The following is a 288358-nucleotide window of genomic DNA, read 5'->3' on the forward strand; positions in this document are numbered from 1 at the left end:
TCCCTTTGAAGCCATATCACAGAACCAAAGGCTCTTTGACCTTGAAACGTAAAGAAGTTTTTGCCTCATTCCATAGATCCAACCTCATCAAATCACATAAAACAACTTTTGTTTACTCTCATGGAGGTTATCTCTGTATTTCCATGTATCAGTCAGGATAGGCTGTGTCATGTTGTGGTAACAAATGACCCCCAAAGCTAAGTGACTTATAAAACCAAAGTTGTATTTCTCACCCAGGCTACCTGCTTGTTGTAAGTTGCTGTGTTTCTGCTCCTCATCTTCTTTCTCCAAGGACTGAGGCTGACAAAGCTGTGTCTATCTCAGGGTTGTGAAACTATGCGTCGCGGGCCAAATCCAGCCTGCCTTCTGTCTCTGTAAATAAAATTTTATTGAAATCTAGACATGGTCATTCATTTACACATTATTTATGTGCTACAACAACAGAATTGAGTAGTTGCAATGGAGACAGTAAAGCCCACAATGCCAAAAATCTTCACTCTCTGGCCTTTGACAGAATAGGTCAGCTGGTCCTTGGCCTATCTGAAATATTGGTGTTTGCCCCCTCTGGCAGAAGGAGAAGAGGCAGTGCAAACTATGGGCTGGTCCTTAAAACTTCTTCCCAGAAGTGACATGTGGTTATTTCTGCTCACATTTCTTATACTCAAGCAAGACACATGACCACTCTTGAGTTCAACAAAGGGGGATAGAAAAATCGATCTAATCCAACCTGATCTGTATTTTATTTGCACACAAATGGACTCTCTTTAACTTAACCAGGAGAAAGATTTATGTGAACGTTATCGGGTAATCACACAATAGATGGGAAGGCTGATGAACAGGCTCCAGAGGGAGCAAGGAAGCATGGCTACAGTCCCACCCCGGGCACGGTCTCTGTAAGCTGTGCCCCTGGCATCACCAGTGCTCCTGTCCCCTGTGCCACTGCCCACTTCCCTAAAGCCACTGTGAGTAACTTTAATTGTAACAACTCCCTCTGTATTCAAAGGGCTGGGTGGATGCTGCTTATTGACCACATGTAAGCCATATAGCCATGTCCTAGCTGTTGAGAGAGCTGGGAAAATGGATATCAAGTTTTTTTCCATCTTCGGAAGGGGGATGGGCCATTATTTACAAAGACTTACAAAGGGAGGAATTTCATCAACATAGGAAATGGTGCTGGAGGAAGAGCATTATCCACACTAATATTCCAGTGCTGGTAGCTGGAGGCTATACAGAGAGTTTGACAAAGCTTGGCATTGCTTTGGGTTCAACTTCTTCACTGACATTTTTGTAGCCTCATCTTTCAGGATGGCTTCAGCAGACAGCAGAGAAGGATCAGAGAGAGGTGGGAGAGCTCTCTTTCTCCTGGTTGTTCCGAAGCCAGAAGGACTTTCTTTATCTGGACTTTTTCTAGTCTCTTCCTCATCACCCATCTTTCCATCCCCACAAAAGTCCTCCATTATTTTGGAAAAAATAAGCTAGAAATCTGTGTTGGCCAGCAGGAGAGAGGGAAGGGCAATGCATATGGAAATCAAGTTGAGTATATTCTGTGTCATTGTTCCCATTAGGTGCTTCTACTGGTGTGAATCATTAGGATTGGATTTGTCTAAGTACCTTCAACCTCAGGGGGTGCAGGCAGGGGTGGTTTGACTAGCTGAGGTAGGGTTTGGTATGGAGAAAGAACCTGCCTTTGGGAGGTGGGGGAGAGAGATAAATTAGAAGTATGGGATTAACAGATACACACCACTGTACATAAAGTAGAAAAGCAACAAGGATTTACTGTATAGCACAGGGAACTATATTCAATTCTGTAATAACCTAAAATGGAAAATAATCTGAAAAAATATATATATAACTGAATCACTTTGCTATACACCTGGAACTAACATAATATTGTAAAGCAACTATACTTCAACTGGAAAAAAAAAAACAGCACCTGTCAGGTGGAAGCCAGGGAGCTCACTCCAACCAGGGCTCACTTTTACAAAGGGCCTGCAATTGGAACCCTTGAGTTCATATGCAAATGAAATTGTGTATGGTTTAAAAGATTGAATGAGAATGATGTAAAACTTTGGATCTCATTCTCAGACCTAACTCTCTACAAACTTTTAGGATGAATCTTCTGTGTTGAGCAGCATAATTATATTACAATTGTACTGAATCATACTTTTGCATTAAAAATATTAACGTTTGATGCAAATATGTAATGTTAAACTCTATTTTGGTATTCCTTCATTTTTTTTAACATGTTTATTGGAGTATAATTGCCCCACAATGCTGTGCCAGTCTCTGCTACAAAACAAAGTGAATCAGCCACATGCATACATATATCCCCATATCCCCTCCCTCTTGTGTCTCCCTCCCACCCTCCCTATCCCACCCCTCTAGGTGGTCACAAATCACCCAGCTGATCTCTCTGTGCTATGCAGCTGCTTCCCACTAGCTATCTATTTTACATTTGGTAGTGAATATATGTCCATGCTAATCTCTCACTTCTTCCCAGCTTGAAATTCCCCCTTCCCGTGTCCTCAAGCCCATTCTCCACGTCTGCATCTTTATTCTTGTCCTGCCCCTAGGTTCATCAGAACCATTTTTTTTTTTTTTTTTAGATTCCATATATATGTGTTAACATACAGTATTTGTTTTTCTCTTTCTGACTTACATCACTCTGTATGACAGACTCTAGGTCCATCCACCTCACTACAAATAGTTCAATTTCGTTTCTTTTTATGGCTGAGTAATATTCCACTGTATATATGTGCCATATCTTCTTATCCATTCATCTGTCAGTGGACACTTAGGTTGCTTCCATGTCCGAGCTATTGTAAACAGTGCTGCAATGAACATTGTGGTACATGTCTCTTTTAGAACTATGGTTTACTCAGGGTATATGTCCAGTAGTGGGATTGCTGGGTCATATGGTAGTTCTAATTTTGGTTTTTTAAGGAACCTTCATACTGTTCTCCATAGTGGCTGTATCAATTTACATTCCCACCAACAGTGCAAGAGGGTTCCCTTTTCTCCACACCCTCTCCAGCATTTATTGTTTATAGATTTTTTGATGATGGCCATTCTGACCGGTGTGGGGTGATACCTCATTGTAGTTTTGATTTGCATTTCTCTAGTGATTAGTGATGTTGAGCATCCTTTCATGTGTTTGTTGGCAATCTGTATATCTTCTTTGGAGAAATGTCTATTTAGGTCTTCTGCCCATTTTTGGATTGGGTTTTTTGTTTTTTTGATATTGAGCTGCATGAGCTGCTTGTAAATTTTGGAGATTAATCCCTCATCAGCTGCTTCATTTGTAAATATTTTCTCCCATTCTGAGGGTTGTCTTTTTGTCTTGTTTATGGTTTCCATTGTTGTGCAAAAGCTTTTAAGTTTCATTAGGTCCCATTTGTTTATTTTTGTTTTTATTTCCATTTCTCTAGGAGGTGGGTCAAAAAGGATCTTGCTGTGATTTATGTCATAGAGTGTCCTGCCTATGTTTTCTTCTGAGAGTTTGATAGTGTCTGGCCTTACATTTAGGTCTACAATCCATTTTGAGTTTATTTTTGTGTATGGTGTTAAGGAGTGTTCTAATTTCATTCTTTTACATGTAGTTGTCCAGTTTTCCCAGCACCACTTATTGAAGAGACTGTCTTTTCTCCAATGTATATTTTTGTCTCCTTTGTGAAAGATAAGGTGACCATATGTGCATGGGTTTATCTCTGGGCTTTCTATCCTGTTCCATTGATGTATATTTCTGTTTTTGTGCCAGTACTATACTGTCTTTATTACAGTAGCTTTGTAGTATAGTCTGAAGTCTGGAAACCTGATTCCTCCAGCTCCGTTTTTCTTTCTCAAGATTGCTTTGGCTATTCAGGGTCTCTTGTGTTTCCATACAAATTGTGAAATTTTTTCATTCCAGTTCTGTGAAAAATGCCATTGGTAATTTGGTAGGGATTGCATTGACTCTGTAGATCGCTTTGGGTAGAATAATCATTTTCACAATGTTGATTCTTCTAATCCAAGAACATGGTATATCTCTCCATCTATTTGTATCATCTTTAATTTCTTTCATCAGTGTCCTATAGTTTTCTGCATACAGGTCTTTTGTCTCCCTAGGTAGGTTTATTCCTAGGTATTTTATTCTTTTCATTGCAATGGTAAATGGGAGTGTTTCCTTAATTTCACTTTCAGATTTTTCATCATTAGTGTATAGGAATGCAGGAGATTTCTGTGCATTAATTTTGTATCCTGCTCTTTACCAAATTCATTGATTAGCTCTAGTAGTTTTCTGGTAGCATCTTTAGGATTCTCTATGTATAGTATTATGTCATCTGCCAACAGTGACAGTTTTACTTCTTCTTTTCCAATTTGGATTCCTTTTATTTCTTTTTCTTCTCTGATTGCCATGGCTAGGACTTCCAAAACTATGTTGAATAGTAGCGGTGAGAGTGGGCAACCTTGTCTTGTTCCTGATCTTAGAGGAAATGGTTTCAGTTTTTCACCGTTGAGAATGATGTTGGCTGTGGGTTTGTCATATATAGCCTTTATTATGTTGGGGTAGGTTCCCTCTATGGCTACTTTCTGGGGAGTTTTTATCATAAATTGGTGTTGAATTTTGTTGAAAGCTGTTTCTCCATCTATTTAGATAATTATATGTTTTTTATCCTTCAGTTTGTTAATGTGGTGTATCACACTGATTGATTTGCATACATTGAAGAATCCTTGCATCCTGAGATAAACCCCAGTTGATCATGATGTATGATCCTTTTAGTGTGCTGTTGGATTCTGTTTTCTAATATTTTGTTGAGGATTTTTGCATCTATATTCATCAGTGATATTGGCCTGTAGTTTTCGTTTTTTGTGACATCTTTTTCTGGTTTTGGTATCAGGGTGATGGTGGCCTCCTATAATGAGTTTGGGAGTGTTCCTCTCTCTGCTATATTTTGGAAGAGTTTGAGAAGGATAGGTGTTAGCTCTTCTCTAAATGTTTGATAGAATTTGCCGTGAAGCCGTCTGGTCCTGGGCTTTTTTTCTTTGAAGATTTTTAATCACAGTTTCAATTTCAGTGCCTGTGATTGGTCTGTTTATATTTTCTATTTCTTCCTGGCTCAGTCTTGGAAGTTTGTGCTTTTCTAAGAATGTGCCCATTTCTTCCAAGTTGTCCATTTTATTGGCATAGGGCTGCTTGTAGTAAACTCTCATGATCCTTTGTATTTCTGGAGTGTCAGTTGTTACTTCTCCTTTTTCATTTCTAATTCTATTGATTTGAGTCTTTTCCCTTTTTTTCTTGATGAGTCTGGCTAATGGTATATCAATTTTGTTTATCTTCTCAAAGAACTAGCTTTTAGTTTTATTGATCTTTGCTATTGTTTCATTTCTTTTTCATTTATTTCTGATCTGATCTTTATGTTTCCTATCCTTCTGTTAACTTCAGGGGGTTTTGTTCTTCTTTCTCTAATTGCTTTAGGTGTAAGTTTAGGTTGTTTATTTGAGATGTTTCTTGTTTCTTGAGGTAGGATTGTATTGCTATATACTTCCCTCTTAGAACTGCTTTTGCTGCATCCCATAGGTTTTGGGTTGTCGTGTTTTCATTGTCATTTTTTTCCAGGTATGTTTGTGATTTCCTCTTTGATTTCTTCAGTGTTCTCTTGGCTATTTAGTTGCATATTGTTTAGCGTCTATTTGTTTGTATTTTTTACAGTTTTTTTTTCCCTGTAATTGATATCTAGTCTCATAGCGTTGTTGTTGGAAAAGATACTTGATACAATTTCAATTTTGTTAAATTTACCAAGGCTTGATTTGTGACCCAAGATATGATCTATCCTGGAGAATGTTCCATGAGCACTTGAGAAGAAAGTGTATTCTGTTGTTTTTGAATGGAATGTCCTATGTATATCAATTAAGTCCATCCTGTTTAATGTGTGATTTAAAGCTGTGTTTCCTTATTTATTTTCTGTTTGGATGATCTGCCCATTGGTGAAAATGGGGTGTTAAAGTCCCCTATTATTATTCTTTTGCTGTTGATTTCCCCTTTTATGGCTGTCAGCATTTGTCTTATGTATTGATGTGCTCTTATGTTGGGTGCATAAATAGTTTCAATTGTTATATCTTCTTCTTGTATTGATCCCTTGATCATTATGTAGCATCCTTCTTTGTCTCTTGTAATAGTCTTTATTTTAAAGTCTATTTTGTTTGATATGAGACTTGATACTCCAGCTTTCTTTTGATTTCCATTTGCATGGAATATCTTTTTCCATCCCCTCACTTTCAGTCTGTATTTGTCCCTAGGTCTGAAGTGGGTCTCTTGTAGACAGCATATATATGGGTCTTGTTTTTGTATCCATTCAGCCAATCTATGACTTTTTGTTGGAGGATTTAATCTGCTTACGTTTAAGGTAGTTATCGATATGTATGTTCATATTATCATTTTCTTAATTATTTTGGGTTTGTTTTTGTAGGTCTTTTCCTTGTCTTGTGTTTCCTTCCTAGAGAAGTTCCTTTAGTATTTGTTGTAAACCTGGTTTGGTGGTGCTGAATTCTCTGAGCTTTTGCTTGTCTGTAAAGGTTTTAATTTCTCTGTTGAATCTGAATGAGATCCTTTCTGGGTAGAGTAATCTTGGTTGTAGTTTTTTCCCTTTCATCACTTTAAATATGTCCTGTCATCCCTTCTGGCTTGCAGAATTTCTGCTGAAAAATCAGCTGTTAACCTTATGGGGATTCCCTTGTATGTTATTTGTTGCTTTTCTCTTGTTGCTTTTAATACTTTCTCTTTGTATATAATTTTTGATAGTTTGATTAATATGTGTCTTGGAGTGTTTCTCATTGGATTTATCCTGTATGGGACTCTCTGTGCTTCCTGGACTTGATTGACTATTTCCTTTCCCATGTTAGGGAAGTTTCCAACTATAATCTCTTCAAATATTTTCTCAGACCCTTTCTTTTTCTTGTCTTCTTCTGGGACTCCTATAATTCAAATGTTGTTGTGTTTAATATTGTCCCAGGTGTCTCTTAAACTGTCCTCAATTCTTTTCATTCTTTTTTCTTTATTCTGCTCTACGTTCGTTATTTCCACTATTTTACCTTCCAGGTCACTTATCCGTTCTTCTGCCTCAGTTATTCTGCTACTGATTCCTTCTAGAGTACTTTTAATTTCATTTATTGTGTTTTTCATCATTGTTTGTTAGCTTTTTAGTGCTTCTAGGCCCTTGTTAAACTTTTCTTATATTTTCTCCATTTTATTTCCAAGATTTTGGATTATCTTTACTATCATTACTCTGAATTCTTTTTCAGGTAGACTGCCTATTTCCTCTTTATTTGTTTGGTCTGGTGGGTTTTTACCTTCCTCTTTCATCTTATGCATGTTTCTCTGTCTTCTCATTTTGTTTAACTTACTGTGTTTGAGGTCTCCTTTTTGCAGGCTGCAGGTTCGTAGTTCCTGTTGTTTCTGGTGTCTGCCCTCAGTGGGTGAGGTTGGTTCAGTGGCTTGTGTAGGCTTCCTGGTGGAGGGGACTGGTGCCTGTGTTCTGGTGAATGAGGGTGGATCTTGTCTTTCTGGTGGGTAGGGCCACGTCTGGTGGTGTGTTTTGGGGTGTCTGTGAACTTAGTATGATTTTAAGCCTTTCTGTTAATGGGTGGGGTTTTGTTCCTGTCTTGCTAGTTGATTGGCATGGGATATCCAGCACTGGAGCTTGCTGGACGTTGGGTGGAGCTAGGTCTTAGCATTGAGATGGAGATCTGTGGAAGAGCACTCACCGATTGATATTACATGGGGCTGGAAAGTCTCTGGTGGTCCAATGTCCTGAACTCGGCTCTCCCACCTCAGAGGCTCAGGCCTGACACCAGGCCAGAGCACCAAGACCCTGTCAGCCACATGACTGGGAAATCAGATGTTTCCCAAAGGAAAGATGTTTCCCATAAATTAAACCATTGATGGTTTCTCTTGTGAAATCCCAAGTCCTCTGGAAGTGGTTCTGTAGTATGAATTGATTGTACTAGATTACTTGTTTATTACAAGGATATAACTCAGGAACAGCCAGATGCGAGAGATGCATAGAGAAAAGTATGTGGGATGGGACACGAAACTTCCATGCTCTTTCCGGGTGTGCCACGCTTTCCACATCTCCCCCTTCATTTTTTTAAAGTGAACCTGAAGCCTCAGGGTATGGATGTAGCCTGGAAAATTCTTGACTTTTAATGCTTCCCTGAGATGACTACAGCAGGGAGATCTAAATTCTCTAGAAAGATATGAAACCCCAAAGCAGGAAAAGCTGGTATGAAAATCTAGAAGGTTCAAGATAGGTTAGTATTTGGAGTCACTGATAAGGACTTATAACTGTAACAAACAGTCAGGACTGAATATGTGTCCTGAATGATTGCCTTGGAAACAGTTAATGACGGAGGGCTTCCTAGAAGTATGAGATACACACGGGACGGCTCTTCACTGCCCTCATGTGGAAACACCTAATGGAAACTGTCTATGAAGTAGGTTCTAGTCTCTACTGGTGATGTCAAATATGTCCAAAAAAAAAAAAAATGACTAAAAAATATCATACATCTGCAGTTGGGATCTTTTCTGGATCCTGCAATTTTTGCTAAAGTGTTGGCTGGGGTCCAGAGGCAGGGCTATATCCCAAGGATCAACAAGAATGTAATAACCTTCCATGGCCCTATAATGTGTAATGAGCCAGGCAACAGTGAGGATTATCTCAGGCCAGTTAGCCGAGGTTTCCAGGGAACGCATGACACCAAACAGGTCATCAAGTCAAGTATCCAAACTAGATGGAATATGGAAGAGGAGTGCTTTAGGAGCAGTTCAGGGGAGGAGATGGAAGCAGATCAGATTTTTCTTACCTCATTAAGTCTGATACCACCATCTGGTTCTGGAGCCCATCCTTCCCAGAAGCTTGATTCACCACCAGGCCCTGCCTCATCTGCCACTGGAGAGTAGACTGGATTTCAGAGTTAGCAATCCAGTTTCTTGCTGGAACCAGGATCCTGACACTATGGATAGATTCCTTGAATCCTGGACCCTAACCCCATACCTTCAGCACCAGAGTGGCACCCTGGGCCTGAGAGTTCCTTTTCTAGAACCTTCAGCTGTTGTGGCCAATCTGACTTCTTTTATAGCTGTCATCTTTTCTAGCCTCACCTGCAAAATTGGCACTCCTCAGGGGTTCAAATTAAACTCAGATCTCAGTTCCTGTAACTGAGTGTCTGTATTGAGCTGCCCTTTCATTCCTCTTTCTTTTCTCTGCAGAGGAGCTTGACCAGGGTAAGGGACTAAGGGCTGTTTCTGTCACAGGGACCTCCCCTAGATCAGGCCCAGGGCTCCCACGTGCAGTGGCTCTCTCACAAAGCTCTCTCGAAGTTATCTGGAGATGGTGTGGGGCACGGTGGAGTTCAGTCAGATCTCTCATCATGGATGATGACTTTCTTCTTTATTTTCATGTCTGCTGCTGCTTGCTGCTGGGAATGGTTTTAAACCTCTGGAGTCAAGTTTGCCTTTTATAAGAATACTTCTAAAGAATGCTCAAAAAAAACCCACCCCACTATCTTAATCCCTATTCCATGTATTACACATGTTTAAGGCTTTTCTCCTTTATTTCCACTCTAAAGGTGACTTTTTATTGATGACAAATATGAGATTTTGGTTTCTTATATGCTTCGCAAAGAAGAGAATGTTATTATTCAAGTTAAATTGACACATTTACTTTATTAATGACCCATATTCAATATAATAGAATCATAGTATTTCAACATGGTATTTTCAATCACAGTGTTTTGGTAGCTTAGAGACCATCTGGTCTAAGTTCTAATTTTACAAATGAGGAAACTGAGGCACAGAAAGGAACATAACTTTTCCAAAGTCATCCTAAAGTGTTCCTTCACGAATGCTCTTTTTTTCCCTCTTGTTGGTCCAGTGTTATTTTTTGCAAGCTACGTTTTCCTTAGTGATCTGGTCAGGTCCCTTCTGTGGACTGCTTTTAGCTAAAGGATTATCAAACAGTAGTATTTTTAAAAGGCTAAATAAGCAAGTCCAGTTGTACAAGTTGAAGTGTGAGCTAGAGAGTAGATCAGGATGTGGGCTTCAGAAGTCTGATAGCAACTTCTGCTTGCACGGGTCTCTTTGCTTCTGTGTCTTGGGTCAGAAAATCCAGGGCAAGGCTGAGGGAACGTTGAGAGACCTAAGGGATGTGACGGGGCAAGAGCCACCTTGGGTGTGTTGGTCAGGAGGCTGATGGAGCTGTGGAGAACCCGAGTAGGCATCAGGCTGGGGGACTGCCTGGGCTGCAGTTTAAATAAACAGTACTTTTCCAATTGGCGTTTACCAGTTCACAGTTGTGGATGTTTGGGGGCAGCTCAAGAAAATGTTTTCACAGCCCTTGGGGACTGTGTAATGAGAATCACGTGTAAACTGAATGTTCAAGGAGCCACACCTGGGACATATTTGAACCATGGCGGATCCTCACGTGGGAAAATGTTTTTGGACCTGAACCGTTTTATGAAAAGATGTCCATCAAAACCAGCATAAATACACAGACAAAGCAGCAACAACAAATACCACAGAGTCTAAGATTTAGGCAGAGTTTTCTGAACAGAAAAGCCTCATCAACACTGATGCTCAGAAGGAGAGCCAGTGAGGGAAAATGCCAGAGTCTGAAGAAAAAGCCTGTTTCACTTCTGCTTCTTGTGCATCTCCCGCAGGGACTATCGGGTTACCTTCCTAATGAGAAGCAGGCACTTTAAAAATGACTTCATACCAAATGAAAAATGATTCTAAGCTGAGTATGGCCTGATGGCGAGTGAGTGTGGGACTTGGAGGGGATATTTGTGGCTCCTCTCATCTCCTGGGCCCAGGGTTACCAGGAAAATCGAGATAAGGAAAAGGATACAGCTGATTTGAACAAAAATGCCAAGCCAGGCAGGGAGTGCCTTCAGACTCTGCCCTCATCATATAGGTTGCTTTTTTTTTTTTGCTATTAGAATGTGAAAAAGCAAAAGCATGTCTTGATGGTCTTGATTCAAGGAGTCCAGAGTTCTAGAATTTATTCCGTAGCAAATGGGGAGCCACTGAAGGCTTCCCCAGACAAATGCAGTCCTTGGCTTGGCAGAAGGAGCCACTATGACAAAGTGTTTGCTTCTTCCCGCATTGTTTCCCATTCTTGTACCTGAGCTCAGCTTACCAAATCCAGTGCACTAAATGCCCCCAAAGTTTCTCATACCGCCATTCCTTTGCCAATGTTATTCTTTCTTCCTGCAATGGCCATCCCTACATCTCATTTGCCGGCTGATGCCTGCTCAAAAGTCTCTGTCCTGAGTCTCTTCTTCCATCCCTTAGCCTGGGGCAGGTGTCCTAGTCACTGCCACATGTTCAGCTCTGTAAAGGCATTAATCATACTCTATTATAGTCTTGGGGGGCATTGTCTGCATTGCTCATGGACTCTAAGCTCCTTGGGTGCTCATTCATCTTTAAATCTCCAGTGCTCAGTAACTAGTACAGCATCTGATCCGATGCACGTAATAGGTGCTCAATAAATAGCACTGATGGAGTGAATCGAAGAGTCTCAAGGTCATGGGCTTATAAAGCTCCACCTGATTGGCCAACTTTGGATAAAGACATTGAAAAAGTGGCTCATAAACAATCCAACAGAGAATCCAAGGAAGAGAAGTCTGGGTTCTCCTTCTATGGTATATGGTGTCTCTGGAAGTCACTGGAAACAAAAGGCTTGCCAAACAAAAAAATTATTTTTCCTTTTACCTTCACCTCTACCATCCTATCCATTCATAGCTCATTGCAAGCTCCACACGTTCAAGAAGTTTTCATTACCTCCTAGGGTTTGAGTTATTGTTCTTCATAGAACTCCAAGGGACATCACATAAAAGGAGTGGTATAGGCTAAGAAACTTCATGGTGGACTTTTCTGCTTTTGTTCAGTGTGATTTTGGGTTCTATCCTTGGAGTGGTTAATATCAAATTGTATTACCAAGTAAATAAAAATGACAGTTATCAAACTACAAAGCACTTTTGGGCTGATGGTTGATAGCATATTTGCAATTTTCAGCTTTACTTCCTCTATTAATACAAGCGAATAAGCAATGTGAAACTTTAGGCACTGTGACAAGATCTGTGGGTAACCTAGGACTCTCTTGGTTGTAAATAAAAAAGGAACCTTGACAGGCTTAAGAAGAGACAAAGGAATTAACCCACAGAGTTGAAAAATCCAGAGGAAATTTGGCTTCAAGCACGATTCAGGGGCTCAAGTGAAATCATCAGGGCAATCTATTCCTGGGACTCAGGTCTGTCTTTCCCTGTACTTGCTTCATTCCCAGGTGCTATCTTGTGGCCCCCATAAGTCCGAGGTCACTCTCCCCCAGTCCATATTAAATGTAAAGGAAGAGACTGTTTCCTCTTGGAATCCCCTGCTCTTAGTCCTGCGATTCATTCTGACTGGACCAACTTGAGCCAGGTGTCCCCCTTCACCCATCCCTGTGGGCCATGCTGACACTTGCTTCATTTTGGAGACTGGGGTAGGGTCCCACCCAAGTCATACTTCCAGAGGAGGGGGCATGCCTCAAATCACCAAAACAAGGGAGGATGGATATTGGTGGCCAAAAATCAATCAGTGTCCACTCCATGGAGATAAGGATGAAGGTACAGTTAGACTATTCCCAGAGCTTATGAAAGCACAGATGCCATGTGCTGACCACAGCCTAGGCCAGCTCTGCAAAAAATTTCTTTCTCACTCAGTATCTAAAGTTTGGGAGATGGTCCTGTTATACAGGGCAGAATAAATCCTTGATTGGATTAAAGGCAGAAGGTACTTTCCATATGCATGTGAGATGCCTTCTTTTTGAGCATCCTTTATAACACCTGACTATAGTAATACAAAGAGGATGTGTTCTAGTGACTGCTTCTTTGTCAGAACCTCTTGGTTGGAAGCCAAGCAAGGAAACAAGAGAAGGGCTAAGCCAGGGGTTCTGCAGCCCTAAGTGGGAGTGGAAGGCACTCAGGTCTGGAAGAAGCTGGGATGAAGGGACGGACAAGCGTCTATGCCCCAGCAGCCTCTGCAACTGCATCCAAGAGGAGCATCTGTGGGAGGGTCATTCCCACCCATTCATTCACTCATTCATTCATCAACATTTTCTGAGCCCTCCTCATGTACTAGAAATACATGATAGTGCCCAGTAGATAGTATGTTCTCAATAAATATTTGTTGAATAAATGAAACCTCGGGAAACAGCCTTTCATTTCCCAGTTAGACATGTAAGGTCAAACATGAAAATACATCACTGATGTATATATTAGTGTCAATGAACTTCTGTCCTGGTGGAAGTTCTGGTTAATAGATCCTTTCTGATTTGAATGGTGAGATAAGGGTGATAAATAAAAAGAATAACATTGCTCACGGTCAACACTGGAGTTTCCTACATGCTTCCCATGCTAATTTCACTTGCACTCACGAACCATTTAATCCCCTACAACAACTCCACGACTCTTACCATTCATTATCCTCATTTTACAGAAGAGGGGATAAAGGCAATGAGAAGTTCACCAACCTGCCCCTGATCATACAGATAACAGTTGACGGAGCCACAGTTTTCCTAGAGGCCAGTCTGCTTTCAGAGCTCAGTACTGGGTGGGGGGGCTGGGTGAGCCAGGAGGGAGGTGGGAATAGAAGGACATAGGTCACAGATGTATTAACACTGGCTACCAGAAAAATTGTTTACATTCAGCAGAATCAGGCAGCTCTCGGTGAGGGCTTTGGGGGTCTCTCTCTCTCTCTGTCTTTGTCTCTTTCTTATGTAGCAAAGCTGACCACACAAGGGTGTCACTGTATTGTAAACTCTTGTGAGTTCCAAATGGGTCAGAGCCAGCTGGACACCAAGCAGAGGGGGCTTGAGGCTGGAAGGCTGGGAGGAGAAGAGAAGTGGAGATTGGGTTTTCCTCTAAGCCTAGTCTCCCCCTGCTTCTTCTTGTCAGTCTGTCATTTCCTCTGCTCTCCGGTGGAGACTGGAAATCCAGCGCAGATATTTATTTTTAAATTTTGCTCTCACTGGAGTGAGATTGTGAGCGGGGACTCTTGAGTTTGATCATGGGCTTCACTAATGTGGGCAAAGGACTAAAGAATCAAGCTGTGACTTTGGAGAACAGCTCTTATCAGAATGTTTTGACGTCTGCCCATACACAAACAGAAAGCTTTGTGATGGCAATTTTTTCCTTCCTGCTATTTCTGTGCAGTGACATTAAAGAGGTGTCTGCCAGAACGTCGTTAAGAGAAAATTCACACTGAATACAGTGTGATAACTCTGGCTCTTTCTCCGTTTATTAAAAGCAAAATGTGTAAAAGAGTTCTGGTCTGGAGGCAAGCTGTGCTTGTAGGTCTCATAGGTATAGTGTTGCTGATACAGGGCCTGATCCCGATCGAGACTTGACCCTTTTTTTGAAGACCGCAAGCCTCTGCCCACACGCACTTGGTCATCATTTGGAAGTAGACTGATGAGTTGCCACGTGCTGTTAGAATGGTTTTCCCTGGGACTGTTAGGTTTCCATGTGAATTCCAAAATAATCTGTAGCACTTCACTGCTGGGAAGGAGCTTGGGGTTCTTGTTATGGATCAGAATGACCCTAAATGTCCCCAGTGCTGGGTTAATGACAGAGCTGGACCTAGAATCAAGAGAGGAGGCCCCACCCTTTTGAGAGAAGGGCATTTCTCTGGAAGGAGGCCCTGGCCCATCATTGTGATCCTCAGACAGCTCCAACCAAAGGATCCCCTCTGTACTGTGTTGAACACTCAATGGCAATGGTCTTGCCTGGGCTCCTGACCGCTCAGAAGTGCCCTCTGGGCCTGAGGTTAGTTCCGGTAGGCTGCGGAGGGCATGCAGCCAGCCCTCAGCATAGACCTCTCTGGGACTGGGCGAGAACCCTCATGGGGAAAAGTGGTCACATCTCATCACCTGAGCCTTCTGTTGCTCTTGATGTTCTTATTTCCTTATTTATTTATTAACTTTAACGGAATCTTATTAAGAGAAGAATCACTGTGATGTGTAAAGGGAAATTGCTCTGGATTCCAGTTGCCTGGGTCTGAATCTAAGCTCAGCCATTTACCAGCTCTGTGACCTTGACAAGTTATTGAATCTCTCTGTGCCACAGATTTCCTCATTTATAAATCAGGATAATAATTGGAACTACCTTAAAGAAATCTCCTGTGTACAAAATGAGATAAAGACATGTAAGTACCTGGGGCAGTACAACGTTCATATAGTAAGCATTTAATTTATATTAATTATTATTATAGACGTTAAATAGAATATATATAGACTATACATAGAATACAGATGTTTGGATCTCTTTCTGACATGAATTTGGCTACTTCTTTGGCTGTATATACATATCTAGATATATTAAAAATGAATAAATGCTAGGCCTTTGAGGTTCTGTCTTATCATTGGAATTCATTCATTCATTGATTCATACAGCACATACGCTCCATAGCTGGCACTACACTAGGCTCTGAGAGTCTGGGAAAGAGCAAGGTAGATGTTTCTAGCACTTCGAGTTTACAGTCCAGAGAGGCAGATATCTAGCAAGCATTTGGATAATTCCTATAAAAGAATACAAGGAGTCATGGCAGGGGTAAGGTCTTCAGACCCGCTGCAGCCTGGAGGTCTGGGAAGGCTCTGAGGGTTAGCTTTTCACTATATTCTTTTGTGTGTGGGGCAGGAGATGTATAGCATTTATCCACTGACAAATCAGCAGTGGCCATGTCTGAAGCTGGCTCGCTTTGACAGAGTTTGGGAGGGAGTTTAAATTAGAGGAAGTTTCCTTCCAAGGATGAGAATCCATGAATCCACCAATCACTCTGTATTAACTGAGCTTTTACCAAAGCAAAGCAGCGTGCTAGCGTGTGTGGTTAGCAGAGTGGGCCCTGGAGGTAGAAGGTAAGAAAGTAAAGAGAACGCCTGCTCTCAAGGAACTTATAATCTTTTGTTGAGAAGGCACAAAGTACACACACATGAGAAGACAATGGGAAACTATCCCTGACTTAAATAAGTGAAACTTATATCTGTTCCTTTCATTAGAAAAACCCAATTATGTGACTAAGAAAGCCTAGGAACATGCATTCCCTCTGAGATGTCTAGGCCTGCCAGCTCCTCCTGCCTGGGAGGTGAAATACCCTTCTTGGAGAAAAGGAATGTCTTTTAATTTTCCCCATGGCTGTGCCTACTCAGGCAGCGTTATGGTCCCCTCCCACCTCCCAACACATCTCTTTTTCATCTCTGGCTCTGGCTGGATGAACCATGGCCTGGCTGTGTGCCCATAGTAGGTTGCCTAGACCTAGCACCTCTATCAGAGCATTTTCCACATGACCTGGGAGTAGTTTTTGGGTCTCTGCTACCTTCCACTATGGGTTGGGTTGGGTCTTATGTTTCAGTTCTCTATTGCTGCATCACAAACCACTCCAGAATTTAATGGCTTAAAATGGCAACCAACTTGTCACGATTCTGGGGTCAGGAATTTGGGTGAGGGTGGTGGCTCAGCTGGAGCTGGAGGATCCCCCATGTCCCCCGCCCCTGACCCCATCTGGGGCCTTGGCCTTGGCTGTTAACTGGGACATCTTGTTCTCTTCCCTGGGGTTTCTCTCTGTCCAGCTGTCTGTCATCATTCAGTGGTCTGGCTAGAGCCTTGTCACATGACAGCTGGCTTCCAAGAGGGCAAAAATCACACAGCAAAAATCACACATTGGCTAAAGCAAACTTCAGGGATGCCCAGATTCAAGGAGAGGGGTATTAGACTCCACCCTTTGATGGCAGGAATTGCAAAGCCTTGCTGCAGAAGAGCATGAGGGATGGTGGTATTGATGTGGCCACCTGTGGTACATCTTATTTATTCTCAGCACTTAGCACATGCCTGGAACATAGTGATTGCTTACTAGTAATAAGATCTGGCCTTTAACGAGCTTCACTTAACCTAAGTATTTACATGTACAGTATTATCTTGTTTAATCCTTCATGACTCTTTGAGCTGTTACTATTCCCATTTTGCTGTGCAAACTGAGGCTTGGAGGTATTAGGTAAATTGCTCCAGATTATTAAGTTAGTAAAATGTGGAACTAGAAGTCAGAGTCAGCAGCCTGGCTGTAAAAGTTAAGCACAGAACTCTCTACTGACAAGCTGAGTGATCAGGGTTTTTGTGGTTTACTCTTCCCTGGGATCATTTGTCACCATTACAGCCTGTAGCTGCTTCGATCGTTATCTTGTTCAGACTTGAAGGAGGTAGATGGCACCTGATAGGTGGAATCCCTTTGAAACCGGAAGGGACGTGAGCATGCCACGTGGGCTGGGCTCTAGCTTTGAACCTACTTCTGACTCCTCTTCTCCTTTTCCAGAGGGAAACACCTCTGGCAGCCCATGCCCCTCAACAATTGATTTCCAAAAGCAAAGCTTCTCTGTGATGTGATGTCAGTTGGTGGTAGAATATTCACATTATGGTGAGATTTTCATAAAGGTTGTGTTTATTCACTTTTAAAGTTATGAGATCATGTCCTTTTTTGAAATTAATATTTCATTTTAAGAAATGGCAATAAGAATAGATTGTCGATGATTTTGACTGAAGATACTTGGCAACAAAAATGAAGAGCAAGGGCGGAGGGCTTGCATTCACTCCTACTACTGATCTTAGAACATTGAGAATTTCACACTATCTTTCTTAGAACTATTTCTTAGCCTTGCTATTGCATCAGCAAGGTGGATTGGGGATTGTTGTGATGATCTGATGGCATTCCTTGCAGAAAATACTTCCTTCGAAGAAGGTCTGGCATATAGTAATGCACAAGATTGTGATCCCTATGGGATTCCTATGCACAGTGATGGTTGGCTTTCTTGTAACTATTTTCCCTCAACTGGCCCTGGCCAAGAAATTAATGTTCTCAAACCAGCTCCATGAGACAGAGATGTGGAGCTGCAGAAACACCAGTGACTAGCTGAGAGCCCTGTAGATTCCTGAAACAAAATCAAGCTGTCAGAAGAAAAGGTCTTTTGTCCTTCATTCCTCAATCTGGAAAAATTATCTTGTGGTTCTCAAGAGTTCTGGCTAAAAGATTTGTATAGCAGCCAAATGCCACTCTTAAAGGAGATAAGAGAACAATGATATCTTATCAGAAAGAATTTTAAGATTCTTAACATTGTGTCTAATGGAGCAGAGTCTTGGAAGTTGGCAGTGAGTGAGCACTTCTGATGCCCTCCTTGTCCACCTCTTTGGGGTCACCTACCAGCTGTCCTGGGTGCACGGCTGCCAGGCTTGCAAGTGAGCAGGATGAGAATGCTGTGACCCTCAGGCTCTGCCAGGGGCCAGAGGAAGCCAAGCAGCTGCAGAACTTTGCAGTCTGGGTACAAGCTTGGATGTCTGAGGGAGGGTGGTAGAACTCTATGGCCCCCAGTGATTTGTGGCCCCAGAGTGTGTGTTGTGCCTCCCTCACATGCAATCCTAAGAGCACCTCTGGGCTTCCGAGTTCTGGGACTGTGGGAGGAGATGTCTGGTGTGCTACCTCCTGTCTTCCCATGAGGCTGGGTGAAGGCAGATCTCTCTGCTTGAGCATCCCCGCAGGAATAGAAGCTTTCTTCTGGTGCCTCATACAAGCTGGCCACTTTACCTGCAGTAATCTGCACCCCCATGAGGTCATGTCATGACTGCTCAAGTTTTCCCATTAATCTGACTTGAGCCCCAGGGATGAAGAGAAATAGGAGCAGGCGAAGAAAATCTGCAGGGAACCCCAGACAGTGGGGGAGAGAGCTGAACTCTGAGAATAGGCAGCTATTGAAGGAGACAAATCAATCACACCTGGACAGTAAAAATAATACAAAACCAGACATTTTGGAATGAGAAAACTAAGTTTTTTATTTAAAAATTCAGTAGCTCCATGAAAGAAGGGCATAGTTGTTAAGAACAAAAAGTACTGACCTGGAAGATCAAATGGAAGAGAGACTTCAAAACAAAGAGCAAAGACATAAAGTCATCTTAATAAAAGAGAGGTGGTTGATAAATTAGTAATAAAAGAGTAATTGATCATTAGTGTAGAGAAAATAATGCTTTATCAGGCCTGAGTTGATGGGGTGTTAGGTGAGAGGTAGGTGGCTCAGCTGACTTTCCAAGAATGCTGAAGATACTGTTCTCTTGGATGTAGCTCAGATGTCACAGAGCAAGACTGTGTCCATCACTCTGCACCAGAAAAGGCAGGAGACAGGTATGCAAAGGTATTAATTCTTTCTCATGTTTGATCTTGCTATTCTTTTCATTGGCATGGCAGCCTGGGCCCACTGACAGACATGAACAAAATGTTATGGCTTGATGCCAAGAAGAGGGAACCATTGGCTAGGTATTAAAGAACCTTTTAAACAACGAGAGAAGTTGAAAAACTAGAATGTATCATCTCGGGTGCTAGTTGAGATACCATCCCTTTCAATGATCAAATGAAGAATTGAAAACACTATTAGGTATATTCATTGGCTTCGGAATGCCAGCTGACACAGTCATGAGCAACCTTGCTTGGAAAATAAACTCCTGCAATGTGTCTTTGGCAGTTTTCTCAATATTGTAGTGGAATCACTACAAAGTTTATCAGCATATCATTAGCTAATTGATTTGGGCATGGATTTTTAAAAATTTAACCTTTGAAATGGTTGCTATCACAGATGGAGCTCTGGGAGGGCTTGTGTGTGATCTGTGTGTGCGCATGGTTATAGCAGAGGAGACTACTAGCTGTCCACCAACACTGTTTTCTGTTCACCTTTATACCAGCTACACTATAGCTCCCAGCATCCCTTGCAGTTAGGTGTGAATGAAAGCTCTCCATGTAATGGGAAAAGAACACATATGTGCCATGTCTAAGCCTGACTCATAAAATCTTTGCATTCCTGCCCCTTCAAGCCCTTTCCCGTGCAAATGACTCTAAGGCCTTAAAGGAAGGCAGAACTGTAAGATGGAAGAAGCTTGTTTTTCTGAATCCCCATGTAGAGAAGAATTGCTTATTCACCAGGATCACCTGCATGGCCCTCTATGTCTGCAAAAATAAACTTTTGTTGCATCAAGTCATTGAAATGTTAGTGCTTCTTTGTTATAGCAGCTGGTAATACCCTAAGTCAGGGGCTGTGAACTGGCCACTGTATGTACTCAATGGAAGTGTGGTCTTGAAATATTTGAAGGGATTTTCTAAAGAACTGTATCAATTATGTATTGTCTAAAAGCATGTGCTTTTTCCCCCAGGGTATCTTTGCATTCCCACATTCCTGTCCCTCCCAAGACTTTGTAGAATCAGTAAGCAGTTGGAAAAGACGCTTGGGCATACTGCATTTAACCAGTGGTGTTTGAATACTAGCCACATAGTGGGGCCTGTGCTAAGATGTGGGATACAGATGGAGTGCCTGTTCTCTGGTTGCTTGTCATTGGACTTTAACTCAACATTTTCTTGTGATGTAAATCCAGGTAAGTGTCAATGTTGGACAACTTCCATGACAGAGGACTCTGTTCCTCCAGTAGTCACCCATTTGATAATAAAATAACTAAAATAATTAAGAATGGCTTCCTAATATTGAATAATAATCTGTCTGTAATTAATATCTGCTAATTGGATCCAGCTCTAACGGCCATCTAAAAGTTGAAGACATTTTTTCTTCCCATTAGAGTTTTTCTTCTTCAGGTTGAATGTACTGAGATCTTCCTCTCATTCCTAATTTGACTTGGCTTTGAAGGCCTTCCCCATCTACTAGAGGAACATCCCAAGATGGCCCTACCTATTATTTTAGTTTAATCAATCACTTTAATGAACTGGTGCCCCAGAATGCCAGGTGACAGTCTCCTCTGTGTTGTTTCCTCTGCCTAGGTCCTTACCTCTCAATCCTGGATCACTATTGTAACCATCTAGATGCTTTATTTTTTTTTAAAAATTGTTCCCTCTTCCCTTAGTTTTGTCTTCTCAAATCATCGACTATTCTTTCTCTGATAAACTAAATTTATCAAAAGCCTGATTTCATGGTCTAACTCCAATGAATTATTTACCCACGTACTGATTTCAACATGTAACTTCCATGCATATAACTTTCAGCAGCTTTTTCTTCTCTACAACTTTAAGTCTGGATTCTACTCTCTTGTTTTCCAGTGTCCCCAGAACACCATGAAGAAGCGCTTGGTCCTGAAGGCTGAGTCAAGTCAGTGAAGGAGCTTGGACTTTGTTCTACTGTCCCGTGCTTCCTACAGAGGAAAAGTCCTGGCCTCTCTTTCTGGGAAAGAGAGGTCTGGGAAGCACAGTTCCAGGGAGTGAAAATTCACAGGGTCTGCAGCACACAACTTCTCAGAGCATCAGTTTGTACTTGGAAATGTAAGAAAGAAATGTCCCTTCAAATTTTTAATATATAGATGGCTTAATACACTATTTTATAATATTTCACACAATGAAGTACATAACTATTTCCAATTGTATATTTACTCTTTTATGTTTTTGGACATATGAAAGCTGTAGTCCAGAGTTTTTCAAACAGCAGGTCCTGACCCATTTGTGGATTATGAAGTCAATTAGGTTTTGACTAGATTTAAAAAAAAGAGACAAAAGAGTAGAATAGAATGGAATAAATGGAATGAAATAGAAGAGAGCAGGATAGCTCAGATAACCGAAAGTCCAGAGGTATGTGGGGTTCAGAATTGTTTGATTGGGTGGCTCAGCCATGTTGTCAGGGACCCAGGTTCCATCCAACATTCACAGTTTCAGTGTCATTCTAAGGCTGGTTTCCTCCAGTTTTCTTAACATGCTACATACTTATTCTGTCCAATAAGAGAGAAATCTTGGCTTCTTGATTTTCTTTTAAGAATAAGGAGAATCTTTTGGTATTTTATTTTCTAGAATTGGGTTTCAGTCAGTGCTACTATCCTTGAGCTGGGATAAATTCTCTCAATAGGAGATAGAAAAAATGGGTGTTGGGGGTCACTCCCAGTGTCTGCTACAACCAGTGTGACAACCAGGAGGCAAGGCTGGAGAAAAGGAAACCATTTAAAATGTTACCAACGTTTCCCTATCAGGCATGTTCCTTCTTCTCCAAACCATGTATCTACATCCTTTTTTTCCCATTCTTTAAGACTTGGCTTATGATCTACTTTCTCAGTAAAATCTTGTCATATGATTTCAGCTAGCACCACTTCTCCTTCTCTGGATTCGTGCTGTTTATTATCTGTCATGCCATTTGAACGTGTTTTGGTCCTAGCCCTTTAAGATTATGTGATGACAGAAATCATGCCAAATACTTCCCTGTACCTCCACAGGGCTAGTCCAGGTTTTCTTGATGGGCTGATTCATTCTGGTGAATTGTCTTTTGAAACTGGCAGAATGTCAGAAACTTGACATATTTGAAATGCTCTATTTGAGGACTGGGGAAGACCATGGAAATCTTAGCTCCTTCATGTAGCTCACTATGAGATGGACATCACTGACTTTTAGCAACATAAAGTCTCCTCTCTTCCCACTATTTTTTTTTTTTTTTGCTTGCTACAATAGCTACCTCTCCTCTTGTTCTAGAAGAGTATTCCATCTAATCCATTTGACAGGGATAATGGATAAAGAACAATGTGGTCTTTTTTGGGATGCACAATTATGGATACTGCCAATTAAGGAATTTTAGGAACCATGAATATATTGAATTTCTATTTTCTATGGAATAGTAGATCTGTGCCATAGTGTTTAGTGGGACCTGAAATCTCATCACGAACACTCTACTTAAAGTAAGACTTATACTGAAACTATCAGGAAAAATTTCTACTAAGATGCATTTTGGATTCTTTAGCCACCCAAGTTGAGTTAGAATGGATGGGCAGGGATGTTATTGATATGTCACTGAGTCATCTACTTCAGTTGGAATTCTAAGTTCTAACTGAGCAAGGAAAGTTGGTATTCTGGGAATTAATTGTTTACCCCTGAAGAGTTATAATTGGGAGATCTTATTTTTGCAATCATGTATGAACTAAGGTCCAATATTCACCCCTTGTTTTCCAATTGGTATTCCTTTTATTTCTTTTTCTTTGATTGCAGTGGCTAGGACTTCCAAAACTATGTTGAATAAGAGTGGCAAGAGTGAACATCCTGGTCTTGTTCCTGATCTTGTTCCTGATCTTGTTCCTGATCTTAGAGGAAATGCTTTCAGTTTTTCACCATTGAGAACAATGTTGGCTGTGGGTTTGTCACATATGGCATTTATTATGTTGAGGTAGGTTCCCTCTATGCCCACTTCTGGAGAGATTTTATCATAAATTGGTGTTGAATTTTGTCAAAAGCTTTTTCTGCATCTATTGAGACGATCATATGGTTTTTATTCTTCAATCTGTTAATATGGTGTATCATATTGATTGATTTGAGTATATTGAAGAATCCTTGCATCCCTGGGATAAATCCCACTTGATAATGGTGTATGATCCTTTAATGTGTTGTCGGATTCTGTTTGCTAGTATTTTGTTGAGGATTTTTCCTCAACATCTATATTCATCAGTGATATTTGTCTGTAATTTTCTTTTTTTGTAGTATCTTGGCCTGGATTTGGTATCAGGGTGATGGTGGCCTCATAGAATGAGTTTGGGTGTGTTCCTTCCTCTGCAAATTTTTTGGAAGAGTTTGAGAAGGATGGATGTTAACTCTGCTCTAAATGTTTGATAGAATTCACCTGTGAAGCCATCTGATCCTGAACTTTTGTCTGTTGGAAGATTTTTAAACACAGTTTCAATTTCTTTACTTGTGGCTGGTCTGTTCATATTTTCTATTTCTTGCTGGTTCAGTCTTGGAAGGTTATACCTTTCTAAGAATTTGTCCATTTCTTCCAGGTTGCCCATTTTATTGGCATAGAGTTGCTTGTAGTAGTCTCTTAGGATGCTTTCTATTTCTGCTGTGTCTGTTGTTACTTCTCCTTTTTCATTTCTAATTTTATTGATTTGAGTCCTCTCCCTCTTTTTCTTGATGAGTCTGGCTAATGGTTTACCATTGTTGCTTATCTTCTCAAAGAACCATCTTTTAGTTTTACTGATCTTTGCTATTGTTTTTTTTTTGTTTGTTTATATTTCATTTATTTCTGCTCTGATTTTTATGATTTTTTTCCTTGTACTAACTTTGGGTTTTGTTTGTTCTTCTTTCTCTAGAGCATTTAGGTGTAAGTTTAGATTGTTTATTTGAGATTTTTCTTGTTTCTTGAGGTAGGCTTGTATTGCTATAAACTTCCCTCTTAAAACTGCTTTTGGTGCATCCCATAGGTTTTGGATCGTCGTGTTTTCATTGTCATTTGCCTCTAGGTATTTTTTGATTTCCTCTTTGATTTCTTCAGTGATCTCTTGGTTATTTAGTAATGTATTGTTTAGCCTCCATGTGTTTGTGTTTTTTACGTTTTTTCCCTGTAATTGATTTCTAATCTCATAGTGTTGTGGTCAGAAAAAAATGCTTGATGTGATTTCAATTTTCTTAAATTTACTGAGGCTTGATTTGTGACCCAAGATGTGATCTATCCTGGAGAATGTTCCGTGCGCACTTGAGAAGAAAGTGTAATCTGCTGTTTTTGGATGGAATGTCCTATAAATATCAATTAAATCTATCTGGTCTATTTTGTCTTTTAAAGCTGTGTTTCCTTATTAATTTTCCGTTTGGATGATCTGTCCATTGATGTAAGTGAGGTATTAAAAAGTGCCCCACTATTATTGTGTTACTGTTGATTTCCTCTTTTATAGCTGTTAGCAGTTGCCTTATGTATTGAAGTACTCCTTTGTTGGGTGCACAAATATTTTCAATTGTTATATCTTCTTCTTGGATTGATCGCTTGATCATTATGTAGTGTTCTTCCTTGTCTCTTGTAACATTCTTTATTTTAAAGTCTATTTTATGTGATATGAGTATTGTTACTCCAGCTTTCTTTTGATTTCCATTTGCATAGAATATCTTTTTCCACCCCTCACTTTCAGTCTGTATGTGTCCCTAGGTCTGAAGTGGGTCTCTTATAGACAGCGTATAGATGGGTCTTGTTTTTGTATCCATTCAGTGAGCCTGTGTCTTTTGGTTGGAGCATTTAATCCATTCACGTTTAAGGTAATTATCGATATGTATGTTCCTATGACCATTTTCTTAATTGTTTTGGGTTTGTTTTTGTAGGTCCTTTTCTTCTCTTGTGTTTCCCACTTAGAGAAGTTCCTTTAGCATTTGTTGTAGAGCTGGTTTGGTGGTGCTGAATTCTCTTAGCTTTTGCTTGTCTGTAAAGCTTTAGATTTCTCCATTGAATCTGAATGAGATCCTTGCCGGGTAGAGTAATCTTGGTTGTAGGGTCTTCCCTTTCATCACTTTAAATATATCATGCCACTCCCTTCTGGCTTGTAGAGTTTCTGCTGAGAAATTAGCTGTTAACCATATGGAAGTTCCCTTGTATGTTATTTGTCATTTTTTCCTTGTTGCTTTCCATAATTTTTCTTTGTCTTTAATTTTTGTCAATTCGATTACTATGTGTCTCGGCATGTTTTTCCTTGGGTTTATCCTGCCTGGGACTCTCTGTGCTTCCTGGACTTGGGGGGCTATTTCCTTTCCCATGTTAGGGAAGTTATTGACTATAATCTCTTCAAATATTTTCTCAGGTTCTTTCCCTCTCTCTTCTCCTTCTGGGACCCCTATAATGTGAATGTTGTTGTATTTAGTGTTTTCCCAGAGGTCTCTTAGGCTGTCTTCATTTCTTTTCATTCTTTTTTCTTTATTCTGTTCCACAAGAGTGAATTCCACCATTCTGTCTTCCAGGTCACTTATCTGTTGTTCTGCCTCAGTTATTCTGCTACTGATTCCTTCTAGTGTAGTTTTCATTTTAGTTATTGTATTGGTCATCTCTGTTTGTTTGTTCTTTAATTCTTCTAGGTCTTTGTTAAACATTTCTTGCATCTTCTTGACCTTTGCCCCCATTCTTTTTCCAAGGTCCTGTATCATCCTCACTATCATTATTCTGAATTCTTTTTCTGGAAGTTTGCCTATCTCCACTTCATTTAGTTGTTTTTCTGGGGTTTTATCTTCTTCCTTCATCTGGTACAAAGTCCTCTGCCTTTTCATTTTGTCTCTCTTTCTGTGAATGTGGTTTTTCTTCCACAGGCTGCAGAATTGTAGTTCTTCTTGCTTCTTCTGTCTGCCCGCTCAGTTGGTATTCTTTTTTTTTTTTTGTAAACATATTATTATATATTCAGTTTTCCCCCAAAGTCAAAGGGTTTTGCTGCTAACTGATTAGTTAATGAAGAGAACAAATAAAATAGACCATAAAAATGTCTTTTTTTTTAACATTTTGTGTTCCATACTTCTCTGACAGCTTTTTTTTTTTTTTTTTGAGACACAGAGAGAGATTGATTCATTGATTAACTGATTCAGTGAGTGCCATTTGACATAAACTCAATCCCATTCTGTCAATCAAAATGATTAGGAGGACAGGGAACGTCTAAAAAAATAACAGTTGTTAACATGTAATGAACACATAGTCTGTGCTAAGCACTTACTTGCATGGTTAATACTCACAAGAACTCTTAAAGGCCATCCATGCCAGTGTATTTGGAATATTCCACAATAAATATGTGCTTTAATTTACTTAATCTTTTCCACTACTTATAAACATTTAAGTATTTTCCAGATTTCATTTTCACAATCTAGATTGTTATAAATATCCTTGTTCAGTTCTGCAGGAGTTATTCACGGATAGATATTGATAAAGGGAGTTGCTGCATCATAGGACGTATAGTTTTATACACTTCTATACACATGGAAAATCACATTCTTCACCACATCACTGTCTCAGTTTTCTGCAGGTATGTTTAATATTTTCACACAATTTTTTTTGGTCCAAACCTGTGCATAAGTTGCCACCTCATCATTTTTCCTAGAAATATGGTGACTTAGAATTTTGGAGAAATCCCTCTTAAAGTAGTATACTTTAAATGTTGGATAAAATATTGTAAACAAATAAAACCAAAAACCTCTCTTAATGCATGGCTGAATTGGAAAGCAAATCAGAGAATTCTACAGAGACCAGAAAAAAAAAGAAAATGTGAACCCACAGAATAAGTGAGGTGTGTCTTCTTGGTTTCTTTATCAGTTGTAGGTGGTCTCTAGCTAGGGTTTTAATGGGTCACATGTTCAGGGAAAAAGCAAAAGAAAAAAAAAAAAAGAGAGAGAGAGTGAGACCTTCTATCAGTCAGAAACCACTAAAGGACTACCTCCTTTTGTGATAACTAGAAAAAAAGTCTGGCCTGGCAGAGCGCTATGATAGGCTAACTTCCAGTTTTGGCCTTGACTCTGGGTGGAGCAGGTAAGAAAAGATGCTCACATTTAAAAATTACTAAGATTCCACAGATGTTAAAAGAATAATAAAAGAACACAACAAACAACACTAGATGCCTAGATAATTTAGATGAAATGGGCCAATTCTTCAAAAATCACCAACTGCCATAACTTGCTCAAGATAAAATAGATAATTGAATTCATAGTTAAAAACCTTCCAAGAAAGAGAAATCTTCAAAACCAGATGGTTTCACTGGTGGTTTCTTCCAAACTTTAAAAAAGAAGTAATGCCAAATTTACAATTTCTTCCATAAAATAAAGAAAAAGGAATATATTCCAGCCCTTTTTATGCTACCAGCTTTACCTTAATACTAAAAGTAGACGAAGATAGTACAGAGGAAGAAAACCATGGACTAATATCCTTCAGGAACACAATATTAGAAAATTGAATCTAGCAATAGGTGGAAAGAATAAAACACCACACCCAAGTGAGGCTTATTCCAGGAATGCAAGGCTGGTTCAATACTTAAATATCAATGTAATTCACCATGTTAACAATCTAAAGGAGAAAAACCATATAGTCATATAAATTAATGCAGAAAAACCATTTAACAAATTTCAACATCTATTTATGATTAAAAACTCTCAGTATACTAAGAACAGAAAACAGGTAGGAGATGCAAGAAGGAATGCTATAAAGAAAGAAAGAAAAATGTTAAACATATGGATAAATTTGAATAATCATTGGCTAAAACAGTGTCTAATTTGTGGAAATAATAATTCAAGATGACAATAAATATATAACAACAGTTCTATGTAAATCAGAGGAGAGGTGATATTGTAATGAAAACATATCAAGTTTTTTGTATTATTCAGATGTTGGCAAATATAGATTTTTTAAGGTTAAATTATGCATGTTAACATTTATGGAGTAGTCATTGAAAGAATAGCAACAGGAGAGCAGGAGACATAAGGAGAAAGGACGTAAGGAGAAAAACAATCTCAAGAAGAATCTTAAGGAAGGTGAGACAGGTAATGATAATAATAGATAACAAAACAACAACAATCATAAAATAACTTTTATAAAAAGCACAAATAAAAAATGCAAAGTAAGATTAAGAATGTGACTTAGTCAGTGGGCCAGGTTGTGTTGTGGTTATAAACCAATCCAGATATCTCACTGGGACAAGGTCACAACAACAAAGTAGGAGAAATGATAAAGCAATGCACTCTACTGGAAGCTATTTTCAAACCCAGCTAAGACCCAATGGACATAAAATGCTGCTTTGGGTATAGCTACAGAGATGAGTTATAGGCATGATGCAGGCCCCATACTTACCCAGCAGACATGTCTGACCCAGCACTGAGATGCTGCCAAAATCAACAGTCTCTTTAATATACTCAACTAAGGATCGAGGTGAACATGCATCCAGAAAAATCTTTGCTTGTCTGTACCAAATGTTGATCTGGCTTCGAATGTTGCCCACCCATTTCCTTTAGCCACTGAGGCCAATACTGAGGTTGTGTGGATAATTTCTGTAACAGTCATGGTTTAGACAAGAACCAAGTTCCATACCTGCTAATGTCCTAGCACACAGGTGTACATATATTTACTCATAAATTCTCACACTACTTCTGTGAGCAAGGCTTCCCTGCAGCTTTGGAAGACCTTGCCTTTCCAGACGAGCAGTCTCAAGCCACTTCCCAGGAAGAGTTAAGGGTCTGTTTGTGTTTACAGCCATGGCTGCAGTCTACAAACCCGCTGGGCATCTTTGAGGTTCCATGAGGCTAGGAGGGTTCATTGTGAGAAACTTCAGGCTAAGGTGGCCGCAGGAAGAAAAGCACACTGTAAACATGGAAGTGGGGCACTTTTTGTGGTGGTTGTTGTTTTAACATGTTCTTTGTTAGCATAGCTCCTTTTCATTCACTGTTATTTTTTACTTCTCTCTGTCCATTGTCAGCAGGGTCGCAGCGAGGGGTCCTGTCTATGAACTGCCTCTGATTAGAATTGGCTCAGCCGTGCTGTCTCTGTTGTGATTCCAAGTAAATGTGATCACTGATGGGAGGCCAATGGCTTAGAAGTGGAGGGCCAGGAAAAACAATTATAAAACAGACTTAGCAATGTAGGTTCATTTCCTTTGTGTGGCTCTGTGAGTGCACAGGTGACTCTGCTTTTCTCTGGATGTCCTGTGATACACATCATAGAAGTGTGGTCATTGCTTCTGTTTTGCTGTGACTTTCCACTTAGCTATTTCATTGGGTCCAGTACTCAGTCAGTTCACCTGTTAAACACCCCAAGCTTCTACACTGTCTTCCAAAGAAGTTGCTCTGCATACAAGGAGAGAGAGTACAAGGTCATTGCCAGTTCAACAGCAAGAGAATACTAGAATTAGCTAGTTTTTTGTCTTGTTTTGTTTTTGATGTAACTCATATTTGTATATTCATTTTACAATTTGCAAAGAATTTTAAAATAGATTATTTCTTTTGCTTCTCTCAAAAACTTGATGAAGATTATTCAAGAAATTGTTAACATTGATTTTCTCTAGGGAGTCAGGGAAATTACACTTATTTAAATAATTGCACTTATATAAATCATTTTATTTTTCCAGTGCACATACAGTATGTTTGTATTTAAAAAAGAGAAAGATTGAAGAAATATATAGAGAGAAAGAATGACAAAAATGGGGAAAATGTAAGCATTGGTGAATCTGGCATTTGGAAATCTTTGTACTATTCTTGCAACTTTTCTGTAAGCTTGAAATTATATCAGAATAAGAAGTTGCAATAATGGCATAAGAAGATTAAAGACATATAATTCTTGGGTAATGTTTAAAATGGGTAATTCCAATAAATTTGCTTGGAATTTCCCTAGGAATCCCAATGACAGATTGTAGGCTTTGCTTAAAATCGTAGATTTGAAATATAATAGAGTAAACTATTCAGGCTCGGAGAGAAGTTATTGTACATTTGAAGTATGGCATGACTATGTAGTCAGTTCATAGCTTTCACTGAAATATAAACCAAACTAAGGAATTTTGAATTTTCTTTGTATGCAGGTGTGCAATTACAGGGTGACTCTGCTTTTTTCTGAACATAGTATATTCCATACATTAGAAGTTGATAATTACCTTGTTAAATATCCATTCTCTTTTTTACATACCATGAAACTCATCAGTTTTAAGTGTATAATTCAACTAATTTACTAAATTTATAGAGTTGTTCAACCATCACCACTATCCAGTTTTTAAATGTTTCCATCACCCCAAAGGGATCCCTTGGGCCCATTTATAGTAAATCCCTGTCCCACCCCCAGACACAGGTAAAAACACTCTCTGTCTTTATAGATTTGCCTGTTCTAGACATTTTATATAAGTGGGATCATACAATATGTGGTCTTTCCCATCTGGCTTCTTTCACTTAGCAGAATGTTTTTGAGGTCCATCACCCCTGTTTCTTTTCTGGGAATTTTTCCTTGGCATAAGAGGTTACTTAGAGAATAAGCAAATGCCTTACTTCTACTCTGAGGAGTAAAGAAAGCAAGACACTAATACATACGAACAGGTCTCTCAACAGCTGAATCTGCATCGACAAGAACTCAGCCTGAGAAGTTTTTCTTGTCCAGAAGGTATGTTCTGGGGAAAAAAAGTTGGTTAACTGTCTACAGTATCTGCTAGAACTTAGGAGGTTGCCATTGACTAATTTCTGTGTGACACAGCAGAGACCGAAAGATATACGACGACGGAGACTCAGGTACTACACAAAAGATGCAAAACCAACAGGGAATCTCATGTTTTCTAGAAATTATATTTCTTAGACTTAAAAAGAATTACATGCTCTCTTTCAAATGTGAGCATTTGTGGACACAAATACATTAACGTTTTTCTTCTCACAAGCAGTAGAATGATGAAATAAAGGTGAAAATACTGCAGCACCTGGGATCTGACTCACATATCTAAAGACCGCCAAGTACTTCTATTCCAAGAAAAGCAGTGACCCCCAAAAGACATAGGTTTTGTGATCATGTCATCTAGTACCAAATGTAAGCTATAAGGAAATAGTAAGACACAATTTGGTTTTAAGAGAATATTAGTCTCAGGAAATATTGTATTTATTATAAATGTATGATGCAAAAATATATTAAGCATTTGTTATCATTTTATAGTAATTTCAAGCATCCAGGGTTACCAGAAAATGGAAAAAACCACATTAGATTAAAAAGCCCAGTGGGTAACTTTTTCTTACCAGTTTAAACAGTTTGAAAATGAATTTGCAATTTGCAAACACTTTTCCTTAAAAATGACAAAAAAGGGCTTCCTCGGTGACACAGTGGTTGAGAATCTGCCCGCCAATGCAGGGGACACGGGTTCGAGCCCTGGTCTGGGAAGATCCCACATGCCGCGGAGCAACTAGGCCCGTGAGCCACAACTACTGAGCCGGCGCGTCTGGAGCCTGTGCTCCCAACAAGAGAGGCCACGATAGTGAGAGGCCCACGCATCGCGATGAAGAGTGGCCCCCACTTGCCGCAACTAGAGAAAGCCCTCACACAGAAATGAAGACCCAACACAGCAAAACATAAATAATAAATAAATAATAAATAAATTTTAAAAAAATGACAAAAGAAAACATCTTTCAATTACATGTTTTTATTTATATAATTTTTACTTTTCAGGAAATCCTCATTAAGCTGTGGGCCATGGTGGGACAACAGTCTTCTTGTCAAGCATTTGCTGCAACAGTGTCTGAGGAACTGAAGGTGACGTGGATGCCACAGTTCTCTTGAGGGGACCCTGCAGTGTCATCTCTTGGTCTTGCTTTAACCTACTTTTTCAGAATTCTCTTTCCTTTTCAAACGTCTCTGATTCAGTAATAAATGTCATATCTTCTATGAAAATTACGAGATTTTCATATCAGCTCCTTTATAGAGTTTTGCTTTGTTTTTTGTTTGCTTCATCTGCATTCCTTTTTCTAACTGAGTTGCCTAGGCTGTCACAGCATCACCCGCTGGTCAGTTTGCAGCCAGGTCTCTGATACTGTCATTATTCATGTTGGTATGATTTTTTTAAACTGAGGTATTTCACAATAAGTGTCCTGTGCAGACAATTCTGTCACCTGAAAGCTCCAGGTTTTTAGATTTCTGAATAAAAACTGTTTTACCAAATCTAATTTTCATTAATTTGTTTTCTTGGGACACCATAATTTAAAACAGAAAAAACTCTAAACATTTCTACAGTATTTTCCTCAATGATCAAGGAATTGCATGATTTCAGGGGCGGGCACATGCTAGTCAGCTTCTCACAGGTTAGATTCTGGGCTGAAGATCAGAAAATGTAATAAATCAATATCTGAAGTTGCAAGTCAATGAGAATACCAAAGACATTTATGATCAGCCCAACTTCAAGCCTAACCACTGGGACATAACCATCTTCATTGGCTCCCTAGGTAATAAAATCCACACAGATGGAGCCGAGGAGCAGACTTGGCACCAATGGTGGTCTTCTGCTCCACGCCTGTGACTGGCGCCCTAAGAGGTCCAACACACCACATTGGATTGTTCTGTCATCACAAAGAAATCCTGACTCGCTTCCACCAAGAAACAGTCCATCAAAATAACACAAATATGACTGAAGCTGTAATTAATTGCTTCAGGGGAATGAGTGATCTAAGGGATCTTGGGGGTAGGCAAACTATCCCATTCCCTAAAGACATCACAGGCAAGGAGAAATGATGTTCTAAAAGGTCTAAAATTGAGACTAGAAATTTGAGACTTTGGAACTTCTAACATTGAATCTGGACTCTCCCATACAAATGGAGTGTCTGCACATGGTTTGGGCCTTTATTTTCTTCTGAGACTCACCACCCAACTTGGAATGAAGTCCTAAAAGAGTGGGGCATAGCTCCTGGCTCCGGCCTTGAAATGTGGCTTAGAATCTTCCTTCCATCAAAAGTTGTTTAATTTTTAGTTTTAGAGTGTCCCTGCCTTACTTCCCTCCTTCCTCTGCCAGCCAAGCCTCACATTTGAAAATCTTAGAGGATTATGCAGATGTGATGTACCACCATCTTCATCAACCATCACTAGCAGCATCACAATCATCATTATCAGGGTCATTGTTACTTAGAGATGACAAGAAACAGTAATCACTGCAGAAGGACTTAGGCTTTGGAAGAGTAAACTTGAGAGCATCCTGAGTGAGCAGATGACATCCAAGGACAGCTGTTTCCACATGTGCTCTCCCGTGCACATTCCTCACCCATTTGCTTGGTGAAACCCCCAGACAGACAAACTCTCCACACACAGCGCTTCTGGCCTGCTTTTCTACTGGAATGCAGCCGTTATGGCTAGCTAAAACATCAACCATCCTGAAGATTCAGTGATGAAATGATTTCCTTGAATTTCTCTGGGGTTGATAACATTGCAACTCATTCTGAATTGGAGGATTATTAGCATTTGTTACGAATCAGTATGTGCATTAAGGGAGAGGAATTATGATATTTCACTTTGGAAACAGCATAGTTTTCGTCAGCATAACAGAAAAACTCTGGCTTGAAAGAAATACAGGTTTTCTGCCTTCTTCATTAAGTACAAAGTGAAGTAACGTAGGCAAGTAGCATTTTAGCAGCAGTCTATTTAACTAGGAATCTTATCTTCAACAATATTTTATGTGATGAGTATCATGCTAGGAAATAATAAGATAATAATGAATAATAATAATAGCTAACACTTATTGGGTATTTACTATGATTCAGGTCTTGCTTTTATGTATCAACTTTAATTAATTGGCAGTGGCTGCCTGAAGCATGGTGTTGAGATGGATTCTGAGACCATGTCTGGAATTAGTGAGAAAGAGTTTTATGATTGATTAATAATGTCTGCTTTGGGCACAGGAGGGAAGAATGATGGCATATATCAACATATTCACAACCCATGGTTTAGTATTATCAATAAAGATAAAATGTGACAAAGCACACTGAGGGAGGCACAGAGTAGTGTGAATTTCAGAGCAGATATTCAGGAAAAGCATTAATATGGATGGAGGTAGAATTTGACTTTAGCTTTGACAGAGGGTCAGACTTTGTTGGGTGACATTGAGAGAAGAGACAAGAACTTTTTAAGCAGAGGGAATAATTTGAACAAGTCATTGTGGCAAGAAGATGTAAGGAATGTTAATGGACAACCACTAGTTGGGCCCATCAGCTGCTTATAAGGAACAGTGGGAACTTAGCTGGACAATAGTTTGGAAGAAAAGTAGAGAGGGCTTCAATATTGACTGAAAATGATTAGGAATTGTGAGCTATTTAAGTTATTTTATTGGATGGTCAGATATGATGTGTGTCTTAGAATTATTCCAAAAAGAGCACATAAAATGGATCCAAGGGAGAGGGATTGGAGAACACCATTGCTAATGCAATTGCAGTAGTCTGGTTGAGACATACAGGGTCTGACTGGGGTGTAGAAAACAGCTGGAGTGACTTCTGGAGGTAGATGTACAGCCTTGGTAACCAACTGGGCATCTGGGTGAGGACAGAGAAGCTTGCGTGTCATACATTTCTGTGAAGTTTATTTAACAGAAATAAGAATGCCAGAAAGTTTTATAATGATGAACTTTGTTTTCTTCACCTTGATATTAAGGTGTTGAAAGGAAATCCACATAAAAATATCTAACAGGCAGTTGGAAATTATATTTTGTGATCAGGAGACATACAAGGCCAAAATGATGGTTCAGGGAGAGGTCTGCCTGGAGATGATAGCTAAAGAACTGAGAATTCAGGGACTTGCCAAGGATAGGGCAAAGAGACAAGGAGGATAAAAATGGATCATGGCACCTGCCTCATTTAGGGAGCACAAGAATGGAGCTGAGTCAGCAAAGGTGACAGTCAAGGAGAAATTGAAGAGAATGACCAAGCCCAGAACCATTGTACACAATCCTACCTTGGATTTTCTTGCACTTTAGATCTTCAAATCATGTTCTCATCTGTTCTATTAATTAATGCTCATGAGTTTTGTTTTATAACATGTTTATATATATTATGGAACATCCCTGGACAGTTCCTTAATTTTGTGCTATTTTTGAATATGAACAAATAAAATTTAAGTTGTCAAAAAAAAAAAATTAAGTTGTCCTTGAGCCATTGTTTTCTCACATATCCCAAACATTGAAACATGCAGTGTTAAGTGTGAAAATGCAGTGTCATCATGCCAGGCTCTGTGTTGAATGTGCAGTCTCCATTCCCTTCTCTGCTCTCACTTCCTCCAGATGTGGGTCCTCTTTTCTCGCTATGGACTCCACCACAGGGGCTCTTTCTCTGGGAGGCATATATAACTTCCATATATAAAAGCTGGAATCTGAAAACCTTGATATAAATAAAACTTCTGAAGATCCTGTGTTAACTTTATTTTTTACACTCCCTATTTTTCCTTTTATCTTTCCTTTCTCCCTCTTTTCTCTTTCAAGAGAGGACATTCCTTAAATTCCTGAGAATTACATATTTATTGTTTATTACCTGTTCTTTATAGCACTTCATATATTTCTGTATTAGCAGGTATTACAATGGCTTGTTGGAAGAAGGTAAATACACAAACATATTCTCATGCAATTAAATAGAAATGTCCACAGTGTAATTTCACAAAAGATAGAGGATATTACAAACTAGGGCTACTCACATTTCTAAATCCTGGAATCAAGCTTTTTGGAAAAATATTACTAGAAAAGATGATAAGACTGGTAGAAACTAGGTCCTGTAAAGCACATCAAGGGAAGTAAAAAAGTGAATATATGGACAAAAATATCCATTTTCCCCTCTGCTTTATGCTCTTGATTTATTTCAAGCAAGAGCATTCATAGAGACAAACCATAATTTTTTCTTTTAGAGCAGTGTATCTAAACCTTTTTTTTCTCTATTGCCCCCTAAATAGCCTTTTAGACATTTTCCCCCTAATCACCCCCCCAGTGAAATTATAATACCACAGACCGTATACATGTTTATATATTATATGTATAGTATATCTTATATACATTTTGAGTAAGAATTTTCTTACCCCTCTGAGGAACTAGTTTTTGATCCCTTGGAAATGATATTGACCTCCTGAGAATGTATGTTTTATATTGCAGGAAAATAGGAATGCCATATAAGCTGCTGAAAGATGGGAGGGCATAGGTATCAAGGTGGTCCACACTTGAAGGACAGTAACTAATCAGAATAAAATGAGAGGATGTAGGTATGGCTTCCTGCAGATTCCCCTCTATATGTTCTTACTGAAGTAAATAAAAATAGTAAGTTACAAAATCTGAAGCAAGTCAGCCAAAGGAAACATCAAGAAAAAAAAATCCAGAAAACCTATTTGATACAGTATTGGGAGATAAGCCCCTGAAAATTCTTAGAGTCCTTTTTTGAAAGAGAAAAGAGAGAGAAAGGAAAGATAAAAGGAAAAATAGGGAGGGTAGAAAATAAAGTTAACACCAATTTTGTAAAGAATTGCTAATTTTGAAATAAATATTGTAAAGTACACCATCATAATGTCTTTTGGGGGCTCCTAGTATCTATTACACAAGTGTTTAATATGTCACTTGCTATACATCATTGAAATTTTTATTTTATTTGTGTGTGTGTGTGTGTGTGTGTATTTGAGAGTTCTCTGATAGGAGGAAACACAGAATACTGTGGAGGCATGTTGAAGAAAAATGCAATTCACTTGAGGGGGAATCAAGGATTTAGTTTCCAGATCAAAGGTCAAAGTAGGAGCTAAGTCTTAGGAAAAAAACAGAGAGGTCATTTCCAGATCTGGGTACAAAGGTCAGAACTAGGTCAGTAGCCAGAGTAACCTAAGACTGTGTCTCAGAGTCCCTAGGGACAGGGACCAATCTTCTCTGGGACCAATTGACCTCAACCATCAAGAGAAGAGAGAGAGGCAAGATGCAGTGATGAGGCCTGATGAGAATCATAGTGTTTTGCATTTGGAAGGGTCCATGGAGATCACCTAGAAAGCTACAAAGGACTTATTATTCTGCTAGAGTAGCAGAGGTCCACTGAGGCCCAGGGAAGTATCAAAAGTCCCGACACTGTTTGGAGATGAGCTGGGGTTAACAGCCAAGTGCCCTGGGCCTCACTTCTGCACATTCTTCTTTATACCAAATAATGATTTTCCAGAGCATCAGTTTTCCTTTTCAAAGTCCATTTCTTGGTTCTGCATGATATTATATGCTGGAATTCTCACAGGCAAAGACCTGAGATGTCTCAGTGATATTCAACAAGTGAACTCAAAGCATTAAGGAAGATAGGAAAGATTCTATAATGTTCTAGAAAGGTGAGACAATAACAATCTGTATGACTTTGTCTAAAAATTTGTGTGATTAAAGCTTTCTAAGGTCACCAAAGCATTCTTTAGGATGAAAGTCTTTAATTTCTGGTCTGGTGGCTTTTGTATACTTACTATTTTTTCCTTTCTCCAATTTTCAGTCATGATTCTTTTTATTTCAAATGTATGTATTCTTTTTCCCCTTGGAGAAATCTTTGTGCAGAGTAATTTTTAGGAGTGTATACATATCTCCCCATGCATTTCAGAATGAGAAAGGTACTGCAGCCACTAGCTGAATGTTCAACAGCACTTTTTGGGCTTATGATGTGGGACGGAAAGAAACAGCAATTAAACCTCTCTTCTTTCCACAAGCCACATGCAGACTGGCTCCAAATGAAAGGTCTTCACACAGGCTAGTCTCTGTACTATGAATTTACCCACTTTCCAACAAGCCCTGAGAGGTATTTTAATGTCAGCATCTGGTAGCTGAGGCCATCCCTTAAGCACAAGTGTGCCACTGTGCCAATCACGGAGCGGCTTTATTTGATGAGGACCACAGCTCTCTGGCAGATAGGCTCTGTTTTCATTTCCCAAACATCCTGGAGGTGAAGGAAGATTTGCTGACTGTGGTCAGGAAAGTCCGAATTATGAAAGATTCCCTAACCAAGTGTTGAAACACTGCACTTTGTAATTAAAATGCAAAACACACACAAACTGGCAACCATAGAAAAATTATTTTTCAGGAATTTTCCTTGAAAGTTTGGCTTTTCACTTCCTTCAAGTGTCTTCCCTCTACATCTACCTTGATTTCCTTTACTCTTCCATAAATAAAATAGTCTCTTCTCATTCCTTTTATTGGTATTGTCTCTCAAGAAACATGGATATCATTTATCCTATTAGTAAAATATATTTTAGTCACTTGCTTTTCTTCCCATGTATTTCAAACCCTGTCCTCATTCTACGTTTCTGCTTCTGTAACAAGCAACTCTGTGCTACTAGGAAAATGAAGGAAAGGAAAACTCAAGAGAAAACAATTATTTAATTTAATCTAGTAAAATTTTGCTGTGGGTATCATAATGCTCTGTTATTGGGTGCATACGGGTTTAGAATACTTCCTTGGTGAATTGAATCAGTTAGCATTATGTGGTAACCCTTTGTATTCCTAATAATGCTTTTTGTTTAAAGTATATGTTGTCTGATAATAACATATCTGCAACAATTTTCTTTTACTTGGTAGTATTTGCTTGTTATATTTTGTTCCATTTTTATTTTTTCAATCTTACCATGTTTTTCTTTTTTACTTTCCTATAGTTGAATTGGAGGGGGGCAGGACAGGAGACTAATGTGGGCTAAGATCAGTAGAGAGGGGACTGAGACAAGGGAAAGGAAGGACAAAGATACATTTAACAAAAAGCATCTATAGGTTACTAAGTATGCAAATGTATCTATGCATCTGTGTGTATATATATATATATATATATATATATATATATATATATATATATATATATATACACACACACATATGTATGTGTGTGTGTGTGTGTGTGTGTGTATGTATGTGTGTATATATATATATATATATATATATATATATATATATATATATATATATATATATAAAGAATACTTAAAGAAGAAAGAGAAAGGAAAACTTCCAATTGCTAAAGATCTTACAGACAAAGTCAAATAGCTGTCATCAAGCCAGGTGAAAATAGTTTTAACATGCGTGATAGGAAAAAGAATACTTTCAGAATATATGAAGAATGTATATGAATTGATAAAAAATAAACCCATCAGAAAAAAAGGGGCAAAAGATATGAATAGGCAATTCATAGAAGAAAAAATGGAAATGACCAGTAAATTATTATTATTATTATTATTTTTGGGGCATTTTATATTTTATTCTTCTGTATTTTTTTAACATCTTTTTGAAGTGTAATGGCTTTATAATGGTGTGTTAGTTTCTGCATTATGACAAAGTGAATCAGCTGTACATGTACATATATCCCCATATCTCATCTCTCTTGCGTCTCCCTCCCACCCTCCCTATCCCACCCCGCTAGGTGGTCACAAAGCACCAAGCTCATCTCCTTGTGCTATGCAGCTGCTTCCCATTAGCTATTTATTTTACATTTGGTAGTATGTATAAGTCCATTCCACTCTCTCACTTCATCCCATCTTAACCTTCCCCCTCCCCATGTCCTCAAGTCCATTCTCTACATCTGCATCTTTATTCCTGTCCTGCCCCTAGGTTCTTCATGATCTTTTTTTTTTTTTTTAGATTCCATATATATGTGTTAGCATACGGTATTTGTTTTTCTCTTTCTGACTTACTTCACTCTGTATGACAAACTCTAGGGCCATCCACCTCACAACAAATAACTCAATTTCATTTCTTTTTATGGCTGAGTAATAATCCACTGTATATATTTGCCACATCTTCTTTATCCATTCATCTGTCGATGGACACTTAGGTTGCTTCCATGTCCTGGCTATTGAAAATAGAGCTGCAATGAACATTGTGATACATGACTCTTCTTGAATTATGGTTTTCTCAGGTTATATGCCCAGTAGTGGGATTGCTGGGTCATATGGTAGTTCTATTTTTAGTTTTTTAAGGAACCTCCATACTGTTCTCCATACTGGCTGTATCAATTTACATTCCCACCAACAGTGCAAGAGGGTGCCTTTTTCTCCACACCCTCTCCAGCATTTATTGTTTGTAGATTTTTTGATGATGACCATTCTGACTGGTGTGAGCTGATACTTCATTTTAGTTTTGATTTGCATTTCTCTAATGATTAGTGATGTTGAGCATCCTTTCATGTGTTTGTTTGCAATCTGTATTTCTTCTTTGGAGAAATGTCTATTTAGGTCTTCTACCCATTTTTGGATTGGGTTGTTTGTTTTTTTGATATTGAGCTGCATGAGCTGCTTTTACATTTTGGAGATTAATCCTTTGTCAGTTGCTTCATTTGCAAATAATTTCTCCCATTCTGAGGGTTGTCTTTTCGTCTTGTTTATGGTTTCCTTTGCTGTGCAAAAACTTTTAAGTTTCATTAGGTCCCATTTGTTTATTTTTGTTTTTATTTCCATTTCTCTAGGAGGTGGGTTAAAAAGGATCCTGCTATGGTTTATGTCATAGAGTGTTCTGCCTATGTTTTCCTCTAAGAGTTTTATAGTGTCTGTCCTTACATTTAGGTCTTTAATACATTTTGAGTTTATGTTGTGTATGATGTTAGGGAGTGTTCTAATTTCATTCTTTTGCATGTAGCTGTCCAGTTTTCCCAGCACCATTTATTGAAGGGGATATCTTTTCTCCATTGTATATTCTTGCCTCCTTTATCAAAGATAAGGTGACCATATGTGTGTGGGTTTATCTCTGGGCTTTCTGTCCTGTTCAATTGACCTATATTTCTGTTTTTGTGCCAGTACCATACTGTTTTGATTACCGTAACTTTGTAGTATACTCTGAAGTCTGGGAACCTGATTCCTTCAGCTCCATTTTTCTTTCTCATGATTGATTTGGCTATTCGGGGTCTTTTGTGTTTCCATACAAACTGTGAAATTTTTTCTTCTAGTTCTGTGAAAAATGCCATTGGTAGTTTGATAAGGATTGCATTGAATCTGTAGATTGCTATGGGTAGCATAGTCATTTTCACAATGTTGATTCTTCCAATTCAAGAACATAGTATATCTCTCCATCTGTTTGTATCATCTTTCATTTCTTTCATCAGTGTCTTATAGTTTTCTGCATACAGGTTTTTTGTTTCCTTAGGTAGGTTTATTCCTAGGTATTTTATTCTTTAGGTAGTTTATTCTTTTTGTTGCAATAGTAAATGGGAGTGCTTCCTTAATTTCTCTTTCAGATTTTTCATCATTAGTGTATAGGAATGCAAGAGATTTCTGTGCATTAATTTGTATCCTGCTACGTTACCAAATTCATTGATTAACTCTATTAGTTTTCTGGTGACATCTCTAGGATTGTCTATGTGTAGTATCATGTCATCTGCAAACAGTGACAGCTTTACTTCTTTTCCAAACTGGATTCCTTTTATTTCTTTTTCTTCTCTGATTGCTGTGGCTAAAACTTCCAAAACTATGTTGAATAATAGTGGTGAGAGTAGGCAACCTTGTCTTGTTCCCAATCTTAGTGGAAATGGTTTCAGTTTTCACCACTGAGAATGATGTTGGCTGTGGGTTTGTCAAATATAGCCTTTTTTATGTTGAGGTAAGTTCTGTCTGTGCCTATTTTCTGGAGGGTTTTTATCATAAATGGGTGTTGAATTTTGTCGAAAGCTTTTTCTGAATCTATTAAGATGATCATATGGTTTTTATCCTTCAGTTTGTTAATATGGTATATAACAATGATTGATTTGCATATACTGAAGATTTCTTGCATTCCTGGGATAAACCCCACTTGATCATGGTGTATGATCCTTTTAATGTGCTGTTGGATTCTGTTTGCTAGTATTTTATTGAGGATTTTTGCATCTATGTTCAGCAGTGATATCGGCCTGTAGTTTTCTTTCTTTGTGACATTTTTTCTCGTTTTGGTATCAGGGTGATGGTGGCCTCATAGAATGAGTTTGGGAGTGTTCTTTCCTCTGCTATATTTTGGAAGAGTTTGAGAAGGATAGGTGTTAGCTCTTCTCTAAATGTTTGATAGAATTTGCCTGTGAAACCATCTCGTCCTTGGCTTTTGTTTGTTGGAAGATTTTTTATCACAGTTTCAATTTCATTACTTGTGATTGGTCTGTTTATATTTTCTATTTCTTCCTGGTTCAGTCTTGGAATGTTGTGCTTTTCTAAGAATTTGTTCACTTCTTCCAGGTTGGCCATTTTATTGGCATACCGTTGCTTGTAGTAATCTCTTATGATCCTTTGAATTTCTGCAGTGTCAGTTGTTACTTCTCGTTTTTCATTTCTAATTCTATTGATTTGAGTCTTCTCCCTTTTTTTCTTGATGAGTCTGGCTAATGGTTTATCAATTTTGTTTATCTTCTTAAAGAACCAGGTTTTAGTTTTATTGATCTTTGCTATCATTTCCTTCATTTCTTTTTCTTTTATTTCTGACCTGATCTTTATGATTTCTTTCCTTTTGCTAACTTTGGGGTTTTTTGTTCTTCTTTCTCTAACGGCTTTAGGTGTAAGGTTAGGTTGTTTATTTGAGATGTTTCTTGTTTCTTGAAGTAGGATTGTATTGCTATAAACTTCCCTCTTAGAACTGCTTTTGCTGCATCCCATATTTTTTGGGTCTTCGTGTTTTCATTGTCATTTGTTTGTAGGTGTTTTTTGATTTCCTCTTTGATTTCTTCAGTGACCTCTTGGTTATTTAGTAGTGTATTGTTTAGCCTCCATGTGTTTGTATTTTTTACAGATTTTTTCCTGTAACTGATATCTAGTCTCATAGCTTTGTGGTTGGAAACAAATATTTGATACAATTTCAATTTTCTTAAATTTATCACAGCTTGATTTGTGACCCAGGATATGATCTATCTTGGAGAATGTTCCATGAGCACTTGAGAAGAAAGTGTATTCTGTTGTTTTTGGATGGAATGCCCTATAAATATCAATTAAGTCCAATTTGTTTAATGTATCATTTAAAGCTTGTGTTTCCTTATTTATTTTCATTTTGGATGATCTGTCCATTGGTGAAAGCGGGGTGTTAAAGTCTCATACTATGATTGTATTACTGTCTTTTTCTTTTTTTATGGCTGTTAGCATTTTCCTTATGTATTGAGGTGCTCCTATGTTGGGTGCATAAATATTTACAATTGTTATTTCTTGTTCTTTGATTGTTCCCTTGATCATTATGTAGTATTCTTCTTTGTCTCTTGTAATAGTCTTTATTTTAAAGTCTATTTTGTCTCATATGAGAATTGCTACTCCAGCTTTCTTTTGATTTCCATTTACATGGGATATCTTTTTCCATCCGCTCACTTTCAGTCTGTATGTGTCCCTAGGTCTGAAGTGGGTCTCTTGTAGACAGCATATATATGGGTCTTGTTTTTGTATCCATTCAGCCAGTCTATGTCTTTTGGTTTTAGCATTTAATCCATTTACATTTAAGGTAGTTATTGATATGTATGTTCCTATTACCATTTTCTTAATGTTTGGTTTTGGTATTGTAGGTCTTTTCCTTCTCTTGTGTTTCCTGCCTAGAGAAGTTCCTTTACTATTTGTTGTAAAGCTAGTTTGGTGGTGCTGAATTCTCTTAGCTTTTGCTTGACTGTAAAGGTTTTAATTTCTCCATTGAATCTGAATAAGATCCTTGCCAGGTAGAGTAATCTTGGTTGTAGGTTTTTCCCTTTCATCACTTTAAATATGTCCTGCTGCTGCCTTCTGGCTTGCAGAGTTTCTGCTGAATGATCAGCTGTTAACCTTATGGGGATTCCCTTGTGTGTTATTTGTTGTTTTTCCCTTGCTGCTTTTAATACTTTTTCTTTGTATTTAACTTTTGATAGTTTGATTAATATGTGTCTTGGTGTGTTTTTAATTGGATTTATCCTGTATGGGTCTCTCTGCACTACCTGGACTTGATTAACTATTTCCTTTCCCATATTAGGGAAGTTTTCAACTATAATCTCCTCAAATATTTTCTCAGTCTCTTTCTCTTTCTCTTCTTCTTCTGGGACCCCTATAATTCAAATATTGTTACATTTAATGTTGTCCCAGAGGTCTCTGAGACTGTCTTCAGTTCCTTTCATTCTTTTTGCTTTATTCTGCTCTGCAGTAGTTATTTCCACTATTTTATCTTCCAGGTCACTTATCCGTTCTTCTGCCTCAATTACTCTATTGATTCCTTCTAGAGAATTTTTAATTTCATTTAATATGTTGTTCATCATTGTTTGTTTGCTCTTTAGTTCTTCTAGGTCTTTGTTAAACTTTTCTTGTATTTTCTCCATTCTATTTCCAAGATTTTGGATCATCTTTACTCTCATTACTCTGAATTCTTTTTCAGGTAGACTGTCATTTCCTCTTCATTTGTTTGGTCTGGTGGGTTTTTACCTTTATCCTTCATCTGCTATGTGTTTCTCTGTCTTCTCATTTTGCCTAACTTACTGTGTTTGGGGTCTCCTTTTTGCAGGCTGTAGGTTGTTTTTGGTGTCTGCCCCCAGTGACTAAGTTTGTTTCAGTGGATTGTGTAGGCTTCCTGGTGGAGGGGACTAGTGTCTGTGTTCTGGTGGATGAGGCTGGATCTTGTCTTTCCAGTGGGCAGGACCATGTACGGTGGTGTGTTTTGGGGAGTCTGTGATCTTATTATGATTTTAGGCCACCTCTCTGCTAATGGGTGTGGTTGTGTTCCTGTCTTGCTAGTTGTTTGCCATGAGGTGTCCAGTACTGGAGCTTTCTGGTCGTTGAGTGGAGCTGGGTCTTAGCACTGAGATGGAGATCTCTGGGAGAGCTTTCACTCTTTGATATTACATGGAGCTGGGATGTCTCTGGTGTACCAATGTCCTGAACTTGGCTCTCTCATCTGAGAGGCACAGACCTGACACCTGACTGGAGCACCAAACACTATCAGCCACACGGCTCAGAAGAAAAGGGAGAAAAAAATGGAAGAAAGAAAGAAAAAAATAAAATAAAATAAAGCTATTAAAATAAAAAATAATTATTAAAAATAAGAAAATTTTAAAGTAATTAAAAAAGACAAAAAAAAAAAAAGATAGAAAGAAGCGAGCAACCAAACCAAAACCAAATCCACCAATGAAAACAAGCACTAAAAAGTATACTAAAAAAAAAAAAAAAAAAATGGACAGACAGAACCCTAAGGCAAATAAAAGCAAAGCTATACAGACAAAATCACACTTAGAAGCATACACATACATACTCACAAAAGGGAAAAAGCAAAAGAATATATATATATTGTTGTTCCCAAAGTACACCACCTCAATTTTGGGATGATTCCTTGTCTCTTCAGGTATTCCACAGATGCAGCGTCCATCAAGTTGATTGTGGAGATTTAATCTGCTGCTGCTGAGGCTGCTGGGAGAGATTTCCTTTTCTCTTCTTTGTTCACACAGCTCCTGGGGTTCAGCTTTGGATTTGGACCCACCTCTGCTTGTAGGTCGCCTGAGGGCATCTGTTCTTCGCTCACACAGGACGAGGTTAAAGGAGCAGCTGATTTGGGGGCTCTGGCTCACTCAGGCCGGAGGGAGGGATGGGTACAGTATGCGGGGCGAGCCTGCGGCTGCAGAGGCCGACGTGACATTGCGCCAGCCTGAGGTGCGCTGTGCATTCTCCCGGGGAAGTTGGCCCTGGATTATGGGACCCTGGCAGTGGCAGGCTGCACAGGCTCCTGGGAGGGGAGGTGTGGACAGTGACCTGTGCTTGCACACAGACTTCTTGGTGGCTGCAGCAGCAGCCTTAGCGTCCCATGCCCATCTCTGGGGTCCGCGCTGATAGCTGCGGCTCGCGCCCATCTCTGGAGCTCGTTTAGGCGGCGCTCTGAATCCCTTCTCCTCGCGCACCAGGAAACAAAGAGGGAAGAAAATGTCTCTTGCCTCTTCGGCAGCTCCAGACTTTTTCCCGGACTCCCTCCTGGCTAGCCGTGGCGCACTAGCCCCCTTCAGGCTGTGTTCACGCCGCCAACTCCAGTCCTCTCCCTGCATCTGACCTCCGAAGCCCAAGCCTCAGCCCCCAGCCCCCGCCCGCCCCGGCGGGTGAGCAGACAAGCCTCTCGGGCTGGTGAGTGCTGGTCGGCACCACTCCTCTGTGCGGGAATCTCTCCACTTTGCCCTCCGCACCCCTGTGGCTGCGCTCTCCTCCGTAACTCCAAAGCTTCCCCCTCCGCCACCTGCAGTCTCCACCTGTGAAGGGGCTTCCTAGTGTGTGGAAACCTTTCCTCCTTCACAGCTCTTCCCCTGCAGGTCCTGTCCCTATTCTTTTGTCTCTGTTTTTTCCTTTTTTTTTGCCCTTCCCAGGTACGTGGGGAGTTTCTTGCCTTTTGGGAGGTCTGAGGTCTTCTGCCAGCATTCAGTAGGTGTTCTGTAGGAGTTGTTCCACATGTAGAAGTATTTCTGATGTATTTGTGGGGAGGAAGGTGATCTCCACGTCTTATTCTTCCACCATCTTGAAGGTCTCTCTCTCCCACTAAATTATTTTTAAATGCACAACCACACTAGTAATCAAAAAATGCAAATTAAAATGAGTTTTTATTTTTCACCTATTAGATTAGAAAGTAATTTAAAATTAGATGATATTATATATTGATGAGGGCATGGGGAAAGGTAACTCTTCCTTTAAACGAAATCTCTGGTCAAGAGTCAGTGTTGTACTACCTTTTTATAAGGCACTTTGCCAAACCATTTAAAATTGAACTTATCATTTGAACCAACAATCCCACTTCTTGGTATTGACCCAAGAGAAACACAGCCACATGTGTGCAAGGGGGCATGTACAAGATTGTTCCTTGTGGTATTTTATGAAATAGTTTTCTTTCTTTCTTTCTTTTTTTTTTTAAAGGAAAGCAACCTTGAATTTCAACTAATGGGGTTACAATTTCATAATGCATCCTATGGAATACTATGCAACAATTTTTAAAATGCAAGAAATCCATATTTACACTTATAGAAATACTTAAAGATTTCTTGCCAATTAAAAACATTCAGAGAAGTGAAGAATTATTCTATTTGTGTAAAAAATACCGACTTTACACAAAAATATTTGTATAATTTCATATGTCAATAGAAAAAGGGTTGAGTGGATACACACTAAATTCATGGCAGGCATTATACATAGTAAAAGAACTGGGACTGGAGGTAATGGTTTAGAGTGACTTTACTTGTATCTATATTATTTCAATTTCTTACAATCAGAAATGAATTCATATTTTACTATGTAATTAAAATATTTTTTAAAAAGAGATGACCCTATATTTGACTAATGGCTGAATATTTAGTATGATTTTTTAGTATGGTTTGATTTTCACTATTTAGATAGATTGGATCATATCAATAGTTTTTAATGAAATCATGAAATTCTCTAAATTTAAAAGACAGGCCAACACATAGCAAAATCTATTGGTCGACCACTGCGTCAATAAAACTTAAAAAACTTCAGCTTTTAAGGAGAAACTTTATGTCTACAGTGAAATGAACAACTGAGAGCTATGAACCAATGTCTTTTCTTTGCCATGGGGAACATTGATACCCTTTTAGTTAAAATCGTGAGGGGTTCTCAGTAGACAGTACTGACAGGCAGAAGGTGGTTGGAACCGTCTGGAACAGGTCTTGCTCCTTATTTCATTAGGTATATATTCCCCTCCCAGCTTGAAAAGATCTCTTGCTTTTGAGTATCCCATGTACCTGTCTAGGTATTGCAAGCCCGGGAGGCATAGAATAAATAGTATGATCCTATAAAAGGTGTCAATATCTTTAGGATTATAAAGATGGTGAGGGCCTCAAACCCTACAAACTGTGATGATTGAATCTTGCTTAAAATAATATAAGGCTTTAAAAAATTAAACTCTGAGCTGCCATGGACTGTAGTCTAATCTTTCATGTCACAAAGGGAAAAACTGAGGACCCGAAGGGTTAAGTGTCTTATCAAGGTCACTCAGTGACTTTGACAGTGACTTATATTCAGGTGGCTCCAAAGAGTTTGTAAATCACCCATGCAGCCTCTCTCAGGACCCAGGCACTCCTCAGCGGCTGCTCTTCGTAGGGACTTGTCTAGATCTGCCTGCTTATCTCATGATAATTCTGGACAATGATCAATCCTGAACAGGAGTTTTTAGATTCAGAGTCCCCAGCGAAAATTATTTACTTATGGAAAACTCCAGAGGTTATTTATTGTTTCCTTTTCTCAGGCTGTCATGACCTTGTATTGTTTAAATTCTACTTTCAAGTGAGATTTGTAAGCTATCGTCCCTATGAACAAAGAAGAAATGAAGTTATCCAAGTATGGAGATGCCAAGTTTACACATGTGTAAACTGGAAATTTAGAGCAAAAGCTGTTCTAGTTGAATACTTATTAATAAAAATCAGTTATCATGTTGTGTTAGGTGCCCTTTTCCCACAATTCTGAAGTATCTACTTCACAGCAAAGATGAAATGAGGAGAGCATATTAATCTTTCCTTTACGTTTATTGGATTTCCTGGGTTGACACGGCTTGCAGTATTATTTTGGTTTGTCTAAAATACACAACATCTTTTTGTAACTGAAACAGGATCTCCTCTTCCCTTCCCCCATTTCCTTTGTTCCCCTCCTCCCTTGTGTATACACACACACACACACACATACACACACACACAATGTGATCTTCAAAATACATAACGAAAGCAGGACCTGGAAACTCAAAACCCATCGTCATCTTTCTGTTGAAACTGTGCACGGCAATGCAGAGTATTCTTACATTTTCCCCACCTTTCCCTTTCACTTTTCTCGGCATCGTCCAGGGAGATTGACAAAGGATGGAGACCGAGGCTGGGAGGCCCATTTATGACGCTTTGACTCCATTACAGGCTCAGCTGAGGACACATCTGGAACCCATTTCCTGCCGGGGTGGACGGTGGATGCCGGGCTGCAGTCAGCACTGAGCAGAGTGCCTCTTGTCTGGCTGTCGGCTGCCACCCTGGCCAGAACCTGAGAAGGTGGCTGCTAGTGAAAGTGTTTATGTGTGTATGTGACCACAGTATGTGCCCTCAGTGACAGAGCCCCTACTCCATGTTGTACATCCTGGCAGGCAAGTGGGACGTGGGATGGAGCCAGAGGGTGTGTCCCCGAGGTTTGGATGTCACCGTCAGGAGAAGAAGGAGTGTCCTGGGTGTGGAATAGGATTGTGGCATTTCTTCTGGATTTGGGCTGGATGAAGCATTTTGGGAATGACACTTCCTCCACAGTTAAGTTCAGTTATGGTTTTGTCCAGTATTAGGGGCGAGGGAAAGTGTGTGTTCGGGGGGGTGCTAGCCTGTCTCCTAGTGACAAGTCCTCAGTTCCCTGCACTGTGAAGGCAGTTTCTGGATGAAGCAGTCACCCCCTAGCAAAGGCATGACTGTCGTCATGTGGAGATGGTCTCCTCCCTGCCGGCCAGAGAACTCTGAGCTTTGGCACATGCAATGAGCTTCAAGAGAAATCTTCCCACAGTTTGGGATGACATCTGTGCTTGGGGAAACCCACTTGGTAAGAACACTCTTACCTCTCCCTGAATGTTCCAGGAAGAAAAGGGCTGTGGAAAATAATCTGACTGGTATTGTTAGATGTTATAGGGTCCCCTGAAATGTGTTGGGCAATATGAAGAACACCAAAGTGATATGTCACAGGGTTTATGTTTTGTTGTCATTTTTTTTTTTTTTGCTTTTTGCCTTTTATCTTGAGCAGCTTCAAGCTCAGCGGGGAGGTAAGGCTGAAAATGAAAAGTCTCTTTGTGACCTTCCTCAGATGTGCATGTCTTTTGGGGGGTTTGCCCTCGGGATGTTATAGCCTTTCCCCCTCCTTATTCTGTGCATTTTCCATTTCCAAGGTCCCAGCACTCCTGGTGGTACAGTCACACCCAACTCAGGATCTCTTAGTCACTAAACCCATGTATCTGTCACTTGATGTCCCTGGACTTCTCCCTCTTTCCCATATATGCCTTGAGTGGAAATGTCCCACACTGGGGACAGCATCCTCCTCTTCCCATTTACACTTTTCGGTTACTCACCTATTAGCCCAAGGTAAAAATTTCAGAGGTCTTTTTGAAGGCCCTTTCTTTCTCAATCTAAAATAGGATACATAGTCATGTCTTTTTAAGTTTTGCTTTCAGTGTATCTCCTGAATTCATTGCCTCTCCTCCACTTCCAAAGCTTTAGTTGAGGTATTCAGCATCTCTCTGTTGGACTATCAGAGAAACCTGGCAGTGCTCAGTACCATGAGATCAAATGCTTCCTTTTCATCAGAGAGATTCTATAGCACCCCCTTTAATACCCTGAGAAGAAATTCAGAAATGACATAATCTACTGGAACATATATTTTGAAAACTTATATAGATCCCAAACTTTAATGAACAGAAAACTTACAATTAAAGAAGTTTGTAATAACATAATACATGCTTCAGCACAAGAAGGCGTGGCGTACCCTGAAACACAGAATTAAGTGTTCAGTTACTGCACCTGTAGGAAGAATCATCAGGGACGTGACAACTACAAATGCATCCACAATAGATGTGTCCAAGGGAAGGCTCAGATATTGAGAGTGATGTTGTTGCTGGGGACATATTTTCCAATAAGGTGAAAACTCATGGTAAAGTTCTGAACCAAACAAAGTACAATCTTCCCTTAATTTACAGGTGTGAAGTTTGCATCCCTGGAAAATTTAGTGTATATTAAAATCAGGACAAAAAGTCCTTTCGTTTTTATATGTAAATGTCTAGCAGGACATTTAAAATAGTGCAGGACACTGGACCATTCATCATGGGAGATGACATGTAGCCCCCAGTCATTGCAATAGGTGACAAACCCCTCCACAAATTTCCAAAATGTACCTTAGCTATTGGTAGCATTTCCATTGTGAATCACTGTACTACCTTAATTTATTTATATTAATTTTTACTTATACAGGCAATATTCAACTATCTTTCCTTGTGAAAAATGAAGGTATTACAGTTGAAAGTAAATCTCCTTTGATTTCCACACCCACCTGGTCTACCTTACCCTCATCCCAGAGGTAACTATTGTTAATTGCTTAGTATGTATCATTCCAGAAACTTTTACTATATATTAACCTACAATTTATGATCCCCTAGAACATCTATAGTACCTTTTATGAGTTGAATGGTGTCCTCTTAAAATTCACATATTGAAGTCTGAGCCCCCAGTACCTCAGCCTGTGACCTTACTTTGGAATAGGGTAGTTAGAGATATAATTATTTAGGTTAAGATGAGGTCATGCAGGTGTAGGGTGGACCTCTAATTCAATATGACTGGTGTTCTTATATAAAGGGAAATTTGGACACAGAGACAACACAGAGAGAGAATGCCACGTGAAGATGAAGGCAGAGATGGAGTGATGATTTACAAGTCGAGGAACGCCAAAGATTGCCAGCTAACCACCAGAAGCCAGGGGAGAGGCATGGAGCAGACTCTCCCTCCCAGTCTCAGAAGGAACCAACCCTGCCGACACCTTGATCTCAGACCTTCAGCCTCCAGAACTGTGAGACGATACATTTCTGTTGTTTAAGCCACTCAGTTTGTGGTACTTCCTTATGGCAGCCCTTGCAAATGAATACAGTCCCCTTTTGTATGTCAGGTAAGAGACGAGAAACTATCAGAATTAAGATGGGCTGAGGAGGATGAGGACTGGGGGCTGCGGCAGGTCGGATGAGCTGGGAGGTCCCCTCTTTGGAGATGTCAGTTGGGCTGGTCCTGAATGGATGAGTATACTGCATAGACCTGCGTACAAAGTGTGTCTTTCCCGTGAGCCCCATCTCCCAACAAAAGACTCATCTTGTAAATTAGATTTGCAATCAAGTTGTTTCTGTCAAAAAGGAAAAGTGGTAATTAGCATTGAGACTTTTTTCCAAGCAGTTTGTTTTAGAAATGAAAAACACTGAATAACTCAAACTGTACCCCAGAGCACTGACAGAATTTTAACTGGCTGCATTTTATAGCCTGTGTGACAGGGAGCAATGTGATCTCCATCTCATTCTGGATCGTTCTCTACACCTTGCATATGTACGCATGATGAAATGAGTTCTAAAACACAGCTTGAGGTGTAGTGCGTGACATACTACCTATATAAATGAAATGAATAGTTCAAAATCACAAGCACTGAAAGAAAAAGCAGACCTTTAAATATCCAGTTTCATAAAGTAACGCATTTAGAAATAATTTGCAAACTGGAAAGGCAATTAAAAGGGTCCTTTTATTCCACTGTGCCATGTGTCACAACCTTTAAGATTTAATGAGAGTTGCTCATTGAGTCTAGGATTTAGCCAAAGACATTTGGCTTGAGCAAAAACTAAGAAAAGCACTGCTCTAAAATGATTATACTCAATTTAGTGCCTTTAATACTTTCAGTGATGCCAGATTATTCTGAAAATAGGGCTTGTGAAACCTGAGTATTTTGTAGTATTTCACCTTGAAATGTCTACAGGAATATTTCTGTATACTTTAAAAAATTTATAGTCTAAATGGAAATTTCTGAATATCAAAGAATTCGATAATCCTTTGTTTCTATTTTAACACGTAGAAAATTTGTTAATTTTCTACGTGTTAAAATAGTTTAAGATAATAGATGCCTATATTATTTTGCTCTTCATTGAAAACAAGTATTTTTGTGTAAAAGCAATAGAGAAATATATATTTTACTGTAGAATTGCACAATTTTCTATGCCTGAGATAATTGAGATGGGAAATTGTTTATAGTTCTACCAACATAACACTGTGAAATTGACAAATTTTTTTATTGGAGTATAGTTGATTTACAATGTTGTGTTAGTTTCAAGTGTACAGCAAAATGATTCAGTTATATATATATATATATATTCTTTTTCAGATTCTTTTCCATTGTAGGGTATTACGAGATATTGAGTATAGTTCCCTGTGCTATACAGTAGGTCCTTGCTGTTTACCTATTTTATATATAGTAGTATCTGTTAATCCCATACTCCTAATTTATCTCTCCACCCCACCCCTTTGGTAACCATACATTTGTTTTCTATATCTGTGAGTCAGTCTATTTCTGTTTTGTAACTAAGTTCTGAAATTGACAATTTTTACATTGGCTTTCTAAGCTCATCTAAAATATAAACACTTCTTTTAAAATTTTTGTTTAATAGTTTTTGGTGTCTTTTAACAATGCAGCTAGAATATTATGAAAGTACTTAGTACTTCCCGTATGTGTATTTGTCATCTACGAGATTGTTTGGAGTAAGAAAGCAGTCTTGCCATTTCAGCAATCTAATCACCTAGTGCTCTAAAGGAGCATTAAATATTTTACCCACTTTAGCTGTCTGAAGGGAATGATTAGTTCTGGCATCGTGTGACACCACTGAAGTTCTCTGAGAGGCTGACAGGAACAAACAAACCCCACTCCAGCTGTAGCAGTTTTCTGTGTGCAGAGTCTGTTACTGAGAGCACGTTGTATGCTGCTCTTCATAATCACAATTAGCTCTGATCAAAGCCCTTGAATACTTTCTGGATAACGTGTTTAACAGCTCAAGATGAGCTCATCACTTCGTCTCCTTTGCCCAGACATCCCCAGATTCCCCTGGCTTTCTCTGGCCCCTCTGCCTGCAAAGCTCTTCTGCCTTTTCCATCTCGCCTTCCTTCTCATCCTTTATGCCTTCAGCAACTTCCTCTCTGCCTCGGCAAAAGCTTTCTGGGCCTTCTGCACCCTAGGGCAGAGACCCCACCCCCACTATTACCTCTCCTTTGCACATCACAGTTGTAATGCCACGTTGATTTATGTGACCATGTGACTAATGTCTGTCTTTACCTGGGGTCTGTAAGCTTATAAGTGCAGGGGCTTTGTTTGATTTTGCTCCCCTGATATCTGGTGGAGTGCCTGTCACATAGTAGGCAATTACTAAATACTCTTAATAAATATTGATGAAAAAATGGGTGGACCATTACTAAAAAGTTATGTAGTAACCATTTTCAGTTTTAAAACATTGTATTAAGAGATTACTATTATAAAAAAACAGAATGTTCTGCCAAATACCCACTTGTGCCCCCTCAAAACCAGCCACGTGCTCAGTGGACTGACCACAGACCACAGACCACTGTCCTCAAGGGCAAAACGCACGGGATTCTTTTAACAATCTTGAGCACTTCCACACTGAAGAAGCCTGTTAGTTCAGTACGTGTGAGTAAGGCCTTGTAGAAAAGGGAGTTCAGATGTTGATTTGCTTTTGCATATTCTTCATTCATTCAAAACCTTGAATTGGTGCACTTGTTATGAACTAGGACACGGCAGTGACGGAGGCAGATGTTTTCTCTGCCTTTGCGGAGCTGGCGGTCTCCAGTGCTGTTCTCAATGTGGTTCTAAACTGTTTGCCTCAGAATCACCGGCGTGGTTATTAAAACGTAGCTTCTCGGCCTCCACTGCAGACAGACTAAAATCAAATATTTCAGAATAGGACTGGAGAAATCTTAAGCTGGAAGAAATTCCCTCTGTCACTCTCACTGACACTGGAGTTCAAGGAGGCCCAGGAGGGGCATTTATGAATGCAATGTCCATCACTTCTGCTTCTCCTGGGGCAGGTTGGAACCCTATTGCCTAAAATTCTGGTGAAGCTTCATCTAGTTCTAAGATGCCTACTGTTCCCTGAGGCAGAATGGTGGCTCATAATTGCTTGGTGTGTCTCCTGGTTTCTTACAATCATTGTCTGCATGAGGATTCCTTTAGGTGTTAGGCCTAGTGACAGCTGAAGCAGGGAGATCTTAGTGACCCAGAGGACGGACAGGCATTCCTTAGCCACTGGCCCAAGCTGTGTGATCCTGGGTATTTCACTCCACTGCTCTTAAGAGACTAATAGAATGAGGACTAACATCTTTTTGCCATAGACTGAGAAGACTGTAAAATTCCTAAAACAGGACCATTTATTTAATAAGTACTTAATGTTGATTCCCATTAACATTATTAACTGGGAAAGGGCTAATGTTTCCTGAACTACAAAAGAGAAGATTAGACTAGAAGGCTTCTAAAGTTCCTTTTTCCCAAAAAACTGAGAGCATAGAATAAAGGTAATAAAACAACCTCACCCGAAGGTGCTATGTGAGAGGACATGCTTGGGACATTTCTACAACCACTGTCACTCCTGCTGACAGCCCCACCATAGCAGGTATGGCAACTAGAACTTCATATCTGCCACGGTCCCAGCAAGAAAGAAAAGTTCACCCTGATGGTTCAAGTAAAGAGACTTAATCTAGGCTCTACTTGCAGAGAAGGAAGACGAAGGGCACCAAGAAGAGATGCTGAGAAACCTAGAGACCCGTAACCGCAGGACGCCGTTACCACCCCCCTTAGGACCGGACGGTCCTGGGAGGAGAAACAGCGCTATTGGAGTATTGGAGCCCACTGAGAGCTGGAGGAAAGACGTGGCTCCTCCACCGAGAACAGTGGTCACGGAGAGATGCAGATGGTGCCAGAGATGTGGCACCACACAGAGCGGAAACGGGGGAGAAATGCTCGGACTCCTCTCTTCTCTCGCCCTCCATGCTCCTGAGAGTGCCCCCTGCTGGCTGAAACCAGGCAGAAGCCCGCGGGGGCGGGGGGTGGGGAGTGGGGCAGCCACTGGCAGCGGAGCCCAGCTGTTGAGCCTCAGGAGAAAGAGGCTGAGAACAGGTCGGGGGGAAAGGGTGGGGGGTGGAGAATAACAGCGTATATCCTCGCTCAGGTGTTTATATGGAGAATATGTCCTTCTTGAAAGACTTTTCTTAGACTTTCATAGACTAAGCACAGAATAGGATCACAGCGGACTCACTGGAGAGCACTATTTTTGATCCTTTTCACAAGCCTGAAAATAATACAGAATTAGAAACGCACAGGGCAAATCAAATGTGAGTAAAGGTCATTGATAGTGCCTCTATTTTTTTTTTTTCTTTTTAAATCTATCTTGTTTCAAACTGCACTTGAGGCAGACGTATATTATTGCTGTATCCAATTTTCCCTTGAGAATCTTTATCTCTTGCTATTTTTCTTCCTACTGACCATGTATTGACTCAAGAACATTTTCCCTATAGTCAGTCAGGAAATGGGAGAAAATTAAAAAACAGAAGTAACACATAATCTTTTTTCAGGATATTCTGATAATCTGTGGTATTCACCTCCAATGCTGATTTGAGCACACAGTAAGTTGTTAGGTGTATACTTTCTTAGCATTTTAAAAATAACTCTTAAGAATGAAAGGAGCTATTCTCCTATCTAAATAGTCTAGGGGGGCTTTTGTCATCTCCCGTCGATAGTACATCTATGAAGCATAGTTGGTCTTTCATTTGGCAGCTTCTAGCTAATCCTAAATTTCTCAGAATGATATGGGAATTTGATGCCAAATAACTCTGGGATGGAGAGGTTGTCACTTTTTTGGTTTTGCTTCTGTACAACATAAGCTGAGAAGCACTAAGACCTACAGGGAGAGGGAGGGTGCAAAAAGAACATGGTCTGAAGGTAGACCACATATGATCCAAGGGAGGGGTTGACTGTCAACGTTCTCTTTGGGTCAGGGGTGAGGTGACTGGTGAGCTCAATGTCCAGACCCCTTGTAGAAAGAGCTTTAAGCAACCCTTTGTAGCCTAATATCTTGGGACGACTACTTAGGGCCCATTGACTATACTGTCAAAGCGTCTGAGTGCTATCCAAGTATGTAAACTGACCACCATGTCAAACAGATGCCAAGCTTCTCTGCTGGGTTATGAATTTCAGTGCAGGCTTGTAGCACCATGACATGGTTTTTTGGCCATGTTCTAACACCTGAGTAATCGGGACTGATCTCCTAAAGGAAGAAATCTTTTGCTAACTGCTGAGTTCATACCAACACGAGTGTGCTTCTATTTAATCAAAGCTACTGACATCTTTTCTTTAGAGATAAGTTAGAATTAAATCTAACTTCATCTCTAAGTTATTAAATTCCATACATTAATAGTTTAGGAAATCATTAAGTTTTAAGGCAGAGAATTGAATAATGGGGACACGGTGAATCCTAAAACCTCATTGCATCTGTTGTGTGCATATGGCACAGGCTGCAAGGGCTTCCCAAGGTTTCCCTTTCTCCTGTTTAATGATTTTGAAGCATTTTCATAGAATTTTCATTATATTGGTGAGATATAGTAGGAAGAGCACAAAGTTTAAGGGAGAAGACAGATTTCCAGTTGCTGATTCTGACCTGTGGCAAGTCACCTCATCTCCGTGGGTCTTACTTTCTTCACCCACAGAACAGACTTTCTGTGACGGGCTGTGGGCTCTATCAGACTCAGGCACTGGGAAGTGAGAGGGCAGTTCCAGGTAGTATTGAAGATTCCTCAGTTCTGGTGATGAGGCCCCATTGACTCACAGCAAAAGAGCATGAGGTGGTCAGAATCAAGTGGTCAGTGTCAGACGAATTGTTCCCTGCTCAGAAACCTTCCCAGACTTACCGTCCCTGAAGGCATAAAGTCCAAATGCCTCAGTGTAATACTGATGACCTCCTTCCTCCAGCCACACCTGACTCTCCATTGCAGCTGGACCAGTAGTAGTAGCTCCTTCAACCAATTGCCTACCTCACTGTCTCCCCATCACCCCTCAAAAGAGCTCATGTTTTTTTCCTGCTGTCCAGAACACATTTCCCTCTGCCAGTCCAAATGCTATCCACTCCATTTATAGACTTGAACTAGCTCACTTTCCCGGCTGCCGGTTCCTTGAGGAGTAATGCTATAGGAAGGGAGAGACAAAGGAGCTGACATTACCGACAACCAAGGAATGGTATATTTGTCATCCTTTTGTCCTCATTCCCACCCTGCAGTTGGTGCCATCCCCTCATTGTACTTATGAGAAGGATGAGGTTCAGAGAGGCTGAGTAACTTGGCCAAGTCACACACTACTAAGCGGCTAGTTTCAGATTCAAGTCCAGGTCTGTGCACTACTTCCTGCTGCCTCCCTTGCCTGTAGGAGGGGTGCAGCTCTTCTCTAAGGATGATATACGTAAACCAGCATTTCTTTACTGATACAGCTGGAGAGGTCTTCAAATCCTTTTCCACATCAAATGGTTATCAGAGGACATTAGTTCCTTTGTAAACATTTGCCAATAATAGATGCCTGAACATAATATGCATGCAGTTTTCATGTTTTGGAAATAAGGTAAAGGATTTGTGATTATTTTTCTAAAGCTATATAATGGAGGAAGAGTTAATTTTGTTCATATTGAAACCTACTAATGAGTCGTTAGGGTTTATTTCAAATGATCTGGCAGCCACAGTTCAGAGAAATAAATTCCACATAATCTTATTACCAATGTAATTTCTTGGAATGTAATTGGCAATGCCTGATTTTAGAAATAGGTCTATTTGAGGGACTCTGTTGGTGCCAGTAGCTAGCACTTCTTCACGTGGAGTGAAACTGGCCCCATGGAAGCAGGTGGGTTGGAGCTGTGTCTCCTGCTGTGGTTTGGAAGGAAGGTGAGCCAGCCTTACAGGCTGCATGTTGGAAACGAGGCATTTCAGAACTTCTTGAGGATAAACTAAACTCACACCAGGCCGTACCCGCACCAGATAAGAAGTTACCAAATCCTGACACTCTGTTAGAAAAGCTCCCAGAGGTCTGTAGCCACGGTGGCTGAGGTTTTTTTCTTTTAAGCTGCCTGAGGTGATGATGACTCATTGCAGGGTTAATGCATTTCACCTTTTACCAAAGCTGCAGCCAAAATATTTCTCCACCTTTATGACTCACCTTTTTCCCAAGCCTGTTAAATTTATAGGAGTTTAGAGAAAATACACAGGGAAGGCTGTGGCAGTCCCCATCGCCTGCCTGTTGAGCACGGTTGTTCAGTGGCGACCTGGAGCTCCTGTGTTTCCCAAGTTCAGGTTTAACTTGGACCTCAGGCCACTGAAGGGTTCCAATGGAAAATGCACTCCAACTTTTAGAAAGCTGCCTTTCCAGTTTCAAAGTCATAGAATTTCTCTGGTTACTATGAAACAAGGGTCGACATGATAAAAAAGAGGATCTATTATGAATCAGCCAGGGAATATTTTTAATTGTGGGGGATCAATAAGTCTAAGTCTTGAAAGGGCCTTTCAATGTCCACTCCACTCTAGCTTGGCTGTGCCTCCCTAAACTTGACTTCTACCAATTTCCTACATTTATTCTTTGCTTCAGCCAACTGTCCTTCTCATATACTGGAAGCCTCACCACTGTACATTTGGCCTTTTCATCTTTGCTTATGATCTCCTTCTCACACCTGTGATTAGAACGTCCTTCCTTCTTCAAATCCATTTATCTAAACCTTAACCTTCTTTCCAGGCTCCAGTTAAATCGTATTTCTTTTGTGACATCTTTCTTGATAAAAATTGGTTCCTCCCCTTAGCTTCTATAACTGTTCTCTCTTATTGCTTTTAAAAACCTTTCTTTGCTAGTGGTTCTGTAGCTTCAATATATCTAAGTGTAGATTTCTTTTTATTTACTTAGCTTGTGATTCATGTCTTTCATCAGGTCTAGAAAATTCTTAGGCTTTGTTTCTTTGAAAACATTTTCTCCTTTCCTCTTTTTCTTTTTTTCTCTACAACTTCTTTTTCTGGAATCTCTATTAGACATGTATTGGGTCTTCTTATACTTCCTCTCAACTTTCATTACGTCTCTTTCACATTTTCCATCTCTTTCTGTTCTGCATTCACTATCATTTCTTTGGATTTATATTACAACTTTGATATTGTCTAATCTGCTGTTTAACTTTCCCACTGAGTTTTTTTGTTTGTTTGTTTGTTTTAAAGATTGATTGATTGATTGATTGATTGATTTCTATGTTGGCTCTTCGTTTCTGTGCTAGGGCTTTCTCTAGTTGCGGCAAGCGGGGGCCACTCTTTTTTTTTTTTTTTTTTAAATGTATGCTGCTGTTGATTTACATATGAATGTCAACTGCTTTTTTTTTAATTAATTAATTAATTTATTTATTTATTTATTCATTTATGGCTGTGTTGGGTCTTCATTTCTCTGCGAGGGCTTTCCCTAGCTGTGGCAGGCGGGGGCCACTCTTCATCGCGGTGCACGGGCCTCTCACTATCACGGCCTCTCTTGTTGCGGAGCACAGGCTCCAGACGCGCAGGCTCAGTAATTGTGGCTCACAGGCCCAGTTTGCTCTGCGGCATGTGGGATCCTCCCAGACCAGGGCTCGAACCCGTGTCCCCTGCATTGGCAGGCAGATTCTCAACCACTGCGCCACCAGGGAAGCCCGCGGGGGCCACTCTTCATCGTGGTGTGCGGGCCTCTCACTATCGTGGCCTCTCTTGTTGCAGAGCACAGGCTCCAGATGTGCAGGCTCACTAGTTGTGGCTCACGGGCCTAGTTGCTCCACGGCATGTGGGATCTTCCCAGACCAGGGCTCGAACCCGTGTCCCCTGCATTAGCAGGCAGATTCTCAACCACTGCGCCACCAGGGAAGCCCTCCCACTGAGTTTTGAAAAAAAAAATTATTGAGATAAATTTTACATGAATAATTTACAAAAATGCATACGATTTATGCATATAAGCTCAACCATTTAAAAATTACAGTTCAATGTGACTTTTAGCAAATTCACCAGTTGTGCAGACACCATCATAAACTAGTTTGAGAATGTTTCTATCTTGCCATAAAATGGCTCATGAGCATTTAGAGTTAATCGTTATTCCCACCCCCAGCCCTAGGAAACCACTGACCTATTTCTATCTCTATAAATTTGCTTTTTATGGACATATCATATAAATGGAATCATACAATATGTGGTCTTTTGTGTTTGGTTTCTTTTACTTAATATACTGCTTTTGCGCTTCATTTATGTTGTAGGTTGCATCAGTAGTTGGTTCTTTTTCATTGCTGAGCAGTAATTCCATTGCATGGATGTATCACGTTTTATTTTTCCTTTCATCTGTTTCCACTGAGCTTTCAATGTCAAAGACTACATTTCTTCCAATAAGTTCTATCTGATTCTATTTCAAGTTGGATTGGACAATTGCATTTGATCTAGTTATTTTCTCTTATATTTATTTCATTATTTAACTTTATTTTAAACATATTTTCTAATTAGCTTCTAATACTTCCGTAACCTGAAAATCTTAAGGATCTGAATCAGGTGCTTTGAGATTATGTGATTCATGTCTATTTTGCCTTGTTTCCTCTTATGCTTGGATTTTGAGCTGATATTTTATGGGACTCTTGTATGATCTGGATTGAGGTTTCCTGGTTGGCACACAGGACAACTCTTTTGCAGGTTAATTTTTTGGTTTGGAGTTTCCTGGAACATGCTGTGGTGTAAAAATGAATACCAAACATGTGAAAATGCAAGTCTGTGGTTAAAAATTCTCACAAAAGACTTTTTTATTCTCTCAAACTAGAGTGTAGGAGGAGACAGAAATGTTTTCTCGTATTCTGCCTTTTTTGATTTTCCTCACTGTTTTTTTTTTTTTTTCCCCCTTCACCTCTTCTCTGAGGGTTTGGTTATTTGATTATACACCAGTGTCTCAGCTGCAACTCTCTGACTCATGCAGGTCCAAGTCCTTGACTCCTGGTCTTGGAGACATTAAAACTAGGACCTTACACTGTCCTCTGGGACACATCTTTCATCTGGTGCCTTATTTTATATAGGCATGTAATCATGTATGCATTTAAAAAAGTAAGTTTGTTCTATTTTATTTAGAATTTTTGAGTGTTCTATAGCATGAGGTTTTGCAGGATATTCAATGTGCTTGGGAACACAGATGGACATAAACAGCTGATGCTTATCAGACATCAGTATGTCCACACCTGTGAGTGCGTATATGTGCTTTTATATGTGAAATGTCAGTTGCTTTTCTAAAAATATGAGCTAACTTACGACTAGATCCAGCATTAGTACCTGAACAGAGTAATGTATTTCTTTATAGGGATAAAGTATATTTTAAGATAAATTTTAAAGGTCACATTGAATGTTTCTACAGCGTCAATGGCTTTTTTGAGGTTCTTGACTTGTGGTGTACTCTACTACACAGTAAATTTCTAGGAAATAATACCATAGTGATTGATGGATTTTATGGAATGTTTTGCATCTTTCATTTAACAGTTTTAGTAATAAAATGGTCTGCATTAAAATTCACAAACACTTTTGTATCCTAAGGGTTGTATGGCCAGAAGAATATGGCACACTGGGGGCCATAGTCTTGTCTAAACCAGGGAACAGAGTAGTTATCTCCTGGCAGTTCATTTCATCTCGAAGTTTCTGTTTTACGAAGGACATAAAACTATCTGACCTTGGAGGGAACCAAGGAAATTATATATTTCCCCAGGTTGTCAATGCCAAATAAAAACAATCTTGCATGTTAAGTGAAGGCTTAACAATATCTTCTTAAAGCCTAATTTTAAAGCTTGGGGTATCTGTTTTTGAAAGTGTCTATCTTATTTCTCTGAATTTCTTAAGAACTTCCTCTCCATTTTATCCACATATTAGTTTCATAGGGCTGCTGTAACGAAGTACTGCAAACCTGGGGGCTTAAAGCAATAGAAATTTGTTCTCTCATAGTTCTGGAGCCTAGAAGTCTAAAATCAAGGTGTTGGCAGGGTTAGTTCTTACTAGAACCAGTTCTTACTAGAAGCTCTGTGGGAGAATGTTCCATGCCTCTCCCCTAGCTTCTGGTGTTTGCCAGAAATCCTTGTCAATCCTTGGCTAGTAGACACGTCACTTCAGTCTCTGCCTTTGTTTTCACATGATGTTCTCCCCTGTGTGTCTGTGTCTCCACATGGCCTTCTGATAAAGACAATAGTCATTGGATTAGGGTCCACTCTAATCTAGTATGACCTCATCTTAATTAATTACAGCTGCAAAAATCTTATTCCCAAATAAGGTCACATTCTAAGGATCCAGGTGGACATGATTTTTGGAGGGACACTATTTATATTTAACCCAGTACAGTTCAGTACTGTGGGCTGTGAGCTGGTAGGAAGAAGCATAGGCCCTGGAAAGAGGTGGTCACCATTCCAGGCACCTTATCAACACTCTATGTATCACCTTCCAGTGGAGGTGTAAAAAGCAGCCTCAAAGACCCAGGGATCCCTAAATGTGGGGTTTCAATATAGAGGCCCTCAGAGAGAAATGTCTTCTTTATTGTGAAAAGCATTGGCAATTCACAGTAGTCAGATCTTGCTGGCTCCATCTACCTGGGCTGTCTGGTAAGGATGGAGCATGCTTACAAAACATGAAAAAGAACAGAGCTTAACTGTAAAAGAAATATAGTTGGGGTTACCAGAAGGCTTTAATAAACAGAGAGACATTATTTTGCAAAGCTTACAGTCATCTTCCCTAAATCTTGAGGATTCCCAACATTCTCCTGGGCAGTTATGAATGTAAATGGAGCAAAACTGCCTTCAGCCACGACCCTCCACATCTTTCCCAGATTCCCCAGATCACACAGCTAAGAGCCCAGGGGTGCCTATAAATGTTTCCTTTAAAACACACACTCCCATCAAAACTAACCAATGTTATTAGAAAGGAAGAGTAAAAATATTCAGATTTTCTTAAAACCCATGAGAACTTAAACAGTTTTAATTTTTTTGGCTGGATTGCTGCGAGCAGTAATGTTTTTCACCAAGGGGCATTAAATGCCAGATCTCTATTCTCCTGCCTTGTATTTTTGTCCAGGCTACAAACCAGCATCAGCTCTAGCTGCACAAACCTGTGGATTCCAATGAAGCTTCTTCACAGATGGGCATAACTCAGGTAAAAAAGGAGTTGCAGTGTGGAAGAGAATGCTTCTTGGAATTTATAACACTTCCTTACTTTGCTAACATTTTTAAAGAAAGTAATGTCTCACTGCCCAGGGGGTTTTAGAGGAATTGTTGGCTACATACAAAAACTAAATAATATGAATTAATTTAAATTCCATAATAGGTCCCTGTGGTTGCTGCCTATCTTAAAGGAAGGATTAGAAGAAGGAAAATATTTCATTCTATTCACCAAACATTATAGTTAATACTATTTTGACATGAAATCTTTGTTGATCTAATGTATTAGATGTACTAGATTTGTCAAAGTATTTCTTCCTACTAGAGGTCCTGATTTAAACCTCCTTTAAATCAACTTCAGTTGACTCAATATGCTTACCCATAATGATTTTAATTCTGTAGAAATAATGACTTGGCTTTCCACTCAAGCTTTACCTTTATCTGTGCCTTTAAAAAGTTATCAAAGCCACTGGTACTGCTATTACACCAGCTAGGCAGGAAAGCTCACGGAAAAAAATAGTGTGTGTTGATTGTATGGTTTCTTTTTAAGATTTGGGAGTTTTCACATCAATGACCTGAAGCTGTATTTCTGAGCTTGTTGGGCAAGCTTGCTGTTTCCTTTTTAAGCTCTGCAACTTCTCAATGTTAAAGCATCGGGTAAGAGGTACCACGTTACCTGAACTCATGATAGGAAGGGATAAGACTAATGGTTACTCTCTTCTTTTTCCTAATAATCACTTCTTATTCTTAATCACTTCCTAAGGTTGAAGTCTAAGCATTTTTTAGTGAACAATATGTTTTGTTACTTTTCTCAAAATGAAAAAATGTTTTGTTTATGGTTGTTAAAATAATTCCAAAGTTTTAAAGTATTCCAACAATTATAGCAAAGTAATTAAAATATCCTACCCCCAAAAGAAAAAAATTTAAAATTAAAACATCCCACATTGGGTCACTTTGAGAAAACTAGTGTTAATGTTTTATGGTACATACCCTCAGGGTTTTTTCTATGCAATACATACATTGCATAATCTATAATATGCTTACAGATTATATTTATAAAAGTTGTATTATACTATTTATAGGATACACATAGTCTTCTTTTTTCACTCTGTGCTAGTTCATGCATATCTCTCAATATCTAAATACAGATACTGAATACTTTGAAACGGCCCCAGAGTATTCTTTTATGCGTGAACGTTAACCAGTTTCCCCTTGGTAGACCTGTGATTTTTCTCTGTTACAAGCATGACATATATTTTGTGCATGTTATTTTCTTATCCACAGACAGTTTACATTTTGTGCAACTTGAACCAGTTGTTTGTTGTCTTACATGTCTTCCTCCCACTATAAATACATTTAACCATCCCCAACCAATCATTAGTGATCTACCGTTCTACAAAACTTAGCCTCAACCTTGAAGGGTCCGCAGAAGGGGAGGTGGATCTGGGTACCACTTCCATCACTCCTTCATACAGCTTACTGTAATATACATGTGCATCAATGGGTCCACACACGTGTGCATGAATACACATATATACATGCATATGCACACACACACCATATACAGGCATTCATATTCATGACTGTAAACATTTTAGGAAAATGAAGTTCTCCTTCCCTATATTGCTGACAAAAAACATCCCCAAATATGCTGATTTTAACATTTTATAGATTGTTCCACATTTGGGTATTACCTTTGGAAAGTATGTTTCAAGCACCAATTCCAAATATGAAAAATATTTTGAGTATTCTGAAAAAATGAAAAATGGTAAAAGAATAATCTTTCAAGTTCTTCATTTTAGGGCCACATGCATTTAGTGCTATTGTTAGGGGAAAGTATGGTACCATGAAATACTATAGCATTTGTGCCGCAGATCATGAAATCCAACTCCTCACACCCTTCTCATTAATAGAATAGTGCAGTGATGACTTAGGTTTGCAGAGCACCGTGTTCACTTGCGTTTTGCCTTTTGTTGTTATAATAGTCCTAGAAGCTTGGCTGTGTTATAATCCACATTTCACAGATGAGGACCCTAATCCCCCAGAGGTAAATGACTTATCCAAGGACACCTCTATCATGGGGCAGAAGAGTCTTGGAGTCAGACTCCAGGGTTCTTTTCATCTCATCTGCGTTTCCAGGGTAGGTGTTACTGGTTAATTTATAACACCATAAAGTATTTCTGTTATGATGGTTTTCCTTTACTTCAGAGTTTGGGTCCATAAGCCCCATTTGGAATGAGATCATGTTCCTGTAAAACTTCTGTTAATAAAACTGTTCCAGGATTGATTTGTTAAGGATCCGTCAAGCGTGAGTTTGCCTACCAGGTCCTGGGCATTTAAAAATGTTTCTAGGGGCCTGTTTAGGGAGAAAAGAAAGTTGTCTCTGACATGCTTTAATTTCTAATAACGTCATCACTGGGCTGGCGTGACTGCTAGCTGTGCATGGCCCTTCTCGCTCCATTTCTGGCTGGACTCTCTAATTATCTCTAAAAAACCATGTCTCCCAGTTCTTTTATTCATCTATGCATTTTATTTCAAAAATATAGCAAATTATGCTTTAGAGGTAATCCTAAATCCTATATATGTTTAGCCATGATCACCGTTAGCATTTAGATATAGTTCTTCCATTTTTTTCCCGTCATGTCCATTTTTTTTTTTTTTAATGCCTGCATTTGCTTTTGGTTAGTTTGTTTTTAATCTTTTTACTTTTTTTTTTTTTAAAAAGTTGAAGTATAGTTGATTTACAGTGTTATATTAGTTTCAGGTGTACAACATAGTGATACAATATTTCTTATAGATTATATTCCATTTAAAATGATAAAATATTGGCTATATTCCCTGTGTTGTACATGGCATCCTTGTATTTTATTTAATTTATACCTAGTAGTTTGTACTTCTTAGTCCTCTTTCCCTATCTTGCCCCTAACTCTTTCCCTCTTCCCATGGGTAACCACTAGTTTGTTCTCTGTATCTGTGAGTCTGTTTCAGTTTTCTTATATTCATTTGTTTGTTTTATTTTTTAGATTCCAAGTATAAGTCATAACAGAGTGTGTGTCTTTCTCCATCTGAGTTCACTAAGCATAATACCTTCCAGTTCCATTCATGTTTTTGCAAATGGCAAAATTTCATTCTTTTTTATGGCTTAGTAATATTCCATTGTATGTATACATACCACATATTCTTTATCTATTCATCTGTTGATGGAAACTTAAGTTGCTTCCATATCTTGGTTATTATAAATAATACTGCTATGAATATTGGGGTGCATATATCTTTTTGAATTGATGTTTTTATTTTCTTCGGATATATACCCAGGAGGGGAATTATTGGAACATATGGTAGTTACTAATTTTTGAGGAACTACCATACTGTGGAAGTAGTGGCTGCATCCATTTACATTCCCACCAACAGTGTACCATTGTTTCCTTTTCTCCACATCTTTGCCAACATGTATTATTTGTTGTCTTTTTGATGACAGCCATTTGTGTGAGCTAATATATCATTGTGGTTTTGATCTGTATTTCCCTGATCATTAGTGATGTTGAACATCATTTCATGTGCCTGTTGACCATCTGTATGTCTTCTTTGGGAAAATGTCTATTCAGGTATTCTGCCCACTCTTTTTTTTTTTTTTTAATTTTTTAATTTTTTTTTACATTTATTTTTGGCTGTGTTGGGTCTTTGTTGCTGCGCGGGGGCTTTCTCTAGTTGCGGTGAGTGGGGGCGACTCTTCGTTGTGGTACGTGGGCTTCTCATTGCGGTGGCTTCTCTTGTTGCGGAGCACGGGCTCTAGGCACATGGGCTTCAGTAGTTGTGGCATACAGGCTCAGTAGTTGTGGCTCGCAGGCTCCAGAGCACAGGCTCAGTAGTTTGGCACACAGGCTTAGTTGCTCTGCGGCATGTGGGATCTTCCCGGACCAGGGCTCGAACCTGTGTCTCCTTCATTGGCAAGCGGATTCTTAACCACTGCACCACCAGGGAAGTCCTGCCCACTCTTAATTAGGTTTTTTTAAAAAAATATTGAGTTGTGTGAGCTCTTTATATATTTGGATATTGACTCCTTACCAGATATATTATTTGCAGATATCTTCTCCCATTCAGTACGTTGCCTTTTCATTTCATTGATGGTTTCCTTCACTGTGCAAAAGCTTTTCAAGTTTAATTAGGCATCATTTGTTATTTTACTATTTCCCTTGTCTGAGGAGACCGCTCCAAAAAAAGTATTGCTAAGACTTAAGTTAAAGAGTGCACTGCCTATATTTTCTTCTAGGAGTTTTATGGTTTCCAGTCTTTCCATTTAGGTCTTTAATCCATTTTATTTTTGTGTATGGTGTGAGAAAGTGTTCTGGTTTCAATCTTTTACATGTAGCTGTCCAGTTTTCCCAACACCACTTATTGAAGAAGCTGTCTTTTCCACATTGTATATTCTTGCCTTCTTTGTTGTAGATTAATTGACTGTATGTGAGTGGGTTTATTTCTGGGCTCTCTAGTCTGTTCCATTGATCTATATGTCTGTTTTTGTACCAGTACCATACTGTTTTGATCACTGTAGCTTTGTAGTATAGTTTGAAGTCAGGGAGCATGATACCTCCATCTTTGCTCTTCTTTCTCAAGATTGCTTTGGCTATTTGGGGGTCTTTCCATGTACATTTTAGGATTATTTGTTCTAGTTCTGTGAAAAATATCATGGGTATTTTGATAGGGATTGCATTATATCTGTAGATTGCTTTGGGTAGTATGGACATTTTAACAATATTAATGCTTCCAATCCATGAACATGGAATATGTGTCCATTATTTGTATCCTCTTCAATTTTCTTCATCAGTGTCTTATAGTTTTCAGCATATAGGTCTTTCACCTCCTTGGTTAAATGTATTCCTAGGCATTTTATTCTTTTTGATGCAGTTGTAAATGGGATTGTTTTCTTACTTCTTCTGATTGTTTGTTATCAATGTACAGAAAAGCAACAGATTTCTGTATATTAATTTTGTGTCCTGCAACTTTACTGAATTCATTTATTAGTTCTAATAGTTGTTTTGGTGAAGACTTTAGGGTTTTCTCATCTGCAAATAGTTGCAGTTTTACTTCTTTCCTTACAATTGATGTCTTTTATTTCTTTTCCTTGCCTGCTTGCTGTGGCTAGGACTTCCAGTATATGTCACATAGAAATGGTGAGAGTGGGCATCCTTGTCCTGTTCCTGATTTTAGAGGAAAAGCTTTCAGTTTTTCACCACTGAGTATGATGTTACCTGTGGGTTTGTCATAAATGGCCTTTATTATGTTGAGATATGTTTCCTGTATACCAACTTTTTTGAGAGTTTTTTAATCATGAATGGGTGTCAAATGCTTTTTCTGCATCTATTGAAATGATCATGTGATTTTTATCATTTGTTTTGTTAATGTGGTGTATCACATTGATTAACTTGTGGATATTGAACCATCCTTGCATACCTAGAATAAATCCAACTTGATCATGACATATAATCCTTTTTACATATTGTTGAATTCAGTTTGCTAATATTTTGTCGAGGATTTTTACATCTATGTACATCAGGGGTAATGGTCTGTATTTTCTTTTATAGTAGAGTCTGTCTGATTTTGGTATCAGGGTAATGGTGGCCTCAGAATGAATTTGGGAGTGTTCACGTCTCTTCAATTTTTTTGGAATAGTTTGAGAAAGATAGGTATTAACTCCTCTTTATGTTTGGTAGAATTCCCCTGTGAAGCTGTCTGGTACTGAACTTCTGTTTGTTGGTAGTTTTTGATTACTGATTCAATTTCAATACTAATAATTGGTCTTTTCAGATTATCTATTTCTCCTCATTCAGTCTTGGAAGATTATATGTTTCTAGGAATTTATCTATTTCTCCTAGGTTGTCTAATTTGTTGGCATATAACTGTTTGTATGTTTGTATTCTGTGATATTTGTTGTAATTTCTTTTTCATTTCTTATTTTATTTGGGTCCCTTTTCTTTTTTTCCTTAATGAGCCTAGCTAAAGGCTTACCAATTTTGTTTATCTTTAAAAAAACAGCTCTTGGTTTCATTGATCTTTTCAATTTTTTTTGTCTCTATTTTATTTATTTCCGCTGTAATCTTTGTTATTTCCTTTCTCCTGGTGACTTTGGGCTTTGTTTGTTCTTCTTTTTCTAGTTCTTTTAGGTGGTACATTAGGTTGTTTGAGATTTTTCTTGTTTCTTGAGGTAGGCCTGTATTACTATAAACTTGCCTCTTAGAACTGCTTTTGCTGTGTCTCATAGATTTTGGAAAGTTGTGGGGGTTTTTTGTTTTTTTTCATTTGTCTCAAGGTATTTTCTGATTTCCTCTTTTATTTCTTCATTGGCCCATTGGTTCTTTTTAGTAGCATGCTGTTTAGTGTCCATGTGGTTGTGTTTTTTCCATATTTCTTCTTGTAATTGACTTCTAGGTTCATACTGTTTTGGTCTGAAAAGATGCTTGATATAATTTCTAACTGCTTACATTTGTTGGACTTGTTTTGTGACCTAGTATGTGAACTATCCTGGAGAACATTTCATGTGCACTTGAAAAGAATGTATTTTGGGGTGAAATGTTTCGTAGGTACCTATTAATTTCAACTAGTCTAATGTGTCATTTAAGGCCACTGTTTCCTTATTGACTTTCTGTCTGGATGTTCTGTCCATTGATGTAAGTGGGGTGTTAAAGTCCCCTATTATTATTGTATTATTGGCAATTTCTCCCTTTGTGTCTGTTCATATTTGCTTTACATATATAGGTACTCCTATAATAGTTGCATATATGTTTACAAAGGTTTTATCCCCTTCTTTTATTGATCCATTTATCATAATACAATGTCCTTCTTTGTCCTTTATTATAGACTTTGTTTTAAAGTCTACTTGTCTGATATGAGTATTGCTACCCCAGCTTTATTTTTGTTTTCCTTTGCATGGAATATCTTTTTCATCCCTTCACTTTCAGTATGTGAGTGTCTTTAAATCTGAAATGAGTATTTTGTAGGCAGCATATAGATGGGTCTTGTTTTTCATCTAATCAGGCATCCTTGCCTTTTGATTGGAACATGTAGTCCATTGACATTTTAAGTGATTATTGATAGGCATGTACTTCTTGCCATTTTGTTGCTTGTTTTTGTTGTTCTTCTCTGTTCTCTTTTTTTTTTCTTTTTCGTCTCATCCCTTGTGGTTTGATGATTTTGTTTAGTGTTGTTTGTGTTCCTTTCTCTCTAGTTTTTATGTATCTATTATAGGTTTTTGATTTGTGGTTACTATGGAGTTCATATATATTGACCTGTAACTATATTTATTTTAAATTGAGATTCACTTAAGTTCAAACACATTCTAAACATCTCTACATTTTTTACCCCGCCCCCATTTTGTGTTTTTGATGTCATAGTTTACATCTTCATGTCTATCCCTTAACTGTTTATTGTAGTAATAGTTTATTTTATTTTTTATCTTTTAATCCTTGTACTAGCTTATTTAAGTGGTTGAACCACAGCCTTTACCAGTGGGATTTTTTTCTTCCTCTAATTACTTATTTCTTGTAACCTTTTCTTTTTCATTGAAAGAAGACCCTCTAACACTCTTGTAAAGTCAGTTTAGTAGTGATGAGCTCTTAGCTTTTCCTTGTCTGAGAAGCTCTTTCTCCTCCTTCAATTTTGAATAATAGCCTTTCTGTGTAGAATATTCTAGGTTGTAGGTTTTTTCCCCTTCAACACTTTAAATATATCCTGCCATTCTCTTCTGGCCTATAAAGTTTCTGCTGAAAAATCAGTTGATAGCCTCTTGGGGGTTCCCTTGTATGTGACTCTTTGTTTTTCTTTTGCTGCCTTTAAAATTATCTATATATTTTTAACTTCTGTCATTTTGATTATCTTGTGTCTTGGTGTGTGTCTCTTTGGGTTCATCTTGTTTGGGACTCCCTGTGCTTCCTGTACCTGGATATCTGTTTCCTTCTTCAAGTTCAGGAAGTTTTCAGCCATAATTTCATCAAACACATTTTCTATCACTCTCTTTTCTCTTTCTGGGACCCCTATAATGTGACTGTTAGTATGCTTGATGTCTCAGAGGTCCCTTAAACCATTCTCAATTTTAGTAAAAAAGTTGTTCTTTTTGTTGTTTTGATTGGGTGATTTCCATTATTCTATCTTCCAGATTGCTTATACATTCTTCTACATCACGTAATCTGTTGTTAATTCCCTCTAGTGTATTTTTCATTTCAGTTAGTGTAATCTTCATCTCTGACTGGTTCTTTTTTATATTCTATAGTTCCTTGTTAAAATTCTCACTGTGTTTATCTATTTTTTCCTTTTCCCCCAAGGCCATTTAGCATTCTTATTGCTATTGCTTTGAATTCTTTATCAGGTAATTATTTATCTCTGTTTCATTAGGGTTTTTTTCAGGTTTTTTTTTTTACTTGTTCTTTCATTTGAAACATTTTATTTTGTCTCCTCGTTTTATTTAACTTTCTCTGTTTCTATGAAATTAGGTGAGACAGCTACCTATCCCACTCTTGAAGGCATTCCTTGTGTGTCAGTGTCCCATGAAGTCTGTGTGTGCCCAGTGGCTTTGGTGGGAGGTCTGGATCTGAAGTGAGCATGGGCCCTGTCTCCCCGTCGGGTGTGCTGGTAGCCACTACCTTGGTGAGAGATAAGGCTGGAGTTGAAGGGGCTGGAGCCAGAGTCAGGTGAAAACAGGGGCTTCTCTTATGCTCAGTGGCTGTCACCACCCTATTGGGTTTGGGGTTTGGCCTGAGGGGCTGGAGCAGTAACCTTAACAGAGTTCCCAGGTGTGATGGCAGTTTCTGTCTTTGGTTTGGGGCATAGTTAGGGCCTGAGGGCTTGGGGCTGCACTTCTATGTTGGTTTCACTCCCTCCTCCCCAGTTTGTGTGCCTTAGTTAGAGGCTCGGTCAGGGCCAGAGGGGTTGGTGCCACACTATGGGGCCGGTTTTGCTCCCTTCCACCATGTACCCTGTCAAGTACACTGGCAATAGCAATGACTGTCCTGGTCAGAGGCAGAACCAGGATCTGAATAGGCTGTATTCCCTCCTAGTGTGTGTACTCTTGTTGGCAATGGCAGCCTCTGCCTTAGTAGGGAGAAGTGCTGAAGAAAGAAGGGCTGGTGCTGGCTGGGGGGTGATGCACTGGGGTGGTCCTGGAAAGCCAGCCAGAGCCCCAGGCAGTTTTCAATCTTCTGCTTCCAGGTGTGACTAGGAGTAAGCAAGTCTGAGTGTGAGCCCTTCAGGAGTGGAGTCTTGGTTTCTTACAGCCCTCCAGTAAGCCCCACTGGTTTTCAAACCAGCTAAGGAGCTTCATCTTCCTGGTGTTGGACCCCAGAGCTAGGGTGCTTAATAGATGTCTTAAACCCTCACTGGGGATGATCTCTGAGCCTGTGACATACTCCTCTCCTCTTTTGTGTCCACCACTAGGGATGCAGGTCCCAACCAGATCGCTTCTCCTCTCCTCCTACCAGACTCTGTGGATCTTTTACAGCCTTGATTGTAGATGAGCTGTCCTGCTAGTCTCCAAGTTGATTTCAGCGAGGGTCGTTCTATATGTAGTTGTAGTTTTGATGTGTTAGTGAGGGGAAGTGAACCCTGGGTCCTCTTACTCTGCCATCTTGATCTCTAATGCTTTTGATGTGGTTTTAAAAATTTGGGTCATATCATATTTTAAAACTTTGTGTCTTGATTTTTTTTTTTTTTAATTTTAAGTTATAAGCATTTCCCCAAGTCATTATGTAACTCAAAGTACATTCTTATGGTGGACTATTATGTATAAAAAATATTTAACCTTTCTTCTATTTTAGGCTGTTAAGGTTGTTTAAGCAAAACTGCAATGATGAAAGTAGGTAAACCTGGATCATTTCTTGAAAGTGACTGACAATTTACATTTCCATTGGTGGTGTATGTGAATGTCTTTTTCATGGTCTCTTCTAAAAACCTCATTACCTTTAAATGTTTCGTTAAAAATCATTGCCAATTTTATAAGCAAAAATAGTATTCTATTCATTTATTGGACATAGACCTGTTTGCTCTTCCAGAGTGTTTTAGGAGAAATTTCCAGCTTTCTTGCTTTGTGGCACTTTGCTTCTCTCTGTTTGGCCCATTTCCCTACCTCAGGGTGAAGGGAAGGCTGTCTGGGTCCAGGGACTGTTGGTGGAGGTGCTGACTTGCACAGTCTCTGTTCCTTGTCCCCCTGTAGGTTAGGAGAATGTCTCCCGCCTACAGCTCCTGGCCCAGCCCAGGCTCTATCCAGTAAGTTCTGCTGGACTGAGGAGGGGTCTTCTTTCACTCTCTCTGCCTGCTCTTCTGACAAGTGGAAACACCCAGGTACACAATGAAACAATGCCTCTTCAGCATGTCCAGCTACTAGCCTATTCCTATAGTATTTTACTTAGTAGGTCTACAGCTCCCTGGATGCACTGTACCAGAGCTGCCTTTCTGCTAGCTTGTTTTGGGGGTAGGTATTGCATTTTTATTGATGACAAAGGCAGAACTAATTGGATGAGAAGGAGAGAAACCATCTCAAAAAAAAATGATACTCCTACAATAGAAAGAGAGTTTTCAAGTTGCTTGACACTCTCCTCTTTCAGGGCTGACAGAAAGGGCACAAGCTAAGTCTCAGGCTCTCCTTTCAGGTGACAGGGTAGCCAGTTTCAGGTGGTCAGGAGTCACATGCTAGTCCACAGTGTGGGCTTAAGGTAATGGAAATCTTCTCTAATTCTGAGAGTAGGTTGGCCTCCAGTATCAGTTTTAATGTGAGATGTTTCTTCTTTCATTGGATATATCTTTACAGATGTTTTGATTGGAATGTCAGAAGGTTCTATCAGTGAACTATAACCATGCTCTTTAATTTTTTAAATTAGAAGTTTCCACTTGTTTATTTTATTTTAATGGCAATATCTGCCATCTGGCACTACTATTTGTACAGACTGCATACCTTTATATGTTTCTCTTGCTTTTAAAATGAAGAGGGCTTTTTGCCACCCAGAAAACATGTCATTCATTCTCTTCCTATGTTCTGTAACAACATTTTGTACAGCAGATGGTTTTTCACACTCACTTCCTCAGAAGAACCTGCAAAGTAAGAGAGAGAATTGATATTTTTTTCCTCCTTTGGAGCACCCATCATGTTCATTCACCTCCATGAAGGCCATTAAACTCCCTGGACAGTGGTCCTTATACTCTATAAGGTTTGTCTGGCCCTTATATACACCAGAAGGTAAATAATAATGCAACATTAAGCATCTTTGTTTCTTTAAAAAAAAAAAAAAGATTTCGAGCTTGATGAGTGAAAATGGTACCTCTAATTCTAACTTTTCTCTCTCTCTTTGTTTTTCTAGCCACGCCACACAGTTTGCAGGATTCTAGTTCACCGACCAGGGATCTAACCTGAGCTCCCTACAGTGAAAGCCTGAATCCTAACCACTGGACTACCAGGGAATTCCCTAACTTTTCTCTTTTTAATTACTATAATTTTGTCATTTTCATTTTTCATGTATTGTCTTGGAATAGAGTTCCAGTTTCCTTGTTTATGAAGCATGGTTTTGTTTTGTCTTTTTTATTTGTCCCAGGGAGTATTCTACCTCAAGTTCCTTATAACCTTCTCAGTTCCCAAATTATTTTTCTCATGCTCCATCTGGACAAACTGCATGACTTTTTCTAATCTTCTTGCAACATCTTACCTCTCCTCAAAAGCTTTCCTTGATCCACCATACTTAAAAATACTCATAGTCTGATTTCTGTTCCCATTGCTCTTCTGATACTGCTTTCTAAAAGGCCATTCCTGACATCCCACATCAATGGAGTGCCCTAGTCTCCATCTTCCTCTACCCCTCTGAGGCATTTGGTACTTGTCATCACCTCTGCTTCACATGGAAGCCTTCTCTCTCTTTGACATCTGTGACCTGGATTCTGCTCCTGAGGGAGATCTATGACATAGTGAGAAGAGTCAGGGTTAAAAAAGAGTCAGTCAGGAGGAGTCAACATGGCTGTGTGGGAAGATGCTGAGTTAGCGTCTACCCACAACTAGGGTGTCTGCCGGCCGCTGGTGGGGAACCCTGATGCCCAAGGAGATGGGAGGAACCCCCAAGTGAACCGGTAGAATGTAGGTGGACTGAGGGGGGAGGACAAGTGGAGGCCAGACAGGATTGGCACCCCTGAGGCCAGAGAGATCAGGACAGGCAGATGCGAGGGGCCCTCCAGGAGGAGTGGAAGGGGAGCAGAAGGCGTTTACCCTGCCCACTTGGGCACAGGGAGCCTGCTGAGCTTCCAGGCCAGTACCCCCTTCCAAAGCCCCCTCTTGGATGCATGGGTCCTTGGGAGCATAGGAGGGAGGCCGGGGAGATCAGGAGAGGCAGGCGGGAGGGACCCTCCAGGACCAGAGCAGCTGGAGAGGAGAGGAGGGTGTTTGCCCTGCCCACTCAAGCCCAGGAAGCCTTCTGGGCTCCCAGGTGACTTCCTCCACCCTCTGAGACCAGGGGTGGGGGGCATGCCTGGGCCCCATCTGTTCCTTGAGTCTAAGCCCCACCCCCTACAGCACCCAGGGCCTTTTCCAGCCCTGTTGGTCCTAAGCATAGGATCCACCCACCACCCAAACATCACCTTTGCTTAGTCCCCTCCCTCCACAACCAAGGCCATTCCCACCATTTTTTTTTCTTTTTTTCTTTTTTTTCTTTTCCCTCCTCCTCTTTTGTACTATTGTGGTGCTGAGGTACCTCCCGGTTGTTGATTCATCTATATTTTTATTTTTATATTCTTTCTAACATATGTTATTTTCCAGTTTAATTTTATTTTTTACTTTGTTAGTGTTCACTTTTTCTTTTCTTTTCTTTTCTTTTTTTTTTTTTTGCCACCTCAGGTGGCTTGGGGTATCTTGGTTCATGAGCCGGGGGTCAGGCAAAGCTCCTGTGGTGGGAGCACTGAGTCTGAACCACTGGACTAACAGAGAAACTCAGACCCCAGGGAATAGTCATCGGAGTGAGGTCTCACAGAGGTCCTCATCTCAGCACCAAGATCCAGCTCTATCCAACAGCCTACAAACTCCTGTGTTGGAAACCTCGGGCCAAACAACCAGTAAGACAGGAATACAAGCTCACTCATAAAAAAAATTAAAAAAGGAGATGGAAAAATTATGTCACAGATGAAAGAGCAAGGTAAAAACCTACAAGACCAAATAAATGAAGAGGAAATACATAATCTACCTGAAAAAGAATTCAGAGTAATGATAGTAGAGATGATCCAGAATCTCAGAAATAGAGTGGAGGCATGGATTGAGAAAATACAAGAAATGTTTAACAAAGATCTAGAAGAACTAAAGAACAAACAAACAGAGATGAACAGCACAATAACTGAAATGAAAAATGCACTAGAAGGACTCAATAACAGAATAACTGAGGCAGAAGAAAATATAAATGACCTGGAAGACAGAATGGTGGAATTCACTGCTGCTGAACAGAAAAAAGAAAAAAGAATGAAACGAATTGAAGACAATCTCAAAGACTCTGAGACAACACTAAATGCACCAACATTCAAATTATATGGATCCCAGAAGGAGAAGAGAAAAAGAAAAGGTCTGAGAAAATATTTGAAGAGATTATAGTCAAAAAGCTCCCTAACATGAGAAAGTAAATAGTCACCCAAGTCCAGGAAGCACAGAGTGTGCCATACAGGATAAACCCAGGAAAAACACACCAAGACACATATTAATCAAACTAACGAAAATTAAATTCAAAGAAAAATATTAAAAGCAGCAAGGGAAAAACAAAAAATAACATACAAAGGAATCCCCATAAGGATATCAGTTGATTTTTCAGCAGAAACTCTGCAGGCCAGAAAGGAGTGGCAGGATATAGTTAAAGTGATGAAAGAGAAAAACCTGCAACCAAGATTACTCTACCCATCAAGGATCTCATTCAGATTTGATGGAGAAATCAAGAGCTCTTTAGACAAGCAACAGCTAAGAGAATTCAGCACCACCAAACCAACTTTACAACAAATGCTATAGAAACTTCCCTAGGTGGGAAACACAAGAGAAGAAAAAGACCCAACAAACCCAAAACAATTAAGAAAATGGTAATAGGAATATACATATTGATAATAACATTGAATGTAAATGGATTAAATGCCCCAACTAAAAGACACAGACTGGCTGAATGGATACAAATACAAGACCAATCTATATGCTGTCTACAAGAGACCCATTTCAGACCTTGGGACATATTCAGACTGAAAGTGAGGGGATGGAAAAAGATATTCCATGCAAATGGAAATCAAAAGAAAGCTGGAGCAATACTCATATCAGATAAAATAGACTTTAAATAAAGACTGTAACAAGGGATAGGGAGGGATGCTACATAATGATCAAAGGATCCATCCAAGAAGAAGATATAACAGTTGTAAATATTTATGCACCCAACATAGGAGCACCTCAATACGTAAGGGAAATGCTACAAACCATGAAAGGAGAAATCGACAGTAACACAATAATAGTAGGAGACTTTAACACTCCACTTACATCAATGGACACATCATCCAAACAGAAAATAAATAAGGAAACCCAAGCTTTAAATGACACAATAGACCAGATAGATTTAATTGATAGTTATAGAACAATCCACCCAAAAGTGGCAGAATACACTTTCTTCTCAAGTGCACATGGAACATTCTCCAGGATAGATCACATCTTGGGTCACAAATGAAGCCTTGGAAAATTTAAGAAAATTGAAATCGTATCAAGCATCTTTTCTGACCACAACACTATGAGATTGGAAATCAATTACAGGAAAAAAAACTGTAAAAAACACAAATACATGGAGGCTAAACAGTGTGCTACTAAATAACCAAGAGATCACTGAAGAAATCAAAGAAGAAATTAAAAAATACATAGAAACAGATGACAATGAAAACACGATGACCCAAAATCTACAGGACGCAGCAAAAGCAGTTCTAAGAGGGAAGTTTATAGCAATTCAAACTCACCTCAAGAAACAAGAAAAATCTCAAAGAAACAATCTAACCCTGCACTTAAAACAACCAGAGAAAGAAGAACAAAGAAAACCCAAAGTCAGTAGAAGGAAAGAAATCATAAATACCAGAGCAGAAAAAAAGGAAATTGAAACGAAGAAAACAATAGCAAAGATCAATAAAACCAAAAGCTGGTTCTTTGAGAAGATAAACAAAATTGATAAACCCTTAGCCAGACTATTAAGAAAAAAAGGGAGAGGACACAAATCAATAAAGTTAGAAATGAAAAAGGAGAAATCACAACTGACACTGCAGAAATACAAAGATTATAAGAGACTACTACAAACAACTATATGCCAATAAAATGGACAACCACGAAGAAGTGGACAAATTCTTGGAAAGGTACAATTTTCCAAGACTGAACCAGGAAGAATTAGAAAATATAAACAGACCTATCACAAGCAATGAAATTGAAACCGTAATTTAAAATCTTCCAACAAACAAAAGCTCAGGACCAGATGGCTTCACAGGCGAATTCTAGCAAACATTTAGAGAAGAGCTAACACTGATCCTTCTCAAACTATTCCAAAAAATTGCAGAGGGAGAAACACTCCCAAATTCATTCTACGAAGCCACCACCACCCTGATACCAAAACCAGAAAAAGATATCACAAAAAAAGAAAATTATAGACCAATATCACTGGTGGACATAGATGCAAAAATCCTCAACAAAATACTAGCAAACAGAATCCAACAGCACATTAAAAGGATCATATACTATGATCAAGTGGGGTTTATCCCAGGGATGCAAGGATTCTTCAGTATATGCAAATCAATCAATGTGATACACCACATTAACAAATTAAGGAATAAAAACCATATGATCATCTCAATAGATGCAGAAAAAGCTTTTGACAAAATTCAACACCCATTTATGATAAAAACTCTCCAGAAAGTAGGCATAGAGGGAACCTAACTCAACATAATAAAGGCCATATATGACAAACCCACAGCAAGTATCATACTCAATGGTGAAAAACTGAAAGCATTTCCACTAACATCAGGAACAAGACAAGGATGTCCCCTCTTGCCACTCCTATTCAACATAGTTTCGGAAGTCCTAGCCATGACAATCAGAGAAGAAAAAGAAATAAAAGGAATCCGAATTGGAAAAGAAGAAGTAAAACTGTCACTGTTTGCAGATGACATGATACTCTACATAGAAAATCCTAAAGATGCCACCAGAAAACTACTAGAGCTAATCAAAGAATTTGGTAAAGTAGCAGGATACAAAATTAATGCACAGAAATCTCTGGTATTCCTATACACCAACAATGAAAAATCAGAAAGAGAAATTAAGGAAACACTCCCATTTACCATTGCAACAAAAAGAATAAAATACCTAGGAATAAACCTGCCTAAAGAGGTGAAAGACTTGTACTCAGAAAACTATAAAACACTAATAAAAGAAATTAAAGATGATACAAACAGATGGAGAAATATACCATGTTCTTGGATTGGAAGAATCAATATTGTGAAAATGACTATACTACCCAAAGCAATCTATAGATTCAATGAAATCCCTATCAAACTACCAGTGGCACTCTTCGCAGAATTAGCACATAAATATTTACAATTCATATGGAAACACAAAATACCCCGAATAGACAAAGCAATCTTGAGAAAGAAAAACAGAATTGGAGGAATCATGCTCCCTGACTTCAAACTATAGCACAGAGCTACAGTAATGAAGACAGTATGGTACTGGCACAAAAACAGAAATATAGATCAATGGTAAAGGATAGAATGCCCAGAGGTAAAGCCAAGCACATATGGGCACCTAATTTATGACAAAGAGGCAAGAACATACAATGGAGAAAAGACAGCCTCTTCAATAAGTGGTGCTGGGAAGACTGGACAGCTACATGCAAAAAAATGAAATTAGAATACTACCTCACACCATACACAAAAATAAACTCCAAATGGATTAAAGACCTAAATGTAAGACCTGACACTATAAAACTCTTAGAGGAAAACATAGGAAAAACAGTCTTTGACATAAACCACAGCAAGATCTTTTTTGACCAACCTCCTAGAGTAACAGGAATAGAAACAAAAATAAACAAATGGGACTTAATTAAACTTAAAAGGTTTTGCACAGAAAAGGAAACCATAAACAAGACAAAAAGGCAACCCTCAGAATGGGAGAAAATATTTGCAAATGAAACAACAGACAAAGGATTAATCTCCAAAATACACAAACAGCTCATGGAGCTCAATATCAAAAAAACAAACAATCCAGTTAAAAAATGGGCAGAAGACCTAAATAGACATTTCACCAAAAAAAGACATACAGATGGCCCAGAGGCACATGAAAAGATGCTCTACATCACTAATTATTAGAGAAATGCAAATCAAAACTACAATGAGGTATCACCTCACGCCGGTCAGAATGGTCATTATCAAAAAATCTAGAAGCAATAATGCTAGAAAGGGTGTGGTGAAAAGGGAACCCTCCTGCACTGTTGGTGAGAATGTAAATTGATACCACCACTATGGAAAACAGTATGGAAATTCCTTAAAAACTAAAAATAGAACTACCATATGACCCAGCAATCTCACTACTGGGCATATACCCTGAGAAAACTATAATTGAAAAAGAGACATGTACCACAATGTTCATTGCAGCACTATTTACAATAGCCAGGACATGGAAGCAACCTAAATGTCAATCGACAGATGAATGGATAAAGAAGATGTGGCACATATATACAATGGAATATTACTCAGCCATAAGAAGAAACGAAATTGAGTTATTTGTAGTGAGGTGGATGGACTTAGAGTCTGTCATACAGAGTGAAGTTAAGTCAGAAAGAGAAAAACAAATACCGTATGCTAATGCATATACGTGGAATCTTAAAAAAAAAAATAGTACTAATGAACCTAGTTGCAGGGCAGGATTAAAGATATAGACATAGAGAATGGACTTGAGGACAAAGGGTGGGAGGGGGAAGCTGGGGCAAAGTGAGAGTAGCATCGACATATACACACTACCGAATACAAAATAGCTAATGGGAAGCAGCAGCATAGCACAGGGAGATCAGCTAGACCTAGAGGGGTGGGATAGGGAAGATGGGAGGGAGGCTAAAGAGGGAGGGGATATGGGGACATATGTATGCATATGGCTGATTCACTTTGTTGTACAACAGAAACTAACATGGTATTGTGAAGTAATTATACTCCAATAAAGATCTATTTTAAAAAAATAGTCAGTTAACACTGCCATTAACTTCTATCTGGTGCTGAGCAAGATGTGCATTTTAAAGCTTATCTTTTTGTAAAACTTGGCTTATAATATCTACCTCATAGATCAAATGAGATTATGCAGGTGAGAGCATTTTTATATCCTACTTTAACATCTATTCACTCAACAACTATGCATTTAGAGCCTTCTAAGGACCAGAAACTCTGCTGAGAATAAAGATGCAGTTGTGACTCTGTCCTTAGGAACTTACAGCTTCTTGGCGGAATCAGTATGAGGCAAATAATTTTACAGAAAGATGTATAGTTGCAACTGTGATAAACTCTGGAAAGGGAAAACATAAGGTGCTAGGAGAGGATTTAGTGGGAGGATCTGATCCACCCAATCAGAGAAGTATAAAGGGCTTCCCTGAGGAGTGACCACTGAATTGTGAACGATGTGTAGAGGGCAACTAGGTGAAAAGAGGAAAGAAAATGTTCTCAGGCAGGGCAAAGGCCCTGAGGAGGGAAGGAACCTAGCAGGCCCAGGGATGGAAAGAAGGCCACTGGGGCTGAAGTGCAGAGGGAGGAAGAAGGTGGTGAGGTAGATGAGGACCAGAACTTGTGGGGATTTGTAGGCCATTGAATTTGGTATTATCCTAAGAGTGATGGGAAGCCGTTGAAATGCCTTTAGCGGTTGCATGCTGGGCATTGCCAGTGTCAGATATGTGTAGCTCAGATCTGACTTGAAGTGTGGAGGGGATTGGAAGAAGGTTACAGTGGATCCAAGGTCACTGCTTCTTATTCTTTCCTCGTAATGACTGCTCTTCCTTATCTTGACCCCTAAATGTACTCCCTCCCTTCATTATATCCTAATTTTTAAATTTTTTTAATTGAAATATAGTTGATTTACAATGTTGTGTTAATTTCTGCTGTACAACAAAGTGATTCAGGTATACAAATACATACATTCTTTTTTATATTCTTTTCCATTATGGGTTATCACAGGATATTGAATATAGTTCCCTGTGCTATAGAGTAGGGCCTTGTTGTTTATCCATTCTGTATATACTAGTTTGCCTCTGCTAATCCCAAACTCCCACTTCATCCCTCCCCCGCCCCATCTCCCCCTCAGCAACGAAAAGTCTGTTCTCTGTATCTGTGAGTCTGTTTCTGTTTTGTAGATAAGTTTGTGTCATATTTTAGATTCCACATATAAGTGATATCATACAGTATTTGTTTTTCTTCTTCTGACTTACTTCACTTAGTATGATAATCTCTAGGTCCATCCATGTTGCTGCAAATGACATTATTTCATTCTTTTTTATGGCTGAGTAGTATTCCATTTTATATCTATATCTATATCTATTTATCTATCTATCTATCTATCTATCTATCTATCTATCTATCTATCTATCTATCTATATCACATCTTCTTTATCCATTCATCTGTTGATGGACATTTAGGTTGTTTCCATGTCTTGGCTATGGCGAATAGTGCTGCTGTGAATATAAGGGTGCATGTATCTTTTTGAATTACAGTTTTGTCTGGATTCTGTATCTTAATTTTAACCACCAGCTGGATATGTCTATCTGGCAGCTCAGAAATTTGAGCACATTCCCTTAGTCTCTGTAGATGGAGCCTAGGAAAATACCTTCAACTGTCTAACTACCTTGGCCCTCATATCCCATCAGTCACATACATACCTAGTGGGTGATGGTCAACCATAGCACCTGTGTAAAGACTGCCTGGTTCATCATGAGACTATCTTCCTGAGCCCTATCTTGGTCCTCAGATTTGCTCGGTTCCAGTCTGTCATACGCAGTGCTGCTGTCAGATCAGTATTCCAATGGGCACCTCCAATTTTGACTTTTCTCTGCTTAACCTCCCCAAACTCTTTACATCTCTTCTTCATTCTAGTCAAATGGGTTTATTCACCATCTCCTACTTTTCTACCTCCATCTGTAGATGCTATGTGTGTGCCGATGCTTTCCATCTCAATGCCATTCTGCCTTTATTTCCATCTGTTGGAACCCTCATCATCTTTTATGCCTCAGCTGAAATACCACTGTTGACAGGAAACCTTCACAGGTTTGTTGCTCCCAATCTTACATGAAGTGTCCTTCTTCTGAACCTCTTATAGTATTGAAATAAAGTACTCTTTCTTTAATGACACATGTCACACTGGGATATGTACTATGCACATATTGTATATATGTGCATACTAAGTCTCTCTACTTACCTCTTTTCCCCTTGAGATCTGGGACCACATATTACTCACCTGTGTATTAGTTATAACACTCATATCCATGCCTCATGCAAGGAAGATGCTGAATAAATATTTATCAAATCAGCATATCTATTATGATAACAAATAATTATGCATATGATTCAAACTCACTTTTCTTTCTTCACTGCTGTGGTGTGTTTGCTGCATCCTTTTGGAAGTTTGGAGAAAATAATTTCTTTTATTATTCTCCCTTGACTACTCCCTAACTCTTTCCCATTTCCAAGTGTACAAACATGAGCAAGATATTCTTGAACTCTATGTTGTAAAGAGGAGAAAGCAAGAGGCAAACCAAACAATTCTTTTTACGTTTCATTCTGGTTAGAAGCCAACGTAAATGCTCGTGCTTCAGAACAAGCATCTTTCCTGCTGTGAAGGATTGGCTGTTTATCCTGGGACCCCTATTCACCACTGGCTGCCCTCGAATGACTATTAACCCCTACTCTGAGCCAGCAAACCAGATGTGGGTTTTTTAAGCAAATTATTGGTTACTTCACCACATGTAGTTTTCGCAGTTAAGTGTTTCCAGCTTCTCAGAGCATTCCACAGGAATAGCATCATATTTTACCTCCAACCTGTTAATTAACATAATTATTTATCATCCTGAAACCACAGCTCGAGTTTGTTAAGTGGCTGGCAGAACACATATTCACTGGATGGAGCCCAGTGCTGCTGGAGAGTGAAGAATTCAGCAATTAAAAAAAATAGGAAGTCGTGTGGGCGATGGAGACACACTCCATTCCTCCTGTTTCTTAGGGAGCCCATCATTCTGTGCTTGGGATACACCCCAGCTATTGGCTAGACTTCACCAATAATTAGTCATTGAGTCAACATTTTTTAAAAAAATGAAGTTCTTTTCATGTGATCTTTAAGTTCCCACCAAGCTCCAGTATTTGAAATCTGTCTTTGTAGACCCAAAGTGTTCAATGGTGAAATGGGGTTAAACCCGATTTTTCCTGCCGCTCCCCCAATCTCACGACACTTTCTTGGGATTAGCAGTGAGTTCCTCTTGACATCCTGCCCACCATACTCCTTCCTCAAGTTGCTGCTTTCCCATCAACTGGGAAAGAAGAATAGCACCTTTCCCTTTCAACAGCAGTTCTCAAAGTGTCTTCCAGGAACTCAGAGTGTCCCAGAGATCCTTTCAGGGGATCTGCTAGGTCAAAACTATTTTTATCTAAATGATTAAGCATTATTTGTCTTTTTCCCTCTTGTTCTCTCACAAGTGTACAGAGGAGCTTTCCAGCAGTTCTACATGAGGTATGACAGCAGATTGAAAACAGAAACAGAAGGAGAAACCAGCTATCTTTTATGAAGCCAGATATGACATTAAAGAGACTCATAAAACTGAAAAACATGCCACCCTTATCACTAAATTTTTTTTTAATTTTGGAAAATATATCTATTGTACATAAAAATGTGATTTTTATATGAACATGTAATGTTTTATTGTTATTTTTTAAGTAAATTAAGACAATTCTTAGTTTTAATTTCTGACATAGTAATCATCAATAAATATTATTTCCCACATAAACAAAAGTACTTTGGGAGTCTTAATAATTTTAAGACTGTGAAGTAGTGAGATCAAATAGTCTGAGAACCACTGTCTTTCACAGGTCATTTATTTGAAAAGTCCTTATGCTACCAAGCTTCCATTATTATATTAGGTAAATAGCATGTTCCTTAGAAGTCAAGCACACCAGGCATACATAAATGTTTTAACACTTTGGCAAGGGTCACAACAAATGGTTCCATCCATAAGTTATCACAGTCAACTGAGATACCTCTCACAGGCCTGAAGCCAGCTTGCTCTAGAAACCAACCTCTGGCATAGTTACAGTCAAAGTGCTATTAGGGGAAGCAGCAAAAGGGCTGGGATGAGAGTAGCTGGTGGCTATGGGCTAAAGAGAAAGAAAAGAGAGAGTCTTGGAATCTAGTTGATGTTTGGGGGAACACTAATGGGTAGGAATACTAGCTATCTACAAATTTTCTCCGTTCAGTATTATTCCTTGAGAGCAGAAAACCCATTTTTGGAATTCAGCTACTGCCTGCACTGTGGTTTTTGTGAAGGCAATAATTAGTAGCTTGCAGTGGATTTCATGTGAAAGTCACAGTGGCTCCAGGCAGGACCAGAGATGGATACATGTCCAAAGGTTTAAGTAGAAGTTTAAATGACTGAACCACAGAATGTTTGGATTTGATTCCAATTCCTGTAAAATAGACCCCATCTTGACACTTCCTGTGACTATATTCTGCTTCTCTCAGAGCTCATTGACAAAAAGCCTTTCCAGCAAACAGTGGTTGATTAGCACATTAGTACTCACCCTCACCATCCCATTCTAAGACAAACCTCACACACCCACGGCCCAAAGTCATTTCCATTCTGTTTGCAGAAAGCAAATAATAGCTTGTTCACACCATTTTGACCAGGGTCACAATCTCCCTTAGGGTAGAAAGAATTGTAGCAACTATTCAGTTAATACGTTTTTCTTGAACTACTAGAAACATCTCATGATGAGGGTGTGTAAGTTAGCATTTGGGAGCTGGATTATAAATCCCTTTAACATTAATATCCAGATTTCAATGACACATTGTTCCTTCCTGCTCATGCATTACTACAGCCTCCTTCAAAATTACCCTCAATAATTTTAGGAGTCATCAAGGGGTTGTCTTGGTTATGCTAAGGAAGATGACCAATCAGCCTAGATATTAACTCCTGAGTGTATTTGTTAGCCATCTAACCCAATATAGTACTCCTTCATCTTCGGTACTTTAAAAATGTTATTTATCATTATTTGAACTTGTCTTTTTTATGTGTGTGTGTGTGTGTGTGTGTGTGTGTGTGTGTGTGTGTGTACTTACTCCCTCCTTCCATTAGAATAGAACTCCATGAGGCAGGAACGTGTCTTGCCTGCACTATATTCCTAGCACCTAGAACAGTGCCTGGTGGCTCTCCGTACTTGTTGATCATGAGACTAAAGTCACAATACCTTCTCTGAAAATTCTTTTTCTCCAGGCACAGTCACTCTTCTTTGATGGGGTCCACTTTGAACCTCAGAGTTTTAAGCTCTACTAACATTTTTGTTTGTATCTTAGCAGGGATGGACTCAGACAGAAGCATAAGGCAGGATTTCTGTCACTTAGGTGTCCATAGTCATCTGGGGTGCTGTATCAGTCAGGGTCCTGTGGGAAACAAGATAATTGGGTAACTTGAGTAAAGGCTAATAAAGGACTATCTGTAAAGGTGTGGACAAGGTTTAAGGAATCAAATGAAGGATGCTGCCATCCACTTTGGTTAGTAAAGCCAGAGAGCTGTTATTACCCCAGAACCCCAAGAATGTGATCATAAAGAGAGGGCTACCTGAGAGGTAGGACCTGGGATGTTCAGGAGAGGCAATACAGCCACCTTTGCAAAGTGCTGCTGGAATAGAGTCAGAATCAAGAAGTGGAGACAGAGAGGTAGAAGACTGAGGGGGGGAGAGGGAAGGGAAGAGGAAGGGAGAATAAAGGACTCATGGACTTTCATGGTAGGAAAAGAAACGACATGCAGCACAACATCTTCTGGATTCAATGTGTGTTTGTGATTGCCTGATGGTAACATTGCAATGTTCTCAAAATCATGACAACCATAATTTCTGGCTCTATCCTGAAAAAGTACCTTGTAGATCCTTAGGTCTTTGGAGTATTTAGAGCACAGCGTTTTCTAATATTAATTGTCTTTGTAGAAGAACTTGCAGGAGTCATTATGCTAACTAGCCTGTGTACATGAGGGTAACAAAGATCTGCCCCACCCTCTACCAAGAATGAGAAGGGCAGAACAGGTTGTGGGGCAAGAGACAGAAAACCCTGTCCTGCCCCATATAGAAAGCACGTTTTACAAAGTCTGGCACACAGTGAGTGACAAACACATGGTTGGTAATAGCTATATTAGATTCCCAACAGATAGCTTGAGTTTTTTAGATTTTCAAGGCCCCTCTTTGGAATCTTGAAGCAAGTGAAACTGGAATAAATAGTCAGGGCCCTTTCAGTGGTACCTCCCAGAGTTATTCTCAAAAGCGGCACATTCAGCCAAATTCACACGTAGGCAGTCCAGCTCTAATCCTTGGCTCTCAAAGCACTGTGGCTGCTTCCTGCCATCCATATGCTCTCTCTCTCTCTCCTTCTCTCTCTCCTGATGGCTGTCTCTGACTGTAGGCACAGGTAGACCAGAAGTACTGAGGAGTTAAACTTCAGGAGCATCCCTCCACCAATAGCCTAGACTCAGTGGATAAGTACTCCAGCCACTCAACCCTCAAGTAGGATAACCCCAAACCTGTTCTTCATAACCCCTTACCGCTTCCTAGCAGCCCTGGGAATGCTGGCTGTCCCCAGCATGGCCCTGCTCACTAGTGCACCCTGAACTGGCTTTCTTCCTTTCCCTGGCCCACTGTCCACTCCTCTCCTGGTTCTTTCTAGAATTGCCTCCCAATTAAGGCTGTTTGTACTCAAATTCTTGTCTCAGGGCTGCCTTGGGAGCAATCCAAGCCTAAAGTACTTCTTACTCTGATCTCCTTACCTTAAATTTCCCCCTTGCTTTAATATGGGAATCACTCTCATATTGATTATTTATACCACAAAGTGAATTTAAGCCAATGTATCACCATTCCCAAAGTTTCTTACATTTAATGGGGAAGTCGACTAAATGCAGTCAACCGTCCTTCTTCATGAGCTGTAGGGGAGTGTTCAACAGAGCTGACCTCCTTTTACCTAAGTCACTCCTCTTCCTTGCATTCCAAAGTGTCGCAAAACTGTCCCTCCTCTCTCACCAATAACCCATTGATTCTATCCTTTGGAAAACAGTTGCCTTTTGGAAAAAAGAGGAAGAGAGAACACCCATATGATTCCTGTACTTCTGCTCTTTTTCCCGGTGCTAAGGTAGGTAGTCCATTGATTTTGTGATAGCAAAAGCATTGACGGGTTTTGCTATCACATTTGTGTGGATAACCTCTAAATCTGTACCTCTGCCATTGATTTCTCATCCAAACCCTGGTCTCCCACTGTCTACTTGAACATTTTTACTTATATGTCCTTTATTCTCAAATACAGCCTACTGTATTTGCATCTACTGATGCAAAAGGCAATTCTTCAACTTCACTTCAAAATGTCCCCTTTTCCTAAGTTGCTTATTTATACCAAAGGTAACACTACTCCTACAATCTTTCAGTTTTAAAATCTGGTCCCATGTGATTCTTCCTTCTGCTTTGGCTCCTCAACCCTTTACCGCTTCCTAAGCCTTCTCGAACAATACACCCATCCTTTTCAGGTTGCTCTATAAGGGGCTGGGCTAATCGCCCCCCCCCCAAATTCTTCATTCACTATATCATTCTGCAGCTCGAAAAGAATGCCAGTAGCTCTCAGCTGACTTCAGGATAAAATCCAAACTGTGCATGCTTCTGTCTTTCTTCTTAAAAAAAATTTTTTTTTAAATCTCCTTTAGTCTGACCAAAAACTCTTTACTCAGTTTATCTTTCTCTATTTCCCAAAGTAAATTGTCCTCTCCAACTGGCCTTCAGTGCTCCCTAAACATGGTCATTCTTGTTTTGGGTTTTGCTCAAGACCCTTCCCTATGTTGGTAGGTGACATATCTTGAGCCATTACTGTATACCAGGGGTTATGCAAACACTTACATTGTATGTTATCTCATTTGATCTTTACCACAACTCTAAGTACTAAAAATTATTATTGCCTACATTTTATAAGTAAAGAAACTGAGGAACTGAGAAGCTAAGGTACATGTCTACATTATGCAGCTAGCAAAGGTAAAACAAGATGAGAACTCCCTTCTGCCTGAATACCGTTAAGAAAAAACCCAACACTTGGAGATCTTTTCAATATGGAATCCTTTCAATGTCACATTGGAGCACTAACAGCCTTCGACAGGAAGTACTTCAGTCTTCAGGGAAATGTTCCCTTGTTTGACTTTCAATTGAATATTTATTAGAACCCAGGTGCTGAAGTTACTTTAAATTAGTGAAGATTGTCAAGTTGCAAATGATTTTTATGCAGAATTTTGTCCAGTGGAAAAGGGAAGCCCCAAAGTTACAGTTTTGTTGTCCTGTAGAACATTAACCAGTTTTTATTTATTTATTTATTTATTTTTATTTTATTTATTTTGTTTTTGGCTGCGTTGGGTCTTCCTTGATGCACACAGGCTTTTTCTGGTTGCGGTGAGCGGGGGCTACTCTTTGCTGTGGTGCGCGAGCTTCTTATTGCAGTGGCTTCTCTTGTTGCGGAGCACAGGCTCTAGGTGCGCGGTCTTCTGTAGTTGTGGCTCTCGGGCTCTAGAGCGCAGACTCAGTAGTTGTGGCGCACGGGCTTAGTTGCTCCCCGGCATGTGGGATCTTCCCGGACCAGGGCTCGAACCGCTGTTCCCTGCATTGGCAGGTGGATCCTTAACCACTGCGCCACCAGGGAAGCCCCATTAACCAGTTTTGTTTTTAACTTAGCAAGTTTATTTCAGTATTCTGACCCTCATTAGCAATATATATTTTGATTTCTCCTTTATTCTGTTGAGTCAGCTTTATTATACTACTGATTCCCTCATTAATAGGCTAAGTGGATCTTTGAAAAGTGTATACTATAAATTTTTATGAGAGTCATGCTTTTAACTTTTAGAAAATTATACTTTGACAACACAGAGCCTACACACTTAATTATTGTGCTTAATAATTTAGTGCTTCCCAGTTTCAGAATGCCTGCCCCTTATACATATATCCAAACTTTCAAAATTAAACAAAGACTCACCAGTCCTCTTGAAATCTTCTCTGAATATTCTAGCTCATGCCCATCATTGTCTTCTTAGAACTTCTAGAAAACTATTGGTCTTAATGACATGCTACTTTAATTTTTACATTGTTGCCTATTCATCTCTCTGTATCTATATCCAGCTATCCATTTATCTATTTTCTCCCTTTCCAGGTGGATAGAGAACCTTATGAAGCATTCCTTCAAGAAGCTTTTGAAATTATTAATATATTCTCCCATCCTATGCTGCCCCCAAGGTGCTTAGAATAGTTTTGGGCACATAGTATATGTTCAATAAATAGACACGGAATAAAATTTAATTGAGCTTTGCAGAGTAGCCTTTGCCACAGCTCAGAACTCTCCTGATTTATATTTAAGCAATTCCAGACAAAACAGAGAGGCATTGTATCCAAGAACGAGTAGCCTTTAGGAAAAAATAGTAGTGACTAGGAAATTCTGTTATCACGCAAGGAGGGGAAAAATATCTTGGGCAAGGCTGAGGTTAACTTTAGAATTTATCCACATAGTTAAACCTCATTCCACATGCCACTTTTCTAAAAAGCCAGCCTAGTGGCAGTCTGTGCCTTCCCTTTTCATCCACAACTCTGTTTAATTTCAAAACAAGGGCAGATAAAATATGCTAATACACAGCAAGTCTCCCCATTGCTATTCATAAGGAAGCCCTTTTCCAGTGTGCAAGTCCAGTCTTCCGTGAATTCACAAACAAATGATTGCCCTTGTTACTGGCATTCCACACCGGTGATAAAACATTTGAGTGAATCAGCCTCGGCCCAATTGTGTGAGTTTTCTTCTGGAAGGTGCTGCGTTTTTTGTCTTGAATATATGGGAGTGGATCTATGTGCACTTGCAGGATGTTTTAAAATAAATGCCCTTCAACATACAGAGACATTAATGGTAAATCCTCTGAGACTTCCATTGGGAGGTGGTGGTGGTGATGGTGATGGTGGTGGTGGTGGTGGTGTGTTTTATGAGTTCAAAGTCTTTGCACTTAAGCTGGAGGAGCCTGCTGTAAGCGGTGAACTGTTTAACATGTCATGTGTTCCACAGCCCCTGACATCTTTAACTAGAATAGCAAAGGGCTGGGAAAAGGAGCACGATGGAGTACTAGCTGCCAAGAGAGAGCAGGATTGGAATGCTGGCTCTGACCACAAATTGGTACGTGGAACTTGTGTTTTTCATTAGGGCTGCTGTAGTAATGCTGGTTTCTAGCATTCCAAAGGATATTCAGACTTATATCAAATTAAGTTCTCCTTTAAAAAAATCACTCTGTGTTGGAACAACATGAAGGGTTAGACTGCAATCAAGAAAACTCAGGAAATACAAAAAACTAAGGCACACTCTGGCCTTTGCTTATGCCATTGGTGTGAATGTACAGTGTACATTGTCCAAGACTCAGTAGGTAATCTGCAATGTATCTGAAAGATGCAGTATCACCTTGGGCTTTTAATTGACTACTTAGCTCAAGCTTTTTTTTTTTTTTTTTGATATTATTAGTGGATTGTAGAAGACAATTCTGAGTGATCATAAACAATTTATATACCAGAGCACAAAGATGTGAGAATATATTTTATACCGTGTATAAATAAACACTTATGTAAACCAAGTATTTATTTAAATGTGCTTATACATTCATTTGTGCAATCTACAGCTAAAATCCCAACTGACAAAAATCAAGTAGTTAAGAAACTTGTCTCTAATTCTATAATCAAACTCTCATAATAAATCACTTCTCTCTCTCTTTCTATTTCTCGAACACACACACACCACACCACATACATATATTTCTGAGCTCCCAAATAAGCTTATATACTAGTCAAGAGAGGCTAGACATTGTTGCAGTAACAGACAACCCCAAACCTCAGTAGGTTAACACAATCAAATTTTATTTCTCCCTTATGTAAAATCCTCCGTGAGTATGGACAAGTCTTCAGGACAGTTGTCTTCTGTGAGTTGGCTGAGCAATCCAGGCTTCTTCAATCTTATTTCACTTCCATATCAGCATGTGCATCCAGGACTGTAGCAGCAGGGAAAGAATAGTCTAGAGAGTCAAGCACAGTGATGATCACATGTTGTTTCCATGAACATTTCATTGATAAAGGCAAGTCACACTCTCATGCATAACTTCAAAGAAGTGGAGAAAAGAGATCCTCCCATGGGTCTGAAAGTAGATATTGGTGAGCAACAAAAAAAATCTTATAACATCATCAATGTAATCTAATGAGTACAACTGATTTTGAAATCAATCAGCTAATCTCTCTTTCTTACACACACACACACACACACACACACACACACCTGTGTATGAGGAGATTTCAGGGGCACAAATGAAGGCCTTCCCTACTTTCCTCAAAACAGACTAACCCAGATTGATTGCTGAGGCCACTGCATTATTTCCCTGCAGGTGGGATATTTCTTTAGTTTACCATTCTTTAGGTGTTTCACATCACATCAATATCCAGTCTTTACTGAGGAAGATTTTCTATTCCTTTCTTGAAATTAAGCTTTAAAAAAAGGAATAACACAGGATTCTCTTTCTGAGTAAGAGTGAAGGGTGAAAAGAAGGAAAGAAAAAACTATGGGCAAGAGTGTGGGTGTTCTCCAAGCAGGACTCAGGGAACATATTTTGCTTCAGGCCAACATCCCTGGTGTAGACTTCCAAGTCCTTAAAAGGAACAAAGTGCATTTTCAGCCCTGATGGGATCAGTAGATGTGGGGAATGCAGTGGGCTTTCCAGGTTCTAGAAAGGAGCAGTGAGGTATTCCATTTACAAAAGGCTTTCTTGGCAATGCCTCTCCCCCATGAAGGTTAAGAGAGAGGATTGTCGGGTAAGAAGAGAGGTGCTCTGTGTTTGGAAGGACTCGTTCATGATGTCCAGATGCATTGCCAACAATGGCAAGCACTTTTGTGTATGTCCACGGCCCTGTATGATCAAGTCCCTGCCTCCCTCTCTCCAGCATTGTCTCAGGCCACTCTCCATCCCCTCATCACCTGCCTCCTAAGACTATGTTCCCACCATCCTTGACCTTATTTTCTTCCTTCAGTGAGTGAGTCTCCCTCCGGCATAAGCAGTTCCTATAAGCGTTTCTTCATCTCTCCTCCCCTGAGAAAAGCCTGTTCATTCTTCAGACCTCAGCTCAAATGCCACTTCTCAGGGAAGCCTCCTTTGATGATCAGAACCACCATTACCTTCATTCACAGCACTGTATGGCCTTCTTCCTAACAACTTCTATAGTTCGTGATTATACTGTTGTGATGGACGGTTACAGTGGTTGGAATAATATGTCTTTCCTACTAATTTATAAGCTCCTCGGGGACCACATCAGTTTTTCTCACCATTGTATTTTTATTCCCTATCCTAGTGCCCTGAACATACTAGTATGTCAATAAATATTGGTTAAATAAATGCAGTATTATACACATGAATGATCACAATCTCTCATAATTATATATCCTTATTTAGGTATCAAGTACCTTTACCTCCATTTTCTAATTGTATAGTCATAATAGACAAGTTGAATGGTGAGAGATGCACTCTGGTTGTGATTTGGGGCTGAGGTGGATGGTACTGCATAGCTATGACTGTCCATCCAGTGCTCTGACCCTGTGAAAGTTACCACACTCCCTTGGATCCCACCCCTGTGTATGTGAAATAAGTGCTAGATTCAACATATATAAAGAGGTCCTCCAAATAAAGAAGAAAAAAGTTAACACTCAATAAGCACATGGACAAATATATCAACAGGAAATTGGTAGGAGAGGAAATATAAGTAACTAAAAATACATTAGAGGACATTATTCAATGGTGAAATGCAAACAAAGGTGGGTCACAAAAGTATTCATAATTCCAATGTCCAGAGTAAATGGTTTTTTTAAATTTTAAAATGTGATCTGGCCTTCCTCTAACTCACTCACTGTACGGCAGGAAAAAATTACATTAAAAAATACTTATCCCCATCTAGTACCTATATTCTAGGCTGAAGAAATAATTTAAACAGTCCATCACAGTTATGCTCAATGGCTCTAGGTAGAAATGCTAGTGTCTTAGAGTTCTACCCACTTCCCTTATTTCTCTGCAAGAACTTTGGGTGTATAAAGAACATTATTGGGTCTTCATGGTGTGAGGTTAGCAAGGAGTAAGCCCTAAATCTGAATGCTATGTCCGTGTAAAGTCTTCTGTCCCAGTCTCTTTGTCTACCTGTTTGGTGGGCACCCTGCTGTTGAAGTCTGTAGACCATGAACTTGTCTGCTTGCTCTGCTGACTTGGTCGTAGCCAGGTAAACTCAGGTTCTAGCTGTACCACACCTAGGCTCTCACTGAACCTCTCTGTGTCTCCCTGCCACACCTCCCACCTGGACTTCTGGCCTGCTTCTTGCTGCTGCCGAGGGGCCACTTTGCCAGGCCAGAGTTGACCCCACAGCAAAACTGCTGGCTGCCGACTCAGCATCTGTGCTATGCTGGAACCATGGGAGGCTCAGAATGCCAACCCCAAAGACGATACCCTCCAGGCTCTTATGTGAAAGTCTAGACTCAACATGGGGAATTTTGCTGGACTGACCCAAAAGGGGTGGGACTAGAGGAAAGTATTTCAAGCTCAAGAAGCAAAAAACCTGAAACCTGAGAAAAAAGAGGCGATATTTGGCCAGTCTAAAAGAAAGAAGGGACTCCTTAGGGATGTCTGTGTAGGGATGACATCTGGATTCTGCTTCTGTGCAATACCTGGATGGGAGCTGAACTGGGATGCTCAGGGGTTGGGTGGGGAGTGTGACCTAAGAGTGGTGACATTGAGAGCTGTTGTGAAGGACGCTTATGCCCACCTTTGTCCCAGAAATTTCAGGGTGTTGCTTGTGTTCAAGGGAGATACAGACTGGGGGGAGGGGGCAATGAATGTGTCAACATGATAGATCAGCAAGAAATAACAATAGAGAGCCCTGCTAGAGTGCTCTGGAAGGCACAAAACTTCAAAAATTAGTCCTGATGGTGTAAGGGTATCAGATACCAATATCTTAATAATTAATTAAAGGTATAATATCTCCATATTTCCTGGAATGGAATTTCCTACCAGCCCAGTGGGATGGAATTCAGAACAGAGCACACTGTTCAGAAAGAGAAAACAAATGTGTTATTTCTCTCACTCTAGTATGTGAACGACAGTTCTTGCCCGCACACAGGAATGTAAATACATAAAGAGAGGTCAGGAAAAGAGAAGAATGAAATGGTTTTCAGTAGTAACTTTTGTGGGTTGGGGGGGTGGGTGGAATGGGGAATGATGATAAGGGCTTTTCTGGGTTTTATTCTGTATTTATCTTTATTGCTTGGATCATTGACCTCAAGACTTCATTCTTGCCTTACTTGTATAATAAGGACATACATTCAAAAGAGAAAGATTGAGCCAGATGATATCTACACGTTTCTGGCAACTCTGTGAGTCTATGATGCTATGTGATGACTTCTTCCGAGCCCAGCTACAAATGAGAGTGGTCCAGCCAAGCACACCCAACTCCTCACATCCCCGTTCATCACCCTCTACAACAGGACCTCGTTGCTTTTCCAGATTTTACCTGCTAACCTCCCTATCTGTCCCTTAAAATCACCTGGGGGAGTTTTCAAAACACACCAGATACTTAAATCCCACCCCAGAGATTCTGAGTCAGTTGGTCTAGGGAAGGGCCCAGGCCTCTGTATCCTTCAAAGCTCCCAGCCAAACACAAAACCATGCTGGACACTTCCTGGGGATCAGCATGGACACAGCAACTGTTACCCACCTCTGTCTTTGTCCTGCTAGACCCTCTGCCCCCAGCACAGTCCCTTCTATTTCCTTCTATCAACATCCTATTTATCTTGGAAGGCTCTTCCCAAATCCCACCTCCTCTGAGAAGGCTTTGTCTTTCAGCTGTGATCTTTCCTTCCTAAGAACCCTCATTGGACTTTATTAGTCGTTCTTATGTGATTTTTTATTTTGGCACATTTTATACTGTAGGTAGTTGGGTGTTTGCTTATATACCAGACTGGAAGTGGCTTGAGACCAGTGGCCAGGGTGTCCTCATCTTTTCCCAGTACCTCAGGGGATACAGAGGGCTCTGTACACAAACAGTGGGGAATCGAATTGCACTGAACTTTCACAATTATTTTATCCAAACTACATACACGTGGACTACATTACCAAAGGTTTGTGGGAAATGAAAGGATCAATAGATCATATTAGCTTTCAGAAAAAGCACAGCTAAACACGTCTTTGAAAATGTTTTCTGAAGAGCCACATCTTGGTGCACTTACTGTTGTCACTGAGAGTTAGATGGAGGAACTGCCTGCTGCTGGGACAGTTAAGTATCTACTTGAATGGAGGGTCTTGGATTTAGGAATTCTGATTTCACTGAAATGAGCTCATAAATCTAATCTTCTTAATGTCCTCTAGGAGGAAAAAATAACCAAACTTTTCATCTAGAAAGTACAAAGGAAGTGAGTCCCAAAGAATTTATGAATGTCAGTTAAGTGGAAAAGAAGAAGAAGAAGAAAAATAAAAAAAATATATATATATATATTCTTTCCAAAATATGTACACACCTCACACTCTGATTCCTGGAAATGAAAGTGCTAATGGGAGCATGCCCATAAAGAGGTATTGTCACCTGGTCCATATTAGGATGTGAACTTAAATTGTACAAGCCTCTGGATTTAACTACCAATTTACAGGGAACACAGGGACAGATAAATATGTTAAACAACAGAACAGGGGTGCAATTGGTGAAATCCAGACTGAGAAACTCTACAGTATCATGACCTGGTTGTGTCAACAGATAAATTGTGAAAGGGCATAAAAAAGTAGAGGGGTAAATTATAGATTAGAAGAGAACTTAAGAGGCATTATAAACTCATTGCAATGTATTGCCTTTATTAAGATTCTGATTCAAGCACTAAACTGTAAAACAAAAAGCATTTAAGAGACAATTAGGGAAATTTGAACACTGAAGATGTATTTGATAAAAGTAAAAATATTAGTTTTGTGATAATGGTATTATAAATATTATAATTATATTATATTATTGTGTATTATAATACCATGTAAAATGTATTATGAAGTTTAAATAAAGAGACAAATCTTTATATTTTGGAGCAACAATGTAGACTTAAAATTATATAGTGTCTGGGATGTGCTTCAAAATAACCCGGGGTTCTGTGAGTGAGGGTACAGATGAAATAAAATAGGCCATGAGTTAATTCTTGAAGGAATACATGGAGTTTATGATATGATTCTCTGCTTGTGTTATATTTTGTAAAACTATCTAAAGTATTAACAAAAATATATAAATATATATTATTCTAATTTCAGTAAAAGCAAATGACTAATAAATTCATACAATGATTACACTTTTTTTTAATAAAGAGTGGTAACTATTTTTTTAATTAATTAATTAATTTATTTATTTTTGGCTGTGTTGGGTCTTCATTTCTGTGCAAGGGCTTTCTCTAGTTGTGGCGAGTGGGGACCACTCTTCATCGCGGTGCGCGGGCCTCTCACTGTCGCGGCCTCTCTTGTTGCAGAGCACAGGCTCCAGACGCGCAGGCTCAGTAGTTGTGGCTCACGGGCCCAGTTGCTCCGTGGCATGTGGGATCTTCCCAGACTAGGGCTCGAACCCGTGTCCGCTGCATTGGCAGGCAGATTCTCAACCACTGCGCCACCAGGGAAGCCCCTCATTACACTTTTAAAAATATGTGGGAATGGGTTTAATCATGAGAACTGACTGGTTTGCCCAACTTCTGTTTCCTTGCAGAGTAAAAAAATAGTACACATACAAGATAATAACAGAGGGTAGCGTGGAGGGAGAAGTGGTTTTGATTTAGGAAAGTGTTAGATTTGTGATCTTGTTAGATTTTTGGCCTAAAAGCTGATTAAAAGAGAAACTAGGGTTTCAAAAAATTAAGGCAATTTGCCTCATGGTAAAAAAACACTGCCTGGTAGTGATAAGCAAATATCTGGAGGTTATAGAGTGAAAAACTGAGCAGAGAGCCACTGGCTTATATAGACTTTTAAGCCTCCTGGGAACTAAAAAGGAGTTTAACAGACATACAAGATCAGATGGAAATGCCAAATCAGAAGGTGAGAGGCTGGACTGCATGCAGCTGGGACCCTTCACATATGGCTGAGATGCTGGTTGCTGTTCCATGATGACCATGGTAAAGATGCCCACAAGCTCTGTTTCTTCAGTTTAGTCATGCATATAAGATGAGAAGGAATCCTTAATCCACCTTTGAACATGAACTTCTGGAAAGTGAGAAACAATGAAGGAAATAATGATTAAAATGAATGCTGAGCTGGGATGGAGCAGGTAGACAGGGAAGAAGTCAGCATGACTCCATGCAAGAGAATTTATAATTCCTTCCACTACTCCCTGGATTTTCCATTGTTCCTGCCTATTCTCATAGCAGGGCATCAGCTATACTGATCAACGATGACTATCCCAGGAAAGGATTATTACCAAAAAATGAATTGAGAAAAGAGAACTGACTCTGAGTGATTCAGGACAAAGAAAAAACTCGTGGGGTAGCGCTGCATCTGCGTCATTGGACACAGACACTGTGAGAAAGGGTGTCTGGGGCTGCAGGGAGTAGGAAAGGCAGCCAGAGAGGGTGAGTAAAGGGGGAGAGGCAGAGCCCAGCAAAAGTCACAGAAACATGGTCGAGGTGACATCAGAGACTGCCCAGATTCCCTTCAAGCATCCACCCCAAAAAGCACACCTGGGGTCCCTCAAAGTCATAGCTGCACCATGTATCTTCTACATCAAGGAGTTCTCATGCGGTTGTCCCTTCTGTAGCTATGGAATCTCAGAAAAGTCTCAGGAATTAGAGCAGTAGGAATGTCTTAAAGGTAGGGGACAGTGGAGGGTTGAGATGCTTGGTCGAAAATTTGTAAAGAAGCAGTCAGACATCTAGATTCAACTGATAAATTGCCTGAAGTGTACAGACTGGAGATGGGTTCTTAGAAATCTAAAAAAACTAAAAAGTTAATTCCAGGAAAAGCAAAATTTCATACAAGAATGTCCTTTCATTACATTACATGGCTCAGTGTGAATAATATTTACATAGCTGCAATAATGTAAGTAATGAAAGTCCATTTATTAAAAAAAAAAAGTAACATAGCTCTATTGGGAGGAAGGGTGGAATGTATATAGGAGAGGTGCATGGAGCTAAATCTGCAACTTCTACAGCATGAAGACAATGACTATTCAAAGGTGACTGGCATCAGGAAACAGTAGTATTTCAGCCAATTATTTTGAAATATGGGCATAAATATCACAACAAACATTAAAAATAGTTGGAAGTGACAACTATTTCCCCCTACAAAATGAGGAGACAGTTACTCAGTTTTAACCACGTTCTTCTTCCATGAATGCTGACACAATGAGAGACTCACTTATTAACTGGTGTTTTCTTCAGGATCAAAGAATCTGAGATGGGGATTTGGTAGAAGAGTAGAAGACCACAAATAAGGGAAATTATGGCATAAAATGTCAAAAAGAAAGACAGGATTTTCATTGACTTTCTCATTTTTGCTTCTTTACTTTTTTCCTACACAATAGAAAAGACAACCAAGAAGCAATAAAGAAAGTACAGGAAACTTTTTTTTTTTTAACTAAAGATAACTGCTGGGTCAAATATAAAAACAATTTATCTAGTTATTCTACTCATCCATTTTAAAAATTAAAAACAGAACAAGTCATAAAAATGTTTCATAAGTATAAAAATTAAAAATGTAATTATTTGAGGACATAACCAGTTAAGGAAAGAAAGAGAAAAATAAGGTGAGGGGTGGGGAGTGAGAGATTATTGAAGGGTGTAAGAGAGAGCCAGTGACAGAGAGAGCCAGAGCCAGAGCCAGAGCCAGAGCCAGAGGGACATAGAGACAGTCAGGGAGTCAGAGACTATTGCCACCTAGAGGGTAATGCCCCAATTTTGAAGCATTTAGGATACTGCTGTGAAAAACTAAACTTCAATCTCACAACTGTTGAGGTACTTGGGTGCTATGGTCTGAATGTATGTGTCCCCCCACAGATTCTTATGTCAAAATCTTTTTTTTAAATTGTATTTTATTTTATGTTTTTTGGCTGTGTTGGGTCTTTGTTGCTGCACACGGGCTTCCTCTAGTTACAGCGAGCATGGGGGCTACTCTTCATTGCATTGCGAGGGCTTCTCATTGCGATGGTTTCTCTTGCTGCGGAGAACAGGCTCTAGGCATGCGGGCTTCAGTAATTGTGGCGCATGGACTCAGTAGTTGTGGTGTGGGCTCTAGGGCGCATGGGCTTAGTTGCTCTGCGGCATGTGGGATCTTCCCAGACCAGGGCTTGAACCCGTGTCCCCTGCATTGGAAGGCAGATTCTCAATTGCTGCGCCACCAGGGAAGTCCAATGTTGATATCTTAATGCCCTGTATGATGGTATTAAGAGGTGGGGCTTTAGGGAGATGATTAGATCATGAGGGTGGAGCCCTCATAAATGGGATTAGAGCCCTTGTAAGAGAGGCCTGAGACAGCTCCCTAGTCCCTTCCGCCATGTGAAGACATGAGAAGTCAGAAGTCAGTGACTCAAAGAGAGCCCTCACCTGACCATGAAGGTGATCATCTTGGACTTTCAGCCTTTAAAACTGTGTGAAATAGGGCTTCCCTGGTGGCGCAGTGGTTAAGAATCTGCCTGCCAATGCAGGAGACACGGGTTCGAGCCCTGGTCCGGGAAGATCCCACATGCTGCAGAGCAGCTGGGCCCGTGAGCCACAATTACTGAGCCTGCACCTCTGGAGCCTGTGCTCCGCAACAAGAGAGGCCGCGATAGTGAGAGGCCTGCGCACTGCGATGAAGAGTGGTGCCCACTTGCCACAACTGGAGAAAGCCCTCACACAGAAACGAAGACCCAACACAGCCATAAATAAAAACAAAAACAGAAACAAAAAACTGTGTGAAATAAATTTCCATTGTTTATAAACCACCCAGTTTATGGTACAGAGCTTCCTTGACTTACAATGGTGTTACATTCTGATAAATCCATTATAAGTTGAAAATATTTTAAGTTGAAAATGCATTTAAGGGCTTCCCTGGTGGTGCAGTGTTTAAGAATCCTCCTGCCAATGCAGGGGACACGGGTTCGAGCCCTGGTCTGGAAGGATCCCAGGTGCCACGGAGCAACTAAGCCTGTGTGCCACAACTACTGAGCCTGCGCTCTAGAGCCCATGAGCCACAACTGCTGAGCCCGCACACCACAACTACTGAATCCCGCGTGCCTAGAACCCGTGCTCTGCAAAAAGAGAAGCAACCGCAATGAGAAGCCTGCGCACCACAACAAAGAGTAGCCCCTGCTCGCCACAACTAGAGAAAGCCCGTGCATAGCAATGAAGACCCAATGCAGCCAAAAATAAATAAATAAATAAATTTATTTAAAAAAAAAGAAAATGCATTTAATACATCTACTGAACATTATAGCTTAGTTTAGCCTACCTTAAATGTGCTCAGAACACATATCTTAGCCTACAGTTGGGCAAAATCATCTAACAGAAACCCTATTTTATAATAAAGTATTGAATATATTATGTAATTTATTGGATACTGTACTGAAAGTGAAAAACAGAAAAACAGTGTATCGGTTGTTCACTCTTGTGATCACGTGGCTGACTGGGAGCTGCTGCTCACTGCCCCTGCCCAGCATCATGAGAGAGAATCTTACTGCATATCGACAGCCTGGGAGAAGATCAAAACTCTAAATTCAAAGTATAGTTTCTACGGAATACGAATCACTTTTGCACCATCATAAAGTAGAAAAATTATGAGTTGAACAATCATAAGTTGGGGACTGTCTGAATTTTGTTATAGCAGCCAGAACAGACTAAGACACTGTGCGTTGTGTTAAGATGCTCTAAAAGGCAATGTCCTCATGAGTTAGAGGAGTCAGAAATGATATTAAAACTATTTAATAACTGATACATTGAGGGCATTGCCACTGGTCAAATGAAATGAAGCTGCAGGTGTAGGAAAGGATTGGGTCTAAGCATCCTAAGGCCATCTGGTGCTGGGTGCAGGGATGAACACTCCAGCTTTGGATTTAAGGGAACCTGGATTAGTGATTAGGAACTGAGAAGAAAAGATGATACTAGCGAGAGGAGATGGAGGAGCTGGCAGAGTCAGAGTTGATATTTTTACCACGCAGACTGTGGTAGCCAGCCTCCAAGATGCCCCCATGATCGCCATCTCCTGGTACTCATCCTCTTGTGTAGTTCCCTCCCACGATCAGTTAGTGTTGGTCTGTGTAAGCAACAGTATATGGCAGAAATTATGGTATGTCACTTTTAGTATTAGGTTATAAAAGACTGCAGCTTCCATCTTAGGTTCTCCCTTGCTCTCTCTCATAAAAGGAAAAAAAAACAATGTTGGAAGTGGTTGCCTCTGGAAAACTGAAATTGAGGTTAGAAAGCATGAGGCAGGGTTTGTTAGATTTCTTTCTTCATTCGGGAGAGGGGGTGGTTATATCTGACCCTTAAGACATACACATATAATACTTAGAGTAAATAAATTAAATTTTTAAAAGTATACTTGTGTGTCAGTTAGATGATTGAACTAGTAGTTAATCAAGGAGAACTTACCTATGCGAGGTATTTTCAACCTAGATATACCACCAAACTCAAGATAGATATTGGGAAATAATAGACGTATGTAAACTAGAATAGTATAAATTTTTTGTAATACACATGGTATACCGTTCCATATTTTCCCTATTTTAAAACATAAATGTAACCACTGGCTTTTTTTAATTTGGTATTACTAAAATCTGTATATTATTTGACATTTGAGACTACTTTGAGGGCTTTTAAAAAATTCATACAAATGTGTATTAGTAACTTTCTTCTATTTTTCTTTATATTGTCCCACACAAAGATAGCTGGTGAATAAGACATCAATTCAGCATTATTTCTGCAAGAATAAGGTATATCAAAGCATCTGTTTATATCACCCATTTGAAGTCATAACTCCAAGTAATTAACGTAAATGTTTTAAAAAGCATGCTGGTTTTAATGTTATAAACAAGTGCTTATATATTCCAGTAGACATCCACAATCACTTTATTTTTCTGAATTAATAAGCTATTTTACTGGCATTTCCTACTGTTTATTTCCTTGTCTTCCTTTTTAGATTTTAATAGATTATAGGTAGTCATAACATATAGACATCTACCATTTACAGGTCTTAGGTAGTTGTAATACACACACTTTGTTTCCTAAACACTTTTGCTAAAAAGACATGGAAACTGACTAACAAAATATTGGTTAACTCAGGGAAGAATGTGTGTGGGTACCAGTGTGAGTTTAATATCATGCTGCAGGTTAGAAGTATGGTCTCTGAACATGACTCACAAATAATTATTGCGCCATGAAAAGAATATAAGCAAGTGAAAGACAACGGGTCACTTACATGTATTTGTAAATGTGACTAGTATGAACTGTTGTTCTCTGTTGGCCACTGAAATCACAGGCTAGGCAAATGGCTGGCTGTGCATGGATTGGCAAGTTGAATATTTCATTATGTGGGATGAATACTGTTTTCTTTTTGGGCTTTTATGCCTTTATAAAAAAAGTCAGTGAAGTGAATGCTGGATTTTTAAAAAAGAAATTGACCATTGCCTTCTTTAGTAATCTTGATAAGAAAATCAACTGCAATTTTTTCAGGAGATGGCTCCATTTTTGATATATCTTTCTGTGTTCTACTGTATGAAATAAATGAATGGTATGAAATTAAAATAAAAAAGAACTTACCTATGAGAGAACCTATAATTTGCTACCAGAATATGTAGGAAACCCCTAGCACAGTACCTGGGGCAGAGTGTGCTTAGCCATTGTTTTAGTTCCCCGAATCTGGAAGATTCAAATATGTTCTGCCTCTACTGGGAGTGTCTTTGTTGAGGATGTGTTTTCACATTTGACATGAAAATCTGCCTTAGTTTTCCACTTTGCCTTTGTGTTTGTATGCATGTGTGTATTGGTGTATTACACCACTGTCAACCAAAAAAGACTATTAAAAATAAATTTGCTATTGAAGCATAACATATATACGGTAAAGTACACAGATCTTAAGGGCACAGCTTGAGGAAATTTTGCAAACTGAACATACCCACATAATCAGTGCTGTGATCAAGAAACAACATTACCAGCAGCCCTACCAAACAACTGTTCTCTCCATCCTCTCCAAGGTAGACTTCTAACTTCCAAACAAAATACAATGTGTATTCTTTTGTGTCTAGACTTCCCCTTCCCTCAATTGTTTGCTTATGTGATTCATCAATTGCCAGTTACCACAATTTATTTATCTATTCTACTGTTGATGGATGAATAACGCTGCTGTGAATATTCTTGTCCATATCTTTTGTTGCATTTTTGTTGAGCAATTACCTATAGGGGGAGCCACTATGTCATAGGTTGTATACTTTATGGTCAGCCTTGTGACAGTCACCAAGTAGTCTTCCAAAGTGATTTTTCCCAGTTTGCAGTCCCAAGAGCTGTATATATGGCCATGAACTTCAATTTTGCTCACAACTGTATCATCAGCTTAAAAAATAGTAGGCACCTTGGTGAGTTGTATCTTACTATGGTTTTAATTTGCAGTTCCTTTTTGACTAATAAGTAGAGAAATTTTTCATAAATCTCATGGTATTATTTTTTGACTTGGCAATCATGGTGCTTCCTGAATCCATGATTTGGTATCTTTACTCAGGTTTGGAAAATTCTCAACTTTTCCCATTTAAAATAATACTTTTGGGAAGGCTTCAAGATGGCGGAAGAGTAAGACACGGAGATCACCATCCTCTCCACAAATACATCAGAAATACATCTACATGTGGAACAACTCCTACAGAACACCTACTGAACGCTGGCAGAAGACCTCAGACCTCCCAAAAGGCAAGAAACTCCCCACGTACCTGTAAAGGGCAAAAATAAAAAGAAAAAACAGAGACAAAAGAATAGGGATGGGACCTGCACCAGTGGGAGGGAGCTGTGAAGGAGGAAAGGTTTCCACACACTAGGAAGCCCCTTTGTGGGCGGAGACTGCGGGTGGCGTAGGGGGGAAGATTCGGAGCCACAGAGGAGAGCGCAGCCACAGGGGTGTGGAGGGCAAAGCAGAGAGATTCCCGCACACGGGACCAGTGCCCACCAGCACTCACCAGCCTGAGAGGCTTGTCTGCTCACCCGCCAGGGCGGGTGGAGGCTGGGAGCTGAGGCTCGGGCTTCGGAGGTCAGACCACAGGGAGAGGACTGGGGTTGGCTGCGTGAACACAGCCTGAAGGGGGCTAGTGCGCCACAGCAAGCTGGGAGGGAGTCCGGGAAAAAGTCTGGAGCTGCCGAAGAGGCAAGAGACTTTTTCTTGCCTCTTTGTTTCCTGGTGCATGAGGAGAGGGGATTAAGAGTGCTGCTTAAAAGAGCTCCAGAGACGGGCGCGAACTGCGGCTATCAGCGCAGACCCCACAGATGGGCATGAGACGTTAAGGCTGCTGCTGCCACCACCAAGAAGCCTGTGTGCAAGCACAGGTCACTATCCACACTGCCCCTCCCGGGAGCCTGTGCAGCCCGCCACTGCCAGGCTCCTGTGATCCAGGGACAACTTCCCCGGGAGAACGCACGGCATGCCTCAGGCTGGAGCAACGTCACATGGGCCTCTCTTGCCGCAGGCTCGCCCTGCACTCCATACTCCTCCCTCCCCCTGGCCTGAGCGAGCCAGAACCCCCGAATCAGCTGCTCCTTTAACCCCGTCCTGTCTGAGTGAAGAACAGATGCCCTCAGGCGACCTACACGCAGAGGCGGGTCCAAATCCAAAGCTGAACCCTGGGAGCTGTGCGAACAAAGAAGAGAAAGGGAAATTTCTCCCAGCAGCCTCAGGAGCAGCGGATTAAATCTCCACAGTCAACTTGATGTACCCTGCATCTGTGGAATACCTGAATAGACAGCGAATCATCCCAAATTGAGGAAGTGGACTTTGGGAGCAACGATATATATATTTTTTTCCCTTTTTCTCTTTTTGTGAGTGTGTATGTGTATACTTCTGTGTGTGATTTTGTCTGTATAGTTTTGCTTTTACCATTTGTCCTAGGGTTCTGTCTGTCCGTTTTTTGTTTGTTTTCTTTTTAATTACTTAAAAAATTTTTTTCTTAAAAATTATTTTTTTATTTTTATTATAATAACTTTATTTTATTTTACTTTATTTTGTTTTATCTACTTCTTTCTTTCTTTCTTTTTTCCCTCCCTTTTATTCTGAGCCGTGTGGAGGACAGGCTCTTGGTGCTCCAGCCAGGCATCAGGGCTCTGCCACTGAGGAGGGAGAGCCAAGTTCAGGATACTGGTCCACAAGAGACCTCCCATCTCCACATAATATCAAACAGCGAAAATCTCCCAGAGATCTCCATCTCAACGCCAGGACCCAGCTCCACTCAATGACCAGCAAGGTACAGTGCTGGACACCCTATGCCAAACAACTAGAAAGACAGGAACACAACCCCATCCATTAGCACAGAGGCTGCCTAAACCCATAAGGCCACAGACACCCCAAAACACACCACCAGACATGGACTTGCCCACCAGAAAGACAAGATCCAGCCTCATCCACCAGAGCACAGGCACTAGTCCCCTCCACCAGGAAGCCTACACAACCCACTGAACCAACCTTAGCCACAGACAGCAAAAACAATGGGAACTACGAACCTGCAGCCTGCAAAAAGGAGACCCGAAACACAGTAACTTAAGCAAAATGAGAAGATAGAGAAACACACAGCAGATGAAGGAGCAAGGCAAAAACCCACCAGACATAACAAGTGAAGAGGAAATAGGCAGTCTACCTGAAAAAGAATTCAGAATAATGATAGTAAAGGTGATCCAAAATCTTGGAAATAGAATGGAGAAAATACAAGAAACGTTTAACAAAGACCTAGAAGAACTAAAGAACAAACAAACAGTGATGAACAACACAATAAATGAAATTTAAAATTCTCTAGAAGGGATCAACAGCAGAATAACTGAGGCAGAAGAACGGAAAAGTGACCTGGAAGATAAAATAGTGTAAATAACTACTGCAGAGCAGAATAAAGCAAAAAGAATGAAAAGAACTGAGGACAGTCTCAGAGACCTCTGGGGAAACATTAAATGCACCAACATTCGAATTATAGGGGTCCCAGAAGAAGAAGAGAAAAAGAAAGGGACTGAGAAAATATTTGAAGAGATTATAGCTGTAAACTTCCCTAATATGGGAAAGGAAATAGTTAATCGAGTCCAGGAAGCACAGAGAGTCCCATACAGGATAAATCCAACGAGAAACAAGCCAAGACACATATAATCAAACTATCAAAAATTAAATACAAAGAACAAATATTAAAAGCAGCAAGGGGAAAACAACAAATAACACATAAGGGAATCCCCATAAGGTAAACAGCTGATCTTTCAGCAGAAACTCTGTAAGCCAGAAGGAAGGGCAGGACATATTTAACTTGATGAAGGAGAAAAAACTACAACCAAGATTACTCTACCCAGCAAGGATCTCATTCAGATTTGATGGAGAAATTAAAACCATTACAGACAAGCAAAAGCTAAGAGAATTCAGCACCACCAAACCAGCTTTACAACAAATGCTAAAGGAACTTCTCTAGGCAGGAAACACAAGAGAAGGAAAGACCTACAATAATAAACCCAAAACAATTAAGAAAATGGTCATAGGAGAATACATATCGATAATTACCTTAAATGTAAATGGATTAAATGCTCCAACCAAAAGACATAGATTGGCTGAGTGGGTACAAAAACAAGACCCGTATATATGCTGTCTACAAGAGATGCACTTCAGACTTAGGGACACATGCAGACTGAAAGTAAGGGGATGGAAAAAGATATTCCATGCAAATGGAAATCAAAAGAAAGCTGGAGTAGCAATTCTCATGTCAGACAAAACAGACTTTAAAATAAAGACTATTACAAGAGACAAAGAAGGATACTACATAATCATCAAGGGATCAATCAAAGAACAAGAAATAACAATTGTAAATATTTATGCACCCAACATAGGAACACCTCAATACATAAGGAAAATGCTAACAGCCATAAAAGGGGAAATAGACAGTAACACAATCATAGTAGGAGACATTAACACCCCACTTTCACCAATGGACAGATCGTCCAAAATGAAAATAAATAAGGAACACAAGCTTTAAATGATACATTAAACAAGATGGACTTAATTGATATTTATAGGACATTCCAACCAAAAACAACAGAATACACATTCTTCTCAAGTGCTGATGGAAAATTCTTCAGGATAGATCATATCTTGGGTCACAAATCAAGCCTTGGTAAATTTAAGAAAATTGAAATCGTATCAAGTATCTTTCCTGACCACAATGCTATGAGACTACATGTCAATTACAGGAAAAAATCTGTAAGAAATACAAACACATGGAGGCTATAAAACACACTACTTAATAACCAAGAAATCACTGAAGAAATCAAAGAGGAAATCAAAAAAATACCTAGAAACAAATGACAATGAAAACACGAAGACCCAAAAAATATGGGATGCAGCAAAAGCAGTTCTAAGAGGGAAGTTTATAGCAATACAATCCTACCTTAAGAAACAAGAAACATCTCAAATAAACAGCCTAACCTTACACCTAAAGCAATTAGAGAAAGAAAAACAAAAAAACCCCAAAGTTAGCAGAAGGAAAGAAATCATAAAGATCAGATCAGAAATAAAAGAAAAAGAAATTAAAGAAATGATAGCAAAGATCAATAAAACTAAAAGCTGGTTCTTTGAGAAAATAAAGAAAATTGATAAACCATTAGCCAGACTTATCAAGAAAAAAAGAGAGAAGACATAAATCAATAGAATTAGAAATGAAAAAGGAGAAGTAACAACTGACACTGCAGAAATACAAATGATCATGAGAGATTACTACAAGCAACTCTATGCCAATAAAATGGACAACCTGGAAGAAATGGACAAATTCTTAGAAATGCACAACCTTCCGAGACTGAACCAGGAAGAAATAGAAAATACGAACAGACCAATCACGAGCACTGAAATTTAAACTGTGATTAAAAATCTTCCAACAAGCAAAAGCCCAGGACCAGATGGCTTCACAGGCGAATTCTATCAAACATTTAGAGAAGAGCTAACACCTATCCTTCTCAAACTCTTCCAAAATATAGCAGAGGGAGGAACACTCCCAAGCTCATTCTACGAGGCCACCATCACCCGGATACCAAAACCAGACAATGACGTCACAAAGAAAGAAAACTACAGGCCAATATCCCTGATGAACATAGATGCAAAAATACTCAACAAAATACTATCAAACAGAATCCAACAGAACATTAAAAGGGTCATACACCATGATCCAGTGGGGTTTATCCCAGGAAAGCAAGGATTCTTCAATATATGCAAATCAATCAACGTGATACACCGTATTAACAAATTGAAGGAGAAAAACCATATGATCATCTCAATAGATGCAGAGAAAGCTTTTCACAAAATTCAACACCTCTTTATGATAAAAATCCTCCAGAAAGTAGGCCTAGAGGGAACCTTCCTCAACATAATAAAGGCCATATATGACAAACCCATAGCCAACAACGTCTTCAATGGTGAAAAACTGAAACCATTTCCACTAAGATCAGGAACAAGACAAGGTTCCCACTCTCACCACTATTATTCAACATAGTTTTGGACGTTTTAGCCACAGCAATCAGAGAAGAAAAAGAAATAAATGGAATCCAAATCAGAAAAGAAGAAGTAAAGCTGTCACTGTTTGCAGATGACCTGACACTATACATAGAGAATCCTAAAGATGCTACCAGAAAACTACTAGAGCTAATCAATGAATTTGGTAAAGTAACAGGATACAAAATTAATGCACAGAAATCTCTTGCATTCCTATATGTTAATGATGAAAAATCTAAAAGTGAAATTAAGAAAACACTCCCATTATATGTATGGAAATATGTTAATATAAATGTTTCAGACATTGCATGAAATTTCTAAAAATCTTATATGTTCTGGTATAATGTTATAAGTAATAATCCTAGTTATTACTTTAAAATGTGTATCTCAGAAATAACTAATTTTCTTGTCAACTGCATTATTATGAACTTTCATCAAATCTTTAACCGTGGTCATTTTTAAGTCTTTTGTCATTTACAGACAGTTCTGGGTGTACTCTGATGATTTTGCAAATATGTTCCTATAAAAGGGTTTCATCTTCAAGAAATTCATGGAAAAGACTCTGACAAGTACAGGTTTCTGGTAACTGACTGTACTGCTGAACTGAATGAATAAGCATTTTCAGAATTCTAATGAAAAACTGATGAACTCATAAAAGTACTAACAAAAGTTCAAGATGAAAAAAAAATTAATTACATGGGACTGAGTGAACTGATGAGGATGAGTATAATTTGTGTGACTTTCTGTCTGAATTAAAAAAAAAAAATCCCACAAGGACTCAGAGGCAAAGAATATACAAATCAATTTTCACTGCAAAGTAAAGGAGCTGTTACAGTGAAGGATTACTGGACTGAATGTCAATATTATGACATAGTATGAGTGTGTTTCATGTTTGGTAATTGCAATCATTGTTGCTTTTGTTGTGGTCATCCATGTACAATGCTTGGTGTCAGTCTATTTATCTCTTGTAAAAATAAAATACAGTGTGTGTGTGTGAAAAAAAAAAAAACAAAAAAACAAAAAAACAAAAAACACTCCCATTTACCTTTTCAACAAAAAGAATAAAATATCTAGGAATAAACCTACCTACAGAGACAAAAGACCTGTGTGCAGAAAATTATAAGACACTGATGAAAGAAATTAAAGATGATACAAATAGATGGAGAGATATATCATGTTCTTGGATTGGAGGAATCAACATTGTGAAAATGAGTGTACTAACCAAAGCAATCTACAGATTCAATGCTATCCCTATCAAACTACCACTGGAATTTTTCACAGACTAGAACAAAAAATTTCACAGTTTGTATGGAAACACAAAAGACCCCGAATAGCTAAAGCAATCCTGAGAAAGAAAAACGGAGCTGGAGGAATCAGGCTCCCTGACTTCAGACTATACTACAAAGCTACAGTAATCAAGACAGTATGGTACTGGCTCAGAAACAGAAATATAGATAAATGGAACAGGATAGAAAGCCCAGAGATAAACTCATGCACACATAGTCACCTTATCTTTGATAAAGGAGGCAAGAATATACAGTGGAGAAAAGACAGCCTCTTCAATAAGTGCTGCTGGGGAAACTGGACAGGTACATGTAAAAGAATGAAATTAGAACACTCCCTAACACCATACACAAAAGTAAACTCAAAATGGATTAAAGACCTAAATGTAAGGTCAGACACCATCAAACTCTTAGAGGAAAACATAGGCAGAACACTCTATGACATAAATCACAGCAAGATCCTTTTTGACCCACCTCCTAGAGAAATGGAAATAAAAACAAAAATAAACAAATGGGACCTAATGAAACTTAAAAGCTTTTGCACAGCAAAGGAAACCATAAACAAGATGAAAAGACAACCCTCGGAATGGGAGAAAATATTTGCAAATGAAGCAACTGACAAAGGATTAATCTCCAAAATTTACAAGCAGTTCATGTAGCTCAATATTAAAAAAAAATAAACAACCCAATCCAAAAATGGGCAGAAGACCTAAATAGACATTTCTCCATAGAAGATATACAGATTGCCAACAGACACATGAAAGAATGCTCAACATCATTAATCATTAGTGAAGTGCAAATCAAAACTACAGTGAGATATCATCTCACACCGGTCAGAATGGCCATCATCAAAAAATCTACAAACAATAAATTTTGGAGAGGGTGTGGAGAAAAGGGAACCCTCTTGCACTGCTGGTGGGAATGTAAATTGATACAGCCAGTATGGAGAACAGTATGGAGGTTCCTTAAAAAACTAAAAATAGAACTACCATACGACCCAGCAATCCCACTACTGGGCATATAACCTGAGAAAACCATAATTCAAGAAGAGTCTTGTACCAAAATGCTCATTGCAGCTCTATTTACAATAGCCAGGACATGGAAGCAACCTAAGTGTCCATCAACAGATGAATGGATAAAGAAGATGTGGCACATATATACAATGGAATATTACTCAGCCATATAAATGAACGAAACTGAGTTGTTTGTAGTGAGGTGGATGGCCCTAGAGTTTGTCATACAGAGTGAAGTAAGTCAGAAAGAGAAAAACAAATACCGTATGCTAACACATATGTATGGAATCTAAAAAAAAAAAAAAGAAAAGGTCATGAAGAACCTAGAGGCAAGACAGGAATAAAGATGCAGACCTACTAGAGAATGGACTTGAGGATACAAGGAGGGGGAAGGGTAAGCTGTGACAAAGTGAGAGAGTGGCATGGACATATATACACTAGCAAATGTAAAATAGATAGCTAGTGGGAAGCAGCTGCATAGCACAGGGAGATCAGCTCGGTGCTTTGTGACCACCTAGAGGGGTGGGATAAGTAGGGTGCAAGTGAGGGAGATGCAAGAGGGAAGAGATATGGGGACATATATATATGTATAACTGATTCACTTTGTTGTAAAGCAGAAACCAACACACCATTGTAAAGCAATTATACTCCAATAAAGATGTTAAAAAAATAAAATAAATAAAATAAATAAAATAAAATAAAATAATACTTTTATAAATCTCTTTTTCCTTTCCTCCTGGGACTCCAATTACTTAGACGTTGAAAATTTCTACCATGTCTCATGTCTTCCACTCTTTTCTATATTTTCTATTCTCTTGTCTCCTTGTGCTTCATTTTCAATATTTTTTTTCTGATCTAAATTATTCCCTTTCTAATATGATGTTAAAACCATTTGATGAGCTTTTAATATCAGTTATTGTATCTTTCACTTCTAGGAATTCCATGTTTAAAGTATTTTCCAATGTACAGAAAAATTTTATCTCATTTCATTCTTTGAACATATTCAGCATCATGTTTTCAACTCCAGTTTCTGGTTACTTTTTTCTCTTTGTTTTCAGTCAACTGATTTCAAATACATTCTTGTATTCTTGCATGCCTTTTTTTTAAAATAAACTTTTCACTTTGGAATATATGTAGATGTACAGAGAAGTTGTAAAGGTAATACAGAGAATTCATATATAGCCCTCATCCAATTTCAGCTTCTCCTAAGTAAGAAATCTTAGGAGAAGATTACATCTCCTATATTACAATTGTCAAAGATAAGACATCAACGTGGTACATTACTATCAACTGAATTCTAGACTTTACCTGGCTATTTTTGACAGTGTGCCAGGCATTTAAAATGATAAATTGTAAAGATAATTTGAAGCTCTGGATATTACTATCTTTCTTCAGTGAAAATTTACTTTCCCTTCTTCTGGCAGGCTGCTGGGCTAGCGGAAGATCATTTTATTCCACACAGGAATAGACATAATCTGAATATATATTTCTATTATCCTAAGGGCTGACCCGTTTCTGGTTTGCCTTTATCTGTTGGTGTAGCCTTTTGGAGACCCAACTAAAGCCCTAGGATGTTTATCAAAGCTACTCCCCCCTTGATGGGCCATGGACTTCTTTTTTTTCCCTTCATATATGTGAGACTCTTGAAAGTTCTGTCCTGCTTCTCAGCCTTTCAGCCACCATGTTCACTTTCAGAATTAGTAGTCAGCTTGAGGGGAAAAGTGGCCCCATATATGTACATCTTACTTGCCTCGGCTTCTTTCTTTCAGATCTTGAATCTGCAAGTTCTCCCTGTCTTGGTTACTCTCTGATGCCTTCAAGTGGAATATATATGTAATATTTTTAATCCAACTTTTCTAGTTGTTCTTGAAAGGAGGGTCAGCCCAAAATAACCTACTCAGCCATTACTAGAAGTTAAACTCTCAAAACATTTTTTTAATTTAAAAAATTTGTGGTAAAATATGAATACCATAAAATTTACCATCTTAACCATGTTTAAATGTTATAGTTCAGTGACATTAAGAACATTCACATTGTTATGCTATCATCACTATCAGCCATCCACAGAACTCTTGTTATCTTGCAAAACTGAAACTCTGTATCCATGAGTCAACAATCCCCATTCCCCCCTCCCACCAGCTCCTGGCAACAACCCTTCCACTTTCTGTCTCTATGAATCTGGCTACTCTAGGTAATTTCTACTCTGGTCTCCTGGTGGCTGGCTTATTTCACTTAGCATAATGTCCTCAAGTTTAATCCATGTTGAGCATGCATCAGAATTTCCTTCTTCTTAAAGACTAAATAATATTCTATTGTATGTATACACCACATTTTGTTTATTCATTTATCCGTTGATGATCCGTTGGTTTGCTTCCAACTTTTGGCTCCTGTGAATGCTGCTATGAACATGAGGGTACAAATATCTGCTCAACTCCCTGCTTTCAATTCTTTTGGGTACATACCCAGAACTGAAATTGCTACATCATGTGATAAATCTGTTTACTTTTTTGAGGAACTGCCATAACTGCCATACTGTTTTCCACAGTGCTGCACCATTTTGTATGTCCACCAGCATTGCAGAAAAGTTCCATTTTCTCCACAGTTTCGCCAATATTTATTTTCTTTCTTTCCTTCTTTCTTTCTTTCCCTCTCTCTTTCTTTCTTTTTCTTTCTTTCCTTCCTTTCTTTCTTTCTTTTCTTTCTTTCTTTCTTTCTTTCTTTCTTTCTTTCTTTCTTTCTTCCTTCCTTCCTTTCTTTTTTTCTTTTCTTTCTTTCTTTCTTTCTTTCTTTCTTTCTTTCTTTCTTTCTTTCTTTCTTTCTTTCTTTCTTTCTTTCTCTCTTTCTCCCTTCTTTCCTTTTTCTAAAATATAGATGAGCCATCCTAATGGGTGTCAGATAATATCTCACTGTGGTTTAATCAAAATGGTACTGAGTCCAAGCTCATTCTGCTCGTTGCATGACAGGCCAATAAATTAGGGACAAGCTGTTAGGGCAAGAAATAGTGACTTTATTTGGAAAGCCAGCAGACCAAGAAGATGGTGGACTAGTGTCCCAAAGAACCACCTTAACTGACTTTAGAATTCTGGCTTCTTTTACACTAAAAGGGGAGGGGGTGTGGTTGGTTGCTGCAAACTTCTTAGTGTCAGAATCCTTTGTTCTTGTAGCTGTCCACGTAGGGTCAGGATGTTCCTGTAAACCTCCAACAAGGCAAATGTTATTCTCTGTTCTGCAATTTTTTATGTTGATATGAATGGAAAATTACTATACCCTTAAAGGTCAGAGCCTTGAGAATGGGTTATCCTGTATTTTTCAGGCTAGAGGCAACATTCTTAACTTGTAGCAAAAACAAAAGTATACAAAGGTTAAAGTAAAATAAACATATCCAATATGAAGTCAGATTTGTTGTTCCCTATTACAAAAACACTGTTGATGTTTATTTTTTAAATTTACAGTTTGGACTTTATTTTATATCTGTAGATTATCTTTAAATGGAACATATATGTGTCTCCATATATAGTGGGCAGCAGGGGCTTAGCTTGAGCTGAGCCCCTGAAATTTTACTTGTCAGGGTCTTCCAGGTAAACTAATGTGACAGGCCTGCTGGAAGTCTGTTTGTCTTGATGACACGAAGCCTCAGTTAAGGTTTCAGGTTGGTCCAATGCTGTCTGTTACTAATTTCTGCTCCAGGCCCACTCTCTCTTAGGATCCATCTGGGTCCTAAGAAAAAGCTCACATTAAGTACAAAGTAAAAAAAGTGATTTTGATTAAAATCTGTTTATGACATTGCTTTGTGTCTCCCTAAACAGTAAGTGCACACACCCAGCAAGAAAGGAAGTCGCCTGGCTCTGAGCACAACTTTCAATGTGGGAGCAGCTCCGATTGTGAGACACAGAACATGTGGTCAGAGCCTGAGGGGAACCTACCCACGTACTTGCTCTCTTCGAGAGGAAGCTGACTGCCTTCCGAGGGGCAGTGGGTCTGGTAGGAATCGTGCTTTGTGCTGCAAGTGACAGCAGCGCCTGGGGGATGTCAAGATAGTTCTGACCAGACTTGTTAGTAAGCTCATTCGAGCCACCCTGGATTATCTCAGAAATATTTAGGGGAACTTTTTATGGAAAATAAATTTAGAGCAAGGAGCAGAGGACCTGTTGGGTGAAATACAGAGTGTTATTGTTAATGTGACTCCACTTGTGCCCCAAAGCTGGTGAAATATAGGGAAACTTAAGATGCATGCAGGTAAGAGTTTTTGGATCTAGTTGCTAAATGCCTGCTAGCTGGAGCCTGATGGGTTTAGCAGCTATTTGAGGAAATCTATCCTCTCATCCTTCTCACACATTCCTGAGATATAAATCAACCACATTTCTGGAGGCCATTTCTTCCACAGCATTTCATACTTTGTTGTACTAAAACAACACCAACACCACCCCCCCCCCACCACCACGTTCGTATATTTTCAAGAAGGGATATCATATGTACATAATGTTAAAATCAGCCTCATGATTTTACTTTCTTGAAACACTACAAAAGAAAGATTTGTCACAAATTACTTGCAAACTTATTATTGGTGCCACGTAACTATATAGGCAATGATTTCAGCAGAAAAACAATAATCGTATGCAGTTATGTCTAAGTACCAGCACAACCCCCGTAATTATCAATAATAATGGTAATCAAACTAGTTTACTGTTAGGCCCTTAAAAGTTTTTGGTTTAGATGTAATGCATATGTTAACTGTCTAAATACACTTTGAAATAGGCCAACTTTTAATGGCCAGTGTGAATAGAGAGGAAAATGGTTGTGTTGGTGGTGGTGGTGGTGGTGTGTGTGTGTGTATGTGTGTATCCAAGTTACAAGAAATAGTTTTTATATATGGGCAAAAACGTGAATACAGACATACACACACTTTTATTAAGAACTTAGTATATGTATGTGTAGGGCACAGTTTTTGCCCTCAGTGGACCTAGAAGCTAATTATATCTGGACACAGTGGGAGAATAGACCTTCCTAGGAGTGGGAAAAAAAGTTGGGTTATAACTTGAAGTACCAGATGAGGTGGGGCTCAGATTTGTTTAGGCCTGAAGGGTTAGCAAGAATGCCAGCACCAAAGGTTAAAGCAACATGGTGGAGAACTAAAACTGGTTGGGTTGAGATATCCCCAGAAAGCCAGAGAGAGAATCTGTGAGATAAATCTCCAGTTGCCTTGGCAAAGAAAATGGCCAGAAGATTTCTCAGAGCAAGGGAGGGAGCTGACCTTTAAAAGTAGGACAACTGGGTTGAAATTTATGCATTAAGTAACCTACGTGCCAAAAATTATAACATCCTTTATTTTCTATTACTGAACTCATCTTTCTCTGGAGTCTTCCAGCTACTGTAAACTTGCCAAATTGAAAGTAACCCAATCTCTGCCGGTTTAACTCAAGTTCAATTCAAGGTTAAAGTCTCTATCAGGATAGCGCCTTTCCTTTCTCTCCCTACTCTGAGTTCCCAAACTGGAGGCTCTGGGTGGGGGTGGAAAGGGTCCTCCCACTGCCTCCTGGCAATAAGAGCTGGAAGAACCAGAAGTTTGAATGCTATCTGCTTGATCTTCACAGCTTTCTAATGCACTGGGGCCAGAGGATGAGTAAATGGTGCCATCTTGTTCTACTGGGCACTGGCATAGGCAGTTGAAGCCTGCATGGCTGGGATAAGTTGTGGTTCCTTCTCTCCTCATGGATGAGGTGTCATGATTGATTGCTCTTGGGAACTTGTCCATCTCTCCAAGTTGATTAGACCCAACTTGGATCTTTCTTGTTCTGTAGATTCGGCAAGGTCTTGCCAAGTCTACAATGTAGTCCCAAGTGTGGACACACCATCCAAGAGCCTCGATGGTCTCTTTGTTCCATGTTGTGGTAATTATTGCTGGCAAGCTAGCCAGCCTTTCTCTCAACCATCATTTGTGCACCAGCTACAGCACTTGTAGAAACTGCTGGAGCCCTCACACCTCAAATGAAATGCAGGGAGACTAGGGAATGCCATTTTAGGCTCACCTGTTTAGAAATCTTGTACTGCCCAAGCTGTTCTACTGTGCTTGTGCAATGTTGGTTTCCATAGGAAAGCGGAAAGCCAGCTTGGATGCGTTCAGATTCCCCTCATTTATCTGAGATTTCCATTGGAGTTTCTATTGTCTCACCCTCTCCCTTTGGCTGATGCTAAGGCTGTCAGGGACCCAGGCAGCATTCTTACTCTAGTCTTATATCCTTCATCTCTCAGTCTCCTCCACCCTTTCCTGTTTATCTTCTAGGCCAAAGAGGCCCTTCCTCTTCTCTTGTGTTGAAACTCCTCTTCCTCATATCCACCTCCTTTTCCACCTTATGTCCCCATAAAAACTCTGTTTTCTGAGTAGACCAGGACTGATATACTGGGGTACTTATTAGAGACATAAAGATGTATAAGGAGGAATTTAGAAAAAAAATAATTCTCAAAAAAGCCTGGCTTTTAGAATATTGCATTCTTATGAACCCAGAATAATTAGCTTTGTGAATTGAAGTGGTATGGTAATCTCATTATTTCAGGGATACCTAACCTTCCTTCCCTAGGACAGTAGTCTCATGAATTATCCACAGTGGCAGGTGGGTCTCAAGGAATTTTACTTATTGGTGGACAAAAGGTACATTGACAATATTGTCTGTGTACTGACATATCCCCAGCTACTGAACAGATACACTTCTGAAGTTACCTCATCCATCTCTCAACCATGTTCTTCTTCTGTGTGTCAGTTTTGAGGTAGACAATAAAAAAGGCAACTAATTATACCAAGGAATATGAACAAATACACCTAATAAATAATCCCCTGGAGTGATGTGTGAGTGCACATATACTCATAGGTTCTCCATACATTCTACTCCATGTTATAACTTGATATCAAATAGTACATGTCACTAGTTTACATTTTTAATGCTTTCCCTTGATGTTCAACCTTTATTTCCTTCTTCAAGCAGTGATTCAGATGAGATAGAATATCAGCTCTACATCAAGGTGAGGCTCTATTTCCCATAGGCTCTTTCTAAGTAATTATTTTCCATCTGAAAAGAATTTTAAGAAATATAAATTATCTCTAGACATGAATGAATAGTTTTTGTTTTATAGGTGAGTTTAAACTCCAGATTACTCTTGCCTGAAATTCTTCCTACACACTGAATTAGATTTTCTTTTAAAGTTCAAGCCAAAGAGAAGACAACTGGAATTCCTGAAATCTGTCCATAAATAACAACAGTTCCTCTGGAGTTTATGTCTCAATCCCGAGTATTTCTACACTGTCCATCATCCCAGGCATAAAAAAAAAAATAGAATTTCTTGGAGGTAAAAGATAACAATTAGTTGGGAATAGCAATCAGATTGTAGTGCCATGATGTGCCTTATATTCGTTTAATTCAAATATATTCAAGAAATATCTATTATGTGCCGTGCATTGGGCAAGGAGGATATGCAAAGATGAGTTTATAATATTTTGAAATGATTAAGTATTAAAAAACCATCACTTACTAATACATAAATATTTGGACCTGTATTATGTTAGCTTATTACAATAAATTCAAATATGTTTATTCAATAACCATTGATCAGATATGGCTCTGTCGCTAAGGACTGTGACTTCAGGGACAGGAGCAAGTAAGATAGTCTTAATTCATAATTAATTCTATTACTAATCTCATCATTCTTATCCCTCTACATACAGGTTTGATATGAACCTTTTAAAAATACAAGATTTATAACTATTTTAACAAAAGTCAGGAATAGATTATTTGGATTTGTCAGTCAATGTTTAATGAGATGAGCTTCATGAATATCTTTGAAGGCGTTCTCATTGTTATTTATTTCAGAAAACAACTCAGTATTTTTAGTCTGGTAGCTACCATTCTCTTCTATTTGAAAACATTTTTTTTAAAGTTTTTAAAATTGTACACTAGAAACAAGAAGACAGAAGCTATTCTGCTCTTGGTGAGGGAAGAGACTTACAGCATATATTAATAATAATAACCATGCACATTTGTATAGGTCTTTTTGTTTCACAAGGTATACTTGTGTGTATTATTTTATTTTATCTCATAATAAAGAACTCTAGCAATATTAAAAACATTTCAAGTAGGAAATGGACCATTGGTGCGGTACCATCAAAGTCATAGATTCAGGGTAAGGAACCAATTTCCTTCTAGTCTAAGGAATAAAGTCTCCCGTCTCCCTTTGGTTTTTTTTTTTTTTTTTTTTTTGTACATGTCATGCCGGCCTTTTTAGTGTATGTGCCTTGTTCTTATTTAGATCATTGGAATACGTACTCTTTGAACCTGTTCAAGAGCAGTTAAATAAAAGGAGATTTGATCCAATAAATCATAAATCTGTGAAGCTTCAAGCCAGGGAGAATTTTCTTCCTACGGACCACAGAATACATTTTAATACTCTCCCATCCACAGCAAGATGTTCCTGCTGATTCATATGAGGCCCTTACTTTATTATAGAACTGCACTAGCTGCATTATACTGTAGAAGCGAGTGATGAAGACACTTGGAAGAGGGTAAGCAACAGAGGAAGGAAAGGAGGAAAAGGAAGAAGGAACAAAAAGAAAAGGTCAAAAAATTCTGTAATGAAGAAAGGGAGAAAAACAAAGCAAGTGTGTGAGTGAGGAAGGGCCAAATCAGGGATAAAGGTCAAAGGGCACTCAGCTTTTTTAGAAAGGATTGAATGATTTCTTCAAAAGAAAATTTTATGCTCATATAGCTGTACAATTTAAAAATAATCTAAATAGAAAACTTTAGATGCAATTATGCTAATTTTATTTTTTTTCTTTTTTGGTTAAGTCAGAACATTTCCATTGTTTTTTTTTTAACATCTTTATTGGAGTATAATTGTTTTACAACGGTGTGTTAGTTTCTGCTTTATAACAAAGTGAATCAGCTATACATACACATATATCCCCATATCTCCTCCCTCTTGCATCTCCCTCCCACCCTCCCTATCCCACCCCTCTAGGTGGTCACAAAGCATGAGCTGATCTCCCTGTGCTATGCAGCTGCTTCCCACTAGCTATCTATTTTACATTTGGTAGTGTATATATGTCCATGCCACTCTCTCACTTTGTCCCAGTTTACCCTTCCCTCTCCCTGTGTCCTCAAGCCCATTCTCTACATCTGCGTCTTTATTCCTGTCCTGGCCCTAGGTTCTTCAGAACCATTTTTTTTTTTTTTTAGATTCCATATATATGTGTTAGCATATGGTATTTATTTTTCTCTTTCTGACTTACTTCATTCTGTATGACAGACTCTAGGTCCGTCCACCTCATTACAAATAACTCAATTTCGTATCTTTTTATGGCTGAGTAATATTCCATTGTATGTATGTACCACATCTTCTTGATCCATTCATCTGTCGATGGACACTTAGGTTGCTTCCATGTCCTGGTTATTGTAAAGCGATTATGCTAAATATTAGTAATGATTAATTCTGGGCTAAAATATGAGTTACTATTATTATTTCTTTGTTTGATTTTTTGCACTTTTCATACCAGACCAGACCACGCCAAACCAAAATAAGACTGAATGGAACTTCACAAACTTCTTTCTGGCTCTATTAGTGGTAGCTGCCAACATCATCCCTTTTCGGGAGAAATCGTTTTATTTAGTTAATGCACAAAGCAATCACTCACAGCCATGACTGTCATAAGTCAACAAAATTTGTTGAATACCTATTGTGTGCAACTTGTGCTGAGTCAAAAAGAAGATTTAGGAAGCTCTTGGCAAAGCTGATTCAAATTTCTAATCTCTAAACTGAAGCTAATTTTTTCTTTTGCTGGCAAGTGCTTATATGCCTTTGGTTCATTTCTGGTCTTTGGAAAGTAGAACATAGTATTAGTAAATGTAGGAAAACACATTCATGCACCCTGGAAAATTAGTGTTGATGCTGGTCATTTTCCAAATAAACAACTGAACTGAACTTTATTAAGATGAAAGACTTATTATAGTTAACTCCCAGAATAACTTGGTTCTGTCTGGGTCCTTGTTTTAATTGATTTAAATACTGAGTGATATCAAATTCCTGTTTCCCAAGTTCAAAGAGAAGTGGATGATCCAGAGAGATGAATGTTAATGATAAGAAAAGGACAAATTCAATACTCCCAGACTATCCAAATAAAAACACAATGTGTTTTGATCTTTGGCCTACTTGCCAAGGAATTTAATCTCTAGTAACATAAAGCTTTTGGCCCAGGACTTTTAGAGAAGTGGAGTTGACCATTTACAAAAGAAGATGGTTGTGAATGATTTATACTTGTAAAAATAACTTGTAGCTCATTATTTATTCTTAAATAATAAACTCATACTTATTTAAGACCGAGTCACATGGATGATATTGGCGCACGATTTACTTGCTTACTTAAATGCAGTTGAAAACCTTTCGTTTTTAGCCTTTTTATGCATTTTGCAAGCTGAAAGAGCCAGTTTCTTTAGTTTAGCACCAGTATCTAACAATACATTTCAGAGCCTCTAGTCATTATTTTGTGTTTTTATAGGGGAGAAGATTAACTTTTTAAAAAATCAATTGGATTCAGATCATTCTATTGCTCGTTGACTATCCATATAGTATGGGCATGGACCCATCCTAGAAGCAGAGTGTTTAAGAGTGAGGGCATTGGGGTTAGACCCACTTAGTCCTCCTTGGGCAAAGCTCTTTCCTCTCTGAACCTCATTTGTTGCATCTGTAAAATGGGGACTGATATCTTCTTCATAAAGTAATTGTAAGAATTAAATGAGATGATATGGTGGGGGAGAATTAAGCCAGTTCTATAATGCACGTTTAGTTCTCAGTAAGGGGCTCATTGCTGTTTTATTATTGACAAAAGTAGTTTATTCAAAGCCAATCAATTCCTCCACTGTCCTTGCTGAAAATGTACCTAAAGCCATTTCTAAGCTGTGATTCCTTCCCCACCTCAAATGTCTCCTTCACGTGCTCATTCACAGCATGGCTAGTCAAATCTCTTATGTGGATGTCATTTCCCACATCATCACTCTTTTCTTTAATCTCTACCAGATTTTTATCCCCTTTTAAACAGCCCCTTCATTATAAAGATTTCTGAGAGAGGGGGTATAATGGTAGTGGTTAATCTTTTCTTTTATAGATTATGCTTTTGGTATACCGAAGACATATTTGTCTGGCCCATAGTTACAAAGATTTTTCTCCCATGATTTCTTCTAGAAGTTTTATAGTTTTAGATTTTACATTTAGGTTTATAATCCATTTTGAGTTAATTTTTGTATAGGGTAAAGTATGGATCAACATTCATTTTTTTAAAAAAATTAATTAATTAATTAATTTTTGGCTGTGTTGGGTCTTTGTTTCTGTGCGAGGACTTTCTCTAGTTGCAGTGAGTGGGAGCCACTCTTCATCACGGTGCGTGGGCCTCTCACTATGGCGGCCTCTCTTGTTGCAGAGCACAGGTTCCAGACGCGCAGGCTCAGTAGTTGTGGCTCACGGGCCCAGTTGCCCCGCGGCATGTGGGATCTTCCCAGACCAGGGCTCGAACCCGTGTCCCCTGCATTGGCAGGCAGATTCTCAACCACTGTGCCACCAGGGAAGCCCCAACATTCATTTTTGTACGTGTGGTAGCCAATTGTTCCAGCACTATCTATTTAAAAGACTATTGCTTTTCCTCTGAATTATCTTTGTACTAATCAGAAATCAATTGTCCATATATGTGTGGGCCTATTTCCAGGTTATCTATTCTGTTTCATTATTCTACTTGTCTATCTTGACAACAGTACCATAGTATCTTGAGTATTGTAGCTTTATCATAGGTCTTGAAGTCAGGTAGTATTCATGTAAGTTCTTTAACTTTATTCTTCTTTTTCAAAGTTGTTTTGGCTATTTTAGGTCCTTTGCATTTCCATATGAATTTTAGAATCAGCCTGTCAATTTCTATAAATAAAAGTCTGCTTGGATTTTGGCCTGGAATGCTTTGAATATACAGATCAATTTGGAGAGAATTATTATCCTAACAATACCAAGTATTCCAATCCATAAACATGCTATATCTCTCCATTTATTTAAATCTTCTTCAATTTCTCTCAGTAATGTTTGGTAGTTTTAAGAATGCAGATCTTACATGTCTTTTGTCATAATTGTCTCTAAGTATTTTAATATTTTTGATGCTATTGTAAATTATATTTAAAAAATTTTATTTTCAGATTGTTTTCAGTGTATAAAAATACAATAGATTCTTATATATTGATCTGGTGTCCTGTCACCTTGCTAAATGCACTTATTAGTTCAAGTAGTTTTTTTGTTTTGTTTTGTTTATTTTGGATTCTGTAAGATTTTCTACATAGATGATTATGTGGTCTGTGAAAATATGGAATTAATGCATTGACTAAACCCTGTATACTACAATATTGAATAGAAATATTTAGAGTAGATCTGATTGCCTTGCTGCTTGTATTTAAAGTAGGTTTTGTGAAGTCAGCATATATAGTTGGATCTTACTTTTTCCAATATGATAATCTCTAGATTTTAATAAAGATGTTTAGACCATTTCCAGTAAATACTATCATTAATATATTTGGATTTAAAGCTAAAATCTTTCTCTTTGCTTTACGTTATGCTATCTGTTCTTTGTTTTCTTTTTTCTTTTCACTTTCTTTTGGATTCAGTATTTTTATGAATTCATTTTACCTCCTGTATTAGTCCTATTTTTTATTTTGTATATTTTTGGAGGCTTGATATCTCTAGGGGGCAAAGCAAAAAATCTGCTTTCAATGGCATTAGTCTCTCCATGGCATCACCTCTATAAATTAAAATCCTGTGGGTGCAAATGAGACATCCCCTTTGTTGACTTCTTAGCTATAACTCTTTGTTGTATTATTTTAGTGGTTGACTTAGAGTTTACAGTGTACTACATCTTTAACTTACTACAGTCTACCTTCAAGTGATATTGTACAACGTTACATATAGTGCAACCACCTTACAACAGTATACTTACATTTTTCCCCTCCTAGCCTTTGTACAATTATTTTCATAGAATATTTTTACATATGTTATAAACAACATAATATGTTATTATTTTATCTTTCTTTAAGTAGTCAATTATATTTTAAAGATATTTAAGTACTTAAAAACATGTCTCATATTTACCCATGTAATTACCATTTCTAGTGTCCCTCATTCCTTTGTGTAGTTTTGTATCTCTCTCTAGTATTATTTTCCTAGTTCTTAAAGGATTTCCTACAAAAGTTCTCATAAGTTTGCTGGCAATAAACTCTTTTAGCTTTTGTGTTCTAAAAAAGTCTTTATTTTGCCCTTATTTTGAATATATATTTTCATTGGGTATAAAATTCTAGATTGAAAGTTGTTTCCTTTTAGTACTTTAACAATGTTACTCTACTGTCTTCTGTCTTGTGTTGTTTCCAATGACAAATCTGCTGTCATTTACTCTATATTACTAGTTTTAAGCCATTAATAGTGACACGTCTGGGTGGGTTTTCTTCATGTTTCCTGTGCTTGGGGTTCATTGAACTTCTTGGCTCTGCGAATTTATATTTTTTAAATCAAATTTGGAAATTTTTAGCCTTATTTGTTAAAATATTTTTCCTGCCATCCATCCTTTAGAAGACTCCAATTACATATACATAGTCCAAGTGAACTTGTTCCATAGCTCACTGTTGCTCTGTTAATTTTTTCAGTATCTTTTTCTCTGTGTTTTATTTGGATAGTTTCAAGTTCACCAGTCCTTTTTCTTTTTTTTGCTATATCCAATCTGATATTAATTCCAAGCTGTATATTTTCCATCTCAGGCATTGTAGTTTTATTTCTAGATGTTTGAATTGGGTTTTTCTTATATTTCCATGTCTATATTTAAATTCTTCAGTCTTTGCCTAGTTCTTAAATATATGGAATAAAGTTACAATAACTGCTTTAATACCTTCGATATCCTTGTCTACAAATTCTGTCATTTCTGGGTCAGTTTCAATAAACTGTTTTTTCTCCTCATTATGTGTTATATTTTCCTGCCTCTTTGCATGCTTGGTAATTTTTTACCAAACTGTACCTTATTAGGTACTGGAAATTTTTGTGTTCTTGTAAACATTCTTGAGCTTATTCTGGGATACATTTAAGTTACTTACAAACAGCTCGATCCTTTTGGGTCTTGTTTTTAAGCTTTGTTAAATGGAACCCGATCAGTCTATGGTTAATTTTGCCCCAGTACTAAAGTAGGACTCTTCTGAATCTTCTTCACAATGCTCCATGAGTTATGAGGGGTTTTTGTTTGTTTGTTTGTTGTTGTTTTACTCTGGTCAGTAGAAACAGAAATTACTCCCAGGCTGTGTGAACTCTATGGATTTTTCTCTCTGATTCTTTCAGTTGGGTACTTCTCTGACATCAGATAGTTTCCTTGTATACATTCACAATCAGTACGGAGCTGAAGAGTCAAAGGGACTATTTGAAGTAATTTTGGGCTCTGTCTCTTTGAAGGTCCCTCTTCTCTGGTATTCTCCCCTGTGAACTCTAGACACCTTGGCCTCACTAGATCCCTACCTGTATCTCCTCAACTCAGAGACCTGGATTCCTCTCCATGGACCATGACCTAAAAACTCTCCAGGCAGTAATCAGGGGCCATCATAGAAATCACCTCATTTGTTTCCCAGCTCTTAGACTACTGTCCGTTTTTTCCTAAATGTCTTGAAAACAATTTTTATATATATTTTTAAATATATTTTTTTGTATGTGTTTCAAGTTGATGGGTAAATTTGGTCCCTGTTATTCCATCACTCACTGTGGTCCTGGGTTTCCTGCTTTGGAATAGGTTGGTACTTTCAAGGATATCAGAAAAAAAAAAAAAACTGCCACACTTCTCACTTCCATCCTCAACTCTCAAAGTCTCTATGTAAATTTATATTTATCTAATAAATTAATAAAGAATTTAGCTTTATAGTATTTATTATGTGAATTAATACAGTTATATCACTTCATTTATATGTGTCAGAGGGTCTTGTATGATGCAATATATGTGAGGTGTTTTGGGGGAGGAAAAAGATTCACTGTGGTGCCTCCACTCATTTATTCTCTATAAATGACAGATATATCGCAGCTTACACATATCTAGTTAAGCAGATTGATGCACTATATTATCTAGTTTTAACTAGATGATGCCTCTGAAAATAGACAATTAACTCAACAAGGTTCGGCAAAGACACCACGGATAGGAGATAATATAAAAACAAAAGCCTAAGAAAATACTTTTAAAAAAAGAAGGAAGATATTACACTTATTCTATTCCAAGTTTGAGTGTTTTATATATATATATAACAGCCGAAATTTTGAGTTGCCTAATTCACACCTTCCCAGAGGAGATGGACAGAGGCGAGGCTCTGCCTTCTTGTTTCAGGTCTCGTACTGTGAACAAGTTTCCTTTTTGTGGATTATTTACTGCCATGTTTTTCATCTTTTTGTGCTTTCTGTTGGTGATTTTACTGTGCCGAACTGCTATCTACTGTTCCTAAGTGCAAGAAGGCTGTGATGTGCCTTCCAGAGAAAACATGTGTGAGATAAGCTTTGTTCAGGCATGAGTTATGGTGCTGTTGAAACACAAACACACATAAAACAAGTTATGTATTTATTGGCTGATAAAAATATTGTGACCAAAGGCTCATAAGAATCTAACCATGTGTTTTCTCTAGGAGCCAGAGTTCAATATTTGCTAGTTTAGTGTTTGGTGACTTAATAGACTATAATTGCTGCAAATAATGTGACCTGACTGCATATAAAGGGAAAACCCCACAAATCTAATGAGATTTTACAAAAAGTAGGTCAAAACATTAATATTATCAGGAAGTTTATTGAAAATTAGATTGCATGTACTAAAGTTACCAAGTGACATGCTTACAAAAATATAAGCTCTCAAGAACAACTGATCCAGGATTTGGCAATCATCATAGTAATAATTGATTCAGAAAAAAATCATCAATGGATGATTGCTATCATCTGTGGATTACTATTTTCTGAGGAACAGAATATTGACTTAGTCTTGAAGTCTCTCTCCACACAATGCTATTAACACAAAAGGGAAAGTAAAGAGAATTTTACAGTAGTGAAAAATTACGTGGCAGACACCACTTTAACTAAATGATCAAAGCTAACATCAAATGGAACAAAATGACATCGTGTGCCTCTTGATAAAATGCACTGAAAAGGACACAGAATCACTTCTATGACATTTCTTCCAAAAATGTATAACCTGATTCTAATCAGGAAGAAACAAATCCAAATTGCTTGAATTTTTGAAAAATATCAAGGTCATGAGGAAGAAAGGAAGATTAAGGAACTGCTCCAAATTAGAAGAGATGAAGAGGCATGTGAAGTAACTGCAGTGTGTGATTCTCAATGAAATCCTGGATAGGAAAGGACATTATTGGGATAATTGGTGAAATGTGAATAAAGCTTACAGGTTAAATAATAGTGTTCTATTAGTGTTAAGTTCCTGGTTTTGGGGAGAGAATGTTCTAATTCATAGGGAATATGCACTGAAGGATTTAGATGTAAAGGAAGCCTCATATCTGCAACTTACTATTGGATAGTTCATAAAAACATAATGTATGTGTATTCAGAGAGACTGATAAAGCAAACATATATCAGTAAAATGATAACAGCTGGGAGAAATCTATGTGAAGATTATACAAGAGTTCTTTGTATTGTTCTCACAACTATTTCACAATAAAAAGTAAAAAATAAATGGACTTTTTCTATGATGACAATCATGATTAGTAGTATGCCATGTAGCAGATAGTTTGGGGGGAAAATTTCTATTTACTCTGGTCCTATTAGGAAAAGTGACATTTTAAACAATAAGTGGTTAAAGATGCTTTTTAAATAGAAACTTTGTCACAGAAAGAACATTTGGGAATAGATATTTGAAAATATTTCTTATTATCATGACCCTTTAAAAACTTTGAGTGTACTTATAAAAAATGCTGTATTTGCGCACTTGAATGAAAATGTGGTAATAAAATTTTCTAACCTGTTGAAAAGTCTTCCAAATGTGGTGTTTCAGCAGAATTCTGTTTCAGATAATATTTCTTCATAATAAACAACTCCAAAACTAAGTAGTTTAAAATAATTTATGATTATTTCTTACAGTTCTGGGTTCAGAACCAACTGGATGGTTCTCACTTGGAGGTCTTACACACAGCTACAGGTACATGCTGAGCAGGGCTCAAGTCACCTGAAGATTTCTCATTCACAGGTCTGGTGTCTGGGCTAGGTTGGCTGGAACATTTGGGGCCTGGCCAGGCATCTCTTTCCTTCTTTCTCCATGTGGATTGCTTGGGCTTCCTCATGGCATGGCAGCCTCCAGGTAGTCAGACGGTGGCTGGCTTTCCCCAGAGCCAGTGTTCTAAAAGAGTCAAACTCCAAGAGGTTTCTTATGACCAAGCCTCAGAAGTCTGGCAGCTTCACTTTTACATTATTCTCCTGGCTAAAGCAGTCACAAACCAGCCAAGATTCAAGGGAACGAAAGAACAGACTCCTTGTTTCAGTAGGGAAATGACTTGAATCAGCAAGGAGGGAAGGAATTGAACGTGGCCATCTTGGAGAGAAGCTACCAACTTTTGAGTCTAATTTGTTAAAATACAGAAACTATGACAAGTTCTGATTACTCCATAAGGAAAACACTGATGTATGGGGAAATGGACATTTTCCAGTCAAACTTTAGGAAAAGATGATGATCAATTGGTGGATCGCATTTCAAAATGAATATCTTAATTTGGTCAGTACAGCCAACCATGTACTTCTTCCCTTTGAGTCCACCTTTGTGGGGTAACATCTTCATCTATGACAGATAATAAACTGAACTTAGAATCAGAGTTTTGAATGGTTGTATCAAAAAGTGTAGAGTCAAATTTTTTAAAAAGGAATATATTCAATCACTTTATTCTCACTAAATATTGCTATTAATAATAGTTTTATTGAAAGAAGAAACTTTTAATTATTAATAAATATCATAAAATACTAACTACTTTTTATCATCCCTTTTAACTTCCATTTTTATATATAATTTACATGCATGATATATGTGTACATTTGCACATTAGAGAAAGACATGAAAGTATTGTGCTAAGAGCATAGATTCTGGAGCAAGGTGCCTGGGTTTATTACTTGCTGTGTGACCCTGAACAGGTTACTTGACCTCTCTGTGCCTCAGCTCTCAATTCTAAGTAAGGGCAATGATAATACCCTATCATAGATTGTGAGCAGTATTTGAGTTAATATATAGCTTGGCTTGTAGTATTTAGCTATAACTATTACTATTCAGCAGTATCTTTTAAAATAAAAACATGCAGACCATTTGACCAAACGCTTCTTCATCTAGGTATAACTATAGAGAAATACTTGTGTGCACCAGAGGCTTTGTACAAGAATGTCCACTGAGGCAACATTTGTAATAGGAAAAAAGGCGGAAACCATCTAAATGTATAGGGGAAGAGTTTAATAAAGTATGGCAAATAGATATGGTGGAATACTCCACAGTAGTTCCAAAGAGGAGGTAGATTTTCATGTACTGATATGAGAACATCACCAAATATTAAGTTAAAAATCAAGTTGTGGCACAATGAGTATGACATGATTCAATATATACGAAAGGCAATAATAAAATTAAGCCATACACTTGTATATTTGTAGTTGTATATAAATATAAATATTTCTATTTGTATATAAATATTTGCATTGTTATATAAGCCTATAAAAATGTCTAGAAGGATATATGCCACACTTAGTTTACAGAAGAGTGGGTCAAACAGAACTGTGGGGTTTTCTGTACTTTGTAAATATTTTACAAGAATGCATCCATATAGTGATTATATAATTTAAGATATATTTAAAAGATTTGTAAAAAGAGTGTGGGAGTCACTTATTTAGATTGTGGAAGGAAGACTGCATTGAACTTGACATGTTCACAATTAGTCTCATAATTAGTTACTTAATTGTGATCAGAATGGGGAAAACAGACAAGTGGGCATTCTGTTGCTCTTTCTCAGATGACATTTCACCTATTACCTTCAATGTAGTAAGAAGAATCGTTTTTCCTTATTTTTTCAGCTAAAAAATGGTGGGGAGAAATTTTCTGAAAACATTTACTGTAGTCAGTAGCACAAACAGAAAATCTAAGAACTTATGCAGTTTGCTCCTTTCAAAACTCACCATCAATAAGCATTTATAAAATGAAAGAAACATTATCGATTAATCCCATGCATGGAGGAGAGTTTCCTTTTGCTATTGTAAGTATTCCACTCATTTCCTTGAGAAAAAAAAGAAGTAGTATGACAGAATATTAAATTCATATCGTATATTATTCCTAAGTGAGAATCACTTTTCAAAAGTCCTGCTCGTAATCGTGTCTTGATATATAACTTTACTACATGCCTTGAAGTCATTGGCAGTTCTCCAAAGAGACCAAACAGAACTTCAAATATTATTTCAGACCACGGAGGGGAAGGGGAGAAGTAAGATTGATTTCGTTTTAAATGACTGGAGCCAGGCTCTGCACGGACTAGTCTTTTTGCCTTATTCCCGTGGCTTTTCTTTGCCAATTAGGGAGCATCACCTGGATGGGAGAGTGGCCTCCGTCTAACAAAGAGGCGGGGAGAGGCGTGCTCCTCCAACAGCTGCCCGCGCGTGTCAGCCCAAGTTACAGAAGGGAGCAGCTGTGCCCCCATGAGAAAATCCACTCATATCTAACAGGAAGACAAGTGACCCCTGCAACTGTAGAAAAGCAACTTGATCCCCTTCTGGAAAGTGATGGCCTTTGCAGTTTTTACAGGGTTAGGGGCAGTCTGAGGAGAGACCCCATCCTCAAAATCTGCCCTGTGGGGGGTCATGTGGCCCTGACAGAAACCAAACGAAACTCCTGAGCCACGGAAGGAAGCCTTTCCACGTGGCAGGTGCTTAAGGGCTTGTGGCTGAGGCGTCTGGCTTTTGGTGCCTGGAAGATGAGAGGGAAGGGGTAAAACGTGCTTTTGCTCTGCCCAGTTTCCACTTGAAAGCAGAAATACGGAACCAGAGAGCTGGGAGCTGGGTGAGTGGTCATCATCCGCATGATGGTATTTCCTACGAGGAAATCTTTTCAAAACATACTGGGGGACCCTGTGCAATGAGCAGAAAGCAGTGAGAGGCAGGGAGGGAGGAGAAGGCAGGTTTCAAGCCCGCAGCAGTCGAGGCCATGGAGAAAAAGGATTCCTAATCAAAATGCTTTCATCTTAACCAGTGCCCCTGGGGATTTGAGGGCTCTGCTTCCAAGTGAGGATCATGGAAGGCATGTGACTAACAGACCAAGATGAAACAGTATCCCTGCTAATACTGAAGCCATGTTCATGGAAACGCTGGATAGGTTTACCTCATCCAGACATAAAGGAACCACTATGATACAACCCTGGGACAGGACAATAAGGACTATTTCTGTTCTTTTGGTGTGTCTTTAACTGTTCTTAGTTTAGTTTTTTGCAGATAGACAATACATTCACGTGGTTCAATAACCAGAACATATTAATCGTGGTACAGTCAAGACTGTCTCCCATCTTCCCAGACCCCACTGGGCAGCCACTTACTGTTAACTACCCTTTCAGAGTTTCTTTATGCAGATACAAACACATGCAAATGTAGATCATTGTCTCTCCTTTTATTTACTCAATGGCATGAAGTTATAGAGGGCTTCATTCCTTTTTTTTTTTTTAACAATTTCATAACCTCCCACTGAATGGATGTATAAGAATTAATTTAACCAGCAGGCTGTTGATGGACATTAAATTGTTTCTAGTTTTTTGTGATTATCAACAAAGTAGCCAAGAATGACAATGTACTTATGTCAATTCCATTCACCCTTATGCAAGCTTTCTATATAATAGATTTCCCAAAGTGGAATTATAGGGCCAAAAGGCATGTGGATTTTGGAGATGTGTTTAAATTATTCTAGATGCCTAGAAGCTATCTGGGATAATTTTCCACATTCTCACCAACAGTGTATATTCACACTTTGGAGTTTTGCCCTCTGATCAGTGAAAACTAGTATCTCATTGTAGTTTAATTTTGTTTTTTATAAATTTATTTATTTTATTTTTGGCTGTGTTGGGTCTTCGTTGCTGCTCACGGGCTTTCTCTAGTTGCAGCGAGCGGGGGCTTCTCTTGTTGTGCAGCATGGGCTCTAGGAGTGCGGGCTTCAGTAGTTGTGGCAGTAGTTTTAATTTTTATTTTTCTTATGAGTGAGGGTGAATATCTTTTTATATGTTTAAGAGCTATTTGTACTTCCTTTTCTGTAAATGGTGCAATGCATAAAGTCTATCCGTACCCTTTGCCCATGTTTCTGTTGAGTTGTATTTTTTCTTATAAATTTCTGCTATTGAGCCCACCCAGTGATTTTTTACAATTTTTGGTTATAGTATTTTTCATTTATAGAATTTTTTCATTTGTTTCTTCATTACATATTCTATTTTCTGTGAGTTTCTATTTTTCATTTGTTTCAAGCATTCATAATTGCTTTAAAATTAAAACATTTATATAATAGCTGCTTTAGAATACTCATCAGATAATTCCAACATCTGTGTCATCTCAATGCTGATGTCTGTCGATTGCCTTTTTTCTTCTGAGTTGAGATTTTCATGGTTTTCAGTGTGATGAGATGTGGATTGTGTCCTACACATTTTGAGTATTATGTTATGTGACTCTGGTTCCTACTTAAATCTTTTATTTTAGCAGGCAGTCAACTTGTTTAGGTTCACAATGCATGTCCTGGTGCACTTTGTGGGCTGTACTTCAAAGCTCAATTTCATGTTCAAAGACATGGCAGTGCTGTTCTGGTCTGCCCCACTGTGTATTCCCCTGAGACCAATCTGAACCTGGGTGGTGTTTCAGACCAGTGTTCAGTTTTTCTGACCTTTTAGACCTTTGTTGTGTTGCTTCTTACCTGTTTTATGTACAGGTCATAGAGAGTTCTGCCCAGGATTCCAGATTTAGGAAATCACTTTCTCTAGTTCTCTACTTTCCATAATCCTCCCGCATGTTCCAGTTAGGAGTGGGGGGCCGGGGGCATCTCCTAGTTGTAGAAGGAGGGATGGCTAAGTGGGTTCCACCCACAGCTCCCACCTGTAGCACTGGGTGAGGAGGGGGAAAGGCAAGTCTTTTTTGGGGTTGTTTGCCTACAGAACAGCAGATAGGGTCAAAATGTTTTTGCCCTGCTGGAAATCCTGGTCCTACAGCTAAAGAAGGGAGGACTCATCTGGCTGAGTTGACGGCTTTCAAGCCTTTATAAACCACGGTACCTCCATAAACCATGGTTATCTAGGTAGTAATTCTTGGATCAGTCCCCACATTTATCTCCTGAGGACAAACATTAATGCTCAGAAGCAGCTGGTTAAGCCCATAAGAAGGAAATACTTGAATAACTACCTCGTAATATGCAAAGTCCTCTCCCACTAAGTCCTCGAATTTCACACTATTCTGCCTCTTCTAAAATCCTGATTCTAAATTATGCTCCTCCAAGCCTGCCAGTCAAGGAAAGGGACCCATTGCTGAGCCAGCTGTGTCTCAGACCCTTACCTCCCTGCCAATTCTTGAAATCTCCCCCTGCAGGACTTAAGTATGTTCTCGGTCAAAGGCCTTCACTTGGAGCCCTTTCTGTTTTTCCCTCTGTCTAGGTTCCTTTGTCTTATACTCACATCTCTCCCTTTTTAACAAACAAACAAACAAAAAAAAACCCAGCATGTAAACAGCAGCAGCAACAAGAATAACAAACAAACCAAAATTTCCTTCTATTTACTGCTCTCCTCTGGCTATCACCACCTTTCCTTTTCTTTCCAGGCCAACTTTTTCTTTTTTTAAAAAATTTAATTAACTTATTAAAACATTTTATTTTAACTTTTCCCCATTTTTATTGAAGTGTAATTGACACACGTCATTGCATAATTTTAAGGTGTACACATAATGATTTTAATTACATATATTGTGAAATGATTGCCTCTATAAGTTTAGTTAGCATTTGTCATCTCATATAGATGAAATAAAAAAGAAAGCAAAAATTTGTTTTCCTTGTGATGAGAACTCTTAGAATTTACTCTCTAAGCTACTGTATATCACACAGCAGTATTAACTAGAGTCATCATGTTGTACATCCCATCCCTAGTACTTTTTTTTTTAAAACTGGAAGTTTGTACCTTTCGACCACCTTCCTCCAATTTCTTCCCCCTCTCCACCCCCCAGTAACCACAAATCTGATCCTTTTTTCCATGAGTTGGATTGGTTTCTTTTTTTTTTTTTTTAGATTCCACATATAAGTGAGATCACACAGTATTTGTATTTCTCTATCTGACTTACTTCACTTAGTGTAATGTCCTCCAGGTCCTTTGTTGTCACAAATAGTAGGATTTCTTCATTTTTTTTTTTTTTTACGTCCAACCAAGTTTCCTAAAAGAATAGTCCACAAGTCCTCATATTCCACTTCCCAGCTTTGGTAAACTCCCTCCACATCATTAAAAATATCCCATCAAGGTCCTCAGCAACCTGAACATTGCCAAATCCAGAGAGAATATCCTGGTCCCATGTGACTCCTCACTCTTTCTCAAAACTCTCAACTTTTTGGCTTCTGTGACACTTCTCTCTTTTTCCTCCCATCTTTCTAACAGTCCTTGTTCTCCATCTATTTCTCAGCAGCCCATCCCTTCAACACAGATGGTGCTGTGATAATGGCAATATTAATAAAAATCAACCTCAATCTTTATTGAACTCTTGTACTAGGTTCTAGGCCAGGTACTTGGAATGTGTTATCACATTAAATATCACATATTCTCACTTACAACCCACATAAAACCCCTTTATGGAAATGTGGACCCCAAGAAATGTCAGGTTATTTGCCCAGGTTCATGCAGCTACTCCATGGCAGAGGACTTGGGTATCGATTTCTCAAGGGACACATCTTTGGCCGGTTTGTATCCTCTCCTTGAATTATTTTGTCCATTTTCATCATCTTTAATGAGTGATATGTATGAAAAGTTTTTCCCAAACTAAGTTTCCAACTCCTATACCAAGCTTCCTCCTGAACTTGTCACTCTGGGTGTCCCCTAGAAACCTCCAACTCACAGTGTATCTATCTGAACCCAACATATTACTCCCTCCATGGCACCTGATCCTCCTTCCATATTCTAGGTCTTAGAAGTGGGACAGCCAGCTTCCACCCAGCTGTACAAGAGACACACAAAGCACTTTTGACTCTTCCCCTCTCCTTTACCCTTCATTTATCATAAAGGCTATTAATTTTTCTTCCTGTTTCTAGAATCCAGCTTTTCTTTTGTCTCTTCTTTTGATTATGGCAGTGGAGTCCTACCAGGTCTTTCTACTCCCATTTTATCTCTTTTAAGTCAGTAAGTTGTACTCCAAGAATCTTCTTCCCCCATAAAGTATAAAAATGACATTCTGGTTATCTGTTGCTATATAACAACCACATGAAACCTTAGAAGTCTAAAACAAATTTTATTATTGCTCAAATTTTATGAGTTGATGGGGGCAATTCTCATTCAGGGTCTCTCATGAAGTTGCATTCAGATGGTGGCTGGGACTGGAGTCTTCTAAAGCCTTGACCTTGACATTCATGATGGTTTCTGGCTGGGAGCTCAGCTGGGGTGATGACCAGAGCACCTACATGTGCCATGTACCTGTGGTTTGGGCTTCTGACAGCATGGGTTTGCTTCTAAGAAGAGGTATCAGGTCCAAAGAGAGTGTTCCAAGAGACCAGGCAGAAGTTCTAAGACGTCCTAAGACCTACCCTCAGAATGTTGCTTCTGTTACCTTCAAGAAATTGCTTAGACCAGCCCTAGATTCAAGAGGAGGGGAATTAGACCCTATCTTTGAATGTGATGAGCACATGTACAGAGAGAGAAGTCATTGAGGAGGTTATCATGGAGACTATTTAGCTCAATGACTGTATCATTTTTGTGTGCTGAACTCTTTCATTGCTCCCCAGTGAGTAGGAGATGAAGTCCAAGTTTTCTCAAATACCACACATAGACTTGCTAGGGTTTGCAACACCTGTTTCTCCAACATCTTTTCCTTCTACTCCCAACCTCCCACAATTGTTGTTTGCAAATCTCTCCACCCCATCTCTGCCATAGACCTTAATGGCTATTCTCTCCTGTGATCCACCTTAAAATCCCTACCTATTCTTCTCACTTGGTCAACTCCTACTTTATCCTTTAAGACTACTTAGACATGAAGCTCACCTGGAATCCCAGCTTGGGTGGGGTGAGCCACTTTTGTGGGATCCTATTGCACCCTGGGTGCACTTATCATAATACTTGTATTTATAGTACCTGTTTATGCTTCTCTTTCCCTCATACTCCCAGGAGGTTAGCCTCTAGAAGGCAGGAACCAGATCCCCCTCATCTTTGCACCTTTGGTACACAGTGTCTGCACAGAGGAGGTGCTCTAGGAGTTGGTTGACATGACTGTGTGCTCACTGTGCGGCAGATCTGAGTCTTCTCCATCATCCATGATTCTGTTTTTCTACCTAGAACATTGCAGCTCCTTTAATGCAAGAAAACAGGGAGTAGGGGGTGTGGCTGCTTTGTAATATATCAACTTGCCTAGACTGACCCACGTTTCACAGAATTCCTTCCCCTTTATGTTTCAGGTTAGGGTGGGCCACAAGAGAGTCTCTTGTGGCAGATTTGGAGGGAGGAAGTGAAGGAGCATCCAGGATGTAGCTCACAGGTTGGTGCTTCTCTGCCGGCTCGTCTTGTTGGTGTAGGGGCATCAGCCAGGCCTGCAACCGTTCCTCTTCCTCTGCATCCTCCTTCGGCTTCTCTGCCTCCTGGGACAGCTCTGTGATGAACGGCACCACCTTGTCCTACAGGACATCAACACCGTCAAAGTCAGAGGCAGCAAGAGTTGACATGGGTTTGTCTGTCCCCTTGGGTTCCAGCTTGTCCTTGCTTCTCTACTGCCTTCACTGAGACAGTAGCCTTATAAAGACTGCCTGCTCAGCTCCCACAATTTTCTAAGGTAAAAATCCTGTAAAAAAGATATATCTGTATCTATATACATACCGGCATATGTACATATATATACACATATGCATACCAAATACATATATTACTGCCTAGTGATTCTGCTTATCTGATCAAACTATGACTGATGTGGGTGAAGGGAGGTTACTGGGCAAAATTTAAGACATGTCAAAAACAATGGCAAGCCACCTGGCTTTCGTAATAACAGTTGCTGTAATAAAAACACAACCCATCCGAGCGCCGTAATGGCTCATGTCACAGGAGAGCATAGGAGTTCACAGTGAGCCTTTGGAGCCGAGAAGCTGGATTTCAAGGCTGGTTCCTCACTTTATAGCTATATTCATTGGGCACACTCCAAACCTCGGTTTACTCATGGGTAAAATAGAGGGAACAATCGCATGGGTTTATGGAGGATTAAGAAATAATCCACATGAAGTTCTTAGTATGTGACTACCATGTAATTAGTGTTTAAACCAAGTTAGCTAATATTAATCATGTAAAATATACAAATACTTGTAGATATCACACTTGACCCTAATTTATATTCTATTGATTTACATTTATGCCCATAATTCATAAACTGCATTTATGAAGTACATGCGCACTCCATAAACTGAAGATTAGAGATTATAGTGCACTGTAGAGGTAACGAGTACAAATATTTTGAGACCATCCCTAGTCATTGATGGGTTAAAGAGTTTATAGTAATAAATATAAATACAAATATATTTATAGATATAAATATAAATAATAATGTCAGAAATATTAATGAGATACAATCGATGATTACCATGATGTAGTCAGCTTGTGCTAATTATGTAACTTCTTCATTCCTTTTGCTCTTTCAGAAATTTCCCTTTAGCCCTAGAGTTTTAAATTCTTCCTACTTTAATAATTGAATGATCCATATATTTAAAACAGCTTTGTACATTTAAACCTTATGTTTGGCTCTTCTCCCCATGTTAACTTTTTAGGGAGTCATTTAAGAAGGTAGACAGAGCCATAGCATTCAGAGCCAGATGAAATATCGATCCTTCTAGAAGGCATCCGTGACCTACCAAAAACTTAGCAAAATGAGGAAATGACATAAGTCCTAGAAGTCCCATTGGCTCTCGGCGATGCCGTTTGCAGGGAGTGTGCAAAACAGAGAGTGAGGGAAGGTCTTGGAATGATTTGACTTTTTTACTCTTCTTGCCTTTTGGAACATTTGATTTTTTTTTTTTTTTGAGTTCTCTGTTTATGAATTAAAAATGCTTTTGTTTATTAAGCTAATTAAATTATTTTAAGAACATAAACAATGCAAGATAAGGGACTCAAACATTGTGAGTCTCTCTGTCTCTCTCTGTGCTAACAAACGGTCCGTGTCATAATAAAACAAGTCTATTTCTAAATAAGGCAAAAACGACTGGGTCTCGTCTGGCGGAGCAAGACACCAAACACAGCGTCCCACTGTTTCTGCTGCCCCTGCTGCACCCTGGGAACTTCATGAAACCCAGTATTATGTAGCAGAGACCAAAGGTCAGTTCCCAGGCAACAAAAGACAATGCCCTTGATATTTGCTTATCACCCTTGAGTGAGTGGGGAAGGCTCTAGATCATGAGAATTTAAAGCAGCCCCTTCCCCATATCTGCCTGAGACTGTGATGATCTGAATGTGTACATGTTCTCACCTCATGAGCCTATCTATATACACCTTGAGAGAACTCCACAGTTTGTATTCCCACCTGGCATATAGGAGGTGTTAGACATTAACTGTATTTTATGGAATAAAGAAACAATTTGAATTTTTGTTTTGGAAATGAAACTTCAGTTCAAATATAATCTCATATGAAGTTCCAATTTATGAAATAAAGCAAAGCCAGAGCCTTGGCCACTCCTCTTTCTTCCCCCTTGAGTAAGCTTCCTAGGAGTCCTTGGAACAGTAACTTGAAGATAAAAGATGAGATGAAAATTCTTGCATTTCTAAATGCTACTTTCTGAAAAACCCACTGTAATGTTCTTCAGGCGCAAGCAATGAGGGAGTGTATGTACCTTAGGCAGAGACAGAAAATATTCATTCTCCTTGCTGCATCTCTGTGTGTGCGCCTCAACGCTGGGCACTGCACGTGACTGATGGATGCTGAGCCTGCTTCCTTACAGATTCTGAACCCAGCACAAGTGGTGACTCCAAGGCTACCTCCTGAAGGATGCAGATCTCCAAGCCCAAGGCGCAGGGGCCTGATGCACTCCTCCTGTCTCTTTCCTGCCTGTATCTCTCTCCCTTCTTATACATGGGCCTCTGTCCATGGCCGGATTCGCCCCAGCTCCAGGGAATTCACCAGAAGCATTTATTTACCTAGAATCTAGGAGCACAATGGAAGCTGGGTAAATGAACATTTTTTAGGGACGTGAAGGGAACTAGTATTTGAGTTGCTATTCTGGGGCACATACTCTTAGATCAAAAAGAAAGTAGGTACAGTTTAGAATATATTCTCGCTTTTCAAGGTACTCATGGTGTCATTGGAAAGAGAGCACGTGCCATCTTGTGCTATAGATTTGTTTTGAGGTCCAGATGGTATCATGCCCATGGAAGAACTGCTTGGTGCGAGAGTCAGGTTCTAACTATAACTGGGGTCATCGATCGCTGTGAGCATGTGGTCACGATGCATAAGGCACAATCTGGTCTGTTCATCTTAGTTTTTAAAGTACATTTCAGGAATCCAAGGAAACTTCTGTGTCACAATCTCAAAAATGAAATTCAGGGAGGAAGGATGATACTCTTTTGCTGTTAAGGGAGGACTGGGTTTCAGGAAGCAATGTCTCTGGAGGCGGGGTTCCCTCTTCTGTGAAGTCCACTTGTTGCCCTTTGGACCTCGTTGTCCTGGGTGATGCGTCAGTCAGGAGGGTGAGACGGAGTGTGCTTGACTGGGTCTGAGCCTCAAAGCCGAATTCATGAACATGCAGCCTCGTTCCTGACTTCGGCTCTCATTCCTGCCTTTCATGGGTTCACTGCTAGCTATTATAAATTAAATATCCACAAGCGGACACGATCTCTGGCAAGTTCAGCTGTAGCCAGGGAGACTAGCATTCTAGATGGCTGGCTTGGTGCCCATTGTTTCCTGTTTGGATGATAGATTATGTGAACACCCAGATTATAGCTAGTATATAGCTAGAGAGCTGACTTGTTGCATGTATAGTTGAGTAAATTTTTATAACGAGGATTTACAATTTTTCAAACATCAATTATGTTATGAGGCAAAATGATGTCTATTGCTTTGCATTCTATCAATACCTCAAAATTGTGTCTATTGTACTTTCTCAATTCTTCATCAAGAACCCTCATTTTGGGACATACATAGCACGTTTTTCACTATTTTTTAAAGAAACAATTTAAGCAAGCACTCTTTTGTGAAGAGCCTTCAGATAAGAGAGAACAGAGGCCCTGGAAAGGGGTGTGTGATGGCCACTTTCCATAACTTTCTCTCACTCCATCTTAGCCATCATGCAGATTTCTCTGTTTTCTTCTTTGTGATGTTGCCTGAGCAGCATCTCAACGTGTCCTGTATTCTTACCTGGGGCTTGGAGAGCAGCGCCCTCCCAGGAGGGGGAGGAAGGAGGAAGGGAATCGGCAACCCTGGTCACTCTGACCTTTCCCAACTCTATTCTCTGGTTTGGTTTTCTCAGCACCATTGTGTCCCTCCCATCCCCTCTCCTTCCATCTTTTTTCTCTCTTCCCTTCTCCCATCTTTCCACTCTCTCCGCTCCAGACTCAGACACTATGTTGGGCCAGGAAAGGATAGTTTCAGTGTGCTTCTTCTTGGAAATCTTTCTTTCTTCTATTGTTTTCTTTATGAACAAAGGTGCTAGAGGGGTTGGGTGGAGGGGAACACAAAGTTCCAGATTCATGAAGGAAAGGAGCGCTGGTGGGAGCGGGGCTGAAGCCCGCAGAGCTGGGGATGGAAAGACCACTCTTCGTTCTCAACGCCCCACTTTCAAAAAGACCCAGAGAGGAAGCTGCAAAATTTCATCCTGCTTCTCAGAGGGCTGAGATGGCGTGACAAGAGCTGTGGTCGGAAATCAGCAGGTCGATGGTAAGGGAAAGTAGGCAGAGAGATAGGGTTGGGGGGCACACCATAAAGCGTCTCCAAGGATTTCTCTCAAGGGGAATTGCTGAATTCCTAACCTCCAGCCCCTTGGAACACCCCATCAGCCTTCCTGGTGACTTTTCTACTCCTTACTCCATGCCTAATCCCTGCTTTCCTCTCCCCAGGACAAAGCACCCTTTGGGCTACTTAGATGGTGAGGCCCTTTCCTGCTTCTCCCAACCCCAGGGCTTCTGGTCATCAGGCAGAGGCAGATCCTGCTATGGCATCAGGCAAAGGGTCTCAGATTAAAGCTGACCCCAAACCACCACACAGGACTACCCCAGCCGAGATAAAAGGGGAGGCTCTTTCTCTAGCCCTCCCAGGATTTTCAGGGCTGCCACCTGCTTGCTTCAGAGGCCTCAGTGCTCCCAGAGCAGAAAGGCCCGGGTGTTCATGTTCACATATGCTGCGGCACTAATGTAGAAATTCTCCTGCCAGTCTGCTGGGAGGAATAGCTCATGAAACAGATTGTAAAGGCCTGGGCCGGGACTCGCTTTCCTGTGACTTGGCACTTATGTAGCTTTTTCCACCGGCTGGGAAGGAGCAGGAGGCCAGGCTGCGCCCCTCAGATGATGGACGCCCTCCCCAAACCACGCTTGTGAGGCTCCAGTCCTGTGCTCCCCAATTCTTCAATCCTGCCCCGGGCCCGCGAGGGGTTTATTGAGTGGAACTACACTTGACACCGAGGTGGCAGATTGGAGGCCATCCTCGTGACACGTTCCAAGTGTGAAATGACTTAAATCTGGGGGCCCGGTCCCAGGAGGCCCAGAGGCATGATGCTGGTGCCCAGACAGCGGCTGTCCCCCACCGGCTGTGAATGTGTTTCCCCACCCCTGGGCTGCCTGGTCAATATCAGGGTGTTTGCGGCTGGATTTGCCCAGTGTCTCCCCGGGCGTCTGAGTTGCAGCGAGTGCACATTTCAGGCTGTGGGGGATGGGCCGCCGGCCAGCGCGCTGGGGGCTCCCCCGCCCCACAGTCGCAGCTGTGATGACTTCATGACTCTCACATGGCCCTGGGGCCGGGGAACAGGGCCGGGATTGTATTCGCAGGCTGCAATCTCACGTGTGAAAGAACTGCGTCAGACTAGACCTCCCGCTGCAGGAGTTTGCGAAAATCCGCTCTTACCTCCAGCAAGAACTCCCAGAGTGCCCCTGCCCACTCCTCCAAGACCCTTCAATAGGCTGAGTCCTGAGGTCCTTCTCAGCCAGGGGCCACGTGGAGGGAATGATCCACACTAAACCACCTTTAGGTGGGTTTTCAGGTTTTAGGGGAAATAATAACATTTTGCATTTGAATCTGCCAATGAGCCCAGGTCTGTATTAGAGCAGTCCTGGGGAAAGAGATGGCTTTATTTCTCTTAGTGGCTTGTTTGCCTCTTCCCCGGAGAGATTCAGGGGAAGTGCCGGGGCCACAAGACCCCCAGGACCTTGCTTCACCAATGTCCAGATAGTGGGAGAAATGAGACTTGAGACCCCATGTGATGTGATTGTCAAGCTTCCTGTCATTTAAATGTGGTGACAGTGTTCCTGGCCATGACTGGATGGGAGGAGCTTGTGCCCAGTGGCCATCAGGTATGTTCATTGCAGCATTGTTTGTGATGGTGACAAATTGGAATAACCTAAGTGTCTATCAAAGAGAATGGAGAAATAAAATGTGGTGTATTTAGATGATGGCATTGTATACAGCAGTTAAAACAGATAACCAGACAGGGATAGAGCTCAAAAATGAAAAAAAAAAATTAATGAGTTGCAGAACGATAACTACAGTATGAAACCATTTATGTAGAGAGAGAGAGAGAAAAGAAAACAGAAAAACCCTCATGAGGCCAGGCTGTGCTTTCTGTTCTGTGCTGTGCAGAGGCCTGGAAGCCTGGACCCCAAGCTCCAAACTGTCTATGGGAGGGTGAGAGGGACTGAAATTGGGGAAGGTGGTCAAAAGTTCCTTTTAAGTAAATGTTCTAATGTTTGAGGAGAGAATGATTTCATTTATTTCTTATATAATTAAAAATCGATTATAAAATAGGGGAAAATGGGGTGTTGGTTTACAAACTTAATCCACCCAGATTTAGCAGATGTGGAGCTTTGCATTTTTGACCTATTTGTAGGTAATTAGTGGTTTCAGTTCTTTATTCTTTCTCTTTGCTGAGATGTAGCAAACTGATATGATGGAAAGGGTAAGACAAGGTACCATGAGTGTGTGTGTTCATGAATCCACAGGGGACTGTGTCAAGCGACACTCAAGGAAGTCCTTTGCTGAGCAGTTAGTCTGCAGACTGTGGCCTTGTTGAATCACAGGGTCATCACCCTATCATGACAAGCACCGGTGCAGCACTTATTGCTCTAACTGGGCTGGGAGAAGGGGGTGGGCCAGGTACCCAGGTAACCTGCGTTGGACGTAGTCCTGACACTTCCCTTTGCACCTTCCACTTGGAAAATCTTGCAAGCAGATGCATGTTGGAAATTCACTTTACATGGGGGGTTAAGTGAATAATTTAGCTAAGAATAAACCCATATACACCCACAGGTGGTGATTGCTATAGTCACAGAGATTTTCAAACACAAGATATAGTTCTGTGTGTGTGTGTATGTGAATTAATAATATAGAAGTTTGAAGATAAGAAAAGGAAAACATGCTTTTGTCAGAGAACAACCTTTAAAATTAGGAAAGAAATTATGAACCTATTAGGAAATGGCTTACTGTGTTTTATAATCAGTACCAATAATATTAGTTGTGTTCAAAAATATTCTTTTCCTTAATTATAATAATTTCATTCACATTGTAGAAAATTTAGCAGTTAAAGAAAAATATAAATAACAAAATTAAAAGCAGACAAAAATGAAACGGTGGATAGCTCAATGATTTGATTATGGATGTTTTCTTCTAGATTTTTCTATTATTGATATCACAAAATCTTCATCCTACTGGTGATATTGTTTTGTAGCCCATTTTTATCATGCTGTTATTAATAATTGAAAGTCCATCACCCAGAGGAGTTCCCTTAATACCCCTTTCTAGTCAATTTCCTACTCACCCTAGGCCTTGGTGACCATTGATCTGATTTGTCACTATACTTTTGCCTTTTTCAAAATGTCATATAAATGGAATCATACCGTGTGTGGCCTTTGTGACTAGCTTCTTTGACTTATCATAACACTTTTGAGATTCTTCCATGTTGTTGCATATATCAGAAGTTATTTCTTTTTATTGTTGAATAGAATTTCATTGTATGGGTCTATTACAATTTGTTTATCCAATTATCAGTTTTAGGATTTGCTGAGTTTTGAAATATGTGGGTTGAAGTCTTTCATCCATTTTGGAATATTCTTGGAGACTATTTTTTCAAAATTACTTCTGTCCAAATCTCAGTCTCTCCTCTCTGTCTGGGATGAAAGTTGCAGTGGCTACTATGTTTGCTTCGGTTCCCATACCTCTTATGCTTTGTTCTGTTCTTTCCATTCTTTTTTTCTCTTGCTTCAGTTTGAGTCTTTTCTGTTGACTTTAGCTATGCTTTTTTTTTTTTTTTTTTAAATCCTTGAATACTCATGATGATATTGCCATAAATAAGGTTGTGCAAATAGAACTTGAAAATTTACTCCTATCCTCCTTTTTAAAAAATTGAAGTATAATTGACAAACAATATCACATCAGTTTCAGGTGTATATCATAGTGATTTGATAGGTATATACATTTTTAAATGATCACCACAAAAAGCTAGTTACCACCTGTCACCTTACAAAGTTATTACAATGGTATTGACTATATTCCCCACGCTGCACATTACATCTTCATGACTCATTTATTTTATTAATGAGGTTTGTATCCCTTAATCCCCTTCACCTATTTCACCCACCACCCTAACACCTTCTCCTCTGGTGATCATCAGTTTGTTCCCTATATCTATGAGCCTGTTTCTGTTATGTTTTGTTTATGCATTTATTTCATTTTTTAGATTCCACATATAATAAGTGAGATCATACAGTAACTGTCTTTCTCTGTCTGACTTAATTTCACTTAGCATAACACCCTCTAGGTTCATCCATGTTGTTGCAAATGGCAAGATTTCATTCATTTTTATGGCTGAGAATATCCCATTGTATATATATACTCCTCTCCATCTTTTGTTTGGTTAACTCTTAGTCATCATCTAGACTTCACTTCCTCAGGAATGCCTTTTCTGATCTCCAAGATGAGGCCAGATTCCCTGTTATACACTCTCAAAGCACCACATGCCTTTCCTTCTGAGTACTAACCAAAGTCATTATTTTGCTGGCATTTTACTTAACTGTGGAATTGTTTGTCTGCTTTCTCCTCTAGATCATAAGCTCCACAGGGCAGGGGTTGTGTCTCCTTTTTGTTTATTATTGTTTCTCTATCTGTAGCCTGGTTCGTAAAACATCATAGGATCTTAATATTTTTGAAATCTATATGGAATGTGTCCCTTTCTGGTTACTTGAAGGCCCGCCTCATCATAGCTTGGAGTACGTCATCTGTGCCTGGACACCAAGCCTCCCACCCTCGGGGATGGTCTTTACAGCAACATTTACTATGGACTGCCTCAGTGGACTTCAGAGGTGGAGGACAAACTGTTACTAAGTCTAAGCTCTCTCTGCTTGCCACACAACAGGCCGTGAGGTGTTGAGGCAAGGAATACGATTTTATCCAGAAAGCCAGCAGACCGAGAAGATGGCAGACTAATGTCTCCAAAAAACCATCTTAGTGGGGTTTGGATGCCGGTTTCTTTTATAGAATAGAGAACGGGGAGGAGATGAGGAATTAAAGTGAAAAAGGTCATAAGATTTGCAAATGTCCCCTGGAATGGCCAGCCTAGGAGAGGAGATGTGTTAATTTCTTCTTTCTTGCAGCCATCCACAGGTGGACAGGGTCAGTATGTTTCCCTGAACAAAGGCACTTCGGTTTAACATTCAGGCAGAGGGGCAGGGTTCCCCAAGGCAGACCATTATGTATAGACAGTATCCTTTTAGTGAACAAAAGCAGCAGAAAGCAAAGGTTAAAGTAAAAGAAACAGGTCCAACATGTAGTCAGATATGGCTCTTCCCTGTTTCAAAACCACTTACACAAGGGCACAGCAGAGAACCTTCTACCATAGCATGGATGGAAAACCAAGCTGAAAGCAGAAAAACAATTTGAACATAACTGTTGCAGACAGCCTTTGGACTCATGGAAAACTGCTAGCTCTCTTGGCTGAATTCTTGGTTATAAACTTCTAATTTTGTGGGTTGACCTAGCAATTCTCATTTCTGGGAAACAATGGAGCCAATTCTCTGTTGTCCTGGTTTTCAAAGGATCTTCTGCTATTTGTGACTACCATTAAGTTGCCATGCTGCCTTACTTTCACTACTATGCTCTGGGAGGAGGAGATTTATTTGCCCTCCTTTCCTCCATCCCTCCCTTTTCTTTCTTTCCTTCTCTCCTTCTTTCTTTCTCTCTTTCCTTCTTTCTTTCTCTCTTTCTTTCCTTCTTTCTCTCTCTCTTTCTTTCTTTCATTTGTTCTTTCTTTCTCTTGCTCTCTTTCCTTCCTTCTTTCTTTCCTTCTTTCTTTCTTTTTCTCTTTCTTTCTTTCTTTCTTTCTCTTTCTCTCTTTCTTTCTCTCTTTCTTTCTTTCTCTCTTTCTCTCTTTCCTTCCTTCTTTCTTTCTTTCTCCCCTCCCTCCCTCCCTTCCTTCCTTTCCCTTCTTCCCTTTTCCTTTCCCCTCTCTTTCTATAACTTCTTTCCTGGCAAAGACAAAAATATATAACTCCAAACAGTGAAATTAGTGTTTCAGCCTGGGGATCTCTACATATGCATTCCAGAGGACATAAAGTTTGAACTGGGTGAGAAAGTTGAAGTACGATTTTCTGCATAATATATCTAATTGCACATAAAGTGGGGAACTTTCCATTTTTCCATATCCATGTATATGGACATTTATGAATCTACAGATAATAAGAATAGGGAGAAGAAGTAGAAGAAATAAATGCGCATAGCTAACATTTACTTATCACATGTATTATCCCATTTAATATTCCCACATATCCAAACAGGAAGGTATTGCTAGTATCCATTTATAGAGAAAGGAACTAGATGCTCAATGGGAAACATCTCTGTAACTCTGAGAGGAAGATCTTGGAAGGTACAGGTGATGCTTTTAAAATTTATATTAACCCTTATTTTTATGGAAATGGCACTGTTAGCGAATTTAACTTGCCAGTGCATCTCTCTGATCATTTCCTCTATTGTTGAAAACCTCCCAGTGGTCCCCTATTTTCTAACCAAAGCCAGGCAAGTTGACATATCATGGAACTTTCCAGGGACTTGCTGTTCTAGTGCACACTGAGAATTTCCAACTTATTTTCCCATGGAATGCATTTTCTCCTGGATCATCTTCCAGTTTTCTAGTGACCTTGGATATGCTCACCTGTAAAATAAAATTTAAGTACCTAAATCTTGTTCCTCATACCATAGTTTACTCATTTCTGGCTATCTTGAAAGTTTGATGGCACCAGGCAGGTCATGTAAATGAAAGAAGCCAGAAAGAATGAAGTGATAGGTGATAACTGACCTTCCACAGAGAAGTGAGGTCAGGAGCATGACCCACTAGAAAGTATACGCCTGACCAAAGGAGCTTCCAGCTCTAGCTGAATGTTGTGAAATGTAGGCTCACAATGATGGAGATTTTGCTATCCCAAGAGAATTTGGAAGCCTGGATTTTGATTTTAAACTATTCTTATTTTTAAAGAATGGCAACTAATGCATGTTTAAAACTCTTTGTGGGTGAACACTGTGTGAGCCAAGCATAACACACCCACAAACTGAATTTGGCCGATGGAACAGCTTGTTTGTGACTTTTACTCTACATAATAAGATCTCTGCTTCCTTTTTCTGCAATAAAATGACACAAAATTGTTGAATATAAACTACTTATTTTAGGGAGCAGTATACCAATTCTTTTTATTCATTTTTCATGATCAAATATAAACAAATACTACACACATACACACACACACATTTGCATATATACGTATATGCAAATATAAACTGCAGTCACACCTACATTTGGCCAACACGTTTTCTAGCTTCACCTCTGTGTGACCAGCCTTTGGACTGCTCTTCTTTTCCACATTCCCTAAAGAGCCCCATGCAGTAAGAGACAGTGATCGGCACTCTCCAATCCCAGGCTATCCACACCAGTGGTGATTGATTTAAACTACTTTGTATGGGATCTATTTGCATGTGGTATAACTGGTGGTGGTTTCTAGGTATCCATATGTTTGCATATCCATCTGCAGAAGAAGATGAAAATTATATCGTAGGGTGAGCTTGTTTGCAGCCACATGGATGAGAAAACTAGATAGAGGAAAACTGGATAGAGGAAAAGATACGGATATTCTCCTTAAAAGGTCTATGCCCTGAGTCCTGTTATAAATAGAGTTCTGGTTAAATACTAGTGAAGCACCCATTCGGTACATGTGGGGATTGCTATTGGCGTGTACACTTTGTGGAGGATGGACAACTGAGAGTCTGATGTGGCTCTTAGCACGGCTGAGCTCGTGCTGAGTCCCTCTCGCCCACCCTCTCCCACTTCATGCCTCCTGTGTGAAGCTTCCTCTACCTGTCTTACCCTCCCTACTTATGGAGGGCTACTCACTCCTTTTCCTGCAGTGCACATCTGGTGCAATGCGGGCACCCTATGGCAATGCTGTATGAGCATAAAATCTGCTTGTCCATCCCTCTCTTGGACATGCAAGCGTGAGAGCTATAGGGGCGGTGTTATCTGTGAATTCCAGTCCCTTGCACTGCACCTAGCACGCAGGAGGCATTCAATAAACTGGAGTGAATGGTTATTTGAACACAACCTGGAAATTTAGAAAGTATCAGGTAGAATAACGACTAGAACCCTCTATCCCTGGAATAGGAAGATTTGACATCTGAGCCTCCCATCACTTGGGGTGTTCATGTAGAAGTTGGATGACTACTCTGGAAAGTATTTCTGTATGGAGTTAGGAGGCTGACTGAGAGCCTCGCCCAGGTCCCTTCTAGCTGTGAGATTTAACAAAGCTTTCAGCTTTCCTAGCTATTTGTTCTGGTCCCTGGGTAGTGGAGTTAGCAGAGCAGATACTGTGGACACTCCACTCTGTCCCCACCCCCACCGCCCAGCTTTACCATTGTTACACACAGGCACGACTGCCACCTGCCAGTACCTGCATTTCACTGCCTGAGGCTTTTGTCTGGCTTCTGGAGCCCACTCTACCTGCAGACACTGCAGGCTAGAGGTGCTGGAGGATTAACAGCTCCTGGAAGCATCCCTCAACCCATGAGTAAAGGGGGCTGGTGGAGAAATACCCCAGCTTCGTTGCCTTACAGATGGGATACTGCTACCTGGCTTCCCACCAGGGAGGTCAAGCTCCAAAGTCCACAATGGAAATGAGCCTGATAACGCATGCTTTAATGTCTTTCTTTTTTTAAATAATTTTTAAAAAAAATTATTTATTTTATTTATTTATTTATTTTTGGCTGCATTAGGTCTTCGTTGCTGTGCACAGGCTTTCTCTAGTTGCAGCGAGTGAGGGCTACTCTTCATTGTAGTGCTCAAGCTTCTTATTGCGGTGGCTTCTCTTGTTGTGGAGCACAGGCTCTAGGCACGCAGGCTTCAGTAGTTGTGGCTCGTGGTCTCAGTAGTTGTGGCTCACGGGCTCTAGAGCGCAGACTCAGTAGTTGTGGGGCACAGGCTTAGTTGCTCCGTGGCATGTGGGATCTTCCCAGACCAGGGCTCGAGCCCATGTCCCCTGCATTGGCAGGCGGATTCTTAACCACTGAGCCACCAGGGAAGCCCATTAATGCCTTTCTTGTCTCCCTTCCCCACTGCTCTCCTGGTGGTTCCTGGGGTCACCTCCCAAATACATGACTTCCACTTGAATTCTTGCCATGGTGTCTGCTTCTGGGGAAAACCAAAACGATAGTCAGAATCTCAGCACGTTCCTTCCATGGGCTAATTCAAGAGACACCCACATTTTTTTCCCAAAGTGGAATTCAATGCAACAAATAGCAGATTCCAGATGGAAGATTCAGAAGTCCCAGGGACTAGGGCCTTGGCTATAAGTGCAGCAGTGGGAATACAGCTGCATTGTTTCAGAAGCTAATTTGGAGCTCCCACACCTCAAAGCTGAGGCAATGTCTAGCACTAAAGCAAACAGTGTGATTGAAACTCTCCACAGTGCCTGACAAGCTCGGCCAGCAATTCTGTATGTGACACCTTTGGTAGCTGCTCTCATTACATGACACGGTGTGGTTTTCAAATGGCTTATGGCTGAATGATAGCAACAAGGGTTCAGGAGTCTCCAGGGATAATTGTGTGGGAACTAGGTAGGGAGGAGACAGGTGAGAGGTAAATTAAAATCCTTGTGGATTGTCTTAAACTTGGAGCCAGTTAATATGCTGTGGCAGAGACGGCAGATTTTATGGTTACGAAACGCCCACATAACAGCTGGGGGTGCGGTTTTACAGGATCCCTCATAATGACCAGGCTATTAAACATCAAGCAGGAACTGGATTCCCCCCAATCCCCCCCACCCACCCTGCAATTGCCCCGCCTGAGATTTCTCCAGGGAAAAAACATAACTAGAGGCAAATACAAGATGCCATCCTCAAAGCAGATCCGACTCCAAGAGTGGCAAGTCTCATGATTAATACTGACCCCGGATACACCCAGCCCTAGGATAGCCATACAAACAGCTGAGCCAGGAAATACAACATGAGCAATGCGTGACTAATGAGGAAACACAGTCCGCTGGGACATGCTGTTGGAGGGAACGAGCCACAGAGCTTGACCAACGTGAAAGTTCTAGCTTGGCCTGGCTCCTGCTGACAAAATCTGTGATCAGAACTGGAAAGAATACATGAGTGGTGGATAAAGGGGCTCCTTTCATTCCACTCTGCTAAAGAGGGTCTGTTGCTCTTCTGAAAGCGGAACTCTAAGAGATTCTAACGAAGGTCTCAAAGCTGTAAGCTGAGCACAGGGTCATTGGCACAGTGCCTGCTTTAACTTGACCAGAAGACTTTCCAAGCCAAGCCATGCTTTTATATGCATTGGAAGAGGTCTCTATGTCTGCCCAGTTCTGGGAGTCCAGACAATTGTAGAATAAAAACAAGTGGGGGAAAATGTAGTTTCAGTGGTTCCATGTCTAAATATGCCACTTGAAAAAGAATCCATTTGTTAAAAACAAAACAAAACAAAACAAAAAAACTTTAATTTTGTTAAAAGGCTCTAAATACAGACTGCCGCTGAGCCAGGTCAGGATTAACTCAATGTTTGGGCTGAGTCTTTGGTTGGCACCTACTTATTTTATGGTATATAAGAATCCAGATGACAAATAAGCATAAACGTAATTGTTAACCATGAAATTCTATACCTCCATCCCATCTGATTTGAAGACCTGTCTGCTCTTCACTCTCCCCAAAACCCTGCGTGGCAGGTATTTTCAGTTCCGAGCTGGTCTAAATAAATGGCATGTTTGGGAAGGCTTTGCAGGTATTACCAATCTCAGACTCCTACAACATGGCGTCCAGAAGACCTCTTCCCGTGTCTCACTCTGCCTTCATCCAGATAGAAGGTAAGTCAATGCTTTGATGTAATACCAGGCAGTGTCTTTTCTCCTCAAATCCAATCCTGTTTGCCTCAAACAGTTCAATTCAAAACTTCAGGGCTGTGTAGGGAGCAGGACCCTCTCTTACTGTCAGGTTGCAGAAACATGGTCATTAAATTTCGGTTCGGCTAACATGCTGAGCATTGACTCAATGTCACATCCATAACTTTATTATATCTTCTCATCTGCACTGTAATGCAGCACTTAGGAACCCCTTGTTTCAGGTAAAGAAACAACCTCTGTGAGCGCCACGGTCACTTGTCCCAGTTCCATCATCTGTCCAGGGACAGATTTAGAAAGAGCCAAGCTGGAAACCCTGCTCTGAGGCCCTAGTTCTTTCCATTACAGATGTTTGAGCAATAATTAATTTGGAATGACAGCAGAGAGGAAAAATCTAATGTACCAATAAACTTCATTTTCCTGGCTGCTCTTAAAAAGCAAAAGAGTGTAATTTGAACAATAAATCATTTCTTAAAAATACGACTTCTGAATTGTTTCTTTCTTGCCTATGACAGACTCCTGGTCTCTTTCTTGATGCGGCTGCTCTCCTTTCTCTGATAGACTTCCTTTCTCCTAATGTGTTTTAAGTCCCCTGACCATGTGTGCTGAATGGAAGAAAAGATAGGCAGTATTGCTTTTCAAATGTCCCAGGAAACCCAATATCATGCATTCACTGCTCACTGCACTGAAATGGAACTTCTAACTGCAACAGAGTACGCTCCAGGCACTCATCAGCCTCAGACATCTGCAACCTTTCGCATTCAAAACATCTGATTTTTCTTGCCTTCCATTGGGTACTTTTCTTTTTTCTGTAAGCATTGGGAAGGTTTTAATAAGGTGGTCCTAGCTGGCAAGGTCAGGGATGAAGGAGTATTTGATGCTGGTTTAAAGTTTGGTAAAGTAAATGATTACGCAGTGAGGAAATGCGAACTATTAAAAAAAAGTTTATCGTATTATCCACTTAGGAATTATAGGAAATTTAGATTTCTATTCTAATTACGATAATTTTGTTACAGGGTTTGGAACTCAGAGCCTTAATTCAGCTTATGATCACTGAAATTTCAAAGTGAAATTTCACTGAGCCATATCAGATGTTTTGTGGCAGAGCCGTTCAAAACAGAATGCACGTGAGCTGAAATGGTGGGAGGGGGGACATTGTCAAATCCTGGGCAGTGAACATACAGGGAAAGGAGATACCCTTAAGAAAGACATAGGAAGGGGATGTTTCCCCCAGCTCCCTCTACCTTTGAGGGAGAAATTACGGAAGTAATTCCCACACAACGTTAAATTCTTCTTGGGAATATCCCACAAACTCCCAACATTTGCCACGTGATTGGTTCATTGATTTGTGCATAAAGCTATGTCACATTTTGAAATCCCTCGAGAAGCATTTCTCAGGCTGCAAAATCCAGAATGTGGTAAGCAGTAATTGATTTTCATCATACAAATGGATGGGTTCTGTTATCTGAACCAAATAGACTATACATTCTAGAGATTTGTATTTTGGCTATATTTCTTAACAAATAATGTTATTTGTTGCTTTAGTATTATTTTTTAAATAAAAGAGAGTTTGACAGTACTGAATTCTGTAACCAGTTAAGGAAATGCCCAAATAGGGGAACTTATTGCTTCTCCAGAAAGAGACAAACACCTACCTCACTGGGATACTGGGTGCTGCCTGTAGGTTGAACCAGGATCATCCCTGATTGACAGGCTGTCTCTGTAGTTTCTTGTGACTTCACTCTTCCTGGATTATAATTCATCTGCAAACCTAACTTTATAGATGCTTACACAAAGTTAAGAGGTATCAAATGCAAGCTTTATAAATTTAGCATTTTGATGCCTTTTTCCATTTAGAGTTTCTTTTTACAAATACTGCAGAATCTACCTGCAGAAGCCAGGAGAGTGGCAGGAAGCTGGGGCAGCATTCTCCACTGAACTCTGGTTTTTGTCCCGGGAACCATGTCAGCTTCCATTTGGTGTCACTCTGCTCAGCTAACGCTGTCTAGACCAAATCCCAGGCCAAGCGTTCCCCTCACAAGGCTCCCGCTGTTATTTCCTCCACTTAATACAGTCAATAAGTGCCTGGTAGTGAGTGACAAATCTCCTATTACTCCCACTTACTCCTTTTCACATGGGCTTTTAACAGTCACAGACACTTCATGGAAGATAAATCACAGAGAACAGCACAGGGACACAGCTATCGGCCAACATGCTCAGCAACCTTTCTCTCTCATTCTGTGGCAGACCTGGATTCCTAGGTCACTGGGCGTTGGTGTAGCCTGGAGGGGCTGAGAACTGACCGAAGAGGTAAAGGCAAGCCTTCAAACCCAACTACAAATGTGGTTTATTTATACCCCAGACATTTAAAAGTCCCCAGACCTCAAAAAAAAAAAAAAAATCAAACTTTTAATTAAGGACATTTCCGTTTATGAGTTCCTGAAGGTAATGGCATTGTGCACAGGAATTTAATAGTTTGGGGGATTTTGTTTAAGTACGGATCATTCCCTTACACAATTGAAGCCTATTTCATGGATAAATGTCTTCAGTTTTCAGATATTTTTTATCAAGACGGTCCTTCTTCTAAAGCAACAATTAAAGAAAAATTTGCTGATGTGATTACAGGTGTCTGATGATGGCTTCAATAATTATCAATATGCATTTAGAGAAAACCTAGCTGTCCAATATGGTAACTACTGGCCATATGTGGCTATTTAAAATGAACTTTAAATTAGTTAAAATGAAATGAACTTTTTGGTTCTTTCGTCACACCAGCCACATTTCAAGTGCTCAGTAGCCACATATGGCTAGTGGCTGCCATATTGGATATACAGATAGAACATTTCCATCATAACAAAAAGTTCTATTGGATGTTGCTGAGTCCTAAAGCGTGAAGGCAGATGGACTGCACAGTGGATACTCTACAGATGTGGGAAGATGTCAGCCCTTGGAAAGTGGGCACCTTCTTGTTAAAGAGATGAACAGTGAAAAGTGATGTTCTGTATGAGCATACTACCAAGATGGAACGGGGTGAGAAGTCAATGCCAAAATGGAGACATGGCATTCAAAGCTGAACGATCCTGGGCAGGAATGCAGAACCTAGTCCTATACCACAAGCAAACTTGGGGCTAAGAAATGAGTGATGCCAAAGTCTGTGGGAGCAAGAGAGAATAAAAGAGAAAACATACAAGCACAATTGTGACATGGAAAGGATCTAGAATTCTCAAAGAGTGTTCGTTTATTTCTGCTGCAACAAATTACTACAAACTTTCTCACTTAAAACAACACAAATTTATTGTTACATTTCTGGAGGTCAGAAGTTTCACTGGGTTATAATGAAACTGTTTCTTCTAGAGCCTTTAGTTTCCTTGCCTTTTCCAGCTTCCAGAGGCCTCTTGCACTGCTTGGCTCCTTGGCCCCTTCCTCCCATTCAAAGCCAGCAACACCGCATCTTCAAACCTCTGCCTCATCCTTATTTCCATCATCAAATCTCCTTCTCTGACGCTCACTTATAAGGAACCTTCTTATTACATTGCCCCCACCAGATAATCCAGGATCATCTCCCCATCTCAAGGTCCATAGTTTTAATTACACCTGCAAAGTCCCTTTTGCCATGTGAGGTGACATATCCACAGGTTTGGAGGATTGGGATGTGGACATCTTTGGGGGAGCATTGTTCTGCCCACCATAAGTGTGGTAACACCAAAGAGTCTGCTCAAAACCCTGAGACCTCACAGATATTTATAATTTAGAGGTCACCAAGCTTTCAAACCACAAGAAACAATTTATTAATTTGTATTCCACCTTGTTCCAGAAATGAGTTAAATTTATAAAAACATATACATACAAGATAGAGCTTCAAATATAAATAGGATGAAAGTAGAAAGATGGACGGAGTAAGAATACAATGATGCAAAGAATGAAGCTTAGAAATATGCTCTGTAATGACCTCATCTCCTCCATTGTGGGAACCTTAAAGACAGAAGACTCTGTAGAATCTAAGAGTATGTTCTAAATATTACCACCAAGTGATTCAGACAAGGGGTGTAACCAGAAATTCCAAATAATCACACCCTGAAGGTCAAAAAAATAGAGATGGAAACTGTGGGTATAGGGCAGGACATTTTTTTTTAATGTAGCAGAATGGAACAGCATCCCCTTTTCCTTAAGATTTGGGAAGGTACATCCTCTATCAGAAGGGGTGCAACATGCAATGTTTCTGACAATTCAACTCTATTGCAGGCCCTGACCTCAAGGATATGTAGCACTTAGAGTTCATCAAGCTTTTAGACCCTAAGAAGTTATTTATTAATTTATATTCCCCGATTCCAAAAATGAGTTAGCTGATTATAACAATGTGTGTAATATAAGGTATGGCATCAAATATAATTTGAGTGAAGGAAGAATCAGGAAAAAAATACAATGAGGGAAGGAATGAGGCTTAAAAAACATGCTGTGTATTGACTTGAACCTGTTTTGATTGGGTTGAACATATGGTCTTAACCTGATCATTTATATAGTTGGCAATGTTTTCGAGATGGAAAACAACAAAGGATATCACCGAGAAAAGCTCTAATTAGTCTTGTTACTAAAGTGAGACAAGAAATTCTTCCTGGAGTTCTCACAAACAGGACATAATGATTGATGTCCTCAACAATGTCCTATCCTTGCATGTTGGAGTTTTTTAAAGGCTTTTTCTAATAATGACCCTTTATTTAGGCTTTTGGAATCCCCAATGCATAATTCATAAAGAGCAATTCTTCAGAGATCCAAGGAAATGAAATCTGTGTGCCTGGCTTCTTTCTGATCCCTGAGTCTGGAGGATAGTTGAGAACACCTAGAAAAACAAATTAACATTGAGCCTTCAAATAGTTTTAAATACTGTTTCTTTCTATTGGGCTTTTGAATAAGTATTGGGCACATGTCGGCTTGACATCTTATTCTCCAGCTAGTACCTGGAGTGTGTTATTTCATGTTACCAATTGTGTCATCCCATCTCTGTCCGGAAGAAAGCTGGGATAGTCCCCGCTGACACAGGCTTCTTGGAACATAACTATAAATCTCCTCCAGGTCATAGGAAACCATCAGACAACTGAGAACTTAAAAAAGTTGCCCTATATAGCATGTCCAAAGAGATCTGTCCTGCCACACGCCCCTTAGTATCCTTAAGACAGACTGCATTGGTCAACGCACTTGTCTCTACTTTGCACTGTGGTCAAATGGATATTACAGATGTTGAAGACAGGTAATTAATGACAGGGGCAATGCTTTGACATGTGGCTATCCCAGATACTTCTGTGAAGGCTGTCAACTTCCCAGCACCTCATGTTTTGTGAAAGTTTAGAGACAATTGCATACTGGTGAAAACAAACCCATCTCTCCACTGCCAGCTTCCCCTCTCTTCTCCCTTCCATCCCTTTCCCTCTCCTCCCCCATATTACCCACTTCTCCTTCCTCTTCTCTTGGTCCTCCCATTTTTCCCTTTGCCCAGCACACTGACAATCAAAGAACACCTTAGAAGTTCTGAATGCCAAGACATTATATCAAATAATTTTCAAAGGGGACTGGTTTTAAAACTGACATTCAAGAGTACACTTCAAGGTGGGTCATGGTGTGCCCTATACAATCAGAGCACATTTTTAACTCAAGTATATAAGGTAACATGTCTCATCCCAAAATTTATCCCTACTGATCTGTACATAAAATGCAAGGGCAAACACAGAGATTATAAAGCTGCGCATTGGCTCAGTGAATGAATGGTATGTTCTTTTTCTAAAATATTTCACTGCTATAATAAGTAGGACAGCACAGTGGAGCTAGCTGGATGGGGTTTGTGCCAGGTTAGAAACCAGATGCCTTTGATTGTCCATGCACACCAGTGCTTCTGACACCCAAAATGTGGCCGAGGAGGGGTCCCCTTGTTCAGGCCAGCTTATGACATTCTAATGCAGTCTAGAGCCTGTCTTTATCCCCATCCTCCAGAACCTGGGAACAGTGCAGGCACTGCATTGAACTCATCTCGCAGAATGGTGCAGAGGGGGCTATAAAATCTTCAAGCACATATTTGGTTATCTTTCTTGAAGTTCGAGTTCTGAATGTGCACTGCAAGCCCTGCTAACAAGGTGGACTAAGCCAGCCCAGCACTTCAGGGATCTTTCCAGAAAGTTTCAGCCTTCCCCATAGTCCCTGGGGAAATCTTTTCTGCTACTTCTTATCTCCTGAGCAATTTAAGAACAACATACTCATTTGATTTGTAATGTGACGGCCTGGTGAAACTGTAAATGAAGTGTCTTGAGGGGAAGAAGATAATGTTTTTCAAGTGCCTTGACTAATAAGTTCAGACTTGGTTCAGACGGGTCTGTGTAATTTGTTTGCTCCCATCATGGAGTCACAGAGGCGTCTCTGTCTTGCCAGGAGTACAGAGGGAGGAGAGGGACAGGAGGAGAGCCCATGCGGAGAGCACACCATGCTGTTTTCTCAAGACAGATGTTCTCTACTGAGAGAGAAGAAGCCATTGTGTTGGGTCTGTCTGCTGTGTGGATGGCACATGGGTGTACCTGCAGCCCAGGCCAGGGCACACAGATGCAATCCAGTGTACTGTTGGGTTTTGCTTTTTCTGGCAGGGAAGCGAAAAGAATGTTAATATTTTGTGACCACTGAGACAGATGTCCTATCTTTACTCAGTTCACCCTAAAGGGTTAGAAAATCCCTTCATTCCTTCTTTGTTCTCTGACCTATTTAAGACTTAGAACAGTAGAACCATCTACTTCCCTGGGACAGGGAGAAGCTGCTTTCTTCTCAGACTTCAGATTTTAGCCTAAATGTCACTTTCTGAAAGATTCCTTCTCTGGTCCCCAAGAAGCTAAGCCCCTTCCCTGACCCCCATGTGAATTTCAGTTGCAGCTTTTCCTGTGTCACAGACAAGGGGAGCCAAGTGTCAGGCTGGGAAACACAGATCCTGGAGGTGAGTTGCCTGGGCTGAAATTCCAGCTCTCCCATGGTCTGTGAAACTTTGAGAAATTTACTGCATTGTTTTATGCTTTAATTTTTTCATACATAGAATGAGGGTATTAACTGCTTCTACCTCATGGAGAAATTACAATGATTATATAGGTTAAACAGATGTAAAGAGCTTAGTGCCTCACACAGGGAGACCCTATATATATGTTCATATTACTATTCATATATTTGCTCACTTATTTATGGTTTCTCTTCCCCCCAAACTAAGGTTCCATTAGGGCAGAGGTTATATATACATATAATTTTGTTTTCATGTTGAATGAAAAGGAAGACAAGATACCAATCTTCTATTATAGAAAGATAAAGTATTAAATTAGAATCCCTGCCTCACACCATTTACAAAGATCAAGGATTAAAGACCTCCATGAGAAAAGTATAACAATCGTTATTACATTTTGGAGAATATCATTATGACCTTGGGGTTAAGGAAGGATTCCTTAAGCAATAAAAAATTACTTGTCATAAAAGAAATGATAAATGCATTAAAATTCTGTGTAATAAAAATCATCAGAAGCATAATGAAAAAATTTGCATTCTTAGAAAAATATTTGCAACTACATAGCTGATAGAGAATAAGTATTTGATGTATAAAGGAAACCTAAGTGGTTAACAAACAGAAGAAGTTTAGCATCATTAGCTATTAGAGAAATACAAATTAATATCCCAATAAATAACATTTCACATCCATCAATTGGCAAGACTTGAAATCTCTGACAATACCAAATGTTGGAAGTGTATGGAGAAATGGGGTTCCTATGCCCTATTAATGGGAATGTAAAATTATACAAGTATTTTGGAAAACAACTGGGAAATGATGAGCACTGAGATAATTAGATTGGCTTCCCTCTGGAGAGGGTGGGAGGAGATGGGACTGGAAAAAGTCGTACACTGTGAACTTCAAATATATTTGAAATATATTTTTAAGTCTTTAAAAATAAATATGACATAATATTAAGATTTACTAAACTGAGCCATTGGGGATGGCAATTCATTGTATTATTTTCAATTCTCATTTCTATATGTGAAATACCTTTGTTATTTAAACAGCTAAAATAATTAAATATGAAGGCTTCAGAGATCATCTGGTGTAGTGGTCCCCAAACTCTGGTGCACATTCAGGCACTGCAGGGCTGATAAATTACAGATCATGGGGACATATCCCAGAGTCTCTGATGCAGCAGGTGGTGCCTGGGAATCTGCATTCCTAACAAGCTCCCAGTAAGTGCTGATGCGCTGGTCCAGTTTGAGAACCACTGATCTAGCCCAGCTCTTTCATTCTGGACATAAGGACCGCATGATCAGAAAAGAGGAGTCATTTCATTTTTTCCCTCCAGAAAATACTTGTAGGGTGCCTGCTGTGTGCCAGGCACAGCTCCAGTACTGGTGATCCAGATCTTAGCAAGATAGACACGCTCTCTGCTGTCCTAGAGATTTTGCTCAGTTGGGGGGAAGGGAGGAGGGTGTGAACAAAAAGTAAACAAATAAGTAAACAAGATAATTTCAGACAGTGGCAAGTTCTAAGAAGAAAAGCAAATAGGGTAAGGTCAAAGGGAGAGTTGAAAAGGCAGGGGCATTATTACATTGGGTGGTCAGCTCAGGTCTCTTTGAGGAGGTGACATTTAAGCTGAGATGGAAGGATGAGAAAGAAGATCTGGGGAAGTGAGCTCCAGGCAGAAGAGAGAGAAAGTTCAAAGCTTGAGGCAAGGAAGAAATAATGAAACCCCAGGGACTAGAAAACATATGAAAAGAAGTTTAACATCTTTGGTTATTAGAGAAATAACTAATTGCTAATTTGTAACTAACTAACAACTATCAAAGAAATAATCACTCATTTTAGATCATAGCAACCAAAAGGCAGACAGTGGGATGTGAAGTCAGAGAAGTAGGTGGGGACCAAGGAAAGGAGTATGAATTTCCTTCTCCATGGAGGCCCTAGGTGTTCTGACATCCAGGATTATAGGAATGCCTCTCAATCCCTGGTGCCAGGTTCCTCCCACCAGCCCACACTGCATGGCATAAAACACAAATTAAATGCAGCCCAAACAAAACACAGCAACCCCTTCTCCAACCTCAATGTCAGTGCATTGTCCTCCTTGTGATCTGATCAAGTAAATCCAATGCAGTTTTAAGGACAACCCTTCCACGTCTAAAACATTTAAAGGAGAGTGTGACAACAATGGTCAGAGATATTAAACTGCAAATAAAATGTATGTTTCTCTTGTGTAGAGGTGTCTTTTTTCTCTTGAGAACTAAGGTAACAGATTGCATCTATTACTAGTGAAAAATAATAGATTTACAATGACTCAGTCTTCTACAGACCATCAAAATGTCAAATGTGAATTTTATTGAAAAATTTCTACTTACCTTCTTAATTCATTTAGTCATGTGTGTATCAAGCCTCTACTTTCCTTAACATTTGCATCTTCTTTAACTGGCAAATATGTGTCACACTCAGTTCCTCCTTTTTGACTGGGATATGGTCCATACCACAGTCTTAGCCAATTAAATATTTTTAAATGGTTATCAATGTCGTCTTTCATGATCAAATTTCTCTTTGGTTTCTCAGTATTTTTATTTTGCAGCTGATATTTTTGGCCCAAATAAGATGCTCAAAAAGTGCTTAATGGCTATATCAATGGTTGAATCTGTTTCAGAGTTTATATTATTATTAAATGCTCTTATTAAAAATTAATTTATTCAGTCGATACATGTTATATCTCAAAGCTCTTGGGAAACAGCAAAAACAAACAAATAAAACCATTGTTATCATGGACCCCACTTTCTAACTGAGGTAATATAATAAATAAATAAATCTATCATATCAGGTGATGGTGAGTGTGAAGGGAGACTAAAGCAGGGTAAGTAGACAGAAAAAGAAAGAGGTGCATGGGGCTATTTTCAATAGAACAGAGAGGAAAGTTCTTGAATAATTTGACATTTGAGCAAGGCTCTGAATAAAGTTAGATGGACAGATATCTGGGAGAAGCAAGGACAAATGTCCTGAGGTGAGAACCCAAGTGGCTGGAGGTGAGTGGATGAGGGGGGAGCCACAGGGGACCAAATAGAGAAGTGGTAAGGGGCCAGATCAGATAGGGTTGTGTAGTCTATGGTGAAAACTTTGGATTTTATTCTGAGAGAGATAGAGCTCCTGGTAGATTTTGGTTAAAGGAATAATAGGTCCAACTTAGATCTTTTTTTTAAAAAAAATCATTCTATATATTTATAAAATTTATTTTTTAATTGAAGTATTGTTGATGTGCAATATTATATAAGTTACAGGTGTACAGTATAGTGCTTCACAATTTTTAAAGGTTATACTTTATTTATAGTTATTATAAAATATTGGCTATATTCCTCGTGTTGTACAATATATCCTTGTAGCTTATTTTATACATAATAGTTTATACCTCTTAATCGCCTACCCCTATATTGTCCCTCCCCTCTCCGTCTCCCCACTGGTAACCACTAGTTTGTTCTCTATATCTGTGAGTCTGCTTCTTTTTTGATTATATTCACTAGTTTATTGTATTTTTTAGATTCTACATGTGAGTGATAACATATAGTATTTGTCTTTCCCTGTCTGACTTATTTCAGTTAGCATAGTACCCTCCAAGTCCATTCACGTTGCTGCAAATAGCAAAATTTTCCTTCTTTTTATGGCTGAGTAGTATTCCATTGTATATTTATATTTATAGCACATCTTCTTTATCCAAGTGGCTGGAGGTGTGTGAATGAGGGGAGAGCCACAGGGAACCAGATAGAGAAGTAGTAGAGGGGCCAGATCAGGTAGGGTTGTGTAGTCTATGGTGAAAACTTCGGATTTTATTCTGCGACAGAGAGAGCTCCTGGTAGATTTTGGTTAAAGCAATAATAGGTCCAACTTAGATCTTTTTTTTTTTTTTTTTAAAGCATTCTATATATCCATCTGTTGATGGATACATAAGTTGCTTCCTTATCTTGGCAATTGTAATTAATGCTGCTATGAACATTGGGGTGCATGTATCTTTTCAAATTAGTGTTTTTGTTTTTGTTTTTGGATCTATCCCAGGAGTGGAATTGGTGCAGCCACTGTGGAAAATGGAAGTTTCTCAAAAAACTAAAAATAGAACTACCATATGGTCCAACTTAGATCTTAAAAGTACTCTCACTGCTGTGTTAAAACAGAAACACACGTTGAAAGGGAAGCAAAAGGATAGAATCAGGGAGAACATTAGAAGGTTGTTGCAGTAATCTTGGCAAAAAATGACGGAAGCAGAAGGAGAAGAAGGGGGTTGAGAGGTGGCCATATTCTGGATACATTCTAAAAATAGAGCCATGAGCATTTGATAATATATTGGAGGAGGGATCTGAGAGAAAGGAGTCAAGGAAAGAAGACGTCAAGGATTTGGACTTCAACAACTAGCAAGATGGAGTTGTCATTTACCCGGATGAGGAAGGTGGGGAAAAAGCAAGTTCGGCTGGGTAATCAAGAGTTGGATATATATCCAAGAAGGCAGGAAAATAAGTCTGGAGTTCAGGAGAAAGACCCAGGCTGCAGACAGACATTTGGGAGCCATCAGGGTATAAATGGTATTTACTAGAAGAGATTATATGGGGGTGTATATAGATAAGAGAGGCAATTTGAGGACTGGACTCTGGAACACTCCAAAATTCGGAGATTAGGGGAATGAGAAGAATTCATTAAAGATATAAGAAGAAGGAGGCAGTGATGTAAGAAGAAAACTAGACATAAATGGTGCTCTGGAAGCCAAGTGAAAAAAAATGCTTCAAGAAAAAGAGCATGAACAACTGGCATAAATTCTGTAGACAGAACAAGAAAGAAGACTAAGAAATGAACATTGGATTGGATTGACAGGAGTTTTAATGGAGTGGGTAGAGACAAAAACCTGATAGGAAGATGTTCAAGAGAGAATCAGAAGAGATACTATGGGGACAATGAATTTAGAAAATTCTTTGGGGAATTTTTGCTGCAACAGGGTAGAGAAATGTGGCTAGTAGTGGGTGGGGAAGGTGATGTCAAGGGAGGCTTACATCTGCTCACTGGAATAATCAAAGTGATCGAAACAGAAATGGACTCTTGAGAGAGGAGGGCACAATTGCAGGATTGAAGCCCTTGATGACTTTGGAGAGGATGGAATCCAGTGTCTGAGGGAGGAGTGACCTTAGGAAGGTATAGGGACCTCGCTCATAGGAACAGGAGGGGAGTGAGGTATACGGGTCCAGATGTAGGCATGTTGGTAGATTTGGAGGTGGGAACTTTGAGAGTTTCTCTTATTACTGATTCTATTTTTTCTTGAAGTAAGAAGGTCTTTACTTGAGAGAAAGGAATGAGGAATACATTTTAGTGTTTAAGGATAGAAAGGGAATTATGAAATAGTAGACTTGAAGATTGATAGTGAGAATTGATCAGGGAAATGTGTAGCATTTCTGGCCCATTGAGGTTTGGTTAAGAATTTAGATCAAGACCAGACAGTAAGCACAAAGTATTTGGATTTAATCAGGTTGTGGCTAATGGAGGGGGAGATGGGGAAATGGAGTGGTGGATAGTGCAAGGGACTGATTATAGTTATAGAGCATGGAATCCAAGTCAAGTCTGGAGGCAGAAGAGGACCTGAGGAGGCGAGAAGCAGTGAAAAGATAGGGGAGAGGAGCTTAGAGGTCCAAGGGGTCAAAGGGTTATTGAGTTTGGGCACTAGAGGTAATGATCTGAAAAGATAGGCGCTGGTGGTCATAAGGTGGAATATTTGAAATTGAGATGATGGAGGGGGCTGCTTACTGGTGATGATAAAATCTAGAGTGGGATGGATCATTTGAGATGGGTGGATGAGGTGGGGATGGAGGGCAAGCTCACAGGTGGTGGGGAGGAGGAGGGAGATTTAAGAAATGAAATTATTGAAAATGTGGATATTAAAATCCTCAAGAATCATATTAGAAGTAGCAGTGAAGAGAATGACAGTAAAACAAGGAAAAACTAAACTCTTCAAGAAACGAGGGAGAATTATTAGGGGATCTGAAGATGTAGCATAGTCTTATGGCCTGAAGTTCAAAGGAGCTGAGATGGTGGTGGGGAATGAGGATGGAAGGAGGATAAATGGCCCAGGAAAGACAACAAAGAACAAGGAGGACACTGATCTCACCCCCCTCCCCTGCTCCCAGAGGTAAGTGGAGGATGGAGGGGCAGGGAATTTAAAAATAAGTCAGTAAATAAATGTCACCCCTTGAGAAGGTTGTAAGGGAAGCAATACCTTCAGAGGAGAGCCAGGTGTCTGTTATGTACAGTCGATTCTCATTTTTCATGGTAGTGATGTCCTATAAAGTTGCTGTGAACATTGAATTAGCAAATACCATTGCTCCTAGGAAAAATACAAGCTCCTGGCCACAAGATTTTCATCAACTGCTCAATACATAACTGTGTTTTCTGTGTATTTCTGTTTAAAGACACCTTATTTAATATATATTGTTGATTCATTCACATTAAAGTCATGGCCAACAACTCCCTGAGCAAAGCTTATCTAATGCGTGTATTTTCTCTATAAGGCACGTCACAGCCTCCTTGCTCTTAGGAGCACTGGACAGCACTTCAGTACTATGCTGGGGCCATTTTAAACAGTAGAGACACCAACACAAACCATAAAAATGTGAAAGAAAGTGGCACTAAATAGACCATAAAACAACACTTGTTTATAGTATGAGAGCTGAAACACAAAAGCAGGGTGTTGCCTTGTTTGATTTTACCTGGGAATGTGTCAGGTGACTCAGATTTTTTGCCACTATGTACATGTTCACAAATAACTGTGAAAACATTGTGTATATTGATTTGGGGGTTACCAATGAATTTAAGCATGTAGGCAAATTCACAAATATGTTATCTGTGAATAATGAGGATTGACCGTAGGTGAAAGGAGGTTCAGAGAAGAGTTTGAGTCATAGAAGATTCTGCTGATGGCCTTGAATTTCAGCAGACCCAGTAGAAGTGCTTGTAGGCTGTCAAAGGGATATGAGATATGGTCAGGTTAGGGGACATACAGAACTTCGTGTGGATGAGAAGGCCGGTTGTGAGTGATGACTTGAGATCCTTGGGCTTTTTGACACACCTGAGACAAATAGAATTGCAGAAGGCAATGGTCTTTGGGAGTGGGATTATTTTGATAAGACTTTTGCTCTTGACATAACAAATCTTGCCCCCTTTCCATCTTTGTTTAACACAGTACCACTTCTTCCTTTTTCCCTTCTTCTGCATCCTTCCTTCTTCCTCATCCTTCCTTCTCCTTGGTTTAACACCAGCCTTCTCAGAATTTCTGGAGGGATCAGAAAGAGAAGGATGGCACCCAGAGATTAAGAACTGCAGGGAGTGATGACCCACTCTGTGGGTTATGCCCATGTGCCCTTGGGCTGCCACAAGGCTCCTAAAGGAGTCTGTGGTCTGCTGCTACTGGTACAGTTGGAGCCAAAAGAATAGCATCTACCTTCCTCCCACCTTCTCATCACCCATGAGCCTCCCATTGGTAGAACGTGAATTGGAACCCTGGTGGCAAAGGGATCTTAAAAATGTAGTTCCCTGCCCCTGGAATACAGAGCAAACAGAGAAAGACAGGAGTGGTGATGAATACCAACAGATAATACTTGGTGTACTCTCGACTTCTCTGTTTCTCTCATATACTCCATATCCACACACATTAGGGAATCCCTGAAAGTATTACTTCAAAGTATAAGTAGAATACGATCATTTCTTACTACTTCCTCTTGCTAGTGTTCTGATCTGAACCTGCATTTTCCTGCATGTGGATTACTGTAATAGCTTCCTAACTCCTCTTATCCCATTCCCATTTGTTCCCTACAGTCTATCCGTAATGCAATGGCCAGAGCGAAACTTTTAAACATAAATTAGATCACATCCTTTCTCTTCTGGAAGAAATCCCATTTTATTTAGAATAAAAGCCAAAGTTCTTACCAGCATGATCTGCACCACCCTTGGCTCTGACCTCACTGTCCCAGTCATTTCCTGTGGTCTGGCCATACTGGCCTCCTTGTTGTTCCTTGAACTCTCTAGTCCACTCCCACCTAAGGGCCTCGCACTGGCCATTCTCCACTTGAAACTATATTTCCTGGGGTATTCACACAGGAAGCTCCCTCCATCCTCAAGTCTTTGCTTCACCTTCTCAGGGAAGCTTACTCTGACCACCCTATTTAATATTGTAACTCATTCTTACCACCTCTTAGCCTAGCAGGACCTTTGATCCTTCCCCAAAAGTTCATAAGACATTTGGTCTACACCAAAATATCCTGGACATTTGGTTCTTTTCAAAATGCCCGCAAGACATTTGGTCCATGTCAAAAGGTCCCTGATATTTGGTCTCGTCCAAAACAATTTGGCATGGACCAAATATGCTCACGGACATTTTAGATAGGACCAAATATCAGGACCTTTTGGCATGGACCAAATGTCTCATGGATGTCTTGGACAGGACCAAATTCCTGCTAACCCCTCTTAGTACTTAGGATCTCTCTTGCTTTGTTCCACTTTTGCTTTCTTTTTTTTTTTTTCTACAACACAAATCTTTTAACATACTCTATAATTTACTAATGTATTATATTTATTGTGTATTGCTAATCTACCCCCACTAGCCTATAACATCCATGGGGGCAGAGATCTTTATTTATTTTGTACACTGATCTATCTCAAGCATCTAAACTAGTGACTGCCGCATAGTGAGTTCTCAATGAATATTTGTTGAATGAATACATGAATAGTTGCTAGAATGGGACAATAATCCATTCTGGAGATATGGAAATCAAATGGCCTATACATTTCAGAAATCTTTGTTCCTATTCTAGTGTTGTACAAATGAAACTTAAAACCTTCTAGTAGGGACCTCTGTGAGGAGCAGTATTGACTGGAATTGGCATGTGGGAAATATCTGAGTTGACAGAAATATGTTCTATCTTGATATGGTGATATTTGGAAGAAAATTCTTTCAATTGTACACTTAAGATCTGTGTATTTTAATGTATTTAATAAAAGAAAATAAAATCCATGTGAAATTGAGGAATGCTAGGAAGACTTCCCTATGAATAATTCTCATTTTGTCATACTATGGGAGACAAACGCGGGAGACTTTCTAAACCCACGCGTGGAGGAAGATAAAAAAAAATTCTTGATCACAGCATCTCTTCTTTTTATTGGCTTTGGCATTTAAGACCTGATTGTATTTTTTTCTTTTTCTCCCAATCCCAAGTAAAACTAATGATCTTCCAAGTCATTGAGTAAGCCCTTATATTTTTTTTGGAGTGGTTGACTTTGGCTCAATGAGGTGTGTGCACGTCTGCGTGTGTATGTGTATGCGTATAGGAGCATCTATACTTGCTCATGTAGTATGGAGAGCAAGCCAGTTGTTTTATGTTATTGTCATTTCCCTGGCCTTAAAATAAATGAGTTTATTTAGATTTCTAGAAGTGAAACTGCTTCTGTGACATCTTTTAGCCGTTTGGGGTCCTTTGGGATTTGAGCTTTTTACAAATGTTTCCCCAGTATGTGAAAACTGCAGGGAAGAGGAGAGCATGAACAGTTTAAAAGAAGGAAACACAGCTAAAAGCTAGATTTTAAATTCATTTCCATCTATTTCTGGAAGTCCTTTAAGTCCATCAGCCTTATTCGCGAAATTTCCTAGACTTAAAAAAATTTTCTGCTTTTTCTATTTTCTTTTAACTCATTCAATGTAAAAGTAAACTAAAATCTACGGCCACCACATTCTTTTCATTGATCAACACTGTAGCACAAAACTCCAGAAAAGCTTTTCATTCTTGATCAGTTTTCTCATCAATAGAATCAGATGCAGTAAGAGCTGGGAAAGCAACTGCAGAGTGACAAATGATCAAGCAGTGACTTGGCAATTCTTCTTACACCCTGTTTAGTACCTAGAGAATGTTGTTAAGGCAGAGAACAGAGGCTAGAGGCAGGAATCAATTTGTCAGCTGAATACAGTATGTGCTTGGAATACTCTTTAATTATAAATAGTATAATTTAATTGTACTATAGTGATGTAGGTTAGATTTCCCTTTCTGGAGGAAAAATCATGTACTGTTTTCTTTGTCTGCTTTTGAGAATACTGTGTTAGTCAGATAGGGAGCAATGTGTGTGGGAAAACTTGGATGTGCCTCTCACCCACCATTCTGCCTTAATCTCCTCTGAACTTGACCGCATGCCTCTTTGGTCCATTTAGGAATAAAAATAAATTCTACTTCTCTCTTGATAATTCATGATAGTCTTCCTGGAGTCTTGATTAGAGAGGGAGCAGCAAGATGACGAATTATTTCCTTCATGTGGTAACTGAAGGGAAACAAAGTCCACACCATCACCCGCCTTCCTGGGTCTGTTCTCAGGCCATGTATCTATGATTTACACAGGGAACTGGTTCTGAAAGAGAGGCTGATGCCTGTTTTCCATGGTCTCGCCCCTCAAGAAAAGAGGGAGGAAAAAAAGGAAAACCAGAATCTTATTATCCAAAGGCTGTTCTTTCTTCCCTCAGTCTGCTTCATTTTGAGGCACTTCACTCGCCCTCACTAATTTTTCCTTGTTGAGCTCACTTATTTAAAATAAAAATACCTTCACAGAAATGGTTCAGTGCCATAGAGGTAGTGAAAGGGCCTGCGCTTCTCCCAGATGGTTCCAGAAAATTTTTGCCTGGAAGGCAGTAAACATTCACAGCCTTCCTGGGGTCCAGGGGCCAGTTGATCCTGGGTAGTGAATTACTGCCCAGGTCCCATGGAAGGAACAGCCGTGTGGGCAGAGATGCTTAGGCTGCTGACATTTTAAAGGCTTTTGTGGAAGGAAAATGATTTGCAAGTGTTGGGCAAACAAAAGCTATGTGTAGTTCTGTCACTTTCAAAGTCAACTTTAAACTCCTAAAACTTCTATGTTTATGAGAATGCAAAACCTTTATGCAGCCTGATGCTTACAAAGAGCTCCACGGTGCTCTGTGTGCAAAGGTTGAGCTTAAAGACTGAGAATCGGGCTTTTATATTCTGTAGCCGTGAACCTTGGCTGGAGCCCAGAGAACTGGGGTTAAATCCAGAGGAAAGCAGACAGAGCCTCTTAAAGATGAATTTACTTGGTTTCACTCTTTCGGTTGCCTTTGGGTTGGTGCCTGCACACACACTTTTCCAGTGAGGGGGGCAGGGAGGGGATCAGTGAGTGGATGGCTCCGGCATGTGCTCCCCTAGAACAAGCAGACTGACAGAACAGGTGGCCCTTTTAAGTAGGTTCAGGCCCAAAGTGAATGTGTTCGATCAATTATTCAACATAAAATGATGGAAATAAACTAAACAGAAAGATCGCTCAGGTCTCCATGCCTGTGGGAATCCTGGTAGTGATTGCAAGACTTTAACCAGAGCACCCCGCCCTCCTTGGCAGCCAGAGTCCTGGGTTAGAGCTGAAGAATCTGCTAGAAACTCACACCAATATGTCACAGGTAAGTTAGATAATTGGGAAATTAAAAAAAACACACCTGATTTCACAGACTGATAATATAAATTAAAAATATTTAGAAAACCAGTTCTTTCATTTTAGAAAGGAGGGCACTGGGTCACTTACTAAAGCTTTCCTACCTTACAGATTCCCAGGTCTTCTGGGGACAGAGCTGAGAACAGCACTCAGGTCCTCCGGACTCTTGTTGGAGGGCTCTGCCCCATCAATGATTTGATCCAAACATCACACACAGACCTGCAAAGAGACTTCCTAATACCCAGAAACTAGCATCCCTGAGGAAAAGAAATATGTCCTTGTCCACTTTCCCTTCACCTTGACCTTCAGGCTGCCTTTGTAACCTCTTTTCTCCTTCAAATATTTCTTTAAAATTGGGAGGTTGTAGGGGATAGAGAGGCAAAGAGAAAAGAACATTTTAGAGCTGGAAGGGAAGGTCTAGAACATGCCGTTTGTTTCCTGGCCTCCTTTATCGATGAGCAAAAAAGAGGAATGCTTCTAGAAGGAACTTTCAAATGTAGTTTCTGATTCAGTTAAGGTCTGGGGTGGGGCCTGAGAGTCTGCACTTCTACCAAGCTCCTGGGTGATTCCGATCCACAAGAGCACACTTTTTTTAAATCATCAACAATTTTTATTTTATTTTATTTTTTTTAACAGGCAGTAAGTCTTTTTTTTTTTTTTAATTTATTTATTTATGGCTGTGTTGGGTCTTCGTTTCTGTGTGAGGGCTTTCTCCAGTTGTGGCAAGTGGGGGCCACTCTTCATTGTGGTGCGCGGACCTCTCACTATCGCGGCCTCTCTTGTTGCGGAGCACAGGCTCCAGACGCGCAGGCTCAGTAGTTGTGGCTCACGGGTCCAGTTGCTCCGCGGCATGTGGAATCTTCCCAGACCAGGGCTCAAACCCGTGTCCCCTGCATTGGCAGGCAGACTCTCAACCACTGCGCCACCAGGGAAGCCCAAGAGCACACTTTTGAGTCTTAAGGGAGTGGACCAAGTGGCCAGCTTCAGTTTATATAACTAGTTAGTGGTTACTCCAGTGACTGTAGTGAATCTCAATTAATTTTAGATGGTTCAGACCCATGCAACTTTAAGCATGCTTCTTAAACTCTGAGTTATATTTTTCTCATCTATAAAAATTATAGTTTTATGGGATTCATGACTCTTGTGTCTAGCCAGCGAGGATAACAGAGTCTTCATAGAGGCCTATATTCACAGTGTATGGGAAAAATATAGAATTGGAAGCCCGGAGGCCCTGGGTGACCCAGCTTTGTGACCAAAGGAAACACTTCAGGCACTTCAGGCCTGAGTTGCCTTCCCTGAAATGAGAGGGAGATGGCCTGGGTCATCTTTAAGATTGCTTCTTTTTTAAGACAGCTTTTTTCTGGGTACACATGAAAATACAGTAAGAGTAACACTTGCCATGTGCCAGGCCCTATTTTAAAAGCTTTGCATATAGTAACTCATTTCGTCTTTACTACAACCTCTGTTATCATCCCTACTTGACAGATGAAGAAGCTGAGGCCTGGAGAGGTTCAAGGTCATGCAGTTATAAGTGGAAGAACCAGGTAACATGGCTTCAGTCTGTGCTCTCACTGACACAGTTAACAGCAATGGTTCAACTATAAGGAGTTTCTAGTTATAGATCACCTTCATGTGTGTTACTTGAACCAAGTAGCCATATTGCGAGTTGTCATAATCACCATCGTTACCCCCATCTTACAGGTGAGAAAACCAAGATTCACATAAGTAGCAAATGGAGAAGCCAGGATTTAAATGGAGTCTATCAGAGTCTATCCCTTGCAAAAGATGTGCAAAGCAGCGCCTCAAACCTGCAGCTCTAACTATGAACACCAAACTCATTCTGAGACGTGGGAAAGCTTGGTCTCCTCAGCTGATGAGCCTGGCAGAGATGGAGTCCACCAAGTATTTCTAACAGTTGGAGGTTTGTATGAAAAATTAAACGTAAATTGATTGTCTAAATAGATTTATAGTCCACTAAACTTGCTATAGGTACTTGTTAAGTGCACTAATATAGATGTAGCTACTTTTGGGTTTCCTATACAGGCAATACCATTTATAAATAATAAAATGTTTGTTTTTTTTATTTCCAGAAAAAAAATCCCTTCTAGTTCTAACAGTCCATCACTTGGAACATAATGTTTCTAGTTTAAGTCAGTATAGTGATGTGGAGTTGCGGTGTCTTTGTTTCTGCCATATATCAATGGTCCATTTAATGCCAAGTTCTTGAACAGAAACAGAGCCCCATAATTATGCATATTTCTATGGGAAAATTTGTCCAGCTTCCTTGTTTCACTCAAGGACATATTCTTCCAAGACATAACGGGTGAGGGGGAAAGTGATGGAATCTGTAGGCTTTTAACATTCCCATGGCTGGGAGTATTCTGAAGTTATACTTTTTTGTTCTATCACCCAAGTTGAGTACCCTAATTTGGGGGCGTAACCCCATGAGGTCACCACTGGTCCCTTAACTGCCCATTATCCCAGTGATGATCTGCAGGCACTGCACAGTGACTGCTACATTGGGGCTGCAGCACGTGGGCTTGTCATGGTGAGGATTCTCACAATTAACTTGTTTTTTCAAAAAAGGAAAAAAAAAATTGGACATCGACACTTACCTGCTTGGTAGAGAATTATGTAACCATCCAAGAATGGTTGGATGTCCCTTTCAGAAAAATGCCCCCTGAGACCTTTCTTAATGATAATTTACATATGTATGACCGATAGCATCTTTACATACGATGTGTATTTCAGCTTATCTCATTTTGGAAGAACCAGGGTCCTCACAGGAACCGGGAGAAGCAGGTGTCCCCTTGCTTCTGTAGAGGAGGAATTAAGGCTCCACACTTGCAGTGTGACCCCATCAGGACTGCAGTTCAGGCCCCTGGTTTCTTGTCCAGGCCTTTCTTCACTCGACCAAGGCCATGACTCTAACATCCTACAAATGTCCTGTGAAAACGTCCACATGAAATATATGCTCTTTTCTAAGTCTGTTTACTTCTGACCCTGTGGAAAGATTTGAGAGACATTAGTAACTTATTTTTGTATTTTCTCAAGTCCCTGTGAAGGAATGACTGTATCTGCAGTGCTTCTTTTCTGGGCCCTGGAAGGAATCCAAAGCTGTCACTGTGTTTTCCATTTGGCACATTTTCAAGAATCTCTTGCTGTTTCCTGGAGGTGGTCCTGCAGAACTCTATAGAGCGCCCCCTGACAGGTTGACCGAGGCAGGAATGCAGGCATCACGAAGCCTCAAAATAGAAAAGACTGGTGGGACATGCAGGTGCACCCCGCTATGTGCAACTCACTCTAAAACAGGGGAAGGGCCCCTGAGAGAGGGACCACTTTTCAACAGCAGATAACTACCTGCTGCTTTGTCATGGAACTTTTATTTGCTTATTTGTTTTGAAACTTTTTTTAAAAAATTGAAGTATAGTTGACTTAATTGTGTTACTTTCAGGTGTACAGCACAGTGATTCATATATATATATACATATATATATACACACATATATATGTATATATATATATATATTCCTTTTGTCATGAAACTTTTAAATAGTGAATGAATCTAGTGAAAATTTTAAAATACAATTCAACTTACGGAGAAAAATTCACCTTGACTTTCTTGAAATAGTCATAGGTCACAGGTTTGAAAAGCAACACTAAGAAGAAACAAGGAGACTTTCAAAAGAAGGTTGATGGTGAGTGAGCCTCTGTATGACAGAGTTTGAGCTGCCCCACATGCCCCAAAACTCACAGTACTTCAAAGACCCAGCCAGAAAAGACCAAGGAGAGGATAGGAGTCCCAGCTTTGCAGAAGCTTCAGAAACATCTACATTTACAAAGGGGTTTGCAGTAGAGGCTGATGCCCATGTTCTTTCTGAAACAGACCCAGAAAGTGAAACTTTAAAAGGCAATTAATGGGTGAGTTTTAAATATACTGAGGATAATTCAACCACTGTTACCTCAATATTAAAAAGCACCTGCGGTCCTCATAATCCTCTCAAGTTTAAGTCAATCAAAGTGAAAAAGAAAAGGCCTTGCCTGGGCATTTGTACTTAGAAGAGCCTAAGTTTGAACCAATGCTTATGTATGAAGCGTGTTCCTGATAATTTGAGCACACGCTTGGTCCCTCCCTTGTTTTCCCTCTTTCCTTTGCTTCGTATGTTGACAACCTTTTTTAAAAGGCACTGGAAGACCTTGTTGTTGAAGGATTCCTGTGGGCAATCCCAGAACTTTGGAGCTGGAAGGGAATCTAGCAACCACTCAATGCCTTTCACAAATGAGGAAAACCGAGAGCCGGGACTTTGAACCCATGTGTGCACTGCACAGGTGCTGGGCAGACAGAGCCCAGTCTCCCAAGTGCTGGGGTCCTCTTAGCCGCCCCTCCCCTCTCTTCTGCCCTCAGGAAGAACATGGTCTTCAGAATCCCTCTATATAAAAGTGAGCCCCTACGGAGAGCACTTTGCCAGTTCCAAATTCAGAAGTCTAGGTAACAAGGCAGTTCCCTTCCATGTGTCTTTTCCATGAAGCACAATGGTACCTGTATTACTTTCCTGTCGCTGTCCTGACAAATTACCACAAACTGGGTGGCTTAAGACAACAGGAGTTTATTCTCTCACAATTGGAAGGGCCAGAAGTCCAAAATCAAGGTGTCAGCAGAGTCGCACTCCCTCCAAAGGCTCTGAAAAGGAATATTTTCTTGCTTCTTCCACTTCTGATGGTTCCAGGAGTTCGTTGGCTTGTGGTTGCATAAATCCAGTCTCTGCCTCCGTGGTCACATGGCCTTCTCCTTGATGACTGTGCCTTCTCCTTTTCTTTCCCTTACAGGAACATCTGTCATTGGATTTAAGGTCAACTCATCTCACCCAAGATGATTTTCTCACCTCAGGATCTTTAACTGAATTACATCAGCAAAGATCCTTTTTCCAAATATGGTCACATTCACAGGTTCCGGGGTTAAGACATGGGAATATCTTTTTGGGGGCTACCGTTCAACCTGCTATAGTATTCATGTAAATAGACTCTCAGAAATAGCCCTAAATCCTCAGTGTAAATACTATAAATTCTATATTTGTGTGTCCCAGGGTAAGTTTCTTACACCTAGTTTTGAAGAGTTATTTTCTGAAATGAGTTTCATGGTGAGATGATTTTGATAATTTGGTAATTTGGTATAGCAAAGTTAAGCAGTAGCAGCTTTTTTTGTTTTGCTTCTTAGGTTCTTTACAATTGGAATTTCTCGGAACCTTTAAGAAGCTGGTGGACATCATGGCTTTTCAGAACTGGGATAATGATGCATGGTATTTCCCAGGTGGGTATGTTTTGTCTGGGTTTTCCAGAAAGCAAGGATTAAGACAAGGCTTAAGTGCAAGCTTTCCACTGGGGACTATTTTCCAGGGAGGCAGAGTGAAGGGCAGGGCTCAACACAGACAGATGGAGAGCAGTACCAGGTGGGTCCTAGATCTGGTCACCTCTGAGGCTGTTAGTGGCCTGACCTCATGAGACAGCTCAAATTGCTGGAGGAAATGTATCTGGGGTCTTTCTACTAGGGGAAGAGAGGGGGCAGCAGTAATCTACTGGCTTCCACCACCGTTAGTCAAAGTGCCCCTTCGCCACCCACGCAGGCTCTGCACGTCTAAGTGCCTAGTAGGTCCTCACCGCATCCCCTGTCTTTGTGTAAGTGCAGCATCGGCACCTGCAGGAAGTGGGTCAGAGCCTGCACAGAAGCGATCACACCATAGTCACTGGCTTGCGATCAGCTGAGGCTGAGAGAATCTGAAGTTGTGCTTGAGAGGTGTCTGTTATGCTCCTGGACCCATTAGTGGGAAGACATCCCATGAAACAAGAGCTTCATGCAAGGCTCTTTGAGAAACCAATTTCAGTGTTAAATTGCTCTGATACGTTATTTCATTGACGAACTTGCTTTAATGCTACTTATGCTTCCTGGTGTCACCACACAGTCCCTCAATTCTGTATTTGGGGATCACTGTCAATCATCTAGTTTGACAAAATATATTACCATGCCTTTTAAAATTTTAAGTCAGGAGAGAGTTCATTCTTGAAAGAACTGTTTATACATACTGGAAAGCACATTCCTGGAGCTGATTTAATTTTAACTTTATTTGTATTCATATCTGCTGACAGTAAGCTGTGAAAACTGGAAGATTTCTTAGGGTATGGACTATTTCCGTTCTTGCTCATTCAGCCAATGTGGTAAATATCATCTTACCAAAAGAGAAGGGAAAAAGAATACACAGCAGTTTCTTATCTAGCTCAATGGGAGGGAAAAAGAGAAAAGAGGAAGCAAAAGCAAGATCATTGCCTGGTGCAAATTTTGGGACAGTTACATTAAACAAAAGGATTGGAAAATGGAAATGCGTTCCTTTGAAATGACTGTAATCTGCTGAATGTTGAGGCTGAGAGGAAAGTAATGAAGGAGAACAAGGCAAGCGAGAGTATTAATTTTCTCTGTCGATGGAGGCTATATAGTCACCTTTGCAGGAAGAGATCCAGACATTGCGGAGGAGCTGATTTTCAAGAGACCCACTCTGCTTGCTGGAGTCCGTTTTATGGATGGTTGGTTGGCAGGAAGGAGCTGTGAATCACAGTGAGCCTGTGTCCTCTCCACAGCAGCACTCAGGAAGCACAGGATCCAAACAGAGCCAGCAAAGTGAGAGTTAACGGGAAACCCTGAGATGGCAACATCAGTTCAATCTGGCTTTGGTGTTGCCATCAATGAAACAAGCTGGAATCATGAGCATAGAGAAGGGAGGAGGCGGAATGGGCTGGTGGAGGGTGGGACAAAATTGTGTTGGCCCAAGTGTGGAAAAAAACCTGTTCTTTTTAAGACTCCTGAAATGGTCTTTTGGAAGCAGCATGGTAAAAGGAAAAGAATCTAGACTTTTCAGCCAGTTGACTTAAAAATGAATTTCTGGATCATTTGCTTGTGAGCTGTGTAGCCTTAGGATAGTCACTGAGCTTCTACATCTCAGTTTTCTAATCTGTAAAATGGAGAGAATAATACTATGTCATTTAGTGGCAAATAATAGAACACCCTACTCAATGTAGTTTAAACAATACAGGAGTACTTCCAAGCAAGAAGGTTCTGGGCACTCCTCCAAACACATAGCACAATAATGGATAAGAAAAAGGTATAGTTGAGGCTCAAAAACCACATAAATATATCTAAAGACCACAAGTGGAAAAATAACACAAGGTGCCTCAGGCCCAGAAGAAGGCAGTATTTGCTGGGAGTTTGGCCTGGGCAGCATTACTACATGGGAAAAAAAAAAGAAAAGAAAGAAAAGGAAAGGAAGTATAGGCCAGATCAATCAGATCAATGCTTGACACTAGGACCTGGGTGGGACTCAAGGCTACAAATCTATAAGACTAGAGGAGAAAGAAATGGTAAATGTTTAGCCTCTTGACCAGGATATGAGTCAATCCATCCTCACTTGGTAACTAAACCCATGATATGGAAACAGGGCATGGAACTAGGGCCTCAGAGGGTTAGGGAGAGAAAGTATAGAAGTCATAAAATTGTATGAATCTAACAACATAGCCTCAAAATACAAAAAGCAAAAACTGATATAAGGAAAATTTGACTAATCCTCCAAAACCCACTGGGATATTTTAATGTATATAAAAAATGATGATTGGTTGAACAGACTTCAAGTTGGTAAGAATATAGAAGATATGGATAGGACAATAAAAAGAATATATGTTATTTTCAATTACACATAGGGTATTTATAAAAATTTACTATGTATAGGTCACAAAGGAATTGTCTGCAAATTTCAAACAGCAATATCATATGAATAATGGTGTTCCAATTCAATGCAATGAAAGTAGAAATTAACAAAAAAGAATAAAAACAGACATATATATATTGGGAAACTTAGAAATGTACTGCCAAATAATTCATGGGTATATTAGCTTCTTATGACTGCTGTAACCAATTACCACAAACCGGGTGGCATAACCCAATAGAAATATATTTTCTCACAGTTCTGGAAACCGGAATCTTGAAATTAGTATCACTGGGCTGAAATCAAAGTATTGTTAGGGCTGTGTTCCCTCTGGAAGCTCCAGGGGAGAACTTGTTCCTTGAATCTTCCACTTTCCGGTGGCTCTGGATGTTCCAAGGCTTTTGGTTACATCGCTCTACTTTGTCTTTGTGGTCACATTGCCTCCTCCTCTTCTGACTTTGTGGAATCTCTCTCTGCCTCTATCTTGTAAGGATACATGTGATGGCACTTAGGGGCCACCTGGATGTCCAGGATAATCTCTCCATCTCAAGATCCTTAACTTAGTCACATCTGCGTTCTTTTGTTTTTTTTTTTTTTTTTTTTTGGTCATATAACATTCACAGGTTCCAGGGATTAGGATATGAATGTCTTTTGGGGGCCATCACTTAGTCTACCACATGGGTGAAAGAGAAAAATTACAGTGAGAATTGTGAATGACAATACAAGTCATGTATATCAAGACTTGTGGAATACAGCAAAAATCATACCTAGAGACAAATTTATAGCCTTAAATGTGATTTTTTATTTTAAAGAACATTTAAAATAAACAACTTTATTTAACTCAACAAGTTGAATCAGGAATCAAAATACTTCCTTCCAAAAGCAACAGGCCCAGACAAGATTTTGGAAATTTCAAGAAGTAAACATTCCCCATCTTATACAGATCTTTTCAGAGTCTAGACCTAAAAAGGTCAGCCACCCACATAGTTTTATCAGGCTAATAGAACTTTGATATGGAAACTAGACAGAACAGTACAAGAAAAAACAATTATAGACCAATCTCACTTATAATCATGAATGCAAAAATCCCAGATAAAATACAGCAAATTGTATTTAGTAGTTATTAAAAATATACAGTGACAAAGTAAGGTTAATCCCAGGAATTATAAGGCTGGTCAATACTAGAAAATCTCTCAATGCAATACATACCATAAAAAGATTAAAGGAGGAAAATTATATAATCATCTAAGTAGATGCCCCCAAATCATAAAGTATAAATTCTTCCTCATTCATGATTAAAAAATTAAAAGCATTTAGCAAAGAAGGACTGGAAAGAAGCCTCTGTAACCTGATGATTGGTGCCCATCAAACACCAAGAGCAAACATCATCTATATTAATGGGATTTTAGAAGTTTCCCACCTCAGACTGAGGAGAAACTTGCCTGCATTCACAGTTACTTCTTTGGCATGTCCACGTTCGGGTGGCTTATGCTAGTTTGTCATTTGCCCTTAGAGTGTTTAGATATGCAAGTGCAGGTGGTAAAAGTATCAAAGCATGGCCCGTAGTAGGCTTCTCTTCCTCCATTGGCATAGAGTCCCAGCCAGGTATTCGGTAGCCCAGTTAGCTCATATTTCTTCACATTGTGCGATACGCTGTATGTTCATGTGACTAAGTTCTCTGCAGTGGAACACGAGGAAGGGATGTGTAGTACATATGGGTCTGCATCTTAAGACATGGGTGTGCCCCTTCCAAACTCTCTGCCCCTTCCCAATGGCTGGGACTTGGAAGTGGCAGTGACCTAGCTTCAGCCTTACAGGTGATGACAGTCCTGGTAATGATGGAGTAATAGGAAGGAAGGAACTATGTTCCCTGATAGACCTTGTGAAACAGAACTTCCCCTCCCACGTGGAATGCTTACATCGGGGCTAAGTGATAAAGAAATGACAGTATATATTCTTGAAACCGCTGAAGCTTTGTGTCTTTTTGTTACAGCAGCTTGGCCTTACAATGAACAACCAACAATATGGGAATAATATTAAATACCACATCTAGATGGCAGTTAAGGACTTTGGATCACATGGTGCTAGAGACCTTCAACGGCATCTTTAACATTTGGTTTCTTTAAAAAATGCAGAAGAAAATACGTCAGTTTTAAGATGCTGGATTGTAGATCTTCTGATATTTGTTATATAATTTTCTATTCTTTTCTGAAGGTTTGAAATATGCAATAATAAAATTGAAAGAAGAAAGTGATCAAGGGAATTTATTGCCTACAAGTATCTCCTGACTTTAGGATAATCTCAATTCCATCACTCAGTAATGTAACCAGGAATTACTTTATCTTCAACTTTGGTCTGCCTTCCTCTGGATTTTGGCTTCTTCTAAAATGCCCTTCCTGGACCCAAAATAACTACTAGCATCTTCTCGAATTCATGCTGCCTCATTCATTACAAACAGAAAAGACCATCTTTACCCCCAAGTAGGTAAAACATCAAACTTTCATCAAACATTTGTTAAGATTTTATTCTTTGCCAAGTACTAGTGACACAGAAATGACTCAGACATAGTTGCTTAAGTGGAAAAGTACAAAATCATCATCTGGACATCCAAAAATATTTATACTTCTTTCTGCATAAAGATTGCCTTTTAAAATGCTCATACTCTGCAATTTATGACACATGTTCAGCAACTGACATAGACTTGGTCCCCATTCTACCTTACCTAGGCTCTTATGTCCACGAACATGAGATGTTTACACTTTCTTTAGTCATTCTCTCTGCTTTGAAAATCATTTCATTTCTTCTCCACTAGGCCAAGTTCTACTATTTCTTCAAAGCTCTCCAGTACATCTTTCTAGAGAGCATCAAGAAATAAGATCTATAAGCAAGCAAGTTTCTGGGGTGATTTCTCCCCAGCTACAATGTCATTGCTTAAGAGTTAGACTTGGTGGATGTCACCTTCAAGCAAGTTCATTGTTCCCTCCTTTGTGTTCCTATAACACTCTCTTTATATCATCCGTATGCTACTTACATGCAGGTACACAATTAACTATAACACGGCATGATTTCTCTTACACTGGGCTTGTTTCTTGAGGATAAGGACTCTTGAATATTCACCTTTAAGTTTTGGTCTTCTGGATCCTAACAGACACTTGTGGGAGAGAGTGCTGATTGCCTACTCAATATTAGTTCTCTTTTTCTTCCTCAATAATAGACTGTTTTGAATATGTCGTTAGGCTTAGTTAAAAAAAAAAAAAGGTGTCCCATTCTTCCTTCCACATAAAAGTGGTCAATGTGCAAGTAGATGTTTTTGGATAGGACTTCCAGGAAAAATTTTTAAAAGGGGCTCACTCACCTGGGAGGCAAGCACCCTTCTCCCCTTTCCCCTTTCTTTTGTCTTTCTGTTCAGAATTTGAATGCGATGGTTGAAGCACCAGCAGCCGTCTTGTGATCATGAGTCAACCTTGAAGATATAAGCCATGTATTAAGGGTAGTGAGCAGAAATATAAAAAGTCCAGAAAGATAGAATAACCATGTAACCACAATTGTATTGCTGGGTCATCTACCCCTGGACTTTCTTATGTGAAAGAAAAACACATCTCCATCATTTTAAAGCCACTGTCACTTTAGGTTTATATTACTAGTAGCTGAACATTATCTTAACTGTTATAATGCTTGATAAATATTTACAATTAAAGTAATGAAGCATAATTTTCAGAAACTTATTCAACACAGGCAGCCTACACCAAAGGTAGCAAATCATTGGGCTGCAGGCTGAATCCAAAAACAAGTCAGGTTTATTTTTTTTTAAGATGCATTAATGGCCAACATCAGAAAGCTGAGCAATTTCATATAAACATTTGGATTTCTTCTTCTTTAAAATTTAGAAGGTTTAGCAACATGGGGTCCACATTCCTGCCTGGCATGAGTCGCTCAATGATGGCTGGCCCTTGGAATGTGGCCAAGGGTCTTTATTTCAGTTGCATCTCAGCCCACCTAAGGGAGCTGCCTAGCCCCTATAGGCAATTAAATGGGTGACTCCAGATCTTAGCTAATGTCAAGTCCCAAGCTAGATTTTCAGCCTCTGATCGAAAGCATCCTGTATCATTAGGTATCTACCTTACTTTGCATAAACACAGCCTATGTGAAGCTTGGCAGTGGGCACTCCTCCAATCATGCAGGTGAAGGGTCAGTATTATATTTGATAAAGTGCTTTTTATTGCTCACTTTGGTTAGTTCAGTGCAATGCTAGTTGTGAACCAGAATCCCCCAGGAAAAAAATTTTTTTGAAATGCAGCTCCCAAGCCCCACCAGAGAATTTCTGAACCAAAATTCCCTGGGATGGGCCTAAGAATCTAAGAGGTCAACGGACTTGTGGACTAAGGTGTGGCAACAATGGGGCCACCTGGTGCTCAGTTGATCTCCTCAGTGTATCACAACCACTGGCACCAAAGCCTTATGACTGAGAGACAGTGCCATTGGGACCATTCTTGAATGATCTATCATTCATCTCTCCCTATCTCTCTCTCTCTCTTTCTCTCCCTATATCTATCTATCTATCTATCTATCTATCTATCTATCTATCTATCTATCTATCTATTTATCTACCTATCTATCAAGTTCTTTCTTATAGAAGAAAAATAAAGAGGAAGAGGAGAAGTGGAAAATAAAAGGGAAAAAGAAGAAGGTGAAAATAGAAGGAGAAAGGAGAAGAAGCAATCAGCAGAAGGTAACCAACCAGATGAGGAGGAGACAATAAACCAGGTCACAGAAGAGCTGTCAGAGGTCCCTTTGATGGTTATGGCAAGAGGAAGAAAAAAACACAGGAACCACAAGCAGCCATCCACAAACAGCTGAAGCACTCTGAAGTTGGCAGAGGCACCTCTCCAGGTCCTTTCCACAGGTGTTTGTTGAGTGACTAATGTAGGTGATGGGATAGATCAGTGAACAACATGAGTCACTCTGTTCATGTCTTGCTTAGGTCCCCAGAGACAGACTGACAATAATCTCACCAGCAAGTAGACTTGTGATGCTCAATGGGGTTAAACTTACTCTCTAAGAATCTGAGATCAGATCGATGTTAACTATACAGAATCTAAGAAAAATGATTCCTTCATTGCACTGCAGTCTAAACTGCCTGATGATGCTTCGGAGGGTAGAGAGTTCTTTGTGCTTAAATGTCAGCTTTTAGGCAAAACCAGACATGTTGTAGACAGATGAAAGTATTGGATGCAGGATTGGGCTAGATGATTTTGTCAAGACTGCCAACCTTAAAACTCGGTCATCTCTTATTTTCAGCCTCCCCTTTTGCAATATCCCATTTCTTCACAGAACTCTCTAGAATCAATGAGAGTTGACTCCATGGTGTAAGAGACTGGGTGGTAAGTAAAAGATTTTCCAAATAGTCTTGCAATGGAGTAACCAAAATGAATTATTAGGTAAGTGATCACTTCTCTCCATGCATTTCTCATCATTGTCTAGGTCTTTGGATTAAAAAACATATTTTAAGAGATGTGTATTTAAGACATAGAGGCACTGGAAGAAAGGGTATGGAGTATGTGAATACTCAATACAATAACTATTTGAATGCCCAGATGCTTAAAGCAGGATGACAGTTACATCTGAGCCATCGAGCACATTGCTACAGTGATCACAAGAGAAACAGAGAGTCAGAGAGAGTAGAAGCTCCATTTAAGGTCAAAAGTGGCAAAGAGAGCATATTTTAGGATGAAAAACAAATATCCAGTCTTCTGTGCATCTTTGCACGACTTACTATTTCAGCAACAGTGGGAAACTTTTAAACCACTTATGTGGGGATCTTCGGTCAGTAATGAACTTTATGTTCACAAGGGAAATCTCTTTTCCCAACCTAATGTTTTATGGCCTAAGTCATGATAACTCACTTTTCCCCTAGCAATGTTAGTTTCAAAAGTGTATGGGATTCTATCTGTGTTTCCCTAAAATATGGGAACTCCACAAAATCCAGGCTTTTCTATTTCTCCTTAACAATCTGACATGAAAACTAAATGCATAAGAAGTTTGACCTTGTACAAGTGCAATCTCTTTTGAGTTACAGATGAGGAAAAAAAAAATCTGAAACACAGCAAGGAAAAAATTTTCCTCTGCACATTCTCGTTTTTAAAAGTGCTGAAATTCCCAAACTGTTTGATGATTTATCAGCAAGCTTTCTCCCCAACAAAAATTTCTCTTCTAGCTTGAAACTAAATATGAGGAATTAAAGGAGATCACTCTCCGTTTCTCTCTTAGAGTGTGTGTGTGTGTGTGTGTGTGTGTGTGTGTGTGTGTGTGTGTGTGTGTGTACTTGAGATGGTGCAAGAATTCTGCCATTAAAGACAGGTCAATGGCACTCCTCTTACGACTAAGTGCCATTATTTTGGAGACTAGTCTTGCCATTCTAGTAAGACATGCACCCGAGCTCAGCACTTCACCTGAACAAAGGATGATCCATCTGCCTTGGGCTCAGTCCAAACTCTCCATCAGTTACAAAGGCCCGCTTGAGTCCTTGCGTCTTCATGGTTGTATTGAATTTCTCCACACAAGAGACAGGTAGTACAAATCAGAGAAAGGATCCCTATGTGAGCTCAGAATTTTTCTTTATTTCACACTTAATGGGACGCCAAAGCCCCAGGACACATAGTTCAATGTAGCCAGAGAGAATTTTTTTTCCTGTTCTTGCAGGCAGCAAGACAATGCCTGTAATTTCAATAAATCACTCATTTTCTCCTTTCAAAGGGGAAACTGATGTTAAAGTTTTATGTATTTCAGGTCTCCCATCAAAAGCTGGACCTGGGAAAAAAGGAACCTATTTTGGGAGGCTCCCATGAACTCTTATGGGGTCACAAACCCGCTTTAGGAAATGATTGTTCCCTGGATAGTAGCCAAAGGCATGGCTCCTAAAGTGTCCAAGAGCTTTCAAGGGTGGGAACCCGGGAGAGGATGATCTGAGAGAACTGAATGACATGCATTTGGGGAAACTGAGTCACGTGGGGGTCAGAGCACGTGACGTAGCAGCCAGGGGAACAGAATGCGTTTCTGGGACAGAATTTGAACGTTAGGTGCTTGATTTCTACAGGCAAGATCTCTGCTCAGTCTCACGTAATAAGAAAGGAGCAGTGTGCTAAGTACTTTGTTGGTATATATTCTTTACTTACCTAGGCACTGTGGTTTAGATTTCAATTCACAAAATTCAAAAGAAGTGTTTATGCTATGTCAAAATCTTTCAGAAGATTTCTTCTATTATGGAAGCTGGTTTCCTAGGATGAAAAAATGTCATCTCATCTCTGAGGAGCTCTGGGAACTTTTGCAGTGTGTGCCTCAGGTCCTGACGGTGCAGAGTGGAGAATGACACAGAGAGAAAGGCGTGTGCACGTCCTTTGTAAGGAGTAAGAGTGACCTTCGGGAGTTCTGGCATCTTGTTTTAATCACTGCCTAACTGTCACTCTCTTTCTCCTTTCTTTCCTTGTGCTTGTACCCAATTTTCATTTCACTTAAAATAAAAATTAGAAATATGATGACCAGTATGATCAATAGTCCTAAGGAATTAAAGTTCCCTGGCAACAGCCATCAACTGATGACTACCTGCAGTTGGTATATAAATACCCCAGCTCCCCTGTCCCTTAAGTGGTGGTTCTACACGGGCTCCTAGAGTTTCCCCAGCAGGATTAAGATCCAGAGACACCCAGTGGAAGCTGATTTAATAGCATACTCTCTGTGCTTCCCTTACTTGTGTCAATCCCCTGCTCCCTTACTAGTGTATCCTGTTTTCACCTCCCAAACAAACTGCACTTGAATTTTTATCTCAGCATCATCTTCTGGAGGAACCCAGAGTAAAACACATATATTCTGGGTGCTGAAACATCAACACATACCATCAGGTAATGGCTGTTCCACCCAGGGTTCCCCTGTCCAACAATGCCTGACACAGTTCTGCGTCATCTTCACAAAGACCTGAGTTACATGGCTTGGCTGAGTACAAGCTGATGTAGATTTTGCAATGATAGCTATCACCACTTTACTAGAGTTTATCTTCAGCATAAACATGTAAACAAGAAAATGATTCTGTGGGGCAAGGAGATCAAAATGAGAGCTTCTTTTCATGAGAGGGCCAGGGAGCTAAGAGAACCAGCTTTGCACCTGTCTTGGGCATGTGTGGATTCTTCTTCCTCTCCCTTGTCTTGGTCAGCCCTGCTCTTCTGAGTATCTCTCATGTTCTTGCCCTGCTCTGGGTTTTCATTCCCTGTTTCAGGATCTTCAACAATCCTCATCACTCCCCATGGCCGTTCTTGGTGTTACCAGCTGCAGTGGTCCACAGCCCACTGGATGGGCAACACGCTAATATATTTAATACTATTCATTGATGCTATTTATGAAGACCGTGGAGCCATGTTTTTCAAGGATTATTTTTAATCCTCACAGTACCTTGTGAGGTTGCGACTTGCATGCTCTCCCACTCCCCTCTCCTTCCAGGGCCATCTCTGGGAAGGTGAGTTTCTTGCAGAGGACAAAGGAGAGTCACTGAACCATTGCTCAAAAACATTTGAGTCACATGACGAAGGAGCCAGGAGGAAATCTACCCCTTAGAGGCAGAGACTAACTTACCAATTGCCAATGTCATTTAGACCACCCTCACAGGAAGTGCAACAGAGAAGGTAACCAGGGGGATGACCAGAGACAAAAAGCAATTGTATCTTTTCAGAAAAGGTGGCGGTTATTTCAGGGATGACAATCAACCAGTGATCACTGACGATAATGATAATTACCAATTTCTGAATATCCACTTTGTGCCAAGAATTACACCAGATATTCTGATGTTGTCTCTAACCCATGCCTCCCCAACACCGACCCTAAAAGAAGGATATTTCCTTCCTTCCTCCCACCTCTATCTCTTCCAGTTTCTCTCTCTTTCTCCCTCTCCTTTCTTTCTTTCTTCTTTCCTCCTGTCCTCCTTCCTTTCTTTCTATTCCTTTCTTTTTTCTTTGTTTCTTTCACAGCTGAGACTACCAAGACTCTAGGAGGCTGGGTTATTCGATCAAGGTCACAGCTTCACCATAACAGAGCTGTGACTTGAGCCCAGATGTGTCTGATTCCAAAACCCATACCCTCCCATGTATTCCTTGGAGGATATAAAGCTTTTAAAAATAGGCACAGATGTCTGGAAAATGCTTTTAAGAAGATGGACATCCAAGCATAGGCCTTTCTAAAATAGAAAGTTAGAGAAATTCTTCAATGGCTAAGTATAAAAACACAAATTACTGGCTTTTCTGCATTTGAAGTTTTAGGTAATGCATTACAATAGTTACTGAGAACTTATTGAAGCAACTAAACTTTAAAAAATGGCATTTTCTCTTCTTTTATGGACCACTCATAAATTCACCCACTCACGAAATAGTTGTTGAACAGATACTATGTGTGTGTTTTCTTATAATAACTGATTGTCATCTTGCATCTGGAATATTCTGAGTTGAACCACCAGTAATGTATTCGAAAAAGAAGTAGTCATTTCTGAAAGAATTATAGCCACACGAGGATCATTTGGCTGGGAATTTCATCCCTTGCCTTCATGGGTTTGACTAGGAGGCCCAACTCAGGAGTGTACAAATACGGATCTGTTTTAAAGTTTCCGGTTACTACTAGCCATTTTTCTTTATTGGGCCACCATCTACAGGGTAGTGGGAAGCTCGATAGCTCAGAGAGAGCTGGTCACTCTTTAGTCATATATATAGTAAAACTTAGTGAAATTTAAATCCTGAGACTCAGAGCTTCCTTCCAAATAGCACTGAGGAGACTTGAAAGCAGCTCCTAGGCCCTGCAGGAGGCAGAACAAGGTAAGGCCTCTCCCACTCTCTCCCTCCCTCCCTCTGCGCCTTCTTCCTTCTCTCTCAACTCAGCACTCCTTCCACACTGGCCCGACCCAGAGAGAAGAGCAGAGAGCGTCTGCTTCTCTTCTTTGTCTCCTGGGGACCTCTCCTTCCTCCCTACCCTTTACTTTGTTTGTCCCAAGCAGTACCTGGATCTTCTTCCTAAAAGTGAATGGAGGAACATGTTGCAGGGGAGGAAAACACATAAACAAAACAAAGCAGAATACCCAGAAGGAAAACTCACTGGAAGGTATTTCAAAACCACAGTGCCCATTACACTTATGTTTTCCACAATCTTCCCTCTTCTTCTTGAATTTAAGGGGCACATCTGTGTTTTTCACCACTCTCCCCGGCACAGTGCCTAGCTTCAAGCAGGCACTCAATGAACGTTTGTTGAAAGAATGAAAATCAGTGTGAAATACCAGTATGGTCTCGGGTCTCGATGAAAAGTGTACGATTAGGAGAAAAAGGTAAATGAACAGGGCAGAGCTTCCTGCCTTCAATGAAAAAGGACTGAGCACCAATGATGCACCAGGCATTGCTGCTTGGCTTCAGTTAGACACAGTGAAGAATCAGGAATGTTTTCTGTCCTGAGCTGCTCAAACATTGGTGGGATAGGCAATGTAATGGATCTCAGTTGTTTTGTTTTGTTTTTTTTAACTTGCCCAAATCCTAACATAGAGATAAGATGTTATAATGTTGTAATAAAAATAATGAGATGGATACTTTCAGGTATTGGGTTTTGTGAGCGAGAGTAGAAATTCTATCAGTTACCTGGGAAATTCAGAGAGGACATCTCCTCCCTAGTCACACTGAAGGTGAGGAAAGCCATGGATGGTGTTGTCTTCAGCATCCACATGTCAGAAACTAACGTGGCATGTAGTTTTCTTCACCTGTAAAGTACTACCTAATAGCTGGGCTTGCATCAATTTGCAAGGTAGCTATAAAATTATCGAAGTGCTGTGCACATTTAGAAACATTGCAAAAGACAATATACAATTTTTTCAGTATTGGGTAATGAGTGGTGATAATTCTCACTGGAAAAATTTGATTTTTTCAGAGACTTAAAGTTGAAATTAGTGAAATCAAGTAGTTTTGCTCTGATGCTCTGCTCACTCTATACAAAAATGGACATTCTGCTGGGGAAGGAATAAGTGGCATAACTAGAAATATCTTCTGCTTGACCAAATTTTATACCTCGTGGGAACTGCTACGACAGCTTCCAATCTGACAGAAAACTTGGATTCTAAATGGTTTCTCTGCTTGAAGACACAGCAACAAATGGAAATCAAACAAAACTTAGGCCTCAGAATATAAAAAAGAATCTGTAGACCAACGATGCTCCATATAGTAGCTAACTCACCTGTGGCTACTGAGTACATGAAGCGTGTCCAGCCCAAATTGAGATGTACTGTAGGTGCAAAACATACCTTGCATTTCAAAGATGTAATTCTGCCAAAAAGGCAAAATATCTCATTACTAATTTTCAATATTTATTACATGTTAAAATAATAATATTTTGATTATATTGGGTTAAATAAATATATCACTAAATTAATTTTACCTGTTTTTCCTTTTTAAAATATGGCTACTAGAAAATTTAAAGTTACATATGTAGCTTTGCACCATTATCTATTTTTCTGCGCTACTTTAGACTGTAGTGTTTGGAACACTCTTCTTTTTTTTTTTTTTTTTTTTAACAGGAATTGGGAAAGTTGTCTCTTAAGAGCAACTGACCTGCTTTAAAAGAAAATCACAACCACGTGGGACTAGAAAAGACACAATTCCGTTCTCTTCTGTTTTGTTTGGTAAGAGAAAGATATCTGAAATGTCACGCTCAACTGATTTTAAAATTAAAAACAGGGAGAATAAATATCTTTTCCAAAAAACTGAATAAAGACTCAAAATCCACTTCAATTCATGCAATGGCTGATTAAGGGAAGAGAGAGAAGGAGAGAGACAAGAAGGGCGATGAGGGGGCAGGCTGAGGGGGATGAAGAGCCTGGTCTTCCCTCTAAGTATTAATTCTATACTCATATTTCCAAAAAACTTGAAGGAGAAAAGATATGCATATGAGACAAACAAATATCTTCTTGGCCCATAAGTCAATTATCCATGCTAATTATGGTTATTCAGACGAATTACCCCAAATGACATACATTGACAGAACCAAAGTCTACACAGGCTTTGCCCTGTGTTGTGCTTTTACTTCCAGGAATAACAGAAGCCTCTTCCTTTGAGCACAGTGGATTCCTCCAGTCTGGACAGAGTGTCTGGGTCCATTCACCTTTCTCGCAGCACAGCAGGTTTGATCTGAGAGCCTCTCCAGCTCCAGGGACTCCCACAGAAGGCAGGCACAATAGAAATGGACTGCCAGCCCACCCCTCCTCGCTGCCTCTGCCCAGGGAAGAGGGCTAAAGGACTTGCCAGGTTTCAGTTCCTCTGCCAGGGAAACCCCTGGCACCCAGCCTTGGGAAGAGGTCTCCTTAGACTCGAGGGTGCTCACATTCGAGCTCAGAGTGAAAGAGGGAAGGCAGGTGTCTCTGGCTTCAGGTTTTCTTCTCCATCTGCAGGCCCAGCAGTGGGGTCAAGGGCAATGCCGAGAGCTGGGCAGTTGCTGCCCGCTCTCCCTTGGTGTCCCCTTTGCCAGAGATTGCCAGCCCGTGGCCCTATTGCCACAGTGTCCAAAAGCAATTGATAAAAGCTCTTGTCAGAGGTCCTGGGCAATGGTTTCTGCTATAGAGGCAAGGAAGTGAATTATAAGGCATCCGCTTAATTTCAACACTGTTATTGCTGCTGTATATAAACAATGCTTTAATTTTTGGTATCCTACAAGCAAACTAAAACAAACAACCACTCAAACAAATAAACAAGGAAATCATTGACTTTTGAGAGGAAATTGATCCACATGGTTTTACTTTGGTTCAAACTTCACTTTCCACAGATGAGAAAGCTGCTGCAGTAGCCAAGGTGTGAGTGACTTTCCCAAGTCACATGGCCAGCTGGAATGTTCTTCCTGCTGCTCCTTTCAGCTCTCAGTGCTCCCCACTTGCTCACAGGCACTCCAAGGTAGTTTTGGCAGGGTGGGAAGGGCGGGAAATTCTGGAAACCCAGGTCCTATCTGTGAACACCCTTAGCTTTCTGATCTGCATGTACCAGCAAAGTTCATTCTACCCTGGAGGTGAACTCATATCTGGCCCTTCCAGGCCAACCTAACTTACCATGGTCGATCTGTTTACAATTCCTTTTCTAAGTGTATTAACTGCTGCCCTCAGCATGCTAAATATTTGCTGTGTTGGGTGCTACTGAAGTATCCTGTGAATGATTCCTGATTCCTTTACCATATGCGGTAGATGCATAAGCCACATGAATTTGTTCCCAAACCTGTGTATGTCAGTTGTCCTTATTGTTTAACTGTCTAATTTAATTAGATATTACCAAATAAGTGAAAGATGAATTTAGCAAGAGAATTTTCTCTATGAAAATTAAATTAAATGCTTTGAATATTTATAGGAGAACTATAAAGCTTAAAGGAAAAAAATCTTAAAAATCTAGAGAGATTCTGTGTGTTGATCGTGTCATTGGTTTTAAGATTTTGCTCCCTTTAAAAAGAAATTAAAACTGGAAAGGATAGAATACATATTATTGCTATGGCTCATGTATGAAAGACAATGTGGAATTCCAATCAGATGTCCCCAGCTAAAAGAATAATCCTTGGTTCTTATATCAAATGTTGGCAAATAAATGTAAATGTATATATTTTTAGTTAAATTATGCAAAACATGTATCACTTTTTAGTGAGTCTCCATAATACCTGACTTTTCTGATTGACCTACCATGTATCTGTCATGTCACAAAGATGTGAAGTAGACTCCACTGTATAAATTAGGAAGAGAGAAGGACACATATGTATTTCAAAGGATGAAAAGTTAAGATTTTTGTGACTCCTATATGACTAAAGCAACCATTTTCATTGCCAGAAACCTTAAGAAAGTACTTTCCCAGACTTACTTTGCTTAGGCTTTTTAAGAACTAATAATAGAGAGTAAGTTTTATTCCACATATTAAGTGCTTGTTGTCTTGTTTCTTTTTCTCTAAGACTAACCTAAGTGATTGTAACATATAAAATCTCTACTAACTGCCAGAACAACCCTTCTGCTATAGAAGCCAATAAAGTTTTCTTTCTTCTCATTTATTTCCTGGTGATCTTATTCTAGGACGCTTGACAAAAAAGTAGTAAATAATAGTAATAATTAGCTGATCAAATGATGCTTGAAGACAGAGTTTGGAGTCAGTGGCCAACATCTTGTTATCACTTAGCTGAATTTTGAATCCTGGGCCAGAGTTCCCTCATCTCGCCTTACAGAGATACTCCACTCGTAGCAAAGTAATAATCCTCACTCAGGCAAAACTAGACCCCTTCAGCCCGTTAGCAAGATGCTGTATTTAAAAAAGAGTCCGACATCCCCCTAAATGTAATTTAGAGCTTTACTGAAGTCTCTCAAACTCAGTAGAATATGAAACCTCTCTCCTGTCTTCTCAAAGCCCTATTCATCACAACAGGGAAATTGCCCATGCACCCCCTTCTCCCTTCTCACCACTCCCAGTCAAGCACCAACATTCAACCCAGGCTTCTCAGGTTCTCTTCTCCACCGCTTTTACTAGCTCTGAGCAAGAATCCATCGTTTTCTAGTCGTCTAGTAACTTTCTACCCTTTCCATTGTAAATCAAGCAAGTAAAGGTAGATGCCTTTCATCACCATCTCCCCAAACTAATACACCCAATTCCATGATCTGCAAAACAAGGTTCAGGAATAGACATTATTCTTCTTAAGTGCAGAAAAGTGGGAGAGACTTTTAGTCCCTGTGGTATCTGGGCTTGAGTTCTGTATCATTTACATGAAGAGCACTAAATCTGACACGTGTTAAACTCCTGCCTCTTAACCGTTGACAACAGTCAAACTAAGCTTTTCTACTTGTGTGATCTTGAGCATGTCTCAGAAGTTCCCTGAATATGAATTTCCTCAGCCTTAAATAGAGAAAACAACAACTCCTCACAGGCTGCAATGATTAAACAAGATACTCATTTGCAGAGGGCTTTACACTGCAAAATCACTTTCTTACATCGTGAATCCATAGAATGGCAGATAGACGACTCCCGAAGAGGAATTATGACTCATTGAAAGTGATGTTCTGAAGTGGGCTCATAGAATTGCAAAAAACTTCCCTAGTTGAAGTTGATAATTCAGTCTGAACTATTTTTAAAATGTTAAAGAATAAAAAAATTTTAAATGTAAAATCCTGACTCATATAAAATTAAAAAGAATGCATGGCTAAAATTCTTATGTAACTATTAATTAATGAGGGAACAAGTAAGATGGTACAACCAGTTTAAAGGAAAAGGTGACAATAGAATCCTACCTCAAGAAACAATAAACATCTCAAATAAACAACCTAACCTTACACCTAAAGCAATTAGAGAAAAAACAAAAAACCCCCAAACTTAGCAGAAGGAAAGAAATCTTAAAGATCAGATCAGAAATAAATGAAAAAGAAATGAAGGAAACAATAGCAAAGATCAATAAAACTAAAAGCTGGTTCTTTGAGAAGACAAACAAAATTGATAAACCATTAGCCAGACTCATCAAGAAAAAAAGGGAGAAGACACAAATCAATAGAATTAGAAATGAAAAAGGAGAAGTAACAACTGACAATGCAGAAATACAAAGGGTCATGAGAGATTACTACAAGCAACTATATGCCAAAAGAATGGACAACCTGGAAGGAATGGACAAATTCTTAGAAAAGCACAACCTTCTGAGACTGAACCAGGAAGAAACAGAAAATATAAACAGACCAATCACAAGCACTGAAATTCAAACTGTGATTAAAAATCTTCCAACAAACAAAAGCTCAGGACCAGATGGCTTCACAGGCGAATTCTATCAAACATTTAGAGAAGAGCTAACACCTATCCTTCTCAAACTCTTCCAAAATATAGCAGAGGGAAGAACACTCCCAAACTCATTCTACGAGACCACCATCACCCTGATACCAAAACAAGACAATGATGTCACAAAGTAAGAAAACTACAGGACAATTTCCCTGATGAACATACATGCAAAAATCCTCAACAAAATACTAGCAAACAGAATCCAAAAGCACATTAAAAGGATCATACACCATGAACCAGTGGGGTTTATCCCAGGAATGCAAGGATTCTTCAATATATGCAAATCAATCAATGTGATAAACCATATTAACAAACTGAAGGAGAAAAGCCATATGATCATCTCAACAGATGCAGAAAAAGCTTTTGACAAAATTCAACACCCATTTATGATAAAAACTCTCCAGAAAGTGGGCATAGAGGGAACTTAGCTCAACATAATAAAGGCCATATATAACAAACCCACAGCCAGCATCGTTCTCAATGGTGAAAAACTGAAACCATTTCCTCTAAGATCAGGAACAAGACAAGGGTGTCCACTCTCACCACTATTATTCAACATAGTTTTGGAAGTTTTAGCCACAGCAATCAGAGAAGAAAAAGAAATCAAAGGAATCCAAATCGGAAAAGAAGAAGTAAACCTGTCACTGTTTGCAGATGACATGATACTATACATAGAGAATCCAAAAGATGCTACCAGAAAACTAGTAGAGCTAATCAATGAATTTGGTAAAGTAGCAGGATACAAAATTAATGCACAGAAATCTCTTGCATTCCTATACACTAATGATGAAAATCTGAAAGAGAAATTAAGGAAACACTCCCATTTATCATTGCAACAAAAAGAATAAAATACCTAGGAATAAAACTACCTAAGGAGAAAAAGTCCTGTATGCAGAAAACTATAAGACACTGATGAAAGAAATTAAAGATGATTCAAACAGATGGAGAGATATACCATGTTCTTGGATTGGAAGAATCAACATTGTGGAAATGACTCTACTACCCAAAGCAATCTACAGATTCAATGCAATCCCTATAAAACTACCAATGGCATTTTTCACAGAACTAAACCAAAAAATTTCACAATTTGTATGGAAACACAAAAGACCCCGAATAGCCAAAGCAATCTTGAGAAAGAAAAATGGAGCTGGAGGAATCAGGCTTCTGCACTTTAGACTATACTACAAAGCTACAATAATCAAGACAGTAGGGTACTGGCACAAAAACAGAAATATAGATCAATGGAACAGGATAGAAAGCCCAGAGATAAACCCATGCACATACGGTCACCTTATTTTTGATAAAGGAGGCAAGAATATACAATGGAGAAAAGACAGCCTCTTCAATAAGTGGTGCTGGGAAAACTGGACAGCTACATGTAAAAGAATGAAATTAGAACACTTCCTAACACCATACACAAAAATACACTCCAAATGTATTAAAGACCTAAATGTAAGGCCAGACACTATAAAACTCTTAGAGGAAGACACAGGTAAAACACTCTATGACATAAATCACAGCAAGATCCTTTTTGACCCACCTCCTAGAGAAATGGAAATAAAAACACAAATAAACAAATGGGACCTAATGAAACTTAAAAGCTTTTGCACAGCAAAGGAAAACATAAACAAGATGAAAAGGCAACCCTCAGAACAGGAGAAAATATTTGCCAATGAAGCAACTGACAAAGGACTAATCTCCAAAATTTACAAGCAGCTCATGCAGCTCAATATCAAAAAAGCAAACAACACAATCCAAAAATGGGCAGAAGACCTAAATAGACATTTCTCTAAAGAAGATGTACAGATTGCCAACAAACACATGAAAGGATGCTCAACATCACTAATCATTAGAGAAATGCAAATCAAAATTCACACTGGTCAGAATGGCCATCATCAAAAAACCTGTAAACAATAAATACTGGAGAGGGTGTGGAGAAAAGGGAACCCTCTTGCACTGTTGGTGGGAATGTAAATTGATACAGCCACTATGGAGAACAGTATGGAGGTTCCTTAAAAAACTAAAATTAGAACTACCATATGACCCAGGAATCCCACTACTGGGCATATACCCTGAGAAAACCATAGTTCTAAAAGAGACATGTACCACGATGTTCACTGCAGCTCTATTTACAATTGCCAGGACATGGAAGCAATCTAAGTGCCCATCGACAGATGAATGGATAAGAAGATGTGGCACATAAATACAGTGTAATATTACTTAACCATAAAAAGAAACGAAATTGAACTATTTGTAGTGAGGTGGATGGACCTAGAGTCTGTCATACAGAGTGAAGTAAGTCAGAAAGAGAAAAACAAATACTGTATATTAACACATATATATGGAATCTAAAAAAAAAAAAAAAAAATTGGTTCTGATGAACCTAGGGGCAGGACAGGAATAGAGACGCAGATGTAGAGAATGGACTTGAGGACATGGGAGTGGGAAGGCTAAGCTGGGACAAAGTGAGAGAGTGGCATGGACATATATACACTACCAAATGTGAAATAGATAGCTAGTGGGAAGCAGCCGCATAGCACAGGGAGATTAGCTCGGTGCTTTGTGACCACATGGAGGAGTGGGATAGGGAGGGAGGGAGACGCAAGAGGGTGGAGATATTGGGGATATATGTATATGTATAGCTGATTCACTTTGTTATAAAGCAGAAACTAACACACCATTGTAAAGCAATTATACTCCAATAAAGATGTTAAAAAAAAAAATCTAAAAGGTGGACACATGGCATTGTTAAAGTAATGAAACACAAGGCCATTAGACTGAGGTGTCTCTACTGCCTCAGCAACCTACGTAAACAAACTGAACCCTAAGCCAGAGTCAATTCCTAGAAATCCTCAAAGTTAAGAAATTGAAACTTAAGAAAGCCAATCACAAACAGCCTTTATTTTGGCTTTCCCAAATAAGGCAACAACTTAAGCTATAACCAATCCAATGATTTTCCTTGCTTTGCTTCCGAGTCTTCTCCATAAAAGCCTTTCCCCTAGCTCCTGCTGATACAGTGCCTCTAACAACTTTTGTTTGGAAGCACTGTTTGCTCAAATAAACTCTTGTAAATTTTAATGTGCCCCAGTTCATCTTTTAATAATTCATTAGTAGTCAGGAATGACCAAAATAAATCTGCAGCATAGTTGCAAAAGTGGCTTCTTGGTGGGAAAATGGGGAGATAAATCAATTGTGCATCCACTAGACACCATACTAGTTCTCATTATTTGCTGATTTAGTATTTGCATATTCACCTACTTAATAAAATACATGAGTTAGAAAGCTTCATTCAGGCATGAGTTATAATTCTGTGGGCCATGAATTAAATGTTAAAATAGTTCCAAAACAATAAAAGACATAGATAACCCAGAAGGGTTACCTAGACAGAATACCCAGTGATTTTTTTGGCTCTTTCAAAGTCTTTCATTATTTTTTCCTGACATAGGAAAAATCCGCTGCTTCAGTTGTTTCAATTAAGCAAGATTAACAGTGGTTGTCAGACTAAGAAATAAGTTCTTTTAACATTTCCACTTATCTACTAAGACCTAATTCTCTAACATTTAAAAATAATGTGACCCCACTCATTGTAATGCCATTTATATATGTCATATGAGATGGATGGATTCAATGCAGGTGAAGGTGAAGGAAGGTACGAGATGGATATAGAAGTTATCTCTTTCAATCCTGGAACTTCTAGAGGAAGCAAATAAGATGACGGCTATTTTGCAGAAGAGGAAACATAAATGCTAATAAGTTTAATAATACTAAAGAGGACACAAAATAGATAAATGGCTTGAATCCAGTTCTTCTAGATCCAAAACCAGAGCTCTTTCTACCCCCAAACACCCTCTATGTTTTATCAAGTGTTTGGAAACCACTTGTTTCACCTTTTTCCCTGGGTTAATGGTGAAGCCTGGAAGGTTGATTTATAATCTCAGTTTATTATCTCAATGTCTTTACAAAGCTGTATTTATTTGTTGATTTATTTTCCTACAGTCTTAACTTTGTTTTTTTCCCCTCAAAATCACAAGCAAAGGAAAGGAGCATTGCTGGGGCTTGGCTCTGAGAAGGAAAACAAGCTACAAAGCTAAAGAATCTAAGAGGTACTTAGAGAAGCAGAAGCTGAGAGTCTGAGAGCATGACAAATTCTCATTAATCATGTGTGGTTAGATTTTTTTTAACTGTGTCTGCATTTCCTATCTATAACTATCTCAGTCATCTCAAGAAGCCAAAGGAAGAAACAGCTTACAAAACTGTCAATTCTTTTGACTTTTGGATTAGTGCCAGTGTTCAGTAGCTGAAACAATTACTCAGAAGTTACAACACCAATATTTCAGTCTCTCAGCTCTCAATTTTTAGAATATCTGTCTGTGTACTCATCAAAACTGTTCTTAAGTCTCTATAGTACTACTTGGTTAGATAGATGGATAGATAGATAGATAGATACATAGATAGATAGGACAAATACAAACCTACCTACATAGATACATAAATACATAAGCACATAGTTGCACAGATAATAATGCCAAATGGATTCTGAAGTTTCTCTAATCCTCATTTACATGATATACATCATATTAGAGGACCTGCTATTCTGCAGGTATAATCAATAGACTCAAATTTTCATATATAAGTAATATACAAATAGGCCAGTTTTAATTCATCTCCATAAGCACAAGGCGAGAAAATGAACCAAAGCGACTGAGTACTCAAGGCAGCAGAAAATCACTCATTCCATAAAGGAAACCATGGAAAGTTTCTATATGCATATTCTCTTGTATATTTGAATTATTCTGTATTTGGTGTCATAAAGAAAAATCAAAGGCAGCTGAGAATACACTGACAGGCTATAACGTTGGGGTGGTGACTTTTTACTTAGTTAAGCTGGTTCTGGGTTAGATAGAGTTGGCCGCAAGGTACATTTCTGCGTGATTTGGAAGATGGCGATGAAGGGAGGGCCAATACACCCACAAGGTCACTGCAGGGGGCCAAGGGCAGCCCCACATGTGTACGTGGATCTGCTTGCCCCCCACGGTGTCAAGAGGCCACAGCTGGGACTCAGATGCCTCAGCTCCTGCCCATCTCCTCCTCCCCGACTCTGTGGCCTGGGCCAGGTGCACATGTGGTTTGGCGGTGAAGGCTGCCAGCTTCTTCCTGCAAGTCACCCACATCGCTGATGTTGGAGGTGGGGAGAGGGCTGCAGGCTGGAGTTTGTCCTTGTGGATTCCAGTTTGCCCTCGGTCTTCTGCACTTGACACCCAGCTTTACTTTCCCAACTTCAAGCCCTGCTGACCTGCAGCCCTTTCAGGACCAACTCAGACACAGAGCAATATCCTCTTAAAGACTCCTTCACCATCTCCCACCTGGTGGGAGGGACCTGACCCTTATTCTATATCACTCATGGTGGCTTTGCTTCCCCAGCTGCACCCAGACGGATCCACATGGTTTAATAGCAAGAACGACTTTAAGTCAGGAGATTGGATTCTCACGCCGCCTTAACAGCTGCCTAGCTGTGTGCTTGCCACATCACCTGACTTCTCTGTAACTCTCGTTTGTTAGATCAGATGAATATTAGTGGCAGCTCCAGCTCAAGGTTTGAGGCAGTTAGTGAAACACCACCACAACGTTTACAACTTACTGAGACATTATATTCAGAGTTTTACACTTCATAAAAAGCCAGGAGATTGTTTTAGTCAAATGAGGCCATCTAAGATTTCTTTTTAAAACTGACTTTGTGGGCTTCCCTGGTGGCGCAGTGGTTGAGAGTCTGCCTGCCAATGCAGGGGACATGGGTTCGAGCCCTGGTCTGGGAGGATCCCACATGCCGCGGAGTAACTAGGCCCGTGAGCCACAGTTACTGAGCTTGCGCGTCTGGAGCCTGTGCTCCGGAACAAGAGAGGCTGCGATAATGAGAGGCCCGCACACCGCGATGAAGAGTGGCCCCCACTTGCCGCAACTAGAGAAAGCCCTCGCACAGAAACGAAGACCCAACACAGCCATAAATAAATAAATAAGCCCAAAGTTAAAAAAAAAGAAAAACTGACTTCGTTTACTGGTATTGGAGTACTAGCCTTTTGTCATAATGTGTTAAAATATTCATCAAGATGAGACAAATGCAAATGATAGCATGTCATATGACTAATTACAAAAATTCCCAGTGCATATGTGTCTGTAAAATGGCTAAGAATATTTGTTGTCATAAGAGTTGGGTTGTCCTGAATACCTGTAAATGTCTGACTTGCAGGAATCCTGGGACTGAGATGCAGAACACATATATGCTGAATTAGTGGGTGTGAGGGGGGCAAGAGAATGACCATGAGTCATTGGATAGCCCTCCTTTCTTTGCCCTGCACCTTTTTGGTAGTTTCCCAGGATATCTGTCTTATCAGAGCCATTGGAAACAAGTATTTCCCAGGAGCTCTTTCATTTTTATGCATCAAATAGCAAAGATGAAACACAAAGTTGGAGTAAAAAGCAGATTGAAATGATTGCAGTATGGAATAGGGGCCTTCTGACAACTCCTTTCAATAGGATGACAATAGGGTGAATTCTAGCAAGAGTCCCTTCCATCTCTTAGTGAAAGGCGGCATAGTGAAAACGTGGTGGTGAGAGACTGGATTCCTCGCCACTATCTCTGTACCATGATACATCATCAAAGAAGCAACAATGATGTTGATAAGAGCTACTGCAATAATACCATCTTGCATTTCCAAGGGGCCCATTTCTGAGTTGCTTTTGTGCTTTTTCTTCCCCCATCCCCACCATTTAATGACACAGATGTCTACAATCCAAACGCACCTGTGTTTAGAAACATAAGGTTCATTATGAGAACAGAGCATTGATCTCCTCTAGACCATTCCTCTGTCATGAACAATGGCCACATACATAACTGCAGAGCCAGCAGCCCCAAAATTAACCTCCTCGATGGCAGATGCATTCTTGGACTTCAAAATTCTACACCAGTAGGAGCAAATTATAGGCTTAAGGGATTTATTTCTTATTACATGAGGAATGCATGCACACTGATTCTTTTCCACTAGTGATAGGTCAACAATGGCTTTCATTTAAAGCACAAATATCTTACTTAACAGAAAGGATGAAGAAGGGGACAGGGAACAGGGTGTTTAGGTGACTCTCCAAAGGGTTGGAGGAGTCTAGGAAGCACCTCTTAGGGGTTTATTACAAAGCAAGAATGAAGTACTTTTTACTTCCTAAGTACTTAGTTCAAGAGTTAGGCAAATACTTTTTGGGGCATCTAATTTGTAGCAGGCACTGGGGCCATTCTTGAGGAACTTTTAGTCTGGTGAAGAAGAATAGTTTCCTCAACCATTTCACTTGTCTCTCTCTGCCATCCTTAGCGTAGCTTGTAACATCAGTCATTAGGGTGGCCTTTTGTGTTACCAGAAAATGTGGCTAATTTTGGTGGAACAGTTTCCAACACAGTTTCTTGGCAAGATACAGAGGACTCAGAAACTAGTCGTGGGTCATGGTGAGTGAGTTGTAAGGTATATATTCCAGGTCACCTGGGTTCAGTGTGTTTCCTCATCCATTCAACAGTAGTTGAGTGTCTACTAGATAGATGGGCTTGCTTATATCCCAGGAAGGCAGGCAGACAGCCCACAAATAAATAAAGTAGAAAATAGTAATAGTTATAAGTATGGGGAAGCAAATATAACAAGGAGATGTGACCAGATGAATGGCAGGACATTTTAGCTATGATGGTCTAGGAAGTCTTCTTTGGGGAAGTAACACATAGGCTAAAAACTGAATGACCAAAAGAATCCAGAAATATTAAGATCTCAGGGGAGTTCCTCCAGGTAGAGGGAATTGAGAGTTCAAAGGCCCTAAGAGGAGAAGCCATTAGGCCTGTTGATGACACAGAAGGAGAGGTAGTGTGGCTGGAATGGGAGCTGGTGTTGGAGAGATAAAATAGTTGTGTAGGGTCTAGTAAGCCCAGTATGGAATTGTAATTTTAATTTATTTCTGTGTTTCTTGAACTTTTGTGCATAAAAGTCACCTGGAGTGCTTGTTAAAACACTGATTGCTGGGATCCATAACAAGAGATTCTTTAGTGCATCTGGGGTGGGGACTGAGAGTCTGCATTTCTCCAAGCTCCCAGATGATTCAAATGTTGCCTGCCCACTTACCATACTTAAAAAAAAAAAACTTTATTGATATATAATTCTCATACCATACAAGTTACCCAATTATAGTGAAGAATTCATTTTTAGTATATTGACAAATATGTGCAAACCACAGTCAATTTTAGAACATTTTCATTAACACAAAGGGAAACCTTGCATTCTTCAGCTACTACTTCCCTCTTCTCCCCACATCATCCACCCCTCTCCAGCTCTATGCAATCACTAATGTACTTTCTGCATCTATAGATTTGCCTATTCTGGACATTTTATATAAATGTAATCATATAATATGTGGTCTTTTGTGACTGGCTTCTTTCACTTAGCATAAAGTCTTCAAGATTTATCCATGTTGTAGCATATGTCAGAGCTTCTTTCCTTTTTATGGCCAAATAATATTCCACTGCATGGATATACCACATTTTGCTTATCTTTTTGTCTGTTTATGGATATTTGGGTTGTTTCCACTTCCACTGGCCATACTTTGATTGACACTGATCTAGAAGCATTTGGAAGCCACTCACACCAATTTACATATTTAAAAGACCACTCTGCTTGCTGTATGGAAAATGGGCTGCAAAAAGAAAGGAGTGGCAACAAGAATGACGTTTGGGAGGCTACTGCCTTGAAGGCAAGAGAAATTGGTGGCCTAAATTAGGAGTGGTAATATTAAAGATGGAGAGAAGTGGATAGGTCAAGAATACATATAGGAGGCAGAATCAACAGGATTTATTGACGGTTGGAATATAATGGAGTGAGGGCAAGAGAAAAATCAATATAGTGCCTGGATTTGGAACTTGAGCCACTGGGAAAATCATGATGCTGTTAATTGAAATGAGAGAATTGTTTTCAGAGATTTCTGGGATTCCATTGTTGCTGTGGGCATTAAGAAGGTGTTTGTCTAAAGAAATATCTCCCAGCAATAAAGAAATTTTTTGTTGAATGTCTACTAATTCTATTTTTTTCCTACTATACCACCCAACCAGTTGCGAATGTTGCTGTAATTTGTGTTTGCTGTGTTATTTGAGAATATTTGTTTTTGCTAAGAAAATCAATAGGATGGATGTATGAGCTAGCAGCTTATGAGGAACATAGAGAATTCATAAGATGTGTTAAATACAGATAAGGTGGTAACCTCGGAGACACATTATATGTAGACAAAATGAGAAGAGCGTATGTGTAATAAATAAAGATAGAAAGGAAGGAAAGGACTAACAGACACCAAATATTCATGAGATATATGAGGCTTTGAATATTTACTATGTACTAAATATCCATGAGGCACACAGGCACGCAATATTCATGAGGTCTTGCATCAGCCACCTATTAGTGTCATTTGTCATGGCCCCACATGTCCTGTCCCCAAGAAAGATAGATAAAATCCAAAGATGTTTATCAAGCTAACCGACAAGCTATAGCTTGCATCTCTCCAATAGATCAAGCGAATATTGTTGGCTCTAGGCCACTTCCATTCATTGGGCCCCCTCACTGAAGCCTTAACTCTGGTCCTCATAACTTGGCTGTCATGGGAAGGCTGATGCAGCAAAGAGGAAGAGAGAGACAGGATGTAAAAACATTGCATAACAGAAGATTCTGGGAATGTGGTCGTTCCACCCTTACCAAAAGTATGTTAAATTCTTACCCCATCTCTTGCTTCTGGCTATATACTTTAAATTGATTTAAAAAATTTTATGATTCAAGGATGTTAATTTGGTCTGTCAGCCTTTTCCTTATGTGATCACCAGAATAACTGTCTGCTAATCTATTTGAAGATCACCATTGCATCCAGGTAATTCCCCATGAGAAGTTACAAACTGTCACATATCAGAGCCCAAGAGAGGAAGAAGATATTGTCCCAGGGATCCAGGGATTAGCATGGCATGGATATTCTTTTCAGTGTATCAATCTTATTAGTTGGACACCGTGCTAACTTTAAAACTAAAGATTTCCTATTATTTCTCTCATATTTACCCAGCAATGCCCTTTTGTGTGAGGCCAGCTAATCTGAAATCAGATGCATATATAATATTCAACTGCATTAATTATCGCATAAAACACATCTGTGAATCATCTACACCAGGGGTCCCCAACCCCCAGACCGCCGACCAGTAGTGGTCCACACAGCAGGAGGTGAGTGGCAGGCGAGTGAGTGAAGCTTCATCTGCCTCTCCCCATCGCTCCCTATTGCTTGCATTATCACCTGAACCATCGCTCGCATTACCACCTGAACCATACTCCCCCCACCTCCCGCCCCCGTCCGTGGAAAAATTGTGTTCCACGAAACTGGTCCCTGGTGCCAAAAAGGTTGGGCACCGCTGATCTACACAAAGTAGCTACAACTTCAACAGCTCCAATGTGAAGTGTTTAGCACAACTGTGACAACTTACAGTAAATGCTGAATTCAAGAAACAAAATCAAACCTAGTTGAAAAATTGAAAAAGAAATGTCCAAGGACGACTTGCTCCTTACTAAAGCCTGAAACCCCAGAAGGGGAGAATGGCCTGAAGCATTAGGGCTGACCAGAACCATGGCCAGCCTTCCCTCTCCCTACCACCACCCTTTAAATTCTTCTTGTGGAATGTATGGATAAAATTTTACAAAGTATAAGATTTAACCTTATTTTACATGCCCACAAAAACCTGTAGAAACTCCAAACCAAAATGTGCTTATTACAATAGATAAATATTAGTAAGCTGGTTGGAAAATAGTTCAGCAAAGGAAAGGAAGAAGTCAGAGAATGCAAGAAAGAAAAAAGAGAACGTTATCCTAGAGACAAGAAGCTCTTGGCATTTAAAATAAAATTTTCCACTTGAAATCCTGCTCTCCCACAGCGGAATTTCAGAGCTCTCTAACACTTCTGAGCAGAGCCCAGGTTGGAAGGTGAGGAAAGGGAAAAATTTTCCATTCAAAGTTCCCACCTTTCAAATCTATTTCCATTTCTTCATTTGGCACAGTCAAAATTGGATCTGCCTCTTGGTTCCATGTCCATCTGGGGAACCATTTGGCTGAAAGAGGAGGATTAGAAAATGCTTCCCAGATTAGTTGTGTTATATTACATTATATAGGCATTTTGTCCACGTTTTTCAGAAAAATAAAAAGAGACCAGTAAAATAAAGACAAGTACTTATAACAGTGGCAGTACTTATAACACTGACTTTCACTGAAGAATAAGTTTCTATGTGCTTTTACACATCATCTTATTATTCCATCCTCACCACAGCTCTGTTTGGAAGATAAAGTGAGATTATATATCTTGTCAGGAGTCATTTCTGAGTGATGCTTGAACCATGCTTTTATCCTAGAGAAGAGTTCATCTTGCGTGCTCATGTCTTTCTCCATGGTCTGCTGAACTTTGTGAGCTAAGTACACTGATGTCATCTGACACTGTGCAGAGACGGCCAACAGTACACCCACCTTACCCCATTCAGGGATCACAGTGCCACCATGTATGAGTCTCAGCATTAAGAATGAATGATGCTACTGTGTGGAGACAACATAGCTGTCCTGGGCTTCAGCTGAGAAGGGAGGAAAACAGAGTATTCTTCTTGAGTGAGACGTTAGGGTCTGACCATATGCAACTGACCATAAACTAGGGTGAGTGGTAATGTTAAAGACAGAGAGAAGTGGCCATGCCACACGGCACAGAAAATCTCATTTGGATAAATGATTAATTTCACCCATGAGAGAGACGAGAGATTTGGGTGTTTGACGCCTGTGCATATTTGGGTGGAATGGGACTCTACAGTGATAAATGAACAATTACCAAACTAGTAATGAAAAATACAGCCTTAAATAGATAATGAGAACCTACTGTATAGCACAGGGAACTCTACTCGGTGCTCTGTGGTGACCTAAATGGGAAGGAAATCCAAAAAAGAGGGGATATATGTATAAGCATGGCTGATTCACTTTGCTGTACAGCAGAAACTGGCACAGCAGGGTAAAGCAACTATACTCCAATAAAAGAAAGAAAGAAAGAAAGAAAGAAAGAAAGAAAGAAAGAAAGAAAGAAAGGGAAAGAGAGAGAGAGAGAGAGGGAGGGAAGGAGGGAGGAAGGAAGGAAGGAAGGAAGGAGGGAGGGAAGAGAGAGAGAGAGAAAGGAAGGAAGGAAGGAAGGAAGGAAGAGAGAGAAAGAAAGAAAGAAAGAAAGAAAGAGAGGAAGGAAGAAAAATTCAGGCTTCTTTAGTGGCTTCTTGTATTGCTGAATTGGGGTGGGGGAAACCGGTGCTGATGGAAGTATGTTTCTCATTCAAATGTATATACCTTCCTCTCTCCTTTTGCAGTTTCTGCACAGTCCCCTGGGAACTGAACTTGGCACAGTGGCTTGGGCTGCCTGCTCGTCCAACACCATGGGTGCTGTCAGCACTCTGAAGATAGCCTGATAATCATATTTGTTTTGGCCTCTCAGCCGCAAGGGCAGATAGTCATCATGCTGGTTGGAAGGGATGTGTTGTGACAGGAGGAAGGGCATGAGCCAGAGCTAGCCAGAAAAGAACACTGGGGTGTTTCCATACAAAATAACTATTTCTAGAAACGTTCAAGGAACTACTAGAAACTTTCTAGAGATTTCTAGAAAGAAATGAGGTGGCACTATGAGGACCAGAAGTCATCTCAAATTCACGGTGCAGTATGACTCAAGTTTGGGTGGAGGCCAGTGAGAATATAACCTGGTGGGCACAGCCCTGAGGCAGGGTGGCTTCAGATCCCATCACCCTGGAAACTTGATCCCATTTGTTTCTGTCATGTGGGTTCATCTGGCCAGTTTGGCTTTGGCATCCAACCAGAAACTCTTCTTGTAAGGAGCTACAGGGAAACATTTGCAGAGGGCTCACTGTGCTTCTCAGATGACCCTGGAGTTCCTGGATCTGGTTTAGGTCTTTCCTTAGAATTCAGTAGCTTCCAAGAGAAAGGGTGGGCTGGGATCACACAGGGTCACTTCTTCTGGTCTTGGCAGTTCAACTTTTCTGCATTCCCAAGGAGTTCCTCACTGGATGAATTACTTCCTCTTACGTGATACAAATCAGAAAATATTTGGTGGGCACCTATTTGGCACCCAGTTCTATGGGGGATGGGCACCAGGAGATAAGAATCTTCAAGGATCTCACCACCTAATCATGAATTTAAAATTAATTGGATTGGGGCTCCCATGCTGATAATCATTCTGTGATATGGGAATGTCTCTGGACAACTTAATAGCACTAATAAATGTGTATGCTGTAATTTCTACCAATACTTTTGTTTTATAGCTTAGTCAATAAGCTTACATGTTTTAGCTTCCTAGAGCTGCCATACCAAATTACCATAAACTGGGTGGCTTAAAACAATAGAAATGTATTCTCTTACAGTTCTGGAGGCCAGAAGACTGAAATTAAGATGTTAACAAGACTACACTTCCTCCAGAGCTCAAGGAGAGCTTTTATTCCTTGACTTCCAGCTTCTGGAGGTTACTGGCATTCCTTGGCTTGTGGCTGCATCACTTCAGTTTCTACTTCTGTGGTCACATAGCCTCATCCTCTTCTTTGGATGTCTCATTCTCTGTGTGTTTGTCTTATGAGGACACGCGATTGCGTTTAGGGCCCACCTGGATAATCACAGACAAGCTTCCCTTATCATGATCCTTAACTTACATCGGCAAAAAACCTTTTTACAAATAAGGTCCCATTCACAATTTCCAGGAATTAGGATATGGACAAAGCTTTTTGGGGGCTACCATCCAGCCTACGGCACCTTGTATTGTGTAGCTTTCAAAGAGATTTCACATGCATCATCTTATTTGATCATCTTAATAAATTTATGATCCTGGAGCTTGAAAACAGTAATCCAACTTTGATTCCTCCTCCCAACTTTGATTTCAAGATATAACTTTCACAGCTATGGGCTCTCCAGACTTGTGTTTGTCCTAAGTGGTCAGAGGCAGCTCCTCTCATGCTGACCTTCATCATCTTCTGCTCCAAGTCTGTAAATAAATACTCAAGGTTGTTCCTTCCAATCTCTCTCCTCTTGTTACATACTTGTATAACTGAGCAGAATAAGACTGGAAGACAGAAGCATAGAACACACAATTTAATGTTTATTTCTCACTTTCCACTGTCAGGCAGACTATGAAGTCTTTTTTTGGCTTCTGACCACTATTTCTTTTCAAGATCTATTAGTGGATATGTTAGTTTTCTATAGCTGCCATAACAAATGACCACAAATTTAGTGACAACACAGATTTACTATCTTCCAGTTATGTGGGGCAGAATTCTGACATTATCTCAACAGGGTAAAATTAAGGTTTTGGCAGGGCTACTTTCTTTTCTGAGAGCTCTGGCCGGGGTGGGGGGCAGGGAGCAGAACTCACTTTCTTGCCTTTTCCGGCTTCTAGAGGCTGCCCACAGTCCTCGGCTTGTGGTCCCTCCCTCCATCTTCAAAGTCAGCAAGGTGGCATATCTCTGATCCATATTCTGTTGTCACATCTCTCTCTCTGACCACAGCTAGGAAATATTCTCATATGATTAAATTGGGCTCATCTGGATAAGCCAGAATAATCTCCCATCTTAAAATGTGAACCCTTAAGCACACCTGCAGAGTCCCTTATGCCATACAAGGTAATATATTCACAGGTATCATGGTTAATTTTATGTGTCAACTTGACTGTGTTAAGGGAGACCCAGAAAGTTGATAAAAAAAAATGATTTGTGGATGTGTCCATGAGGTTGTTTCTAGAAGAGATTACATTTGAATTAGTACAATGAGTAAAGAAGATCACGCTCCCCAGAGTGGGCAGACAGCATCCAATCCACTGTGAGCTCATATAGAACAGGAAGGCAGAGAAGGGGCAAATTCTCTCTTCTTGAGCTGGGGCAGCCATCTTCTGCCCTTGGACACTGGGGCTCCTGGTTCTCAGGTCTTCAGACTCGGATTGAACTATACCACTGGATTTCCTGTTTCTTCAGCTCGCAGATGGCAGATTGTAGGATTTCTCATCATCCATAATCAATTTTTATAATAAATCTCCTCTTATATAAACAAACAAATAAATAGATAAACAAACAAACAAATACATAAATTAAAACTCTGGAGAACCTTGTAATACAAGTTCCAGGGATTATTAGGGTGGGGACATTCACAGTAGATGAGCCTCAGGTCAAGCTGATAGAAAGTGGCAATCTTATTTTTCCAGGCATGGATGCAGCAAACACAACTCAGCATAATGCATCTACATAGGGTCCTTCACCTCTATACAGTGGGAAAATGGTCTCAGCTGTGGCCCAGGACAGTAAGGATTGGCATTGGAGAGCCCACGAGAGAGGGGGGCAAAGCCACCCAGAGCACTGGCTGTGGCTCATGGCAGTGCTCATTCGTGCCCCTTCCTTTTCCTTCTCTTCCCCCCTCCCCTGAGCTAAAAGATGCTGGAAAACATTTACTTTGAAGGTTTGTCTTTTTCTCATCATTAAGATAAAACTTGGCATCTCTTATCCTAGCCTGCTATTTATGGATTCCTGCTTATACCCACAGTCTCCTGCCAGGACTGGGTTTAGCTGATGAGCCCCCAGGTTCTCTTTTTCCATTTTTTCACTCTTTCATCATATTAGCCAACAGTGACTCGCTTAAGGGCCATGAAACATTCTTGTAAGAACAGACCATTGTGTGTTATCAATGGAGGCTTCAGAAACCTCCTGGTCAAGGCTGCTTTTTTTTTTTTTTAAATAGGGAGGAGGGGAGTTTCTGTCTCAATCAGACAATGAGGACATTATCTTTATTTAAGAGAGAAAGATCACAATAAAATCTGAGACATTGCTTACAGTTTCATCCTCATATCAGCCATATGTTGGATACTAGTTTTCTAAAGAGCCCCAAACAATGGGAAAAGGAAGGAAAAATAAAGCGAAGAATAAACCCTAGTTCCACAAAATAGTTTTCACTAAAAATTTGCTTCTTAGCCTGTTTTTCCCTTGACACACACACATGCACACATGAATAAGGCAGGTAAGTTCTTGATATAACTAAGTTATCATAATACCTCTATTCTGAAATAAAGTATAAGTACCTTATGTTCAAAAGTTATCCTTTAGATTCACTAACACAGTAAGATTTGTAAAATAGATAAGTGGTTTCAGAAATATTCATGCTACTGATCATTTTTGATTGCTAAATTTCTTGCTTAATGATATGAGTGAAAAAGTAGATTTCAATATCTCATGAATATCCTCTGGAAAAGTGAGTTTAGTCCACAATTGGATAAGTGGACTATATTCCTTTCTTCATTCATCTGAACATTTCCACCAGTTGGAAGAACTGTGCTCAGTGTTGGGGATGAAGTGATGATGAGGTCCATCCCTGCTTTGAGGATTCCATGGTTTTTGATAACATAATTAATGACTCACCACTCTGGGCATTCTTACAGCATAACATTGCAAGGGGAAGCCTTAAGGTTTTGTAAAGGTCTGTAGTGGACTTCTGGTTTGTTTGTTTGTCTGTCCAACACCCCCTCCCTATTCTGGTAACAGCATCTTGATTGTCCTCTAGGGAAATGCTCCTTCCTTGCTCTGCATCTGTGTGGTTTGGGACAGGGCTCTACCTACCTCAGGGCCCCGAAAATGGGTGCATGACCCAGGCTTAGCCAGTCAGAATACCCCATCCTTTCTGGCAACAGTAATGTGTTCAGGAGTAAGCACATACCCAATGGATTAAACAGGACTAGAATCACTAACTTTTGTACCAAACATCCCCAAATCTCAGTGTTTGGTTTCTCTCTCACAAAAAACCCAACGCGTATGTTCCTGATCAAGTGGCTCTTCAGGATGGCTTCCTCCAAATGGTGACTCAGGAATCCAGGCTCCTTTCGACAATGGCTGTGTCACAACCTGGGACCTCAGAATCCTCTGGGCCCCTGGAACCACTTGCTGAATCCTCTGTACCAGCCAGTCAATGAGTGGAGAGGGAGGTCATGTGGAGAACACTATACATGACCCAACCGAGATGCAAAATATAGGTTAGCTGTATGCCCAGGAGGAAAAGGAAATAATTGGGGGACCACATAGTATTAAATGATTCTGCCACACCCAAGTTAATCAGAGCCAAATTCTGGAATTGTTCTTTCTTGACATTACAAGGAAAGGATTTTGAGGGAGGCATAGGTGGAAAGGGGAAAGTTTACTAAAATGATAGAATCATGTCTGGACCTTATGGCCACTGCAAGGGAAGAACTCACCTGAAAAAGAAGTTCTGGACCTTATGGCCACTGCAAGGGAAGAACTCACCTGAAAAAGAAGTTAAGGTGAAAACAAGAGCTGAGAGATGGAGATGGCCCAGAGCCTTAACAGGTGAGGCCAGCAACATGCCTAAGGCGTAAATATAAGGAGGCAAAGCCCTGCAAGCAGGCTCTGGCTCTCTGGGCCCTTTAAGAGTGGGGTCAGCACTTACACAACTCAGTTGCCTCAAAACCTGCACCCTAGACACCCAGCATGCCTCCCTCCAGACCCCGCCCTGAAATAAATAAATTCTTGGCGGTATTATTTGAACCCCTGGATCCATCTAGAACCTGTCCCATACCTTGGAATTTTCAGCCACATAAGCCAATAAATATACTTTTTACTTAAACCCTTTTAAGTTGGTTTTTGTATCTTACTACCAACAGGATTCTGATGAATACGCATTAATGTCAAAGAGAACCAGTGCAAAGTTTTAAATAGGAGCGTGGCACAGTCAGATTTGTGTTTCAAAGAGGTCACTGTAGTTGCACAATCTGTCTACAACACACGCCAGCCGTTCTCTCTGAAAATAGGCAGTTATCTCACCTCTAAGTAGATCTTTCTCTATGTAATTAATGTTAATCTTGCCATCAGAATTCGCATCTGAATGCAAGTGCAAAAGATTTGTCTCAATCAAAATAGCCTTTATATTTGATGTCTTCGAGTTTCCTGCTTTTAGCTCAAAGTTTTTGAAGCTGGTACTGCAAGCAAGGGTTCTTCTGTACCTTTTCTGGTACCTCCAGGACAAATAAAAGTTTCAAATCTTATAGCAGAAAAACATACTGGAATTTTAGCACTGAGTCTTAGGAAAGTGAGGAAGTGAAATGAGTGCTTGCCTTTGGGGATTAAATTTGACGTTGAGAAAGAACCAAAAAGTTTACATACTCTTTGTGTAGCACTGCCAATGTCACTCCCATAGTTGGCCCCAGTGGGGCAGTGGTGGACATTACCCTAAAGTCCAGAAAGTGGAATAGAATCCACTGTCATTGTAAACTATATCCCTAGACACTGACAGTCACTATCAACATTTCTTTCCCTTGCTCTCCTTGGTGTTGGAGCGTATGTCAGGAAAGTGCCAGTGTTTACATAAAGGTAACAACGGTTAAAAAAAAAAGGTAACAATGACCCCAATGGACACAAACAGGACAGTGGGACTTTGACATAACAGTACTGCTGCTCTGGGCAGACAGAGGAGCCAAGTTAGGGGCGGCTAAGGCAGGAGCGAGCAGGCAGTGGTGTTTCAATGAGTCAGTTTTTATGCAGATAGATTTCTGTTTACTATATGCCCTAGAATATTGTGGTACATGCTGCCTTCTTATTATCAAATACCAAAATTTCTTCCTGTCAGTGGTTTCTTAATTTTCAAGAGATAGAAAGCAGACATTTCCCTTGAAGCTGTTTCTACTGATAAGTATCCCAGATCATCTCAGGAATTCCAATTTATCTTATCTCCCCAGCAATACTGCCAAAGGAAACATCAGACTTCTCATTTAGAGAAGCCAGAAGGTCATTTGAGTTCATATAGGAAATGAACAGTATGTATATACTTTTCCATTTCACCATTAATTTTGGTTGCAGACTGTCTTAGAATATTAACAGGTGATTTCTCCTTCGAACTTTTTCTTTGGTCACGGTGTCTCTCCATAGATTTGAGGATGGTATTAGGAGGCTTGGGTCTGCTATCCTAGGGAAAATCCCTTATGTGTTTCCGGTCTGACTTGCCCCAGTAGTAAAACAGAAATAAAGCCATTTCCTTGTCAGGATCTCTGAAACACATTGCTACATTGCCTTATAGTTTTATTTTAAAATGAATCTTCTTGAATTCACACCCTTGTATTTTCTACCCTAAAAACTCTCTACAATAGACTTCTCCTTGTCTTAGACTGTTTTATGAAAATTCTAGAGTCGAGCCACCATCCCCTTCTAAGAAGAGTCTTTGTGTTCCGAGAGGTAGATCCAAAAGCTCTTTGCTTTGCATTACTTTTAATCATTATAATTCATCCGGGGATCCCTCGAAACTCTTTAATGAAGACATAATGAGCAGTTATATGCTTATGGACAATCAAAACATTATTCTATGCTAAACATATGGATCTGTTGTTATTAATCTAGGTATTTACCTCGGCTTATCTCATCTTTACCCAAAATACTACTTTGTGCTAATGGAGTCTATCTGTATTCTAGAATCAGAAAGAATTCCTCTCCTTCACTTAAGTGCTTGGAAGAGGAGACAAGCAAGGATAATGAGCCCATTTTGGAAATGCATCAAGTAGTGTTTGGTCATACAAATCCCTAAACATTTACAAGGTGATTTGTCAAAGTGGTGTTTACCTCACTTGGAATGGCTTTCCTTTGGATTCTCGAAAGCCTTCTCATCATAAAAGGCAGGATTCCGGGTCCCTGTCATTCATTCATTCATTCATTCACTTGTCAAATATTGATTAAGTTCCTAATATGGGCCAGGTGCTGTTCTAGGAACTTGGGATGCACCGCTGAACAAAATCAACCAAATTTTCAGCCCTCATGGTGCTGACGTCCCTCTCTGCAGCCTTCACTGGTCTCTCTTTCCTCTGAAGTTGCAACATTTATAGCTGAAACACTGAATTTAATCCTTACCCATGTACTCTTATGTGTGGTGCCCTAATTATTTCATGAGCTAGACTTACAGCATTGAGTTAAATGCACAGACCTTTTGGTCAGCCAGACTTGTTCACACCTCACCTGATGGGGCCTTAGCTTGAGCTAAGTCACAAACTCAGCCTCATTTTCCTCATCTGTGCAACGGGGAAAACAAAACCATCAAACCCACAGAATTGCTATGACGATTGTATGAGATATTCATGCAAAGTACTTAGCCCTGCGTGTAGCACACTGAAACACATTTTTTTTTCATTTTATTTTTATTCATGTATTTATTTTTGGTTGCGTTGGGTCTCTGTTGCTGCTCACCAGCTTTCTCTAGTTGCGTCGAGCAGGGGCTACTCTTCATTGTGGTGCACGGGCTTCTCATTGCAGTGGCTTCTCTTGTTGTGGAGCACAGGCTCTAGGCACGCGGGCTTCAGTAGTTGTGGCACGTGGGCTTAGCTGCTCTGTGGCATGTGGGATCTTCCTGGACCAGGGATCGAACCCGTGTTCCCTGCATTGGCAGGCAGATTCTTAACCACTGCGCCACCAGGTAAGTCCCTGAAACACACATTAAAATGTTAGCTATTATTCGGTGTTGAGTATGAAACACTCTACAAATTCAAGTATTCAAGAAATATCTTTAAAACTGCCCTCATCTTCATCACACTGGGCAGAATAGAAAGTCATTTTTAGTCACTGCTGTGACTTCTTCCTCTCTCTCTAGATTTCTTAAGAATTTGAGAGGCTTCTGTTTGGAATTTGGGGGGAGGGAAGGGTCTCTCATGTCCCATTGGTCACAATCACCATGATACTGTTGCCCTACAGTATGGTGGCTTTCAGCTTTGGGACCATGCATAAGGCTCAGAATCTTTGCTAAGGCTGAGATCCCAGTTCCTGGGACCGTTATAGGTCCCTGTTTCCCCAAACTCAACACTTCAATCTACTTCTTGGTGGGGGGGAAATCTCTGCTTCTCTCTTTTTGCCCTTGTAGATACACCCCTTTCAGTCCTTTGTATCAAGGACACCCAGAAAAATGTCTTCATCAATTCAGGCTTTTACAAAAGCAAGAAGAGATAGACTACTTGCTTCCAGAAGCTTCAGTTTCCTGCTCTGCCACAAAACTCCCCTGAGGCAAAGGAGCCCCTCTGGAAGCAGGGAGGGGTCTGGAAAGGGGACTGTAGTGAGAACAGACTCAAATGAATATCTCAATACATCTCCTGCAACATCGGGTTGTTCTTTGCAGTTGGGGCTGTGTCTTGTGTCTTTTTTGTCATGTCACCTGACAAAAAACACTGAACATAGGGAACAGATGTAGAATGCGTGAGCTAGGCCCATTCTGTGCATGTCTGAGTCAGATTGAAATGGATGTGACTTAGTTCCAGGCCTTTGATCTGTGAGTCACAGGCCCATGGAGTCTCCACCTCACATCACTCCAGATGGCATCCCATAAAAGGCATGTCAGCCTTGGACCTTGTTCCTGGAGAGGGAGACACACTTCGTCTCCCAACAACAGCCCATCGCCTGGACTCTGAGCCTTTCTCCCTTTTACTTTTATGCAAGTGTTGTAAGTAAATAGTACGACTCGTATTTTGTGATATACCCAGTCCCATCCCCTGATCCTTGGGACACATAATTCCACCCCTGACTGTAACATCATTCCCATCTCTTTCAAACAGTTACTGTTCTTTATTTCCTTTTAGGTAATTTGCATTCGATAGAAAAGTTGCAGACTTTACCCTAGAGAGTCATCCAAGAACCATCCAAGAAAAAGGAGAAGCACATTCAGAAATATTTGTTCAGAGTCAACAGAAAAGGAAAGAATATATTATTACCAACGGATTTCTTCTACAGAGAATTAGAAAGTATGTATCATTAAGACCTCTTTATGATTTGAAGTGGAATATTTTGGGGAAAAAATACCCAGAGGGATAAAATTCCTTTTGATTCCCTTTGTAGTTATTAAGAGGACAGACTGTAAGCAAACCATGGGGTAAGCACGCCAGCTCCTGCACTCATTGTCTCTAGGACCTGAGGCAATGCACTTAACCTCCCTGGGCCTTCATTTCCTCGCCTGTCAAATGTGTGTGATGATGGTGTTGCTCTTAGTATGGCAGCAGGTGCTGGTGGCCCCCTTAAGCCCCCTGGGCACCCTCCTCTTGAACACCAATGTCTTCTTACTGCAGCCTCCCGAGCCTCTCCGGAAGGGGCTCTTGGACCACTCAGCCACGTGTGAGGCAGGCCAGGAGTGCCATGGAGCTAATGGCCCTTGGGAGCAGCTCCTCTAACCAATGAAGGAAGAGATGGGTAGGAAATACTTCAGCTTTCTTGTCCCTCTGGGGAGTCTCTGAGGGGTTTGTTCACCATCCTTTCTCAGAGGCCCCCAACAGAATCAAGCCCAGCTCCCCACAGCGGTAACTACTCATGAATGGACCCACAATGGCTTCTTTTCCTTCCCAATCTCACTCTCCAACCTGACAAAAACACCTTGGAGTCACCTCCCAAACAAACTACTTCCTCTAAATTCTAGTCACAGGGAAACGCAACCTAAGACAACTATGAAGTAATTCATATTATAAAACGCTTAGATCTCTTCCTTACTCAAAGTAAGCACTACGTAATTATTGGTTAAACCAAGAAAATAATAATAAAGTAACTATATGTAAGTTATTTTGCCAGCCTGAGATAATCCAACAATAGGATAACATGTTTTACTGGGTTGGAGTTGGCAGGGAACCCAAGACCGAGGGAAAAATAACGCCTAAGAAAGAGAGCATCTGGTAACATAAGATTCAGTACCATTTTTTGTGTATCTATTATGTACAGAACAAATATTTTCAACAGCAAGGATAAAAGATGAGCCCTCGTATTTTCCCTCCAGGCCCAGAAATTTCCTGACATGTACATATACACATATTCACAAATATATACATATGTATTTATAGATCTGTACATTCACACTCAACACACACAATCCTACACACTACAGGAACACGAGCATACACATATTTACATGCTTTCTTTGATGAGCAATGATTGGGAAGGCCATGGCCAAGGGCAGAGTAAGTTTCTGTAATAGGCACGTATTGTATTGTACTGTATTGAGCTGTTATGGTGCAGCCATAACCATGTGTTAAAATACTGAAATACCTCCATACCAATTGGTTAGTAGCCGCTGTCTTTTCTAGTCAACTATTTACAACATTTCATTAGCAGAAAGTGTAGTAGTAAATGTGCAATAAAGTGTTATAATCCCTAGTCCAGAAATAATTGGAACAGATTTGCCAATGTTGTCATGCTAAATTTATCTTTAAATAAACAGTACAATTTTATAAGTGACCAAGCAACTCACCATCAAGAGTGGTGATTTTTGTTAAGCATAAGGTCTGATAACCCTCACCTGAAAATACAGTAATAATAATGAAATAAAATAAAACAAAATAATAAAAACACCTTCAAATTATTAACATGATTTTATACTGTATGTTCATGTGTTCAAGAATTCCCTATGTATGCATAAAGTCAAATTTAGAAATTAAATACAGAACAAGCCATGAAATACATCTTTCCACAATTAAATTCAATATTAATTAAATTCAAATTTAATTTGAATTTAAATTAACATTGAGCAAAACACCATCTATTACATTATTGATTTTAATGTGATTTTAATTGATTTTGTAGTTTCCTTTGTATTTAACCTGAGAACTTATATCAAGCCTAAAGAGGTAATACCTAGGTTTATGTTCTTATACATTTAAGTGACATTATAATAAAGATGATTTGAGTTGGGGTCCATGGCATTTTTCTCCTTTTACAAAAATTTCATATCCAGGTCTGGGAACACAGAGCCTGTGGGCTTTAGCACCCAGCAACCCAAGTTTGCATCCTGACCCTGCATCAGACACCAGCTTAGTGTCTTGGGCAAGTCAGTTTACTTTCCTGAGCGTTTGTTCCCTCATCTTGAAAACAAAGCTAATCTCTCCCCCACCCCACCCGAACAGATTCTCTGGGGATTTTTAAAAGATGATGTCAGTAAAGCACCAGCCTCCTTCCAGCTGGGAAAGGGCATTAGTAAATGTAACTTTCCCTGTGTTTTCCCTTTCCTCTTCACTGGGGAGATGGGTCCTTTTTGTCAGCTGTTTGTTTTGTTTTTTGTTTTAACCTGTGAGCGTTAAAAAGTGAGTCAGGTCTTTACCCCGGGAAACTTGAGCTTCCCAGCAGGGCCCCTGCATAATCTTAGGGGACCCAGCGCAACACGAAAGTGCAGGGCTCTGTTCCAAAGCAGCAGACAGTGCTATGGAAGGTATTAAAATAGAAACCATTTCCTTTTTTTCTTGGCTTCTATCTGCCATGGTGTTTATTTCCTAGTTAATGGCACGCCCCCTTGGGCACCAGGATGCCCCGAGGTGAGCGCAGACCCTCATGAACCCTCCGGGGCTCGCCGTCAGAGCACCGTGTGCGTGTGCGCATGCGCAGCGTACTGGCTGCTGCGTTCCCCCTGCCCATCCCCTGGGCCTTCTGCTGTGGCCACCGTGCGACACCTCAGCTGTCCCCATTCTTGTGCCCAGTTCCCCGCCAGGGGCACTTGTTGGGTGGGAGCTGAAGGAGGCTGGGGAGGACCCAGAGGCAGTGGGAAGCTGGACCTTGTATGAACAAGCTTTCAAGATCCCATACTCCGTTGTCGCATCAGGCTTCGTTTACAAAACAAAGTGGAAGATTAGATTATTAGGAATTGCAAGATGGCAACTGCAGAGTACTGAACTCTAAGTGCGACCCTTCTTAGAGCAGGGCCCTGTTGCCAATTAAGGTGGCCAGTAGGCATGCTTACTGCCGTGGTTATTTTCCTAACGACTTCACAGAAATCAGAAAATTCATTTCACACGTGAAAAGACATGCATCCGAATGGGAGGAAATAGAAGGGTTCCAGAAGGGCCATGGGTGGCAGAAGCTAACTCCTTCCACAGCACGCCTGCCCCCGCCCCTGCCCCTCCACCACCCCGTAAACATCAGGCACTACGACCAACGGGCTAATCTCAGATCTGAGTAGGCGTGTGTGGAGGGCAGAACTGGCTGGGCCGTATCGGACATAGCTCAAGTGGGGTGTGTTTTCCTTTTGTCATGCACAGAGGAACGGTGTTGCTGTCATGGGAACCGTCACCCTCTTGACAGCCAGGATTTCCCTTGATATGACCCACCCAGGCTGGGCTCCATTGATGCATTTTTGGTTGCTTTGTTTTCTGTTTTAGTTTCCATGCATTCTGTGGCCAAATATAAGATGAGAGATCCAGAACATTCCAAATTTTTCAATTCTGTTTATACATACTGAGTCCTAAAAAGAAATCCAACAAAGTTCATGCTATTAACCACCCAAAAAGCCAAACTGAATTTCAGTCCAGAATCTTCCTCCCCCAGAGTGAAGACTTTGTAGCCCCAACACCTAGCACGGTGCCTGCACAGGGTACACGCCCAGTAAAAATATTTGTTACGTGAATGGCTGAGTGAATGATACACTGATCTAAGCTTTGGTGTTCACTGTTGCTGCAGTTTCCTTCCCCTCACAGTAACTAAGGCAAAGTAAGCAAAACAAGTATTATTCCCCCATGCACATGTGAGGAAATTGAGGCTCAGGAGGGTTAAGTGCCCAAAGTTATTGGGCTGGAATTAGAATATAGGTTTCCTGAACCCCAATGTAAGGCTTTTGGCTTCTACAGTAAACATAGCGAAATCCTGCTGTCAACTTGAATGTATGTTGGCTGTGCAGACAGCCCTACTTTTCTTAGCGAGGCACATTTACTGTTATCTTTTAAGTTGTATCTATAAGTTTTGTCTTATAAGTTACCCCTTTGGTGAGCCAGAGAGACAAAACACATTTTGGGGGGAATCATGTTTCATTAGCTAGAGATGACGGTGAGCTGACTAAAGTAAATGCTTTAAGGGGATCATTGTCATTATTATCATCAAAAAAGCGTTTTTGAAGGACATAATTAGCTATGGAATTGTCTCTCCAGTGCCCTTTTGATACAGCTACTAGAGAAGCCCCCATTTCTGAGCAACACATGCTTACAGAGATAGGGGAGGGCAGAATCACGATTATAGCCCCAAGTTCTGGAACTAAACATGCCGAATTCCTGCTCTGCTACTTATTAAGTGGGTGACCTTGGGGGAAATTAATCTCTCTTGGCCTTAGTTTCTCATATGTAAAATTGAGATCATAAAAGTAGAAAACTTGGAAGGTGGTTGTGAGACATTACTGGTAAAGCGCTTAGCAGGTCCCTGGCATGTGGTTAAGAGTATCATGTGTGTTATCTACACTAGTGAAGGCAGATGACTGCAGGAAGGAAGGGGAACATTGCCTTCGGACATGGATTAATTGATGAAATATTCCCCTTGCATATAGGTCTTGGCACATCTGTGTGTGCGAGCATGAAAATATTAAATTCCCTTGTCCAGATGGCTAAATAAATAAAGTACATCAACTCAGCTGAAAAAAAGGTGCAAAGTTCTGTATTTTCAGCCCACTGTTAGTGGCTTCTTTGTGTTTTACAGGACTCAGACATAGGCACTAAGATTGCCCCTAGATCTCAAGACACAAGTCCTTCTGTGTTTTGTTTTGTTTTTTTTTCTTTCTGCATGTGAAAAAAATCAAACTTGCTTTCTGGCCTTTTGAAAGACAGTTTCAGAAAGTAAAGCTGAGATAGAAAAAAAAAACCTTATTGTTGCTAAATTCATCCCCAACTGTGATTGGGAATTTCATTGAAAATGAAAGTTCTCAAGATCATTTCTAGTGGAAAACTAATTATTCCAGGCTTATGTTTTCTTAAATGTATGCATGAGATAGAGTCTCTTTCTACAGCTTTGAAATGTACAATTGCCTTGTGATCCTATTTCTCATATTCTACCACAGAAATCTATTACTCCTTTCTTAGTTTTCCTCCTTCAAGATAAATCAGCTGAAAGGGAGGATGAAAGGGGATGGTGGGGCCAGGCCAGCAATCTTTAGACAAGTGGAATCCAACCAACACTTTCAGATCCTCTCCTCCTACAAGCCCAGCTGTAGCTGTAAGTGTGAGCCTAGTATCCCCATAATAATTGCATTTCCATGTAAACAGATCTCACGGAGACTTTAGGATGTACACACCAATTCGCTCATTTCTGCTGTGTGGAGAGCTAACAAAACTATCCGAACCTTTGTTCACATTGCTCTTCTTTAGAGATAAAACCTATTAATGGGTATCTAGATATAAGGACCCATTTGATTAATGCTAAACCTCCAAATAGTAGGAAAAACTGCAGTAGCTGGAGAGAGGACAAAGTAATTTAAAGGATATTTTGTGGTGTACTTATTCAACAGATACTGAGAAACTTCTGTTTTCTATACAGTGTCCTAGGCTTTGGGCATGGAGCTCTGAACAAGACAGACATAGTCCCTTCCTTTTAGTATACACAGGTTAATGGGGAAGACAGACAGTAAACAGATCTTTTAGGAAACACATTTTAGGGACATATATGCCAAAACAAGCAAACAAAACAGCAGCACCTTAATCTTCTTATGAAGGAGGAATGTGCATTGTCCTACCATGATAACTGGGAATTAAATCTAAGACTCAGTTTCTTCATCAGTAAAATGGGAGTGATTCTACTTACAGGTTTATGGTGAGGCTCAGATAGTGAGCATTAAGTTTGGTTTTCAAATTTGGATAATATGAGTCTTTATTGAGTTACTATTTTGTATCAAGCAATACACAGAGCACTTCAACAGAAAATTCCCCATCCAAACTTCACAGGACAGCCCCTGGGAATTGGAAGCAACATCAAATGGAAGAATTTCATACTAAGAACCGGTTCCACATGGACTTGTTGCCTTGGTTGGAATATGAGGTTAAGATAAGCCAATTTGGAATTGTCCCAAATAAAATCAAGCTGTTAACTTTTTATCCTCACATTCACTAAAACTGATATTCCTTCTTTATTTCTAACTCTCCGTAATTTGCCAAATTATGTTGGAATTAAACCAGTTCTGATTTGCGGATTTCTTTTCTAAGGAAAATGGTGATTCTCTTTGCTTCATACTTGCACGTGTAGGAGTCAACCAAGATTTGAAAAATCAATTTGAAGCTGACACAGAGAAGCCTTAATGAATGGTTCATCTTTTAAAGCTTGTGAATCCCTTTGATGATTGGTGAGTTCCTGCTAATTTTAATTAACTCAGGGGAGAGATACATAGGAGTTTAGAATGTGGCTATGGTTAAGAATTGGCCCACGTAAAAAATGACATTGTCTTGGGCCTCCCTGGTGGCGCGGTGGTTGAGAATCTGCCTGCCAATGCAGGGGACATGGGTTCGAGCCCTGGTCTGGGAGGATCCCACATGCCACGGAGCAACTGGGGCCCGTGAGCCACAACTACTGAGCCTGTGCGTCTGGAGCCTGTGCTCCGCAACAGGAGAGGCCGCGATAGTGAGAGGCCCATGCACGGCGATGAAGAGTGGCCCCCGCTCGCCGCAACTAGAGAAAGCCCTCGCACAGAAACTAAGACCCAACACAGCCATAAATAAATAAATAAATAAATAAATAAATAAATAATTTTTTAAAAAAAGACCTGACTCAAATGACAAGAAATGACAAGAAAATTTGTAAAAAAAAAATGACATTGTCTTAACGTATTTTTTACCCTGTGCATCCGATTCTTGGCCATTACAGTCATAGATATAAGCAAGTTTCTACTGTTCAGCGTTAGATGACCAGTTCACTCACCCTTGAACAAATGGCCAGATGCTGCTCCGTCTCATGCAACATCAGCAAAATGTTGATTATGCTACTTGCCTTCCAGGAGAGAAGTGTCAGAGGAGGGAGGAAAAAAAGCTACCATCTTTGGATGGTAATTAAGTTCCTCCATGGTCTCCCCAAGCACTGCCTATCTTTCCACCACTTTTATGTTCTAAAAAAATTACATTATGAACACACACACACACACGCACGCAACGATGTCTCAAAGTACTCCACATTTAACATCATAATTATGCATTCATATTTAGAGTATGCAGTTTCCTCCTCCTGAAACACTTCTCTCCATATTCTCCCCATCTCAGAACTTTATTTTTCAAGTTTCAGCTCAAAAGTCACAGCTTGCAAGACCTTCTTGATCTCCCCAAGTCCGGGTGAAGTTGCTTCAGATTCTCTACTCCCCTGCTCGTAGGCTTTCTGCTTACCAGGGTACTGCGTGTACCGGGTGGTGGCCACAGATACCCTGCATTCTGGTTCAGACAGAAAAATACAGCCGCTGCCCATAATCCAGAAGCAGATGGACTGCAGTTAAGGACATGCTGACGAGGCAGAACAGCTTTGATTAGAGGAACCTCACCAAATAATCCACATACCGATTAACTCAGCCTCAGGTAATCAAGAATCCACAGTGTTTCATCCTCTCTGATTGGTCTTTCACAAATTGAAGTCCACAATATTAAGCCCATAAGCAACGTTGAGGTGAGGCCCCACAAACTCACATAAATGGCAGCATCTGTCTGTTGCCAAGCCTTGCCATCCTTGTACCAACTCCGGGACGCGTGCCCCATATTCATTCTTGTTCTCCAGGCCCTAGCATACCTACCATTGATTTCTTAGGGTTCTGGTAGTGAGAATTTGTGCCAGTGATTCCAAAGTTTGCTTAATTTTGAGTCCCACGGCCATAGCCACATCACGTGATGGCTTCCAACCAATCGGGGCAATACCAGCACCCACCTTCTCTTGACCTTGGTAAACACTGACCTGTTCGCTGTCTTTATAGTTTTGCCTGGTCCAAGTGCTAGACGAATGAGATCCTACAGTACACAGTCTTTGGCTTCAAAGGCTTTATGTTTGCCTAGCAGAATGCATGTGAGCTTTATGCATGTTGTTGTATATATCGGAAGTTCATTCCTTTTTATAAGTAAGTATGCTTTCAAGTACAACTCTAGATCATCTCTTAACCTGAATTGTGTCTAGCTGATCTGTAAAAATTGTATTCTTTTTTCTGTCCCCCATGCTTCTCCAAAGTCACACGGCCTGTACTTTTCACTGCAGTGGCCACCGCTCATCCACCATGCTAAGCTCTATAGTTTAATTATAAAGTGACTCCAGAGCAGGAAAAGTGATACCTTTGAATACCTGAGAAGCAAAGGCTTTTTTTTTTTTTTTTTTTTTTAATTGTGAGAATGGGTACCATTTTAAAATTTTTATTTATTTATTTATTTATTTATGGCTGTGTTGGGCCTTCGTCTCTGTGCGAGGGCCCTCTCCAGTTGTGGCAAGCGGGGGCCACTCCTCATCGCGGTGTGCGGGCCTCCCACGGTCGCGGCCTCTCCTGTTGCGGAGCACAGGCTCCAGACGCGCAGGCTCAGCAATTGTGGCTCACGGGCCCAGTCGCTCCGTGGCGTGTGGGATCCCCCCAGACCAGGGCTCGAACCCGTGTCCCCTGCACTGGCAGGCAGACTCTCAACCACTGCGCCACCAGGGAAGCCCGCAAAGGCTTTTAAGAAGATGTTTTCTGCCCTCTTCTAAAAATATTCATGATGTTATCTTGGGTCCAAGGTGTCCTCTGGGATGTGATTTAGAAGGACTTGAACAAGGCTACACATGAAAGTATTTTCTCCAATTATATTTCTTCTCTCTTTCCTTCCTTCCTCCCTCCCTCCCTCCTTCCCCCCTTCCTTCCTTCCTTCTTTCCTTCCTCCATTCCTTCCTTTCTCTCCATCTCTCAATTTTTTTCTCTCTGTTTTTCTCTTTCTCCTGGTAAAAAGTATCTTCCCACCTGGAGCAAATCAAGTAGGAAACTGGTGGTTTTTAATTTGGATTGCCTCAGAATTTGTAAACATTTTTTTTCTGGATCATCTGCTGGCAGTCAACAAACACATTTTCCATAGAGTGTATAAAGTGGTGATAATGCTCTGAAGAATAATAAATCAAGAAAGAGGATGGGAAACTCCTGGGGAAAGGCAGTCAGTGAGCGTCCCTGCAATAAGCCATGCAGATGTCTGTGCAAAGCAGAATCCCAGCAGATTCCCTGCGAGGACCAAATCCCTGAGGCAGAAACACACTGATGTCTTTCTTTATAATCCACTTTGCTGATTCTTTAAAAGGTAATCTTTTGGAAGTTTCTGACAATAGTAACTGTAAACACTGTTGACCTTGAACAACATGGGTTTGAATTGTGTGGATCCACCACTTATATGCGGCTTTTTTTCAATAGTAAATAGTACAATATTACAAGGTTGATTGAATCCATGGATGTGGAACTGTGGATATGGAGGGCCGACTATAAGTTACACAAGGATTTTCAACTAAGTGGAGGGTTGGTGCCCTTACACCCTGCCAACACCACTCCCTCCCCATGCCCTGTGTTGTTCAAGGATCAACTGTATTAAATATCTTTTGGATTAAAGGAAAAACCTAACACAGTAGTAATACCAAGGGCCACAGAAAGCCCTACATTTTATCCTCACTGAGGCATCTGTAATCCCGAGGATGATGACCTGGTCGGTTTCCTTTGACAGCAGCTCTGACCACTAATCACAAGCCTCTCAGGCTGCCTGGTGAGATTGCTGACTCTGACCCCACTTTATTTTTAGTTGAACCAAGGTTATAACAGACACACACACACTCACACACACACACACACAGAGTGAATGACCCACAAACTCTCAAATCAAAAAGTCAACTGGAAAGAATGTCTGTGGGTGTGCTGTTGCAAAATAGAATGAATTGTTTTCAGGATTTATGACTACTTTTTAGAAAGACAGTCTATCATGTACTTTTCCTTTTTTTCCCATGTTTCTTGCTGCTGTCTCTCTGAAATCTTTGTCCACTCCTCCTGACTTCTCCCCACCGTCATTGATATCAGCCGAATGATCTGGAGGGAAGATCTTCAACTGAAGTGTGTAGTTTCACTATCGAGTTACTCTGTATGAGAGTTTGGGAAGTAATTCCTCAATGGATCCCCTGCTAGTGCCTACCACACTTGAGGTGTTTTTTAAATAAAGCATTCCTGAAAAACTTTACATTCTGTAAAATCATGCGCTCAAAATAAGCGGGCTTATGAATAAGAGGAGGGTGGCAAAGCCCTCAGTGCTGATGCCCTGCGTATCTAGAGCCTTAACAAGAGCAATGACTTGAACCTGGGGAAGGCATCATGAATTTTCTTGGCTGCAGATATTAAAAATGAATAAAACCGGGAGAGTGAACCTGGCAGCAATCCTTTAGATTAGGTCACAGCTGCAGGAACTGAGACCAGGCTGGTGGAAGGGGCAGCTGCTAAGGTGAGAGCTAGTGCAACCTGCCCAGAGCCAACAGCATCCTCACAGCAGGGAGCCTGCATCTTGGGGGAGAGTGGGGGAGGGGCAGGAAAGATGGAATGCAGGAATTTGTGTCAAATTTTCCTAAAACATAGATGAAAGGGTTTGTTCCACAAGTACAGCAGCCAGGTTGAGAGATCTTCCTTCCCTGTGGAAGGTTATAATTCTACTCTTCCTTCTTTGCCTCCCATTGTCCAGGAAAATTCGTGTGTGAGTTAACATGAATTTCCTGTTACACTGGTAGCACTTCCCTGTTTACCATTTGTTTGTGGCCTTCTTCACATTACAGGCGCCAAACCTTGCAGGAAAATACACTGTATTTGACCCGTTAGAGATTGGATTCTCTTAATTAGCAAAAAGGTAAAGGGTGTTGCAGTGGTTACAGAATAAGAATGGTGACAATGATAGGTCCTATTTATTTAGTGCTTTCCACAGGCCAGGCGCTTTGCTAAATATTTTATAGATATTATCATATTTAATCATTGCAGTGATCCTATGTCAGAGGAATTTCTATCCCTATTTTACCCATGATAGAACTGGGACTAAGAGAAGTGAGGTAACTTGATCAATGTCACCTTGCCAGGCATAATGCAGAACTCACAACTAATTTCCAAACCTCATGCTCTTAACCACCTCTTGCCTGATTCTGTGAACTTAGAGCTAAGTCTTAAAAATGATTATTAATTAAAAGATGGATTTGATACCAGGAGAAAATTATAAAGTAGTTCCCAGTCTACAGAGCTCTTCTCTGGATAATAAAACTGAATCATTTCTTTTTTTTTTAAATTTAATTCAAAATTTTTTATTGAAGTATAGTTGATTTACAATGTTGTGTTAGTTTCAGGTTTACAGCATAGTGATTCACATTCTTTTCTCTTATAGGTTATTATAAAATATTGAGTATAGTTCCCTAAAAACATAATTTCTGTGCCCCTTTTGTCTCAAGTTTCCATTCTCTGCACACCAAAGAGACAGCTACCCAATCTTGGTGGTGTGTGAGCACCATCAAATAAGGTGGGCTTAACACATTGTTCTGTGCTGTATTTTAATGCACTACAAACAGAATACCGAGAAGGACTGTAGGAGTCTTAGAGACCAGACCGAGAATGTAAGACTAAAATACCAGATAGATATGGACAAAGAATTGGAAGGTTTAAAACAGCAAATGATTAGTCTTTGCTTTTGCCCTTTGTTTATTTGGCTTAATATAACTGAAATTTATTGTCTTACAGATCTGGGAGCCAGAGCTCAGAAATCAAGGCATCAGCAGGGCCTTGCTCTCTCTAAAAGACGTATGGAAATCCTTCCTGGCCTCACCTAGCTTCTGGTATTTTGCTGTCAATCTTTAGTGTTTCCTGGTTTGCAGCTGCATCAAGCCAATCGCTGCCTAGGTCATCACCTGGCATTCTCCCTGTGTCTCTGTCTTCTTATAAGGACACCAGTCATATTGTATTAGGGCCTACGTTTTATGACCTACTGCTTTTGTGATCTCATTTGAACTTAGCTAATTGTATCTACAATGACCCTATTTCAAAATCTGGTCACAACCTGATTTACTGGGGTTTAGAGCTTCAACTTATCTTTTTAGGGACACAATTCAACCCATGACATCATTCGATTCATTTTTTTCTAAGCACTGAACATATCGCTTACCTTTCATGGCATGGAATAATGCGTCTGAGAAATAGTTCCTTTATTAAATCCTGCATTTATGACTCCATTACTAGTCCCTGAGTACATTTGACAACTGCTTTTAGAAATGCTTAAAAATGTATATAAATTAACTACAGAAAGAGACATTATCTCAAATCCCAGTTACACGAAGAACCTGGAAATAAACACCAGAGACGTCCAGAGTTTCAAAAATTAAGAAAAAATTAGGAAAAAGTTGTCAGTAGCATGTGGAATAATAAAAATGTTACCAATGGGAACACTAAGGGGTTAACCTTATTCTCTTCTTTGAACTTATCAGCTGATGCTTCAGAATCATACCCTTACATAACATATTATTATAACATATTATTATGTTACATACATAACCCTTACATAACATATTATTCTCGTAACTCTTGGCTACATTCTGGCATCAAAAATAACAGGAACATAAAAAAAGTGGAAAAAGGAGGAAGAGAGAATTTTGAAGTAGTGGCAGGAAATAACTGTACCATAACAATTAGCTTTATATACTTAGTAATGTATAACCTGGATTAAAAATGAAAACAAATTTTATAATTTTCTATTATTCCAAATGCTAAATCAATAGAATTGGCTCTAAATCCATTTAAGTCTTTAGAATACCTTGAGAAACTTCTTCAATTATCTTATCAACTAATCATTCTACACTTACCGTATTTAGTTATGTTTTCTCATAGTTTATGGTCTGAACAGTGGCATGTATGAGACCCCTGGAAGCTGAAAATAGACATCGAGTGGTTTGTGTCAAACCATATTATCTAATATGGGTAAAAATTTCAAGAGAGAAATAAACTTTTGAATGAAGAAATAAAATAAAAATAATGATTTTTAAAATCTCATTAAAATATCCTCATTGTAGTAGCTCAGTGTGATGTTCTATAAAATTTGGGAAATTTATCAACAATCTAGAGGTCACAAAGTAAACAAAAAAAAAAGAAAAAAGAAAAAAAATAGAGGTCACAAAGTAGATGAAGCCAAATCAATTCATAATCTCAATTCATCTCTGTATGTATCTCTATCCATTTCCCATCTCAATCTCTGTATCTATCTTCTTATAGGTAGAAAAATATGAGTGTAAACTGTATACATACTCCTATGGATTTCTTTTTTCTATTTGCTTTGTTTTTGCCTTTAATTTTTTACTGTGATTCCCTTTAAACACTTCAATATCTTGTCACCTTAAAAGGGGAAAAAGAATTACGAAAAAAAGAAAGAACCATAAGAATTTGGAGACATGAGGTGTTAGATCCTTAAGTCTGATTCCCTCTGACCCAAGGCTTTTTCTTCTACACTGCTAATTCTTATGTATACTTGTCTGATCTTTTTTTTTTTTTTTTTTTTTTGGCTGTGTTGGGTCTTCGTTTTTGTGCAAGGGCTTTCTCTAGTTGTGGCAAGCGGGGGCCACTCTTCATCGCGGTGTGCGGGCCTCTCACTATTGCGGCCTCTCTTGTTGGGAGCACAGGCTCCAGATGTGCAGGCTCAGTAGTTGTGGCTCACGGGCCCAGTTGCTCCGCGGCATGTGGGATCCCCCCAGACCAGGGCTCGAACCCGTGTCCCCTGCACTGGTAGGCAGACTCTCAACCACTGCACCACCAGGGAAGCCCTGATCTTTTTTATGTTTAATTAATGCACTAACTTTTCTCTTAAGACTAATTAACACACTAATTTACACTTTTTTTCCTGAGATAAGTGGGGGGGGGTCTGATTTAATGTGTTACTTCCCTCTCAATCAGGGTATAAGCAACAGAAGAAGTCTGATCTAACAATTTTTATAGAGCACATTATAAAATATTCTTCTATTTAATCATTATAGCAACTCCAGGAGCTAGATTTCTTTCTTTTTTATCATCTTCATTCTGTAGTTGAGGAAACACTTATACTTTTATTCATTCCTATACAGACTCAACTGTGTAGGAAAATATTATGTTACACATCATTGGTTCTCTCGCAATACTGTATTTCAAGACCAGCACAATGTGTAGGTAATATAATCAACAGTGAACATGTGAGTTTCTTAAATTTTTTCTGTACATACTGTAACTCAGAGATGGGACAGAAAGAGTTTGTGACCTCAACATCATTAGCTTTTTCTTAGTTTTGTAGATGTCAATATGCAAATTTAATCCAGGAAAATCTTCATTTTAATATTTGAATACAAATAGTTATTTTTCCTTATAAGCAATTACATAAAAGGTAAAAATCATAAATTTTAAAAAGGAAAGAGAAAATTTATAATGCCCACAATCTCACTACCTAGACAATAGGCAAATGTATTTGAAAATCTTTAATATGAGTGTGTGTGTGTTAACAATGATAGATTCATTATTGTTATAAAGTATCTTTTTCTAAATAATATGCATGTGACTTTTCATGTCAATAAATACATATCTACGTTATCACTCTCACTAAATGAATATTTTCCCACTGTATATGTTATGTAATTTATTTATCAGTCGTCTACTTTTTAAAATAAAAGATATTTTACATCAGAGCTGGGCATGTGTAACAAATATTGTATGTGAAGGAGAGAAAGGGTAGTTATAAGGATATTTCAAAGGAGAAGATTAAGGAGAAACATCACAGAATTCCAAGTCTAAGATTAGTTTGCGTGGAAGACCCAATGATGCAATCTTCAAATATGGTTAAAGTTCAAGGTCATGAGGTCTCTGTGTTGTGGCTGGTGCCATGGGAAAGGTGTCGAGCCATAATTTGCCAAACATCTGTGTTTTCCTTCCATGCTCATCCATGTTTAAAACAATCCAACGTGTGGTTTTTAGCTCCAACCAGGAAAAAAGAAACAGGATGTTTTAGAGGTGACAATATTTTGGTGTTTTCTCAAATACTTGACAAGTAACAAATTTGACTCAGGTCTCGAATATTTACCTTATGAACAATGCTTGACACCACATTGTTGTAGTGTCACTGATGATAAATCACGGTAACCCCTTGCTCCTTCAACTCTTACTCTCCAAATTTTACCCTCTGCACTCAAAAGCCGAAAAGATTAGAAGGCAGTTTCAGAAAAATTTCTTGCCAGTCAAAGACTTGTTGCTTGCTTTCCGAAATTTAGAAAACAAATCAATTCAGATAATGCTTCATCCCTTGCTGTCTAAACTTGATAGTTGAATATTCGATATTGGAACCAGGAATTTGGTATATTGGTTCAAGATGGATACATTAATCAACTCCCAAATGCATATTTCATGGGGGAGGAAGAAGGTTGGAACAAAACAGTGGAGATGTGAGAAAGCTCAGTAGATCTTTTTGTTTAACTGTGACTAGGCAATGAATTATAAATTAGTGAAAAGACCTATCACTCTGTAAGAGAGTTGAGAAATGACTTGGGAAGTGGCAATGAGGAAGGAATTATAAAGAGCAGAGAACCTTTGATATTATGGTCAATTCAAAAAATCTCTTCTCTTGGCTTCCCTGGTGGCGCAGTGGTTAAGAATCCACCTGCCAATGCAGGGGACATGGGTTCAAGCCCTGGCCTGGGAAGATCCCACATGCCACGGAGCAACTAAGCCCGTGTGCCACAACTACTGAGCCTGCACTCTAGAGCCCACGAGCCACAACTGCTGAGCCCACGTGCCACAACTACTGAAGCCCGTGCGCCTAGAGCCTGTGCTCCGCAACAAGAGAAGTCACCCCAATGAGAAGCCTGCGCACCACAACAAAGAATAGCCCCCACTCACCAGAACTAGAGAAAGCCCGCATGCAACAACGAAAACCCAATGCAGCCAAAAATAAATAAATACATTTTTTTAAAAAATATCTCTTCTCTGTAATGAAATGAATTTAGAATTTCCTACTTTCCTTCCTTCCCCCTTCTTTTTTGCATCCTCTTTTTGTTTGTTGGCTTGTTTATTTATTTATTTTTTTTGATAATCTAAGTGACTATTCTCATCATTGTCTCTGCGTAATGTATTATATTATCTGAATTCTTGACTCAACCAGCAGCATAAATGAAATCAAGGAAGCTAATGAAACCAGAATTCGCTTCATAAACATGGAAACATCTGGAAGACTTTGGATATTATTTTGCTTCTTCAGCTGGGGGTTTGTTTGCCCTTTGCTTCTGATCTGCTCCTAGATTTTCACTTATGAGACAAAAAATACTTTGACTAAAGCAATGTTTCTCAACCTTGCCGGATCATGAGCATCGCCTGGGGACTACTTGTTAAATGCACAGACCCAGGCATCATTGAATCAGAATTTCTAGGGAATTGGTTTGGAAATGTGTGTTTTTACCAAAGTCCCAGATGATCCTTGTGATCAGATGAGTTCAGGGCTCACTGGACTAAGACATGGACTTTTGTGACATGATCTAAAAGCAAGTCTATCCATGAGTCAATGGTATGGAGCCCCCAGTGTCTGTAAAGCATGAACAGCTCAAGTGATTCATGTGATACCTTCCTCAATGTCATGAACCTTAGCACCATCATTCACAAGCTTTGGTGTTCAACATTGAAATAAGCTGCCAATTTCCTGTCCTGCTCCAGAAGATTCTAAATCAGTAGTTCTGGGGGAGGGCAAAGAATAGTTTGAGAAGGACTGATGAATTAATGTCATCCATCATCCCTGCTTGAAGACCAGCTTTAGGCAAAATGCTAAAGTAAGCATGATTGTTTGCAATTAACTCTCTCTCTCTCTCCATCTGTCTCTTTCTAAGGTTTGAAGTAACCTTACATTACCTCACAAGGGTTTGGATGCTCATGTCGCATCAGGAATCTATCCTCTTTTCCCCCAGTGTTTCATCCCTTCTTCCCATTTCAGCATACAAATTCTCAGACAATCCTCTCCCCCCAACCCCCATCTAATGCTGAGGTCTCTCTAAATTTCTCCAGTCCATAAAGATATCTCCCTTGAGCTTCAGATCTTTTCATTGCAAAACCATCTAGAGACTTGCTACCTGGATATCTCAGGTGTGCTTGAAAATTTGGATGTTCAACCCATATGCTGTCCTACTATGACTATTCACTCACTTGCCTAAGCAGACACTGGACATTTTTCTTGATTCCCTCCATTTTTTCTCAATATCACACTCATAGGTAAGTCTTGTCAATTCTTTATCAAACACACCCATTTGCCTGAGTCCACTATTACTGTCCAGATTCTTAGACCAGTTCCTTGATTTTTTTTCCTCCCACAAAACAAAACAACATACAAGCAACATACAAACCCTGCTCCCACCTCTGGCTTTCCCCTTCCAGTAAATGACACCACCATCCATTCTAGAATCTCAGCTTGGAGTCTTCACCTCCTCTCTACCCCTCCCTACCTGCATCCAATCCATAAGCAAATTCTCTGGATCTTACCTTTAAAACAAATCCCAAATCTGAGCATCTCTCCCTCTCTCCGTTGCTACTACACTGGTAGCCACAATGAATGTTGCCTCAAATACTGCAATGACTTCTCTTTTTTATTTTCACTCTTGCCACCACCTGGTGACCATTCACCATAAAATAACTAGAATCATCGTTCTGAAATGTAAACCATTGTATCACTTACTCCCTTTCCGGTGGCTTTCCACTTACTTAGAATAAAATCAAATCTCCTTTCAGTGGTCTCCTAGACCCTGTATTATCTGGCCATGCCTGCCTCTCTTTCCTCATCTTCTACCCTTACCCCCCTCCCATTCTCTCTGTGCAGCCACACTGGTCTTCTTACTGAGGTCATTTGCCCTTCATGTTCCCTCAACCTGCAACCCTTCTCCCTGAGGTCACTGGGGCACTGACACCTTCCCCTCAGGTCTCTGTTCACCAGTCTCCGCCTCAGAAAGTCCTACCACCGGGCTGGGCTACTCATAGTGCCACTCAGCCCTGGGACAGTCCCCATTTATGCTTTTTGCCCTGGCATCCTATTTGATTTGGCATTTGTTGCAGATTTTTTATTTTTTAATAAAATATATTTAGTTATAGAAACAAAAACTTACCTAGGATATGTCTGATTGGCCTCCCCTTTGACCTTCCAGCTTTTGCCGTGAGCTGGTCTGTCTGGTGACCTGTGAGGCTCACGTGCCGTGAACAGAGTTCTCACTGCAACGTATAGTTAGATCTGAAAGACCTCCAGGGATGACTCTCTTTCTCTGACTCTTTCCAGAAGCAACCTACTTAAAACCTCCATTTCAAATATAAATGCAGGGAGCTTGCTGATAAAACAAAGTGTGCTCAGGCAACTAACTTCCCAACTATTGGGTGGTTGGTGGGAGAAGTCTCAAAGCTGCTTGCTACCCCTGCCCAGCCGTTGGCCAGCTGTGCTATGGCCTGTGTCATGGCCTGCAAGATGCACAAGGCCACCAGGCCACTAGTCAGCAGAATAAGCAAAATGTGGGAAATTCTAATACAGGAAGGGTACCTGAAGATGTGTAAGCAATAGAAGCTGAGCAGTCCTACCACAGAACGTGTAGAGAAAGACAGAACGCTCAGTTGTATCGTTTACCGTATGATGTCAGTCTTCAACTATGTGTGCACTATACTGTTTGGCAACTCATTTTTATTTTTCAGTAAGCCCTTTCAGCAGCAATAAGCTCGAAAGACAAGTTCAAAAAACGACATTTCCATTTCTCAAAAAAGTTCATGATGGATATGCAATTTACACAAAATGTCAACATTTACCATCCACCACAGGGGTCAAAGGGATACCAGTGACCATGTGAACACCAGAAGACTTCAGATATCACTAATTCTTTTAAGAAGACTGAAATTATGAATGATGTGTACACCCAACATTTTCCAGGTACATTTCAGCCCCACTGGTGGCTGAACTTAGTGAAAAGAGTATTTTTACCGTGACACTTTGTGGTAGGCAGAATGATGCCTGCCCTCCCCAAAGATGTCCACATCCTAATCCCTGAAGCCTATGAATATGCTACCTTACCTAGTGAATAAGACTTTGCAGATGTGATTGAGGTTATAGGCCTTGAGATGAGGAGGTTATCATGTAGCATCAGTGTGGGCCCAATGTCATCACAAGGGTTCTTATAGGAGGGAGGCAGGAGGGTGAGAGTCAGAGAAGGAGCTTTGATGATGGAATTAAGAGTAAGAGTCAGAGAGAGATTTGAAGGTGCTCCTTTACTGTCTTTGAAGATGCAGGAAGGGGCCACAAGTCAAGGAATACAGGTGGCCTCTAGAAGCTGGAAAAGGCAAGGGAATGGATTTTCCCTTAGAAACTCCAGAAGGAATAATAGCCATGGGGACACTTTAATCTTAGCCCAGTGAGACTTCTGACCTATAGAACTGTAAGATAATAAACTTAGGTTGTTTTAACACACTAAATTTATGGTAATTTGTTACAGCAACAATAGGAAATTAATTTGCACTCCACCCAAAATTTGTATTCATGTTATCACTGCAAAAACAAATATTCTTATCTTTAATGTGGAAGTTTTAAAATTAATTTAAAATTAAATTAAAATTAATTTCAATAGTTTTAAAATTAAATTTCAGAAGTTAAATTAATTCAACAGTTTTTACAACAATGGTAGATGTTTCACCTTAAACAAAATAAACTTTTAAAAAGTTTTACTTTGCTTCTATGAGTCAGAAGAACTCTATTGTTAGGATTAATGCAGCTGATTTTCCATCTGAAGTATCTGATAACTCCATTTACCTCTTTGTTCAGTTCTGCTAAGGCAACCAACTGTGGAGTCAGGCTAAAATACACCTTTCTATAACTAAAAAAACAATAGAATTAAAAACATCCTCCATTTAACAGGAGTTTCTCAATTAAAAATATGATCATATCATCTATAGATAAGGGATATTTGAAGACTGCAACAACTTGAAATTAATTAACCATAAAATGCAAATTTGAAAAAGATTTCTGGCACTTGTGTGAAGAAAAATACTAAGAATACTTTAAAAATCTTTAGAAAAATAGTAGTGACACAAATAGAGACATATATCTAAGATTAAAGTAAATCAGCATATTTCTAAGAATAATTGTTTTTTTAATTTCAAACACTGAGTGAAAAGATTTCTCAATTTTGACTTAATCTATATTGATATGTGCTATTTTAATTTTTCAAGATAGTATTTGTTAAAAATTATTAGAAAAATAAATATTTCCCAAATTATACAATTAAATTACAATTAGCTCTCCATTTCACTCTCAAAACTGTCTCAGTTTGTACAATAAATTACAGTGATCACCATAGTGTTACCTAAAGTAGTCTTCAACTCATCCAGTCACTGGTACCGCATTACCCTGCTTTGCTTTCTTTTTAGCACTTACCACACACTTGGCACTATCTAATTTATTTATTAGTGTAAGTGTCTATTATCTGCCTTCCCCTGCCAGAACCAGAATCTTGGCTGCATGAAAGTGTGGCTCTCTCTTCATCACAAAGCAAATGTGTAGAACAAATGAATAAACCTCTCACTGATCTCTCTGCTTCTGATTTTTCTCTCTTTAAATCCATTCCAGTTGTAGAGGATGGAGGGTGCATTTTCAAAAGCATGTTGCTGTTTGCCAGGACAAAGGTGAGGCAGGCCAGCACTCAGGATATAATCTCTAAGGAGGCACAATCATTGCCTTATAAGTTGCGTCTCTAATTTTATTTTTTTAGTGACTGCTTTAAGGTTTACAAGTTGTATCTTTAATGTATTACCGTGTATCTTCCAAAATATTATAGCACTTCAAGCCTATAAGAACCCACAACTAGATGCTTCCAGTTCCAACTCAGAATAGGGGGCTGCATGCTGTGCACGGCCCAGAGAGTGGGCTTCACCTTAACTGTTGTTAAGCCCTGCATCCTGGCCCTGCTTGTTGCATTATTGCTCTGCTTAAAACCGTTCTGTGAAATCTAAAAATAGAGCTACTATGTGATCCTGCAATCCCACTCCTGGGCATATATCCAGAGAAAACCATAATTTGAAAAGATACATGCACCCCAATGTTCATTGCAGCACTATTTACAATAGCCAAGACATGGAAGCAACCTAAAAGTCCATTGTCAGATGAATGGATAAGGAAGATGTGATACATATATACAATGGAATATTATTCAGCCATAAAAAAGAATGAAATAATGCCATTTGCAGCAACATGGATGGACCTAGAGATTACCATAAAAAGTGAAGTAAGCCAGACAAAGACAAATATCATATGATATCGCTTATATGTGGAATCTAAAAAAGATGATACAAATGAACTTATATACAAAACAGAAATAGACCCACAGACATAGAAAACAAACTTATGGTTACCAAAGGGGAAGGAGGTGGGGAGAGATAAAGGAGTTTGGTACCAATAGATACACATTACTATATATAAAATAGATAACTAACAAGGACCTACTGTATAGCATAGGGAATTATACTCCATACTTGGTAATAACCTATAAGGGAAAAGAATCTAAAAAAGAATTTATAAATATATATGTATATATTTATATATATATATATATTTATATATATATAACAATCACATTTGCTGTACACATGAAACTAACTCTACATTGTAAATCAACTACACTTCAATTAAAAAAAACAAACAAACCTTTCTGTGAAATCCCTATGTCCCTCAGTGTAAAACTCAAGCTCTCAGTGCCGTGTATAGGTTGTGCATTATCTTGTCCTTGCTTATCCCTGCAGCCTCATCGCTCCCCACTTGACTTTATTATATTTTAAATGCTTTCTTATAATTTAAAAGCATGAAGTTGGTTCTTGCTTTTTTAACCAATCTGACAATCTGTCTTTTTTGTTTTAAGAAACTGACTTACTGAGATATAATTCACACACCATATAATTTATCCACTTAAAGTACACAAGTCAGTGGGTTTTATTATATTTATGGGAGTTTTGCAACCATCACCACAGTCCAATTTTAGAACATTTTAATCCCCACCCCCCAAAATCCTATACTTAGAAGCAGTCACTCCCCATTCTACCTCCTAAAGCAGCCCTATGCAGTCACTAATCAACTTTCTGTCTTTATATTCACTTATTCTGGAGGTTTTATATAAATGGGATCATACAATATGTAGTCTTTTGTGACTGGCTTCTTTCACTAAGCAACATGTTTTCAAGATTTATCTATGTCATTGCATGTATCAGTACCTCATTCATTTTAATTGCTGAATAATATTTCACTGTATGAATATATCATATTTTGTTATCCATTTATCAGTTGATGGACATTTGGATTGTTTTCATTTGGAGGATATCATGAATAATGTCGCTATGAACATTTGTGTACAACGTTTATGTGGGCCTATGTTTTCATTTTCTTGTATATACACTTAGGAGTAGAATTTGTGGGTCATGTTCACTCAAATATTTTGAGGAACTTCCAAAATGTTTTGCAAAATGACTATGTAATTTTACATTCCCACCAGCAATGTATAAGGGTTTCAATTTTTACATGTACTTGTCAACACTTGTTATTGTCTATTGTTTTGATTATAGCCATCGTATTGACTATAATATACCATTTCCATATTAGTTTTTTTTTTTAAACATCTTTACTGGAGTTTCATATTACTTTTATCTGTCCCATGTGTTCTTTTTTTCCCCCAAAACTCTTTTCTTGTCTTCTTCTGGATTCATTGAATATTATTTTTATGCTTCTATTTTATCTACCATTGCACTGTAAGTTGTACCTCTTATTTTACTTTTTTAATGATTGCTCTGAGGTTTACAATTTACGTCTTTAATGCAGTACTGTCTATCTTCAAAAATATTATAATACTTCAAGTGCAGTATAGGAAACCCATAACTGCATACTTCCAGTTCTAACTTCCTATCCTCTATGCAATTCTTGTCGTACATTTTATTCCTACAGATGTTCTAAATACCAAAATGCATTGGTACTGTTTTTGCTTCAGACAATCAATTATACAGAAGTTAAAAACAAAAAAGTATCTTTTATATTTGCCCTAATTTTCAAATCATTTTCAGCACCCTTCTTTTTTTGTTGTTTGGATCCACATTTCTATGTGGCACCATATAGACTCCACCCCTCACCCCCTGGAAGCCACTGCCCATAGACACTGATTATATGGGCTTTAGTAATGGGAGGCAGAGTATACAGCAGCCACTGCTGGCAACCTGCCATCATCCCCTCACCTCATTTCACTGCAAACCTGCACAACTTCTTAATGCCAGTACCTGTACCTCTTTACCTGAAGGAGTCCTCAACCAAATACCAATACTGAAGAGTATTTGTATTAGACAGGGTTCTCTAGAGAAACAGAACCAATAGGCTGTATGCGTGTATGTGTGTGTGTGTGTGTGTGTGTGTGTGTGTGTATAAAGCAAAGAGAGAGATTTTAAGAAATTGGCTCACATGATTGTGGTGTTGCCAAGTCTGAAATCTGCAGGGCAGGTCAGCAGGTTGGAGATCCAGGGAAGATATGATGTTGCAGTTTGAGTCCAAAGGCAGTCTGCTAGCAGTCTGTTTCTCTTAAGGCCTTCAACTGATTGAATGAGGCCCACCCACATTTTGAGGAGTAATCTGAAAATCTACTGATTTAAATGTTAATCATATCTAAAAACAAAAAAATACGTTCATAGAGACATTTAGACTGGTTTATGACCCAACATCTTGGCACTCTAGCCCAGCCACGTTGACACATGAAATGAACCATCACAGCATTCATGTTTAAGTTCCCCACTCCCTCCTGCTGGTGTGAAAACTCTGAGAGTTGTGTTGTACCGTTTCCCAGAGTTCCATGTAGGGAGTAAGCTCCCATTGCCCACAGGGATGACTCGCTTGATAAGGCAGCATTTGTTGGTTTCATTCCCTTTGCTGTCCCACCTACCGACCCTTTTGCCATTGTCTCTTGGAGTCCTTTTCAAAATAAACTCCTTGCAATTGAACTTGTCCCTCAGTTTGCCTCTAAGAAAATTCAGACTAAGGTATGGAGCATGGAATCACCACAATACTACATACAATAAGGGATTTTCCCTGAAAAGAAAAAGGAGGTTTTGACTGCTGGACAATAAAAAATTATTTTTCTACTAAGGCACAGGTATAATAGACATTATTCCTCTATTGAACTTTCCTTTCTGAACCAATCACAGTATTTTTTAGTTATGTCACTGATGGAAATTAAGCATTTTGAAAGTTAGAGAAGTATTTTTTTTATCTGAATTATAATAATAGATCTCAGAGACAAAATTATTATTAAAGGAATAATAATGCCTTATCTATTAATATTAAGGGAATTTATAAATTGTGAAAAGGATGTAGACAATTTTATGGAAAGCTTAAAAGTATGATAAAGAAAAAGCCCAAATTCTGTGCCAAGGAACTAAATTCAAAACAGTGTAGAATAAAGATCTCAAGGCTGGAGGTTTTGTCCATATATGTGTACTTGTATTTTCATTTATTAGGCAAAATATATCATATAATCATGGCAGGTGAGTGTTTCGCTATTGTTAACAAGTAATTTTTTTCACAGAACTTACAAGGAAGTTGCCTACTTTTTAACGCTCAAGAATTTTATGAAATTGATTTATTTAAAATGCAAAACTTATGCAAAAACATTGATTATGTGTTTAATAATTAAGGGTATCCTACTTTTGATATAACTGTATTTCAGTTTTTGTAGCCTGCTTTTATATCTTTGATAGCCTTTTTGAGTTTACAGACTATACTAAAACATTTTAAAGTAAATTTGTAAATATTTTAACTGAGGTAAGATAATTATATAAATAAGGAGGGCCATACAGACTCTGAATTTTACATTTGAAAGTATATTAAACAACATGGAGAATGTCGGGCTGGAAATACAATTTATATTTCTAGAAAAATGCTGAAATGTACCACATTTTAAGTAGCTTTATGAATGACTAAAGCTACAGTGATTATATGTCCTAGGTTTCTCAGGATAATCTAACAAAGAGAATGTTTGAAAACAGGAATATGTGTCAGACCATGTTTCAGATAATATGTCTTGATTTTTTAATTCAAAACATGGATCTCATCACCCTAGTTTCTGGTCTCATTGTTTTTAGATTTGTCTGCACTCTTATTCCCAATGTCCTTCTCATTGAAACAATTCCCTTGTTTTTGATTTACAGTTGATGATCATCTGGCCAAAGCTTATTGATTGGACCTTCAGTCTGAATATAAGTGCTACCAGACATAATTGCTACACATTTACCCTAATGCATCATTATTTATTTTGAAATGAAAGTTTTTCAATATGCCAATAATCTTCTCTCTTAAAATGCAGAGCCATGTTTTAAAATTCTAAAACCTTCCTGTGTGCCTTCCTTCACTCACTTTTTTTTTTTTTTTAATAGGGAGCATTTTCTTTTTTAAAAAATTTTTTATTTATTTATTTTATTTATGGCTGTGTTGGGTCTTCGTTTCTGTGCGAGGGCTTTCTCTAGTTGTGGCAAGCGGGGGCCACTCTTCATCACGGTGCGCGGGCCTCTCACTATCGCGGCCTCTCTTGTTGCGGAGCACAGGCTCCAGACGCGCAGGCTCAGTAATTGTGGCTCACGGGCCCAGTTGCTCCGCGGCATGTGGGATCTTCCCAGACCAGGGCTCGAACCCGTGTCCCCTGAATTGGCAGGCAGATTCTCAACCACTGCGCCACCAGGGAAGCCCCACTTTTTTTTTTAATAATAGTTTTTTTTAAATTTATTTATTTATTTATTTATGGCTGCGTTGGGTCCTCGTTTCTGTGCGAGGGCTTTCTCTAGTTGTGGCAAGCGGGGGCCACTCTTCATCACGGTGCGCGGGCCTCTCACTATCGCGGCCTCTCTTGTTGTGGAGCACAGGCTCCAGACGCGCAGGCTCAGTAGTTGTGGCTCACGGGCCCAGTTGCTCCGCGGTATGTGGGATCTTCCCAGACCAGAGCTCGAACCCGTGTCCCCTGCATTGGCAGGCAGATTCTCAACCACTGCAACACCAGGGAAGCCCCCTTTCACTCACTTTTGAGTGAAGTATATGGATAGGCTCTCTGTGTTACTGATTCAGATCTTTAGGAATAAACTGCAAAGCAAGTAAACTATTAACCTCACAAATCAACTCCTCCTTACATATCAATCAAAATAGTCATAAGCATTTGGCTAACCTGGTCATCTCTGATTGAGCTGTGGTAATAAATGGGCTTTCAGCACATGACTGTTGAGGTGAGGGAGACTTCTCAGTACATTTGATAGCCAGTAAGCAAGTTCTTTAAAGAAACCAACAAGCGAGTTGAAATTAGCTGCCCGTCTCTCTCAGCACAAAGGCCTGCTATCACCACCTCCTCCAGATGCAACTTCTGGCAGAATGAAGGGATTTGCGGGTAGGGCCTGCTAAACCCATTCACCATAACCAGAGGGATTTTCCATCAGTGTGATGTCATCATACCATAAATAAATAGTAACATAATTGTATTCCCTTGTACTGGCCTCTCTGAGTCTCAGTTTTCTCTTCTGTAAAATGGAAAGAATAGTCGCCCCTACCTCAGAGGGCAATGTGAGCAATAAATGAGATAGTATGTACAGAGTGCTTAGTTCAGCACCTGGCTCGTAGGACTTCTCAAATCAGCCCCAAAGAGGGCAGAGTGACTGTGTCACTTTATTGATTTGCATAAATAATGATTTTCAGTTCTTTCCTTCACTTTGCTTACTGTAAAGATCTCAATATATTATGGCTGTTCCATGTCCTAGAACTCCAAAGACCATCAAGACCCCAAATACTTCTATTATCAATGTGATCATTTTTGTAGAGAAAAAACATTTTAAAGTTCTCCATGTCACTTGTTTCTAAGGTGAGTTTGCGTATGCAGGGGATAGCAAAGATACTCCGTTGGGATGAACAAAGAAAAATTAGAGTTTCTATATCAATTTTCTTTCTTTTGCATTTCATTTTTGCATTACTGCAGTAGGATGTGTATAAGATTTATAAATAAATGTACTAGTATCACAGAGACTTACTGTTCTGGGTGTACAGTCACAAAGTTTTGGAAGTCATTGGTATAGAACAGGAGTTGGAAAACTACAGCCCATGAACCAAATCTGGCCCTTGACTTATTTTTATAAATAAAGTTTTATTGGGACATAGCTATATCAATGTGTTTACATATTTTCAGTGGCCGCCTTTGTGCTATAATGGTAGAGTCAAGTAGTTGCAACAGTGACTAGATGGCTTACAAAGCCTAAAATGGTTGCTAACTGATACTTTATAAAGTTTGCCAACCCTACTCTGCAGGATGGTTTTATAGGAGGAGGAATACAACACACACTGCTACCTGGTTTTTAATACCTTTTCACTGCAGTATTATCAGATCCACTAGGCAACTCCAGAAGGTGGCTGATGTTTCCCAGCCTGTTACTACTCAGAGATTGGTCCACGGACCAACAACATCAGCATCATCTGGGAGCTTGTTTGAAATACAGATTCTTAGGTCCCGCCTCAGACCTTTCAGAATCTGCCTTTGAATAAGACCCATAGGAGATATGCAAGAACACTGAAGTTTGAGAAGCAGCAATCTCACCTTTATAACTCTCAGGTCAAACATTAGTGGACTACTTGGAATATCCAAAGTACCTTAAGTGGATATTAGTTTTAGATTTCTCATTGTATGTATATTTGCTTCTGCAATGCACTGATGAACTGACTTGCCATATATGTATAGAGAATCTGGGGAGCTGGCATGGTCTGGCTCTCCTCCAGTTCACATTTATATATGGAAAGGCTAAGTCAACCATGCATAAGCTTTGGGGCCTCTCTCCTTTATTAAAAGAAAAAAAAAAAAGCATCATGGGCTTAAACCACGGTGATGTGTTCATTGATGGAGAAACCTGTGTTGAGGAAGGACTACTGATCTCTACATTTTGTTGTCCATAGTGTTTTAGTTTTGCTGGTTTTTTAAATTAAAGTACAGTTGATTTACAACGTTGTGTTATTTTCAGGTGTACAGCAAAGTGATTAAGTTATACACTTATATATTTATTCTTTTTCAGATTATTTTCCCTCTTATAGGTTATTACAAACTATTGAGTATAGTTCCCTGCAATATACAGTAGGTCCTTGTTGGTTACCTATTTTATATACAGTATAGGAGTGTGTATATGTTAATCCCAAACTCCTAATTTATCCCTCCCCCTCCCTTTCCCCTTTGGTAACCATAAGTTTGTTCTCTATGTCTGTGGGTCTATTTTTTAAATTATGACAATTCGTAAGAAGATTAAAGACAGGTTTCCCTATCCTCCACCTCACAAAGAAGAAATGAGTGAAGGATTCACCCAAGGAAAGCAGTGAAGGACAGAATGAACTTCCTAAGCACACAAGCTGACCCACTGGGTCAGCCACCTAGCCCGGGAGCCCGAAGGCCCATCTGATCAGGTCCACTGTGCCTTCTGGGTCAGAACCAGTCAACCCCTTCCTTCCTTGAGGTTCTGTCATGGGGTTTTCAATTTTCCTAATGAAATATTAATGAGATGGGTGTAATATATTGAATAGAGCAAGGCAAACTTGCTGGGCCTGGAGTTGAGTTATGTTTCCTGAAGGGAAAAGAAAGTTATGAAATAAATCATCCCCTCTTTAATTAGCAGCTTTGGCTAGTCGACTTGAAATGACTGAGCAAAGAGGGAAAATAAGCCAGGAGTTTAGTCAGAAACAAAAACACGGGTCTCATTTGCTGCTCACGGAGAGATTTATGCAGTTTGGGGTGAATGTGTCAGGGGATCTGAGTCAGTTACTTGAAGCACCACAGTGAAATGCTCTCCTTCTGCTCTGGATAAACCCTAAAGCAGGTTTCTTTCTCTTTTTATTCCAGTGTTATGTTCAAAATGAAAAAAGCTCAAGAACACTAGGGGGAAGAGGAAGCTAATTAGCACATCTTCCAATGTTTCCTGTTTACCTGTTTACCCTCCTGCTTATCTGTACCAGTGGGTTTTCCTTCTATGTATCACTTTTACTTTCTCAACACAGAATGCATATTCTCCGATTTTAACAGCACAGGCTGCTGGCCATCATTTCATCTAAGCCAGAGGTATAATGCTCTGTGTATGATCAGTACATTGAAAACACATGTCATTTCAGCTCAGGTCAGCTTTGTCGGGGCCTAGTAGAACGTGCCAGGTACTGGGCCAAAGGGACATGAAAACGAGTCTGTGAGGGAGGGGGTCACAGGTGATGTTAGAAGAAAAGAAGAATCTTTGAGGGTTCATGGGAAAAAAGCAATCCATTATGGAGAAATTTTGACTTTTTTACCATACTAGTTAGAGTACATTTGCATTATTTTCTTCAGTTCACAAGACAGATCACGCTCAAAAGAATGTTGGCTCACTGCCTTCCCCCTGCAAAACTACCCACACCTAAAAACTGCACAAGTAAAGTGTGTATGTTCTTCGTCCTGCTATTTCTCAGCAGAGCACACTCACACCTTGAGACTCTAGTTTAAACCCCACCTTCCAGGGGTTAGGATCCACGTTCTGTGGCCAAAAATGGTTTCCTGCCTTGAAGAAAAATGACTTAACAAGCTTTGTGTACATGGCTGCCCAAAACATTTTGGTAAGCTAAATGTGAACGAATCAAAAACATATGGATTACGTTTTCTTGAATATACCTGTAATTTTAAGAGAAATGACTTTGTCCCCAAGCATTCTGTTCTCCTGAACTTTCTGTCTGGACTCCAAGTCTTACCATGATTCCTGGAAGGGGCGAGTTTGGCCTGGTATTTTCAGGCTGATGATGTGAATTTCTTAGAAACCATAACTTCTTTCCTGCCTCCTGTTGGCAGATTTTGGGGAGGGGTCAGCCCACATGAGACCACACTTAGCTTCTCAGTCATCCTTTCCCTGAATGATGGCTCCCCACCGTCTCCTCCCTGGAAACTCAGAGGAAGCAAGGATTTCCCATACTTTCTTGAGAAAGGCTCACCCCCCTAGCCCAGGCCTTGAAGAAAAAGAATTACCCCCACAGCTTCCCATTTTAGAGAGAAGGAAAGAGAAAGGATCTGAGACATTTTCTTCTGCTACAGAGCTGTCGTGAACAAGTTTGTAGCTCACGTTTTCTCCTAACTTTCATCCTGTCCACTTTGTCAGCTAGTACTTCATCTTCATGAAATTCAAACCGTGATATTCCAGGCCCTTCCGTGCCTTGCTGTGGAAGAAAAAAACTGCTTTCCTAGAGGCCAGTGTCTCTCCCACCCCCTTGATTAGGGCTGCTTGGCCCACCTGCTGCCGAGAAAGCAGAGGTGATTCAAACATGGGCACGGCCTCTCGGAGCTGGGGGCCGAGGGCTCATTTGAGGAAGAACAGACCACTAATAAATTGCACGGTCATTACCCTTTATGCATACTTGTTCTAATAGGTGTTGCAGATTCCTGCCTCCTAATAAGGAAAGGAAGTAGAAAAACACATAAATTCTCTCAAGGGAGTCAGACAGCCCAAAGCCACGTTCAACAGCTGCAAACGTTACCATGAGCACAAAAGCAAAACAGGGCTTAAAGAAGTGATACATTGCCAGGGATTTTGGCAAGATTTCCTTGGATCCAGACTATGTTTTGTGCTGTTTCAGTTGAAAAGAAGAGCAGCAGGCCTGCCTGCCACATGTGATGGAATTCAGAGATAAAATAAACAATGACATTAATTGATCTAAAACGGATTCATTGAATGCGTTCCAATGTTTGCCTTTATACCATAGATTTGTTTGTTTGCTTAGTTGCTTATTTTAACTTTTTCTTTTACCTCTCTCTCTCTCTCTCTTTTTTTTAAGTCTCAGCAGTTCACGTTTTGGCACAAGATGGAGGAGTTTTTTTGTTTGTTTGTGTGTTTGTTTGTTTTTGTTTTCTGGGTTTTTTTTTGTCCAATGCCACAGTGCCCTTAGGTCTAAATTTTGAATGTTTGAAGGTTTGCTTGGGTAATGGTTTTTTCCCCTCCCTCCCTTCTTCCTTTCCTTCCTCTCTTCTTTTCTAGGATTTACTTTCTCTGGGTTGATCTGGAGATTTGTTAGAGATGTGCTCTGTTTATTTATGGTGACAGCAAAGTGGAAATTCAGGTGCCTCTTTAAGAGACCATTAGTCTACCCCCCTGAGAGTTTAAGGGCTTAAGAAGAAAATCCATGAGAATATATAGGACAGGAGTTCAAAGTAGACCCCAAAATCCAGAGCAGCAGATATGAATTTCTTGTGTATTTTGATTTGGTCCAAATTTGCTTTTGAGTTTTGTTAATTAAGACCCAGTCTTTCCTATGAGCTGCAACTAGTTTTTCACAAAGGATGTGTTCCAAATTTTATTTCACAGTAACTGTTCTGTTTCATCCAGTGTTGCTCATACTGACTTTGGGAAGCTACTTTGGAGAAGGATGTTTGATTCTGATTTTTTTTAAGGTAATTTGTTTCATCTAGTTTTGTACAAAGTGAAGCTGGAATATTGAGTTCCTGGAAGGTCCCTTTTTTGAATAAGATGCGGAACCCCACAGAACTGAATGTTTCATTAAACAATGAGGAGCTTTCCTCAATTACTTCCCAATATTTTTTAATGCTTGTTCTGAAATGCAGTATAAGTGAAAGTCTCCTTTACCCCCTTCTGGGGACCTTTGTCCCTTTTCCAAACCATAAGATTAGTCCAGGAAAACAGGAAGTCAGGCCTACACTTAGTTCTTTAGTATCCAGCCAGGCATTTTTCTTTATTTCTCCATTTTGTGTCACAGACAAGGAAACCAAGATACTTTACGGAGTTTCACATTTAGCTGAGGACACATAGGCAACCATGGCAGAAACATAATGACTTAAACCCCAAGGCCAGTGATCCTCAAAATGTTCCAGGAAATTCAAGATTCCAAAACAGTGCTTCAGATGTAGAAACCTTCAATTCCAACTAAATAGCTTTTGAGAAACTATCTGGCAATATCTAGTAAAATGAATAATACATGTAGTCTTTGACCTAGCACCTCAACTTTGTGGTATCTTCCTTTAAAACTAAATGTCATAGTATATTATATATATATATATATATATATATGTTTATCTATCTACACACAGACACACACACACACAATCCTCATTGTTTAATGAAAACATTCTATTCTGTAGGGTTCTGCATAAATGAGTTATGCATAAGGTTTAATTAGAGAAGAAAGAAAAGTCATGCCAGGTGCTGACCCCCTCAGAGAGGGAGAGATGCAGCAGAGGAGGGGCTGTGAGCATCTCACCTGTATTTTTAATGTTTTATTTCTTCAGGTGGATGGTGTTAGTACAAGAGGATCATTATGTTATTCTTTACACTCTCGTATGTCTGAAACATTTCAAAATGAGTGTTGAGTTTTACAATGTTTTGAAGCCTAGAGGTTGGTAGGTTATTACAGAGTATTATAATCCCCGTGGGAACCACTGGGTGAGGGAGATGGAGAACAGTATCCCTAAAGATGTCACACTTACCTCCCCCCAGTTGGGCCTCCCCACTGCTCTCTGTAGAAACATATCATGACATCCCAGAGAAGCAAAACATTTTAACTTTTGAACACATGATGGTCCATGAATCATTATAGTTTGTGAATTAACAATGGCATAAATTGATTGAAAAAGATTCGGTTATGATTATTGTAAAACATAGGTCACACTTCTATTTGCTCATGTAAACATCATAACTGCTTGCTGCAATAGAAACTGCAATGAGCATCATCTCATAGAAAGCCTGTGCTCACTACCAATAAACAGGTCAATTAGATGTGCTCTCCCCCTGGCTCTACCACAGTGACACAGTAAGCACTTAACCACGGACTTCAGGGGTAAACAAGATGCCAGAGTCATCTGGTATAACCCTGTCCTTCTGCAGGGATGTTAAGGAAGCAGATTCGGAGAGTTTGAATGACTCCTCCCCATCCCTACCTTCTGAATTTTGCACTGTATCACACCTGTCACCATAAATCAAAGGGCCTCTCCCAGCCCGCTTGAATTAAACCATCATCCTAAAACATCAGCTTGCTTAATTATATTTAATTCCCTAAACTTTCTCCTGTGGTAGGACAGGAAGTGCAACTGGATATTGCTTTCTCTTGTAAATATTTGGAAGAGCTGTACTAGAGTGTTAGAAGGAGTGTCTATTCCCCGTCAGAAGAAGTTGCCTTTCAGTGGTGGTGAACTACGGCCACTTGCCCCCAGAACGAGTCATCTATCACTTTACTGCAGAATGAGCTGTAACATCTAGAACGTGTTGCTCCTCTTAAAGACTCAGAATACTACTCAGAAAGTTACTTCAAATACGGTTTATTGTCATGGTCAAATCAACTCAATGTGGCTGAATATAACTGCTATGTTATTTGAATCTTTGTTTATATATGATGACTGACTTTTCATTAGCATGGATGTGTTGTATTGTAAAATGCTGTGACTTCTGTCAGCAGCAGGGAAGGGAGTGATATTGTGAAGTGCACGAAAGCCGTCCCCAGGAGGCAGGTTGAATAGGAAGCGCTCAGGCAGATACGCTGGTCTCTTGCGTGTCCACTCTCAAAGGGAGAGGAAAGCAGGAAGAGGAAGCAGGCTCATGGAGAAAGGACATTTGATGAGACAACTTACAAAGCATGATCCAGATGCTCTGACAGCTGATGAGATGTAAAACTGTGTTTTGTTTGTTTTCTTTTATCTCACAAGGACTCATTCTTATCAGCCGAGGTAGAGCACAAATACTAAGCAGAACTAAGCCAAGAATAATTCTAGGATATGTATGCAATAACAAGAAAGTATTTGCCTTCCCTTGTTCTCCTACCTGTGTGTGACACATTCGTTTATTTATAGTTGGAATGGAATGCAGTAATTTATCATATCTTTATTCCAAAACTGAAGTCATCCTTTTCCTCCCTGAACCAGCATCTCCTCCTGAATTATCTCTCCCAGTTGGGGCACCCAGTGCAGCAAGGCCCTCTAACCCATAACCCTTGAAACTCTAGGAGAACTATAATCTTGCTCACTCCCCAGCAACGCACCCTAAACATTTCTTCTTGAAAAAATGAGACATAAGATCGCCTCTGGAAGCAATTATTGGTTTCTTTAATGTCAGCTTTATTAAGATATATTTATATATCATATATATACTTTATATATAGATAAATAAAATAAAATTCACCATTTCTAAGTGTACAATTCAGGGGTGTTTAAAATATTCACAGGATTGTGCAGCCATCACCAATATCTCATTGTACATCTTTATCACCCAGACAGGAAAGCCTGTGCCCTTTAGTGGTCACTCACAGTCCACCCTCAGCAACCACTAATCTACATTCTGTCTATGGATTGGCATATTCTGGATATTTCATATAAATGTAAACATATAACATGTGGCCTTTGGTGTTTGGTTTCTTTCACTGAGCATAATGCTGTGAAGGTTCAATCATGTCACAGCATGTAAGAGTACATTTCTTTTTCTGGCTGAATAATACTCTATTTTATGGCTATACCACATTTTGCTTATCCACACAGCAACTGATGGATGTTTAGATTGTTTCCACTTTTTGGCTACTGTGAACAATGCTGTTGTGGACACTTATTTACAAGTTTTTGTGTGGACATATGTTTCAGTTCTCTTGGGAATATACCAAGGAGTAGAATTGCTGGATTTTAAGGTAACTCTATATTTAACATCTTGAGAAATTTTCAAACTGTTTTCCAAAGTGGCCACACCATTTTACAACCCCACTAGCAAAGTATGGAGGTTCCAATTTCTCTGCATCATTGTCAACATTTGTTATTACCAGTCTCTTTTATTTTAGCCATCCTCATAAATTGTGAAGTTATATCTTGTTATGTTTTGATTTGCACTTCCCTAATGACTAAAGATATTGAACATCTTTTCATGTGCTTGTTATCCATCTGCATATACTCTTTCAAGAAATATCTATTCAAAAATCTTGGTTATTTTTAAATTGGGTTATTTGTCTTTTTACTGTTGGATTGTATACGTTTATATATTTTGCATTCACATGCTTTATCAGATATATGAGTGGTATATAAGATGTAGGTATTTTCTATCATCTTGTGGATTGTCTTTTCACTTTCTTGATGCTATTATGTGCAGCACAAAAGTTTTTAATTTTGATAGTACATTTTATCAGTCTTTTCTTTCATCACTTGTGCTAAGAAACCACTGTCTAATGTAAAGTCATGAAGATTTATCCCTATTTTTTTCTAAGAGTTTTATAATTTTAACTCCTACATTTAGGTTTTTCAAGCCATTTGAGTTCATTTTTTACATGGTATGAAGTAGGAGTTCAACTTCCTTTTTGTGCATGTGGATATCCAATTTTCCCAGCACCATTTTTTGAAAAGACTATTCTTTCCCTGTTGAATTGTCTTGATACCCTGTAGATGATCAGTTGACCCTAAAAATAAGGGTTTATTTCTGGATCTAAATTTTATTCCATTGAACTATATGTCTAGTCCCATACCAGGACAACACCATCTTAATTACTATAGCTTTGAAGTAAGTTTTGATGTCAAGAATTTTAAGTCCTCTAACTTTGTTCTTTTTCAACATTGTTTGAGCTATTCTGGGTCCTTTCCATTTCTGTGTAATAAAGAACTTGGCTTGCCTTTGTCCCCAGTTCCTGGGAGGTAACCTCTAAATCCTTGGAATTTCCTGAGTCAAAGAAGTATCTTTTATTCATGTTGGGTCCCTGGGACCAGACCTGATAGTTTATGCTAATGAGGTGACTCATGGTGGTCCCTTAGATAGTTTATGCTAAGGAGATGACCCTAGATGGGTGTTGGTCATTCCAGAGAGACCAACCATGTGATTACAGTGTTGAGGCTTTAAGCCACATGATATCAGCCCAACCCCTGGGAAGGGGAGGGGAGCTGGAGACTGAGTTTAACCACATAGCCAATGATTCAATCAATTATGCCTTTGTAATGAAACCTCAGTAAAAACTCTGAATGCTGAAGCTTGGTAAGCTATCCCAGTTGACAATACTCAAAGTATGGTTACACTTGGATGCTAAGAGGGTGGTACATCCCTGAGGAAAATGGAAGCTTTCCATTTGGAATCCTCCTAGACTTCACATGATGTGTCTCTCCTTTAAGCTGGTTCTAATTTGTAACTGTGATCCAAAGTATAGCACTTCCTGAGTCCTGTGAATTGTTTTAATGAATTATCAAAACTGAGGATGATCATGGGAACCCCTGAATTTGTAGCCAGCTGGCTAGAAGTGAAGATAGTCTTGGGGATCCCGGGAATTGTGGCTGGTCTCTGAAATGAGAACAGTCTTTTGGAGAACTGTGCCTTTAACCTTGAGTTTGGCTAACTCCAGTTAATATCCATATAAATTTTAGGATCAGGTTGTCAATTTCTGCAAAAAAAAAAAAAAGGCAGCTGGAATTTTGATAAGGATTGCACTGAATCTATGGATCAATTTAGGGAATGTTGCCATCTTAACAATGATAAGTCTTCTGATCAATGAACAGAGAATGTCTGTACATTTATTTAGGGTTCATTCTTTCAATAATATTTTATAATTTTCATTGTACAAATCTTTTGCCTCCTTGGTTAAACTTATTCCTAGATATCTTATTCTTTTTGATGCTATTGTAAATAAAATTGTTTTCTTAATTTTATTTTTGGTTGTTCATTGTTAGTGTATAGACTACAATTGATTTTTGTATACTGATCTTATATCCTGCAACCTTGCTCAACTCATTTTTTAGTTCTAATAGTTTTTTAATAAATTTTCTATATACAAGATAATGTAATCTCAGAATAGAGATAGTTTTTACTTCCTCCATTCCATTCTGGATGTCTTTTAATTTCCATTTCTTTTATCACCTAACAACTCTGGATAGAATTTCCAGTAAAATATTGAATTGAAGTCCCAAGAGTAGACATTTTTATCTTGTTTCTGATCTTAGGGAGAGAACATTCGCTGTGGGTTTTTCACAAATGGCCTTTATCAGACTGAGAAAGTTTACGTCTATTCCTAGTTTGTTGAATCTTTTTATTAAGAATGCCTATTGTTTTCTGAAGAGCCAAAAAAAGGAGATGAATGAAACACCCTATAAAACAACAAATATGAGATGCTTTTTCATTTAGCTAGTTCCTTATTCGCCATTCAAGTTGTGGCTCTTGAGGAGGGAACCCCTGAATCATAGACAGGAGTCAACTGGGCTGCCCTTAATTTTGTACAAAGAATATGAGGAGATAATCCCCTCACACCCACATTGACCTGCATCCAAATCATCTAATCAAGAAAACATCCAGTTAAAGTGCTCCTGACTTCAGACCTGATGAGCTGCAAAGGGTTCCTGAATCAAGAATAACTATTTCAGGGAAGTATTTTTTAGTTCAGAGAAGGCTCCTGCTTCTTAATGGTAAACAAATTGTCTCTTACTAGGACATTTTTCAACTTTTCTTCCCCGAAATGGTAGATACTTAAGCAAAGGAAAGAGAGGGGACTGAGAATTTGGGGTTCATTAATTCTCAGTGGTGACTTAGTCCATCCTTCACAGCATGCACTAATTCTCATAAGCATGGCCTTTTGTAGTCCCCTGGTCCCAACTACACAAGAAGGGAATTTAAAAAGGAGATTCAGAATGAGGAGCTTTACCAGAGACAGCACTGACTAGAATATTTTCTTTAAAAAGACAACTCTTTATCATGCTATTATTGTTTGCATCATCCTAAGCGTGCAGTGAAATATTTCTTTTCATCCTCTGCACAGGCTGACCAAATTTAGTGACCTCCATGTGAAGCTGTGTCAGGGCTCAGTGACACAGAGTGCTCTGACCAACTAAGGTTGCCTGGCAAGGCCAGAGACACAGGAGATGTGGTGTCCTATCTCAATTTTTCCCTCAAGGTAATTAGTAGTAAACTTGTCTTCAAAAGGTTAATGTAATTGTTGCAAAGGAAGCAAGATAGGGAAGCTGAGGAGAAATGTTTCCTGGTCTAGGGAAGAGAAGGGAGGGAGACAGGAATTACATTTTTAAATTGCTGTAGACTAAGAAAAGAAACAAGAAGAAGAAATGAATGTAACAAAGAGGGATTGAGAATTGACTTTGAAGTTTAGCTGGAGTTCCATAGTTGCAAACATTTTTGGATAAAATGCAGAAAAAAAAAAATTTGCTTTTCATGACCCAGGAGACTTACAGAGATGACTGCCTCAATTCTGATACCTTTCATGTTGTGACTCCCACTGCTGTGTTTTTCTGAGCAGATCATGACATGGTTTTGAGACTTCAAAAAACACATGTGTTGAGTCTCTTTTAAACAGGTCTAGAACTGGTACAGGTGTAGAAGGAAAGCCAGGGTCTTCTTTTCCTCCCTGATCACCCCACTTTGCCCTGAGTGTAAGAGACACCGTTGGAAAGTTCAGGTTGGGACAGAGACCAAGCAACACCTCCCAAACAATGCCAAGACAGGCCAGAGCTCCTGGAGTCACACCATTCATTGCACGAGCAGGTGTTGTATGAACTCTAAAGCAGTGCTTCCCACTGTGTGCCAAGGAAGGAGGTCAGAATGGGTGATGGGAAAAATAAAAATACCAGTTCACTGTTGTGGGATCTACACATGGAAGTTTGAATGAATCACGTGCTCTCTAAAGACAGCTACACAGGGTTCTAAATCCTGACTGTGCACATATAATTTAGAAAGGCCTGGACAATTTTTTTTTTTTTTAATTTTTATACAAATTTTAAAGGTTGCTCTCCATTTACAGTTATTACAAAATATTGGCTGTATTTGCCATGTTGTACAATAAATCCTTGAGCCTAACGTACACCCAATAGTTTGTACCTCTCACTACCCACCCCTATACTGCCCCTCCCCGCCCCTCCCTAATGCTAATAACTAGTTTGTTCTATATATCTGTGAGTCTTCTTTTTTGTTATATTCACTAGTTTGTTGTATTTTTTATATTCCACATATAAGTGATATCATACAGTATTTGTCTTTCTCTGTCTGACTTATTTCAGTTAGCATAATGCCCTCCAAATACATCCATGCTCTTGCAAATGGCAAAATTTCATTCTTTTTTACAGCTGAGTAATATTCTACTGTATATCTGTACTACATCTTCTTTATCCATTCATCTGTTGATGGACACAGGTTGTATGGACAATGTTTTATTTAACTTTAATATTTCCTCATCTGTGAAAAAGGGATAGTAATAGTACCTGATTCATGAAATGACGTGTATAATGAACACACAATAAGATGTGTGTGTGTGTGTGTGTGTGTGTGTGTGTGTGTGTGTGAATAAAATTTTTGTATATATTTTACCAGATTTCATGAGTAACATTTTGGGCCGTAAGGATAGACACACTCTAGCATAGATTAGAGTTAATTTCTTCAATATCAGGTTTTTTAATCTAAATAGGAATTAAATATGAATCAGAGAAAAGTTTAATTTCAGGGTGGAGAAAAACGACACTGTCTTAAGAGGGGCTGTGAGAGGTGGGAAAGAAAAGCTGGGAGAAACAGGAAAATGTGCTTTTTCTTCTCTAGCAACAACAGCACTTGGCTGATCGCTCGGCACCCCAGAGGGGCCTGGCTGAAGACTCCCAGTGTGGTGTCAACTCTGTACCATTAGGGATGAAAACCTTTGGCTAGTGGAGGGCCCACTGCAGGGCTGAGTCTCACTGAGCCCTCAGAAATTTTGATGTGTTCCTGATGACACAAATGACGATATATTCATGTGCTCACTTGACATGTAACTTCTTGAGCTTTCTTCAACATTTGTGAAAGAGTCACTGAATCAGCTTCAGTTGCAAAACTGGAAAGATAGAGGTTAGGGGCCCTGTGTTAACTGTCCCGAATCTGAGGCTGAGCTAAAAACTCCCAACTTTCAGCTAGAAGGAGCTCTTGATTTACAATCACACCAGGATGGATTACCTGAAAACTCAACCTTCAGGCAAACTGTGATTAACTTGACCAAAGACATCTGGGAGAGCCATCGATGGCCTGAAATTATGACCTTAGTATTCTCGCCTGAAACTAGACACCACTGGAATTGCCTTCCTGAAAGACTCCAGCACAGGGGCCTTTGTTTGGTATTCCAACAGCTTTTTTTTCTTGGAGCAGTTCAGTAAAAAACACCTCCACAGGGACAGTCCATGAAGAAACAACCACGACTTCCCAGCTTAGCAGAAATTGCTTTTTCTAAAACAAAATCCATCTTGCTCAAATCATGAGACCAAAAAATGAATGCCTCGATAATTAGCAACCGCTGAATAAGTAGGTTTATCAGAGCAGTGAACTAAATATAAAATTTGGTGCTTGAAAAAATCATATGCTCACAATTAGCTGGGCTTTCCTGCTGATACTGTAAAATCGCAACAGGCTGTCAGGATTCATTTTCGGTTGCTGTTATCAGCAGTGAATAAAGGTTGGAGTGAAATGCGAAACAGACTTACAGGTGCTAACGTAAGTAATTTATCAGTGTGAGGCAGGCTCCTTTTTGTTCTCTGAAAAGCCTTGGGAACTTCAGTGCCTTCTTTTGTGCCGGGGAGTTGACAATCCAGCAGCAGACACAGAAGTAGGACTTGAAAAGAAACTAAAGAAATAAAATATCAATGAGCCCTCTCACCCAAAGGTGACTTTCAAGAAATTATTTGGGCTTAAAACTAAAGTTTTAGAGACCTGCCAAATATTGATATTTCCTCTGTCTTTTCTTCTCTCTCCCAGCTGTTACTTTGCCCTCTAATCTGGGTCTTTTGGTCCTCAGGGGACTTGAAATGATTTTTTGTCTCTGCAGGGTGCAAACCCCCATGCCTGTAAGGGCAAGAGGCCTGCAGAGCTTGTGCCCTCGGGCTGAGAGGATTATGCTCACATTCACAGAAGAAGAATCAAGTTCACCTATTCCCTTCCCACTTGGACCACCTTGAGGGCACAGAAAATGGGTGAAATGAGAATATCTAGATTTATAAAATTAAGGCAACCTTCAAAAAATGACAGAGCCAATAAAACAGGTGAAAAGATAGAACTATTTGTGTCCATGAACTTTCCAAGAAAATTGCTGTGGTGGTTTTTCACATTTTAAAAACCAAACTCATACCTTCAGAGGAAAATAAACATAAATTAAGGGATTATACTGATCTCCGAAGAATAACGGAGAGTATTAAGTAGCTTTGGAAACGCTGAAAATTTTACTAGAGTTTAAATCCCTCAAATGAATCGAAAATCTTTTGTTTTAATGAGAAAGAACAAATGGACGTGGCTGGTAACAAATAGCCCCACTGCTTGGATGAAGTTCTCACATAGGAAGGGACAAGGGAACAGGTGTGGAGAGATGAGCTATCAGTAGCTCAAAGCTGTTTTGAAATATGCTCATCAATTTAGTTTTTCCCCTCAACTTCCCTTAATTTTCCCACAATTTATTTCTTAGTATACCTTTCCTAGTACTTAAACTTCCTTCCCCAAAGATTTTTAAACATGAAAATCAATTTTGAAATAAAGATTTGTTTTTCTATGGGATTATGAAGATTTTTGTGTAAATAATCTAAGTGAGAACCTTTAGTTTGAACCCTTAGAGGTTTCAGTAATTTACAAGGAATGGAGAGTATTTTCCTAAAGAAAGCACTGTTGAAATGCAGGCATACCTCATTTTATTATGCTTTGCAGATATTGAGTTTTATAAATTGAAGGTTTATGGCAAGCCTGCAGCATCGAGCAAGATTATGGGCACCATTTTCCAACAGCATTTGCTCACTTGGTGTCTCTGTGTCACATTTCAGTAATTCTCATAATATTTCAGACATTTTCATCATTATTATATTTGTTATGGTGATCTGTGATCAGTGATCTTTGATATTACTATTGCCACCCAGGGAAGGCTCACATGATGGCTAGCATTTTTTATCAATGAAGTATTTTTTAATTAAAGTATATACATTGTTTTTTAAGACATAACTTAGTTGTACATTTAATAGACCACAGTTTAGTGTAAACATTACTTTTATATGTACTGGGAAACAAAAAACTTCACGTGATGTGCTTCATCATGATATTTGCTTTACTGCTGTGATATAGAACAGAACCCACAATATCTCCGAGGTATGCTTGTACAACAACTGACAAGGGCAAACGTGTTCCCGAAGAATATTAATTTGTTGAATACACTTTAAAAGTGCTAAGTTCAAAGTACAGATTATCAGTAAATTTCGGTGATTTTTAAAAAACATATTCAGGCTTCATTTTCTGAGGTTCATTTTTGGGACCACTTGTTAAGATTTTCCTAATCTTAGAGCTTCTTAAGAGACTCCAGGATTTAAACTGACTTCCTCATTAGCCCCTTTCCTTTTCCAGTCATATGGGCTTCCTGTGCTGGCAGGAGTAGGGAATAGGAAAGGATCCTTGGTCTAAAGGAAGAAAGTTCTTTCTGTAATTGATTAGAGTTGCCCCTCACTCTTTAAATAACTTTGAAAAATGCTTTTAAATTTTTAAATCCTAGATGATTTCTGACTAAAAACGTGTGATTCATTTGACATCATGTTAAAAGAGCACGGGATGGTGGGAGTGGGGGTGGATTTAGTTTTAAATCACACTTTCACTGGGCAAGTCACCATGGTAGCAGCACCTTGCTTATCTACAACCTGGGGATAATACGCATTACATCACCTTATTGATGTTAGAACCCAAATAAAAAATGTCCATTGAAGGCACCTCACAGATGTTAAAGTGCCTTCTAAACAGGAGTTGTTATCAGAGTTATTTGTGGGAGGCAAGTGAGGGGGGTATGTCAGAGCTCAATTGTAGAAATGAGCAAAATTTGCAAGTTAGATCAGGGCTCCAGACTCTTCTTTTTGACAGTCACTGAGTAACTCCAGCTCTTACCATGGATGCAAAGTGTGGTTCCTACAGATACAATCTCCCTCTTCCGTGATGAAGCTGACACACAGATTTCCAGAGAACGTGCAGTTGGGCCTTTATTTCAGGTTCATGTGATCTTTTCTCACCATACAAAGTCCACAAGGGAGAAAGTCTGGGCATCTTTCTCTAATCCATTCAGCTCCTTCCCCTGATTCTTGCCATGAATGTGGCAGGACTGGCAGTCAATTGGCACACACTAAGAAGGCCATGTTGTTTGTTAAATATTGAAATACTGACATAATGGTTGATAAATAATGGTCATTTCCCTGAACCCCACTGAGTGCTTCCCCTGACACACAAACCTGGTGGCCCCAGATCCTCCCTAAGGTTTGACAAGTAGGGTGACACTGTTACGGTTGGCATACTTTCTGATAATCAGGACCAGCTGGTTAAAATTTTTAATATGAACTGTGGGGCGAAGGGCCTTAGTCTTGGCCCTCACTATCCCCAGTTCTGCAGTTGGCAGTGTCTGTCCTAATCCTTGGACCTTATTCTTTATTCCCCTAGGCTTCATCCCCTCAAAGTTCCAGCCTCTTTGTGTCTGGCCTCCACAGTAGATTTTTTCAGTCGATTCTGTTTAGTTGGATTCCACCGATGAATGTGGGAATATGGAAGGTGAAGGAGGTGAGAAGCAGAGGCATTCTGCAGAGTAGTCACCAGATGGAGTATCCAAAGTCAACAAGATCCTGCAGAAATCAAAGCTTGAGCCTCTCAAGGTTACAAACATTGTAAGATATCACTCCAAGTAGTGTTGAAAGCAGCTCTTTTGCCCCTTTCTTGTTTACCCATTTCTGTTCCCCTCTGACCTTAAAAGAACCTAATTATAGGAATGAGATCACTAGGTAATTTAACCTAACTCCTGACTTATGCTATCCTGAAGGCACAGCATGTCTTGCCTAACCTGTTGATTCTTTTCCTAGATAAAAAGAAGTAAGAATCAAGAATTAAGTAGTTAAAGAATGACTAGCTTTCTACCCCCAACAGCCCCCTTTGCAATCCTGAAGGCAGATCATGCTGGCAAGATAACATCTGAAGGAAGAGTCAGCCAGTCTGCACTCAGTGGAGAAAGACACAGAACCTCCTGCCTCGATGATTCACTGAGATTCTTCCTCATTTTTCCCCTTTAAAATTGTCATGGCTGAGCAGAATCTTCGGAGTTGGTCTCAGGACGAGTCCACTTCCTCCCCAGGTTCCACGCTTTTCTGATTAAAGCACCTTTCTTTTCTTTCTGTCTTTCTTTCTTTTTTTTTTAAAAAAACAACAACATCTTTATTAAATAAACACCAATTTCCAAACTTGACAACAAATGACAAGTATTACCTACAGTGGTGGAAGCAATACAGAGATCTCACCACAGGTGAGTAGTTTGTAGGCAGCCATTGGAATTGATCTTTTTTTTTTTTTTTTTTTAACTTGTACAGAGCTTTTATTTATTTATTTATTTATTAACATCTTTATTGGAGTATAATTGCTTTACAATGTTGTGTTAGTTTCTGCTTTATAACAAAGTGAATCAGCTACACATATACATATATCCTCATATCTCTTCCCTCTTGTGTCTCCCTCCCTCCCACCCTCCCTATTCCATCCCTCTAGGTGGTCACAAAGCACTGAGCTGATCTCCCTGTACTATACAGCTCCTTCCCACTAGCTATCGGTTTTACGTTTGGTAGTGTATATATGTCCATGCCAATCTCTCACTTTGTCCCAGCTTACCCTTCCCCCTCCCCATGTCCTCAAGTCCATTCTCTAGTAGGTCTGCATCTTTACTCCCATCCTGCCCCTAGGTTCTTCATGACCTTTTTTTTTTTTTTTTTTAGATTCCATATATATGTGTTAATATACAGTATTTGTTTTTCTCTTTCTGACTTACTTCACTCTGTATGACAGACTCTAGGTCCATCCACCTCACTACAAATAACTCAATTTCGTTTCTTTTTATGGCTGAGTAATATTCCATTGTACACATGTGCCACATCTTCTTTACCCATTCATCTGTCGATGGACACTTAGGTTGCTTCCATGTCCTGGCTATTGTAAATAGTGCTGCAGTGAACATTGTGGTACATGACTCTTTTTGAATTATGGTTTTCTCAGGGTATATGCCCAGTAGTGGGATTGCTGGGTCGTATGGTAGTTCTATTTTTAGTATTTTAAGGAACCTCCATACTGTTCTCCATAGTGGCTGTATCAATTTACATTCCCAACAACAGTGCAAGAGGGTTCCCTTTTCTCCACACCCTCTCCAGCATTTGTTGTTTGTAGATTTTTTGATGATGGCCGTTCTGACTGGTGTGAGATGATATCTCATTGTAGTTTCAATTTGCATTTCTCTAATGAGTAATGATGTTGAGCATTCTTTCATGTGTTTGTTGGCAATCTGTATATCTTCTTAGGAGAAATGTCTATTTAGGGCTTCTGCCCATTTTTGGATTGGGTTATTGGTTTTTTGATATTGAGCTGCATGAGTTGCTTGTAAATTTTGGAGATTAATCCTTTGTCAGTTGCTTCATTTGCAAATATTTTCTCCCATTCTGAGGGTTGTCTTTTCGTCTTGTTTACAGTTTCCTTTGCTGTCCAATAGCTTTTAAGCTTCATTAGGTCCCATTTGTTTATTTTTGTTTTTATTTCCATTTCTCTAGGAGGTGGGTCAAAAAGAATCTTGCTGTGATTTATGTCATAGAGTGCTCTGCCTATGTTTTCCTGTAAGAGTTTTATAGTTTCTGGCCTTACATTTAGGTCTTTAATCCATTTTGAGTTTATTTTTGTGTACGGTGTTAGGGAGTGTTCTAATTTCATTCTTTTGCAAGTAGCTGTCCAGTTTTCCCAGCACCATTTATTGAAGGGGATATCTTTTCTCCATTGTATATTCTTGCCTCCTTTATCAAAGATAAGGTGACCATATGTGTGTGGGTTTATCTCTGGGCTTTCTATCCTGTTCCATTGATCTATATTTCTGTTTTTGTGCCAGTACCATACTGTCTTGATTACTGTAGCTTTGTAGTATAGTCTGAAATCAGGAAGCCTGATTCCTCCAGCTCTGTTTTTCTTTCTCAAGATTGCTTTGGCTCTTTGGGGTCTTTTGTGTTTCCATACAAATTGAAGCACCTTTCCTTTCTATTGACACTTGCCTCTCAAATTATTGGCTTTTGAGAAGTGAGTAGCTGAACCTGAGTTCAGTAACACCGTGTCTCCTTCCTCATGTCCAGTTCTACCCAAAAGCCTTCATTGTATTACCTTGGCTGAAGCAGGAAGCAAATTTCATGAAGGGATAATGGAGGAGAAAAAAATCTTTACTTGGAATAAAGATTTGCTTTCCCATGGAATTGTGTAAGTTTTTATATGAATAACTCAATTTAGGACACTTAGTTTGGACCCTTAGAGGTGTCCATAGCTTACAAGAAATGCCCCTAAAGAAAAAGCACTGTTGAAATACAAAACCTGCCTGGTTCCGCTTATACTTGCCTAACAAAAAGGTCATATACTGTTGAAGTTCAAGTTCAAATCAAAATTGTAAGACGTCTTTACCTAGTTACATTTGATATCTTCCTGTGTATTAAAAGAATAGTCATATTTTCGTCAGATATTTTTCTTAAGTCAGCGAAACATTCCTTTTCACTTCTCCTGGGTCTAACATGATACCAGCCCTTTTCACTTGGATGCCTCCAGGGAAAAGGTGGGAGGGGGAGAAGCAAGGGAAGCAGGAAGTGTCCTTGTTTGTGGACACAGGTAGCCACATGGCAACGCTCTCTCTCCCCCTGTTCCTTTCCTCTAATTCCACCTGAACAGGTTGGGAGCAAGGAGGGAGATGGGGGACTGTGTTTCCTTTGCGGGCACAAAAGGTGGCTCCTGACTGTTCTTGCATGTACCACTGACATAAGGATGAGTGCTTTTCCAGGAGTAAAGAGGACTGGATTCTAATGAGGACATGGTGAAGCTGGGAATCTGTAGATTATCTTTTTTTTTGGTTCTTGTTGTATGATAAAATATATAAAATATATATTGAGATATAAAATCATTTGTATAGTTGGAACTACATTTAATAGATATTAAATATTCTTAGAGAGCTAACGATCCATTACATTTGAATAAGATAAGGTTTAACTAATGATATTCAACCAAGCCAAACATTGTTGGAGCCCAGGAACCCATCTGCCTTTTTCACCACTCTGAGCTTAGCAGAATTCTGTATGTAGCAGAGCTCAATAAATGTTTGCTGTTGAATTAAGCAGCTAGAATTTAATATAATATGAAGGCCATGTGATATTTAGTGGGAAACAATGGATTCTTTTCAGAAAATAATGTTGGCTGTTCGTTTGAAGAACATAAAGTTACTTTCATACCTCACAGTATATAAAAAATAATTTTCAAATGAGTATTGCAAAGGGCCAAATGTAAAAACCAAAATTATAAATTTATTAGAAGAAAGTAAAGAAGAATCTCTTTACAGTCTTGATATGGAGAAGTTTTGCTAAGGAAGATTAAAAAAACCCAGGACCCAGAAGGGAAAATAAAATTGAATTTGATGACTTTAAGAGGAAAATTTCCTGCACTATGAAAGATACCATTAACAACATAAAAAACAAACAAATAAATTTTAAAAACCAACTTGGGAGAAAATATTTGCAAAACATACAACTGTTAAAGGAAAGGCAGACAAATCATCCAGTAGAAAAAGGGTCAAAGGGTACAAGTAGTTAATCCACAGAAGGAAATACAAATGGCCAATGAACACTTGAAAAGGTATTCAATCTCACGAGTAGTCAGGAAAGTGCAGATGAAAAGAAAATGTGATACTGTTTCTGCCAACCTGGCAAAAATGGAAAAGGTTGTTAACTTCTAGTATTGGCATGCTAGAGATTCCCTTGCAGCCTGCTTCAGGGCAAGTACATTGGTAAATTTTTATCATCAAATACTGAAATGTAAAACATGTGAATTACTTTATATCAATAGACAAACCCCTGCAGCATTTACAGCGACAGCTTGCAAGACACAGAGGGTTGAAAGCATCTAGGACCTGGTTACTTTTCCTGAGTCTGGAAATTACGTAGGATATTGAGTAAGGAGCACCAACAATGAATGGGTCCAAGAGAGGACTGTGGGAAGAACAGGAAAGTTAGCAGAAGGAGGAGCCTTCAAATGACCAAGGGAAGGTCCTAATGGGACTTCTCTGATGCCCGGGCCAGGGGCTGGGGCGGGGTCCTGGGCCACAATCAGCTCACACACATACCTAGTTTATTGCACCTACATTTCCACGCAGCAGCAATTGCCTGGGACTCTGGTTTGCTGCATCGGCACAAATTACTCCCTATTGTTTACACCTGGCCAGTGTCAGGCATTTCTATTCCTGTAATGGCCCTGTAAAAAACTTCAAAAATGCTTGTCCCATGTCCTCTGGATTAAGTCCACATTGTTGTAAGCTTGCAGCAAGAGAACTTGATAGAGCAGGGGTGTGAGCTGATTTCCCCCCTCTTCCCCCATCCCTCTCTGTGGACTTGCACCTGTTTGGAAAAGTACCTGGACCCATGTGGAGCCCAGAGGGTAAAATAATACCCAAGTAGAGAGGAAGAAACCCACTCCCATAGCCGTCCAAAGGTCACCACTAGGACTGTCCTGGGGAGCAAGTAGGTGACAAACAGCATGGGGAAGAGAGCTATCCGTGGCTGGCTGGCCGCAAGGTAAAAGCTGAGACCTCCCTGTGGGCCAGAAATGGCCAAATGAGGGAAACTTTAAACTTTATTTTATGTTTAACATAATTTTTATCATGTTTCAGTGAGGTTTACAGGACACTGACCCCTGTCTTCTGGAAGTTTACCACTGAGTCCCTGAAATAGAGAAACACAGACTCAGTGGATGGCTGCTCCACCCTTTCCATTGCTCAGCCCGTGAGTACTTGGATGACCTTGTCTTTTTCTTCTCTCTTCCCCTCACACCCAACTCCCATCCAGCAGCAAGCCCTGTTAGCTTCACCTCAAGAATAGGCTCAGTCTGACCGTTTCCCATTCACTTGCTCTGCCGCCAACCTGGTCTAAGCACCTGCATCAGAAGCACTGCGATTACTTCTTACCTGGTCTCCCTGCTCCTACCCTTGCCTGCTTCGATCTAGTCTCCACATTACAGCCAGGGTGATCCCTGGAAGTCAGGTCAAGCCAGTCCTCCTTTTTAAATCCTGCTATGGCTCTCATTTCAAAGGGAGAGTCAAGATCTCCACCGTGGCCTAGGAGCCCTACATAATCTGTACCCACCCCCTACCCTTGCTCTCTCTGACATCATCTTCCACAGCAGCACCCCTCCCCCACTCTCTCCAGCTGCACTGGCTGTCCCTTGACCAGCCCCCTCTCCCTTTCTCCCTCCCTCCTCAGGACTCTTGCACCATTTATTCTGCCTGCCTGGGTCACTCCCTTCTCTTGACTAACCCACTCCCCTTTTGCAAGTCTTTACCTAAAAGTCACCTTCTCAATGAAACTGACCCAGATTCCCACCCTCCCTCCCCTATCTAAAGCTGCAGTCTGCTTTCTCCTGACCTCCCCTGTTCCGCTCTGTTTTTCCCATAGCACCTAACATACTACATATTTTACTTATTTATTATGTTTATTCTTCACCAACTAGAATTTAAGCTCCACATGGACATTTTTGTTTGTTTTATTCCTTGATGTAATCCAGAGAGGTTAGAATGAATGAATGAATGAATTAATTAATTAATTAAAATGGTCAGTAACAAAGACTGTGTTTGTTAAATGTTGAAGCATAGATTAGTGTTACCAAAATTAACAAAAGGGCGATCTCATGTTTTCTTAAATAAATGTATATCACCAAGGTGCAAGAGGACTTAATTTGGGGATCATTTTGCCCTTTCAGGTTGAATGCAGACAGTTCAAGGACACATGTGTGCAATTTAAAGATGGAGCTCTTCAAAATAAAAGACAACACCCAACTTTCTGACCTTCTCCTGAACTTTGGCATTTGTTTATCCAAGAAGTCAATTGGCTAAAGTATTTTGAATTCCACTTCAGTAATTCATAAATGCTTTTGATTACTGTGGTGATTATTTAAGGACAAGAAAATAAAATGCAAAAAAAGAAAATTAAATAGGTATTAAGTACTTTTGAACAGTGGATTCACATGCTGTCAGATCTAATGCATGTCAAGTCATGCATTTTCCAGCTGTTTTAAGTCTCAGAGCAGAGTTGACTCTGTCTTGAAAACTGTGTTCCTACAAAGAAGATTATTAGCCCCAATTGGGAATACTCAGGTTGGCTCCAAACTGGCTAATCTCAGAGCCGCTGCTCCAGGAAAGATTTTTCCCATAATTACAGGAGATTGCAACCATGGAAAAATAAAAGGCAGGAGAAAGGGAGAAGCAGATATTCTGTAAATGTAATCTTGGTTAGAGAGAGAGAGAGAAACAATTGACACAGAGAAAACAAAGCTATCGTCTCTCATCCACAAACACAATTCAGTCCTGCTATTTTATTCTGTGAATATCTGAAAATGAGATAGTAATTGCTCACATCTTTAAGTTGAATAAAATTATCTTTTGTGATTTCTGACAACCTTGATTTGTTTAGGGTTTTTGTACATGAGTGCATACTTACTTTAAAATCTTTTACTGTGTTTAGGTTTGGGGTGCATATTTCAACATTGTATATTTTTTTCTTGTTTAAAAAATACATGCTTATTGTAGAGAATTTTTCTCTACAAAGAGAAAAATGAAATCACCTAAAATCTCACCATGCAGTTAACTTTTTGACCTTCTTTCTTTTTTTTTAATAATCAAATGAATACATTTATTTATTTATTTATTAACATCTTTATTGGAGTATAATTGCTTTACAATGGTGTGTTAGTTTCTGCTTTATAGCAAAGTGAATCAGCTATACATATGCATATATCCCCATATCTCTTCCCTCTTGCATCTCCCTCCCTCTCACCCTCCCTATCCCACCACTCTAGGTGGTCACAAAGCACCAAGCTGATCTCCCTGTGCTATGTGGCTGCTTCCCACTAGCTATCTATTTTACATTTGCTGACCTTATTTCTTTTCAGTGTTTTTTCAGTGCTTGTATAGTGACTCCAGCTCTCCAATCAAATTATTAAGAGGTTGTCTCTCTTCTCTTCTCAGGGACCTCTGAACCTTCTTGACATTACCAAGAGATCAGGCCCCTTTTATCAGCCCTTTATTGAGAGAAAACCAGGACTTTTTACCATGATTAAAGGGCTACTTCTTGGGAACTGTTGCCTTTGTTGCAGCCAAATTTAGGTAGTGCAATGCAGGAGACATTGCAGGGAGGGAGGTGGGGACCTCAGTCAGGTTAAGAGGGTCTGCCAGTCTAGAACATCTACCGCCACAGAAAACTTGAGTCTCGCTATCACGGTCACTGCCATTCTGGTAGAAGCTTCTCTGGAGGAAAGCTCAGAAGCAAAGGAAGCCTCCTTTGGTGGTGTTGCTCAGGCCTTGCAACTGTAGACTGGCCTCCCTAAAGTCATGTCACACTTTCTATTGACCCACCCCCCCCACCATGAGATACACTGGGTTTCTGTTGAGGCACATCCATGTGCAGAGGTATTTGGATCAGGAAGGGGCTAATATCAGCCACACACTGTGCCTCAAACCAGCCTTTCCCTTCCACAATCAAAGCTCTGCTACTGGGTTCAATCCCAACCATCCAATATAAACACAAGCAGCGTATCAGTGGAGCTCTGCAGTGGGAATATCGGAGAGGTTGCCCCACCGCGTCCCTAAAAATCTGACCACAAAGTGAGATGTTATAACACTAGAAATAAAGAAGGATGCCTTTCCCATTTGCCTTGTAAATATCACTGACTCCTAGTTTTCAGTAAACTGTAAAGTCAACCCATCTCTTCTGTTCTCCATCTTTATTTTTATCTGAAATGATTCACCCCAGATTGCTGAAAGCCAGTTACTACAAATTGTTTTTCACTTATTAAAAAACAGTAGCAAAGATCACATTATAATTGAAGGCAGTTTTTAAAAGTAACAAAATGCAGGCAATGAGTGAACATCATTGTCAGCACAATTGGTTCGTTATCAAATGGCACTTAGCTATGGCTTATTCATGATGGTGTAAATAGCGTCTCCACTGTGAGATCATGCACTCCAAGCAGAAAAAACATTTTAATCATCAGGAAATTATGCTTACAAAAACCACCGAACAAAAAGCTTGAATGTTTGGAAATATATACAAAATTTTTTAAAAGGATGCATTAAAATAAACATATATAAGTGTATATACACATATATATTCATATACATTTAATGTATATGCGTATGAATATACAAGCTCCAATATTTTCTTTCTGCATATATATATATTCTGATTTTGAAAATTACTTGCTAAAGAGTATACTTTCTACCATTAAATAGGTTACAACTTAACATGGGTATTATTGACACAAATAGAAGAGACTAATTCTACAGAGAACATCTAAACCATGCATGCAAACAAGCAACCAATACCCATGAATAAATAAACAAATAAAATATGTACACAGTTTATGTACAATCTTTGATTTCATACCTGGAGGTTCTATAGAAGAAAAAAGATAGGGAGAAAAAACTTTTATTATTCAGAGAAATCATGGTGCTTCAAGAAACATGTGAAGGAAGGAGTGGAAGTGCTGGACAAAGCATTGCTGGGATAAAATTCCTGGCATGAGAGAGTGTGGGTGATGACCTGGTCTTGTGAGTGAAAAACCACATGAAATTGTAATGCAAACACCAGATGGCCTACGACCGGGAGAGTGGTTTCTTAGGTCCTAAGAAGAAAAAAGACATTTGCAGGACATTTACAGCCCATCTTCTTTCTAGATTATTGAGAAAAAAGGTCAAGTTTCAATCTATATTTACTCTTTATAGAGTACCTTCAAGTAATACTGCTTCAGACCAATTCTCCCAGAAGGGATAAATGCAAATTTGCTGTCCAATAAACTTAAGAGTATTTCCATCAGTGACTTCCTTCCTTTGAGGGGAATAATTACCTTGGGAGTTAAACAGCACATAACTTTGCAGAAAACTTAAATTTTCACAATAGTGACAGACAACATTAAGAGGGGCCTTTTGAAATAGTTGGGAGCAACGCTGGGAATTCCAAGTCAAATTTTTCTACTCTAAATTTATGAATCTTTCTTCTCAGTGTTTCTTGCTCCCCATCTTTTGTCCCCACTGAAGATGTCCATCCTATTATCATAAAATGTTCATGAAAATTTCTCCTGGAGGTATCACTCCTTCTCTCTGTTTCTATCTGTTCCCTTTTCCTCCCCATCGAAGTCCAACCAGCATGGTGACCTGCATTGGGTTTTACTGGCCCTCTAGAGAAAGATGGAGGAAGGGCACAGTTCCACTGATACACATGAGCTCCATCAAACTTCTGCAACTTTTCCTGAAATGTTTACACTATAGGCACCTGGAGCACATTGACTTTCTCTCTTCAAATGTTTAGGTTTTCTTCTGCTTGGTAGCTGCTCTCTGCTCCTCACTTCCTGTCTTAGGTCAAGATAAATGAATTTTCCACCAGGAAAGCCATTTGAATCCCTGAGGGTTTAACCCCTAATTCAAGCTATCTAGTCCATTGCCTTTAGTTTTTCGCCAGCTCATTTTACAACACCTTGACTGTTGTCTTCTGCAGTTCTGTATCCACATGAGCTACAAGTCTTCTGAAAGCCCCTTCCTATACTACTAGCTGCCTCATTGTACCTCTTCTGTATTCACTTCGCAGATAGAGGATCAAATGGTAGAAAGTTGTGACCAAACAGAGAAGAGAATGGATTATATGGGAATTAATTATGCACTCATTTATTTTACTCTATAGAACATGCCTTCTGATATTTAACCGCTCTGCTCCATCACCCATGCAAAGGAAGCATCTTTCAAAGACACCTCAGGAGGGCTTTCAGCCCTTGGACATGGTTTAGATATAAAAATATTACAGAGTGATCTGGGTAATCAGTTTCCAGTATGGTATAATCTGGGGGTTTGGAGATGTCTTCTTTATCTATCACAGTCCTTAGAATGATATCAATAAATATTTATCCTTTTGGGTTAACATTATCATGATAATATATTCCAAATCTAAAACTGGGACCTACCTAGGGTATGACACACAGGGACAGAACAGATTATGTTCAAACAGATGAAATGCTCAAAGAAATGTATGTCCCTATTCTGTAAGTATGAACAAATTACTTGAAGTGGTATTCCTCAAAATGGCATCAATCATTCTTACCTTGATGTGAATTAGTCTTATTATAAAATTACTCTCCTGCTTTCAACTACTTGCAATAAAGGGAAGAACATTTTTCAAAATGAAGAAAAGATTATCATGAAGTACAGAGCTTTGTCCTCAGCAGGCTTGGCCTGGCAGAGAATATGGACATCTGGGTAAATGATGGTCAGGAGGTCGGAAGGAAGGATTTGCCAAAATGGGTAAACCGTGCCTTCGCTCCTGTAGACCGTAATCTCCAGAAAGCAGGAAAGCCAGTCACCATGTTGCTTCTGAGGTCCCAAAGGAAGTGCTCAGGGTACAGCCTTGTATCTTCTCCATCCATAGTCTTGGCCAAAAGCATAAACCTCTGAAGAGTGCTTCCTGGTTTGAAGTGACTTTTGTTAACAAAAAGCTGAAAACAAAAAAAAATAAAAACAAATAAAAGGGGCCACTGACTCGGGGAGCTAGATACTAGCCAGTCCCCCCACGAAACCAATGGTAGGTTAATAGACTTCTTAAAATCACTTTTTTGGGGACGTGTATTTAATAAAGTTGAAAGTACAATGAAGTTTTACAAGACATTTTTTTTTCTTCAATTGTGCCATTTATTGTGTTGCTTAAGGGGAAAACTCTTTTATACTCTTGGCAAAAAGCAATGTAGGGGGAGGACTAAAAAGGAATGCTGTACTTTGGATTCTTCTCTGGATAATCCAAAAGGAAAGAATTGGTAAAATGATATTGAAATAATGGTGGATAGTCCTGCTGGCCCCATATTGGACTTTATCTTGAAAAGACTGTTTATTAGATTATACAGGGCTCTTAAAAATTCAAAGAACTCTTACTTTGACAAAACATTTTTCCATCATCTGGTTAGAATTCTTGAGCCAGTTAGCTCAGATCTGCTATTTCCTTTCCACGTGTTTTGCAAACCATGGGAAGAGGGAGTCATTATTTTGCAGGAGTCAGGAATGAGATGCAATTATGGGGGCCTGTGCACAGGATGGATGATATCGTCCCCCAAGCCAGCCAGCATAGAAGACCACTTGTCTGCATTCAGGGGCCGCTGATTGAATTTGGCCTGGTGTATCCTATAAGGACCTTATCAGCCAGCTCTCCTTGTCTGTTTATTTAGAAAGAAACCATTGTATGATGTGGTTATTCTAATGACGACTGCAGAGCAAGTACTGCTTTTGACATGATGAATCTGCAGTGTGCATGTGTGTGTGTGTACACACACACACACACACACACAGAGTCCCAGAGGCCCTCCGCCTGGTATGTAGCCTCAGATAGAGGCTTGTGTATCTGAAATTCAAGCAGATAGATTTGGAGTCAGCCAGAGGATTTGCCATCCTCAATCTTAACCCACAATATTTTGGGGGGACAGTTTATATTCAGAAATCCAGTGTGTTGGAATGTTGGAATAACAGCAATTTTTGGTAATTTGCCTGAGTTTGCATTTGTGCTTTCTTTGGCCTAATCTGCTTAATTGAGACCTGAACTCTGGCTGGCCGCCAGCATTCACAGAGCATGTGGGCACCAGATTGATTTACCTCTATTTCTGTCGACTGAAAAATGACATTCTTCCCACTCCGTTAGCCTCTCACCCTGGGGAAAGTCATATATTGAATCCACTTGCCTGAAAATAAATTAAAACTTTAAGTAAATAAAGATAGAAAGTGAATGTACCCATTTTCACACTTACCCCTCATTCTCTAAAAATCAAGATATGTTAACAAGGACTCCATCTCAAAGGGAAATCAGTAGTGAGCAAAAATTTGTTCTTATTGAACAGATGAGGGTTCATTTGGGAAGAAAGAAGTATTCAAGCACATGTTGACATGACTCCTGAGCAGCCCCCATGTTCAAGCAGCAACAGGAACTCCAGACAAAGGTCTCCCAACCTTACTTAAGTCCAGAAAGGGAGAGAAACGTGTGCACAGTGAGCTTTCATGTGAGCCAGCGTGAAAGAAGGTCTGTTTTAGCGATGCAAGCAATGTGCCCAGGAAGGGAATTTGTTTTGTTCTGGGAGGTGGGAAAGAAAGGTTTGTGGAGGGGCCTCATCTGAACTGAAACTCTTCCCATCAATAGCAGCTGCGTACACGTCCTGACATGGAACAGCATGAAATTGAATACACTTTCCTTCCCAGTAGATTGGAACATATATATGTATATGTACATATGTGTTTATATGTGTGCATGTGTATATATATACACACACACAGAGAAACTGTTGGGTGTTTTTAACATTAACTTTAAAATTGTATCTCATAAATTGTTGGGGCATTGTGATAAACTTAGGAGAAGAAAATAGTTGGTAATTTATGATGATGTATATATTGCCTTAGCTATTTTTCTATACTCTAAATTAACTGTACATATATACATATATACACTATAAGTTTACACAAATATATATATATATAAGCATATATATGCCATTATTGGTTAGGTTTCTATCTTTTTAGATATCTAAATTAAACGTTTTATTCAAGAATAATTCACCTACAACACTATGTTAGTTCCAGGTGCACAATATAGTGATGCAATATTTCTTTACATCACAAAACGATCCCCATGGTAAGTCTAGTTACCAGCTGTCACCATACAAAGTTATTAAAATATTATTGACTATATTCCCCATGTGGTACATTTCCACTCTGTGACCCATTTATTTATTTATTTTTTTAATTTTATTTATTTATTTATGGCTGTGTTGGGTCTTCGTTTCTGTGTGAGGGCTTTCTCTAGTTGCAGCAAGTGGGGGCCACTCTTCATCGCGGTGCGCAGGCCTCTCACTATCGCGGCCTCTCTTGTTGCGGAGCACAGGCTCCAGATGTGCAGGCTCAGTAATTGTGGCTCATGGGCCTAGTCGCTCCGCGGCATGTGGGATCTTCCCAGATCAGGGCTCGAACCCGTGTCCCCTGCATTGGCAGGCAGACTCTCAACCACTGCACCACCAGGGAAGCCCTGACCCATTTATTTTTTAACTTGAAGTTTGTACCTCTTAATTTTCCTCACCTGTTTCACTCAACACACCGCCCCCACCCCACCCCACCACCTCCACTCTGGCAGACTGTTCTCTGTATCTATTAGTTTGTTTTTGTTTTGTTTTGTTTGTTCATTTGTTTTGTTTTTTAGATTCCACATATAAGGGAAATCATATGGTGTTTGTCTTTCTCTGTCTGACTTATTTTACTTATCATAACACCCTCTAGGTCAATCCATGTTGTCACAAATAACAAGATTTCATTCTTTTTTATGGCTGAGTAGTATTCCATTGTATACATATACCATAATTTCTGTATCCATTCATCTATTAATGGATGCTTTGGTCACTGCCGTATCTTGGCTACTGTAAATAATGCTGCAATGAACGTAGGGATGCATATCTTTTTGAATTGATGTCTTTGTTTTCTTTAAAAAAAATACCCAGAAGTGGAATTGCTGGATCACATGGTGGTTCAATTTTTAATTTTTTGAGGAATCTCCATACTGTTTTCCATAGTGGCTGCACCAGTTAATATTCCCACCAAAAGTGCACATCCTTCTCTCCACATCCTTGCCATCACTTGTTATTTGTTTTCTTTTTGATGATAGCCATTCTGACAGGTGTGAGGTAATATCTCATTGTGGTTTTGCTTTGTATTTCCCTGATGATTAGTGGTGCTGAGCATCTTTTCACATGCCTGTTGGCCATTTGTATGTCTTCTTTGGAAGAATGTCATTCAGGTCCTGTGCCCATTTTTTAATCAGGTTGTTTGTTTTTTTGATGTTGAATTATATGAGTTCTTTGTATGTTTTGGATATTAATCTCATCAGATATGTGATTCGCAAATATCTTCTCCCATTCAGTAGGCGGTCTTTTTATTTTGTTGATAGGTTCCTTCATTGTGCAAAAGCTTTTTAGTTTGATGTAGTCCTATTTGTTTATTTTTGCTTTTTTCCCCTTGCCTGAGGAGACATACACAAATAAAAATATGCTAAGACCAATGTCAAAGAGTGTATTGCCTATGTTTTCTTCTGAGATTTTTATGGCTTCAGGTTTTACATTTAAGTCTTTAATCCATTTTTTATTTCTGTATATGCTGTGAGAAAGTAGTCCAGTTTGATTATTTTGCGTGTAGCTCCCTAGTTTCCCCAACACTGTTTATTGAAGATGCTGTCTTTTTCCCATTGTATATTCTTGCCTTCTTTGTCAAAGATTAATTGACCATAAGTGTGTGGGTTTATTTCTGGGCTGTCTATTCTGTTCCATTGATCTATGTGTGTGTGTTTGTGCCAGTATCATACTGTTTTGATTACTGTAGTTTTTCTTTACAGTATAGTTTGAAATCAGGGAACATGGTAGCTCCAGCTTTATTTTTCTTTCTCAAGATTGTTGCAGCTATTTGGGATCTTTTGTGTTTCCATACAAATTTTAGAATTATTTGTTCTAGTTTTGTGGAAAATGCCATTGTTATTTTAATAGGGTTTGCACTGAATCTGTAGACTGCATTGGGGAACATGGTCATTTTAACAATATTAATTCTTCCAATACATGAGCACCGTATATCTTTCCATTTATTTCTTCATTCTTCACTTTCTTTCTTTAATGTCTTATAGGTTTCAGTATACAAGTCTTTTACCTCCTTGGTTAAGTTTATTCCAGGTATTTTATTCTTTGTGATACACTTGTAAATAGGATTGATTTATTATTTTCTCCTTCTGATAGTTCGTCATTAGTGTATAGAAGTGCAATAGATTTTTGCAATATTACTGAATTTGTTTATTCTAACAGTTTTTTTGTGGAGTCTTTAGGATTTTCTATATCTAATCTCATGTCATCTGCAAATAGTGACAGTTTCACTTCTTCCTATCCAATTGGGATTCCTTTTATTACTTTATCTTGCCTGGTTGCTCTGGCTAGGACTTCCAAAATTGTGTTGAATAAAAGTGGTGCGAGTGGGCATTCTTGTCTTGTTCCTGATATTAGAGGAAAAGATTTCAGCTTTTCACCATTAAGTATGATGTTGGCTGTAGGCTTGTCATATATGGCCTTTATTATGCTGTGGTGCATTCCATCTGTACCCACACTGTTACAGATTTTGAACCAGCTTGCATCTCTGGAATAAATTCCACTCAATCATGGTATATGATTCTTTTGATTATTTTGTTGAATTTGGTTTGCTAATATTTTGTTGAGAATTTATACATCTATGTTCATCTGTAATATTCCTGTAGTTTTCTTTTTTTGTGGTGTCTTTGTCTGGTTTTGATATCAGGGTGATACTGGCCTCACAGAATGAGTTCAGAAGTGTTCCTTCCTTTTTGATTTTTTGGAACAGTTTGAGAAGGAAAAGTCTTAACACTTCTCTATATGTTGAATTCACCTGTGAAGCTGTCTCATCCTGGACTTTTGTTTGCTGATAAATTTTTTACTACAGATTCAATTTTATTATTGATAATTAGTCTGTTCAAAATTTCTGTTTCTTCCTGATTCAGTTGAGAAATTTTATGTTTCTATGAATTTATCCATTTCTTCCACATTGTCTGTTTTATTGGTGTATAGTTGTAGTAATCTTTTTGTATTTCTGTGATGCTGGTTGTAACTTCTCCTTTTTATTTCTGATTTTATTTATTTGGGCCCTCTCTTTATTTTTCTTGATGAGTCTGGCTAAAGGTTTATCAATTTTGTTTATCTTTTCAAAGAATCAGCTCTTAGTTTCACCGATTTTTTTCTATTGTTACTTTAGACTCTATTTCATTAATTTCTGCTCTGATCTTTATGATTTCTTTCCTTCTACAAATTTTGGCTTTTGTTTTTTCTTCTTTCTAGTTCCTTTAGGTGTAAGGTTAGGTTATTTGATATTTTTCTTGTTTCCTGAGGTAGGCTTGTATTGCTATAAACTTCTCTTTTAGAAATGCTTTTGTTGCATTGCATGGGTTTTTGATCTTTGTGTTTCCATTTTCTTTGTCTCCAGATATTTTTTTATTTTCTCTTTGATTTCTTAGTGACCCATCTGTTGTCTAGTAGCATATTATTTAGATTCCATGTGTTTGTGCTTTTTACAGTTTTTTCTTGGTGTTGATTTCTAACCTTATATTGTTGTGGTTGGAAAAGATACTTGTTATGTTTCCATCTTCTTATGTTTATTGAGTTTGTTTTGTGGCCTAGCATGTGATCTATTCTGCAGAATGCTTCACATGCAGTTGAAAAGAATGTGTATTTTGCTGCTTTGGGATGAATGTTTTATATATATATAAATATATAAATATATAAATATATAAATATATAAATATATAAATATATAAATATATAAATATATATATATATATATATATATATATATATATATATATATATATATATATATAATCCCTCTGGTCTGTGTCATTTAAGGCCAGTGTTTCCTTGTTGATTTTCTCTCTGGATGATTTATCCATTGATGTAAGTGGAGTCTCATACTATTATTATGTTACTGCCTTTAAGTTTCTCCCTTTAAGTTTGTTAATATTTGATTCATGTATTTAGGTTGTACTATGTTGGGTGTGTATCTATTTAGAATTATTATAACTTCTTATTGGATTGATCCCTTGATCATCGTGTAATGTTCTTCTTTGTCTCTTGTTACAGTCTTTGTTTTAAAGTTTGTTTTGTCTGATACAAGTATTGCTTCACCAGCTTTCTTTTCATTTCCATTTGCATGGAATGTCTTTTTCCATCCCCTCACTTTCAGTCTGTGTGTGTCTTTAGCTCTAAAGTAAGTCTTGTAGACAGCATATACATAGATCATGTTTTTGTATCAGCCACTCTAGGAGGGTCTAGTCCATTTACATTTTTATTACATAATTATTGATAGTTATGTGCTTATTGCTGTTTTGTTAATTGTTTAGGGTTTATTTTTGTAGTTCATTTTTGTTCTTTTCTTTTGTTCTTTGCTCTCTTCCCTTGTGATTTGATGACTACATTTAGTGTTATGTTTGAATTTCTTTCTCTTTTTTTTTGTGTTTCTATTATAGATTTTTTGTTTGTGGTTACCATGAGACTTACGTATATATGATTATTTTAAGTTGCCAATCTCTTTAAGTTCAAACAAATTCTAACAACCTGCATTTTAACTAACACTCACTCCACGTTTACTGTTTTTAACATTATATTTTTCATCTTTTTGTTTTGTGTATCCCTTAACTACTTATTGTGGTTGATTTTACTTAGAGAAGTCACTTTAACATTTCTTGTAAAGCTGGTTTAGTAGGGCTGAACTCTTAGCTTTTGCTTGTCTGTGAAATTCTTTATCTCTCCTTCAAATCTGAATGATAGCCTTGAAGAATATTCTTGGTTGTAGGTTTTTTTCTTTTCATCACTTTAAATATATCATGCCACTCCCTTCTGGTCTGCAAAGTTTCTGCTGAAAAGTCATCTGACAGTCTTATGGGAGTTTCCTTGTATGTAACTAGTTGCTTTTCTTTTGTTGCTTTTAAGATTCTCTCTTTATCTTTAAATTTTGCCATTTTAATTACAATATGTCTTGGTATGGATCTCTTTGGATTCATCTTGTTTGGGACTATCTGCGCTTCCTGGACCTGGATGTCTGTTTTCTTTCCCAGGTTAGGGACATTTTTAGCTATTATTTCTTCAGATAAACTCTCTGCCCCTTTCTCTCTCTCTTCTCCTTCAGTGACCCTTATAATGTGACTGTTAGTAATGCTTGATGGTATTCCAAAGGTCTTTAAACTATCTTCATTTTTTTAATTTCTTTTTTTCTTTTTTCTGTTCAGCTTGGGTGATTTGCACTACTCCATCTTCTAGTTCACTGATCTGTCCCTCTGTACCATCTAATATACTATTGTTTCCTTCTAGTGTATTTTTTTAATTTCAGTTATTGTATTCTTCAGCTCTGTTTGGTTCTTCTTTATACTTTCTAACTCTTTGTTAAAATTCTTACTGTATTCATCCATTCTTATCCTGAGTTCACTGAGCATCTTTATGATCTTTGCTTGAACTCTTTATTCGGTAGATTGCTTATGTCCACTTTGCCTAGTTCTTCCTCTGGGGTTTTATCTTGTTCCTCTGTTTGGAATATATTCCTCTGTCACCTCGTTTTGCTTAATTCTCTGTTGTATTTCTGATAAGGCAGCTCAGTTATGTTTCTTGATCTTGGAGAAGTGGCCTTATGTAGATATCCTATCTGGCCCAGCAACACACTCCCCTCTGGTTGCTAGAGCTACATGCTCTAGAGGTACCCCCTATGTGGGCTGTGTGGAAACTTTTATTGTGGTGGGACTACTGTGGCTTCTCTTGTACGTGGGGCTGCCTCCTGGCCCAGTTGGCTGCCAGTCCCTGCCTCATGCAGAGGTTGCTGGCCCACTGGTGGGCATGGCCAAGTCCCAGGGTGGCTGGCTGCTTGGCCTGGGTGGTCCTAGGTCTGATGCCCACTGACTGGTGGGTGGGTAAGCCCACAGTGCTAATAGGGTAGAGGGATGACTTCAAAATTGTGCTTACCTGCACCAGCGTTCTCATGGTAGAATGAGCTCCTCCAAATAGTTGCCACCAGTGTTTATGTCTTCAGGGGAGTTCCAGTTGCCTCTTGCCTTTCCAGGAGGCTCTCCAAAATCATTAAGTGGGTCTGATTCAGTTTCCTTTCAAATTACTGCTTCTGTGCTTGGTCTTTGAGCATGTGAGATTTTGTGTGATCCCTTTAAAAGCGGAGGCTCTGTTTTCTACAGACCTCTGGCTCTCCTATACACAATCCCTACTGCCTCCAAAGTCAACCATTCTGGGGGATCATGTTCCTGGTGCAGGACCTCTAGACTAGGTAGCCTGATGTGGGGCTAGGACCCCTCACTCTTTGGAGAGAACCTCTGTAATTGTGATTTTCCTTCCATTTGTGGGTCACCTCCTTGGGTGGATGACTCTTGGCTATATGCATTTCCACCCCTTCTACCTATCCAGTTGTGATTCTTTCTTTATATTTTTAATTGCGGAAAATCTTTTCTGCTAGTGTTCAGATCATTCTACAATAGTTACTCTGTAAATAGTTGTAATTTTAGTGCACCCATAGGAGGAGGTGAGCTCAAGGTCTTTCTACTCCACCCCCTTGCAGGTTTCTATCTTTTTTATTGAGAGAATAGACATAATTTTTCACTGTCTATGGCTATATGCTGTAAAGGAAACTATTAGCTTTCTGTTAATTTATGTATTTTTTCTTTCAGCAACACTACTACAAAGGTGACCTGCTTTACTTTCAAATAATATGGCTGGAAACACTGGCACCTTCTCTGGCTGACAACCTCTACATCTGTGGTTCATACATGGCAGCTGCATGGTGAGCTCAGTGCAACCAGCCATAATGGAGTCTAACTTTCCTTGTTCAAATCCTGGCTCTACCCCATTCACCATGCCTGATCCTGAAGTTACTTAAAGCATTAATTTTTTCATCTAAAAAATAAGGATGGTGACTATACCAGTGTCATGGGGTTGTTACAAGTCTTCAGTGAGACAGTATATGCAAAACATTCTTTGGTACATTCTTTGGTACAAAGTGAGCATTCAATAAGTGTCATAGATTATTATATACACAGGGAAATAAATAGGCATAGCATATAACTTAGACAATAGAATTGGTTTCCTTAGAAATATTTTACTGTATTTCACTAATCTGTATAATAATTAAATTATTAGAATATCATAGAGAAAACAGTAGGCCAACACTTCCTGTTCTACTTGTAGTATTGATTTTCCTTCCAGATCTGCCATAATTCAAGTCCTGTTCATTTAAGTGCAGGGGGATTTGTAAAGGCCAGTGAGGGTGGCCATTCTTAGTTGTTGTAGCTCATCAAAACAGATTTAACATCAATGGAAATAGTATTTTGAGGATCTTATTATCCATAGTGCCTCTGATGAATCACCACAGATAGGTCCCCGTAACCATACAATGCATTCATGTTAATGCAACAAAAACTGGTCATTGCTAGATATTTTGGTTTTTAAGTCTTTTCCACAGGACTGTGATCTTTTTGAAGATGGCCATACTTATCACAGCACCTCCCACAGGACATAGCAGAACATTTGGCTTATCTAGGACTGTTGCCATGAATAAGGAAGAAACAAACACAGCTTCCTATTGTAGAGTGCAGGTTATATGACATGTGACTCAATCAGTTTGACTTAAAGGCACAGAATTATGTGCCCTTTGTTTGATTACAAATATTCAATGACTCTCTCTAACCAAAAAATCAAGCCCAAATTCTTTAATCTGTGTAAGAAAGGGAAGATATATGCAGTCTTTCTGTAAGAAAGTATGTTAGTTCTGAGAACACAAATAGTAGCTACTCAATATTTGTGTTAGGGAACAGTGTTAGTGCCACAGGGCCTGGGCGTGTTATCTTATAGAAATCTGTGAGAAAGAATCCAGACCTTTTGAGAAAATAAAGCATAGACACTCATGCCAGTGATAATAGGTGCTGTTTTCTTGAGAAGAATTCCAAAATAAATTAAAATATTCAGTTAATAAATGTTCCATTCAGTACATGGGGATAGTTTCAAGCTATTCTCATTCACATGATGAAGACTTTCTTGATCACCCTGGACTCTGATGACCCAATTCTCTACCTTCTAGATTCCTGGAGCCATGGTTGTTTGTGTGCATCTCCTGGCTCAGGACACTGTATAGAGTTCACTGTTTTCTGTGAAAATTCACCAGCTCCCAATCTCGATTCTAAGCTGGGTCCAATTCTGAACTCTATTTCCCTGTGATTGACTATGGCCCAATAGACATGAGCACCCTGCCATCACACAATCCTTGTCAAGTGAGTACTTCATTTACAGTAGGTTCTTTGCAGCTTAGAGCACTTGTATGTGGGGTTTTCATGTTTCTTCACTTCTTCAGGAGTGATAATGTTTGATTAGCATTATCAAATTGTACTTTATTGCACTGTAAGAAATTCCCTCAGGAATGTAGATGAGCTTACTTATACTGTATGCCAAACAAGAGCCATCTGAGTTACTTGAGCTGAGTTACTGTCTGGCAAGTGAATATTCTGCCCAGGGGTTAATCTGGGTGGGAGTCTCTCCAGTTTATGTTTTATATCTGTGTAAATCTACTAGCCAATCAGAAAGGATAACTAAATTCAGTGGAAATTAGTAACATAGAAAACAAATATAAAAATAACATATTTATGAATAAACAAATATACCATAAGGAGACTTGAGAAAGACAAATGGGGGTTATTTGAAAATACTAATAAAATAGATGAACCTCTGGTAAGATTAAACAAAAGTGTTATTTTAAAAAAAATAGAAGACTGAATTTCCACTCTCAGTCAAGATGGAGTATGAGGAACAGGATCTACAAAACCACCTGAAACAACAAACAAACACAACAGAAAAAATATATGAAACAATGGTTTTCAACACTTTGGACATCAGCAACAAAGGACAGTGATCCCTGAGAGATACAGGAAAATAAGATAAGGCCTAGGATTTTTCCATATTTGTGCACTGCAAGAGATTCCAGGCCACAGCATGAGGATGAAGAGCACAGGAGGGCGCCCAAGTTGAACGGCTGAAGCTAAACATCTGGATAGGCTAAGGTGGCTGGAATTTACTGGGCAGCATACAAAGAGGGTAGCTGCATAGACAGAGAACTCCAGATATCTGTAGAGGTTTTCCTTTATGCAGTCAATAGAGTAGTGAGCAGTGCATGTCTGTGAGGAGACTACTCAAGCTTAGGGAAAGATCTTCCCAAAAGACTCAGATACAACAGTGCCTGGCATGCACACAAGATTGGCAGCAGTGTCTATTCCTACCACAAGACAGGAAAACAACATAATTCATCTAGCATTGAGTAGAATATTTAGAAGTTTGGATAATTAGCACTAGACTAAACACTGCTCTGGTCCCAACTAACAAATATTAAAATCAAACTGGCTCCAAGTAACACAACAACATCCCAGAGAAAAGATAAAGAATATTTAAGAGAATGCAAAAATACCCATCATGTCTGGCACCCAATCAAAAATTACCAGGCATGCAAAGAAGCAGGAAAGTTCAAACCATAATGAGGAGAAAAATCAATCAAAAGTTTATACATTGCAAAAGAAAAGATCAGTTAACTTGAGAACATAGGAAGAGTCACTATCTAAAGTAAAACAGAGGAAAAATTTTCTCAAAACAAAAACAAGAAGCAGAGCTTCATTGAGGTGTGAGACCACATCAAGTGGCCTAATATGCACAAAATTGAAGTCTCCAAAGGGAGGGGTAAACAACTTTTTATAAAATCATGGCTAAAATTTTCTAAATGGATGAAAAACTATAAACCCACAGATCCAAGAATCTCAGTGAACCCCAAGCAGAAGAAACAATAAAAACCACAACAGGTGTAGCATAATAAAACCACTCAAAATCTGTGAAAACAAAAAGCCTTAAAAGATTTTTTGTTGGAAATAATGCAAACAAGAAGGCAGTGAAGCAACATCTTTAAAACACTGAAAGAAAAAAACCTGTCAACCTAGAATTTTATATGTAACAAAAGCATTTTTAAATGAAGAAAATAAAGGATTTTTCAAATACATAAAAGCTGAAAAAATTATCACCAGCACCTTCACTCAGAAGGAAAATGATAACAGATGGAAACAGAGGTCTACACAAGGGAATGAAGAACTATATAATGGATACTTCCCAGGTGACTTTCAGAGCAGTTGTTTCTTAAACATCATTGTCCACTTGGGGGGAATCAGTTCTTAGAGGGTTTTGAATTGGCTTCTTCCTAAAGCATTGTTATCTTCCTGGCTGATCCAGAAGAAAATTAGAATAAAAAGAAATGGTTGTAAATTTTTGAGGAAAAAACCAAAGCATGGTAGAGTCTTTTTCTCACCTTGCATTGGCTAAACTAGCTCTTCTGAATTTTTGTTTAACTTTTGAGTCAAAAGCATCTTACCAATAAGTATCAATGTCATATACATCATTATGAAAATAATATTGCTATGAGACTGTAAGCCATATATGAATGTTTTATACAACTTTCAGGTTTACATTTAATCCTAACGTGTTTTCCTCCTTTCACATCTATTTACACTATATTCTTATTTACTAAGAGGGGAGTGTGCTTCTTTATAGAGCGCTTTACTGTTAATAAGTCAACACCTGTTCTAAGTCTGGGATGTTCTTTTTGTGAAAAAAATTCAAAATTAAAAAATTACACCTATTAGATAAGTATATAATTTTTCTTATTATTTAAATCTCATTAGAATACATTGAATTCTAAAAGTTCTCATAACAAGGAAAAAACTTTTTTTTTCTTTTATTTTTTTTGTATCTATGTGAGATGATGGATGTTACTTAAACTCACTGTGGTAATTGTTTCAAAATATATGTAAATCAAGTCATTATGCTGTACACTTTAAACTTAAACAGTGCTATATGTCAATTATACCTCAATAAAACGGGAAAAAAATGTAAAACAAAAAATAGAAGTAAACAGGACTTCATTGTTTAAACAAAAATAACTCCAAAGTCATGTAAGGTTTACAGCATATGTAGAAATAAAATGTATGGCAACAATAGCACAATTATTGTGAGGGGAAAAGTGGACAGAGTTCTTATAAGTAAAGTAAATATAACATCACTAGAAGGTGGCCTGTGATGAGTTAAAAATGCATACTATAATCCCTAAAGCAAGCACTAAAATATCAAACAAAGAGTTATGAGTAAGTCAACAAAGAAGATAAAATGGAATAAAAGATACAAAAGGAAGCAAAAAGTGAGGAAATATGTATATCTTATATATGTAAATATAAAGATACATCAGGAAAATAGATGGAAAAAAGACCTATTATGCTAACACTAACCAAAACTACAAGTAGAAACAGACAAATTCACAGTTATAATTGGAGATATCAGTATCTCTCTTTCATTAACGGTTTATAGCTAATAGACAGAAAACCAGTAATGATATAAAAGAATTGAAAAACACTATTAATCAACTGGCCCTAATTGACATTTACAGAACACTACACTCAGTGATAGCAGAAAACACATTCTTTTTAAGTGTTCAGGGAACAATTACCAAATAGAACATATTGTGAGCCATAAAACAAGTTGTAACATACATAAAAGGATGCAAGTCACACAAAATATTATCTCTGACCACAATAGAATTATAATAAAAATAAAGAACAGAAAAATATCTTGGTGGGGAGGGGAAGGATAAAAAGAAGAACGTAACTTTATTCTCATTGAATTTAAAAGGTAATAAAGCATGATCAATGAAAGAAAGGATTAATATATTTAAAAATTTCTGCTCTGTGAAGAAAAACACTGTCAAGAGAATAAAAAGACAAGCCACAAACTGGGAAAATATATTTGCAAAAGATATATCTAACAAAGGACTATCCAAAACATACAAAGAACTTTTAAAACACAACAATAAGAAAACGAACAACCCAATTAAAAAATGAGCCAAAGACCTTAAGAGACACCTTACCAAAGAAGATATACAGATGGCAAATAAGTATATAAAAAGATGTTCCACATCATATGTCAACAAGGAAATACAAATTAAAACAACCATGAGGTACCAATGCACACTTATTAGAATAACAAAAACCCAGAACACTGACAACACCAAATGCGGACAAGCGTGTAGAACACAGTAACTCATTCATTGCTGGTGGGAATGTAAAATAATGCAGCCACTTTGGAAGACAGCTGGCTTCTTACAAAATGAAACTTTCTATAGATCCAACAATCATCTCCTTGGTACTTACCCAAAGGAGCTGAAAATTTATGTCCACACAAAAACCTACAAACATATGTTTATAGTAGATTTATTCATGATTGCCAAAACTTGGAAGCAACCAAGATGTTCTTCTGTAGATGAATGAATAAATAAACTGATGTATCTAGACAATGGAATATTACTCAGAGCTAAAAAGAAATGAGCTGTCAACCCACGATAAGACACAGAGGAACATTAAATGCATATTATTCAGTGAAAGAAACCAATCTGAAAGGCTACATACTTTATGATCTCATCTATATGGCATTTTGGAAGAAGTAAAACTATGGAGACAGTAAAATGATCAGTGGTTAGCAGGGGCAAGGGGAAAGATGAATGAATAAGTGGAGCACAGAAGATTTTTAGGGCAGTATAAATACTCTGTATGATACTATAATAGTGGATATATGTAATTATACATTTGTCCAACTCACAGAATATACAGCACCTAGAGTGAGCCCTAATGTAAATGATGGACTTCGGGTAATGGTGATGTGTCAATGTAGGTTCATCATTTATAGCAAATGTACCACTCTGGTGCAGGATGGTGATAATGGAGGAGGCTGTGCATGTGTGGAGGTGGGGGGTATATGGGAAACTTCCTCTCAATTTTTCTGTGCACTGCTCTAAAAGAAAAACAAGTCTTTAAACAAGTAATAAGGAGTTATTAGATCAACTTTAAACCAGTAGATTTGAAAATTTAAATGAAAAGAATTTCTGGAAAAATAAACTAGACTTAACATAAACAGAATAACTGGTTAAAGAATAGAATCAATATTTTTAAATCTTCCTTCAAAAATCTCTAGGATTAAATGGTTTCATGGTAAAATTAGCTGAGTATTCAAGGAACAGGTGTTCTAATAATATATAAATTATTCCAGCCTGTAGGAAGAAGATACTTTCCCCAACTCATTTGTGAAAATTGTAAGATCTTGACACCAAGTAGGCAAAGAGTAGTACAAGACAGTAAAGTTATGTACCCATCATATTAAGCCTATTAACATTTTATAAAAGATATGACCAAATCAATCCAGGAAACAAGACTGGCTTAACACTCAAACACTAGTCAAATTAAAGGAAAAACTATAGTAACAGAAAGCAGATCAGTGGTATACTAAAGCTGGGTGAGGATGGTTACTGACTACAAAGGGCCATGAGGGAGCTGTTGGTAGTGATGCAGAAGTTATAAACCTTTTTGTTGCATTGTTTGCATACATTTACCAAAGTCCATTGAATGGTATACTTTAAAATGGTGAGTTTTATTGTATATAAATTGTACCTCAATAAACCTGATTTTAAAATACCAACCAAAATGATAAATCTTTTTAACAAATTGAAAGAAAAAAAAAACCATGATTATCTCAAAAGAGATGTAATAGAGTCAAACTGACAAAGTTTAACATTCATTTATTTTTAAAAATTTCTTAATAAACTAGAAATAAAAGCAGATTTCTTAACCTCATAAA

The sequence above is a fragment of the Balaenoptera borealis genome (assembly GCF_965194805.1).
Source record: "Balaenoptera borealis genome assembly, chromosome: 8".
Lineage (NCBI taxonomy): Eukaryota > Metazoa > Chordata > Mammalia > Artiodactyla > Balaenopteridae > Balaenoptera > Balaenoptera borealis.